The 239,649-nt window shown below is 45.2% G+C and overlaps 8 protein-coding genes across 11 annotated transcripts; 5 read left to right on the forward strand and 3 right to left on the reverse strand.

The window, feature by feature from the left end:
- Window positions 1–54,446: 54,446 nt before the first annotated feature.
- LOC131267679 (F-box/LRR-repeat protein 15-like) lies at window positions 54,447–55,586 on the forward strand. Its single transcript, XM_058270610.1, has one exon. It carries the CDS (start codon window positions 54,469–54,471, stop codon window positions 55,213–55,215), a length of 747 nt encoding a protein of 248 aa, XP_058126593.1. The 5' UTR covers window positions 54,447–54,468; the 3' UTR covers window positions 55,216–55,586.
- A 77-nt stretch (window positions 55,587–55,663) lies between these two features.
- LOC131267678 (uncharacterized) lies at window positions 55,664–72,541 on the reverse strand. Its single transcript, XM_058270609.1, has 4 exons — window positions 72,385–72,541; window positions 70,919–71,218; window positions 70,709–70,828; window positions 55,664–58,063 (listed from the first exon to the last, which is right to left on the reverse strand). Exons 2-4 carry the CDS (start codon window positions 71,079–71,081, stop codon window positions 56,949–56,951), a joined length of 1,398 nt encoding a protein of 465 aa, XP_058126592.1. The 5' UTR covers window positions 71,082–71,218; window positions 72,385–72,541; the 3' UTR covers window positions 55,664–56,948.
- A 6,767-nt stretch (window positions 72,542–79,308) lies between these two features.
- LOC131262943 (glutathione hydrolase 1 proenzyme-like) lies at window positions 79,309–84,369 on the forward strand. The gene is made up of 5 exons (XM_058265047.1): window positions 79,309–80,008; window positions 80,207–80,632; window positions 82,358–83,143; window positions 83,207–83,635; window positions 83,703–84,369. The coding sequence occupies exons 1-5, from the start codon at window positions 79,479–79,481 to the stop codon at window positions 84,226–84,228; spliced, it is 2,697 nt and encodes an 898-aa protein (XP_058121030.1). The 5' UTR covers window positions 79,309–79,478; the 3' UTR covers window positions 84,229–84,369.
- A 687-nt stretch (window positions 84,370–85,056) lies between these two features.
- On the forward strand, window positions 85,057–86,437 carry LOC131266930 (large ribosomal subunit protein uL30). Of its 3 annotated transcripts, none has more exons than XM_058269624.1 (4): window positions 85,057–85,120; window positions 85,200–85,639; window positions 85,733–85,925; window positions 86,015–86,437. In XM_058269624.1, exons 2-4 carry the CDS (start codon window positions 85,200–85,202, stop codon window positions 86,276–86,278), a joined length of 897 nt encoding a protein of 298 aa, XP_058125607.1. In that variant the 5' UTR covers window positions 85,057–85,120; the 3' UTR covers window positions 86,279–86,437. The 3 variants fall into 3 exon arrangements, with proteins under 3 accessions (XP_058125607.1, XP_058125608.1, XP_058125610.1); XM_058269625.1 differs by lacking the exon at window positions 85,057–85,120 and having other exon boundaries at window positions 85,200–85,286; window positions 85,326–85,639; XM_058269627.1 differs by lacking the exon at window positions 85,057–85,120 and having other exon boundaries at window positions 85,200–85,286; window positions 85,350–85,639.
- A 1,124-nt stretch (window positions 86,438–87,561) lies between these two features.
- Window positions 87,562–94,402, reverse strand: LOC131266818 (DNA topoisomerase 2). 2 transcript variants are annotated; one of them, XM_058269466.1, is made up of 5 exons: window positions 94,092–94,402; window positions 89,500–93,552; window positions 89,297–89,422; window positions 88,898–89,224; window positions 87,562–88,823 (listed from the first exon to the last, which is right to left on the reverse strand). In XM_058269466.1, exons 1-5 carry the CDS (start codon window positions 94,104–94,106, stop codon window positions 88,746–88,748), a joined length of 4,599 nt encoding a protein of 1,532 aa, XP_058125449.1. In that variant the 5' UTR covers window positions 94,107–94,402; the 3' UTR covers window positions 87,562–88,745. The 2 variants fall into 2 exon arrangements, with proteins under 2 accessions (XP_058125449.1, XP_058125450.1); XM_058269467.1 differs by having other exon boundaries at window positions 88,898–89,221; window positions 89,479–93,552.
- Window positions 94,403–95,019: 617 nt separating this feature from the next.
- On the forward strand, window positions 95,020–97,143 carry LOC131263008 (MAPK regulated corepressor interacting protein 2). Its single transcript, XM_058265130.1, has 3 exons — window positions 95,020–95,448; window positions 95,769–96,072; window positions 96,151–97,143. The coding sequence occupies exons 1-3, from the start codon at window positions 95,432–95,434 to the stop codon at window positions 96,298–96,300; spliced, it is 471 nt and encodes a 156-aa protein (XP_058121113.1). The 5' UTR covers window positions 95,020–95,431; the 3' UTR covers window positions 96,301–97,143.
- Window positions 97,144–97,558: 415 nt separating this feature from the next.
- LOC131262093 (E3 ubiquitin-protein ligase CHIP) lies at window positions 97,559–101,699 on the forward strand. Its single transcript, XM_058264016.1, has 5 exons — window positions 97,559–98,016; window positions 99,625–99,965; window positions 100,028–100,133; window positions 100,208–100,264; window positions 100,339–101,699. The coding sequence occupies exons 1-5, from the start codon at window positions 97,897–97,899 to the stop codon at window positions 100,579–100,581; spliced, it is 867 nt and encodes a 288-aa protein (XP_058119999.1). The 5' UTR covers window positions 97,559–97,896; the 3' UTR covers window positions 100,582–101,699.
- Window positions 101,700–104,095: 2,396 nt separating this feature from the next.
- Window positions 104,096–164,381, reverse strand: LOC131267667 (uncharacterized). Its single transcript, XM_058270595.1, has 6 exons — window positions 163,098–164,381; window positions 108,700–108,798; window positions 108,404–108,602; window positions 108,143–108,321; window positions 107,904–108,069; window positions 104,096–107,827 (listed from the first exon to the last, which is right to left on the reverse strand). Exons 1-6 carry the CDS (start codon window positions 164,379–164,381, stop codon window positions 106,905–106,907), a joined length of 2,850 nt encoding a protein of 949 aa, XP_058126578.1. The 3' UTR covers window positions 104,096–106,904.
- Between the last annotated feature and the right edge of the window lie 75,268 nt (window positions 164,382–239,649).

The raw sequence follows: 239,649 nt of genomic DNA on the forward strand, positions 1-239,649 counted from the left end.
GTTTTTTTTAGAATAACAAATCGGTGCAGAGATAAACAAAAGCATCACTTTTTATAAACTGTTTCATAAATTATTGTACCATTTTTAACGGTGTTACAAACTTTGCAAAGTTCATCATTGGACTCCCAGTGCAGTGAATGGTTACCCTTAAAGATAAGATAAACATGTACATATGTTGAAAGATGAATGCATCGGTCTCATCAATGCAACAAGGAAAGTTCATAAAAGTGTCTAGAAAAAACAAACCCTACATCGTACATCGACACATCGTAAAACAAGAGGAAAAGGTAAGCACACTTATCCGCACTGGATCGTAAAATCCTGGCTAGAGGGAAAGTAGGAGTAGATAGTTTTACGAGCGAATCGATAAACATGGTTGACACACATGTTTAACCTTCTTTCGCCCTCGTGCGTGGGATTATCGAAAGTACTTAAACTGTTCGGGCATGCCACGATGTAGGGGAACATTTTCAACTATTACTTATATATCACACGGGATCATTAGAAACTTGGACAAATGTTTAAAGACCAAAAAAACTAGCGCTATGCATTATCAAAGAATGTAGACTTTTATCAAGCTGCTTTCATGAGGCAGCATAAGGAATCCGTGAGCTTACAAATCTGGGAATTAATTGCATAATTATATTTTGCTGCACTTCCCACACAGTACTAAGTGGGTAATTTATCACAGGGACAGTTGGCTTCATTAGGCACAATTAATCGTTACCACAAAAACGTGCCTTTCCACCGGTTAGATGATGCGCTCTTTTTTATACGACGGTCATCTTTGTCCGGTCGCGAAGTCTACCTTTTACATATTTCCCATCAACAGGAACGAGGCGAGGCATTTATTTTAGGAAACTTTTACATTTTTCTTTCCTTCTACTTTCCCGGTGCCTTCGTAGAGTTCTATCACTTGTCGCAGGAAAAATGATTCTAATATTTCATCCTCCGTTGTCATCCAGACGAAAATCTGGTAGAACAACTCTACCAGAGGGTAGAAGTAAAATGGAGTTTTTTTTTATATTTGTCCGTTTGAATGATACTTAAAGTGTGATTTAAAACAAAATTAATTCGCTTTAAATTTGCTCTTTGAATCGAATAAGTTGAGCATAAATCTTGAAATTTATGAATTGGGTCTATTTCGACGGGGTTTTCCTCATACAAATAGAAGCACATCAATCTGATACTGGAATTTCTCTGTCGGCAATTCAACCTTTTTTCTGTTTTATTTCACCTAACATTTTAGGGCTGCAGGTATGTCAGGGTTCTGCGTTATTTGAGCCAAGTTTACGCTTAACCCAGACATCGACACGTGTTCTCAAATATCTGCTCTCGGTGCATAGGTATTTCACGGCCCTCAACATCTTTTTATCTCTGCTTCGCGTTCCCTATAAAGGTGTTTTATGTCCAATGAAATCAAAGATGTAAATACACTTGTAACACCATTCCCGTTTAGCCCGCTTCAGCGTAAAGTATTATGAATTTTGCAATGACAATAAAATCCCGAGAGGTATTTGGTTCAATTGCAAATCAATAAAGAATCGGATTTTTTATTGTGGATTTAGTGAACCTATGTTATGTTGAATTTTGAATAGCTTCTAATCTTCCTTTATCTCTACGATCATGCTACTTTGATCTCAATAATAAATTTTTGATGATTCACAAAAAAGGGGTTTGAATTTGCCAATAGATCTACCTGACTTGGGAAGGAAACAGTCTTTAAACTGTTCTATTGCAGGCAAAATAAACTGGAAACCAAACGAAGCACGAAACTCCGATGCTCAGGGCAAACCCTTACACCAAGGGTAAATGCAGCAGGACGAAGGCTCGAAGAGCGATTAAGGTCGCGGTTAAGCGCGAAAATCGTTACCTTTCCGAGGCGAGGACCTTGACACACATTGGTACCCAGCGAGTGCAGTGCGGATGCGCACGATGTCCGTCCAGGTGATGCTGCTCCTCGGTGGCGCTAAAACAACGAACGGAAATGGGCCATTCCGTAAAGGGGGTAAACCGAAAAGAATCTTTCGCTCGAGGTACCCATATCGGTAAATAATGGATCTTTTATTTTACCCTTCATTTATTTCAAAAGCACATATAGAAACTACCGGGCGTATGCTCGACTACATTTGAGCCATTTCTATCAGATTTACACATTTTGTGGTAGCACGTGGATAGGTTGCTTTCAGGATGGCCGCGTATTGGTGGATTATTTCCACCGAAAAGTGCTTCCGTTTCCGTTGCCTATCGCGTAGAGGTTTAGAGTTAATTAAATCGTAAGTGCACCAACAAAAATCCATTACCGTGTCGAGTAAAAATGGAAAGAGAGAATTGTAAGCCGATGCAACAATCCGCCGATTTGCCGATCGCCAAATACGTTACAAAGTGTTACAAAAGCTATCTCACGCTAATACTATTATCGCACACAACGCTCAAGGATATTGAGACCAAACGAGCTGCTGAATGGCGGCTTGAAAAGGGCTTTATATCGAGTTTCTTTAATTTATCGAATAACGAAATTAAACAACAAATGAGTAGGTATCATGAGTAGGTACGTTCATGACCTAACGGCTAATCCGTATCCAAACATATCGAACAACCTCCAGTAGGCCACCATTGTTCAATGCGCTTTTCAGTGAGATGTAGAAAATAACATCCGTTTTGTTCTCGTTCTCGTGTTGCGTTTCGTAGGTCGTCGTCGTCGTTGTGAGCGTTGCTCTGCACTGCACCGCATCGTGCAGCATCAGCTGCACGTGGGCGTGGGAAAAAGAGTTCCCTCACTTTTCCAACCAGGATCCGGTGCACTTTCATTCGCGTACGGATCTCCGGTGAACCCACGCTCGACCGTTGGGCTTCGGGAAGCGAAGAGTACCCGGCTGCTACCGGAATCCGGAATCGCATAAATCATGCCACCGTCGCATACATAAACGTGAGCCAAGCGAAAGGTCAACGCGAGCGGTCGTGGCTTTCGACCGTCGAGAGAACGCCGTCGTGGTAAGCCATTGGAATGGCCAGACCGTGGGGGTCGCTCGGATTGTCGGCCTTTCGGCAGGCAGCTATTTTAGCTAGCCATCGGGAAAGGATTACCCGTACATATAGACGGTGCAGGAAGTGCTCATTGCAGACCCGGAAGCTCGAGTTGAATTATTTTCACGTACCGGTACCACCTTTCCTTGGCCGGGGGAAAACGTCACGGTAATACTTCGGTATCAAATAATTGCCTTTCGGATGATAATGAAGATAATGTGCCCGGGTTACAGTGATTAGCAGCACCAGCATCGCCAACAAATCGCTTAGCTGGGCTCCGCTGCAGCGTTGTAATCTTCCGGTCGCTTCGAATTTCCAAATTACTGTTCGCTGACGATGCCAAAGGAACTCTTTGGCTGGAAGTCACATTGGGGTCCAAGTTCGAGGCGTCTTTTCGACACACGCCATTAGTCTGGATTTCGGAAAAGGTATCTAAAAACGTGTGGCCTTGTTAACCCGCCCGGAGGTTATGATAATCGCAATCATCGCTTTATGCAGCTTCCCGGCTCCGGTTCATTGCATATTCAACGACGCGAACAACGTGCTGTAGATTGTTTTCAAAAATTCTATTCCATCTTCATGCCGGCAGCTAGGGATGGTGCTTGACTTCCTGGTTGGAAAACTCAACAAAAACTGAAAAACACACACACACACACAATTCTTCTTCGATCTTCCCCAAAGCAAGAGAGAGAGACACTGACATGCATACAGGTGATGATGATGACGAGGACGACTACCATTCTGCAAACCAATTTACCGCCACCTGATTGCTACTATCGACCAAAGTCGTCGGCCATCATTATGCTGATGGTGTTGCCCCGATCGTTTGTGTTGCTGGCTCGTGTGGGAGTGATCCTGGCTGGCAAAAATATCCCGATATCCGCTCGAGAGTTTAGAGTGCGATTCCGGGGTACCAAACGGAGCGTTGGTGAAAGGAAGCGGTTGTAGCAACCATGGTTTTTCTATCACTTTCAGCCCCTTATCAAAACTCTCGACAACAACTCCGTGCAGCATTTTTCTTACCCGCTAGAATCAAAAGTCCACCACAAACAGTTTGTGACGTTTGCGTTTGCTTTCTCCAAATTGCTTCCCGACCCTTCGTCCCTGTACCGACGCCACCGACGAACGAAAAGTATGCCATCGAAAACGACGGCATTTCCTTGCCGCCCGAAGCAGACCAAAGGGAACAACACTCACACACACACACAAACAAGTGTCAGACGGCGCGCATAAAATGAATTAATTTGAATGAATTTTTCACACTCTATCCTTATTTTCCGCGTCTTTTCTTCTTCTTCTTCTTCTTTTCGTGTCGGCTTTGCACGCTCCTGTGGTTAAGGTTGCCGGCGGCGGCCGATTTCGCTTGTTTTGCCACGCGATCGGGGGCGCAGTTCTTCGTACCGCGATGCCTCCCGGGGGGGAAAAAGGACACGCGCAAAGCAAAATAGAGCAACGCTACGTCAGCAGGGATAAATTTATTCAGTCGTGGCACCTTCCGTCCGGCCATTCGGGTGGGTAAAACAGAAGCAGGCAGCCGTTGGTTCCGGCTTGTCCGCTGTTAAGTTGCAGTGGAAGACTGCAATAGCTTGGTAGCAATCAAGGTCAGTTGCTGGAGGTGACCGAATATGAGAGGTGGACACCCTATTAGATAATACCAATTACGAAACACGTAAACAAATCGTGTTTTCTAGCGTTGTTTTGCTAAAAATATTCCATTTCTTTAGATTTTAAAGATTATCTTGCATGGCCTTGAATGGCGTTGGCTGGTCAAACGCTTAAAACAAATTATTTATAAATTACACAAAATTGTAACGTACGGTTTTTATACAAATTCGTAATTATATGTACTACTGTTTGATCAAGTTATATTATAAATCGTTTAGGTATTGTGATTCCATTTTGTTTATAAATTAAAAATGGGTGGAAACATCTTTCCATCAAATCCCTCAAATGGTGGATACCGCAAAACAATACGTCCTAAATGGTTCCAAAGGCTTTTTCTTGCTGCGTAAACAAAATGTTCAACAACCAACCGGCAAAGGTTCGCTTTTGCAAGGGGAAAGCATTACGCAACGCAATCTCATAAACATTTTTCATTTCTTCACATACCTTTTGCCCTTTCCGTCTTCATAAAACAACGATTCGCGCGAGTGATTTGTGATCCGGCGCGGCACGAAGCCATATAAAGTCGGCATTCTAATGTTTCCTCCCGACGCATCCTTTCCTCCAACGTGCGCGCTCTTGTAAGGCATGTATTGTTAAATTTTTCCACGTATGCGCAACCAATTTTTTCTTCCACGTGTTTGTTGTGTTATCATCTGTTACGGTTTCGGTTAGGCCATTTGTTAAATTCTTTACGAAGGAATTATATATCCCAAGCGTTATTTTTTTTTCATCTTGTCTGAACGTTTGCGAGCTCTTTCGGAGGTTAGGCAATCACAATTGGTCCTAGTGCCTGGTTTCATTTCCAGTGAAGTTACACTACCAGCACACATAATACAAATTCCTGTATATTTTATTATACCTCTTTTTATCTTTTACTTACTAATGATAAACTAAAATTAGTGTTCAGCATCAAAGATTGACGATGGGGTGGCTTGAGGAAATTTTGAAAAGTTTATAATACCCCAACGAAGAAGAAAATCGGTACACGATGGTTAAAAGCGTGCGTTTAAAATCAATTTCCACTTCGCGCTGTGGGCGGACGTAAGGAAAAACCTGAAACGAAAAGCATCCAAAAACCAAACCCCAACCGGTCGACCAACTGAGCGAAGAAAAGTTCCAAAACAAAGATTCCGAAAACAGAGAAGTTTCTGCACTGATTCCAGCTACGTCCCGTTCAATTTCGATCGACACTTGAGCAGATTCTTCGGCTTATTTGCAAAGTGCCAAACTTTTTCCCTCCAGTGTTGTTTTTTTTTCAAGCCTAAATGGTGGCTGCGACGCAAAAAACAATAGAAAAGAATGGGGTTTCCTTTGCAATCAGTTACCCCCAACCACTTGATGGTTTCGAGGCCGATGAAGTGCCAGAACAAATCTTGAGTGTTTTGCAAAGTGTGCGAGGAGGAACGAAAAGAACTCCAACATAAAGAACCGGAAAGGGGTCGGTGCGGAGAAAGGAGATTCTAAACAAAAGCCCCCGATGGATGCGGTTTGCTGGTGCGTGGAGCCGCTTTTCACGCAATCTGTTTACGACATTTTTAAAACGTCGGGTGCTTCAACAGATCATTTTACTGTGGAATCGGTTTTTTGTTTGCTTATTTTGAGCTCGAAATGGTGGAAAGTAAAACTCATTGGAAACAACATTTGATGACATTAACATTTGAGCCAAACTGTCATCCATTTATGGTTACAATAATACCACTTTTTTAAGTTTCATAAATTGAAGCTCTTCTGGATTTGAAAGGGAAATTCTACATATAGCTTTCATGTGAATTAATTTAAATATTGTGAAACTTCGTTTGCCTGTTTCCTTTGAAAGAACAAAAACACAAACACGATAAGCAACGAACCCTCCGCAAAGGACGCGATTTCGTGTAAAACCTATGCTGCCTTCCACACGCCGTCGTCACAGTAACGGGCTGTAAATTTTCCCAACATTTATATGGCCGTACGGTTCCGAAAAGAATTCACCCCGTGGGGCGGAAGTCGGGCGCATGCCTCATATGTGTCATCGGTTGAATGCATTGTAAACTTTTGATTACATTTGAGATTAGCAATAAACTTACGGCAGCAGCAGCAGCAGTTCTTACGGCTCCCACCAGGAAGGCAGCCAGAAGTAATTAAGTCGATCGTCGACGATGACGACAACGGTTGCGGAAGTCAAATGCGGAAGGGTGCGGTAGCAGAGCGGGGTTTGTGTGTGAGAACCATCCGCTTCCGGCAAAGGCAAAGATAACCGCCCGTTCTCGAATGCAGCACAACACGGCACATATCGGTTGGGGGGAAGTCGTAGTTGCTTCCTGGCTGCCGTAATTAGAGTTGTAAATCTTGAAACATTTAACGCCTCCCCATTCATTCCGTTCCGCTTTCTCCTTTTCCCCATCCATTTCCTACGGAAGGATCCCGCCGGACACACTGCAAATACTACTCTCAAAAGTGTCCTTAAGACTGCCGTCTTACGCTCGGGCAAGAAGAAGAAGGAGAAGATGGTGAATGCTCTTCGTTTTTGTTTTTCGTGACCCCGATGCAATCCACCCCTTTTCACCCCGCAGTAAATCGGGTTTCTTGGAAATGTTTTTCCCCAACGGGCATCGATAAACCATCCAGTGTCGCTTCGGTCTGGATTCGGGCGAGACTCGAGAAGAGCCTCGAAAAATACAACCCCTATTTCAGAAGACGAAAAGGGAGGTGTGATGAAAGGGCCAAGAGACCGGAACGGTCGGGTCCAGTCTGTGGGAGTAGAACCGGAATCGTAAATATTGACACTCCATCACGACCGTCAAATCGCTATCGATGACAAGGAAGGAACGGGCAAGGGTAAGGGACGTTGGACGTTTCTGAGCGCAACTTTCCGTGAGAATTCCCATAGCTATTCAGCAAATATTTTAATTTGCCCCCGACAGCCTGACTTCTTCACCTGCCGCCCATGGCAAACAGACATTTGGAACGAAGGGGGGCTTGTGGAAACCCGGAGTTTATTGCCCGAGAGTTGTATTTCCTTCGACCACCTCGGGGCGCCTTGCCGGAATCGATTCACCTTAACTTCTTGGTCATTTTCCTGGAGCCCAGAACGGTGTGGTATAATTTTACACTTCGTAATACTTTGCTGCTCGTTGCTCGAGGGATGAATCGGCGCTGGTTGATTGCTAATAAACCCTTGCATGAACGGTGTTTGAATTTGCCGATGTCAAAAGTTTCGTTTATTTAAAAACGAGAAAATCATGCTTTATATTTGAATTACATTATGTGTTTGTCTTTTAGATTATTTTTCCTCAGGCAGTAAATAATCATGTCTTGATAAAATTGTTCGTATCTCATGGGTTAATGGAATAAATTTGAAATTCTTACTTTACCTAAAGCCGAACGATCTACCAATTTTCTTCGCTTCTTTCTGGACAAAATAAAGCATCAATGATGACCATTAACGACCGCTTACAACTTCTCACCAGGCAGGTTAAACCGAACCGAGCCGGTTTTGCCTTCGGTGGCAACACAAAAATGTCCTTCAAAGTTCTGAGATGGAGCGTCGTTTCTGTTTGCTGACGTAGCACATTTTGTGACCGAGTCGGAGCCTTTTTGTCGGCCATTCTCACTGGATCACCGGAGGAAATGGGTGGGAGCATTTAAATAAAGTTAAAGTTTTATTTACCAGCATACTGGCCGGAAACTGAACGTCGTAGCTTCTCTTCCGTCGGTTTAAAGCAAAGTGTGACGCAATGTGAACCTCAGCAAGCACTTTCTACCGACGGCAGGTCAACAGCAGAGTAATGAAGTGTTGCTATTCACACCGAATAGCAAGTGCACAATGAAACCAAGCATCCTTCCGGTCATTTCGTACGAACGAGTGGGGAGACATTTAGTCAAGAAGGAAAACGAAGCCGGTACTGGCAGGAGGATTTTCTTGGAGAAGGTAAAAACAGAATCCACCGGCTCGTAGAGCTCATTATGGACCACTAGGGCGGGCGCAGAATAGGGCGAGCGAATTTTCCACGCTTCCAGAACCCATCTGCACTGGGGGGAAAACAAAGTAAGACACAAAAATCAGCCCCAAAACGCCTTCATGGCACAGGGGGAGGTGCGCGGTGAGGGGTGAAAATTGAGTGAATAAAAACACCACCTCCCACACTCCCCCCCCCCCCCCCCCCCAGCAGTGCTGGCCGGCTGGCGGATGCTGGAAACTGCTGGACGCCGAAACAGTGGCGCTTAATTTGGAACTGGCGAGGATTAAGATTTACTTTTGGCTGCCTTTGGTCCTCATCGCTATGGTTGCTAATTACAAATAGGGGAGAGGCCCCAGTCGGCAAAGGAAGCCGGCGAGCAAACACCGAGCCATTGTAATTGCTCCTTTAATGTAGTCTAGGGGCTGTTTCTGGAGTATTGTTGTTATTGTCGGTAGTACTGCTACTGAACCAACGGGAAGGTTGGTCTTTTTTTTATGCGCGGATATATGATAGCTTTAATAAGTTTAAAGCGTTAAGTAACTTGGAGTTTAATTGAATGAGTGGTTAAGAGTAAATAGAGCGCTCAAAAGGTCTATTATTACTTTTGGTTAGAAAAGTTTTTTAGAAAAGAAAAAAAAGTAAAACACCAGGCGCCTCCATCACATTTAAAAATTGATGAAATGTTTAGGAAGAAGTGGAAACGCGAAATATGACGTCGATTGTACGTCATTTTTAGTCAATGTATTTAAGCACTCTCAACATGAATTTATTTTGTTTGTTTTAAATTTAATACTTGTGTTTTTTTTTTTCTAAAAGGTCAAAGATTGTTGTCCACCCTCTTAGGAAAATGCCAATGGTGAAATCTGTCCCACTAACCCCGCTGCGAAACGTAATCAAACCACACTGGAGATGTCAAAAACTCGTTTGGTTATTTAATTAACTCTTGCGATTAAAGCTTCAATCACAGAATGGACGCTTCCGTTCTGAGCGCGCCATTCCAATCCCCTGTTTTCTTTCTCCCCGTTGCGTCATTATCGTTTCGTCGCTAATGAAGCCACGAGGCAGCAAACGGCAGCCATCCGTCCACTGGTGTTGCGCTGGCCGGAAGAGAAAAATGTTCTTCCGAAGGAGACTTCAAGGAAGGAAGCGTGAAGCGAAAAAGTTTCTCCCCTCCCGCACCCAAATAGCGGGGTAGCGTGGAAGATTAAGGATCCACCGGGCAACGGACGGTGGAAAACTTCCCCCAAAAGACTGGAAATCTTTCCGGAGGTCATCGTGGTTGTACCCTCCACCTCCGCTCTAATGCCATTTCGGTCGGAATGGACGATTAAATAAAAATCAACTTAATTCGATATTGCTTCCTCGGGAGCGCGGCGTGGCGAAATATTCCGGTACGCAAAATGGAGAAAGAAATCGTTTCGCGGAGGCTCCGGATGGTGATAATCTCTTAATTCTCTGATCAATTTCGCTGTGACGCCTGTGCCGGTCAAAGTTCATCAAACCGTAGTGCTTTATTAGTGGCGCGTTTTTGGGAGAGGAAAAAAAAAACTGTCGACCCATTAAAGCACGCCCGCCGGAAGTGACGTTGATTTCAATAACAATCGCAATCGAACGTTTGTGTCGCTATTTTTCCGGGACGATCGATCGATCAGCGCTAGCTCGCTTATTTATGTCGACGTCACTAGCGTTCTGGATGGTGGAACAGATGAAAGGGAAGGGTGGAGGAAAATTATCGTCTTAATCGCACACGTAAGCCATCAATATTTTGATCGCCACCGTTACCAACACCCGGGGACGTCAGCGGGGCGTTAAGAATTGGCCGAAAAACAAGCGTGGTCGTAGGAGGTGTCAGCCGCTTTCGGAAAGAGGTTGAACGGAGGAAGTGAAACGAGGCATCAAACGTCTTAATGAAACATAATTCACGCATCAACCCGGTTTCTCTGGTGCGCCAAGGGAAGTACCGGGAAAGGCCTTCGGTAAAGCGAACGGAGCGAAAGGCAGCGCCAAAGAACCATCGCTTCAGCACTCCCGCGTTGCCAGAATATTGATAAAGTCAACAGCAATCTACTGTTTATGCGTGTTACTTCGATACTAACCAGCCGGGACGTCGGCCGCCATTAGTGTGCCATTGGAGCGGCACGGTTCGGCAGAACATCAACAAGGACAGCAAGCAACAAGTGACTGTTTGTTTGTATGTGTGTGTGTTTTTGTGTGCGTGTGTGCTGGGTGGAAAAATAGTAGAATGCGTGCGAAGAAGTAAATGAGCAAGCCTGGTGCTTTCTGGCGCCCCGACTGCTGCTCGCTGCCATGGTGGCGACACTTGGACGGCTTGCTGAGATTTATTTTCGTTCATCAGGTTAAATCTCGCTCGGTTCGGCTTTTATGCGCCGCTGGAAAAATCGTCCCACCTTTCCTCTTCCTTAACCGACGCCGAGAATTCGTTCCAGAATAGGACATCTCAGTTGTTGGTCGACGGAAATGGGGGGGAAATGGATTGGCTCTCGATACCGTTGGACGCTTGTTCATAGTGTCGACCTTCGTTTACGTTGCTACACGTTTCATTCAATTAGTTGTGCTTGCACCGACACGATGTGTATTTGGCTGGTAATTTTAATCTCCAAGCCAGTACTTATTTTTCAAATTCAAATTATTTTCCCAATCACAATGCATTCCGTTTTAATCCAAGGAGAGGATATTTAAATTTGATGTAATACAATCAGATTGTTACTGAATTACTTACAACTGTTGCTATAAGGATCTACTACTAATATCTAGGCTTGAGAAAAAGAGTACAAAGTTAAAGTTGGATAACTTGACTAAAAAGAATCGAAAAATTCACTCTTCTTTTTCCATTACCAACCGAATTAAACATGTTGATTTTTTTCGTTTTTCGTTAAGATTTCTCAGCCATCGACATCAGCGTCAACTGGTTGTGTAATTTCTTAATTAAATTCTCTTCGCAGAAGCCACACCGGGACATGCTTTTTGCTTTCGGGTTGCTAAAGAATAATGTTCCGAAAAACTCGATGTTGAACCGATGGAAAATAAAATAAATATCCAACCTCCTGCACCTCTCACAATAGAAATAGGCATGTTGATGTTTTTTTAACCAAAATGTCTCCACCATTGCAAAGCAATATTGAATAATGAATAATTAATCGAAATGGAAAAAAACCAACTCGTGCGCCGCATGAAGTGTTAAAAGCAAAAGAAAACATAGTGAACGGCTTCTCGAGATCAAGAATTTAGCAAACGGCATGGAACCGCAGCATGCAAAATATGAGCCAATCGGACGGGGAAAAAATGTTAATGGAAAGTTGCTTTTTCTCTCTCAAATCTCATTTTCATTCCTTCTTTTGCAGGTTTCCCTATTTCTTTGATAAACAATCTAAGTCTAAAAAGTGTTAATTATATGAACCAAGAAGAAATGTCGGAGGGAGTTTTGCCACCCACGAAGCGTCAAACACGACAAGAAGTCGAAGCTGTACAACTTTATGACAGACTCCTACCTTTTTTGTTTTGGGTGGAATTCGTTGAAATAACATGAAGAAATTTGAATAAATTGAATGTTTGTTTTCATAAAAGTAACTTTTAGCTAGGTCAGTTCATGTCGATTTTGTACCGGATCGTGTCATGTAGAAATGGAAGGAATTATTTTACAGATATTGCTTTCAGTTGAAGGAGGATCAACAAAAGCTAAACTAACTGAACATTTGTCCACACGCAACGGGCACTTTAAATCGACCAAACACCGTTTCGTAAAGCAGACAGATTCCATCTCATGAAACACGTCCATGTACGTTCTTCGTCGGATTAAATTGTGTTTTACCATTAATCATGCTGCGAGCAGGAATCGGGCCGATGCAAATGGCGTCTACGCCCGCTCTGACTGGCGGGGCTAATCCACTGGCGCCTGCCGGAAGTGTCACTAGGCTTCCTTTCTTCGCTCTCTCTCTCTTTCTCTCTCTTCCGTCCTTTCGATCCTCCGCTCCGAAACCACCCCTTCAAACAGGTCGGGTCATCGAACGGACGGTGAATGTAATGCATTCGCTCAGCTGGAGAGCAAAACGAAGCGACAGTCGGTCAATTCGCACGCAGCGCCCGGACACCATCACCAATAGAGGCCACAACAGGATATGGGACACATACACACGGAACGCCGTGCGACGCTTTCTCCCGACGTCATTTTATTTCATTTGGATGCTCTCACTTTCAAAGCCATCCATCCATCCATCCGTCCATCCATCGGTGGCTGTGGATAAAATCCGGACAAAGGACAACTGGAAGAATTCAGACGAATGGCAAACATCTACGTCAAGGCCTTCGTTCGTGTTGCCCCGTGTCGTGGGGACAGTTTTTGGCTGGTGGAAAAGTGGCCACTCGGTGAAAACACCCATAATCGATACCATTTATCATTTCGGGCGCGTCGAATTACCCCTCCGCATTCTTAATGCCATCCACAGGCGCGGGTAAAAGAGATGGATGGAAGCAGTGGTCAGAGAGATTGAATGAGGAAGGTATGGATTTAAGCATCAAATTCAGAACACCTGCTGTGCGTCAACGATTCTTATAAACGAGATGATTAAAATTGATATTCTTTTATTCATTGACTTGTTCTGGATTGATACACCGATTAAAGTTGTTCCGTTCAATTTTCATCAGAAGATACCGAGAATGGAATCTATTGATTATAGTTCAGAAAGTGTTTCATAGTTGGTTATGATACGACGAGATGGAATGTAGGAAATCTTTTGTAACAAAAAACCAGATTCGAATATTAAATCAAAAATTGATTTTTTTTAAAACTTTAACCGAGTAATTAAGTATATTTATTCCGTTCTAGGTAAAATTGCATCAACCGAAAAGAAAACAATAATCTTACATACGGATGATGATGATGGACCATTCAAGAATATTGGCTTCCGAATTGAGTGAATTGAAACCCAAAATCGGATTAGATGACGAGATGCTTCAGACCAGATTCCGAAGCACAACACGGCTGTCCTCCTCCATTGGTTTGCTTTCATTGGTTTTGGTGAAAATTGGCCCGTAAACAGACGATACCGAAGAACGTCACTGCGAAACGATAGGATTATTCGTATTCGCCTTTCCTCCCGCAGTTTCAGTGACTTGCAATCAAACGAAGTTCGTGGCTTTACATTGCCACACACAACCAACCACCCGACCGCCACCGGGCTCTAACTCGGTTTCGGTGTTTTCCGAGCTCACTTCCATTCCAGCGCCCGACCACCCGGTACCATTGCGTGGGGGGTGGTGGAAATGAAAACATCGGTAAAAACTACTTGTTGAATTCTCCTGTTGAATGTCAGACCCATCACCCACTCACCCGGGCGCCCTCTTTTCCCTCCCACTCCCGGGACGGTGGGGTTTTATGTCTTCACGCTACGCTTCTCGGTACAGGACGGCGTGCAACAGGTGGCCAATGTTGATGAAGTTCTAACATCGATCCACTGGGTACGGAGGAAGGGAAAAAAAAGACCACCATAATTGTTCGACGAAGGTACGAATCGTTTTCAATCTAAACCCGAGAGAAAAAATGACTACCCCGTGAGGATAGAAAAGCAAAATGAATGTTAAATCTATCAGCTCTCGTAAGGGTACGAACATTTAAACCAGAACGAATCATGGGATAATTGATTCATGTAAAAAAGTAGATTAAATATTTTGTACCAAGAATATATTCTAATTTTTGGCAACGAACGCTTACTCTCTGTAAGGTATTTAAAGTTTTAGTTTAAAGGCATTTTTGTTGAACAGCTTCCCAAAGTCCACTTGATCTCCGAAGGGTTTAGCCTGTTCCTTTGCCTTTGTCCTGAAGCCACCATCGAAAAAGGAGGGAGAAAAAGGAAAACTCCAAATCTCTGCCCTGAAAGAATCTGCGCTCATACCATCCGTGCACATAAATCGGGCACATTGTTTGCGCCATCAGCAGCAGCTCGCGTACGAGGAAAAGCTTGTGCGGAATCCTCTAGAACACATAATAGAAGAATTAAGAATACTTAGGATGCCGCCGTGAAGCCCAATCGGATTGTGGCGTGGGCTTGCGATGGGGAAGAATAAAAATTTCCCGCTCGTTAGCGGAAGTGATGCTTCCTTTTATTGCGTCACTTATTGAAAAGGGAGATAACTGAAATATTAAAAAATAACACCAAACATGGGTTTATCAGCAGCTAAATTTCATATTTTTTGAATTACTATATCGGTTTAAACATTACATCTTGTGAGTCTGTTTCCGAGCAGGATTTGAAAAATATTTTCGAGTTCACCTAACGAATTGCTTGTTTGTCGTCTGTCCTACGGTATTTTTAGTAGGTATTTTTTCATTCAAAATTAAAATCTAATTGCAATTTATAGAGAATCGATTTTCTTTCTTCGAGGGCCCAATTGTGTTTTCTCCGTTTGATTAACAAAAGCCGTGCTTCGAAAACAGTTACCATAACTTCCCGGAACACAACACAATTGATTACTGTGGATCGTTTAATTCTCGAAAGTGCTCGAGGATTGAGTCTTTTCGCTGGGGAAACCATTTTTTGGGGGAAGGAAAAAGCGAGACTTCACGCTTTGTTGAAAAGTGCTACTCAGCGCCAAAGTGAGTGATTTCACGCATCGCCAAGAACACTAGCATTGAATCACGAAAATTAGCTCTCCCAATCACGCGATCGGGCAGTCCGAGAATCCAACCAACCAAGCAACGCTTTGAGGGAAAAAGCCAACGTCCGCTTCCGTCCGTTCGAGAGCCAACACGTATTCCGGTGAAATGTAGTGCCACTTACGCGTTTGCCACTAAACGAAGTTTTAAACCAATCTACAGCCAATTTCGAACCATCCTGTCCCGCTGCTTTGGTCGAGTGCTAGATAGGTTTGGGCTGCAATCGAATCTTCTCGCTATCAAAGGACTTCTCTTTCCTTTCCGAACTGAACGATACACCTCTTATTCTTGTTCGCCCCATTTGGATGCTGCCCTCTGCAGCTCTGGTTGACGGCCATAACCATCAACAAATGTTGCCTTTTTTTCGGGTCCAGAACATTCACCCGCCTCACAGCTTCTCTCTCCGCTCGGAATTCACTTGCTGACAAGAAATCCATTACACCATTCCCGGGGCGTAAATGCGTTCGTCAACGGGAATGTTGCGGCTCGAAATGTATCCGATGTCGGTTCATTTGAACCCCGACGGGGGGCTGCTTGCTGCGGCTGGAATGCTGCTGTACGAACCGTCCAAAGCTGCCCCGTTCGATAGCGAACGAGAAAGAGAAAAGCGATGGCGAAAAGACTGAAGTAGAACGACTCGGCACGCGGAGAGCTTATCGACAGCCCGATGGAAAACCAGCCGGGAGGAAAATATTGCCTTCGCTGACCCATGGGGAACGCTGGAAAGAACAACGAACAATACTGTCCCGGCGGTACCGATGGGAAGAGGCGTTGGTCGCAGGAAACCCGACGATAAAAGAAAGCATATGCGTCCCTTCTTCGCCTCGGAGGAGCTTCTTACTTGCCAGAAGATTTTAAAGAAGGAGGAAAAACGGACGACGCATTTGTCCCGCATCCTCCGGCGGAAGAATCCGGCCAACACGTTATTGACACTTAGAGCGAGATAAAGGCGGAAGGCGGAACACCGAGAACGACACCCACGATGGCTGTTTCGAAGGAGCGCCAAAAGGACACAAAGGCAGCAAGGAAGTGAGCGGGAATGAGCTGTAAATGGATTGGAAAATATGTTATTATTTTTATTATTATTTGATTATCGTCTCAGTTGCAGGCGTATCCAGGCGTGTGGTGCTGGAAAAATTTCGATCCAGCGTGGAGGAAAGATAGCCCTGGTGCGGAGGCTATTGTGTCGCGCTGGTAATTCTTGAAAGCCTGACTGACACCACCAACAATGACGCAATGGACTCGACGACGGGGGAGCAACAAGAGCGGAAACACTGGAGCTTGATGCTCCATGTCGCCTCAACGTCAAATGGGCACGACAGAACGGAACAGCTTACTCCATTGGTAAAAATTAGCTCACGAAGAGTCTCCCTTCTTAAGGACTCCACGACGATTTTCCACGACGACAAAGTTTTCCTGTCAGTTCAGAGCCAATATGTCAGCTCCGTACGATACCGGGAGGACAATGGAACGGAAGGAGTTTTGTTAATGGGTCCCGTTGAAGTTCTTGACGCAAAGTATCCGGTGTTGGATGATGGCCTTACACCGCCGGGTGGGGGAACTGTGGTGGTGTGTATGAGGCGAGATTAAATGCTTTATTGCTGCCTTACTAATTAGTGACTCCATTGCAAAGTGACATGATTATAAAGGTAGAAAATTACCACTTACAGCGTAATGATAGTGTGAACTCAGGTTGGTGTTCGTATGTTTTTAACGGAAAACATACCTCAAGTTGATGTTGAAATGTTTTTTATGTAACGATTACCTGCTACTTGCTTTCAAATGATGTGCTTTTCCAAGTGGAATGAATAACGTTTCGTTTCCATTTACTTCACAAGCCTCCCATAGACCTCTACTACATTTAATCTAAACCAACATTTAACAAAAGACTCCACAAACAAACTTTGAAGGATCATTAACGTCTCTGTAATGTGTTTTGACACTTCAAAGAACAATCTCAATCGCGAAAAGGAGAGCTCATTACGCGTCCATTGTCCAACGTGGTTCTTTCGAAGGCCCCGGATACTGTAACACTTTCCCGACCCGAAAGTAAAATCCTTCCCCCCAAAAGTCAACAGTGAAGAAGTATTCCGAGCACCTTACTTCCTGCTCTTTTTCACACACACACACACGCTTGGGAAAGATCGAGTGAAAAGTGCTCGGAAAAACGGGAGTGTTAATTATACACCTGTCAAACCGACCGCAAAGGGTGTCCCACGATGGGGAGATGGTTTGCAAGAATCCCGGTCCCAGGAGCTGGGAGGATGAGTGAATGGTGAGCCTAGCACCTCAGAAGACGAACCCCAACATCCCACTCCCGAACCGTCCGCCTCGTGTTATTCTGATGAAGTTGTGCTAAATTTGCGCCTGGCTTCTCACCCGAAAAAGGGTAATCATCTCAGCGCGTTTCCCTCGTTGCGTGTAGCAATTCGAAACCCAAACCAGGGTGGATGAAGGAGGAGGAAGGGGTTCCTCGTGGTTTCACGTGTGCGTCAGGTCATCGTCATCACTTTTTTTTTCTTTCGCTTTTGGGGCAAAATGGTTCCACGCGCCCGAAATCCTTGCCCGGCAAGTGTGTGATAATGAAATCGGATCGTCTGTGATATCCCAGCGGGGAAAAAAACCGGTGGCCAAGGGAACCGGTTCGGGATAGTGAAACTCGAGGGAAAAAACAACATTGCACACACCTATACGCTGGGCTCTTCCCCCACATAAACACACACACACACAGCTCGTTCTGGAAACGGAGAATAAATCATTTCACGCCAGCTGAAGCGTGTGTTGCCTGCTCGAAATTGGGGTTCTTTCGCGTCTGTAAGAAATACAAAAAAACCCTCCCTCCCTCGTTTCCCTTCCCTCGCGTTGGTAAAAAAGAAAGGATAACAATCGGTCGTCAGTTAGGGTCGGAGAAAACTAATCCACCAGCCGGCGCTGGTATCTTCTTTGTCGGCGAAGCGAAATTGGTTTGCCGTTTCGGTGGAAAGCGTTCCGAACGGGGTTTCCACCGACTTGTTATGTTTTGTTGTGGTTGCTGCTGCTCCTGCTGGATTCAGTGAACGGTCGAGCGGAGTTTTCATAAGACCGAACCACGTTGGGTAGCAAAGGCCAACGAGGGATCATTCACCTGAAGTGCAACTTCGACCGGTACGAGAATACGATATACTTTTTTAGAAAAGTCTTTATGCAACGATCGGTTTGAAAACATTTCTCTCTCAGACGAATTCATTTTACCCCCGGGTGGTGAAAGGCTTCTATTGTGGGCTCGAGGCTGCGAACGTCAGTTTGGATTGATTTCTGAAAGCAATTGTTGCACCGAAAGTGCCTATTGTAAAACGAATGTAATGCTCATAAAATGGGCCTTGCTTGGATCGTTTTTAATTTACAATCTTAGCTGAAGTCAACTCTTCGTTATCAATTCTAAAAACACCAAGAAGAATAGAAACAGCAAATTTGAAGATAGAAGTGGCAGGTGCATGTTGAAACATTGTTTTCGAAAGATAGAAAATACGAGCTATACAACTAAATTCAACATCTTTTTTCCCTTGTATTTTTGTTGTTCTTCGTCTAAAGTGCTATAAGAACTGATTACCAATGTATCGTAATCATCAAATTCAGTGAAGTTGACCTCTCTTTAAAGTAAGGTTGTACACATTGGTTTTAGGTTAGCCTTAATTTTGTTTATCGACTATGTCAGGCTTCGGATACCGAGAAGAGTGTAAAGATCACGCCGTTTTAGCGTGACTGTCAAACTTTAAGTAATCGAAGCCATTCTGAAACTAATAAAAATGTTGAAAGCCCAAATCCTTTAAGAAACCGTGGGCAAGAAAAACTCGATACGACCACAACCCCCCGAAGGCATGACTCAGCGCGCCCATAAAGGGAGCGCATCGCACCCGCCTTCGCGATTCGAACCATGTTGTGTGTAGGCCCGATCGCTTTTCCAGTTGTTTTCCCATACATTTTTTGTTACTTTACAGAAAGCGTCGGCATTCGGGACATAACGTGTCATGATTCGACATAAATCAATTACGGCGTTGTACAAAAAGTTGAACCGATAGGGGCTCGGCGGTTAGGAAAGGTGGGGGCGCTTCTTGAGACTTCTTGTAAAAGTCCGACCGCATCCTTGGCCACCAACGGAGGAAGATAAGAAGTGCGAAGGATGATCCCGGAGATGGTTGATTTCCCGTTGGCGTCGTCATCCCCGCTAACACGGTGCGTGTGATGCGAGAGTTGAAGTCGTCTGGAAGTTCCTCGATATTTCCTTCGGCACCCGGAGGCACCTGTCGATACATCGTTTCACATATCGTTGCAGTGGCCGGGGAAGGAGGGGGTCGCGTTGGACGAAATTGCTTCGTCAGGTCGAGGCGCTGAGGTGACGGAATCAGTGTCTACAATCCGTCAGTACAACCCCGTCTTCTTTGCGCGAGTCACTCGAGTCAAGCAAGTCGACACAGAAGACACAATTCTCGAGTTCATCAGCTTCCTTCTCGGCTGGGGATATTTTTTTTATTTTCTTCTGTGCATGATGCCATCAGAATTGCCAGCGGAAGGAAAAGGGAATTCCAAGAACGACACGAAAAATGCCAACGACAACGATTTCTGCATCATTTTCCCTTTCGCCCGAATTTCGGCCGGGAGGATTTCCTTCGGCTCGGAATTTTGTCGTGCCGGGAAAAATGTCGTGGAACGAGGGGAGGCGACATGGGCATCCCTCGTTATGATGTATGTTTCTATGAAAATCGTATCAACATGATTTGATATTTCCTTGGCGTGTTCGGCGTGACTCCGATTCAATCGGTGGAGCGGAGTGTGGGAATGTTTCTTGATCGATGCCACCATCCGAAAGTTCGGCCGGAAGTGGTTACGGGAGGGTGAGGGTGGGCCTAATGGTGGGGAAACATATCACTTGATGGCAGGCAATTTTCGAGAGCCTCAGCCCTGTGCAAAACGAGACCATAGCGAGATCGGAGCTAAGAATTTCAATAAAACATTTTTCCCCACAAGTGTTCGTAATATGTCTTTCCAGTTAGATTTCTATATTTCATGGAATACAGGTTGGATTCAAATTTTTCGTAAGGGCTTCCAGAACAGAGATTGTTAAATATAATTGCCTTGACAAAGGTTCACTGTGTCGAATTAGTGAAAGACAAATTTCTTTAAATATTGTCTCGACTTTTGTCCCGATAAGTCGACATTCCAAACATCGTCTTCAATGCAAAATGGCAAGATTCTTACCATACCCGCTCGGGGGGGTCAAAAGAACGTTGAACTAACGTAGTTCCACCGATCTAAGGATGTATAAGATCAGCTAACGTGTTGACGCCCGAGAGTACATAGCTTATGATAGCGGCACCATCACCATTATCGTCCCCATCATCATCACCATCATCACCACGTTATCCGTTGGAAGAATGTATCTCTAACGTTCTGCTGAGTGCGTGCTCGCTTCCCTCCTGCGACTAGAAACTCGTGCCCTGTGTGGCTTGGAAGGGCTCTATCCAACTTTAACGCAAATGTGAACGTATGCCAACGCCTTTTTCACCGCCACTTTCTTCTTGAGAATTTGTGCCCGACCCGAGCGAGTGCGAAAAACATCCTTCCATTTTATTTTTCCCTCCTTTCGTTGGCCGACCAAGGCTTCTATCGACGATGCGGGTACGCCCCGGACGTTGATGGAGTAATGATACAAATTTGAAAATATGACTCAATTTATCTTCCTCCTCTTTCTCGAGCACCACGGGTCGCCCGGAAAAGCCGGCTGTTTTTCTCTAGCCACTCTATCTTTTCCGTTATGGTTAGAGTTTTTATTTCGGTAGCTCGTGGCAAAGTTAAGATCCTGGCGCGTATTTAGATTATATGTGTTTCGACTGTCCCTTCACAGAACCATCGCAAAAGTGTCTCAACATACATATTATTTTAGCCCCCTTCTTCCCTCCCTCGCTGTGCCCTCGCTGACCTTGTACTTGTACTCACATTTTTACAGCTTCACAAACAAACTTTCGAGTGCCCTCCACCTTACGGAGGAGAATCACCCCGAAGGGTGTGTGGAAAAAGTTTTCATTTGCTTCTTTCTTCCTCCATCGGTGTTCCTCCACTCCAGAAGCTTTCTTTTTATTATTATTTCTGCATTACGCTTGGTTTGTTTTACACTTTCCCATTTTGACCCACTGCCCACCTTCCTTTACCGGGTGGAAAAGTTAGCAGGGCAAACAAGAATACGAGAACCAACGCAAACGAAACATTCCTTCGTTCGAATGCAACTCGAACGTCCCGGCGACAGGACATTTGCTCCAAGCGGAAGTGCCCCCGACCAACACGAGGGAATGGCATTCTCAGGAAACACAAACTGAGGAGCAGAGACCTTGCTGATTTTCCTTTCGTTTCCCGCCGGACGCTGGGGCGAGTGGTAAAGCGTAAAGTAAATGTGGAGTGTAAAAATGGATTATCACTAAAAAAGACAAATTCGCAGGGTGTAATAGAAACGCGAGCCAAGGAATGACTACAGGAAGGGAAATACTTTCACGTGCGCGTGTTGAAAAAGGGACTGTGTGTAGTCGAAAGCCGTGCGAAAAATGGAGAGCTATTCAATGTTGCAACAAATATTTAAAATCACATACTTGTTGTTATTGATTTCACATAGCTGTAACATGAAAGAAGAGTTCTTCTTTTGTTGCGTTTGCGTATATCCATATAAAAATGGGTGGATTGAATTTCCAGTACTGTTCCAGGATAGAATTTAAAAAATGTTTACTTTAAACCAGATTAAAGACAAGAAGTACCCAAGTGATAATTCACTCTCGGAAAATTGATTAATTTTAAGTGATTTTTGGTCTTGTTAGAATGTGACGTAAAGATTCCGGGTAAACCAGATTAGTCCCTACGTTCAACCTTCTGTATTTTGGCCTCACCGATGAACCCCCAAACAGATGATGAAAGCAAACGCCAATAAGGCTGGTCCAAAACCCAATTCGAGCCTTTTCCTTTCCCATGACGGTGCAATAATGTTTCCCTTTTTTGTGTTGATCCTTCACATTCCTTGGTGTGGCGAAGCAAAGAAACGAACTTAAAATAAAAATACTTTCACGTCACACAGGCATTTTACGATATTTACGTTGGATATCATTTAGAGATTTCAACGACTTTTTTATGTCTGGCCTTTCGAGTCAAACTTTCTCCTGCCGGGTGTCACTTTAAAAAGGACTTTCTTGTTGTTTGTTTGAAAGTACTATTCGAAAATTGAAACTTTCTGCTCGATTAAACAAACCGTGCCAATTGAAACTGCGTAAAATTTAATCTGACCTTATTAAAGCATGCTAAGACCTTGGTAAACGTTGTTAAAGTTAATACATTTAAAATAATTATATTGATAAGCTATAACACAATGAAATACAGGGTGGTACAGTCTCTGACACCAAAATGCAATGTAAAAAACAAAAACGATAAGCAAAAACCTGTCCTGTCTGCTTTCCAAAAACCAACAACTCAGCCGCACTTAATTAACTTTTGCGTTCTGACAAAATAACAAATGAATATACGCTCTTTCGTCTTCGAATTGGACTCCGTGTTGTCGTCGTCCTTTTGGGAGCGTTCGCCATGGAGAACCTTCGAAAAACAGCAGCTCTCGTGTGGTTCGCGCGCGGAGGCAGAACGAACCCGACGGATGTTCTACGTCATAACATCGAAGGGGGTGACTTGGAACAACCTTCGCAAGAGATAATATAAAAAGGCGAGACCAATTGGCAAGCATGACTCAGGGAACGGCGTTGATGATGGTTCCAATGGTTTGTCTTTTTTTTTGGGACGTTGGTAGACGCTCTGGCAGACCAAAGAATACTAATTATCTGGTGGGTGTTAGGATCTCTGGGTCGTTCGACGTTGAACAACGGAGCTGTTGACAACTCGTATGAATCTATTATCGTTCTCGGTCTCGACGCTGTAACTAATTATATTTTTGGGGAGGATTGTACAAAAAGTGATCATGAAGTTGCATATTATTCTCCTTCGACAGGCTCTTACATTGCTCTGAGGAGTGTCCTATGAATTCTTGATTTTTGCTAGTTGTTTTGGCTTCGATATCTGCAATTTTACTTCCTTGCTTCAAGTTTAGGAATCGAAGGGGTAAGAATTTTCTTCTTACATCCTTAAATAAAAACATCCATTTAGGATCACCTTCTCTTCGGCAATAAAATAAACCCTTTCCCATTGTAATGATTACTTTTGCATCAATTTCACAAACAACACACGACACCGTGGGCCACAAGAAATTTAGCTCCAACCGGTCGCATCTGATAGCCCGACTTTGTGGAAAATTCCTCGCCACGGGTCTCGTTTGTTGCTACTCCTCGCTCTCGGCGCCAAGAAACCACGAAAAAGAGAGCCCTCACAAAAAAAAGCACCCACATCCAGATACCCAATTTAAGCTTCATGCAACTCCGGGGGTTGTGCATTTTGATGGCAAGCACGTGCCGCTTCGGATGGACGGATAAATTTACGCGCTATCGCTTTCTGCAATCGAGAATAAAATCTATCGAAAGGAAGAAAGACGAAGGTAAAAGTCTCTTACCTATAACCTCTTGTAGCAAAGGGGAAGGGGAGTTCAGGACCAAAAGACTTCGAGTCGGGGCAGGGAAGATCCGTTGAAGACGCGCGTGACTTTGCGAGACTTCTTGTGAGATAATCTTTAGAATTAATTATTATTTACTCAACCGTTCTTCACCCTGGCTTGAGGAGGATAGCAAAGTGTGGGTGGTTCTTAGGTGCAAGATGCAGCAGTCACGACTAATCAAACCTCGGGCCCCGGCTTTCTCACGCTGGTCAGCACGTAGAACGACTGAACGGAACTACCTGACACCTTGGCCAGGGTATACTCATTTCCTACTTAACCAGAAGAGGTTCAAATTTTGCGAAGAAGGAGACTTCATAACAAAGACAGAAGATAATGCAAGCGTTGTTTGGTGAGCAGTAGACTTACACTCTTCTATATCCCGGACAGACCCTTTCTCCTCACTCCTCCTCCCGGTGTGGCCATCTTGTTTATTGGAAAGTTCTGGCCAAAGTAAATTGCTTTCAGTTAAATTGCATTCCCGGTACGCTCCCGACCATGGATGCAGCTGTGTCCTGCACCGGTTTTGCTGGTGCGAAGCAAATGAAGCGGAAAAGGCAGGTGATCCAAAGGAAGGACCACTGAGGTTAAACGGTGCGCGATCCTGAAGGCCGAACGGAGGCAGGTTATGTCAGATGACGTTAGAGGATGTTTTCCGTTCTGCTCAGCGAAGGTGAACAAAAAATCCCGGAAAAGCAAGTCCACGACGTAAACCATTACCCCCCACATTCAGCTATTCTACACCCTCCCCCGGTCGGTTAAGAAGTCGGGTAACCAGAAATCCATATCCTACCTCTCTAACCTTGGAGCCCGGCGACACTGCAGAGATTATTCTTTGACACCGGAAGGCGGCGACTGAACGTTCCCCGAGGATGGCCTCCCTCAGATGTACCGACTGCGCTTCGGTCCTTTCGGGCTTCGCCTTCGGTGTTCGGGTGCGGAGTCCGGAGGAAATTATCTAATTAGCAGTTTAATTTATTAATGGAAAACTCTCACTACCACTTCACCAAACACTGCCGAGCAGAACGTGCGAAATCACTTCTCCTGTTGGGAGGTGGAGCGACCCCTTTTGGAGTTCCAGCTCGTCGCCACACTATTCACTCCCGAGTACCACAAGTGCAAGCAATCCGGAACGAACGCACGTACGCACAGGCCGGCAAGGACACGTTCAAATTACAGTTCTCGCAATCCCGTGCCGCAACTGTCAAAGTCCAGTTCAAGTTCTATAGCAGGTTCTCTCTCGTTCGTTCACTGCCCTGGTTCTTCCCGGGTCTCCGGGAGGAAGTTTCCAAGTGCACTCTGCAAACTTTTCTCCGTTCAGGTTGCGGATTCGTTTTTCTTTGCCACGGGAAAAAAGAGGTGTTCTGCCAACCACGACCACTAACTGGGAAGTGCACTTTGCGGTAAGAACTTGTTGACCACGTTCTGCAACGTCCCACACTGCATTCACTCCTGGCAACAGGTAGGTAGGCCTTCAATGTTTCTCGATGGGATGAACCTACACTGAAGCCTGCTTGGATGTTGATTAAACGTACTTATTGTCCACACTCGTCGTTTAGATTCACGCTTACTTCGACCTTAGCAAAACAAGCAAGAACGGAAGCGAACGACGATTCTCTTCCCGAATTAACGAACGATGAACCTGGAAGTTCTTCCCGGGTACTAGTCGCAGCCGTTTTGTGGTGTGCAACAGGCAACTGTTGGACGTAAACTGAACCCGAACCGTCACGGAAGCAACACGTAGCTGTTCGTCCCCACGGCGCCGTTCTATGTTCCTTTCCGGTTTCCCACGAACGAGCGGAAGGCTATCAACCACCCCCACAAGGAACCCCGCGAGAGCCGAACGAAGCGACAGCACCCCCGCCCGACGCACTCCCTCTCTGTCACCGGAGAGTTGTTGTGCGAAACGCAAGCCAAATCCGCAACAGGTTCTCGACACACACACACACACACGAGCGCGCAAGGCCGAAGCCTTCCCGTCGTCCCCTTTCATCCCTTCGCGAGGCGAAAGTTCTGTTTCGTCAGATGCAGGACAACCCTTAGCCCTTCGCCCGTGTTTTGTCTGCGCGTCAATGAAAATTCACCCCAACACACGCTCCGCATCGAACGAGCGCGTGCCGAACTTGTTGCTTCTGTGAGTTTTCCATCGGGTCGCGCTCGGCTCCAGCGTTTGCATGGGGAAAATAGTGAAGTGCGTTCTTTCGGAGCAAACAACAACTGGTAAAACGCTTCGATCGGGTGTTGATTTGAGCCACACTGTAGCCCCGCGCTGGAGCGAGATGCACATTCCAGCACTCCACTGGCGACCATCGGTGTGGAAAGAAAAGAGTACACCATGGTTCACGCCCGAAGGGGGCGATTTGTACGACACCATCAGGCGCGACTTGATTCAAGAACGAACGATTCCAAACTCGCGTTTTTGGGGCCTTTTGTGTTTTTGCATGTTTGACTTTGGCTTGTTTTTTTTTGTGTCTCAACCCCCGGGTTGCGGTTTTCTGGTCGCGACAGGCCGTACCTGCGGGAAAACGGCCGCTGTCGCAGACCGGATAATCCGGTCGTCCACAAATTTTCACGCATCCACGCGTCGGTCGTGGAGTGAACGACCAGGCGACTCCATCGAAACTTGCCAACGGGTGTGTGAAGCAAAACAAAAATCAAATTTCATAGTCCCGAAAGCTCGTGGGTTCATCGGTCGCGTTTCCACTTTGCATTCCAAACGTTCTTGCAAGCGTCTAGTTTTCAGTGAAAGTTTTTTATTTCCCTTCCTCTTGACGACATTCTGTTTTTGGGCGTCGATTCTGCTCGCGGTTTGTTGATGCGATCGGATGAAGGATTGATGATTTTCTAAAATAGACCATCTTTTTGTACTTTCACATATAAGCGCACAAAGATAATCTATGGGTTTTTTAATCTTATTTCGAAGTTTGTCTTGTTTTATTTACAGAAGAAAGGTGGTTACAAATTCTCCCTTTTTTAAGTATGTTTTTGCTCTTTTGTTTGATGTATAAACGTGGTTCAAACCATAATTCAAATGTGTTTTATTGAAATTAAGATTCGGCAAAGAAAACAACCATGTTATAATATAAACATAGAACTGTTTTGAATTATTTAACTGAAATGCCCGTTCAAGTTAATTGTTTGATTCAATTCACAGTAGTTTTGCTAGTTATTAGTCTTATTTGTCAACATTTACATAGTGAAACACAACGTGCATTGTTTTCTATTCTAACCGTTCACATCCAAGCCACAGAACGATATACTTGGAAAATAATTTCGTCAAATCTTCCTACATGAGATGATCGATGAACATAGTCAATAATAAGCACCGCTTGTCCAATGGCTTGATATACCCCTTTCCCATGGCTCTCCACCCCACACGACAAACCCGCGGAAACCGCTTATGTTCTGAGCTCCTTCACGTTAATTTGAGCCACACACATTCTCCTTCCACTCGGGACCCACCTACGCACGGCGAAGTCGACACAAACGTCGGTCGGTCGGTCGACAATGTAAGCCACCAAGCGCCTCCTTCTGAACGTTCTGAAGGGTGCATACCGCGTGGTCTACCGCCTGCACCAACCGCTCTCCCTTCACCGCTCGCAGCAGCCTAGCAACGCGCGCGAGAGCGAGGACCGCCTCGGTGCCAAACGGTGTGTTCCGCCAACGCAACAGGCGCGAACCCCAACCGTTCTGTACGGCGTGACCACGGCGTGCGGCGCAGTTGTGTTAGCCGGCTCCAACAACATCGGGAAAAACATACCCCAAGATACCCAAAAGCGGGCCTCGGTTCGGTACGGCATTTCCCCTCCGTTCAAGAGGCAGAATGCTGCCGAAGCAAACGCGAACGAATTTTCCAGTGGTTCCGAAGATGCGGCAGTTGGTTCGCTCGTGGCAACAGTTCACCCTCAACCGTCTGGCGAGGAAGACCGTACATCCATATGACGCTCCAAGGATTTTCGAATACTTCGAAAAATACTCGCCCAACGCCGCAATGTAGGCAAACCACCGAGCACGAGACTCTCTCCCCCATTGCGAAAAAGCTGCAGAACGAGATGCGTGGAAATTCTACCGAGTGAGGACAGAGTTTCCTACACGTTTCGTCCAGAACAGCGAGGGGTAGATAAGCCGCGTGGTGTGAGATAATAATGATAATGTGACACGAGAATGTAATAAAATCTTATCGAACTTTCCTCCATCGCTCGCTCCAGTCCTCCCATTTCGGGGGAGTTCGATTCTGTCGCCGGAGTTGGAAGTCAGGAAACTAACGTATTGGTTTGGGTAGGGGTTTGGGCGCTAGGGAGAATACAGCTCGGAATGACATTCGGGAGGACGGGAAAATCTTTTTGTAATATCAACTCCGCACACGATGCCGCACAAGCTGGACCTGGATCTGGCGTGGAGACTTTTGTTGTGGGATGAGGATGATTGCTTTCAATTGGAATGTGTGTGTGTGTGCGTGGATGGAAATATCTCTCAACATGGTAAGCTGCAGAAGCAACGTTTGGTTCTAATAATAGAGCTTGGCTTTCATTGCAAGAATTTGAATTGTACTTTCAGTGAAAGACACTTGCTTTTCAAGCAAACCTTGGATGTGAAAAGATGTAGATATCGAAAATCGAACAGTGTCAAAAGTAAGTCATCTTTTCATCAGATATTGTCAACATATCGCTTTCCATGACAAGGGTTTTCCGGGATGCATTTTTCTTCTTTTCGTTTTGTTTCTCGGTACCCAAAAACATCCCCATTCTCATGCTTAAAAATGGTTTTCAAAAATGAACAGAACCTTCTTCTAATCCTCCACCACGCAAAAATGGAACTCGTGCGATTCGACAAAACCCCCACACAGAAGCTGCCCAGAACAGAAAAACAACATTAAAATTAGAAACGTTTACGCAGCGGGTGTCCGTCCCGCCGTCGCAGTCGCCTTTTCTCCCCCGCTCCCCGCCCTAACCGCGAGGGCGCTCGATTTGTGCCGGTGGCAGCGGCCGGCGGAAGTCATGCCGAGCGAGTTTCATCATGGGAATGACGAAGGTACCTTGCGCCGTCGGTGCGCATTTCATGGCATCCATTCCGAGTTCGGCACTCACAGTGTGTATATTGACAACCTGTTGCTGTTGGGTCGGCTGACGGTGGAAAACGATGGGAAATGGGGCCCACCGGCATGCTGCCTGACGATGCGGGAAGTACGTCAGACTGGGTCAGGCCCGGATAGTGCCATGTCGTGTGCTCGAACACTGTATCGGTATGTCAACGGTCCAGCGGGATATTGTGCGGGGTTTTCCATCGACTTGCTGGAGACACAGGTTTTAAGGTGAATGTACGAAACGAACAAAAAAGAGTTCGAGGACAGACATTGTTTGTAGAAAGTTATTTAAAATTTTATTTGAAATTTAAAATTTGAAATTGACCTGAAATAGAAAATAAAAGTCAACCAAAGTGAGACATTTCTAGAAGAACGTATATTATTTTACACTTTTTTCACCAACAATGAACGCTTCCGGTGCAACAATTCCTTCACGAACAACTTAATTTCTCAAAATCACTCCTTGCTCAATATCCTTCCAACGAGTTCGACATTTTCCTACAATCATTAAAGGATCGTTTATCCTTCTGTTTGCCATGTCATTCCATCCTGTGTGGAACGCTGCAAATAAACACTGTGTGTGTCTTCATGCTCGATTAGCAGACCGGTCTTTCCACTGGGCTTTGTTCCAGGGAAAATTACTTTCCCGGTACCTACCGAAAGGAGTGAATCCCTACTTACCTGAGGGTGCAATTCACTCTCCGTTTTAAGTGTAAAGAGGTGTAAGGAAGTTGACGCTGATGGAGGAATGATGCAAATATTGCAGGATGATCATATCAAGAGGGTGCAAATTAGTTTCACCAACCGGATCTCCTCACTCCGGTAAGGTTTAATGGGGAAGATTAGAGCTCAAGCTTTTCCTAGCACTTACCATTTCCGCTGCAAATAAACATATCCATGCCGAGATTGAGAGAAGGGTTGCTTCACACTGTCTGCAAATAGTTGATTTGTTGGAAAAGGCAAGAGAGAAAGAAAAGTTGATATAGAAAATATTCCCTGCATCGTTCCTGTGAAGAAAAGTTTACCCAGGTGTAAAACCAAATCAAATTCGGTTTTCCATTCAGTTCGTTCAAAGGTACACATTGTATGTGTGTTAAAGGAAAATGGGGGAACAAGATGCATATTTGACATCATCATCGATAAACAGACAAGAACACGTTGGCATAAGAATGACGAAGATTAAACTTTTCACGGCGCACTTCTGTCGCTGACAGTCTCTGCGGTTGGGAGAAAAAAGTTCGTTAGAGGAAAAACTGGAAAACTATCCACAAGTCATGTTTTCCACAGCAAGAAACGAAAATGCGCTAAATGCAAATAAGCACTACTGACAGTTGCTACCGATGGGATCGGCATAAGGGTTGTTGGCTTAGGAAAACGTTGGGGTAGCTTAATGTTATTGCTCTGGACAAGCGGAACGCTTGAAGTTGCTCCCACCAAACACGCTCTAGTTTTGGAACTGTGTTGAAATGGAAACGAAAATGAAGGTTTGTAGACATACGGGAACACCAGGATGTTTCCGGTAATTCATGTTAATGCCAACAAATGTAAATAGCTGTTGTAAAAGAGTTCAACGGCCGTGCGCTTTCATGGAGGGTGTAACTGGTTCAAAGATAAAATTATACGATCGGCAGAGGATGCAGTTAATTACAGTCGTTGGAGTTATATTTAGTTTCTGCAAACACAAATATCTTTCTTTAAAAAAAAAATCATTCACAAGGAGAAAAACCATCAAAGAAAAGAATCCACATAAGTTGGGAGTACCATGTAACGGTACACACAAAAATTAATAGCTGCCAACGGATCTCCGACGTCGAGCAAATAACGCATCGAACCGTTTAGCAATGTTTTTCTTTCAGTTCGAACCGTACCGGGGAAAAACGAAAACCACTTTCCACCACCGATATCGGTGGCAATAAATTGATGCTAACTGTGTGCAACGAGCGATAAGTGTCCGTTATACGGGGGCCCGCTTGATTGCTGATAAGCGAGTGATAGATATGCGCGTTATTTCCACCGACACCGGGACGGTTACGATGATGACTTACGATCCCGATTTTTTCCAGGTGCCGGGGGATAGATTTTTCCCCCCGAAGCGTCAGTTATTACAGCTACAATCGTAGTAAAGCAAACAGCGTCTCACTTGTTCGGCCGCTTATCGCTGGTGGTGAACGCTTACGTCATTCGAGATAAGATAGAAAAAGGGGTTAGAATAAGTGAGGTGGGTTGAGAAAAATCGCAATCGATCGATCGGATGTAGCGTTGATAGAACTTTCACCATATGCTGTCCGAGGAAAACGGTCGCTTGGAATGACATATATTGAAAAATCAAAATGGGATCCTAATAATTTATCTACCGAAACACTTTCGATTTCCAATATGTAAGTATGAAACAAATAATCGTTTAAAGACATTCAACATCCATATACACATCGCTAATAAATTGATACCACAAACTATGCCACGTAAAGCCCATCTTCGCACCGTTTTCCGACACGACGAACACGAAACGCACAACAATCCTTAAGTAAATTACCTCCAACTCAAGGATCTGATTCGGTTTTACCTTCGAAGGCAACAAACCCTGCCGAACTATTTGCCAACTTTTATCGGCTCACATGGCAACTTTCCATCGCCACAAACTTTCCATCCAACATCTTTGTGTTTGCATTCGAATTATCCGATTCAAAGTGTTACTGGCCCTTCGTTTGGCCAAGAAATTGCTACTTTGTCGAACTGATTTGCATGATCTTAAGGAGGGATGCCGAACGAAAAGGTTTGTTCTCTCATAGAAGTAAAAGAGGCGAGCGACTTGCGGCAGTCGAGATAAGGGTTTCGAAGGGGAAAATTAAATTGAACCGAAGCTGTAAAGTTGAGCCCGGCACAGAAGTGTTCAAGAACATGACAATACGACAAATTGGTTTCTGGTTTGGAGGAGAAACTCTGTTTTGCAGAGCGAAAAGTGGCAAAGTAACGTTCCACAGTTTTGTTTTTGTGGTGAACTCGCAGTAACGATCCACAAGCGCACATACACAAGCATGCCCAATATGCTGATAAGAAATAAGCAAAACGAGGTGTGTTACACTAGACTAGAAACTCATAAAAGTGGTTAACATGTGGTTGGTGAGTGGTCAGGAAACCCATTTTCCAAGCATAGTTTTAATCAAATTAGGACAGGACGGTGTAAAAGCTTGTAGGAGGCATCTTTTAGATATTGAGGATTCTTTTTCGATGTTTATGGTGAATTCAACTGGATTTCACGACGAAAATCATTTGATTTGCATGTTCCAACCCTGTATTGTTGTCGATTATTGTTTGGTGATAGCTGAACTACACTTGTTACACACTTTTTTGATACGCCATTTAGTTAAAATGTAGTTAAGTTAAGTTCGAGACTAATTTACGCCCCTTTTCGCACGGCTTACCTTCGAGGAAATCATGCTCACACCGCAGCATAATCCGCTGGAAAAGCATCCCGACTGCGTGCTCAACCTACAACACCCTTTTCCTACATGCAGCTGCATAATGAGCCGGGGCGCTTACATTACGGCTTACGAAACACCTTCGGTGTTAAATACCCGGTCTTCTAATCACCTCTCGCCGTACGAAAAGCCCATTCCATCCGCGCGCTCCGGAGTCTAATTTTCCACCGCAACTGAACGTCGTGAGGGTGGACGAACACAAAACAATAGTAGTATTTCCATTGCAGTCGCAAACGGCACGTACTGGGGATGCTATTCCGGGGTTTTCCGCTCTCCCGGCGGTGCGTTTGCTGCAGATGCCTGCAGGTGAATATGCAAATTTTCCACTACTTCCTTCGCTGCTTTGTTTTCCCCCCAACGGATGCGGAACGAGGGGCGAACTCGGATCAACGGACGTGTAAAGAATGATGGCAAATAATGTAACCGTCACAACACCGCCACTGCCGACGAAACGGAATACGCGTAAACGGCCCCTACCGATTTCCGCCATTGTGCGGAAAATGGCTGTGGCCCAATTGAAACCGACACCTTCCGTACCTAGGCGAGAGGAGTAACGCCCTCGCGTGACTCGGAAACCCCACAGCCCTCCCTCACTCCGAACGAAGACGTAGATTAAAAGCACAAGCACATCCAATTGCGCTTCGGTTTTCCCCCGCCTGCTTCGGCGCCTTTTATTTATAAATCCATCATTCCAGCACGGTTGTGCTGGTGGAGGAAATTTATTCACATAACGTACGGCATTCCGTTCGCGTGGCTTTTGAAACATGTGAAGGAAAACTGGGCAACACGTTCCGTTTTCAATCAGCTTGTTCTATGTTGGTTTGATCAATTTATGCTGCTATTATCTTGAGGAGGATGAAGTAATTTTCCGGAACATTGTACAACTTAATGTATTTGTTAGTAAACTTACTGTCATATTCAAAATAAAACATTTTTTTAAAGCCAGGTAATATTGTAAACTTTATGAGATTCCTTCCAAAAGCGAGCGATGGTTAAACCTTACCACGTCACGGGCTGACGTGCAACCCGTTGACGGAAAATTAGTGCAACGATCGGTCAGGCGCCAACGAGACAGACACTGGGACAAGTGATTTAATTTATCCCTGCAACTCCACAGCGTCAGCATCGTTCACTTTCACTGGCGAACACAAAAACACGAAGCAGACAGAAGGGACGCCGTACTGACCGAGATAGGAACCGTACAGGATCTCACAGAAATGCCCTTCCGAAGCGTTTTCCAACGTCCTTTTCAGCTAAACTCGGGCCATCGTATGAGTACGTGGGTAACTAAACGGGTTCAGCTGAACTTCGTTCGCATGCCGCGAGTGGTGAAGCTCTAATAAATCAGCTTAAAAATTGCGACACAAAACCCCAAACCTCCCGACCGGGGCTTTTATTCTGTCCAACGGCCACTAATCTCAATTTCGGATTTGTCTCACCTCCAGCCTCCCCCCTTTTCGGGGCTTCCTGTAGCTAAGGGACTGGCAGTGCAACCCACAAAATCCCACACACACACACCGACGCGAAGAAGAAAAAGTGCACCGACGTCACGCAAAGCTAATAATCGTCATTATTTGCCGAATGATTTTTATTCGAAAACTTTGCCGGTTCGTGTCCTGGCGCGCTCGTTCAAGGGGCAAAGTTTTCCCATTTTCCGGCCTTAGGTTTCCCTCGTGGTGACCTCGCGGTTAGACTGCCACCAGGAGACACTCCCCATCATGTGTCCATCATTAATGTTTCGGGCTCTGATTCTGATGCTGGAAAATGGGAGCGATATGGGAAAAACTTTTCCCGCTTAAAAACCACTGCTTCTGGGGTTTGATCCATCGATTTGGATAAACGGTAAACTGGTCATAAGACCCGGGGGGTAGGAAAGTTGTGGCTTTCGGTGACAAATGTGGAACGTAATTCAACCTTTATTATTGACTCAAGGTTCCGTGTGTTATGAGATGTCCTTTGATTCTCGTTTAAATACGTTTATGTCTTTTCCCCACCCTCGTTAAATCCAGTTCCAGTTTTTATTTTTAACACATTTTCTTCCCTTCAACCTGCACGGGATCAAACGGAAACGAATCCTCCTCATCGTGGATCTTCTAGCCTTGATTTAGAAACACTTCCAACCACCAACACCAACCGATGATGGATACTATATTGTGATGGCTCCCATTGCCAACCGGATCCAACAACGGTCTCGACCGCATAGTGTCACGCATTTTCCTCTAATACCCTCCCCGTGCCACCATAGGTGTGCGCTGTGTTTATGATCCTGCTCGGGAAAACCACGGCGATGAATAAGATAAACAAATAAAGATATTGATTACATCAATAAACACCTCACGCTTCTCGGCGACGAAACGGTGACGATAGCAAATGGAAGGGGAATCGGGCACGAAAGGCTTGAAGGACACACAAACACCGTGAAGTTTACAAACATCCGTCTTGATGTGGAGTACGTGTGTTTGTTTGTGTATGTGCGTGTGTGTGTGTGCTGGTAGGTTCTTGCAAAAACATCAGGATCAGCGCCCACACGCCATGCAATAGGATTGCAAAGGAAACGAGGGCGGGACAGGTGAAGCACACATTCAAAACTCCCTGCCTTACGATTTTCCCGGGTCTTGTGGCGTTGATTTGTAAGGATAATATGTTTACAGAGTGTGTTTAGATTCTTGGAAGAGTCAATGGCGGAGCATTCTTCCATAAAAAATAATCCCAACGTGAGACTTTAATCTTGTATGATCTAAGAAAATATGCTAGGGTCTTGAAAATATGCCAACATTGTTTTATACAATGTTATGTTCCGTTAATTTTATTTCAATGTTTGAATAATATTTGGAGTGGATAACAAGTTTTTTTAATCTTCTATAAGATATCCACAAATTTGTACTTCTTAAAATAAAATTTAAAATTTCATTTTTAACTTAAATTAAAGAATTTAATAAAATTCTTAAAAACTCAAAATGCTTCGACTGCTCATAATATGATTGTTTTTATAGTTAAAAAAATTGACTAGTATAATCACATTGGTAGATCAGAAATAAAAGTAAAACAAATCCCAACTACTACAAACTTTAAAAATATTAATCTAGGTGTTAAAATGTGTTAAGAACATTTAAAAACAAAAACAAGCATCCTCAAATTGATTATAAATTATGAAATCCTATAAATCAACACTTCTATCAACCCTAAACGATCCAAATGAACGATTTTAAATCCAATAAACAAACACTTGCTCATGGCAGGGCTAAACTATAACCTTTTCCCGGAAAATCGGTCGTTCAATAGGAATTACAAAACTTGCTCTATAATCCCCTTAATTCTTTTTCTGCAGGACAAAAACAAAGAGAACCGCTATGGAAGTGATGTCGTTTTGTTTTAAATTATTTTTTCGTTTCCACCTCCCACCTACACAACATTGTAGTCAACCATGTTACCGGCATGTTGCCAAAGCCAGTCAGCAATCGAACTGGACAATCTCTCTTTTCCGAACGTAGATGTATTACATGTATACCGAACGGATCAACAAGTCTCGGACACCGGTCACGATCCGGGAAAAAGGGCTGATTAAGTACTTTACCGGAGGAATGTTTCGATCCCCCACCGCGTGCGCTTAAGCGTGCATTGTTCGAACCGGGCGCGGAGGGGTTGTTTTCCGATCATCTCGTTTTTCCCGTTTTTTTTCCCTCCCACCTGAACTCGAGACTGACAAGAATCGGCTTCGTCGGTTTTATTTTCCAACAAACCAACCTCCATTTTCCACCTGAAAGATCGCCATGGGGATGATATTAAAAACTTGTGCAGCAAATCGTGCGGTAAATATTGACGACCGTTGCCATTTCCACGCCATCGTCGTCGTAAACCCCGGGCCCGTCGCGCCCTCCAGCGGGGTGCACAACGCAAAAACGTTAAAAATCCTGCGAAACTAGCCGCCGCCATTTCATTGTGACCATTTTACGCTCGATAAAACCCCGGTCTTCATATCGGAACTCTTCGTCCGGTTTATTGTTCTTCTATGCGTGCTTTTGTGTGATTTCGCGGGGGCGAGACGGAGGGGTAGGGGCAAGGTGTGTCCACTGGTGCGTAATGATTTCTGGGATTATTTTTTTAAGTGCCCCAAAGGCGGCTCACAGACTCAACAGGCTAGGCGTGTAATGAAAATCTATTTCCGGGAAGCGCACTGCAACTCCAATCCGAGGCATGAGTCCGTAATGTCCTTGTCAACGGTGATGAAGTTCAAAAATATCTCTCACAAGGCGACGATGCGCCATTATTGCCGCCATCGAAGGCTCGTCGGAAGTGGAATTGTTCCATTGTCCGGCACGCAGACCTAATTCTGCACAAATCTTACGCCGCAAATAGGCCACTTCCAGCGCGGTACGTGATTTCCTTGACAAATTATCCTTATGTGCCGTACGCACGGGTACATACAGTACAGTGCAAGGATCATTCGACGGTCATGGGACATGACTGTGTTGTGTCATGACTCTAATTCCCGATCATACTATGCATTCTCTCCCGCCTCGACGGAAAGTTAGCAAGCCATGAAATAACTTCCCCATGTGTGTAGCATGCACCTGCCCTGGCTTGATGGATGGACGAAAAAACCTTCCCCGAGAAGAAACGACCAACCGATCGCATACGTTTCCGACCGACGCCGAGCGTTGCATCATCTATTTCCGTTTAATTTTCCAACTGTCGCATGGAAATCGGACGCGAGGGCCAGCGGGACCTAATGTTAAAAAAGAAACGAACTCACCATGGCGTTCTTTTCCATTCCTCGAAGTCACCATTGTGGCTTCCTTCACACACACACACACAAACGCGCACACGGGCGCCAGGTTTGACGTGCGTTTTTATCACCGAGGCTATAATTTATTATGATTACAGTTTGAATGTTTCGAATTAATCTTACTTCCCGACTGGGAAGCTCGCCGTCCTTCTTTTTCTAATCCCCAGGTCGTCCAGACTATGTAGATGCTACTGGCCAAAGTCGACATCAATGATAATAATAATAATAATAAACAGCCGTCCAAGAAGATCCTTTGAGTGTGTATATTTTCGTCACCATTCGAACTTGGAAGGAATCGTCCCGAGAGCAGGATAATATTAGACACTCGAAGTATTAAAATAATAAATAAGGATGAATGCGACAAGAAAAAAATACATGGAATTATCCCCTGGGGAAAATGGGGCCTCAATTCGGTATAACGGATAGCGGTGACTGTAAACAGACGGATTTACATACCTCCAAAAGACCAACACTTGGCACACATCCAGAGGATTTCGAACACGTTTTCATTTGCTTTTGATTTCTTGCCGTTTGAATTCTGAATGGTCGCGCAATTTCCCAGTAAGTGGCTTCCATGATTTCCTTTCACATCGGAACGTACAACAACTGCATATTGTTGTTGACGCTGGACTGGCTGTTCTTGTCCCCGCCGAGGGGGAGGGAGTGGGAAAACCCCATTCCGGTCACGTTTCTGTCAAAGCTCGCGACACCCCACCAATATAGTGTCAACAGTATCGGTTGTGTGCTGTGTTTTTGTCTCGCGCGCCGAAAGGACGAAAGATTCCCGGGCGAGCAAGGAATTGACGTTACACTTTTGATGTAGGAAAAATACGGGCCATGGAGCAAACAACAACCGCCACCATCCTTCCCCGGGCCGCGAGGCTGTGGGCGTTGATGACGAGCAAATAGGATAACGCGGCACACAGGGCTGTCTCTCTCGCCAGCGTTTACACGCTCCACTTTGCGTGTTCCACGTACTGCTGTAACCTGTCAAATCACCTCGACACCGTCCCACGTGCGCGCCCAACACAATTTAGAAGCGTTGCGGGGAAAAAACTGGATAACTCCATTACGGAGCGATTTGGCACAACAGTTTGATCGGTTTGAATAAAAATCATTACGATTAGCGCGAAGCAAAATGGCGTGCGTGCGCGTGTATGTTTGGACGCGTGATTGAAATGCAAATCGATTTTTGGAGCCACAACATTACAAGCCCCGAACGGAACCGAAAACTGTACGTTTCCAAATCGACCAAAAGGGTGTCAATAATGCGGCTCAACTCTTTTCGTGTATGCATGGAATATATTCATTAATTTCAATAGGAAGTGATAAGGGATAACATGTAATCCAATGAATCATGTTTTATTTATTATCGGTAGCAAAATCTATTTAACCCCTTCAAATACAATGTTGTTTTCAAACAAAAGATCGTTGAAATGTTTTGTAGCTAAATTGGAAATTTATTTCTATAATTCAATAATGCTCAAAAGTGTATTATGCAAAACACTCAAACCTTTTTAGAATAGTTTAGAATTTTTAGAATAGTTTATAAATTTTAATATTATTTCTCGTTGGATTAAATGTCTCAACATATTACCTCATAGCAATCAAAATTATTTAAATAAATCAAATGCTAGTTTAAGGAAAGTTTGTTTGAGGTTTTGCAACTATGTAATTGATTTTCTGAAGTTACATCCACATCCAATACTAATCACTTTACTTTTGACTCACACTTTTAAAGATGTTTTTTTTTAATTTAGTTTTAATAAAAGACGATTTGTTCGTTAATTCATTCAAATTGTTCATGCCAGTTCATCTTCAAATAGATCATTTATCGAATTCTGGACCTGTCAAAACAATTGCGCGACCAATCGGGATCTATTCCCAGAATGACATCTAGTGTCTTAAAAAAAAACAAGTAATCAATGGTTTTGACTTGGACGTTTATGACGCTAACAACGGTATCAGGAAGCTGCTCTTCGCCAACGATCGCAACGAAGGCATTAAAAGACGTAACGTTTCGTAATTCCAATTCCGCACCCCATTATTACTAACCTGTTCGCCGCAGCCGAGCCCAGCGTGCAACCCGGTATGACTTCCAGTTTTCCAGATTTTTCTTCATCCTGAAGAAGACGGCCCCAAGGCATCTTGATGGCACACTCTAATGCCCGCAACCGACTGCTTGTACTGCACTCGAAAGTCTGTCGATGTTTCCGTCGTTCGTCGTCACACACTAGCGATTTTCATTCCGCTCGCGATTCTTTACGATCCGCCAAAGGGTTCCCCCTTCTGACGGGCGTCGTTATATAATTGAGGTATTAAATGAACCGAGAGTGCTATTGACGTTTTCATTATTATCGTTAGAAAGTATATTTGTTTCCAACAGATGCGTTCCGTGCGCAAGCAAAAGTGCACACAATGTAGCTGGAAGAAAAACTGGAAGGAAAGATTGTTGCAGTAAGGCAAACAACAGGAAGTCCAACCTCTCTTGGGTGAGACGGCAAATGATACACGGGGATTATGAATCGTCAAGTAAATGAGGAAATATTCCGCTTTTTTTCGCGACAAAATGGAAAGTGGTTCTTAACGATTGCAAACAGAAAAGTTTACGTACTAATAGGATTCAACGGACGGGAGACTAAAGCGAAACAATCTAGGAGGAAGTGGAATACTATCGAAGTAGTCCCACCATTCCCGGGAGTTTGTGTCAAGGCTCGGTGAGTTCCATTAACAGTTTATCGAAAAATGGAAAAACACGAGAGAAAATCATTACTGGGAACAAAACAAAGGATAGGCAGAAAAAGCTTCCCTGGGTATGCAACTTTTTCCCGACCGCTCTGAGGTTCTCTCGGAAGTCGTGAAACTCCACGATTTCACGTCGTTGTTTTCTCCTCCCTCTGATCATTAACGAAGCCATTTCGATTTAATTGATTTATACTAATGGCATTCAGAATTGAACCAAAGTGTCAACGTATCAGGCCGACCCCGGGAGCGTTCTTTGAGCGAGGTCACTCCGAAAAGGACACCGAAAACAGCACTAACATGATCGTTACCTTTTCCCGGGCGGGGGGCGAAGGGGCACGGAAGGTCCGAGCCGTGCGTCACAAACACCCAAAAAATTAATCCAATTAAGCCGAGCGCAAGCAAACGCGCTTAGTGGCGGGCACATAAAGTCCAGGGCGGGTAATAAACGGGGCCAAAATGCTCCGGGCTCGATTTATGGGGTTGAACGGATGATGGCTTGTAATCCGGGCGGCTTTTCCGGGTACGCGGGGAGAAATTGGCGGGTTCGGTCGGGTGGGGAGCAGGGTGTATGTTGTTGAAAAGTTAGGATTAGAGGATCGATGAGTTTACTTTGCTTTGCTTTCTTACTTGGGTACCAGCCGGATTTGGGTCGGAAAATCAAGGGCACTTGGAGATGAGAAGATTTGCGTCTAGTCCATTCCCACCAACTCTTTTATAACGCCTTTGGATTACCGGCTCACGAAAGGACAAGAAATTGTGTGCGTAACTTCCGAATGCATTTAAATGCAGGCATTAAAACCATTTTCGTATATTAAGATGTTTAACAAAGCATAAGTTCAACTAAAACTTCACCCGAATCGCAAAGTTTCTGAGATCCCGCAAACAAACTGTACTATAAAAGAAATGAATTCTTATTCCAACCGTCAATACTCTTGTCGGGTTTCATCGAAAGCACACGATCAAAAGAAAACATTTATCTTCTCACTTTACCGGTAACTTTAAACCAACTAGAACCAACGATAATCGCATAACTGTCTTTACATTTCATCTTGCACTTTCCAACGGCATGAAAAACAATCCTTTGTCCCGTACCCTGCCTGAAACAGTTTTCCACCTTTTTAATCGATCTCAAACCGAGCCTGCACCCGTCAACTTTGTTCCTCCCTGTCGGGGAGTGCACAAACTTTTCTTCCTGGAAACACTTTCTTATCCCGCCGGTACCCGGTTGCGGTTATCTTTTCCCAATCCCTATTTTCCATTCCCGTTGTTCCCCGACCGCTGTTCGTTCGACGTTGTTCGATCTTTCGGTTCCACCGCTTAACCGCTGCGATCGAAAACTATATTTTCTTCCATAAGCTTGTGCAAATATTGTTATTCCCTTACTCGTTTTCCCATCGAACCTTGACTTCAAACCAGACTCGAGGCGTAAGAATATCCGCATATTCTGACTTCGGTGTGCGTGTAAGAGTGTTTGTAGTGCGGCGAGTGGATTTAGTTGTTTTGCATCGCAGCAACCAAAGGAAACCGAAGCTGATCGATCCAAGACGAGGTGCTGTTCTCGCTGTTCGTCGATTGTTGACATTGCGTTTGTTGCAATATTAGCCCCCCTCTTTTTCACTAACAGCAAACGTTTTCATCCTCACTTCCCTTCGGCATTGTTTTGCCCGTCTGTCGATTAAAGAAACCCCTAAAGTCCTCGCATTCTGGATATTGCGATGCAAACTCCAGGCTCCAGAGAAGCGAGTAGCGAAGCAGTAGAAGTTCGTCGCCAATATGTCGCTCTTATGACGGCGTTCTTCTTCCGTTCTGCGGATCGCGAAAGTCAACACCAGCTTCCGCCAACCAACTAGCTGCGTATTTTTGAGGACCTTCTGGGTAGCTGCATGGCAGACCAGCATCTACTACTTACGTTCCGCAGGTTTTGTTTACTATAGCAAATTTTATTTGAATTGGTTAGATTCTTAGGTATTCTTCATTTGCAATCCTTTATTTTTATAAAATTGTAGCTTAAATTTAAAACGAGTAAAATTTACTAAAGCTTTAAATAATGAATATAAATATATTTTTTCCCTTGAAAAACTAATGTTTTTTAGAACGCCATAAACATATCTAATTAATGAAGAGTATTTCAAATGTTTTCAGCAAATAAAGCAGTTTATGATCAATCCCTAAGCGTGTAATAAATACATGTGGTTTTCTTCTTAGTCTCATCGACTTTCAGGAGGAAAAACCCTCACAAGTCATAATTGTTGCCTTCCCGCGGATGACGCCATAACGCCGGAACCGGGTATTATTCCCGTAGTTTCTCACTTGTCGAATTTTAATCGACACCACTGCCGGCGGTCCCGCTAGCGCCGGGCACAACATTTCCCAAATGAAATAATTTTCCAAAATTAACGAACCGAACATCTTTTCATATCGCCGACATTTCGCTCCCTCTTCTTCTCTCGCGCGGATAGTAATGGCGTGAGGGCGCTGTTTAACAACCGTTCCCCGTAACACCAATGGCGACGAAGCAACAGGACAACATCACCCTCCCAGCCAGCATCCCTGCTGGAAACTCGCCGGAAAAGTCCACCACGTCTCGGACCACGGAAGAGGCGAAAACGCGACACTTTACACACTACACGCAATTGTCGATATCCATGTCACTGGAAAACTGTGTGGGTGTGCTCCTGCATGTGTGTGTGTGTGTGTGCTATGGTGCCCCCGGGCTGGCGCCTGGCTGGCGATTCATTATCTCCGATGATGCTGAATTATAATTTGTAACCATTTTCCTCGCCTATAAAAATAGTATGGAAAGTGTTGCCTTTCGCTTTCGCACGATTTCCTTCGCCCACCCCGCACCACCCCGTAGTCGGCACGGATTGCACAGGAGACGATGTCTCGGATGGATGCGTTCCCTGGCCGGAAACTAAGCGTATGTATGTGTGTGTGTGTGTGTGTATCGGTGCCGTTTGCGCTTTGATAAGTACGCTACGCAACAACGCCCCCGGTTGGGAAAGAATGGAAAGGATGCGAGCCTCGGGACTCCCTAATCCCCCGAACCCGAGCAAGCCAAAGAAAAGGGGACAGTGGAACAAAAAACTCAACTCAACCGTTAACTCTAGAGCGAGCAGCCCTGCAAGTGCCGCCCTTCGGGGCAAGTGCTGGAGGAAGGAAAACGTTATGCGTCCCCCTTTAGAGTGTGCTCGAACGCCGCCACACTGGAGACTGGAATTCCAACCACCCGATAACCCCCCTACCACACCCCGCTTTCGGTGTCCCTCTAATCGAACCATCGAGGTTTATAATTGGAGTTTCGAGGGGTTGGGATGGTATGCGTTTTCCTTTTTTTCATTCACCTCTGCAGTAACTCACAAACGGAATATTAGTGGGAGATCATTTCCACTGGCCAGTGGATCCATCGCAAGACACTCCATTAATTCTTACGGTTGGGGCGCTTTGGAATTCTGTTGTCAATCACAACGATGCACAGTTATGTAATAGAAAACCTTTGTGTCGAACAGTTCAACAACAATCGGTGAAAGTTTGACAACTTTTATCCTCCTCGAAGTGACAGAATTGTCTCTTCTAGAGGACGAATTAATTTTTTCTGCTGCAGCTTCCAAACACAAGTGTTTATTACTCCAGATAAGTAACCAATTTTTCTATTTTCACTACACGACCACAGAAGGATCCTGTCTGCGACGAAAAGTTTCTTTTAATTTAAATTAGTCACAAGCGAGAAACCTGAATAAGTTGGAAACACAATTTCTTCTCATTAATTTTTCGTTATGTACGATTTGGTTGTAGAGTTTTCTATTACCTTTTATCAATGTTCAAAGTCGTTTCCCGTGTAAGGATGAATAATTGAAACTTTGCAAACAATAGTTCATCATTCATTCCGTACCACAACTATTTTCAAGCCACTGACCATTCAAGAGGAACCACCTTGTGGAATTCTCATCTGGCAACAAAAATAAAACGGAACGTCGCTACTAAAACCCTGGAACGAGAGTCGGTATCGTGCACTCGAGCTGATCGGTTGTGTTTTTGGTGTGCTCCACAACGAGTAGAGATTTACCGTTAACCGTGACAGCTGAAAAAATCGGTGCGTGGGTGATCGGACAGGTGCGGTGATTGTGTGATCGAAGGTGCACCGAGTTGATAACGGTACTTGGGGCAAAGTGTGTGGTGATTGTGTGATCGAAGGTGCACCGAGTTTATAACGGTACTTGGGACACAGGTTGTAGGTGGATCGCATGGGAAAGGGGCGGTGAAAAGAACGAGCCGACATTCTAACGACGGCGTTCTACTAATAAAACTGTGGGGCGGCTAGGAGAGATCATGCCGCCAAAGAAAGCGAAAGCTGCCGGTACCGGAGAGGGATCCACCTCGGGGAAGCGCACCACCAGGGAGGCTGCACGAACACCGGAGGGGACCTCTGAAGTGGAGTCAAGCAGCTCAGACTCGGACTCCGATAGCCACAATCGAACTGTCGTGGCAAACGGGTCCCCGGCGGCAGTTAAAAAGGCCATTACACTGGCAAAGAAAAAGTGCCGTGATAATGCCAGCGTGAAAGAGCTGAAAGAAGTAATCAAGAAGCTCTTGGAGGTGATCGAGCGGGCACAGGGTACCATCGAAGAGTTGAAGGAGGAACGGGCCGATCACGCGAGGGTGATGGAGCAACTGCGGGCCATGAGGGAGCTAAATGAGAAGGGGGTTCAGCGCTTCATGGAATCTCAGACCCGACTAATTGAACGCGTTGAACAGGTGGAGAGAGGGCTGGAGAAGGCTAAACCGGCAACGAAGGGGAAGAACGCGCAGGAGAGAGAGACGACTGAGCAACCGGCGAAGGAGGAGGCTTGGATCATGGCAGGGAAAGGTGGTAAGCCGAAAAGTATCAAGCCAAAAAAGTTGGAGGTTTCGGAAAAGAAATCCGGAGGCAAGGAGAGCGAGAAGCCACGAAAGAAGCGCCCTACCAACCCTGCGCTTCTTATCAAAGCGGGCACGCGCGAGGAGCTGACCAAGGCGCTCTCCGATGCGCGACAAAGTGAGAATTTTGAGGCGGCGATCTTCCCCTTTGTCAAATCGTTGCGGAAGTCCCACAAACAAGATGCAATGGTGGTGGAGCTGAAAGAATCCACGGAAGCGGTGGAGGAAGTAGCGGAGGCTCTTAGAAGTATTGTCTCTAAAACAACGGCAATTCGCACCTTGGTGCCGATGCGGGAGGTCGCATGCCGTGGTATAGATGCGTCGGTAACCAGGGAGGAGATAGTCGTAGCACTCGAAACGGCAACCAAACTGCGCCTCACGACTCAAGCGGTATACGTCAATACAGCGCGCGACGGATCACTGAATGCGTTCTTCAGGGTGCCGGTATCGAAGGTAGAGGAGCTGAAGGCACATTCAATCAGGATTGGCTGGACAGTGTGCAATCTGGTTGTATCGGAGCGACGGATCCGATGTGCCCGTTGCGGCCAGCTGGACCATGTGGCCGCCCGGTGTCAAGGTGAGGATCGCACGAAGCAGTGCTTCCGCTGCGGAGAAGACCGCCACATGGGAACACCATGCCGTCAACAGGTGGGAGGAAAGTCCAACACCACAGTATGCAAGTAATCCAACAGAATCTCCGGGGTAGCAGTACCGCGCAGGACCTGTTAGTGCTGACAACACGAGAGGAGCAGTGTGATGTGGCATTATTGTCAGAAGTGTATCGGGTCCCGACAAACAACGGGAACTGGGCGGCGGATAGAAGCGGCACAGTTGCAATAGTAGCATCGGGTAGGTACCCAATACAGAAGGTTATCCCTGTTAGTTGCGAAGGAGTGGCCATAGCGGAGATCAACAGCATCACGTTCGTCTGCTGCTATGCTCCACCACGCCGTAGCATCGAGGAATTTCGTGTCATGATGGACGTCATCCAAGCAGCGGTGCATGGAACGGAGAAGTTGGTACTTGCCGGGGACTTCAACGCATGGGCGACCAACTGGGGAAGCAGAAGGACAAACCAACGGGGCGAAGATCTGCTGGAGACCGCGCGGGAATTAGGCATGTCGTTGCTCAATGTCGGTGATACCCCAACCTTCACCGGGATAGGGGGCGTAGGCCCAACGTCTATAGTCGATGTGACGTTCGCCAGCCCAACCATATGCGGGCATGCCAACTGGAGAGTTGATGAAAGGTTCAATGCTAGCGACCATAATGCTCTCCGGTATTTTATTGGAACGCCGCAGCAGGATCAGACTCGTCGAACGAACGAGAAGTGGTTTAATGGTAAGCGTTGGAATATTGCACGCTTCGACAAGCCGTTGTTTGTTGAAGGGCTAAGGTGGTCCGAGTTACTGCAGGAGAACCCAAACGCCAGCACGATGGGGACACTGGTAACGCAGGCGTGTGATGCAACAATGCCGCGCAAACGTTCACGCTCTCGAAGAAGACCGGTGCACTGGCACACTGAGGAAATTGCGGAACTCCGTCATAGCTGCCACAGGACTCGCAGATGGATGAAACGAGCGAGAGACCAAGCAGTGAGGCAGCAGCGATTGATAGTGCACAGGGCAGCAAAAAAGGCGCTCTCGAAGGCGATCAGGAAGAGCAAGCGACGGTGTCTGCAGGAGCTGGCGAATCAGGCAGAGGACGACATCTGGGGGCAAAGCTATCGAATAGTCATGTCTCGCCTGAGGGGCAGTCAAATTCCACAGGAACGTTGTCCGGAGAAGCTGCGGTTAATCGTCGATCATCTATTTCCACAGCACGAGGAGGTGGGATGGCAGAGGTCGAACTCGGACCAAGCAACAATGCGACCGGTGACAGAGGAAGAGCTGCTAGCCATTGTCTCGGCGATGCCAAAGAACAAGGCGCCGGGCACTGATGGTATACCGAACATAGCTGTCGTAGCCGCCGTCCGCGAAATGCCGGAAGTATTTCGGACAATGTATCAGCACTACCTAGAGGAAGGCACGTTCCCTGGAGAATGGAAAAGTCAGCGGTTGGTACTGCTACCAAAGGGAGGCAAGAGACCGGACGACCCCTCTGCGTACCGTCCCCTATGTATGTTGAATACGTTAGGGAAAGTCTTTGAGAAATTGATCGTTAACCGCCTGACAGACCATCTGGAGCTGACTGGTCGGTTTTCGTCAGCCCAGTATGGCTTCAGAAAAGGGAGATCAACGACTCAGGCGATCCAACTAGTAGTAGATCAGTGCAAGGAAGCGTACGCCATTGGCAGAACTCACCCGGACCGTAATAGAGTTTGCCTGATTGTGGCACTTGATGTCCGAAATGCATTTAATTCAGCGCGATGGGACCGGATTGGAGAGAGCCTACGCAGCATGGAGGTACCACGCTATCTGTACGAAGTCTTACGTGACTACTTCCAAGATCGGCTTCTTGAATATCACACTGAGCATGGCAAGGTTGTACGGCGAATCACCGCAGGAGTCCCGCAGGGATCTATTTTGGGACCAACTTTATGGAACGCAATGTACGACGACCTGCTAAGATTGACGCTGCCGGCGAATGTGAAAATGGTGGCCTTCGCTGACGACGTCGTTCTGACAGTAGCAGCGCCAACAAAACAAGCTGCAGGAGTCGTAGCTGAGGATGCTGTAAACATAGTTCACCAATGGATGAACTCAAGATCATTAGAGCTCGCGCAGCAGAAAACGGAGATGCTGGCGGTAAGCAGTCTTCGAGATAGGCATGCACCTGTATTTGTCACCCTCGATGGGGCCAACAAACGCTCGGCACGAACACTCAAGTACCTAGGAGTGGTGTTGCACGACAGGCTTTCTTGGCGCCCGCATGTCGAGTATGCAGCAGCAAAGGCCCGTCGAATCAACGATGCAGTTACTGGACTGATGCGTAACCACAGTGGGCCACGAAGCACAAAACGGAAGCTTCTCGCCAACGTGGCAAACGCTGTGATGAGATACGCAGCACCAGTGTTTGCGGAGGAAGTGGCGGATCGGCAGTACCTTCGACGGAACTTCGGACGAGTTCAGCGCCTGGCAGCGATACGTATTGCCAGCGCATTCAGGACGGTGAGGTATGAGGTGGCGTGCGTTGTTGCAGGAGTTATACCCATCGCCTTGTTAATCGACGAGGACCTTCGGTGCAGCAAGCGTAGGCAGAGAGAAGGGACGACAGCTACGGCGATCCGGAAGGAGGAGCGGATCACCACTATGCGGTTGCTCCAGGCTAAATGGACGGAACTGGGACAGTGCCAAAGTGCCAGCCGGTACGTGAGGTGGACGTATCTTCTCATTCCACAACTTGAGCCCTGGTACAACCGTAGCCATGGGGAGATCGACTTCAGCCTGACCCAAGTGCTGACCGGTCATGGTTTTTTCCGGGAGTATCTCCACTTGAAGGAGCTTCGACCGACCCCGTGGTGCCACTCCTGCTATCGGCGACGAGGCACTACGAGGCATGCATTGTTCCAGTGCCGAATGTTTCACGCCACACGCAACCGGTATCTGAGGGATGGCCGAGGCCTAGTGCTCGCACCGGAGGACCTGGTGCCGGCGATGTTGCGGGACAGCGAGACATGGGCCGGCATCAAGATCGCGGCGGGGGAGATCACCGGGGAGCTTGGTCGCTCATGGAAACGCGAGCAGGAAATCGCCGCGCGTGAAGAAGCTGCAGAGAGGGCAGTAGGCCGCGGACCCAGAGCGGGGTAGGTTGTGGGCTGCAAAAAGTCGCTGGAGCGCATATTACGGGGCATGAGCATAACACCATGCACCCAATAGTCTGTCGTTAAACAAATATGCTGGGTGAAGGCTATAATCACCAGAGTGCAGGCACAGTCAGGTCGAACTGACTTTGGGCAATCCCCCTCGTCCTGTAGTAATGCCATCCGGTTAGATCCAGGCGAGGAATCAGGGGCCAATAGACGTCGGGGGTTTTGGCCGGTAAAAATCCGGCACTAACCGTGGACCCTTGACAGGCGGGGACCGGTTGTCTATCGAAGATTTCCTCCTCATCCAAAAAAAAAAAAAAAAAAAAAAAAAAAAAAAAAAAAAAAAAAAAAACCCTGGAACGAACGGGCTGATCCCGTTATTATGTAATTTGCTGTTATTTTCTCACTTCTCCTACAATGTAACGGTTGCATCCCCCGTAGCGTTGTAAGCTGGCCACACTTTAGAGCCGACCTTCTCCAAACCCGAACTCCTTGCCCCCGCTTCTTGCGAAGGCGGTAACGAATTGATTAAGTTATCGATTCGTCTGCCGTCGAAGGGCTATCTCGGGCAGCTTAATTCCATTTAGCGCACTTTCTTTCGACCAGCGTCCCTTTTTTTCACTCCAGTTAAATCAATTGACAGCCGATAATGCGCATGTTGTTTTAATTACTTGTTGATTGTTAGCGTGGTGAAGTTTTGCTTTCTGTGGGAGTATTTTGTTTCGTTTTTTTCAATGTAATGTATAAGACTTTAAAAAGTGATAATCTTTTATACTAAGTGTTTAAAATACATTGAAAATACGTTACATGATTTGAAACTGTTTATAATGCCATACCAAATTTAACTATGACAAATAAAGTACCAATTTTTATATGCACCACCTAGCCGTTTACTTTTTCTCAATTTTCTTCACTACCCTCTACGGCCCGCGGGATTTGATCAAATTATCAACTAACAAGTTCTCATAAAATTCCCTTGATTTGTAACACGAGTTACAAAACCGTTCGAGCGTGCCTTTTTCGAAATGGACTTTCGGGAGGCAGCCTTTCTCAACCGTACGCTCTCCCGGAGGGAACGGGAGATTACTGCCTGGGGAGCTCATTTCCATCGGCGAACAGGCGTGAAATGTGAGCGCGTCGAGGAACGCGTGTCCTTTTCCCATCGGCGGCCAACGCTAATCCACGCAGTTAAGTTCCCCGCTTTACGAGTGAGACGCGCGTCACGCCAGCCTCAAATAGAGTGAAGTGATTTCAACAAAAAGTAAAACAGCTAATGAATTAATCACCGGACGATCGAGCGCAATTCTATTTACGATTTTGACCGACCATCTCGCCCTGTTTTTAATTCTCCTCGCTTCCAAATCCGTTAGCGTTATCAATGCGACGAAAATACCTTTTCCCTTCGACGCTGCGAGGGGCAATTTCCACAGTTTTCACCCCCTGCTGAGGGAGACAGGATCAGGACCGACCGGTAGCGGCACACGCGGTGTTGAATGAGGTCTGAATTTGAAGCTTGTTATCAGTTCCGTTCCAGACGTTCGACACAGGTTGCCTGCCATCGGTTAGGATTGTCACCAAGGGAAGAAGAGATGGTGTTTTTTTATGCTCGTTCGCTCCGAAAATTGTTAGATTGGACAAAATGTTGCCCGAGTTTAGAATGCTACTTAGACTTTCTGGGTAGTTTTGTAAAGATAAATTAGCGGTTTGCTGTTGTTTCATTTCTAAAATATTTTACTGGGGAAGAAGACGAAAGTTTTGCAAAAAGTACGCTATTTTAAAGTTTGAGTTGCTTAGAAATAATCAAATTCCTTAAGGTATAACAATGGTATGCTAAAAACATGTATTAAATTGGGTGAAAGACAAGTTATCCTCAAAACATAGCAATGAAACAAAATCCTCACAAACCTGGCCAACTTTTCCATACACCCCAGCCAAAGGGGGACATGTGCAATGCGCGCCATCGCGCCTGAAAATCGTCCTATTGTTTGACGTCATTCGAAATCTCCCATCGAAAGCCACCCACTCTCGCGTCACGCTACTTACATGTACAAGGAGGAGTTCATTCTTAGTAAGCCTCTGTGCCAACTACATACGCCTGCTATGATTTTGCCCAAAGTTGATGGAACGAAACGAAAGCGGGTGTCCTTGGTTGGTCGTTGCGCAAAATATGTTATTTTTTATTTATTTACTTTCTAAAACAACATTCGCTGGGAATGGTTTTATGGAGTAAGGTGTGGGAAAACCAGATACTTACTTTCTTCTATGTCAGAGATGTTTCACAGTGCGCCTTATGTTGGTGATGCTTGAAATCTTATTACGAACTTTTCAATACAATTTTGCACCAGCATCCAGGGTCCGTCATTCTTTTATTTTATTTTACTTTTCCGCTCCCAGCGCTCCCCGGTATCAATCATCACCCTTTGGTGGCGCCTTCCAATCGATGCATATTATCCATGTACGCCCCCTTTGATTAAAGCGAACATCGCTTGCCATGGCGTGGTGCGCAAAAGGATCGAGTTTTCTGCTTTCTATTCATAGTTTTTCTTTTCTTCTCCCCTCCGCTCAAAATCTCCTTCCATCCATTCTTTTCCTTCGACGCATTTATTATTGTGTGGAACTCCGTTTTCCAGCGAGCACGACCCTGCGACGAACGGGTTTCCAATTTCCACCGTACTCAATTTTTACCACAGCAGAAGGTCGCAAGGAAGGAAGATACAACACAACGAAAAAACGTGCACAACCGGCGGGTAATAAAATCAAAGAAACATAAAAACTAACTAACAGTCAGCGGGAAGAAATTAGAAACTTCATAAATCTGTGCATGAAAAGTGAACCACAGTGGAAGGAAGGAAACTCGAAGAAAAGTGCTCCAGCGAGGGACCAGCTTTTCCGATGGTGGTTTCGAGTGAAGTGGATGGTACGGAGCAGAGAGTTGTGAATTATGCGATTAGCCTGCATCGGGCGTCATCTTTGCTTTGAGAAACTTTTTCTTCCATATATGCTATATTGTTTGATAGAGAAAAGGAGACAAATTGGTTTTTAAACTTGACACTCAATCATCAGTGGGGTGATGTGAGTTAAAAATGGAAAGACTTTTATTATAGTAGTCAATTAACCATTTAAAAACAGTTTCGTCAAAGCAAAACACTTAAGACAATCTAAGTTTACCTTTTCCTAAAAAAGAGTTAATTAAGTACTGTTCAGTAATTTACTAGATTATTTATTTTACATTTATTTCAGCTTTATGTTTCGGTTAACACTGTATTTAAATTTGTATGGTATTCCAAAGATTTTACTCTTCGAATATTACTATTTCGATGCTCCCTTCGTACTTGGTTTCTAACGAGTCCAAGGAAATCTGAATAACGGCTTAACAATATCCCCATCATCATGGAATTCAACTATTGCCAAAAGGAATCCTACACTCTGCAAACAACAGCTTCGCCAACCGGCGCCACCAGTTGAACCAGGGTTGTTATTTATGGAAACCTTACCCGTGGTCCTAACCCTTCTTGCCTTCCTCGCTCAATCCCCGCTGGATGGAAAAGCGGGGATCCTGGACGCTAATTTCCGTGCGATTGTCATCAATCATGTATCCCGCCGAGACCACGAACGCCGCCGAGGGAGACCGACGGCGACCATAGTCAATTAGTCGTTAGAGTCGTGACCGAACCGCCCCCAAAACGGACACTACCGGGATCGCTAATTAGCACCGAACAATGAAGTTTCAATTTCACAATAATCGACTTAGCACCGATTCAATTTCTCTGATCTCCAACGAGGTGGGTGGGTAGATACGAGGAGGAGGAGTGACTTGGAAAAGGCTTGGGAAGTCGGTGAAAGGATGTCAACAATTGTCCCTGGGCCGTACGCCACGGCGACATTTAGACGATGGTAGGAAAGGGGCACAAACAGTTGACTTATGGCTTTGGCGAGATTTGAAATTTTCGGCGGAAAACATTGTTTGCAAATGGGAGGGTTGACTAATAGAATTTAGCCCGTGGGAGGGCCGAAGCAAACAACCAAAGGAGACTTCCGGCAGTCGGGTACCTCGCTCGGAACCATTTATAATTATCATGTCTGACTCATTGGACTAGATTTTTGAAGTTTGGAATGAAAATAAAAGCTCGTCTCTACCATCTTATGCTTTTATTTTATTTAAATCCTTTAAACGGCTACATTGTAAAGAATAGTTCCGTACTTTTATCCGCTTTACATTTCTAGTAAATTGTTAATGATGCATCATTTGCTTGAACCTTAAAGGGTTATAGAGAAAACCAACTCAAAACGACCGATCGTTCAGACTTCATTGTTTGAAATGTGTGTATGTGTTTCCACAATTAATGACTCCAATTATTATTGCGGCCGTGAACACAATTCTGCGAAGGAATCCCTTTACGACCAACGTACCGCGGTGACCTATCCATGAGTGTTTCGCTTTTCATCGAAGAGAAACCCATAAAAGGAGCCTCACATCCTTGCGATTTCGATGGTACAGAAGTCCGATTTATAACGCCCAATGCTATGATCAAAGTCATGTTGAACGGCATTGATGGTTATTGTTTTATTTTGCCAGGCGACCACGCCACCAAGAAAACATGGTTAAGCAATATCGCCCTTTTATGGGTTCCTTTTTATACCGTTTCTGATCGGAAGCATGGGTAGCATGAAGAAGCGTTTAACTTACTAGCCGTTTCAATGAACTGTTTGAATAATAGTTTCTTGGAACGATATAAATAGTCGAATGGTTGTAGAGTTGTGCTTAGAACACAAAACATTATATCTAACACAATGTCTTTTCAAGTACTTAAATTAGACGTATTCGTTATCAGAATAATTTATGCTGAAACAGATCATTAAACCTTATGCTCATTACTGAAGCCACTGGCCACAATCAAATTCAGTGCCGCAATTTGGTAATCAATTGCATTCTCTCTGATGGGATGAGAAATATCACACACACAAAAAATGATTGATCCGAACGCATCCGGTTTGGTTCTGTTTTCACCTTTTAATTGCGTTAGTTTTTCAATTTCCATTCAACGCAGCCACCGGCAGAGCCGACGATATTGAATTTTCCATTCGCCACCTGATGCTGCTTTCGAGAGCCGTAAGGCGCCCACTGCATTCTAGGCGCTTGGACAGAGTATGCAAAACGAGCGTGGGGAAGGTTGGCTGTCCTAGTGAGGCAAGTGAGAAAATGCATTTACAATGCAGTCGGTAGACTCTATTTGCCACTGGTGGCGGTTTACCGGCTGCGTCTGTAGCATTCCCAATGGGATTTCTGTTAAAATAGCTTTTGATGTGCCAACAACGATTGGAAGACCAGTTTTCGTACAATCGGACAGGTTTGCCATTTTTCTCTAGCTTCTTTTTGATGGTGTATAAATGAAGGAATCGTGTAAAAATTGCTCCATCTATTCGAATTTGTTTTTAAAACGCCTTGAGATGACAAGAAAGAAGTAAAAAACTGTTTGTATTGCTGAAACATTCCTTAATTGTTCTGCACAACATCCTTTTAAAGACCTTTTATTTAAATTGTCCTTTTAAATATTTAAAAAACACGTGCAACATTTTTGACAATGTCGCAACGTTCGAACAGCTGATGTTGCAGACTGGTGCAACAAAACAAAGCGAGTTCCGAACTTGACAATTTGTAAAACACATTTTAGTCAAGAAAAGTGGGTTAGTAAAGCGGTTTAGTAAAGAAACCGTTGGTTTCGTGTGCATCGCCTAGTCGCGAATGCTTCCCGCGGATCAGTTTCGAAGCCCTTTTCCCCAGCCGAATAGCCTCAGCCGGTGTATCAGATGGAACTGCTCGATTTAGACGAAGACTCGTTGATGGAAATTTTCTCCTACTTCTCGTTTGACGAGCTGCTGATGCTGTCCGCCGTCTGTGGTCGTTTTCTGCAGCTTTGCCAACGACACCTACGTAAAATTCGACACTTTGAGCTAGACTACCGTGCAATCGCGGGCTGCGAAAACTATGAGCAACGGCTGCAGAACATCTTTCGCAGTCTTGGACCGTCGATGGTTGCGTTCCGGCTATCGGCCGGGTACATTATGGACGAAAAGCTAAAACAAACCATCGTGGATAATTTGGCCAGGTATTGTACATCCTTGCGGCATCTTACAATCAACTACACAGTCTTAACCGAGCTGCACCTGAGACCGCTGGCGGTTCTACTGCGTACGCTCGTCACTCTCGATCTTGGCCGCTGCGATTTGACCGACGCCAGTCTGGCCGAGTTTCTGCAGTCCCAGCCTACGTTGCAGTTGCGTACCCTGGCCATCGCAGGCAACCCGAATCTTTCCGGTGCTTTCTTCGCCAACTGGACCAACTGCCCCATGCTGGAGCAGCTCGATTTAAGCTACTGCTTTTCGCTGAACGTCGATATGATGGAGGAGTTCCTGAAGCATGCCAAACGGTTGGCCGCCGTCGACGCCACCGGAAGCCTTTGGTTGCAGCGCAACAAAGATATTTTCCACAAGGAAGGCCGCTCCATTACGATGGGTACCGAGTTGCCGGAACTGACATATTTTAAATCGGGGTAAACCGTTTTTTGGAACCATTTGAAGAGATATCCTTCCAGATTTGAAGATGAGCTGTGGTGCTTACATTCCACAACTTCCACTGCAAATGTTTTTATATTATATTTTACTCCGATACTTTCAGAAACAAAACAGACTCCACTCTCAGAATATAATTACACAAAATTATGATATTATAGGTGAAGAATGGTGGAAAAATATACATTTGAATATTTATAATGCATTTCAAGAGTGCCGATCAATGTAGATAAGGAATTGTACAATCATCCGTCCAAATTTAACTATTACGTTTTTCATATTTTATACAATTTCGTCCACAATACAAACTCAGTAACGGTTTAGAAATAAATTAAAAGCTACAGCAAAAGATAAATACATACCCTTAAAATTTACAACATTTCTTTCAACCATAAAGTGTGAAATAAAACGGTAATGGCAATTCGGTTCCCCGTACTTGTACAATAAAAGGGTTTTATTATCGTGATCTTTACTCTTTCCCCTTTTTCGTGTAACTAACATCGTATTGAATCCTGTTCTGATAGTTTGTGCCGTATATGTGCCGCTAAAAGGGTCTATTGGGAAATAGATCAAGATACAAAACAGGGCATTTTCCTCTGATACATCCAACCGCGTTACTAAAAGATACTTTGCATTTTAAAGGTACGAAAGTTTATTTTCCTCCAAACTGTTGCGATTGTGCCAAACGCGATATGACACACGGCGGTGGATTGTTTTCATTTAGCTCTCATGGTTTTTTATTTTTTCGGTGACGGATTTTGTAAGCGATTCAATACGATCCTGCCAGAAGCAAGCGCCACAAGAACCATATAGGTACGCTCCGCAGAGCTTCGGTCCAGCGGGAACTGAACGTCATACACGGATACACCCGTCAGGGATGGTTCTCGTAGGCGGCTTCTGGCAAATGATGCGGTTTAAAAAACAAAATGGTAAAGTGTATAAAAATAAAATCATTGCTAAACACGGCTAAAATAACGTTCACTAGCGACGAACGAACGCTTCCCTCTGCTCCTCTCTCTCTCTTTATCTTTACCCGCCGATCGAAAGACGAACTTCTACGATTATTACTGCAATGATAAGACTTGATAATCGAACATGTCTTCATCGCGGATCCATCCATCAAGTTTGTTGGATGGACACATCATCCCGGGGACACATAATCGAAACAACCTTCCCCAAGCTTCGCTAAAGAACTCCGTTAAGATTCTGTACTTCTCACGACGAAGAGACAAGAACACAACTCTCCCTAACTGAGCCCTCACGTTTACATATTTGCAACCGGAGCCATCCCCTCACACCCTCTCTTTCTCTCGCTACTGCACCATTAGATTAGTCTGCCGCGGGGAAAGGAATGAAAAGATAACGCTAAGATTAATGGACTTTAAAAATAAGGACAAATTATGCCGGCGATGTGTAAGTGTTTCCGGCACACGGCAAAAGACACGAACACATGCATCTGGCAGCTTCTCGAAGAGCGGTCTACGACACAACGATTTCTTCCTCTCGGTCTCTATTTGTTCTATGTTGATAAAAAGGTACGCAAAGTAAGTATTTTGTAATGAATATTATCTCGTTCGACGTTTACGCTCTACTCTCTGTTTGTTTCTGTAAACCTGAGTTCTTATACGGTTTATTTCGCAATTTTCTGGATTCCGAATACAAACGAATGGCGCGACTGCTTCCCGGCTTCGATGTTGTTGAGAGAGAAACTGATCGGTTTACATCAAGCCCTTGCTACGCAGGAGCTCGCGCATCAACTTCTTCAGGACGCTGATTTCACGGCCCAGATCGGACGATTTCTTTTTCAGCTCCTCGTTTTGATCGCGAAGCTGATTCTCCTCGACCAGGATCTCCTCGATTTCGGCCTTCTTCTTCTGCCGGTAGCGGGTCGCCGCGTTCTTGTTCTGCTCCTTTTTACGCGACTTTTTGTCCTCGGTCCCACGGCCGTACGGTCTGGTACCGGTGGTGCGCTTTTTCGTTACCGCGCCGCCACCGGACAGGTTCAGCTTTTTGCTCTTCGTCGGGCTCCATTCGTCGTCGTCGCGCTCGTCGTTCCGGCTGCCGTAGTACGACGAATCGGCCGAGTCGCTGTAGACGGGCGAGCGGGAAGACGAATCACCGCTCTCGACCGAACCGGCCTCGGAGAAACCGCACGAGTCGTCGTCATCGTTGAAGCTGAGCTGCTGTTGCTGCTGCTGCTGCTGTTGTTCGGAGTCCTTACCGGCTCTCAACGATTCCTCGACCATCTGCAGACTGCGGACGATGTTTTGCACCTCGCTCATCTGCTGTGGGGTGTAGCTTTCCGAGCTGAAGTTGAACGAGTTTACACCGATGTCACATGGGAGCTGTTGCTGCTGTTGCTGCTGCTGGACGACTCCACCGAGTTGCGTCATTGTGGCATACTCGTCTACGACATAGTACTCCGAACCGTTGCCCTGGAAGGACAGTTGCTGCTGTTGTTGCTGCTGCTGGGAAGGTAGCACGTTAGAAACCGGAGCGTACAAGGGTTGAAGAAGTATCTGTTGCTGCTGTTGTTGTTGTTGGAACGGGATGGAAAACTGCTGTTCGATGGGAATGACACTGCCTCCGACGCCACCGAACGCGGACGATTGTGGTGGCGTTTGGGGCGGTGTCAGTTGGTTCATCAATTCGACATTTCCGTACACACATTCAAAGTCCATCAACATCTCCTCGCTGACGACATTAGCGGTTTTCTCCGGTTGCAATGCGAACGAGCCATCCTCGATAACCGTCGGCAACGGGGCATAGCCACCGAGCTGCTGCGCAGACTGGCCACCGGAGGATAGCTTTGATTTTTCATCGTACCATAGATCTAACGGGGGAGAGAGAGTTAAAAGCAAACGATTGATTAGTGCTGGTGGAAAGTGAGATGTACTAATAGTACTTCATTTGTAATATCCTTTTCGATTAGTTATTGAAAATAATTTTTCGTATTTTGCTCATTGCAAGTAGTTATATATTTTCATGGGATTGTAACATTGTATTGCAATCTCACGGCTTCGCACGTCACAAACTGAAGGTATCAAAATCGAAGCACGACCAGGGCGGATGATACGAAATTTTCCACTCAATATAGACCCTATTGGTCGACAACAATGGCCGGCGAACGGTGCATAAAAATAAAAAAAACATTCACACGCAGATACCGACAAGTGTGCAGATGATAAGCCACGGACGACCGAAGAAACCAGTTACAAGCGGTTTGCCTGCCGAGTCTGAAAACCAACCTATATCACCTTTGACCACGTTTATCGCTAGAGAGACGTCATCCGGAACTCACCGGTGGTAGTGGCCGCTGGGCAATAAATGATTCAACGTGGTTCGTTATTCATACTGGTTCGTTATTTTTGCTACGACCAACAAAGTAGCCTCATGCTGAGGGACACAGTGCTGCCAACGGGAAGTGTTGCCAAACGGGAACAACAAGGTTCGCTATCTTGGATGGTGCGGTTTATCATCAAATTCAACAAAAAGCACAGTAGTGGATCAGTTTTGCCAATGAGGTAACATAAAATGTGCAACATTAAGGCAAACATGATTTTTACATGAGTATGATAACGTTGGTAACGCAGTGTTGCCAACGAAAATTATCGCCAAATGTGAACATTACAGCTCGCTATCTTGGATGGTGTGGTTTATCACCAAAATCGTTGAATAAGCGCCACTTGGAACAGTGTTGCCAACCAGACAACATAAGGGGGGCAACATAAAGGTAAACATGTTTTTTATCGTCTGAAAATGATAAAGGATGATTTTGCGAGATAATGGTAATGTTGTGAAACATGATTTTCCAACCAACATTAAAACGTCATAGGTTTAGTTGCTATGCTAGCAACGAAGATCGGTCCGTCGATCGTTCGCATTGGAAACGTTACCCATCCATGTCCGGCATCCCAACCAACAGAGGGATCCAAGTTCATCTATGTGCATATTTCATCCATCTAACATTACCTTCGCTGGAAATTTGATAATTAAACATTTCCGCTCGTTATATGCAGCGTAAGGCTCTTGCGTTGCTCGCGCGACTCGGCTCGAGGAATCTGGAGCAGCCCGCAGCGGCTCGTGCAGTAGCGACAGCGGCAACAGCGACTACAGCGACCACCGCTACTACTACTATCCCGGATAGTGGCAGCAGCTATCAGACCCAACGACGACAGCGGCGTTCCAGCGACACCCGGTATATCGTTATCGTTTATCTTCATTGACACAAGCTGGATGCTGATGTCTGCAGATCGGTTTCGAACGGGTATAGAGAGCGACGCGATATGCGATAGTCTTTCCTCACAAAACGATCGTAAAGTCTCCACTTGGAGCTATGATGGCGATGGCAACACTGCCACCACACGGGCGAAATATCGGCCAACGGTCTCTCAATTGTTATCGAACTTTAATCGGTGGGCTATCCTCATGTGGCTCGAATAAGCATACACCGGAAAAGCATCCGTTTGGGGGGTATTTCCCTTGGTAAACACTTTTCCGTTCCTTCGTCACACGATCACGTCGCTACTGATCATCCACTATGTTGAACAACCGAACATCAACGGGAACAATTTAGCCAGTGAATAGCTTTTGAAAACACCACAGCGCATACTAGCGGCCGATGGGAAACTAATCGTCCTCTCCTCCGCGACGGCTGTTCGATCCCGGCGGGTTGTTGCAAGCGCCCGAGTTGACCGGCGGACGAAAGCTTACGCGCCTTATCGGAGACACAAACCGATAAGGTTCGGTGGTAGTGTCGGCGGTGCGCGCGATCTTGAACCGGATGGAGGAGGCAAGCGTGAGCGCAAAATTATGCTTGCAGTAGCCAGATTTGCCAATGAAACGCATTTGTCCTGGCGAACAATTTCCCTAGTCGGAGTCCCGTGTGTGTCTGCTCGTTGAAGGACGCTGCGATTTTTTCCTCTAACCCCAGGGCGTTATCAACCACCGGGCATCTATTTCGGGGACGTTGGTCCTAGGCTGGCGGTTTAATCGAACCGTACAAGGATGGGCACACACGGGAATGTCCTATAGCAATCGGTTCAGGGCTACGTACGTTCATCAGCCGTGCAACCCGTGACCGCTTTTAGAGACAGAAAAAATATATATTCCATCCTTCAAATACTAGATAATGCACTCGCCAAAACCAGCTATACAATGTAAACGTAGTCAAATGTTTTTTTTTATAAACTTGATTAATCTAGTGTAAGCGTGGAGATATAGAGCATAGGTTCATAGAGGAGGCTTCCTGATTCAGGAGGCCTTTCGTATTTGCATACATTTCCTCATGACCGCTTTATCGATCACGGCAGCAGCGATCACTTGCACAAAGATTGTAATAATTTGTTAGGCATGATTGCAAAAACAAATGCGGTACAGAAGGAAACAAGCACTACAGTTGCGTACGCCATTTGCTATTAATTGATCAGCCAACATGCTGGAGAAAACGAGATCAGAGACACTGACAACCGAAGGCAAGGGGGCAGCGTTGGGCGCAAATGCACTATATTGGCTTCGACACGTGACGATCGTGTATATCTGTCACGTTTCATAAAACTGGACGAACACCGTAGCTTCAACAGGACGAAGCGCAAAGAGAAAAGTAATTTAAAACTTTTCGCAGCGGATGAAGAGAACACGAGCATGATTTCAATTATCCTCTTTTAGTTTAATTAGATTTATCTCCGACATAACTTCGGCCGGAGGTTCTTGTGCAGAAACATAACTGAAGAATAAAGATATCGCAAGGTATCGAATGTCTTCTTCCAATTGCAATTTACTTTACGTAACTGTTCCGGTTTGCTTGAAACCTTTCCGCATTTAGAGCATAGCGGTCTACATCTCCTCTGCCCAAGGACACTGCGCGCATTTATTGCACCGCAGCACCCGATCACACTGCACGGGTCCGTGTGTTAATGTCTTCATTACCCAAACATTAATTCTTCACGCCACGCAACCACACCACCACCGCACCATGCGATCTTGCGTGCTGCAACCATGGCGGCGATGGGGTGGTGACCTACTTCCAATCGGAACACCGAAGCCCTCATTTCGTTCGACAGAATCAAAACACCGAAGAAATAGAAAGGCAAGGCCAGCGGGTCAGTTCATTGATAACTTCTCGACCAATAATATACGCATGTTTGTGCTGCTCTAATGACACCACACACATGTGTCCGTGTGTGTACGCCAATCGAGTTCGATGGCTTCGTGGGGCGGGAAGTTGGCGAAAAAACTCCTCCTCATCGAAGAAATCAAGGTCCCCTCTGCCCTCCCCTTGTGTCCAGGGTTTGGATTGGGCAGAGAAGTTTAAATTTACAAATTATCTCGCCGACGAAGGTCAACTCGGAATTCGAGGCGGAAGATCTATGGCCGTATATAAATAGCTACCAAATTTTAGAAACAAAACAGAAAGTATACCGATCGAGAGATATATACACAGTTCTGAGACTTTTGCAAAACCTTTAATATCTAAAAAAAAAGTCAATCAAGGTAAAACTCCCTACAGTACCCAATGGTGGAAAAATATGTGGTCTCAGCCCTGATCCTTACTATTAAATCAGCATTCACCGCCCGTATACCATGCCACATGGACACGGATCAACAACAACAAGCTCATAAAAATACTTCCCAGATGTTGTTCAATATGCATCTCACAGCTCTCTTGTGAGTAATTAACAAAACAGAACAAAAAAGGCATCGGGAAGGCGTTCGAAATGACGAGGTTTCTGCACCGCGTACAACAACTGGTGGCCATTGGTAGGATTATCGATGAATAAATATTCATTTGCTAGAACAAAAAACAAAGCAGTATCAACAGTGACGGCCAAGTTGTATGCAACGAGGAGTAACCTACGGTCAGAATTCAGAGGGGGTTTAAGACAAGACTCAACACCACTGGCTCAACTCCTCGCGGGAAACGGATTGAAACGTTTGCCTAGCGGGAGAGAAAGGGAGGGTTCGTGGTCTGTGGTGTCGCGGTGATTCGAATGCACTTTTGCAAACCCGTTCCTCTCTACAAACAATGCCCAATGGTCGCGGCGGATCGGGACTTCCTTTTACAGGTGGCGCGAAGCAAAACCGCACGAGAATGTTTGCTTTTATGGTAAACAAACACAACACTCGGCTGGATGGATTCTACAATACACCTGTGTGGTGGGTCTTCATCGTCAAATAGTCGGAAAAGTCGGGAAACATGTAAAAGTCAAGTCGCCGGAAGTTTCTGATTTGAGTGCACTTATGCCATCCTTACATCAAAACCCTCTCCCTTGTGTATCTGTGTTCGAAGACCGCGACAAACCTGGTCGATAAACGATACGTCGGAAGAGTGATAAATAAATCGAACCAGTTTTCCCACCGTCTGCCACCAGATTCTTACGCTACCTGGCGCACGTTTCGGTTGAACCGGGCGTTGTTACCTTCGTCTCGCGTCAGACCCAGCAAAGTCCAGCCGAACTCGTTTGGAATTAATGTGCGGGCGGTGGATTTCTAAAGGGGGAAAAGCCCCGTTTTTAAACGACCATTTGGAACGTAGCACCGCTGTTCCATATCATTAGAACCGTTTTGCGTGTCGATTGTGTTGTATAAAATGCTTCTCCACACCACTCCTCCCCCACGGTCCGGTCGGTTACTATCAAGGTTACGCGGTAGGTTGGTTTTACGCACCCATCGAGTTCGAGAGTAACCCGTTGATAACTATCAGACACAAGAGGGAAAACATAAAAGGCTACGGAAAATCGCAGCAAACATGCGCGTTTCCATAGAGATTGTGCAAGGAAGTGTGGAAGATCTCATTCATTCGCCGAGCGCTTTATTGGAAACTGTTACTGCTGCTCTCGCGGAGAATCAGGTTGGGAGATAAGACGAAGCGCATTGCTACGCGATGGCGCACATTTTACGCAACACAGTCCCCGCCCCTCCCTCATTTCCCATCGCAGGGAGCGTATTGATTTGAAAGTCAATGAAACGACCGTTCATGGTACAACGCGGCTGTGGATGACGTGCGGGCCACAATCAGCCCCGTTTCTCAGAGGGAGATCATTTGGAGAACAAACATCATTGGGAACCAGATGCCAACTAATTTCCCTTCTACAATACGATATTTGAATTCTAAAATTATTTTTAATATTCCTAGCGTGGGTGAGTCATTAGATTACGAGCAAATGAAACCGTCCAACAATTTGGAGTGCGCCCTCTGACGGTAACCTACTTTTTGCCAGAATCTAATCGCTAACACCGTCCTCAAGCCTGGCGGCGGAAAAAGGTTTATCGAGATAAAGACGTAGAAGAAAACAACCCCTCCTCATCCGTACCTCCCCCTAGGACACACACGCAGCGGACAACTTCGTCTAATGTCAATCAATTGAATAAGGCCACCATGTGGCGAGAAAGCAAAACAACAGAGCGTCCAAGGTTCTCTTCATAATGTGTTCGGCTCTACCCCATCGGACACGCGGGGGTATAATCGATTGTTGAAGACAAACATGCTCCTCCCGCCCCAAACCCCACCACACCGTGGGGAGAGCTGGTAGATCTGTTAGAAATGTTGACTTCACCCGCTCGTGGAGGAAGCGTGTGTCTTCCGAATTGCTCTCGATTTATGACACTCTTATCAGCGTGCTCCTTCTTTGTAGCAGAAAACGCTGGCGAAATGTATTGTCCTGATTGGGGTTTGCCGGACGTGGAAAAAGAAAACCGATCTGCGACCGAACACAAGCAGCTCAGCTCTCCTCCGTTGCTTTAAGGAAGCTTTTGTGTGCTGAAGCAATTGTTGTTAAAACTGATAACCGGCTTTTGGAACCGACGACTGGCCGTGCGCGAAACACTGATAACACGCATGACCCGCGAGCGATGGACCGATTCGTGATTCGTGAAGAGTAGCTAATTAAGACAATAAGTAATCTTAACATTCTAGGAACGCTAAATGCACCCGAGCCACCACCGTGGTGTCCGTTCGAGTATTTAACGCGTTGAATAAGTTCAGTAATTCCTATCGTATGCAAATATCAGAACCACATTCCTGTAAGTTCCTCGATTTGTTGAAGGTAAGGAAGCATTAATCAAACCCACCATGCCATGACACAATGACTCAAGCAAGGCTACACCCCGCTTCCAAACTGGATTGGTTTGTTATACTAACCGTAGCCATTCATTTTGAGGTCAAACGTTGATTCTTGTACTGGGAAGAAGTGAAGCGTTCGCTGGGGCTTGAGACAATTACTGCTGCTTTGGAGCTCGTCCTTTTCCTGCCCGCCGCCGCTGACTCTTTTCTGTTCCTTTCCTTTCCTTGCACCGTAGATTTACCCTCTCTTCCTTTTTTTTGGTTGACTTTATATTGCACTTCTTCTCTTTAATAAAGATTTTTCCATTCAACAAAACTAATCGATTCTTTTTTCCAAGCTCTTCCTCGAAACAAAAACTCTCGCGAGTATGTAATATATTGGGTGGACACGGTCAATTGGTTTCTCCTTTAGTTTCCGTGTACAATTTTTTTTGTTAATTCGACAGTACGTATGCGACTAACTTAGGTATATCTATAGCTCGATCGTCTCTTCCCTCCTTACTAAACAACTAAATAAGCTCCTAGTATCCGCCAGGGATTCCAAAACTAAACAAAAACTTCTAAAATATAAAACAAAGGCACATAAGAATTTTTACGCAACGAAGTACCGTTTTTTTCTTTGCTATAGGAGAGATTTATTCTACTTCTTTTTGTTTCTAGCTGCCAAGGATAGAAAGAAAAGGCACCGTCGGGGTGGGTGGGCACACCTTAAGGGACACCCCTCCTTCTTTCCGTCCCTCCGATAAGAGAGCGATTGAGAGGTTCGTCGTCAAAGAGGTTTCCTGTTTCGAGAGATTGGTCCTGATGTCGATTTGTTACGAATTAATAAGAGTCTCTAACGAAGAAAATGTTTAATAATTACGACAAAAACACAGCAATTTTCGATCACAGATAATAATTGCGTACCAAAAGCTAACAAAAAGTATTTAAAAAAAAAAAAAAGATCAACCTACAAGCAACAAATGGCAAGAATAAACTCGTATCGATTGCAATTGACGAAAGATGGTGGCGATTTACCCGGCAATTTGTGTTTGTTTTGTCTCAATCGCACTTAAACGAGAGTGAGGCGCGTGACTATGTTTTGGCAACGTCCGACTACTGGCTAGAGCTTGGGCTTCCGGTTTCCACTTCCTGCCTTCCGCACACGATGGGCGGAAACAAAAGCTTCTGGGAAAGAGAGCTTATCGATCGTACAAAGGCGCGCGATCTTCTACTAATGGCTACTTGGATTAAAATTCACTTTGCGCAAAGGTGCTTCAGTTCTTGAGTATATGTGTTTGGATATTTATAAAAAAAAAACGAATGTTTTTCCTTCTCGCCGGGTCTCTATCTAGCTGTCTGATGCGTATGCTCTTCTAGTAAAGGTGACGTGATTCGTTGAGTTTTACTTTTCACCGACTCTGTCAACCCCCTATCGTACACGCGGCAAGGACTCAGACGGCAGCGGCGGCGCAGGACAGCGGCAGCGACGACGTTCGTCTCTTCACCAGCTTCTGGGAGTTGAACACGATCTCGCGATTCCAAGTGTAACGATAGGCCACCGGAACGACGACCCCGACGCACATGCTCACGGGTGGTGTCGGGTGCAGTGTATGCCGAATTTTCCGAATCGAAGACGACGACGACGGCAACGGCTGTTGTCGGCGATCAAACCTTTCCAAAAGCTCGCGCGATTACATTAAGAAGCCTCAGAGTATCCTGGAATGGCTCCACCGGATAGCACCAGACAGCGGCTCACTATCTTCCTCATACACCTTCACGGGCCCGCAGTAGGGGGAGAGGGGGAGGATAGCGAAGTGACCTGCCTTCCCTTTCGCCTGCGATGGGACCACCTTACACACACCACTACGGTCGTACGCAGTTTACAACAATCTCGTGATTTATTATTTCTTCTTTTCACACTTTCGATTGTACTAGATATTCGAAGGCACACGCAGCCTGCGGAACACCACACGGACAGCACTGAAGGGCAATCGAAGAAACCGGAAGAAACTCCTTCAACTCGGCACGCGGAAAAAAGCACACAAAAAACTGCGCAGAAAGCTCCACTTGTATCGGGGGGGCAAACACGATGGCGGACAGAGTCACACGGCGGTCTGAATACGACTAACCGTGGCCCCCACCGCCGGCGGACTCGGAAGCTGAGCATCGTACGCACGCGCCCCTGTGCGTTGTTTGTGTGCGGTTCTAGTGAACAGAAAAGAGAGTGGACGGACGGAAAGGCCCACACTAAAGGCGCGCGCTACTACGGACACCACGCTAGAGCGGGCGCGATTGTCCAGCCGCGAGCTTCAGGCGCCGTCGGGGTGATAATAGTGTAGAAAACACAGGCAGCCAGCCAAACCATCAACACACGCCATTGTAAAGGTGGTGGTCGCGGTTCGCGGTTCGCGCTTTATCTCTCGCGAGACGAAGCCTACAACGAAGCCGATGGTGGTGGTGGTGGTGGTGGGTCACACCAAAATGGCCACCGAGTTGGAGCTTAAGCCGGGGGAAGAGAGACTGGTGGTAGACCCGCGACGTGTGACGAAGCGTGTCGAAGTTTGTCTTCGATCGATCGCGCTTGTGACGTCCGCGAGCGGGTTCAGACGACGACACGCAAAACCCACACGGGGGTATCTCATTACCACTACGACCCTAAAAACAATTGACGCATTGATTGTAAGTCATCGCCGGCCGCAAAACGGCACACTCGCTCGCTCTTCCCATGAGGAGAAATCCCAGAGTAAAGGGGGACTCCAGGGGAGTGGACATTAAACACTTAACGCGTACTATAACTGCACGCCGAAGGGAGTAGAGTACTTAAAGGTGATAATTGTGTAGGGAGTCCGTCCACCAGTACTTAATGGCAGGTTCTCCTTGACTTCTCCAAAAGAAAAATGAGGGAGCCCAAATCAAAGCCTCAAAAATCGCTGCTGCAGTCGCAAGGTACCGATAAAATGCTTACGCATGTTCCACTTGCAGAAAAATAAGCAAAAAAAACCCATGGAAGAGGCTAGAAACATTGTGGCAAGAGAGAGTTGGGACCCCGAAAATGTGCCCATAGTAGACACTTGTTGCCCAAAATTGGTCCCCATTTTTAACCCGTCCAAACCTTCTTTGTGTGCAACTCTGGAGGGCCCTCTTGTAGTCGAGGAGACAATCTTCCACAAGGGAAGCAATCGAAAAACCTGTTCCACAACTTCCCCAAGGATCGATTCCGAGAGCCGGCTTTTACTGGTTTAGGTCCAAAAAATAAAAGAAGCATGAAACGAGGAAAGGGACACGGTTTTATAACTTCCAACATGCACCCCGCACTCGGTGGTGCTAAAGGTGTTCCATTTCCGAATGGCACCAGCAACAAACAATGCAGTTGCCATACCGCGCCTTATGGTAGGCGCTAGCGGGCCGAAGGAATATTTTAACGGAGCGACAGACACGGTCAGTGAAAGTCATCTTCGAAGACTTAAGGACCGCACGATACCAACCAAAAGCAAATTTATACCATAGCCCACCGGTTTGCCATGGATTTTCGGTTAAAGACTTTGGACTTTGGAATAATAAAATATTCGAACGGCTAACGGAACGGTGGCGGTATTGGAAAACGAACCTACCATAAAGTAGGTTATACAACATCCGCTCTATATTAAAGAAAGCTAATGAAACTCTCAGAGCATGTTAAAACCATGCAGCTTGTCTTGTTCGTCCTCATTCTTTACGAAACAAAGCCTCGTTGTACCAGGATGCAATGAGGTTTCCGTTTACCATGCTTCACATGATAACCGCAGCTAAAATGAGCTTTGAGTGCAATCGAACAATCACTGCAATAGGTCGGTCAGTGGCCAGCGATACCCATTGAGATGATGTTCTGTTTGCCATTCCATGCATTGCCGTCGACCCAGAGGAGGATTAACACACTGATGAGATCATGGTGCTTTTTCTACTAGTAACGAAATGGGGAAAAACATGCCACCCTTGGGTTATCTCGAATGCAACACATACACTTCCCTGTTGGCGTGGCCCCTTCGCTATCTTATCGAAGTACAGCACCAACGACGACGACGAGGTGGTATGAAAAATTAAGCCCAACAGTGACAAAAGTTGAAAGCCTTACCCGGATGTTCGATTGAACCATCCATGTGAAGTATTAACTACTTCTAAATTTTTGTAGTTTATTTATATGTAATATGTTGTACTATGTCTAAAAGGCTTCCGAATCTCGTTTCCATCAGCGGACAAACAGTGTCGACTAGGAATCTCAATCACAAGCGACAATTTAATCAGTTCCATTATTGATCGTTTGCTAATGCAGACGCACATCACGCTACCCGGTGTTGCGGTAGGCACCAGATGCAAATTGAGACGCTTGTATTTACTAGTTTGAACTTGGCAGTTGAGACTTGCTTGGTTGAGACAAATCACTTGAAGAATCGGTACCACAACCACAGAGAAAAAAAAAAATGGTAATCGACCGTTCAGCGCCACACTGACGACATAACAATAATCGGCGAACTTCCCTTCTTGTCCTTCCACACTGTCTCCCTCTGTTTTGTCCAGCGAATCAATAAGAATTCTCAAATCAATCAAGGAATTTCCACACCATGCCTCTGTGAAGGCAAGGATGAAGGGTTTTTTCCCTTTACAGACGGCGAGATGTTGTTTACTCAAACTGGTTTTCTCCGATCAGCAAAGTCCTCCGTACGTCCAAGTGTTTGTACCGAGCGGTCAAGAAGGTGTGTGAGCGCATTTTAAATCATTTATTACAAACGTAAAACATGGCCCTCTTTCGCCCGGGACAAACCCCAATTTGATTAGAATGGGAAGGTATGGGTGGTACGTAAACGGGACGATCGAGTTCGACGTAACGTCGGGTCGTTGGAGATGGCGTTGAACCATGTGCTCGGTCGCCAAACAGGAAGCAAACCCACCAAGGTTAGCCCTTTCTGTTCAGGTTTATTTATTCGCTTGTTTTACAGTAAGGGCTGGTTCCATGGAAGGAGATTGAGGATAATAAATCCTGCCCCTATTTGACAACGCTAGTAAGTACGGGTTCGAACACTGGCGACGTACTTTCGATAGGGACAAATTATAGACCCTTTGACCGGACTCGTTTCGCCTCTAACCAAACATCATTGATCTCGTGACCAGATTTTGAATAAATCAAACGCTGGTGTAACCATGATTAATTACGTGTTAATGGATTGTCATACCGTGGCATGCACCGGTAACTTATGAAAAGGAATAAATTATAGATGCCACTTAGTAAAACCGATCTGATCAGTACTTGTTAGACGAAGCTAAAGTAATGGACAGGCGTTATAAGCATATTGTTTAAAAATGTAAGCTCCTTTCGTAGTATGTGATAGACCTTCGGGATTGTGATAGCAAAATATTTACTTAAAACTAATTGATTAATAACTTGTATTTTTTACATCCACCCATAAATCCTTTGTGTCAATGTTTTATAAATCTGTATATACATATTACGAACAATCTGTGTAAACAGTATCATCTCCTACTACCCCTGCCATGTCTAAACGTGCAAGCAAACTGCTTTGTGGTGATCATGCCATTTTCACGTGATCTAGACCACCGACACGGACTTCGCATGTTCACAACTACAAACAAAGATAGGGCGAGCAAAACAAAATAAAAACATATAATGCCATTAGAAGGTGTCGTCTCGCAAACTGGCCCAAAACCAACTCGAAAATTAAAACAAGTCCAAAAAAGCATAATGTTCAACATCATCGGCGGAATTACAACTACATAACCGTTTGTAAAGTCGACCACAATCAGTTGTGCGACGCCGTACATAAATACCTCCTCCCCCTCCCACCATTTCTCGACTCAACAGGTTCACCGTCCCGGTCAGTTTATGGTTGTCTTATGGTGGCATCAATGACACTACGACTAGTGGAGTTGAATGATATTTGTACTTCTCTATTTCCATCGCAATGCTCGTGCACATAATTATATTCAAACAAATTTGAAACACTAAACATGTCTCAAATTATATTTTACTGTTATCAACAAGTTCTACACTTTTCAAAAATCAGATCTATTAGTGTATAATGTTTTCTCGTCATTCTTTCTAAGCAAGCAAATCATCATATCGCAATGGTTGGTACAAAACAACCGTCATTTTTAAACCAAATATAAGCTGCGTTTTGACCCAACACATTTCGCACATTTTTACTTTATAAAATGGTTCATGTTTCTTTGTTTTAGGAGTCAAAATCACCAAAACATGTATAACGTAAAACTGTCAGATGTAAGAAAATAAACAATCTTTACTGGTTGGCGAACCTTCAGAAGACACGCGCATTCGCCAACGTGACTCTACACCATAAACATGACGAAGGAACGATTGTGATAATATTTGCTGTTTTTTCTGCCTTCCGAAACCTTCTATATACCGTATGGATAATTTCCTACCTTTTTCCTGCTTGCCGAGGATCGGAAGCACCAGATCCTGACCTTTCAGGAGATCTAATGGGTTCGGCTTAAATTCGACGTCATCGTCAAGTCCAATGAGAGCGTTGTTAAAAAGAGGTTCTTAAAATAAAAAATAATGCCCCAATTAGTATAAGCAAACTCTACCAAACGTTCGTTCGAACGCCCACAAGCAGTGGCCAGTCTGCGTACCATTGCAGTAATCGTAGAAATCGTCTTCGAAGTTCGTCGAGTCCTCAGCATACGATTGCTGGGACTGAGCCGACGGGGACGACGGCTCCATCTTGCCTTCCCAGTCGAGCTGCACGGGAAAGGTCGTTGGCGTTGACAGTAAGTCCATCATTCCAGAAGGCATTTGGACGGTTCTGCAGCGTTGATAATGGTATACTCTGTTGCTCCTGGGCAAAGAATGATGGTAAAAACTCTTGCTGGTTGTCGGCGTTTTTCGTCGCTGGCGACATCATTTTGCTGGTTTGGGGTGCCATGATGGCGCTAAAACGAGGAAAAAGTGTAAACGTTCGTGAGAATACATTTTTGCAATCCTAAAAATATTTCATTGGACGCGTCATTCAAAGATAGTATGGAACAAACAACCGAAAAAAACGAAGTGAAAAAACTCATTCGTTTTAATCTAATCAAAAATCACGATCGCGCACTTCGAGGTGAATAAAACTCCCATTTCCACGTCGTGCGAAATTCTTATCATCGGTAATCATCAACCCCACAACCGTCCGCGATGTAGATAGGGCTGTTGTCGGTTGTTTCGAACAGAAATACACATTTTGAAAAATTATATCATGACAACTTAAATAAAAGTCGTCGCAGCAGTGGATCATCACGGAAGTCATGTTCTTCCACCGCCGCCTTCTACATGCTTGTTGTTGATCGTCGAGAGGGTAACCAAATATGCTTACTCATCTGGCAAGCTTTGATGCTGGTAATTACACAATCACGTCATCGCGCGTCGTGACGTTTGCGTTCGAAGAAAGGTTGCGAAATTCCCCGCCATCGAACTGCAAAACTATCAAGTAGAAAACGTTCGCAAAATTCTCCACGAAGCACGATCAAGTGTACCGGACTAGTTGGTAAAAGTGGGTCAGCATAAACCGCCATCGCCTGGTGGGTTGAGGAGGCAATAATGAAACTGCACAAAAAGTTCATTGCACGCTTATGTGGCATTTTTCCCCCCACAGTGGACAGTAGTTCTTTCTAAACCAGTTTTGGATTCATTTTATCTTTTGCCTTGTTCCCTTCTATGCACCTAAGGTCTGGTCACCCTTTCAAGCATACCAGCATACCGTAGCATGACATTGCATACGCGCTTGAGGGCATTACATCATTTTTGGCGAAAATAATTTTCACTCGCTTTTCCCAAATCACCGGCACCGTTCGAAAGGTGCTTTGCATACCTTTCATTTGACACCACATTCAAGGATTTTCAACCGCGATAAGCGGGAAAAATCGAACCATTTGTTTTTCGCAATACACACCCCCCCTGGCACACCCCCTTCCAACGCACAAGCGTTTCTTGCCCTTTCGCATTGTTGTTAGATGCGTAGTCACCACCTCTTCCACCACCCCGCAGCATAACCCAACATGGCGTAGCTTTTCCTCAAAGCAAATTTCACTCCTTTTTCACTACCAACGGAAATACTTACATGTTAATCCTCAATTCGTTTGGGTGTACTTGGGGCACCGTGGTGCGCTGCTTTTCAGCTGGCTACTAGTAATCCATTTTCACCTTTTTATTAACACGACACAAAATTTCAACACGTTTCTTTGAGGCAACATTTGGAAATGACGGACGCGAATGATTCACAAGTCGTCAAACCCCTCGACACGCCAACGAAAGCCGCCAGTAAGAGATAGAAGATCGAATTTCAAACCTACTTGAAGTAAGTAATTGCTGTAAAGATATGTGGTTGGTTTTGATTGTTTTTCGTTATGCATGGATATATTAGGAAAGTTTATTAATGTTTTTGCAACATGTATACAAAAACAGGGATTTATAATTTAATACATGTAGTAATCAAAAGGTATTTTTATTCTTTGTGCCTCAATCCCGGTCATTGGAACACCATCCTGTATCTTCAACTATGCCGCTTATACGCATTCTGCATCGATTTGTAGATTATGACGTCATTGCTGAACATTTGAAAAGTTTCACATTAAAAAATAATTAATGTTGATAACTTCCATTGCAATTCCATTGACAAATATAAAATAAAAGTGCAATTATAAGTAATTTTTCTTCATTTATGCGCCTCAAACTATTTTGTTAGAAGCAAACTAATTTTTCTTTCATCAACCCAAGGTGTTTTCAACAATGCTGTATTTGATTTTCAAATAGTTCATCGAAGTTTGAACCGGTTTCAGAAATATCGGTTGTTATGGGAACCGGTTATGGAGCATCCAATCGTTAAGAGCGAAAGGTATGAAACGGTTTCGTTGATCGCAGGTGATTTACCTGTCATACCAGGTAATGTAATGTTGCCGGTGATCTTCGATCGATCGGGTGCGTGATCGGGGAAAAAGCAAATAAACCTGTGAATTCAGTTTTCTTCCAATATTCTTGTGTATCCTTCGACGAAGGTAAGTACAAATAGCAGAACTAGTTTTAAATAACTAACATAGTGTGTACTTCCAAGATGTGATACTAAGTTATGTTGTCCATTGTTCGACAAATCTATTCAAGGTCAACGCTGCTTATGTGCGTAATCGAAAAAATGATAATGTTGTTCATGTTTCCTCCTTTTAAACTTTTTTCTATTGATGAACATGTACTATGTTTTTTAATCATTCTGCTGGTTTGATGCTTCGATAACTTGTAATAAAACCAACCTACAGAATATGCCATAGGTTTGCATATTTTAAAGCGATTCTACGAAAGCGAAAGCGAGAATACAGAGACGATTCAGTTATGGAATGAGTCATCGCGTGATCCATTTTTTAACTTCCTGATTTTTTCGTGGATCTTGTTTAACGTCAGATACGTTTTGGTAATTTATATAGATTGGAAGGACCCATTTTCAAAGTTCGAATATGAATACTGGAGTTGCTGAAGGTGGATGGATTTGAACCGGTTTGGCTACAATAGAAAGTCAAAGATCATCAATCTTCTTTGAACATAAATCTTAACTGTACAGCAAAAACAGAGCTATGTGTTCGTCTAGTGCTGTTGTACAAATATGTTGTGGAGGGTTGTCATAGTAGGTTCCCCCCGATTTTGTATCCTAATTTAGTTGAATTGTAAGCCATATTTCCTTTTGAGTTGAATGAAAACTGATGGAACAACATTACAAGCTAAGTTAGATGTATTTATTTAATTAATCTAAAAAACTTAACAATTTGCTTACTAACCCGAGTAATGTATGATTGATTTATCTTACATCTGCCTTTACTTCGATATTCCGGAGATTGTTAATATTGACTGATTGATCGTATCGCGAGATCGCACTCTCATGTCTCCACTTAGTTAAACCGCGTTGTTTAGTATCGCGGTTCCCTGTATACGCTAACTATGCTGCCCCAACAGCTGTTACTGCCTGGCTCAAGTGCTCGCGGGTCTACACGTTCTCGCGCGCGCACAATCCACGTTTTGAGAGAAACCCACGGACCATGTCACCCCTACCGCCCCTTGCAAATCACTTGCCTTTCCCCGGTCCCTTACGGTGGGGGCCACCTCTTGGAGCCCAGCGCCATATATAATGGGGGGTTCATATCGCCGGGCTTTTCATATCAGCTCGCTCAGTCGCGGTGCAGCAGTGGCTCGATAGAGATGTGGTATTACTACGGTGTGATCGATTTTGTAGCAACGTGTCCTTCTGCGTGAGACGTTGTCTCCAGGGTTTGCGCTCCACCGGCCACGCGCACTATTTGCTGAACTTTTCCATACTTATTCTACCTTGAAAAATCCCCCCGCGCCCTTCGACTGTGTTTGTGTGATCGATTTTACAAAACGGAGAAAAAAGCCCAGTGTTGTGAGTGATAGTACCGATTGTGATTCTAGTTTGTGCTCTTTTGTGAATTTGTCGCCATCAGCAAGTCATTAGCGCCGGTAGTCGAACGGCAGAAGTAATTGTCGGTATTTTCGAATTTTTTCTTTCGGCACAGCTTGCTCGGCGTGCAAAATGATGTAAGTCAAATCAACCAGCTGAACCGTAAACGAACCACTTTTGTAAAATGAGAATTGGCCTTGAAGCGGACACCTGAACAAAGCTTTACATACAACCACCTCACCCGAGAGCCGTATGAAAACGTTTCGCATTTAAAATAATAATAATAATTTTCGGAGTGTGATTAACAATTCCTATGTGAATGCGCGAACCATCGCCGTCTTCCGTCCCACTGGAGGCAGGAATTTTGCTTGGTCAGCACTTCACCATTCTATTCTCAAACCTTTATGTGGATAGGAATCTTTACTTGTACACTTCATACACTTAAAAAAAAGAAAAGAAAACCAAACTAACTACTTAGACGGTTGATCCATGTATTCGATAGTGCGCAATCCAACGATGTGGGCTATCATTAACAACAATTGAGAAGCATGTCAGTACACAGTGTGCTATCTTCGAAACTGATCTGCTCTACTACCCTGTTTCGTGTCTCAACGCCTTTATTGGATCGAATTGTTTAATCAGAATTGTACATTACAAAATAGTTCCGGCCTTTAAATTCTTAGTTCATAAATATTTATCATTATTTCCAACAGTACAAACGAATTCAATTGACGCTTCGTGCTATTCATTTTCCGACTCGAGACCTACCCCAGCGTGTTATCACCCATTTTTTGCTGGTTTTTAGCTTAAAAACCTTTTTCATTGATTCTGCATTTTTGACGTCATCGAAAGGAATGGGTTTATGATCCAAATTCCGATAAGCATTTAAACAGATAGCCATTACCAGTATTCGCGATGGTATGGCTTACCTAAACCATTTCCAGACGTTGCTTCGAACGATAAGAGCTCAAAGTTAATTGTTTCGTGTTATCTACCCATTCCCCAATTATGAGGTACTTAATCTAGGGTCACTATTTCTATGGGAGGTGATTTGCGAATTGTGTCTAGTATTTTTTTTTTTTCGATGATCCATTCCTACATAAGTTGTTGCATTGGCTCGATTTTGTGGAGGTGATAAATAAAAAAGTGTCAAATTTTCATGTGCTAATCGGTTTTTCACTACACAAAAACGAATCAGATGAAACTTTCGTGATGGATGGAGGGAGATTTGTTATGTCCATCTTTTCCGTTACCGGACCTTCAGTTACCGGCGACGCTACCAACACCTTTCCCCGAGCCGGGGCTTGTTGAATACATTATCGGGCTAATCATGGTCACAATGGCCACGGCGTCGTTGGAAACGACGAGGAGAGCTCTTGTGTGTCACAATTGAATCACTAGAATAGGAATTGAATAATTTAAAAAAAAAAGAAAAGCCATAGGCAACATCACACTTAACGTTCGTTTGGTGTTTCGCGAGTACAGTATGTGAGTATGTTTCCACTTTTTTGCACACTGTCAAGCTGAATTCGCCCTTGGCAGGCTGAACCCGTCAGGTGGAGTCCGCGCACGGCCATGATGCTGACGGCGACGCTGATGATGATGAGTGGTTGGATAACAGCCAATAACCCCATACATAGTCGATTCTCAAACATATGAACTCGATCGCGACAATCCCCGACGAGGAGGAGACAGGCTTGACCAGCGATCTGACCAATGTCGGCGAACGATCATCGGCCTCGACGGTGCGAGTTGACTCTAAGAGCAGGTCGTAATCACGCGATCCTGGTTTATGCAATCGACCCGTTTTCCAAGGGGTTTTGGTTTTCTTTAGCTCCATCATCGTTGATTGATAGCACGTTCCGACGATGGCAAGTACATAATTGGACTAGAATACATGTGGCCTATTTAGCACTGTTTCGGATATTAAGAGTCCATCGACAGACGGACAAGTCATCATCGATGTCCTAGTTTGGCAAAACCCGTTGGCACGATCAGCAGCAGTACGTTCTAGAACTAGAACTGGCCCCAAACGACGAGTAACAATAAATATGACAGTGATGGACAGCCCTTTTTTCGGAGGCCATTTCAATCTATTTGGCAAATCAAAACATTTCGCAATCGACAGAATCAATCAGCTCGTTTCAGCGGTGGCGGAAGCAAAAATTGGCAACTGCAGGGACCTAGAACCATTTTTAGATAAATTGACGACACGTCTTATGCAATTGGCCCATATTTAGGTTAGGCTCCAGCCATATTCTGGAAACAAATCTGCGTGTTTATTGATTTATTATTGCTTTGTTTATATTTATATGATAGACATGCTAGTAATTGAAGTCTATAACCAAACCTGGCAACAAGCAAACAAGGAGGAAAGGAAAACGACTTTCCATCGAGACGATCATTTCCGACTAACAAACGATCGTTGTAAGAACGTGTCAAGCATGGCGCATATAAACAAGTTGATAGTTTGGCTTTTTGGACGTTATCTGTTTGAAAAATGTTCCCCGAAAAAGGGCCATTGCTGATAGGGAAACAGATCACTGTCAACGATAAGCATATGAAAGCTTCAAAATTTCTGTTCGCTTAAGGACGGGCGCCACCTTGTCTGACAGGGAACCGTGTTAAGGCGATAGACAAAATGTTCACTGGAAATATGTACAGCTGTTTTGATTTCAACCTATCTCAACATGATGTGCAAGGTGGTACTGGGAATTTCTTTCCTACCAACTGTTGGCCGGCATGGGGATGTCAGGTTTATCAATGCTTTGGGAGAATCGTTACTGTTTAAAAGTAGCTCTGAAATAGGTAGGCACAATTTTGCATACAACGAATGGACAAATTTATTTTGGATGTAAATCGTCAGCTACAATTGCCGCCGGAGGCTAAAGCCACTAATTAACTTTGTGGCTTTGCTGAAGCAGTTATGAAGCAGATCTGGCCGCCAATTAGCAACAGTACTGTTCAGTTTTGTGTTATTATACAATTGTGTCACGTACGGAGACAATAAACGAACGAAAAGCCAGCAGTTGGCATCACGAGGTGCAATTTTGCATTTGCAATTTCATGTTAGGTGGTGGGGGGGAGTTTGTTGCACCAACGCTTACCTGACTTTGGCTTGTTTTTCTACGTGGAACCAGGTCTTCACCAGAGTCGACAACAAATGTCCAGTGCAGCAGTGATGTGCTGGATAAGCAATTAAATCAAAACCGTTTACTTGAAGTGCCATCATCCGGAGGAACTCTGAGGTGGCTGGTTTCTTGTAAGGCTGTTGGGTATTTTTATGTGGCCCTAAACTTACTTGTTTATCATAGTGATGGCAAACAATTCACTTCCCCACTCGTAGTTCGTAGATATCTCAGATTACGGCCTATTTGCTGGACGAATAGCTTCACATCGTAGAGGGCTATAATCATTGGACGTTCCTATCCTAGCATACACCGCACACCTTAACCGTAATCGGAATCCCGGCAATTCCCCTTTTACGTAGTAGGGTTTATCAGTTAGCCACACCCCATGGTCTTATGGCTTTATTGTTTTGCCCATAGCTTGGAGCCTTCACTTCAGCTGCACGAGGTCGCGTGGAGCGCCTTGAGGTTTGCTCAATTGTCTGTTTCAATTGAAGTGGCGGAAAGATTTCGTACTCCTCGAGTACCGGACTACTTCCAGCGTTGGGTTTTCAGGTTTTGTCAGATCAACGAAATCTGATCATGAATCGAAGAGTCAATCACGTGCAAGAACTGATTTGAGCACGTGTGGTCGGTTGAAAGTTGTTACCAATTGGAATTAACCCGTAGTAAATTGGGTCAATACTTGTTTTCTTGCCGGTAAATTTAATGTTTCACATCGTAACGGGGGAAAACTTTTTCAATTGGTTTCGTTCCTGGGCGTTACCACAATACACATTTTTTAATAGCCTTTTAAGCTAAAGAAATCGTTTCCATTCGAGTCACTGTTCGAGGTCATTTTTTATAATAATGGGCATGTATGATACCTCATGTGCAAGTATGAGATATAGAAGAAAAATTACTTCTAACAACTTTTTATGTTGCTAACCCTTTACGTGACCAAAGGGTAATAGAAAAATTCTCAAGCATGAGACCAATCACTGAGTCGTCAATTTTAAACTTCCTTTGTTTTCTGTTTGCAAGCTCATATGTGTCAAGCTCTTATTCTTCATTATCACACTGCGAGGAGCACAAATCCCTCATACCTGTTAATGAACTTAAACCGGGATCGAACAATTTTTATCTTCTTTTTGACATTGACCTATGGCGATAATTTTGTAGGAATGTTCTTTGTAAGATGGGGATGCTAATAAAAAAGGAAGAGAAACCTTTTCTTGAGAGTCTTTATCCCCCCTCCACGTGTCATGGCACGGTTTATATTTAGAAGAAGTTCAAGAAATTGGACGATGAAGGATAAAGGAGCAACAGAGATGGAACAATTTTAAAGGTCTGCTTCTTGTGGTTCTGGTGTTAACTTGCAGATTGAATATCAATAAGAAAAAGCTTTTGCTGCTGTCGGTTCTCGCGGCGATAGTCATCGTTGCCCTCACGCTCGGCCTGGTACTTGGTTTGCGGTCAAGAGATGACGACCCGAAGCCATCGCACGCCCGGCTCACCGGAGGTGCCGTCACTTCCAACGGCCTCGAGTGTGCCGCTATCGGAGCTAGCATTCTGCGCCAGAACGGCTCGGCCGCTGATGCCGCCATCGCGACGCTCTTCTGCGAAGGTGTTACCTGTCCGCAGAGTATGGGCCTGGGAGGAGGCTTCCTAGCCACCATCTATATCCGAGAGAAGGGCACGGCCGAGGCACTGGATGCTCGCGAAGTGGCCCCAGCAGCGGCCACACAGGGCATGTTCGTCAATCGCACGGTGAGCGGTGGGCTTGCGGTGGCTGTTCCCGGTGAGGTGAAGGGCTACTGGGAGCTACACCAGCGGTACGGACGACTGGACTGGAAGACGCTGGTCGAGCCGACGGTGAAGCTGTGCCGCGAGGGTCACCTGGTGACCGGATATCTGGAGCGCATTCTGGCCGGACGAGCGGACCGTATCCGCAACGAACCGTCGCTTGCGGAAGTGTTTATCAACCCGGAAACGCAGCAACCGTGGAAGGAAGGGGATCGCCTGAAGCGCCCTTCACTCGCCGACACACTCGAGGTGATCGCCGAGGAAGGAGTCCATGCCCTGTACAGCCGCAACGGAACGCTCCTGCCGAAGCTGATGCGCGATCTCAAACAGTTCGGCAGCATCATCACCGAGGACGATTTCTTAAACTATGAGTATGTGTCTTGTTACGTCGTCTCGTCACGTCCACTGGCCGGACGGACATAAATGGTTCCCGATTTTAAACGAACCACTTATGTCCGGCGGGTTAGTACGAGACGGAGGCCTTAAGTGTGAATGTTTAGTCCGCTTCCCTTCTAACTTGTACCTTTTGTGCTGCTGCAACTGCTGCTGATCGACCGATTCCTCCACAGACCAAGGTGGCTCGATGCGGTACACACCAGTATTAGAAAATCTAGTCAAGTATTCTCGATACCGCTGCCCGGTAGTGGACCCATCCTGAACTACATGCTGAACATACTGGACAACTTCGGCGACATGCGGCAGGGCGATCCACTCTCCTGGCACCGGCTGGTGGAAAGCTTCAAGCACGGCTACGGTCGACGCACCCGACTCGGGGATCCACCGTTCGTGCGCGGAATCGAGGACGAACTGAACAAGTTATCCAGCAAAACGTACGCCCGATACATTTATGAAACGATGTCCGATAATAGCACGCGCTCCGACTTCGAACACTATGGTGCCGAGTTTTCCAACGTTCCGGATCAGGGCACGGCGCACGTGTCGATCCTTGCACCGAACGGGGACGCCATTGCGGTGACGAGCACGGTCAATAGTATGTAAGTGTGTACTTCCGTGTGTCCCCGTGTCCCCACGAGTCCTTCCACCACTCAACCACACACCTGTTTCGCCAACAGCTTAGGTGCCATGATACGTTCCACTTCGACCGGCATTGTGCTTAACGACGAGATGGACGACTTCGCGACGCCCGGTCTGATCAACGGTTACGGTTTACCGGCGTCTCCGGCGAACTACATCGTGCCCGGCAAGCGGCCAATGTCCTCGATGACACCGACGATCGTCACAGACGACACCGGCGACGTGCGGATTGTGGTGGGCAGTGCGGGAGGTTCACGAATCACTACCGCCACCATGCAGCTGATCGTACGCCATCTCATGTTCGGCGAATCGCTCGAGACGATCATCAAGACGCCCCGTTTGCACCATCAGCTCGCGCCTATGGTGGTAGAGTACGAGAAGGATTTCGATCCGGATGTAATCGCTGGGTTGCGCGAACGTGGTCACGTGTGTAACCAAGCCGCCTCGGACGGAGGCTTCGCGGCTCTCACGGCGATCGTGCGTTACGCGGACAATCGCATCGAGGCCACGTACGACCCGCGACGCGTTGGCAGTACGGCCATACTGACGGATTAAGCTTGCGGGTTCTCTTATCCACCAATTCTCTTGCCGACCTCCACCATTCCAAGAGTCGTTGTCCCTGGGGGTTTCCCCGCCGAAAATAGGGAACGAAGGGATCTACTCAAATGATGGTAGACTTGGGTGCGTTTGGCCATAACCTCAGGAACGGCCTCGTCAGCTATTATCGTTCATTCAGTACAATCCACGCGTTAGGTGTGGCATTTTAGGGAATAGTAAAGCATTTAGCGAATACGTTCTTGCCCCGCGGGAAAGAGTGAATCCGTGTTCCTAAAGCGAAATTGCTTGCTTATCGTTGATGTATACATATATTGTAATTTTATATCAGACAGTTTCTACAAACGTTTTAGTTACCTTTTTTGTACAATAAACTGTTCTGCATTCAGCATATCGTTTCCTTTTGAATGCCTTCATTATGAGTCCGAAGTTGTTCCGTGGATCAGAAAGATCGATAAAAATGAAAATATGAAAAATGTAAAATAATAAACCAAAAACAAGTAAAACTGTTGCTACTGTGTACTATATATTTAGAGCCGTTACAAACAATCATTAAAAAGCTTCACTAACACGCACGTTTCCGCACAACGCGCCACATATGACTAACCTTCACTAATCGTGTACCGCACAAAAAGAGAAAGACATGGCATGAATTTAAAGCATGGCAAAAAATAAAACAGCCAGGAGCATCGACACCACCGGGGTCATTGGGCAATTCACAGATTCGTTCTCTTACGATGGCCTTATCATCGTAAGCCTTGCAACATCGGGCCTCTCGGGGAACGATTGAATCTTTTGAAAATAACACAATTAGAACGTAACGTGCCTGTTGGTTAATATTAAATGTTATTAAAACCGCTAATCTGAAATGGTCGGTTTGTCAGCGAGACGCCGCATCGTTTGTAGGTGTGTGAAACACTTTATTGCGATCATTGTAGAATGGTTAGTTTGAGGTAGTGCGGTGATACGGTTTCTAATCAATTGAAGTTAGTCAGATGCGTACTGTCGTCGGTAGGCAACACGCATCAAAGTATTCTATAATACATCGTTTTATGTTATTTTAACCCTTCCACGTGAAATACATTTAGAACCCTCCAAAGAGTACAACGGAATCGAGCGATGAAGCGAAGGACAATCTTTTCGCTGGTGATCACCGTGATCGTGGTGGTGATCCTCATGACCGTGGTCACACTCGCCTGGGCCGGTAACATACCTTCGGAGGGATCGGCTCCGCCGACCCAGCGCAGCGGAGCGGTCGTAGCGAATGGAGCGGAATGTGCCGAAATTGGGGCACGAATCCTGAGACTCAACGGTTCCGCTGCTGATGCCGCCATCGCGACTCTCTTCTGCGAAGGTGTCACCTGTCCGCAGAGCATGGGCTTGGGAGGGGGCTTTTTGCTGACCATCTACGATCATCAGAACCAGACGGTGGAAACGTTAAACGCACGCGAGACGGCACCAGCGGCATCCGAGCGCAGTATGCTGAGTGCGGCTAAGGCGAGGGGCGATGATACGAGGGGTCTAACGGTAGCCGTGCCCGGTGAGCTTAAAGGCTACTGGGAGCTGCACCAACGGTACGGAAAACTGCAGTGGGCCACGCTGGTGCAACCGACGATTGAGCTTTGTGAACGTGGGCACCTGGTGACGCCATATCTGAGCCGAATTCTACAGCGTGTCGAGGAGCAGCTGTACGCGGAACCTTCGATGCGGGAAGTGTTTATCAATCCGGCGACGAACCGCACGTGGAAGGAAGGTGATACAATCAAACGGATGCGGCTGGCGGAAAGTTTACGAATCGTGGCGAAGGAGGGCGTTGATACTCTGTACAGCAGAAACGGAACACTGCTGCGGATGTTGATGAACGATCTGAAGTCATTCGGAAGTATTATAGAGGAAGAGGATTTCTTAAACTATAGGTAAGATTAAAACCATCTAGATTCAATGAAATAGAGATTTGAAATTATTTCTCTCTTCCCCAGACCACGCTGGGAGGCTCCCGATACGGTGGAACTAAAATCCGGTGTCAAAGTACACTCCATTACCGTCCCGGGAAGTGGAACCATACAAAATTTCATGCTTCGCGTTCTTGATGGCTACGAAGATATGGCTCCTAAGGATCCACGCACTTGGCACCGGATAGTGGAGAGCATGAAGTTTGCGTACGGATTGCGCACACACATCGGAGATCCCGTGTACACGCCAGAAGCACTTGGAGTCATTCAAAACCTAACGGATCCACAGTTTGCGACGTACGTACGCGAACAACTGATCGACGATGAGCAGACGCATAATGATTTTGTGTACTATGGAGCCAAATTCGCCGATGTTGAGGATAAAGGAACGGCACACGTATGTGTCCTAGCACCCAATGGGGACGCCGTGTCAGCGACTAGTACCATCAATTATTTGTGCGTATCAAATAGTTCAATGTGTAGGCTTTAAAAACGACTTACTGAAACTGTTTTCTTTTTGCAGACTTGGCGCCAAAATCCGGTCCCGGTCGACGGGGATCATACTGAACGATGAAATGGATGATTTCTCTACCCCTGGCACGGTGAACACCTACGGGTTGCCAGCTTCACCGGCAAACTTTATTACCCCACAGAAAATACCGCTTTCCTCGATGACGCCAACGATCGTCACTGATAGCAAAAGTACGGTACGGATGGTACTCGGTGGAGCCGGTGGTTCTCGCATTACCAGCGCCACAGCCGTCATGATATTCCGCCACTTTGTGTTCGGCGACGATCTGAATGCGATCATGAACGAGAAGCGTCTGCACCACCAGCTCGCCCCGATGTGGCTCGATTACGAGGAGGGGTTCGATCAGTCCATACTGGATGGCCTCACGAAAAAAGGACACCAAGTGAAGGAAAAAAGACCTGATGCTGGATTTGCGGCGGCCACCGCAATCGTGCAGGATGGTGATACAAAAGTTGTAAATGCAGCGTTTGATCCGCGTCGAGGGGGAAGTGCAGAGATTATGAAGGTTAGGATCTAGGTACTGTAAATTGGGGAGCAGAATGCCCCTTTTTGATATAACATAGTTGAATCTCTTCTTCATTATTAAGTGTACCCTTCCATGTGTATGCTATTCGGACAAGTTAATGAAATATTAGTGCTACTTAAACAGCTGCTCTCTTCCTGTGTGTAAAATCGGTTGTTACAAGTTTTTTATCATCACATCCGAAAATAAAATTATTTTTTTTGAAAAATGATAATAATGAGAACCAAAAAGGTATTAAGTAGGATCAGGGCAGTAACAATACAGAATCGCTCCCACATACGAAATAGCAGACGTGGCTTTGAGTTCTTCTCAAATTTTCAAAAATGTTACAACTACGATAAATATTCAAACTTATCAATTTATGATATCACTGTTTTCACTGCCAAAATCAAGCAAAAGGCTCGTCTATGCTATTTTAAGTGATACAAAATAAATGAGCGAGAACTTCTGAAAAAAAAATCATGGAAACAAAAAACTAGACATTCATATCAATATCAGCAATATTCTTTATCACGTGGCTAGCGTAACCGGAAGTACGGAACCGTTCACAAATAGTTTCAACGATCATGTTTCTGCCCATAGCATTCTACACATCATGTATCCCAGCGATTATCAAAAACTGTCATGAAACAACATTATTTCAAACAAAATGGTACGAATTGTATAAACTATTCACGATTTTACATGGAATTATTTAGATAGATGAGTAACGACAATCGATGAAATGTGCTCAAAATGTTGTGCGAGTAGCTTCTGTTTCTCTACGCACCTTGGTCATACGCACTGTCAAACTGCTGATGAACTGTCAAATTACAGTACTACCAACTGATGACAACTTCCTTCTTTTTCGGTCTTTTCGACGTGAAACGTGCTGAAGATCGGAGAGGTGCGTTGTTTTTCTCCGCAATATTTGGCTGGACCGAGTGAAAATCGACCGCTAACCGTGTGTTTTATGTTTCTAATAGATGGCTGATAAGGCGAAAACTGCTCCCAAACCGAAAGAGGCCGTACAAAAGCCGGCCGCAAAGAGTGAGGGCAAAAAGGTGCTTAAGGTGAAGAAGCCGAAAGCGACCGATGCCGCTGGCAAGAAGCCGAAAGTGGCTGATGGCAAGAAGCCGAAGGTGGCTGATGCCACCGGCAAGAAACTGCCAGCGGTGCCGGAGTCCAAGCTGAAGCTGGCGAAGAGCCGCGCTCTGCGTCGCCCGAAAGTGCTGCTGCAACGCAGGAAGCTGCGTGCGGTCAAGCTGCTGCGCCGCAAGCAGAATCTGATGCGTGCGGCCAATTACACGAGGAAGTACATGTGTATGGAACGTGCAGTTGTCAATGAGCGACGCGTTGCGAAGAGGGTCGGCAACATCTACATTCCGGCCGAGCCGAAGGTAGCCTTCGTCATTCGTATCCGTGGGTAGGTTTTTCCGTTTGCGTTGGACCAGTGTATGGTGGATGTGCATGGGAGGAGTGAGAAATGTATCTAAATCATCGTTTTGTATATTTGCAGTATCAACAAGGTTGCCCCGAAGGTGCGTAAGGTCCTACAGCTGTTCCGTCTGCGTCAGATCAACAATGGCACGTTCATCAAGCTGAACAAGGCCACCAAGAACATGCTGCGTATTGCAGAGCCCTACATTGCGTACGGCTACCCGACGCTGAAGACTGTCCGTCATTTGATCTACAAGCGTGGATTTGTCAAGGTATGTTCGTTGGCGGGGTCGCAATCGGGTCACCTGAAGATGGAGCAAGTTTTCGTTAACGTTACTCTTCGTTCGGTCTCCGTTTACAGCACCGACACAGCCGTATTCCGATCACCGACAACTTCGTGATTGAGCGTAAGCTGCGCGGACTCAAGCTGCAGTGCGTGGAGGACATGGTGTACCAAATCTACACCGGTGGTGCGTGCTTCCGCAAGGTAAACAACTTCCTGTGGCCGTTCAAGCTGAACACGCCGACCGGTGGCTGGCGCAAGAAGAACAACCACTTCGTGGAGGGTGGTGACTTTGGCAACCGCGAGGACAAGATCAACGAGCTCGTCCAGCGTATGGTTTAAGCGGCGTTGAGGACAAAGGGAGCGCAAATCTTCCTTCCGGACGTTACATCGCTTTTTGACTGGCTACGGAAGCAAATTTGTGGAAAGTTTTTGTGTCGATAAGCGTGAGGAGAATAAAAGTGGAGAGAAAAGCCGCCGGTACTCCAGGTGAAAAATCTACAGCGTGTCGATATCTCAGTGTTCTCCTTAGCAGGCAGTGATTGTATGGATGTTGTTTGGGTTGCTGGGACTAGTGAAAGTTTTCGTTCGGCGGCCCTTCGGTACGTGGTTACTATTTGACTGCCTGTGCATCCGTCGACCGTTCCGTTGTCAATGGTGTTGTGATAGTATGGATGCTCTTCTAAAAGGATCCCTTTTTGATTTTTGTTATGTTTTACTATGTTAATCTGAATCATCAAAACAAGCTGAAAAGTGCGCAGTGCATGAAAGCTTTGAACAATTTGTTAAGAAGTTGTTGAGCAAAGTATGCTATTTCGTGGTCAACGACGATCTTATACCGATAGAATGATGCTCATCTTCTCCTTCTTGGCGTAACGACCTTCTTGGTCATGCCTGCTCCATAAAAGGCTTAAAAGACTTTCCTTTATAGGATAGTCACTTCTCTCGTACAGGGGAGGGACCTGTCTCGGTTGGGATACGAACCCCCGCCGTCGAGGTGGTGAGCCCCGGCGCTCATGGGCCGATTTTCTAACCGGCATTACCGCTCGGCTGTCGCGGAACCCCCACGGATGCTCCTTATACAACATGCTTTTAAAATCCGAAACATACTATAACGCACGCTGACTTCATTTTTCAACTTTACTCTGATGGAATTTCATGCACACTATACCACAATTGTGCTTGTTCAGCATTGCCAGTTATCATTCAAGAAACATGTCATATAGTTGATGTTTATCGTATTGAAAGTTTATTTGAACGAATCACAGCCATTTAACGAACATAAGATGGCCCAGTACCTTGTCATCTAATCCATCAAGTACACGATTTTGAATATCTCGGCATAGCATTTCCAATAGTAAGCTGATTTCAAATAAAATGTCCTCCTTTTCAATCGTCATTCTGTAAATAAACTTCTTAAATCGGTGCCGTAACGACAAATTAATTAATTTCAAAACGAGACACTTTAGTCGTGGAAAATATATTCTTTTGTTTGGTAAGTTGGGGTTAAATTGTGGTCCCTTAGGTTAGTTAGAACGTTACGATTCAGGTTGATTATTTTCTTTCGAAAACTATGGTCGCTTTTTACACTGATGTCATCAAACATAGATGAACAACGCTGGATGTACAAAATATCTACATGGTTTACTTTATTTGATTTTGATAGCCATATTAAAATGTAAAAATCGGTGACAAACATCGGGCTTCCGCAAGTATGCGGAAATATTTTAAAACCGACACCGGCTAGAAATGCAGCGAGTGAAAAATGGCTCCAAAAAGCTATCCTTCAAATGCTACACATCCTGCAGACATCGTTTCAATTCATTAAATACACCGAATACAACTCACAGTAGAATTTGTTCACCAACTTGCATGCTCCTTTTTGCAGCTCCCGATTTCCAGTGGATTACACATATATTTACGGCGAGGATTCTAAACTCGTTTAGTGTGAATACTATTGTGTTTGGTTGATTTGTCCCGTCGACCATGAGCACGTGCACGCGTAGTTTAAGAGTTAGATAAAATGTTGCAATACCAAGTTCCGAACAAGAGCCCAAAGCAAGTAGAGAGCTCTCTTCCGCCAATTTTGTTAGTTCAGGTTCCTTACTCCTTCATTTTACATGCACACACGTTCCTCAGGTAATGTTTATTGTAGTTTTCTAATTGTAAATCCTCTTTTAACATAAGTCATGAAGTAAAAACTAGCCCTTCGTTTCTCGTTCTCTCTCGTTACGCTACCGGTCATAAAACCTGGCTAAATATCATCATTTAGTTCGGTAGAGTTCATACTTTTCATAACCACAGTTTATGTTCCCTTTCGGCTGCAGGTGAAAAATTTTGTGCGTGTAAACATTGAGGGAGGATATGATACACGACTTCAGGAAAAATCAAATGACAATGAAATTTCATTTCTGTTGGAATGAAATGTGCATACAACACTAAACTCAAGTACTGGACAAAGAAACCGATGAATAACCAGGAGGAAAACGAATTGTAAAATGTTATTAACTAAATACTATTAATTTATCATAGCGGTAATCATAAATTATTTTACCATTGATTATTAAATTAAATGAGAGAACTAATTTAGGCCAATACAATGGTATATACCGGCCCACCTTTTACTCTAATCTTTTGCAGGTAAATCAGGTGTTGGAAGAAAGTAAAATAAGAAAAATATGTGTGTATCGTATCTGGTAAAATTAATTTGCATTACAGTTGGTATTGCTCCAACTCGTTCAACAGAAACCATCCCAGCAGGCCGACGCCAACAAGTCGCTTAGTTCCGGCTGAATTCGCTCACACCACCTTAGAAATCGGAGTCGAAATCATCATCGCTTGGTGGATCTTCTTCGCTTTCGCTTTCAACCGCCTTAGATTTGGGTTTCTAAAATCAGAAAACATTTTTTTTCGTTTAGTTCAACACAACCGAAATTATGTGCACTACCGGATGAAATTTACCTTCTTCGGCTTTTCGTCGCTGCCACTATCAGCTGCCTTGCGCCCACGCTTTGCAGGTGCAGGCTTGGCATCGGCCGCTTTGGGGCCAAGTGCACGCTTTTTCAGCGGTCCTGGACGCTTCTTCACCGGGCTCGAATCGGAATCATCCCCAACGTCGACTACCGGGGCAGGGCGGCTCTCCTGCACCTCGACGTCACTGTCGTCGTCGGCGGCGGCAGTACCGCTCGTAAGTTGCTCGGGATTATTATCAAAAAGTTCATCATCGGAGCGGTTGAAGTTGTCGTCTTCTTCGTCTTCACCGGCGTCCAGCAGGGAATAGTTTACCTTCTGCGCGAAAAACACATTTTATGAAATCTAAGAACCTATTTATAAGTTAACGGTAGATATCTGTACCGTTACCTTAGTTGCAGCGGCGCGACGTCCCGCCTTCTCCCTGGTCGGTACGTTTACAGCTGGACCCAGATCATCTCCGCTCATGTCGGAGTTGAAAGCGTCATCCTCATCCGACGTAGTAGCCTTCTTTTTCTGCAAATAAACAAAACAAAATACCACGCTTGCTTAGTTGATGACGAACATCGCGCGCAACTGCCAAAAGAACTTACCCGGCTACGTTTAGGCTTCTCACCGGGCGAACCCTTTTCCTTTTTCACCCTCGGCGCTCTCGGCGCTTTCGGTTCCTTCGGGTCTTTCGGTTCTTTCTTGACGCGGGGCTTCGGCTTTGGTTTTTCGGCGCCGGGATCACCGCCAGCTGCGACCAGTGCATCGAACTCGTCCTCTTCCCCGTTCTCACCCGGTTCTTTCTTTTCTTTCTTCACCTTGCTGGCCGCCGCCGCCGCAGCCGCCTTTTCGTACTTCTTCAGCATCTCCTCGGTCATCTTGAAGCGGACCGCTTCGGCGTCCGCACTCGGCTTCGTGTCGTCGATGGCCGTTTTCTTGACCACCTTTCGCCCACCAGCGGACATACCCTTGGATGCACCCGCCTTCAGCTTCTTCTCCGTGCTGATCGCATCGAGCCGTTCCTTCTCCTCAACCTCGTCCAGCTTCTTCGACAGCGCGTCCAGATCGTCCATCCATAGGCCCTCGCTGGTTTTCGCCTGAAGCGCCTTCAGCTCGGCCAGTTTCAGATCGCGCTGCTTCAGTATCTCATTCTTTCGCTCGTCCGTCAGCATCCACATGGACATACCGAGCAGGTAGTCGAACTTCTTCACGTCCGTCAGCCGCTGGAAGGCCTTCTCCGGGTCAACCGGTGCTTTGCTGCTACCCGCCTTGCCTGTCGACTTGCCCGGTTTCACATCTTCCTCTTCCTCACCTTCAACCTCTTCACCGCCCTCAGCTTCCCCTTCTTCCTCTTGGTCGGCATTGACGCGGCGTTTCCACTCCTTGATCGGATCCGCTCGGTAGCCGCGCTTGATCAGCTCCTCGATCAGCGCCTTGCGCTTCTTGTTCTCCACCACCAGCGTACCGTTACACTTCTCCATGATGAAGCGCGCCTTGTCCGACATGCTGTCCGCCTCGGCCTGCAGCATACCGAGAAGGTACGTGCGCCGCTTGCCGTAATACTCCAACCGGATCGTGTAGAATTCCATGAAGATGTCGTTCGCGTGATTGTACTTCCGCAGGTAGCTCTTGTCGTCGAACGCGTTCATCACGGACGTGCTGATGACGCTGGTCAGCTTGAACACCCGATGGAAGCCTCCGTCCTCGGCGTACAGCTTCGCGTACTCGCCCGGCAAGAAGGAGATAACGAAACGCACCGTCGTGTCCGTATTGTACTCCTTGTAGTCCGAAATGACCGCCTTCTGCTTATCCGAGCCGTGCAGCAGCGGCTCCAGCACGTTCTCCTTGTACGTTTGCGTCCACGTACCGATCGGCAGCTCGGAGATCTCGATCTTCTGGTTGTCCAGCAGACCCACGTTGCCTACGAACATGTACCGTTGTGGGCCGACCGATTCAATCAGGCCGCGGAAGTTCTTGTACCACGGATTCAATACCTTCGGTTCCTCGCCGTTCAGCATTCGGCGGATGTTAGCGATTACGTCGCGCGGGTTGTGGTTCGGGATACGTGTAGCCCACCCGGTTCCGATACCCTCGGCACCGTTCACCAGCAGCATCGGAATGATCGGCAGGTACCAGGTCGGTTCGATGCGCTGATTATCATCGTACTGGTACTCGAGCAGCGGATCGTCGAGCGGGTGGAAAATACAACGTGTCAGTGCCGACAGCATGGTGAAGATGTAACGCGGGCTAGCGCTGTCCTTGCCACCGGTCAACCGCGTACCGAACTGACCGCCCGGATAGAGCAGATTAATGTTGTTGCTGCCGACATAGTTCTGCGCCAAATTAACGATCGTTGAGCAGAGCGACTGCTCGCCGTGATGGTAGGCGGACATTTCCGCCACCGAGCCGGCCAACTGGGCCACCTTCACCTCGCGCTTGTCGTTACGCTTGAAGCAGGTGAACAGCACCTTCCGCTGGCCCGGCTTCAGCCCATCGAGCATGCAAGGGATCGAACGGACGTTGTCCGAGTTGGAGAACAGCACCAACTCGAGGTTCACAAAGTCCTTGTAGGTGATGTCCTTCGTCGATTTCGTGTACAGGTAGCGCTCCTGCAGACCAACCTGTTTCCGGTGGCGAACCTCTTCCATGTGCGCCGTCAGCCAGTCCTTACGCTGTTCGATAGCCTTCTTCGAGAACGCCATCAGGATCGCCTCGTCGTCAGCGGTGTCCTCGTAGCGGAACACGATCCGATGACGTTCCATGTTCTGGAAATATTCCTTCGCTTCCTTCGAGGTGGACGTACCCAAACCCTTGTAGTACTTGATGTTGAACGTATGCGCATTGGGCGTTTCGGCCTTCCATTCCTCAAACTCGGGCAGCGAGAAGAACGACAGTTCCGTGCCGTTCTTCTTCGTCGCCTTTACGATGGGTGTGATGAATTCCTCCAGGAACTGCAGCCGCAGCAGCTCGGGCCAGTTCGTGTGGATGAAGTTGATCAACAGCCCCTTGATGTGTGAACCATCCTGATCCTGATCAGTCATGATCATCACTTTGCCGTACCGGAGCGTCTTCTGGTCATCCATCGTGAGGTACTTTTTCTTGTACTGCAGACCGAGGATCTTAATTAGATTGTTAATTTCCGCGTTCTCCAGAATCTGCTTGTGGGTCGCTTCGCGCACGTTCAACAGCTTACCGCGCAACGGAAACACACCGTACGTGTCACGCCCGACCACCCCCAACCCCGACACGGCCAACGTCTTGGCGGAGTCTCCCTCGGTGAGGATGAGCGTGCAGTTGAGCGAGTTGCGCGAACCGGCATCGTTCGCATCCTCCAACTTCGGGATGCCCTTGATCTTCGTTTTCTTCGAACCGGACGTTTTGGCCAGATCCGTTTGAGCCTTGAACTTTGCCCACTGCAGCACCGACTCGACGATGCCACTCTTCGCGACCGCGTTGATAAACTTCTCCGACAGGGTGCACTTGGAGCCGAAGCTCTTCGACTGCAGCGTCATGTTTTCCTTCGTCTGCGAGTCGAACGTCGGGTTGACGATCAGACAGTTGACGAACACCCACATGTGGTTCTTCACCTGGAACGGTTTGATCACCACACCGCCCTTGTTCTTCTTTTTCAGCACCTCGGTCAGCTGCTTCACGATCATATCGGTCACGTAGTCGACGTGCCGGCCACCCTTCGACGTGGCGATCGAGTTGACGAACGAAACCTGCTGGAACCCACGCTCTGAAATCGCTACCGCCACCTCCCAGCGCTCGTTAACGGACTCGTAGCATACTTTAACGGCTCCTCCTATGTCGTCGGTAGAGTCCTTGAGAAACAGGTCGATATAGTCCTTGAACGTCTTTACTGGGATCCGCTGACCGTTCAGAAACACGGCCACCCCACGCGTCGAGGCGGCAACATCATACGCACGGCGCGACAACAGTCCCACGATATCATCGTCCAGCTTTTCCATTTTAAACTTGGACAGATCTGGCGAGAACGTAATCTTCGTGTAGTCCTCGCCGTGGAAATCTTCCTTTATTTTTGGCTCGGACGCCTTCGACATGTTGTCGCCCCATGTCTGCTTGAAGCACTTCTTGTACTGCTTCGAGGCCGTCTCAACCGTAAACTTGGTGCTGAAGATGTTGCACAGCTTCGCACCGTACCCGTTACGACCGCCCGTCACCTTTTCCTCCTCGTCGTTGTAGTTCGACGACGTTAGCAGGTGACCAAAGATCATCGTCGGTACGAACATTTTCTCTTCCTTGTGCATCACCACCGGGATACCGTGGCCGTTGTTCCACACCGAGATCGTGTTCGTTTCCTGGTTGATCTCCACCTTGATGGTGGTCATCTTCGGGTCGCGCTGCTTGTTGTCCGCCGCATTAACCAGAATCTCGTCGAAGATCTTATACAACCCGGGCACGTACGTAATCTCCTTCTGGATCATCTTGTTGCCCTCCTTATCGTACACCCACATCTGCTCCTTGACCATCTCAACCGAGCCGATGTACGTGTCCGGGCGGAGCAGGATATGTTCCAGCTGGGATTTCTTCTGATAGATCTTCTCAATCGACTTGCCGCCAATTTTAGGACTGGCCACGGCACCAGCTGCCGCAGCCGCCGCCGCCGCACCATTCTGTTGAGCAGCAAATGCCGCCTGGAAAAAGGGAGTTAAATTAATTATACTATTGAACTGATTTTATCGACTTTAGAAAATGGTCACTTTTTCCGGAAAGTGAGATCCGGCCGATCCTGATCCGGCTTGTCCGATCAGATCTGAATCCCTCGAAGTGACAGATAACAGATGCAGATCCCAAGGGATTTCGAGTCCGGATTGATTCGACCAAGGATTGAGTCCGAGAGTCCGATCCGGACCTCTTATCTCAACACTAACCGTTACCGCCGGAGAACGCGTCAAACATAAAAATGGCGGCTAAAAAAGGCAAATTCCGCCGCAAACGAACAAAAGCACCGAGCCGGAAGGCATTTCGGGGTAAAGATTCTAGAACGATGATTTCATCTCAGTTATATCATCTAAGCAAGCCTTGACGTTCAATAAAATTGGCCCAAAATTATGTGTCGCTTTGAAAGTGCTTACATTCAGTACTGGTGTTTTCGTTTCATAGTTTTGCCGGCATCAAGTTTTCAATCATTGCCTGCACTCCGCGGAAACATTTTGCAGCACGGTTTACTTACCCTTATGTCCGTCATGATTACTGTCGAGATGGTCGCGGGATGGATGCACCAAAATTATTAGCTTCTTAGCAGACACTAAACGCTAGACGCCGCCTCCAGGAAGGTGCTGCTGGCTCTGCTTTGAAGGATTTCACAGCACCGAAGAAGCTGTGGTTGATTATGGTCTTTGCCGGGATTTTCTGCTCGTCCCGAGTAGCGCATACAAACGGATCAACTAGAATCGGAATCAGAAGGGTAGCTTCTCCAAAACCCACAAAACACTTAACAATAATTGCCACAAGCAAGCGGACAGTCCAGAGAGGTGCGCTACCTCGTCCGATGTTACACACGCGAATGAAATCTGCAAGTAGGTACAACAAACTGCAAATCCAACTGCTGTGTGCTGTGTGAACGAGACAGAGAGCTGTGCGACGGATGGATCGTGCACTGAATGCTTGTAACGGATTTGTCTTTCGTCTGGTTTTTACAATTTACCTCTCAAATAAAAGGTTTTTTAGAGGCAACCAACTTAGTTGAACAAAAATATGGAGAAAGATCAGTGAAAATGGTTAACTTAACGAAATTTAATCAATCGCAACTCGACAGACGGCCGTTGTTTTCTTTGATTCAAATGGGACTGTCAAATGGGTCAAATTGTCAGGGGCGCGAATAAAATGTAAATGTAAATGAATTGCTAATTTTTTGATGAAGTATCCACTAGTAAAATAAAGCACTGCAACACGCGCATCTATCAACAGAACTACGGTTTTCTGTACCGTATTGAATTTACAGTAAATTTAGTTTTACTTATCATTTGCTGCATGGAACAATGTCCAAATTCATCCAAACTTCATCCTAAACTGTTCCAAATGAACGCTTCGTTTGGTAAAATGAACATCTCCACAATCGCTGTCAAAACAAAGAGCTTCTTCAAGAAGAGGACTGAAAAGATCTAAACTGTTTCGAGTTTTATTTTCGTTTTCTGTTTAACCCTCGACGTGCGACGGTGCCCAATACACACGGGTAAAATAACAACGCATCTCGTAGACGAAAGCATAGCGGTAGTGCGTTGTTGTCGCGGTTTTGCCCGTTTGTGTTCCTGGAGGAAGCAAACAGTACGGTCTACCCCGCGAAGTCATACATCGCTGGCGTAGCGTTTAAAAGCCTAGCGAAAAGGGGAAGCCTACTGTGTCTGCGGGGGAAAGTAGAGATCGTGTGAACAGAAGGAAATAAAACCTTCTATCGCGCTGCCCTGCCTGGCCTCTACGGGAAGGGAGAAAAGTGCACGTGAAAACTCGTTTTCGTACAATATCATAACTCAATCTACCACGGCGTAGTGCACCTTTGGAGAAATCGCAAAGATGGATCGAAACATGGGGTAAGTGTTTCTGCGCCAAGTGTGGCGTCCATGTGTCAGCCAGGCACGATTGTTAGTGTCAGAAAATGTAGCAAAAACACACTGGAATGCTCTTCCGCATACGTCGGCAGTGCACCGAAACCGTACCAATGATGGGTTGAGCGGGCGTCCATTTTTCCCCCGTAGCTGAAATCTGGCCCGCGCCAACGTTCAACCTTGTCCTGGTGTTTATTTCGCGACCTTTTTTTCTTTGTTCTTCGTTTTGTCGATTTGTTTACGATAAGCGATTGGAATGGAAGTGACCTTATTTAACTATTTATCTTTTTTCGATGCACTCACAGTCGACAGGGACAGATGTCTATTTCACCGGGAATAATGCGAAGATCCGGAATGATGCAGTCTGGCAGGGATATGCCCCCACAGAACCATTCACCGTATCAACCAAAGCCTAATCACGTAGGGCCAAACGCGGCTGGGTCGATGATGAACAATAGTGGTAGTAATGGGCCACCACCGTCGTCTTCGGCAGTGCACCCGATGCACCCGTTGCAGCAAAACCACCAGCAGCTGCATCCGCAGTCGTCACAGCTCCAACATTCGCAGCACGATGAACTCATTCGATACATCAACGAAGCATGGCACAGTGTAAGTGGAAAACAGTTTTGTCCCGATGAAACTTTCACAGCAATTTAAGCATATTTTCGCTAACCTCCCTCTTTTTAGATAATAACCGACAAAAGCGAGAACCCGGCAGTATTCTACAACGGTGTATCTGAACCACGGTTGCCAGGGTTCACGCCATTCGATCTAGAAGGCTGGTGGGGCCAGCGGTTGGTCCATCAGTTGAATATCAGTTCCCACGCACATCAGTGAGCTTGGGCCATCAATCGAAATGCATCAGATCTATCGATCCCGCGCTCGCTCAACTAATGTTCATGACCATGCACCATCAATTCTCCTACATTTCTTTGGTATTCTCATTGTTATTCTTTGTCCAAGAGCAGACGTCTTTAAGTATGAGATTGAATATTGTCACTCGACGCACGTCATACTATCGTCGGAATTGTGATCCTAAAATTGAGTCATAAACTCTACGACGTTTTACATCATTTTCCACTTCGATGTGCATTACGATTCTTAACCTTATGTTATTTTATGGCCAATGAAAGGGTAGTTTCCATATTTTACATTTCCTGTTACATGCAGTATGATTTTAAAGCAATATTTGTTCGCTGTATACTGTTTTCTTTTTCGTTTGATACTTTTTTTTACCATAGAAAGGAAAGGACATTTCGGTGGTTCATAGACGAAGCGTGAAAGATATAACGAAGAGCAGAAAGAGGTAAAGTGCGGACAGAAAGCGAGAGCATAGAATAAGGAGAGAACACTGCGTGGAAGGGAGTTGTGGGGGAGGCGAATCAGAGTTTATAGGAAATTGCATAATTTTTTTCTGATCGAATACTTTTCCCAAAAGACGACAAAGTTATCAGAACATACCTTCAGAGCCTAGCGTTTACGCGAAAGCAACTTATGATTTGTTTTATCTCCGGAAAAACAGTTATATTTAAATGATAACGATATCATCTATAGTTACAAGTGGGAGGTCATAACGGTGTAATTGTGAATTCCTTCGTACCCGCAGAGCAGACAGCAAACGAATGAATGATTGACGCATGGAAGGGATTGGCAATGTAATAAAATATGATTTGAAAAGAGCATCTGTGTTTTCTTTTCGATCAGCGCATTTATTCGGAAGAGTCTGTGCACAGAGGGGGATATTTAGCTTGGCGATTATCTCATCATCAGCGATCTGATCATCAATTACAAAAACACCACATCGTGTATAAAATAATGAATTGTAAAAAATAAACTGTTGTTTAAATTTAATTATAAATAAATTAATTTATCCTTTTCAACGGTTCCCATTTGAATCCGTTCCATGTCACCCTGTATTTAAGAAATGCGTTTATAGTGTCAACGCGGAAGGCTTACGTCCAATGTTTCACTAAAAATACTGCAGACACGAGACGTGGATCATTCAACACATAGTTGTAAACAGCATGATATGGTCCATAGATAAATGACAATTCCAAAGAAAAATAAAGTGTTTTGTTCGGTTGTATGTTTCACATTCGTTCAAGGGGATGAAAGAAAGAAAAGCGAATGCACAATAATCTCTAGTGAGCAACGGTGCACGGTGACCGAGTTTTGCCTGGAATTTTCCGCCGCTGCATTCAGTAGCTAGCAGTAGCGGTTGTCGTTGCGTGGGTGGTACCTTTGTGTTTTCCGCGGAAAAAGATCTCTTCGCTATACCCGTGGGGTCGAAGACTAGTCGTTGGACTTGTTTTCCATATCAGTCTTGAGTGATTGCCAAGTTAGCCAAACTGCATATTCTGCGTAGTTGTTTCGATCGCGTAAGTGAAACCCGCACATAGCACCTTCTTCGCATCTGCAGCAGACATCAGCAAGATGAGCAAGCATATGTACACAACGGCGAACCTTTCGGATGTTGAGCTGAAGGATCAAGGCAATCGGTTATTCACCGCACGCAAATACGACGATGCTGTAAATCTCTACACAAAAGCGATCGTGAGTATTGCAACATAAACGGCCGTATTTCTGCTAGGCATGTGTATTAGCTCCGGGTTTCATCTGCGTACCGATGCAGTTTCGCGAATTTTGTTCAGCTTAAACACTTTTTCTTGTACGTTTCATGTTTTTTTTTTCTGTTTCTGTCAATCATTTAACCCAACCTCGTTTGTTGAAAAAGACCCAAAAACAAACGCAATCGCTACCATGTCGTTCTTGGTGATAACGTAATCAAAAACGTAAACACGGCAGGGAATAGCAATTCCACACCCTTTCCAACATGTTTTCGGTTGTGCTCCCTTTATCTGCACTGGTTTGGCGTGGGTGCGCGGTTTCATAGAAGGTGGCAAATACATTTTAGCTCGGGGTAGGTCCTCTTGCGTGCCCTCAGTCGCAGGACGAACGAACCCACCGGGCTCTGATGAAAAATAGGAGCATTGAAAGGAGGCTCTTAACCGGCTTCAAGGTTACCGCTTTATCGATAACATTGCCGTACGCCGCCGCCGTATCCTTTGGAGGGCGAAGCTTTTAGTGGTACGCATTTGGGCCACGGAAGCATGCCAGTCCTGTCGTCGCAATTAATGGACTTTTGTGTGTCCCTGCTCCATCTGGAGAACGGAAACAATGCTCGATTGCCGGACGAAAAGGTAGGTAGATCTAATCAACGGCATATCGACCGATCGCAGTTGGCTGGTTTGAAAGTAAAAGTTTATATTTAATGTGTATTTATTTTCGCCTCGAGGCGAAATGTAAATGTGTAAATTGTAGAATTTATTTTTATATGTGATATTCTTTGACAGTATGCGATGATGAAACAGATTTGCAATCTTTGAAATTCCTTCGCGCCCACGAAATCCCTTTCTTACGCCCACGTGATTCCCTTGAGAACCTCTTCGGTGAAGAATGTCGCCACCAAGTACGTCAAACGCCGTGTCATAAGTTCTACTACATTGCCTTCGTTTTATGAATGGAACCATTAAAATAGCCTCACTTAAAAGGCACGCTGCACTTTCAATGCGACTAATTGGATTACGATTGGTACGCGCGAGCTCCTCGTCATAAGCCTCCCCAGACAGCCAGCTGGCTTGGAGCTGTTGTGAAATTATTCCCGTTGAAAAGGCGGGTGCACTACAAAGTGGTAGAAGGAGAAAGACGTTGAAACGATAAAACGCTGGCCCAGCAGCAGTTTTTCGCTTATCAGGTTCATTAAAATCTGTCCCCACGGATGATACAGGGATTGGAGGGTAAGGGCTATGGGATCCAGTCAGCATGTTTGGGATGTCGGAAAGATTGATGTGTGCTGATTCTGAGGCGTCGTCAGTCACGCGACTGTTGTCGTGATGGTTTGAGTTTTATCCGTTTCTTTGTGTTTCCGTTTTTTCCTGTTGTTTTTTTTTACCGGCACTTTTGTATGGCTAGAATCCAATACTCTTCAAATACTACACGTGCCAATGACCGTCGAACACGTGCCCTGGACGAATGTTTCATGCGTATGTGTATACCAAGAATTCACGGAACTGTCGGATTTAGAATTGTCTTATGACGCTTCTTCATGCATGACGAAAACTGTGGAATGTTACAAATACTTTTTTTTTCTATCGGTTTTAGATCAAAAACTCCACGAATGCCACCTACTTCACCAACCGAGCCCTGTGCCACATTAAAATGAAGCGTTGGGAAACGGCCTGCAGCGACTGCCGGCGTGCGCTCGATATGGACCCGAACCTTGTCAAGGGTCACTTCTTCCTCGGGCTCAGTCTGATGGAGCTGGAATCGTTCGACGAAGCGATCAAGCACCTGCAGCGGGCCCACGATCTGGCCAAGGAGCAGAAGCTCAATTTTGGCGATGACATTGCATCCCAGCTGCGCCTGGCACGCAAGAAGCGGTGGAACATACAGGAGGAGAAACGCATCTGTCAGGAAATAGAACTGCAGTCTTATTTGAATAGGTAAGACTTGTGTATGTTTTCCGAACTATCAATTTAATTTGATCATTTTTTCTGTACGGCAGACTAATTACCGAGGACATGGAAAATCGGCTAGCCAAGCTGAAGGTGGACGATACGATCAACGAAGAAACGCTGAAGGAAAAAGTCCAGGAAATAGAACGAGAAGGCGTAAGTCCCTTTTGTTTTGGTGCTGGTTTCGGATCCATAAGAAAATAATATATACTTTCTTTATGTGATTTAAGGAAAATCACATGACTGAGTTGAATAATATCTTCGCCAAAGTTGACGATAGACGGCGGGTAAGAAAAAAAAAACGGGTGGCTCGCGGAGAAGCGAATGTATTTTATGCATTCTTCTTCCTTCCTTTGTACAGAAACGCGAAGTACCTGATTACCTTTGCGGTAAGATCAGCTTCGAGCTGCTGGTGGATCCCGTCATTACCCCGTCCGGGATGACCTACGAACGGAAGGACATCGAGGAGCACCTGCAACGAGTCGGCCACTTCGATCCGGTGACGCGCGTCAAGCTTACGCAGGACCAACTGATATCGAACTACTCGATGAAAGAGGTGGTCGATGCGTTCCTCCAGGAGAACGAATGGGCACTGGACTATTAAAAAGAGCATTCAATGGTGTTTCCTAAAGCGATAAGATATGCAGTATCCATATATCATATCCTCACTACACACCACACGTCCAACCAATACTACTTCTCCGTTTTATTTTATCTATTAATCCACTTTCGTAGAATTGCCCTTCGTTTTGGTTGATATATCAGTCTTTCGTTTCAGACAAGGACTTAAGTACTACATTTCCCGACATGAGTTAACGGTGTGAACTAATGGCGTTGGTTAATACAGTAGAAAAAGGGTATCGTTTGTCCGCGTTTTGTGACCAGAGGGCGCACTGGGTTCTTCCGTTTGCATACTCTTCTGGCCTGGAGCCGATTACTTTCACGGGAATGTGATTTAAAACTAGTGGTAAGAGAAGTAATGTACAGTTAATTAGTGTTAGCAGTATGTCCGCATGCTATCGGTCAGCTCCCGTTGCTCAACAACGTTGGCAAACGATACACCGAGGGAAAGCGTGTGTTTTAAGCAAATTTGAATGAATGCAGTTTTGGTTAGAAGATAAAACGATATTGATATAATCCCAAAAATGTTCGATCATAAAAAGATAGAATCCAAAAACGCTTCAAACAGTTCCACTTGTAGCAAGTTGTTTGGGATTGATTTCGGGGAAGTTTTCTAAGCTGCTCATACCGACCTGCCGATGCGTTCTGGCGTGAGGTGAAACCGTTTAGGAATTTGGCGCAGAGCTGACATATCTTTTTACAAGCTTCCCAGAATAGTAAGATACAAAATTATGGCTTCAGTACCAGGAGTAGCCCTATCTGTTATAGAAAATGGTGGTGTTCTGTAGCTTCCGTTTTTCGTTAGGAAACTAAAAAAAATGTGGAAAGTTGATTGTTTTTCCTTTTAGTGCTTCTATGCGAGGAAAATTAGCTACTTAAAACAAATGTTCCGTGTTTATCCACGATTAGTGAGTCGTAATTTAGGGTCAAATCTGTCAAATAAATCTTTCATAAAGGAATACTTTCGGCAACACAGTCGGCTTGGTTATCTTTCGATTGGTTACGCATTTAAAGGCATTTTGTTTGCTAATGAATTAATTATTTTCTTAGGACAAATAAATTGAACTGAAGTTTATTTTATTTCAAACTACATAAACTCTGCCAAAATAATTCATTATTATGTAATTTATTTCGTCTATTTGATAAGTGGAAATTATATTTTTTTATCCGCAGTTAAGCCATGGTTTCACCAGGGACAATATATTTCCTACTGGTCAGCCTTCGACGTCTTGCGATCTGTTTCCTTAAGGGGAGTCTGTGGAAATTAAAAGATAATTATAAAGTATTATGAAATCATGTAATCAATTTGATGGGTGTGCAGAGAAAATGATTATGAAAAACGGGCCTACCATACGATTCAGTTTCCCCCCTCTTTGGCGGTCGAAAATAGTGATGCAAAGTAATTGGATATAACTTGTAATAATCCTACCGGTCGCCTTTGAACAGCGTTTCGCTCGGGACTCACAAATTCATCGGGGAGAGTTTGAGCTGTATCATCGATGTACATTGGTACCTGGTCGGGACATGGGGTCTCTTCTTCGTATCCTCCATATCCTGTCGTGTTTGTCATATCATTTGACGAAGCATCGCTTTCCTGTCCCTGTTTAATAAACACTACGGTATCACTGTATGGGAATTTCTCTTCTTCCGATGGCATCGAACTTCCATCTTGACTCTGTGAAGAATAAACAGGTGGCATAAAAGCCACTGTGTCCGGTTCGGGCAGCATTTCCACGTTTGGTGTATTTTCTTCAGTGTTTGGCTCGGCAGGCTCCAAGTCTTCAAGGAGATTTTCAGGTGAGTCATCTATGACATGTACTTGGTCGAGGAGCGGTATTTCTTCTACGTATCCTTCATATCCTGATGTGTAATTTGGTGAAGCATCGGTTTCCTGTTTAATAACCACTACGGTATCATTTTCCGGAATAGTTGATGGCACAGTTTCGTTGGTTTGTACTACTTCAGGAGGTTTCAATGCGGAGGAGTAATTCTCAACTCCCGATAGTACCGGACTTCCACCCTGACTCTGTGTAGGATAAACTGGCGGCATTAAAGCCATTATGTTCGGTTCGGGCAGCATTTCCACCGTTGGTGTATTTTCTTCAGTTGGTTGGCTAGCGGAGGACACTGAATCGGGCCGAGTTATTATTTGTGGCTCTCGTACAGATTCTGGGGCGGATTCAACGGCTGGCATTTTGGATACCGGAACTGTTGCGATGGGAATCCCCAATTGTTCGCATGCCCACGTATATGCTCCTTTAGTATTTAATTCCATCTGCTCGTGAAGGTTCAATTTTCGCAATATGGTAGGGATTTCCAACTGGGCGAAGCTGGGCCGATAGAAATCGTATATTGCTTTTATAATTTTATCGACTTTTTCCGGTGTCAGTTGTGTATTGGGGAATTTTTGCATTCTCTTGTAAATCGCCAGCTCGTAGATGTTCGTACTAGATTTTATATAATCGAGGCTGTACTCCGGTGCCTCCGTGGTCGTTATGGGCCGTGAAGAAAGAATAGAGCTGGAGGTTGTAGTATCATGGATATCAGGAGAATTCTTCTGCGTGCAAACGGCATCAGGTGGTAGTGGAATAACAAACGAAGACTCAGCGAGACGAGCACGTTTTGCCGAAGGCTGTTGCTGGTCGGTGTTTGAATTGGATTTATCTGCCATTGTAGAGTGCTCTGATGTTCGATTATTTATTACAATGTTTTGTTGTTCCCCGTTGGTGTCCGTGACTGTGATCGACGGTATTTGATTACTGAGAAAAGGTGAAATTGTGGGTGCTGATATCCTTTCTACACGATACTTCCATTCCGGATCATCATAACAACGGCCAACTTTATATTTCCTGTTTAGTCCGTCGTCGTCGAACTCAAACTTTTGCCAGATCAGCAGCGTACGCTTTTCGATCGGACCAAGTAATTCGGTCAATATACGATCCTCAAATTCGGCAAATTTGTGCCACACTTTCTTATAGTTTGAGTGCTTTTTGATTTTCGCCAACAGTTTTATCCTTTCCTTTCGTGCCGCGAGCCTTCGTTCTCTAATCCGTTGGTATTTATCGAGTTTCTGCGGCTTTCCAGACCAGTTGGTGGAACTCGACTGTAGCGCTATGTCTTTACGTTCCTCCTCTAGGACCTGATAACTGCGCGTCATACAACCGAGGCACTTTTTTTCCAACCCCTGTATTTTGGAGATTTCGCTTTCCATTCCACTTCTTGGAATTTTTAACAGTTGCTTTACATTTCAAACCGATGTTTCTTTTACTTGGCAGGTTGTGCAATTGACGTAAGGGTTGAAATAGAAGTGCTACGTTTCTTCGATATTTGAACCAGACGTTATGTTATAAAGTTGAACAAATGTTGTAAATGTTTTTGGTGTAAATTTGGAGTTTCATCAGCTAAAAACCCGTTGTCAACCAATGAGAATTGTCATCACAAAATGCCCATAAAAAACTGTACTCAAAGGCATACCGTTTTCTTATTAACATCTCGCATTCTTTCGCTCACCCACCCGCCATATTTATTCGCTCTATTAACGTTTTTCATGTAATGTTTTTGTTTCCTTTTCTTGTCTCTTGTCTACACGTTTAATTTTTGCTGCTGTAAAATTTCGCCAACATTTTTCAGTTCAGTTTCTTGGTAGCATTAGTTTACTTTACTATTCATGGCCATGGTTTGCTTACTGGGATGCAGTTGCTGAAGTGTGTATGACCACTATTTAAGCACTTTGCCTTCTGATGCTTGTTCAGATGATTAAGATTGCTCTCCATAATGGTAGATTCCCGCTTTTAAAGGGCGCCTTTTGCCATGCGTCCTGTGTTAGTTGGGAAAATGGGAACGACACAGCAATACGACAAGTTTCTTGCATGTTTCTCAGCATTTATTTTGCGAATTTGCTTAGTCGACGAGTTAATCGTGGATAGAGCGCACGACATTAACTTTTTTTTTGTTAGTAACGTTAATCGCGCATTGCAGTTGTTTTCGGGGTACGGCTTAATAGAGATGTAAAGATACTCTCGTGCTCTCAACACTCAGCAACAGAATCGATTTCAGTTCATATCTATCGGATCTTTCAAGCAAACTGGGGACATTCTTCCGGAACTTAATAGTAACTTTAGATGGCTCATGTTCTTTTTCCTTGTTGATGTGTTTTTATATTTGCCATGTTATGCACAACGTTCTTACGTGGTACATTTTATAAGGATCTCGCAAACAGCCCAATGCTGTAGTTCGTATTGCTTAATCCTAAAACAAGTGTGAAGCAGCCCAACGGAAATCATAGTTAGTTGAACGTTGATTTTTTCTGCTCATGTGGTCGAATGGATCCTACTTTTGTGTAGTATATTTTTTTGCAATTTGTTACCTTTTTTGATTTGTTGTTTTGTTTAAGCATATAAATCAATTTGCCATATTTATTTATGATTCAGCTTGGAAGCAATGGCCTATTTACATGGTACGGGACATTTGGTTGATTAGTTGCTGTTCCTTGTTGTATGTATGTGTTGTTCAGTACGACTTCTTTTCTTGTTTCTCTAGCCCATCCATAGTAAAACAACTAAATTTAAACTCTGCCATATACTGAAAAATCGTTAAATTTTAAATTATACTACCAACAGTGATACTTTATGGTGACTTTTCACAGATTTATTGCACCCACCAAGTAAAAACGAGTTTAGATATGAAGACCTATATTCCAAAAATGTCGATCTTCATCGCAATTGGTCTAGGTAGCAATTCAGATAGAAACGTATTGAAATTACGATGTTTGAAGTATGTGTAGTATTTGAAATTTATTTAAATTCTCTGCTTTACTCAACAGGTCCGCGTTTTTATTGATTGGTGCTTTAGTTTTCAACAATGCGTTTAATTGCACGAATACTTTGTTGTAGCATGATTTCAATAAACAATTACTAAACTTAGTTAACAATACATAGATAATACCTCACCCTTTGCTAGGCTTTTTATGATAAATTCTTTGAAATTGCTTTAACAAATTTTTAAACATCTTCTATTGTGCATCTGAACATAACGGGTACGTTAGGTTATATAGCAAAATGAAAATGTACAGGCGCATTTCGCATACGATAAGTGTATTTTGTTGTTGTTCTCCTGTGTTCTCTCGGTTGATCGGCAATGTTTGTGTTATTTGTTCTATTTCATACCATCTCTGCTAATAGACATAAAACAGACGCAGGTGAATAGCAGGGAGTTTTCATTGGTTTTTTTCCGTTGAGTTCGGGATGTTTGGCAAGGATGTGTGTCTACTTGAAATGACAAAAACGGTACCTTCGATGGGAAATAGAAAGTATATAAAGTAGTAATTTTGTTGCCACAGTAAGTACTAAACGTCCTGGAAGTATCTCAATTTTGTTTCTCAAGTGAATGTATCTTAGTTCCATGCAAGTCCACGTGCGACGCTGTACTGGTTTCTCAAGAGTACCACCCCCTGTGGTACGTTGCGGCTCGTGATTGCAGGGTCATTTCCTACACAACGCGATTAAATAGCTTGTACGGTAATTCAAGGTAATAGCAAAATAGCAAATACCTATTCGTTCATACAATCCTTTGCCTGCAGAAGGCTGTTCCGAGAGAAGTGGCTCAATTTACACATTAAAAATATATATATTCTTTCCTATACATTTCCTTACACAATCTGTTGACGATATGTAGAGCTAGACACTAGACAATGGTTTTTTTTTATTACGTTGTTTTTCCTTGTGAATGTCTCAGCAAGAAGCCATGGGAATGAAGAATACTTCAAAAGCTATCGAAGCGTAAAACCAATAGACATCACCGAGCTCAAATGCACGAAAAGGAGCGTTGCGTTTGCGTTTGCGTTTCCGTTACTAGTTTCTCCATTTCGGATCCATCCCGGATCCCGTTTTGCTTTAAACTGTCTGTTTAAATGCGGTTGGTTCGTTAGGTTGGCTTAGAGCAGCATTAGTGATCTGCACAGAGGTAACGAGAGGGAAGCCATAGGCAAAAACGAGAAAATAAACCTGTTATCATTATCTATTGCGACATCAGACGTTTGCTGGGAATGTTTTGCTGGCCGAAAAATGTTCGACTGGATTGTGAATTTTCAGGCGGGTGGAAAGGAAAACGCCAGCTTCTCCCTTGCCACTTCCTAGCAGATCATACAGCCTTGGGTAGTGATAGCGTTCGAAGACACGGTATCGGTGTTCTGGCCTCGTAACCAAATGGAGGCTGTCCATTGGGTGTGGCGCGTGATTCATCTACAAGGTAATATGTCCTATGGATGGGATGGTTATATCTAGTAGTAGCAAAGGATCTGCTCGTAATCTACTGTCCTAACTTCGCTGGACTTAACACTAGCTCCGGTTCGGTTTTGGTAGTGTGCACGGTAGACGCATGCAGCAGCGGCGCGGGCGCCACCGTGCTGATCGTGCTGGTTCCTAGGGTGATTGGATCTTGCTGCGTGAAAGGCGGTGGCGAGAAGATGTAGTTGCTACTGCTGCTGCTGCTGTTGCTGTTGTAGTGCGGCGAGGAAGCATCCGGTATCGAGCCGGCAGACGCCCGGTACACTGGGTACGAGGTCGACGGCAGTGGCGACAGTTGCCCGGGCAGCGGCGTACTACCGACGAAGCTTACCGATACCGGTCCTATCACACCGCCGGCCATCGAGCTGGTTTGGGGTGGCAGTGTTAGCAAGTTTCCACCAGAGGCGCTCGTTCCGGGCTGCGAGGTGACCGGTTTACTATGACTACTACCGCCGGCACTATTGCTACTACTATGGGCGGATCCTAGCAGGGTGGACCCGCCGTTCGCGGGCATCGGTACCGTGAGTGAGGAGGAACCGCCGGCCTGCTGCATCGTCTTCGTTGGCGAACTGAGTGGCGTCGGACCGATGACCATGAGCGACGTCTCCATCTGGATGTTGGAGCAGTGTTCACTGGGCACCGCACCGCCACTTCCGTACGCCGAAGTCTGCAGCTCACGCGCCGGTTTCTGCTGGTGGACCGATGTCCGCTGACGGCGTAGCTTGCTGTCCTTTCGCTGGTGGCTCGATCCGCTGCTGGGTGAATGCTCGTCGTCCGGATCTTCGCCCGCCAGATCTATCACCTGCATGTCCGACCGAGCCGCACCGGATGATGATTGTTGACCAGCCGCTCGGTGCCGGTGCGAGTCGTCCTCTCCATCCGATATACTAACGATAGCTGCCTCATCCCGCCGGGAGTCAATCTTTTTCAGCTCTAAAGGTGGCTCTACAGGAAAAATGGATGGAGAAGGAAAATAAACCAAACTGTAGAGAAAGGCTACATCATTTATTGACCATCGTACCTTCTAATTTCTCCGGCTCTTTAATGATAGGAACGATTCGGTTCGAAGACACCTTCTGCTCGTTTTGCAGAAACAGTGACGTGGTCGCAATTTGCCGCAAGGCCTCCACACCCTCGTAGGTTTTGGTTTTGACGATGGATTTTGGATAAATCTGAGGCTGTTTTGTCTACAACAAAGAAAGAAAGCCGAAGACGGTTAGGGTTCGGTTTCCATCAAGCAAGAATACCCTCTGCTCTTACCGGTATATGAGGTCCGCGTGCTATCGATACTCGTTTACTGTCACCTCGCAACAGGGAAGTTCTATGATCTGCGTCTATCTTGGCGTTTTTCTTATCTCGCGCTCTACGACTAGATGATATACAATGGGATGGGCATATACAAAATAGGATACGTAATATACAACAAATTAAGCCGAGACCTAAAACGAGTGGGAGAGAGAAGAAAAATATGAATCACTTGCTCGGTGGCCCTTGCCACTCCATTTCGGCTCGGTCAATTACCAATTAACGATGGCCCGATTAGTCTTAGTTCAACCGTCTTGAATCCTTTCTCGCCGGTACCGACGAATGCTATCACTAAACCAATTGCTATGGTACCTAAACCTACGTATAGGAAGGCATTGGCGAATGAACTGGGTCCTCTGAGTACGCCGAGTAGGTCTTCATCGTCCGAGGATCCGCCTAACGATGAGTCTTGTATCTGCGCCGCGAGGGAGAAGACCGAGGGAAAAGTGCACAAGTCAGCTGGTTTTTTAATTGAGGCTCGTCGGGTTCGGGTTTCCCACTCTCGGACTTACCCGATTCCGTTTGACCCATCGCCGATGGCAGGAGGCGGGTGTTTCCTGCACGCTGCAACGTCTTCCTCTCTCTAGCCATGCTGCACGACCCTGGGCACACTGGGCAATATAGTGGCAATGATGAGATGAGGACAGAAAAGAACGGAAAGACGATTAGTAAACGGGCAACTGGACCATGGAAAGAGGGGAGTCAAAGAGAGGGGTTGAGGTATTGAAGGAAATTGTCTAAGAGGACAGCGAAGAAATATAGTTGTTTTTTTCCTAGAGTTGGAAGTCGTTAGTTCGTAGCAAGTCACTGCCTAAGGATGCCGTTACAATTAACCTCTTTTCGAAGGAGCCTGAGAATGTTTTATCACAGCATTTTGATATGAAGCTTTCATTTAATTAATGCGAGAGTGTTTCATTCATGGTACTGCATTTCACAAAGTTTTTTCTTGTATTTTATTTTGTCTTCATTCGTTGCTGATTACGCCATTATTGGAACGACGTTTGTTGATCTCGTCACGTTGATCGTAATGTTCGACTTTGGCAGGTATTTGAAGAAGAACACGGAGAAAGAGAGAGAGAGAGAGAGCGAGAGGAGGAAATCGGGGAAGTAGCTTACCTAGAATCAGCAGAATAGTGGAAGTAGATAGAGTGTGCAGAAAGAAGTTGGTGCACGGTTTTGCGAGGCGTACACAGGCGTGTATGCAGAGACAGTAATGGAGTGTCGCTTAGGTCGTTTCAGCGCGTGAAACGTTGTTAGGTAATTAGAAAACACAAGTGAAAGATAGATTCTAACTACATCCAGTAAAACGGTACTCAAGCTGGCGGGGGCAGGCTGTAAACAAGTAACAACTACGGAAGCTACCATCTAAAAACACTAACAGAAACCCAAAAACATCACAAGCATTCCACGGGCAACGCACGGCATTGGGTTTCGCAGCGGTAGTAGAAGGATGCGCTTCCATTCTCTCACGTCGAAGGCGACGCAGCGTCGAGGCTTACTTTGCCACATTGCTGTGATGTGCTTTATTGTGCGCTTGTGACTCTTGCTCTCGGTTGCTGTTGTCATCTATTGTGCCTGATTGTGTTCGTGTTTCAGTGTGTGTGTGTGTGTGATTGTGAGTGTTTGTGCGCACCGGTGTTTACGGTATTCGGGGAGAAGTTATGGCGAAAGTTTGTCGTATTGACGGATTTATCGTTCACGTCTCCGCATCGAATCGTGGTCGTCCACTCAGCTCGTTTAGCTTGATTTATATCTGCGGCCTAGAATTACTTACCCCGTTTTGAGTGTGAAATTTGTGGTATGGTAGTAAGTGAATTTTACTTCGTGGTACTTAGTTGGTATTGAATGGTGATCGAAGTAGCACTAGCCGCGTATTGGCAGTGCTTTGTCTTTTTATAAGGTAGGTAAACTATAATTATTCGACTAATTATTATCATTATCAATCTTTTATACTTTTGTGGTAAAAGTGGTAAGTTGTTTGCTTGTAAATACTTTTACAACAACGTCTTTGGGGACAAAAGTTATATTGAAGTCCCTCCCTATTGAAGACCCTCAATTTACAACATAACATCAAAGTTAACTGGGTATTTGTGCTCCTTTTTACAAAACCCTTTTTTTCTAGTATTTCGGTTCTGTTTTCATGTCGTCATTTCATCATTTGGCAGCAATTGGCAACGTAAAAGATTGATAGACCATTCGCTGGTACCGGAATCGAAGTGCCTGCGAAACATCCATAAATAACGAATGTGTTCATGCATTTTAATTACTTCCTAATCACTTTAACTTGACGAAGCTAAACGCGCTCGAGCGGAAGCGCAATTTGAAGTCGCACGGGAAAATTCCTATGTGTCCCATGAGGCCAGAGCTGGTAACGTTCAGTCCCAACACCCAGCTCGTCGTCCTAGTTCCGGTTGGTCAATCCGTGGCACGAAAGGACGGATTTACTCGGTGGGAGGTTCGCGACTTGCATCGTCGTCTTTCGCCCACAACGAGTTGGAGCAATGGCTGGTGGTGGCTGGTCCTGCTCGGTATAATCACGTTGTCGTCCGACTGGCCTTGCCGACATAGTGTGCTATGCTTCGGAATCGTACCGCTTCACCGTACCGCGACGATAATAATAACCGTTTCTAATAACGGCGATAAATGTAAACGTCAGCTAAAATTGTGCATATTACGCGCGATGTACTGGGTGGCCGGTGGACATCCATGAGGTCTACGAGGCCTTCGGTACGATACAACGACCCCGGGAAGTCTGGCACTAATCGGTGACCAACACGTACCACGGGGAAAAGGACCAGACGCAAAAGTTGTAGCACGTAACGGTGAAGCAGAACGTTGCAAATGTTTAACGTTCAACATCCAATCGGTTCGCCAACGATGGACAACGACAAACGGTTGATTCCTTTGCTTTGACTCTAACCCCTGACTTGTATCTCGTTATAAAGGGAGTATCGTTGAGGAATCAAATGAGTTTTCGCCCGACGATGATTAGGTACAACAAATCATGGAAATTAACCTCCGGTAACCGCTCTGCAATATACATAATTGCAATGTGGTACTACAAATTCCTGCGACGGACTGTTGGGCCAAGTCGTTTTGAGTACGGAAAATGCAATTGGAGCACAGATTATCGACTTTCTTGTCGATCTTGTTGTTTGAGTGAACAATATTGGTTGAGTTTAGGAATAGACTTTACTGGAATATTAGAGAATTATTTATAGGCTTAAAATCTACTAATACCAAAATTGTTTTAATTCTTGGTTTTGGTCCAATAAAATTAATCAAATGAGGTTTGCCCGAAAAAAATGTTATTCCATTTAGCAACCACTTTCTTATTTAAAAACCGTGGTCATTTCATATTTATCAAAGTCATCCCGGAACCCATTTGGGGGCTAAGATTTCATGATGAACCATCCGTACCATAAAAAAATCGTTTGACGTTTTTACTTGAGGCTCGTTCTACCTCAGCGAGGGTGCAACGGCGTTTCGTGAAATGAAATTCCGGTCCCGAGATTCGCTGACATAATAGTTTTAAGCTGGGAAACGGTCCTTCCGGGTTCGTACGTAGCTGCCTCATCAAGGCGGCACATTAATTTCCCTCCGTGGGCCACCGGGAGGTCATAACACTCACAGTCGGCGCTAGAGACTTGTTGTTGCCGCCCGTTTCCGGCCCGATGTTTCCGGATTCCGTTCCGGTCAGTGCAACAAGGTTCGTGGGGGGAAGGTTCCGTCTGGCTTTAAGGCCGGCAGCAGCGTTTTGTTTTATTTTTCGCCACCGTCCGAGACCGTTGCTTGAACCGCAAGGGGCCACTTGACCAAAACGAACCGAACCGATTGTCTTTTGCAGCCCGCAACAAGTGCCCTATCTGTGTGTATTTTATGAGCACACGTAGCCGCCTCTAAGCAAACCTCCTCCAAAGCGAAAGGGACACTACGGTGGACGTGTGTCCAGTTTCGGGGTGCTAGTAAATCGTGAACCGAACCCGTGGAACGTGTGCTCCGGGTCGCTTAACTGGCCGGCTAGCAACAAGTTTCTCTAGTCGACAAGACAAGAAGAAAAAAGGCCACGATTGAGAGAGAGTAAAAAAACAGGTGCTCCTCCCCAGTGAACGAGGTAGGACAAACATCCGCGAGGAGCTGGCGGTCTTCCGGCCTTTGAAAAGGAAGTTCCACTCATGCAGCACGAAAGGCCGGAAGTAGCGCTGCCCGGAGTTTCTGTTTGTATGGAGTACAAGCAAAAGGAGCTTCCAGTAGGATGAGCGTCGAGATAAAGCACATCATTAAGGAACTACTGTAGACACACGAGCATACACACACACACACATCCTTCCTAACGGTAAACGATAAAAGCCATCCTCCTTACGGCACCCTATGGTCGCCTTGTCTGAGACGTAGGTCTTGGTCAACAGCGCAGTCTTGTGTGTGGGGAAATTCACTTTAACCTCCCCAAGGCAAGTTCTTCTTTGGCGCACTCCTTGGAATGAAGTGGGTCGGTTTTCTGCTAGACGAAACACATCGTCCTTATGCGAATTTCGCTTCCCCGGACTCGGTGGTTAGTGAGGTTGGTGTAGTTCCTGGTCGTTTGCGGTTCGTTGGTCAAGCAGAATGGCAGAATGATGTATTAATCAATTAGTGGTTCATATTTAACAGTTTGGTATAAGAAACGCCCTTTGGTAAAGACACCGTTTAAGAAAACAAAAACTAAACAGGAGAATACTTTCATATCCTTAGTGGACAGCATGAGTTTCAATTGAAAGTTTGTGGCAACAAATATTTTGTTAGCATCAATTTGAAAAGATGACGTTTAACATAGGTTTAGCGAAAAATTTGGAAATATTTCAGTCAGCAATTTGTTGGCTCCATTTCGGGACATTTCATTTAATTTCGCAACCAAATAACAAACATATCTATTTACAGATATCGATTGCCTTCACCTTCCGGTGATGGCTTTCACCGGAAACCGGCTGTGGTGGTTACACACAGCGAGAAAATTAGAAAAACGCATCCATTTGATGATGGGAAATGCATTTTCCAGCCCCAAATCAAAAGCGAAGCATAATCGGTGGTGATGATTGCGAAACCTGGTTGCGGCTGGCATGGCTTTCAATCGGTTTTATTGTATTGCAAAAACCGACGCCTGGGCAACCGGAGACAGGTGGTAGATATTTTACATTTTATATTTCCGGCCCACAACCCGCCGCTACGTGTCGAAAGAAAATGGCAGCCGTACCCCCGGCACGATGATGGGCTTATCTGAGGCCGGCGAAGGCCACAACGGCGACCGCAACAAACCAAAAAAAAAAAGAAGGAAAACAGGAAAACTACATTGGAACCAACTCCGGAAAATCTAATACCTTCCCCCCGGGTCCCCCAGCCCTTCCCTAGGTTTGCCAAGCGAATTAAATGGGGGCTCAGTTTCGCGATGCACTTCTGACAGCCTCGATAGCACGATAAACACGGGTATTCGCACGGTCACCCGGGTTTTCCGGTGGTTTCTATTTTAATAGAGGAATGGGGATGCAACTAACCACCCTCTCTCCCTTCTTTGACCCCCGGAGACCATGACTGTGCCTCGCAATTGAAATAGAATAAATAATTTCGTCGCTCGCCCAAAATCGTCGAGCGGCGGGTGATGATGCATTCGGTTGTTTCGTTTTCGAACGATTTCAGGGGGTTGGAGGGGCCATCTTTTACCACCCCAATGCAACCCACTTCCCTCTACCGTTTGTTGTGTGGCTGTCGCATCAAGGGCTTTTCCCCGTCCGTCGTACCCTGTTTGCTTCTCGGTTGGTGCAGTCTGTTCCGTGGCGATGCAAAACCCAGCCGAATCCCAGCCAAGGATGGGGCCAAATGCTTTTTCCTCCATTTCTATTTTATTTAAATGGTCGAGCCACAAACCAATAGGAAGGGCGAAGGGGGAAAGGAATTTTCACCGAAGTAGAAAGTGGACCGGCAATGGCAATGTCAACTAATTTCGGAAGGTTCTGGTTTCCGCGTGCGGATGGTTGATATTAGTTTTTGTGTTTGCTGAGCATGTTCGAACGCCCGTTTCCGGTCTGATACCGATGGAGAATCGGTATTTACAGATGATGTATTGTGTCGGTTTCAAAATGTTAGACTCGTATTTGATTTGACTTGTTCTAAATAGTGTCGAAAGAATCGTTTCTTTGAGTTATTGGGACAACATTGGGTGTTTATTTAAAATGTATGTAAATGCAAAATGTAAAATGTTAAACATATTATAATATTGGATATTTTTTCAATCTTTTAGGTAAAATTAGATCAAAGAAATGATCAAATAACGTTCTCCTGAAGGAGTTGAAAAGCATTCCTCCGCTTCCCTTATGCAACAGGCCAGCGATCAAGTGGCGATTCATTCATCGAAATGCGTTTCAATTGATTTAATACCGAATCGATTTCGGTTGACACTTCGGGGAACCAGGGGCGGTTTTGTATCAATTATCCGTGTCCGGTCCGACCCTCGGGTGGTGGTGGTGGTATCAGCCGGTCGAACAAGCACGATTCCGGCGTCCTTAAACATCGCCGATGTTATCTTCCAGTTCCAAGCAATTGAATCTTCCCAGCCGTGGGGTTCGTCACCTTTCAGTTTTATCTACGCCTGTGTGTGTGTGTGTATGTTTTGCTTGCCCGCGAAAGTGGATCCATCCGTCTGTGCGACCACCGCGGGACAGATAAGCCACCGAGCGGGCTATAAATCAATCAATCACTTCGGGGCACGTCGTGGGAATCGTTTGTCGTCCGGCAGCCAAGTGGCAGTAATCCTAATCGATTTACGCAATTACCCGACCTCCCACATTCTCCACCGAGCACAGCACGCGGCCTTTCGTCGGATCATCGGCGAATGCCCATCGATTATCGGAATCGAACGGCAGATACGGAGAACGAGGCCACATCATGGATCTTAGTCGTGCTCCTCAAGGAAACACCCGATCGAAAAGCTACACGGATGGTTTACAAATCGTAAAACACCGGAACGATAAAACACGAACCGACAGTAAGCTCAATTAGAGGAGACACGAGTTTTCGAACGGACGGAGACGGTCGGCGAAAAACCCACGTCGTCCGTTGTCGTCTCAAGAAGATGTCTCATAAAATGACACGATCTAGACGTGTGGATTCGTCGTACATCGAACGAAGTAAGTCACGCCGGGCCCATTAAATCCTATCGCTCTTTTTGAGTCGCTTTATGCCCCCTCCAGCCGGGGGGTGCGATCGATGGCGGGGAGGGGAGGCCAGTTTCCGCCATTTGGCATCTGTCACAGGATTCGGTCCTTGTGCGACGTGTCAAGGCGAGCCGTTTTCCCTTACAAGCTCCGCGTGTTCGTGTGTCTCTGTGTTTACCCAAGCGACAAGTGATAAAGTTGCCCATTTTGGAACTTATCTTACGCCACTAAAAGTGACATTTAGAGCACGATCGTAAAGAGGGAGGGGATGGAGGGAAAAATCCTCATCGACTTGTATATGTTTTGTTTCCTACTTCCTCGACCTGCCTGTAGTAATGCTTTTCGTTACAACATAGGACATGCGGTTGAATCTTTCCGCATGGTCGATTGGGGCGCATACGGTTTCGAAATGAACGCCAACGTTCCGGGGCCCTGCTTGTGCACCGTCTCATAATAATGCGCTTATGATGCGAAAATTCTCCCCCGGAGACGGGTTTTGCCTCCCCTTTCCCCACGCTTACCAAAGCTCCGTTCGTGTGTTTGGGGTCATAATGTTGCAGGAAACATGATACCAACTTGCGCCGCGGAGTCCTTACGAAGGGCTAAATATGTTGTACCGCGAACGCTATCCTTCCCCGGTTAGTGTTGTACCCGGAACACGCTCGTCCCCGGAACCCATGTGGTGTGGAGTCTCGGCGCGGTTGTCAATGAAACGTAATCGAGAAATAATGCGGCTGGTGTTTTTTTCCTCCTGCTCCAAGGAAAAGACGCCTGTCTGTGCGAAAAAAACGAAGACATACTCCGTGAGTGTGTATCGTTTGCTTGCGGCAAGCGCTCGGAGCATCTTCCGGCTTCCGGTTGCGGTTCGTCGATCGTAACGTTTTACTACACAACACTCGCTCGCTCGAGTCGTGGTTCGACCTGTTTGTCAACGAGAAGAAGGTTATCCTTTAAAACTTATCGACTCACGACGAGAAAATTAGTAAACAACAAGCAAAGCAAACGTAAAGCAGAAAATGGCTTTTTTCCTTCACTGAACATTCTCGTCGAATGTTTCGTATCGAAAAGGGAGTCAGGAAGAAGAAAACTGCACCGAACCAATGTAATACGCTTGCAGATAAGCGAAATAATGGCTTAAGTCTTTTGAAGAACAAACCCAGCGAAGGATAACAAGTGTTCTCCGTAATCTTTATTTGTTTTTACCGACCGTTTTCCCAACGGAACGCAATCCTTCTAGGAGTATCATTAACTTGGTGACATTATTGTGGGCCAGCTTTTCTCCTGGTTCGTTGGTAGCGTTGGAAAATTTTAAAGTTAGTTTGATGAACTCTTGTTATAATTTAGTAACTCTTGTATGAAACATTTATTTTATTTCATGATTCAAGATTGAAATTGAAAAATTGTTTACAATGTTTAAGTATGTCAGTAAGGTATTTTTTTAACCACCATCGCACCCGTTATCTAACGTTTTCCAGTGCGGGGCAAATTTAAAAATCGATTCCAATTTTTGCTTCCACTCCCACGCTTGTTGCTACCGGTACGTCACCCTCGCCTGGTGTGCCTTTGGTAACTGTAGCTTTGGCAAACATTGAATATGCAGCAGCAAACAATCGTTCCGCTTCCCGGTAGAAGCATGACGGCAGCAAATCAGAAGCCCCCCCCCCCCCACTGCCTTCCAACGCCACAAACCCTTCGAAACGTTGGGCGAAACGTCAAAAGTTACTTGCCCTTTGATTACACCTTCACCAACACAGCTAGAGTATACGAGTCAGAACGGTGCGATCGGACAATCTTGGGCACGAAAAATTCGGAGAGAAAGTAAAACCGGAGCGGGGAAAATACTGCAAAGGTCAACATTTTTCCCACTCCGAGTGTGCTCAGGATATCGTCGATTCGGATTTTTTTCCCCCCAACCGTTTCGGGGGCTGGCAAGTTGGACCGCAATCGATAGTCCCACCGGAGCCAGGGTAGGAGAGGAGCAGCAGGGAGCTCCAAATCACGACCGGAAAAGGGAAAAGTTTTTCATTTTGCCCGCGGCGGTGTGATTTACGTGTGCAAATTAAATTGTCAGCCAAATTACGGGTGGTCATCGGGACGTGTCGGGAATATGTATTATTACTGTGTTTCGCGGGGTCATCAACATTTCGCCCGGTACAAAAAGGGCAGGGTTCGAAAGTTTGCCTCTAGCAGGGAACGGAACGTAATTTGCCAAATGTCATTGATTATAATATTTTGCATTTTGTTTTTCGTTTTCAAAAGTTATTACTTCTGCTCACGTTGCGACATTTTTATCACGAACTTACTTCTTTTCCTTTGTCAGTTTGTGTTTGAAAGTTTGTCAGTGCAAATGTTTAGTTCTGATTTCATTTGGTATAGTTTTACCTTTCCTTATGGTATTATGGACCTGATTTTGATGGCCAGTCAAAACTTTTACGTTATCGCTTCCATCTTCCGCCTTTAACTTAATCACCTATGTTAATAATTTCTAGGGAATAAATTGAGTGTTGATTTTTTCTAAGAAAAGATTTTACCAAGAAAGAACTTTCACCGTTTTCAACGTATAAATATGCCGTCATGTCAGATTTGCACAAACAAACCGCTAGAAACGCGCCAATACTCGCTTTGTGCACGAAACAGTCTCGTTAAATATTGTACTTCCCAGAATTCCTGCGTTGGGGTTGCTTATCAACTGGGAACGTGTGCTCCGTTCACGAGTGATTAGGCACAGCTATAAAACCCGCCAGTCCATCGAGGGATCCAACAGACACCAGTTCTCGCTCGTTTTAACGTTGGAAGTCCGATTTATTTAACCTGTACCGAGTTAGTTAAAGATGGTGAAGCATACAATCTTGGTGTCGGTTCTTTTGCTGCTTACAATCGATTTATGCTCGAGCAGCACGTTTCCGCTTACGGTGAGTTGTTTAGGGCGTTGTTTTATAGTTAGTGAAAAACAGTTCTCTAAAGTACTACTTTTTTGTCCAGCCGAAAGCCTCAGTTGCACCATGCGCGGAAGGTTGGCGCAGGGATCAGCGAGGCAAGTGCCGTCCTGTTGTTGTTTGGCGTACTTCTACGGAGTTTGATCCAGTCGAAGCCAGAAGATAAAGTGAGGAGTTTGTTTGAAAATGCCAGAGAAAGAAATAACAGTCCAAATCCCATCGATTGTAGCTATAAGTTCTGAAAACTAAGACTTGGTTGAAGTGAGACTAAGCCAGAATCTCAATCGTCGCGAAACGTGAAACAATTTGTCCGAAAGCGAAGGCAATGTAAGAAGAATTCAATCAAATTTGTTACTAAGGACTCAGGAAGAAAAAAATATGGTCACAAAACAAAGGCCGTTTAATGTATTCTTTCACTTATTTGTCAAATCATCGGTGTTGCTTGGGAGAATAATAATCAAGGATTAGTTTCGAGCAAACACAACCGGTAAAACTACCACTGGCCAGCGGTTGACCTTGAATAAAATATGCTTCTCCTGCGCGCAGAACCGACGATGGTTGGGTCGAATAAAAAAAAAACCGGCGGAAACGTTACCGAAGACAAACATGCTCTCTACTCCGCCGTACCGTCTGGTCGGGTCGGGTCTTGCTTATGAATTCTTCATGGAGCACATGGGCCATTTGTTTGTACCCGATGGACGCCTGGCCACAGTCAATCCTATTGCTCGGAAGTGCTCTTTCTTTCTCACTGATTCCTGGCGGGGTTTGTCCGTGCGCGCCCAATCGCGTGAGCATAACGCGGGGAAAAGGAAATTGGACCACGAACTGACCAGTCATCGTAATGACAGGTCGAACCACCACCGGACGGAAGGTTTTGTTTGTGTGGACCACTGTGTTTCTTTTCTTTTCCTCACGCTTTCCACCAAGGGGGGGTTTTTCTTGCCGCCGGACCCGACATATCGATGACTTTGTCGACCGGCCGACGACGACGACAACGAGGACAACGCTGCTGGCCGGACAAATCCGGTCCGATGTTTGTCCGGAGTTCATTTGAATTGCATGTCGCTGTAGGAGAAATCAGGGAAAAAAACCACCAGTTCACAGTCCCCGCCTGAGGGCTAAGAATGGCCCCGGACAGTTCCTGCAACGTCACGCAGGATCGTCTCTTCGAGGCGTTGGGAATCGAAGTGAAACGATCGGTGGGTGTCTGAAAACGCCTTCCGCTTGCGTGGCCGGTATATGCAGGGAGGCAAGAAAAGCAAGAAAACTGGCCTACGCCTAGGCTCGGCGCAAGTTTGTCCATTTCATTTATGAATAATTTATCTTGTTTGTTTTTCACCGCATCCAGCGGATTATGATTTTTGTTGCCGGCCAGTGTTTTTGTGGTCAGCAGTGTGTGGTATGTTCGGGTTTGTTTTTGTCTGCATCCTCAACCACCTCTATTATTGCCGATCATAAGGAAGCCCCAGTCTATCATCGTGCAAGTTTCCGTTTTTTTAGATTTGTGATTCTAGTGAAAGATAGCAGAATGCTTCGTTTTGCAGCCGAAAGCGTTCTCACGAGCGTTATCGATTGGAAGAAGTGAGCTTGGTGAGTTCGTTTAGTTGTGAAATTAATTATGATGAGGCATAAGGTTGGATACAAAATGAACAGATATAAATAATTTGGTAAATGTATCTCAAATATCCACTACATATTACAGCTTTCGTTGTAGAATACATAGGGTTTCTTGACATAGTTGTGTGTAATAGTGTTGTTCCTTATGAATCTTTTGACGAGATTCATTCTTATGAATCGTTCACCTAAGATTCGTTCAGATAGATTCATGACTCTTTGTGTATTCGAATCTACAAAGCTTAATGAATCTTCATGAATCTTTCATGGATCTATCACGAATCTCCAGGATTCTTACATTGGCGTGGACCATGCGACTAAAAACGAGGTCCCTCTACCCATTTTTGGCTGGTCATTTTTCATCAGTTGGTGTGTCTTTGGGAGTCATGAATCTCTCGACGAAAGATTCATGAACCCCTAAAGACGCAAAGATTCATTCAGATTCATGAATTTGAAATAGATTTACGCAACTCTAGTGTATAACACTTTTGCTAGAATTCTTATAGTATAACAGCTGGCTAAGGTAAGTAGACACACTAGTCCGTCTAATTACTTGAGACACATTGATGATCTGTTCAATAGTTTGGTGGTTGTATGTTCACTTGAACATAGAACTAAGGGTACCTATCATATTCCAACGTATAGCCTTGAGAGCTATCAAGACAAAGCACAAACGGTTAGCAAACGACATGTTCCCACCCAAACTCTAGCGACCACAGGAGTTAGCAGAATCACATTGTATAACAACGGCTTGCTGGCGCTCATCATGGCGTTGGCCTAGTGCACAGACCTTCCCTTGATCAACGGCGAATGATTTCATTTACATTCATCCTATTTGTCACGCAACATTTCCCTACGGAAGGCAGGTGCTTCAAACAACGACTTCTCCAGCGAGAGTGAGGTTAAGGCTCCCCGGATTCCCGGACAAACCGTCCCCCTCCCCACCGGGCTGGCACTAAACTTCACCTGTCGTTGTTGCGTAACGTGCCGGTTAACGTCTACTTCGGGGGGTTTGCCGGAATGGCAGACGTGGACGGCCGGCTTGACTCGTCGGTGCACTGGTTTACCTTAATTTGCTGCTCCGTGCGGAAGAAGTCGAGGAACGCCTGGGACGCCGGCGGTAGCACCATTCCGCCAGAAGGAGATTACGTCGGTTACCAACCGGTTCTCTTGGGTTAAGCGGGGGGATCCTGCTGCCAGCCAGCCGGTCTTTATCGTCCTTTAACCTGTCGGCAGAGACCTTCCGCTTGCCGGCGTTAGCGTCGCCCGTCACTCTTTCGTCCCCGTGGCCTGCACGAAACGGCACTTGCACACACGCACTCACGGAACCAACCACGCCAACCAACTGGGATCCGGGTATTCCTGAGGTTTTTTGGAGAAGCCAAAGGCGCCGCGCGAGCGCTTTTCCGAAACGAAAGGTGGCTGATGATGCCTCGGCGGTTCACAAACCAAAACTGACCGATGATGGAGCTTGGCGAGAGCCGGCATCGTACGACAAGTCCACCGGGCACGCTAGCCTTCCCCTCCCACGCCACCGTCCTAGCCTTCGTCTGACAAAAAAAAGGGAAAGATGCACGGCATCGGGAGCGCCGGACCATCATCATCCGTATTCCCGGGCTCTCGGGCCGACGAATTATCACAGCCGGGAAATCGATGTGTATCGAACACGTTGGCCGGGGATGGGGCAAGGGGGCATTGGTCACTGGACGAAATACAGTTTCGTCGGAATGAACCTCCGTAACATTGTGGTGCCTGGTCGGGGATAATCTAGGACAAAACCAAACACGACGGGACGGGAACGAAAAAGGCGAGCAGAAACCGAACGAAACCGGAATAAAAGGATGTCTGTTGCGTCATCCGGTCAAGCATGGCAAAGTGGTCGTATTATCGGCGAAGGTTCGGTTCGCTCCGGAACCTCCCTCCCACACATATTCGTTGCCCCGCCGAGAGAGGTGGTAAGAAAACTGCGATGGAAAATCGATCGTAATGAGTTTTAAAGTTTCCATAATTAATCGTATTTGCTCCGCTCGCTTCGGTGCTGGCGACCGATTTTACCGAGCTCAAGGTTTCGGCACAGCGACACATATACACACACACACACACGTACATCCACAATGTATGGTTGGAGATTTTGAAGGTTGATTTGCAAAATAGCACTCCAATCGATTGCCGGCTGACGTTGGCGTGGCGAGGCGACACACTAAGAGAGAGAGGCTTGAGATGTGTAATTCTAAATTTACAGCCCCCCAGTTTCGGCTCCGCTGGGAGTGGTATAAATAGCAGATTAAAAAGTTTTCCAATTATACATTGATTCGCAATTTCGGTACATCGGGGTGGATGTTCCGAATGTTCGGAAGGATTGGCAGATTTGGCACTCTTTCGTGGAATGTTTGCAAACATAGAATTCAACACAGACAAAGTTTGGCACTAATTAAGCAAACAGTATAAAACTGTCAAATTCATATTGAAATCGTGAAAGCCCCTCTAAATATTTAACGTATAAAATTTGAGAGAAAGGAGCTCTAAAGAATAAAAAACGAAAGAAATAGGAAAAGTCCTAAAAGAAACATTTAAAAAAAAAATTGAATTTTCAGGTCATTCGAAAGAATTTAAATTATCTAATTCAAGCGACATTTTTTATTTTTTTATGGGGCCTAATAGGAAAATACGAATAAATAAATAAATCTTTAGTAACACCCAATTTGTCCCACGGTCCTGCCCAACGTTCTTTTCCGATGGATTCCGTCACAATGACGTATAATACTAATATAATCTTAATAACGATCATTATTCCAACCCACACGCTCACCAACGCTTCGAGTATATCTCAAAATGGGGAGCTAATGACCTCTGGTATTTTAGTTTGATGATCGCGTGGACTGATTTGAGTCGGACCTTTGGACGGACGCGTCATTTGAAGCGGATGAAAGCAAGAGTGGGAAAGAAAAAACCCCTTTTAGGGTGTTGTAAATCATTTCCACGATCGATACCTTTGGAGAAAAAAAAACATGTGAATAAGCAACGGACTTTTGGGAGTTATTTTATTACAATTTTGTGTCTTCCCACGTGCCGCTAAGGTCGGATACATTGATAACCACTCTTTAATATACCTTACAGCACACATCAAAAGCCTCGCTTTGGGCAGGTTATGGTGAAGGACTTCTCTCTTGCCCCAAAACCCCAACGATTGCGCTGCAGTAAAACTGACCTCAATTCGTCAATTTGTCAGCATGGTTTCGTGCAGCAAAGGCCACCACCACGCAGGCCATAATTTTCTCCCCCCCCCCGCTCTCGCCCACTTCCGGGTCCACAGTCCGGGTCCTTTTCCTTTCGGTGGACGAAAGTTTTCCCAATGGCTGTGCAATTTTGTGCAGCTCGATCTAGATAGCGTGGGCTGCGTCACTGCTTTATAGAAGCGAGCGTTGGACACATTTGCATAACAATGACGCGCGCGCGCTGGTGGTGGTGAAACGGGAAGGAATGCGGTCGGTTACTGGCGACCTCCGGAGCACGTACCTCCTTTCCCCCGGTTGGAGATCGTGTCCTGCCAAAAGGAGTTCGCTCGTAAGGAAGAGGGGGTGTTGTGATCTGCGAAGCGAAAATTATGGCCTGTACGCAACACACATACATACACGCTAGACTCCCACCCCTGCGGTGTAACCCGAGCTACTTCCGGTTTCGTTTAAGCCGGGGTCGTGCCATCGTGACGTTTGGCCGAAACAATTCCAAACCACAACGATATCGATAAGCGCTTGCTTCAATCCTTCCTTCCCGCGGAAAGTTCACCGTTCACCGAGGGAGGGGGAGGCCTGCGGTCAAGGACAAAGCCAGTAGCTTCCGGGTCCGGGCAAACGTGTGAACCGTTCGTGACTTTCCCACAACCGAGCGCGAGATCGCTGGATGTGCCAGGTCACGCAATGGACACACTCCCTGCTGACGCCTTCGACCATCCTCACGTTAGATGTGGCTTTGTGTAGTTGTTTACTTCATCCTCGGCTATGGGTTCTTGTCTGCTGAGGTCATCATCCCCCCCGTTGTGCGCGTGAACCGGAAATGCCCCATACGGCGCCACGAAACGATCGCCAATCGCTGCGTGACGCTTCGCTCGCAAAACGCATTTCGAAATGGTGGACAAACAGCTTCTTGCATGTTGAATACGCACAACTTTTGCACAACCTCGGAAAGCCCAAGCCTGGGTTGGTTGTGAAAAACACTCCACGCGAACGCGTGTGGGGAAATTAATTGGCATTATTAGTACGTGTAAGTGGACATTTCCTTCTGTCGTGTGTCGGTTTATGGATTTGGATATTTTCCACAACGAAGCAGTACAAAGGGCACAAACACACACAGCACACGCGCTGGAGGGAGCTGGGGGGAAGAAAAATACGTCCATTTCCGGCGTGGCCCGACAGCCCTTCAATCTAGTGGCGAAACGCGATTTTTCCCCGCTTCCAAACGAGTCAATTACCGGTTGGAGTAAAAATGTTCCCCGTACATACCGCGGGTGTAGTTACGTTTCTTTTTTAGAAGCAAAAAGGCACGACCGGGGGGGTCAGGTCGTGTTGTGATTTTTTATGCCACAAATACTCACCATGGGGTGCGCCCCGAGTGTTGGGAATGTACGGTTCCATGCCTACTGTCACAGGCGATGGAGAAGTAATTTGCTTTTATTGTACTTTCGACACGAAGGGGTACACGGGGATATTTTTCAGCGGTTCAAGGTCATCCGGAGAATATATTAAAAATGATTGTGGTGTTCAGTTTTTAAGGTATCAAGGTTTTGTTTTTAAATGTCAAGTTTTAAGTTCGAATTTCTGGATATGAACTTTCAAGTACAACTCAATAGAACGTTGTCAAAAATATTCCAAACACGAAGGCAACATCGCACAAAAGAACTCTGAAACACATTGAGATAATTAAATACACTCCAATTGCATATTATATCCCACAACTCACACAGCCTCCGGGCAGTAGATCTTCGCTGCTCACGCATGCGACTGACATTAAAACTCACTGACAGCTTAATTAGTGAGTTAAATCAACAGCGAGCTATTAATTACATTATTTCGCGCCGAAACGACCTTGGCCATTACTCTTACGTTCCGCACAACCCAGCCAGGGGGGGGGAGAGGAGAAAGAAAAAGAAAATGACACTCGAAACTACCCATTTTTGGTGAACACGACAAGTGTTAACTTTAACCTCAAAATGCGTCGTTTTGCCTCGCATCCCAACGAACCTCGAAGGGGGAGGAATGCTTGTTGCGTGCCGTGTCCATAAAACGCTGGTAAAAACCCCATTGCACCACAGGAGATGACATCGGGAGTGTAATTTATACTTTAATATAATTAAAAGCATAATTATGCAAATAAATATTGCCGTAAACGCGCCGTAGTGGGTTGGCTGCCAAAGGGATGGCAGGTGGGAAAATTGAGAAATGAGAGATCCTGTCCGTCCAATACCCCAGTCCAGGGTAAGTGTGTGTGTGTGGGAGAACTCGCCTGACAATGGCAGCACAATTGCAAATCGATGTGAAGTTAATTGATTGACCGGTTGAATGCACCACTTTATATATTACGCTGCTTGTTGCATCGATTGTTGCGTGCAGTATGACGTCCCAAAAAAAGGCGGCTTTTACTGTTCCGTATTTTTTCCCACCGATTTTTCATCAATTAAATCATCCAACTCGACGTTGTCAGCTTAACGTCGGCCTAATTGAATTATCCGCCAATCCGAACCGAAACAGGGGGGAATCCTTTTCCAACTGATAGGTTAATTTTCTTGCTGCATCGATCCAATTGGCAACAATTTAGAGAGAGAGACAGAGGGAAGGAGAAAACGAATGTAAGCGCTTCATCCGGCTTCATCCGGTAGCCTCTTGCACCGTCCAACGCATAGTTGGACCATAAATTATGCAGAAAGCGCCAGAGTTTAGGGAGTTCATTAATTTCGCATTAGCGTTTGCGTGGCGAGCGTTTTGTGGTCGTTTCGAGGGTGGCAGATTTTAGCACAAATCAAACGAAACGAGGTGAGGATGGCTTTGTTTGCAAATTAAGTCGAGCTTCGGCCGGGTTGTTTAGAGCTCGTGGCTGTGTGTGCGACGGGTTTATAGCAAAAAAAAAGAAAAACAAAAGTTGCATATGCAATCGGTGATGCAGATGATTGATTGGCTTATGTTTGATTAAATTTTAATTAATTTAAACCGTTTAACCAACGACGAAATAATTAATTATCAACTTGTTTGAATTACTTTTTCGATGTGAAAAGAACAAAAAGTAGTAAATTAAGTTACGCTATACCGTATGCGTGATAATGTTTGCACCATCGTACTAATATGGTTTCCGTTTGACTTGGGCATACAAATCCTTGGCTTTCGTTGCATCCACTTAATCCTCAACTCGTACGTGAATAGATTGTGAACGAAAAACCACGTTTTACTTAGTTTAGCATTTGCGCAATGGCCAAGTAACAGTGTATTCACGATTTATCTCACGCGCATCTATAGAAAACACATATTTTTGATGCCATAAGAATATCCTGGTGGACCGTGGAAAAGGTCTTGGACAGGGATAAGGTTGGACAACTATCTATGGGGTTCCGTCCCATCCCTCGAAACGCACCCCAAAACTAGAGGCAGGAACAACTTATGATCTGGCCGAAAGATATGTGGCCGCCATCCTGAATTCCGGGTTACTCAATATGGCGCTTTATGAAGGCCAAGGTTTACTCTAAACACCACCCAAGTTTGACAAGCCTCCGAAAAACATTCACAACAGTTTTTGGAGAGAAATTTATGCAAGTTACATGTTTAGGGCCTGCAATGTAATCCGAAAGCGTATGGGGACTATAATGGACACAAATGGCAACTCAATCTAAGACTTACATGCTTGAACACATTGACAAATATTTCCCTTTAGAAGAAATAAAATAACTGTTGAGTTATCGATTACAACTTCAACAATCTAGTAGTCTATAGTTATCTAGTAGACTGTGATGAAGACGAAGCAAGGATTATTCGTAGTCTGTCTGTTGGTCTCGTCTGTAGTCTATTCAGTCTAGTTAGTCTAGTCTGTGATCTGTTCTGTATGGGGAATAAAAGAGGGGTGTAAGAAGCGAAACTATATAACCATCAAAAACTACATCCTAACATTTTTGGGGATATTTAAAATTTTGTCATTGCTAAATGGTGCAAACATTATCACGCATACGGTAACTCTGAACGTTGGGAAAGTTTCCGATGCGAAAGGCTATCCTGACTTCATTCATTTGACATATTCGATAAAAAGGTATACTGCAAACAATCAGATAGGTGAAACCCTTATCGTTTGACCCTGCTTATGCATAATCTTATTACACCACATGCCTCGCGTAACGTCACATCGCATGCTTCCAGTGCTGGACAACCTTCCTACTTAGCTTCAACGTCTTGTCTCAGCTCCTGCGGTTACATTCCTTCGTCCTTGGACGTGACGCAGCACTTGAATATTCAAACCCGAACGGTTCCCACCGGATATGGGTCACATTAATCGCATCCCGGTCCAGCCGGAACAAAGGGGGGAAAACACGTTGTTCAAACATCGGGTCCCTCCATTCCCTCCGTACGGTTTTCAAATAGGAAGACTCCTCCCGTGGTGGTGATATTCATAAAATCCTAGCCCTCGGCCACCACAGTAATGCCACCTTCGACACTTGGTTGACCTTTTTTTTTCTCGGCGAGTGATTCGTGTCGCACACATTAGTAGTGGGGTGGTTGAAAAATTGATTTTTCGCACGCCATGCCACCGGGATTTCCGGTGCACAAAACTTTCTCTCTCAGTCAGAAAGAGAGGTCGCTCAATGCCAGAAGGTAGGATTTATTAGTGTCGTGAAGATTCGTTCGCCAAAGGTAATAAATAGACAAGTAAAGAAGGAACGTGTGAAGTAAAGTTACCGTAAATTTATTGCTCATTTTTTTAAGTAATATTGAAAAGAAATCTTCTTCTACTAAAGAATTGTGTTACCCGAGTATAATTGAGTTGGCAAAGGAAAGTGTTATAATATAACCTTTCATCCAAGCGGTGATTGTAATTGTACGTTATTACAGGACCAGGGCATCGCTTCCGTGGCGTGACCTCACGTCATAGCGCTGTCCAAAACGGTAGAAAATACTTTTTCCAAAACACGGCCCACCCAAATCCGCTTCAATTTGCATGATTGTTTCCTCGTATCGTGGCCATCACGCACGGGCAAAACTGTTCCCCATGGCTGCCGTCGGTTAGAAACAAAAAAAAGATTATTATTCTTTTCCCCCTCCCTTCGCTCCGGGTTTCCCCGTCCGGCCCGATCCGGCCAAAGTTGTGCCACTGACAGTAGTAATTATCGGGCATAATTGGCAGAAAATGGATGGGACCGACCTCCCGTGCGCGGAGGCAGGCCTCAAATCCGTCCGTTCCACCCGGACTTCTCGGGTCTGCCGTCGGCATTTGCGGATTTGCGAACGATTTGTGATTTCACATTTTCCATTTGAAGTTGACTGCCGGCCGTCCGTCCGGGAAGTGGGATCCGGGACGGAGTGGTTGTCTGTTGGTTTGGCTTTGCAGTGTGCAGTGCAATAGTTTTGATGGCTGACTTTCAAAGCACTTTATGTTCCCGTACGCGCAGCATACGGGCGAGGCAATTTTGTTGCCCAGCGAGACATTTGCGTTTTGATGTCGGTACAATCCCGGAATGGGAAGCCATTCCGTCCATTTGGTAAACAGAATTGAGAACAATGGTATGGTTAGAGGGTAGCGTATAGTTTTTTTTTACTGAAACTGTTGGGAGAGCTTCTTTCTATCATTTAAATTTTAATTGTCACCAAAAAAGAATAACATAAATTGAGCGAAATTGCTTTTCGAGTTATTTGTAGTTTTTCTTAATTACAATGCCACTTTAACGTTCATATTTCAAAAAATCCCTCTGAATATTTAACGGCTATTGGATAAAATTTTTTCCTATAAAATACCGTTAAATTATTTGTAGCGAATTTTTTTGTTCGCTCAACTTTTGTCCACTTATCCACATGGGGCAGCGCCCTACTGTGCCATTTCCCGTGAACGAGTTGGCCAGACGGACGTGAATCCGTCCGGGAGTTTTGTGCGGGTAAATTGCATTTGAAAATTGCGTACCTTGCCTTTGCCTGTTCAACTTTTGCTGCTGAAAGCCGTAAAGTCCTGTGGCTCGGCCGTTCATCGGCTCAAACCACATGATCATGTATGTGTGTGCATGAGCGCAGTTGCACCTATCTTCTGGAGCGGAATTCTGATACGCATTTGAAAATCCCACTCACCAGAGTTCCACCGTATCGGGGGAGGTTTCGGTGGATTAGCAGTTTCCCATGACCCGAACATCATTATTTGATTCTCGACTCATAGTTTATCGAATATCGGTCGTGCTGAGTAAAGGATCGCGAGTTTAACGGTGGTATAAACTTTATCTTCCACTAGCTGGAGTGTTTGGAATGGTAGAAAAGCGTATTCTCCTTCTTATGGTCAGAATTGCCATCGGATACTTCGCCGAAGGTAAGTTTCCGGAATCACTAAGCAGTGTCTATCCGGGACACTCCAACTGACGGTGCAAAGGGTATCCATGCTCACCAATGTTAGTACCTCCGCATGGTATCGATCTCTACACTACTAGGACAGCTTTTTGACCTTGTGACTCGGCGAAAAAGCTAGTTCTAGCTCAGACGGGGACACCGTTTGGTGGTTCAGGTGAATATTCCGTGCGCCAAACGGTGATGCTCGGTGGATATAATGATGATTAATTACGCCGTAGGGTGGCGTGGATTAGGCCACCAGTAGAGACCTCACCATCGTACGAGCAGCGTTGGGAACCATCTGGTTGAGTTATTGAAGATAATCGGTGGCGTCAGAGCGCCAGTGCGTTGTTGTTTTGATTCGCGTGAAGTCGTCGAAGCCACTCCAATGCTCAAGTGGCCCGAAAACGATTACTATTTCACCATGCTGACCTGCAAATTAGCTCATTAGGGGAAGGTTTGCCCCTCGGTAGAAGTTTGATTTCCCACCGGAGTTTCAAGCGACCTCCGAAGTAAGGCTTTATGGCAGTGTTTGCCAACTTTGAGTATGTCCTACGAAATTCTTATTACTCTTACTGAATGACTTTTAATATTCTTATTAAGAAACATTGCATAAAGACAGAGATTGAAAAATATGTAAGATACAATTGTAGTCACCTTTGACCTTTAGAACGCCTGGAGGTATGCAATGAGCATGGCGTGGTTGTTATGCAAGGTTGGTTAGTTAAATTCAATCGTTGTATTGTTGAGTTTAGCCATTACACTACAGTGCTGACCCGCCTGTCTGGTCACTATGAAACATTTTTGCACTCAAAAGAGTTCATCAACAATTTTGTATGTGTTTGTTCGAGTGTTGGTACTTGATATAAATTTGTTGATGCCAGTGTTATTGTGTCTGTGTTGATTGAACCGCTTCTGTGGCTGCCGTGTGGTGTGGTTCCCTTGGTTCTTTAGTTGCACTCACCATTTTGTTTTTCCTTCTTCTGATGCCTATAACTAACGATTGTAAAATTATTGGAGTTTAACTGTCGGTATGCTACTACGTACGAAATAAGTTTGAACTGTTTGAACACTAGCGAATAAACGAACGAACATGAAGAGGTAACGGTAACGTAAACAATCGCTAAGCTACAGGTTCAAAAATGTTTGTTATCCATGAGAACAATCTGCTCCACTATAGCTAATTCCGGGAAATCATTATTCTATGCGGGGTTTGGATTGTTCTTTTATTTGACAAATAAATTTTTTTAAACACCCAATTAGGGGATGTTAAAACTGATGCAACCTATCCTTTCCCGATTAACCTGTCCGATGGTCATGTTACAACAGGGGATAAAATCAAACTACGAGACTAGTAGCACTTATTTGTCATTAAAACCAAAGCCAATCCTCCAGGAAAGAAAACTTAATTTTCCTTTCATAGCTTTAAAACTTGGCTGGTGAGCGTGGGTTGCTTGGAGATGAATTTTCCCTGTCTCTGGCTGTGAAGCTTGTAAATGTTTGAGGGAGAAAAAACAAAATCTTGCAAGCGAACAAGGTAACAAACAAATATCGGTAGGTTAAACTGGTTAAAACATTGAATTCAATGAACGAGCAAATCGAAACGGATGGAATATAGTGTATGCATATTTTGATAACGAACGAGCAACGAGTAAAGAACGGCAAGTAAAGGTAAACAGTAGTAGGAAAACGGACAACGGTACACCACAGCTGCTCATGGACAGTTTGGAAGTAACGAGTTAACAAACAAAGAGAAGTGTAAGAATCTGAAAAATGTATGTTAAAAATGGAAAAATACACACGGCAGAAAGAAAAACGAAAGGTTAAAAAAAACTAGCATATTTACCCATTCGTTGCTGTAAACTTTGCTCAAAGAGGGGTTTGTGTTAACTACTAACTGCCACCCTATCTGTAAGTTTCGGTTGGCTGAGTACCGAAATTGCGTTCCAGTGCGTTCCGTTTAGAGAGCTAGATGAAAGTGGGTTTTTGGGACATTAAAGATGCTTTCCTACGCTGAATGAAAAATTTCTTAGTTTTTCTCAACACACGTTCGATGATGAATGATGAAACTTTGGAACTGACATCAAACGATCCTTTTAACTTCACTGCCCTCTTTTGTGTGTATCTATGCTACTCTATACTACCGATCATTGATACAGATGTTTTGTACTTGTTTCAAAACTGTGTAAAGTTTCTTCTGCTAGAATTCCATTAGAGGAACAACTTATCTACGATTATGTCCATCGTTCTCAGTAGTTCAATTCAGTGTTGGTTTTTGTTTGTTCCATCATCCGTTACATGAAGCGTGGTTCATTGTTCAGAGTTGTTTTTTGCTGTATTTTTCTCTAGCGATTTTCACTTCTCGTACCGACTACGCGATACAACGTTAACTGTGTTGTTTGTTTATGCAAAATCAAACCGGGTTTTTGTATTAGTTTAGTGTAGGGCCTTCTTTACTGCTTCGCTGTTTCTCTTGTTTGCTCTTTTTTTTGTTTCAACGTTTGACAAAATAAAAAATGATAAAACTGCGTCGGCTTTGCTCATTACATGCTAAAACACCAGAAATGCACACTTCAATTGAGTAAGATCAACAACAACGTGTCGGAGAGCGTTCGATATTTGCATTCGCTTGCGGCGGCGGCTAGAACCTGGCTCTTGGATTGATTGGTTGAGTTCGGTTCTGTGGTTGGATCAGACTTTGTTTTTTCTGATACGGAGGATTGACGGAGGGCACGATCATCTACGAATGCACACTAGGGTTGGTTCGGTGTTGGTTGGTTGTATTTTTTTTTTGTTTGGTTCTGCCGAGTCGGAGTCGAGGAGAGAAGGTGGGGAAGGTTCGGCCAGGGGCCGTTTCCCCCGGACCCGGGATCCTGGTCCGGACGATGGTGATGGCGGGAGTAGAAGTTACCCCTCCCCGCCCCCTCCCCTCTTGATCCCCACCTACTGGCCCCGACTCGCCGGTGGGAAATGGTTTTCGGACCGGTTGGTTTGGGTTCGTGATTCGACTAGTGACACGATCGGAGGTCCACGCAATGAAGGGACTACACCTAGCTACCCCTACGTGGGTAGATTTATTTTGTTGGTTGGTTGGTTGGGTGGTGATGGAGGTTAGGTTCCTGGTGGGCCCAACGACTAATGGACGAGATGGTCATTCATAGTTACTTCGACCGCTTGACGTCAACTTCGTGCGTCTTACTGAATTTTGTATGCCCGGCGTGTATTGATCGTCGAATTTTAACCCTTAAATGTGCAGCTGTCCAACGAAAGCAGTAATGAAGTTTTCTTATTCAAATAGCTTCAATGTTAAGAAAGGTTATATTTTAATTGAATTATAATTAAAGCTAAGCATTAGAATCAAATTTAGTATTATTATTTCAATATGGAACAAAAACAATGGTTACAAATTTGATTATAATAAAACATATTATCTTCTTTTGCTTCATATCTTCCTGGAGTAGAACCTGGGTCGGTTCATTGTGCTACAATTGCCTACAAAGTAATGAAAATTTAACTATAAGGACTAACTGATATATTTTTTTGTCGATGAAAAGTTTTCCTTGCAACTACACATTTAAGGGTTAACAACAGTGAACGGTAAGTTCTTCAACGCTTGCCGACGGTCTCCGGTAGGAATCGGATTTGACAAAGAGGTACCCGTCTGAGTGTTGTGGGTTTTACTGGGTTTTTGTTTGTGATGGTTGTAAATTGCACGAGCGCGCGCCGAGTGCCTTCAGCACTTCCGGGGCAGAGGTCAGGGAGCACGACAGCGGGCGAATCGGGGTGGCCGGTTTTTTGTTGTGACGCAATGTGCGTCCAATACGTAGGCAAATAATCATTAGTTTTAATGATGATTCCAGCCTAACCTCGGGTGTACGTTTTGAGGTCTTTGCGGGAAGTGCGTCGCGTTACGGCACTGGACACTTTCGCGCCTCGGCATCGTTTTGTGGGTGTGTGTGTTCGTGCTCGTACTAGTATGAGGTAGCTTTTTAACACCCTTCATTTTGTCGGCCTAAGACCCCTTCCATATGGAAACGTATACCGCCAGAACCACACCATTCTCTGCTGACCTCTTTCCGTGCGCCGTCTGTCGACAATGTACAACCACTGTGCTTGAGTTTGTGTGTGTGTGTGTATGTTTGTTTGTGATTTCCTCCTTGGAATTGCTTTCCCTGCCCGTTAGCGTTTCCTTCGTGCACTTTTGCGTAATTATGACTTCTTTGGATTAAACACAATGAAGGACGGGAGTATAAAGAGTATGGAATGGGAGCGCAATTGCAGAAGAAAACGCAACCGGCAGCACCGATTCCTACACCGTAGACCATCGTTGCACATACATGCACACACACACACGCATACACTCTTCTTACAGCCACCTGGTGGTGTGTACGCGTGTGTGTGTGTGCTTAAAATCGCGTGATCTTCACGGGCTTTTCGGGCATTTTTTTTCTATCCTTAGCGCTTCCCTCTCCCTTGGGCAACTTGGGCCTTGAGAAGGCGGCGGGGAGGGTTCGTTGGTGGGTGGTGGCGAGGTGACGACGGCGAACACGACGACGACGATGGCTTGAAGGGCTTGATGTGATTATAACTTCTGCGGTCCGCTCCTTTTTCCCTCTTGGCTCTTTCCGGACGCTGCCAACCGAGCTCCGGGCGAGAGGTTGTCCGGTTTTGCTACTCGCTCATGCATGTGTTGTGCGTTTTTCATATTACTGAGTGTTTGTGTGGGTGTGTGTTTCGTTGTATGTTCTTATTTGTGTACGTGTGTGTTTTCGTGTGTGAAAGGTTGAGGGTTCGTCACTTGATCGTGTTGTTGCAGAAGAGGGAAGGGTTTGATTAAAAGGGTTGCAGGTCCTAGGTTTTTTTTTAGAAAAGTTTTTGGGACAATCGATTTTCGTTACGCTTTCAACTACGCGCTCTAAACGTACCGTAGCAGCCGTAAGGGCCGATGCACGATCGGATGCTAATGTGATCTTTCTTCCATTACGTTGGAAATACATTCCTGAGGCACAACTACAACTAGCGCTCGATCGTGTAGCATACACCTGTTTGATAAAAAAAACTCAGAAGAATCTTTTCCAACGGACAATACTTGAAACGAGTGAGAAATGCGATGCAATTTTGGAAGGATTATGGAATCATATTTTTAGTGATGCGTTACTGTACTTGTTTTAGATTTATCGAACTAAATTTCATTGGAAACTCTTTGGCGAATGGTTACGTTTGCAATGGTTGGGAAGGAAACACTTTCCACTATTTCTACACAGTCCTCTTCCCGCCCCGTCCCCATTATTTCTACACAACTGTTCAGGGCGAGAATAAAAAAAAACGGAAATAATAAACCAACGTTCAGCTCGCTTACGTTCTAGCTATTATGCATACATTACATTACATACAGCCCAGAGTGAGGTTAGCTTAACAACTTGCACGGGTTTTTGCGGTTACATACTAAGGCCTACCCTATTGTAATGGTGAAGCTTAACGTTTACCGAGCCGGTTCAGGTTCGCAGCAACTCTCGTCGGCGCGTCGAGTGATTTTACTATTTTTTTTTGTATTCTTTCTATAACAACCGTTAGATAACTGATCATTCCATATGATGTATGACTGTGTTTCCTGAAGGCTGTTGTAGTTGATGGTATGTATTTGTATGTGTCCGTTTGTGTTTCTGATTTGCATAACGAATTTGAGATAGAAGTTGAAGTAACGTTTATCAGCATTAATTTTAATGTAGTTAAACAACTTGAAATATTATTTTAAATTTGCGATGCAAAGCAAATTTATTTCGCACATGCTTTATACCCAGTTGCTAATTGTTGCTTTATGCGAAATTGATATCGCAAACGTGTTGAATACTTGAATGTATGTCAATGGGAAGTAATTAAATTGCAAATGAACACGAAACTGCAGCTTTCCGATAATGCACTACATGACCGAGCATATTTAAATACAAGTCAGAATTAATCACCCCGATGTGATGAGATCTTAGAGGATCTTTTATGGAAACTGTTCATTACGATATGCAAACACGAAAGGGGAAAACGGAAAATTGCGCATTTTTCCAAAGACAATAGCCAGCAAATATTCCAACGAGTGCGAGAAATGCAATTGTAAGAAGGGAATGTTGTAGACGTTTGATTCCGAGATAAAGCGCCTTAAGCTGGACACAAACATACACACATTGTCGTTGAACGAACCAAAGAAATAAATCTTTTCTTCGCCCCAAAAGCCGCCAATCGTTTGGAGGTTCAGGGCGGACAATAAAGAGGAACGGACGCAGGGTGCATAAATTGCCCCATTAGCAATGCGGTTTTGAAAAACACGTCGTAACGGGTAGGAGGAGTAAAGAAGAAAAAAACAAGTAAAATAATCGCCAACAACAAACTCCTTCTTCCTGTCACTGGCTGCATACGCAAAACCGAAATTTCCATTTTCATTGTGTTGCTTCCGTTTCGCTTCCTTGTCGGGCGGTTTCTCGGAAGCTAGGACAACCGAGCGATGATGCACAAGAAGCCAACGCTGGTGGTCTTCCGTATGCCGATGTCCACAAATAACAAAAAAAAAGAAGCGAACTGTTGGCCAAAGTGGGTCGGCGCGGTTCTTCTAATGGCAGTTTCCGATACCCGAGGTGAAACGAAAACGTGGCCGTCCGTTTGGCTGCTCGCCGGGGGGGTGGTTTTTCCAGGGCGATCGAGAGCGAGTCCGCCTGAGCAGACGATGCTCGAATAATGAACTTGTTATCGTCGCGAGCCGGGGATGATGGTTTGAGTTTTCCTGGCGCTGCTCCGTCTTGGGGCTCTTCCGTTTTTCCAGCGTCCAGGGAACATTTGTGTCCGTGCCAATATAATAACTTATTCTTTTTTTTTTTTTGCATCCCCGCTCCTATTTGCCTAACTTGTTTGTTTGCAGATCGGCCAGCCCCGGTCGCTCGTTGGCGGGAATTGTTTATTCTCAACTAATGAAATTCAAATGAATTTCGCATGATTTTGAATAGTAATTTTTCTGCAGTGGCGCTTAGACCGGGGGGTGGTTTAGTTTTCGATCGTTCGAATCGAAAACGGCAGGCAAGCTTTTCGTAGAATGTTCTCGCAAATGGCAGATTTAATTAACCAATTATGTGTTAAAGGTCGTGCGTCAGAAGTTTGCTAAGTAGTTAGCTCGTTGGAGATAATCCTAGCCCGTAAGGCACTTTGGCTTTGACGTGCGTCGTTGGTAGTTGGTTTATTGGGTGGAGAAAAGTGGATGAAAGGATAAAGAAATATATCGACGTACCAAACAAATGGAGACGCCTGGTGCTTGATAGGTTTTTGTAACGGATTTGAAGGTAGATAATTGGAGTTGGAGAAAAATAAATTCATTATCATATTTATCAAGGGGAACAATATAAGTGGATTAGTATGAATATATAAAATGAATTGGATCTTATACCAACGATGATCATTTACAAAATTTCACACATGGAAATTCTACTACCAGTGTTATCGTCTCGAGGGAAAAGTATATTTCTGTTCTTCATTTTCCATATTAATGGCAAAAAGTAACGAATATCGCACGGGTACGATTATCAATGAACTATTTTCTATTTTGAGATGTGGAAGATAATAAATTCAGAACAAAGAAAATTCGTAATGCAAATGAAACAAACCAAAACGAACGGATGAGCTTGCACACGTACGTGGTCGCATGGTAAGTGAGCATATATGCGAATGCATCACGAAACGAAAGCATCTCACCGCATGTGTTTGCGATCTAATCATAAACCGAAATTCGGTGGCATTCGCCAGTTGAGACACATTCAATTGTGGCGGGGCGATATTCGTCGTGGTTCATAATAATAACCGGGGTGGGGAACAAGGGAGGCCTCATAACAATACTCCGTGAGTGCCGCTTACAATGGCATTTCCCAAAGGAGACGTGGTCGGGGGGCATTATTTGGAGCGCGTTTGGCTCGATAATTGGCTGTACATGTCACACTGACACGAACCTCGGGGAACGGATCAAATGGAAGAAAAATCACGGGTAATTATGGAAAACCAGATTACGAATCGAACGGCACCGGAGGGACCTCGAAATGTGAAGTGATAATCGTTGCTTTATTATTATTTTTCTGTACAGTGATTTACATTTTTATCTTACAAAACGTATCAGAATGAGCTTAAAATTCAACTATAATTAACATAATGAAACGTAAGGAATGTCAGCAATGAATTTCAACACCAAGAATTTCACATAGTTTTGTCGAGTTCGTACTTTCGTAACAAATTCGAAGGCCACGAGAAGAAAAATCTTAAAGCCTCTTGGCAATGGAATGGAAAAAAATGGTTCACTGCTCTTTTGTTTTAGCTTCGAACTCCAAACCAAGTGAAATGGTTTATAAAAAAGTTCCAACCGTCATATGGAAGGACAGTTCTTGGAAAAGTTTCATTTTTGCATGCCCGACAACCGAAGTTGAACCTGTCGTTTGTCACTTCTGGTTGGATGGGTTCGAATGCTCGCTTTTAAAAGAATTCTATAGTTTTTTTTTGTGTGTGGTCTAGCTTAGGTTCTTCGCATCGGGCTTTCTCTCGCAATCAATCAGCGTTGGAAGTTTTAACAAAAAAGATTTCCAAACAGTTTACGACATTGTTAAATTATATTAAAAAGTTAAAAAGGTATTTTGAACTCGCATTTTATTAGATTTTTTGGAGGGAGTATAGTATCACTTGTTTTTTTTAAACAATTTGTTAGGTCATTGTAAAAACCAGCTCTCTTTCTTTTCTCTTTTTTTATGTACACTGTAAGTCAGAGCAGCATATTTGTAAAAATCACCCCTACAAATGTACCGATGTTTGGTAGATCTGATTTTTGCTCACCAAAGCGAAAGCGAAAAAATCTATATGTTCGTGAAGGATACAACGTGTTGTCGGGTGCTCTTGGCTGGGAGGGAGAGGTCAAACAATCCACCCAATGCCCGATGCAAATGACCTGAACACGACGGACGCGCAGTGTGGAAAAATCTCATTTCGCAGCGCCAATCCGTGGTTGCGCCGTTTGTTGTTGTTGGTTTGTTGTTGGTCTCCCCAAACAACCCCCGTATATAAGGATGTGCCGTTTCTCTGTGTTGCGTCGTCGACACGCTTCGCGTTCGATTGCATTAACAACATTCTTCGCTACACCCGCCGAAGCAGTGGCCATGGTGTGTCTGGTTGGATTATTGAAAACCGTGCCGCCGGTCGAAACCGGGAAAACATTTGCATAACACCATCGGATAAGCGGGGAGGCAACGTGAATATTGAATAAAAACCGTTCACGGCCAACACTTGTAGCAGTGTTGGTTCGGGGGGAGGGGCAATTTTTATGTATCTGTCTTCTGATCTTTTTTACAGATCATCGAGCCTTTTCTGGTACAAGATGTAAAGATATCTTTTTTTTGCCGATGTAAAAAAGAAAATTGGGCAGAAACGAAACAGAAGAAGAGTTTACCACTATTGAGGTTTTTCTTTTATGCACTTTTCAACAGAGTGTCATTAATTTAAAATGAAATAGGACTTGACGACAAATGTGTTTTGCTGCAGATGCACAACATCGATAATACAATTTTCCAGAACTTACCGAATGATTCAACAAGGTTCGTTTTAAACACAAAACCTGTCTACTTTCACCATTTTTTCGCGCGTACTGTTGTTGACCCATTTGGCTTTTCGAAATTACCAAAAAAAAAATATTACTTACGTGGTGGGTAGTCAAAAAACTAATCTTTCCATATCTCTTTTTCGTTCGATTTGTACGATATGAAAGAAATATTGCAAAAGGCGCTTACACAGCGGAAAAGCAAAAACCAGTTGCCCAGAATCAAAACCGGTTAAATCCGGGGCAAAATTAGCACACAATCGTTATTTAGTTATGATTTTTTTTAGTTTCTGAGGTGAAAGCATTTGTTCGTACACCCATCCGCTAATGGGTGGCAGGCAGAAGAGAGCATTTGTAAAGTGGTGCTTCAGAGCGGAAAAAGAACGAGCTTAGAAGGGTGGGGGGTTGGTGTGGAGAGTGCTCGAAAGACGAAAAGTTTTGCTAAATTGTCTGTACAAATTATCCCAGCAGGGTTTCGTGAGTTTTGTTGCTACCAACACAGGATGCACGAGAGTGTGGTTTGGTTGGTTTTTTTTCGTGCCAAAGACAGACAGCTTCATAGTGACATTTAAATTGCTAGAGAGAGAGATAGAGAGAGAGAGAGGAAGGGAGAAAATTGGGGTGATAGAGAGATTGAGAGAAGTAGTATGCACAGCGATAGGAAGAAAAAGAGACTGCATGATGATGTTGATCAAGCAAGAAGTACTTTGGAAACATCGTTATGGAGAAACACCGGTTAGAAAACATGAAAGACATCAAATATACAACACACAGGAACTATAAGTAGAGGAACATAATAGAACACGCATAATAGATGATTTCAATCAGAGTAGAACATATTGAGAAAACATATTAAATGATAACCGTTGGAAATTAACTAAAACGTTCCAAAAAGAGATTGAAATTGTTATCAAAAGGAATTTTGAAGTACAATTTTAAAGACTAAACTGATTCAATGACGTCCATTGAATGGCCGAAAACGTTTTCCAAAATCTGCTCCGAACGCGCGTAACGGCGAAGGTAAACAAAGGAATGCCTCCAGCCCGTGTGGAAAACGGGCCAGTTCGTGTGGGCAGGAAACGGAAAATTAAAAATTTCCGCTTCCTATCGCACCCTGCAAAGCGTTTTAGTGCGCGAGGGCCCGCGTGATTGTTAGTGTGTGTAGGGTGTGTTTGGGGTGAATGTGTGATGTGAGGTAAACGCCCACGCCGGTGGGTCGCTTCCTACTTCCGTCTGAATAGGTTTGCATTTGAAGAAATTTCCCATCGGCAAAGCGAAAGCCCTTGATTATGCGCGATTATGTGTGTTTGTGTGCTTGGGACTCTTCACGCGTTTTTTTTGTTTTGTATGTTTGCCACCGCATAAACCGCCCCAAGGTTCGCTTACAACGAGCCCCTTCTTGCGGAAACGGATACGTCGCAGAGCACTAATGAGTAGAGGTGGTTCCGTAGAGTAGCGGGTTTTTCTCCAACTTCGCGCGAATTACTTAAGCGAGTTAAGAAGGAAGGGAAATTAATGAACGCAGGAAGTTTCCTAAATGCTTGTGGAAGCGATATTCTATACAGCGCTTTTTTGGGTTATATGGTGCAGTCAAAGTGAAAGAAGGAACGTGGCTTCCGTTAGCTACAATGTGTGTGCACCGAAAAGCAACGTAAAAAGGGTAAAGTAGCTATTTTTCTACAAGTTTTAGTTTGTTGTTGCATATGTTAAACAGAGTGTGTGATTTGGTTTCTATATTTTAAAACACTTGTATATTTTACAAACTTGTTATGTGTTGGTTCTAACCCCTTTTCTCAACATGTGCAACTCTTCACACTAGCGTGTCAGTTGCAACCGTGTTCGAGTGTATGCATATAAGAAAACCGTGAAGTTGCTTAGAGCTAAATCTAGGCTATCAATCTACAGCAAACGTAACCGAACGCTGGTTCCGCAGGATCTGTGGAATCATTTCTCACTCTCTCAAGGTTGTCTACCGTTGTTTGCTTAACTTTCGAGAGCATTTTAGCGAAAGCGAAACATTAAAAGTAGCTAGGTTTTGCGCTCAGTGCATTTCGTTACCTTCCTTCGTAACAAAACTATTAGGTTAAATCAAAATCAAAGGAACTGTTCAAAACTACATCCTCTATACGGGGAAAGGGTATAGGACTCTATCCCTACGCAAAAGTGTGTGGCTTTTTGTTAGTTTCAATAGTTTGTCTTGCACCCTTAGGCTTAATGCATTATTTTCTGCAACGGCTCGCAGAACGTCAAGCGGGGAGCGATTCGAGTGTACTTCTACGGCAGGCTAAAGGGGAGGGGAAAGGAGGACATTTAGTGGGAGAGGGAACGGGGATGTAAAGGGTAAAAAGTGAACTGTTTATCAGAATTACATTTTCTATGATATAGTTTGGCTGAAATCGAGAAGCACAAAAAACCAAAAGGAAAAAGGAAGAGACACGAGAAGAAGATAATTAATACTAGGCTTTCCGGTTTTGCTGCCTCTAGGTCGCTAATGGATTTTATGTTGGTGTGCGTGTATGTGTGTGTTTCTAAAGTGCTTTCGGAGGCAGTTGGAGGATGTTGGAGTAAAAGGATTGCTGTATCGCTGCTTTGGTGTGTGTGTGTGTGTGTGTATGGTGAAGGTTGCAAAATTTGGGATTTGTTTTTACGTGATTGACATGTTGGGAAATATGGTGGGAAATTGAAGAATGGTTCGTATGCAGAGTGAGTGAGGATGGGTTTAAATAAGAAAAAAAGAAACCAGTTCAAAAGAGTCTATTTCACTTCTTGAACGTTTATGAAATGTGTTTAAATCAAATTAATTTATTCAAACTACTAGGGAAACTGTCCTGTGGAAATGATTTCCTCGGGGAAAAGTCCCTAACAAGAGGTTTCGATTTCAATTAAAAAAGCTTAAAGCACGAAAATCGATATGTTTAATTAACTACCATTTTGATTTTTCTAAAAGAATAACTCCCGTCTGTTTCCTTCTGGGATTCAAAAAAAAAAAAACTACCTTGCCAATTTTAGAAACCCCATCCTCGAGAAAGACCTTGCTTTCGACCAGAGATTGAGGTTACCTCCTAAGGGGACGACAGTAAAACAAATCAACCGACTCCGCTGGAAAGGCTTTTGGTCAATGGTTAATGATGTTTTGTTGAGGACTTTCTAACGATCAGCTTTCGAGCTGCGATTGAGCATATTGTGTTTGTGTGTGCGTGTCCAAAAGCCGTTTTTTCAGTTTTCAAGTTCCCATATCGATTTGCGTGAGTTTGTGAGGTATATTTGGAGTATGGCCTGAGCGGGCGACGTTGGTTTCCTTCAATCCAGGACAGGTAAAAACATAAAATTTTATTACTCCTCAAACAGCCTTTTCCACCGCCAATATACCGGCTCGTCGGTAAGACGGGATGTCGAAGGGGTTGCAACTGTTTGTTTCTACTTCGTGAATGTAAAAGCCATCGATGGTCTGAACCGTGTGTTTTCATTTTGGTGTGTATATGATTTTGTATGTGAGAAAGGAAAAATCGAAATGAGCTCCCGCTTCTGCGGTCATGCTTGTCTGGGGGGAGGGGGAGGTAGGTGGGTGGATGGTTTTTGAAGAGGTTCGAAACCTTGCCGCCCCCAGGAAAAGCACGGCTAGCAAATGAGCTTGATGTGAATACTTAAGTGGATCACGTGTTCGCTGGAGCAGGCAGTTTTGCCAATTTTTGGGGGGGCTTTCCTACCCAATTGATTAATTTTGTGGATGGTTTCCTTTTGTAGAAGGGTTCCATTTTTGGTGGTGCTTCTATGAATGAGATGCTTTGAATCAATTAAACCTTAAATGTGAACATTACAGAAAAAAAAACCAAACATAAGGCATATGAATAACACAGTACACTAAAAAACATTATTCCACACATCGAATAATGACAGCAAATATTTATGTTCGACACATCCATTGACTCATCTGCGCAGAGCAAGTGATAGTGAAGCTGAAGGGGAAAGCGTTACAACACTAAAAACGTAAGAAGTGTGACAACTGAAACTGAACTTAAAACAAAAATCCGAAAATAAGTAAAAGGATAGAGACTAAGAGAGCGAGATAAAGGAAGGATACGATCAGGTAGTATTTGTGCCATTATAGCGAGTGTGCATGGTGGGACGAGCGAGCCAGCGAGCGAAATAGTGAGCGAATGTGCAATATTGACAGTGAGAGATAGAGAGCTAAGTGAAATTTTTGGTAGCAAAGTGATGGAAGGACTAGAAGAGCGACAGCGACAGAAAGTGTGAAAGATAGGTAGGAAGGGAGTAGAGAGAGAGAGAGAGAAAGAGAGGGTGGTACAAAGCTTGCTGATACATTTATATTTCGGTTGCATGTAATGGTTAGAGAGAGATAGAGAGAGAGAGAGAGAGAGAGTTTTGATTATAAAATTAAATGAAAATCATACCCAAGATACTGGTGGGAATGGTGGATACGGTGGAATTTCTTTGGTTGCAACATTGCTTGGTATCTCACCCTTTCCTTTCTTCAAACGTGATACACGTTGCTTTGATCTTAGCATCAAAGCCGCCTGCATTTTGATTTTTTTATTCTTGTTTCGTTTTCCTCTCGAAAAAAAAGTTTTACTTTGAAAACTACTCGGCCGTCACCGGTTTTCTTTTGTTTTTTTGTTTCGTTTACTTCGTACTTTCTTCCTCCTTCTGCCTCGCTGTCCTTTTTCTGCTTGTTATACGGTTAGCTCTATCGCTAAGCGGGCGCCCAAATATTGTTGTTCGCGCATGACCGAGCGGGCGGGCCCGACTTACTGTACTGTTTACTCTTCTCTGTTCTCTGTAGTAAGGTAGAATTACTTGCAATATGCGCTTTGTTGCTACTTTCTTGTTGTTTTGTATTGTGACTGTTTGCTGTTCCGGCCTTTTTGCTAACGTCTCTTGTTTGTTGCTGTTTGTTTTTTCGTTTGCTTTACTTGTATAAAAAATAGTTTCTCCTTCCTTGCGTGTAGTTTTTGTTCAGTTACTTTATTGTTGTCTGTGTTTTCTTCTCCCGTTCGTAATTTGTTTACTAGTGGTTCAGTTTCATTTCCTCGATTCCGTACGGCTAGTCGTTTTTTCTTAATTCCTTGTCGATTTAGGTTAATTTAGTACGTCAGTGTTGGTTTTATTTAATTTACTTTCTCCTGTTGTCCTGTGTATTTGTGATGTCCATTCCGTTCTACAATTTTGCTAATTTCCTTTCCGTTCCTCTTTCGTGTTTTCAATTCTAGTACTGATTCTAGTAGATGCTTGGCGGCGGTGATTAGGATTAAAGACAGTTCCCGTGACCGTGCTCGCGAACGCGCAAAGTAAGCGAACCCGATGCCCGACACACGGCGTGTCGGGCGAGCATCGAACGCGCGAACGACTCTTGTTACGCTTGTTGCTTTCTTCGATCACACTCTCGTAGGTTCCTTTAGATTTTCTCTTTTGTTTTCCCCCGTTTGAAGATGACCACCACGTGGAGTGGCCTTGAGATGGCCTTTCGTAGGTGTTGACCGCTGGTGTTACTGCTTCCACGCGGGAGACGATCAGGGCTACTCCTTCCGTTGGTTGCGATCCCGGGCCAGGATCCCGTTTTGATTAGACTCTTACTTTCAGGCACTACCACTGCATCGATCGCACCGATGCACCACACGCGACCCACAAATACCTATGTACACACGGAACACGAACCAAGGACACGGACGCGATCGCGATCACACACACACGTACGCGCGCACGAAAACGGAAATGCACACACAACACACGGACACAGAGAGGATGGCCAGGGGCACGGGGCGAGTGGTCGTTAACTTTTAGCTACGTGTTGCACGCACACGTCGTGTCACTAAGGCCTTGCACACCACCGAAGGCGCCACCCCCGTCCTCCGGTTGGCTCGTGTTCTATTAGTCCGCTTGCACGTTTGCACCGTTGGCGCCCGTTTGCCTCCCGTCGTTATTGCTGCTGCTGCTTTACCACCACTATCGTCGTCGTCGTCGTCTTCACCTTCCTCGGCCCCTTCCGCTTCTTCTGCTCCGACGGCTTCGTCTTCACGGCTTCTTTTTTGGAATGCGTTTAGTATCGCTAGGGTTAACATTATCACTGGCGCTTTGCGTTAATTGACAGGCGGCTCGTAGTTGTAGGATAGTGATAGATAGAGGGGCGTGAGAGTGTGCGTGTGTGTAAGGGTGTGCGGGAGGCAGAGCACGGAAGGAAGAAAGTGCGGGGCAGCGTGAAGAAGAACAATTGATCCCGGTTTCCGGTGACTTGTTGATAGCGCGCTGTGATGTTTTTCGTGCTACCACATAAACATAAACACTTCGCGGGCTTGCACGGACACGCACGCATACGTAACACTTTGGTTTCTTTTTGTTGTTGTTGTTTGCAACGGCGACGACACACAAAGGAAATAAACTTGCGAACGGAAATTCACCCTCGAATACCTATGTACAGGGGAACGCACCGGTTCCAGACGTTATTCGTGCGCCTTTCTTCTCCGCCGCAGGCAGTGCGTTGTCGATTAGGGATGTGTGTGTGAATATTTTCCCACTTTTACCCTTCACTATTTGTTTGCTGCCATTTTTTCTCACGCACGAAAAGCACGCTCGCCACTTCGGTTCACTGTTGCACAACCTTTTTCCGCATGTTGATCGTGTTGTGGGGGAACTCGTACAGAAACGTTAACGCGAGCACTTCCTTTGCTTGGACCATTTTCTTTTTTGTGATCACAAGAATATTATTTTAAGCGAGACACGAAGCAGTCTCGGGGAACGGGTTTTATCCCGACAGTTTATTACACAGATTTTCTCTGAAATTTACATACATTATGCAATTATCCGATTGTTTGGTCATTGTTCGACAGCACCAAAGAGAGAAAACGCTGTACTCAAATCCATATTCGCCGTTAATTCCGTTAAAGTATCATACCGAGGACAAGTTTTAAACTTTGAAATGATGAGACAATATAATAATCATCCCAAAGAACCATTTTTATTTCTAATGAGAAAAATTGTTATTCATTCTTCATGTAAACCACGGCCTACCAAATCCAAAAACCTTATTTTCGTTATTCAATAGCATTTTTTTCGATGACCCTCAACTGCTGCTCGACTTTTGATGCGGTTGTGCTGCAGTATGCACTTGACATTATCACTTCCTGGTGGCTTTGAGTGCTGTTGTGTGCTATCTGAAGTGGCCCAATGGTGCGGCAGTATTTCGCTTGGACCGGTGGAAAAAAAAGTTTGTTTTCGAGGTTTATTTGGTGTGTCTCTATTTTTGAAATCATGACACGATTAGACCCACAACACCAGTTTAAAGGCCAAAGGTGGTTGAGGGCAAAAAAAAACAACAAACAGACACACACACACATACAGACATCGGTCTAAAAACAGGCTAAATGATTGTGTTGATAGGTGTGTGCCCTTGTCGTGTGCGGTTTCGAACCCGACCACACTCGTCAACACTCAAGGTCGATGTTGCATGATAAGCGAACATGAAACGCTTTTCCCGATGCGGAAACTCACCCACACCCCTTGAAAAAGGAAAAAAAGAACGCGGTAGTGTAAATAGACTCCGAAACAAACACTTCCTGTTGTTTTTTCACGGTCCGTCTGTGGTGGAGGATGTTTCCACTCCACATAAATGTGACCATCTGCTTAGCGCTAATTTTGTGGGCAGAAAATCGCACACGACTAGTGCAAAATAAATGCGAACGATGAGTTGCACCGCTACATCATTTACCATTCCGTGGCACAGCTGGTGTTCGTATTTGCTGTCGTTTTCCGCGTGAGTTGAATAATTGAATGCAATTTTCAATTGTAGTTCGCAAATGCAAGCCTGCTTCAAGAAGTCACCCGCCCCCCTTGTGTGTGATCTAAGTTTTCCAAACAACAATTACCCCAGTCGGCCAGTAACACAATGTAGGTTAGAGGAAAAACTAACAACATAACGGGGTCAAAGTCGTGTTTCATTGCCACCGAATTCGATACATAGAGCTGGATAGAGAAATACTTGAGAAGTTGTGCGAACCGCACCACTCGGCGAAGGCGGAAAACAAACAGAAAAGACGAAATACAGCAGTCACGAGCCCGATCGGTTCCACCGTAATCTGATTACAGTTTGCAAAATCTAATTAAACTTTTTAATATCCTTTGCTTCGGTGGGGTTTGCAACAAAAGCAACCATTTATAGAACCGTTAGCCAACGGTTCGCCATGAATTGCGAATGAAGTTTAAACCAATCGCTTAGAGGGGTTTCACGAGCGTGCCATTAAGACTGGTTTGTGTTGGTTTTTTGTTGTGTTTATCCCCGGTGCAGGCAAAATATCTTCTCTCAAACAGCAGTAGTACACATACAAACCACCGGGCGTCTCCATTCGATTTTCGATCCCGCCACCAGGCGCCTCCATCGGGAGCTTGGTGTTTTTGTTGTTTCGTTTTCGTTTCCGATTTTGATTTCCGTTCAAAAGCTGGATGAAGTAGATTGTGCAAAAAAAAAAAACAAAATACGCTGCCTGCAGTCTGTATCGATAGGGGAGTGGCTTATGGCCTTTGTTTGGCGTAATTCTCCCCTTTTCCTGCCATTATTTATCTGGGTGAGTGTGAGTGGTATGAATTGAATTCAATTTGTGCACTGAAACAACAAATGAACAAATGAAGCAGAAAGTGAGTGGTGGAAAAACAAAATCATGCCAGGCGCGATAAAAAGCAGAATTAATTCCCGATTTTTATTGTTCTGTTTGACTTCCCGGGTTGTTGAGTAAACCTGTTGGAAGTCGACAATATTTGCGATAATTGGTATCGTGGTGATAAAATTGTGTGAGATCATTAGCACGAGAGTCCCTTTTTACCGCCGGTAATTGTTTTTTTTTCTCTTAGCTTGCACCGAGTGAAATACTGGTATTTTCATGTGATTTTCGCAGTTAAAAAGTAAATGGAAATAAAATGAGGTGTCGGCAAAAGGTGTTTGTGGTAGTGAATTTTAATTTTTCCTCAAACAATCAAAAGGAAATCCCAACGATTCACGTTTCTTTCGGCCAGCAAAGCAAACGGAAAGACGTGAAATCGTGCCCTTTTACGTAATTGACCCGTTCGTCCTTCTTTTTCTTCTTCCACACCGGTCACAAAACCAGCTTTGAAAACTGCAAGATAAAACGAACGCCGCCTAACGAGGTGACATGAAATCAGATCTCAACTGATCCAACAACCATTTCATCGTCCTTCAAGAAAATTCTGCTGACCCATGGCCACCCTGAACCGGTGCACAGTTTTCTCCAACGTTGCTTTCCTTTGGATGACGGGATGGAGACAAGTCCGTTTCGCAGCTTCCGCCCGACGCTACTGATGTTGCGATATTGTTCACAGTTGCATTTTCCTGTTCCTCGGAAAGCGCCATGCCCTAAGTAAGATGCCAACGTGTGCCCCCCCCCCGCTTCCGCCCTCCAAAAGGTTACCGACACGGTCGGGTACCTCGTTGTTACGTTATTTCTACCTTTTTGAGGCGAAACAGACGAAAATCGAAACTCACACGATAGCAAACGTGACCAGATTGCACAGTTGAGGGTTGCAACCGAGTTCCTTCCCCCGTAACCCTGGGATGCGCCCGGGAAGGATGATGATGATGATGATAGCTGATTGGTGAAGCTGGTGAGAGGGCGAATCTTCACCCACAGCGATCGATTTTTGTAGTACCTGCGAGCACGAGCGGCTTGAGATTGCACAACATCGGAGCCGGAGCCACAAAGAATGGCCCATTTGAAGGTAAACGGGAGGCCCACCGACCGGCACCAGCACAAAGTACGGTCGACAAGTACGTTGTGTCAGCAAAATCGGGCCGTTCGAACGGATATGGCCGGTGGTGCAACTACTCTTTGATGCAGTGGTGGAGACGGGGGGAAAAGGCCAATTTATTTTTTCCACCCCCGGGTTTTTTTTTTCGATCCCAAATTTAAGAACAGAGCATCGCCTTCGTTTACTGAAAACGGTAATAGCTTGGTTCTATAAATATTTACACGAGTGTGAACCAACAAAACCAAACGGTGTTCCAAACGGTTTCACCTAAAGCTTATAATCTTTACTTCGTTACGTCGAGGTCTCCGGCGTCTCGCAGAAGGGTTTTTCTTTTTAGTTGGGGAAAGGAAGGCAAATTGTAAATTGAGATTTAGATGTTTCTAATAGGGAAGGAAAAGCGCCCTGTCCAAAGGAGAAGGGTTGGGAACCTCACAAGGGATCGGTTCGTGCCTTTGACCAGGGCCGTTTTCGGTGATATCAAGATCAAACCCCTTGGTTTTGGACCAACAAATGCTCATCGGGCCAGCTTTGTTTTCCCATATCGGAACCCGACATCTTTGGTTTCGTTTAGAGGATTTCGGTTCGGTTGGACAGGGGTTCAACGCAAACCACAACGAGGAGCGTTCGGAGAAGAAGAGTTGTAATTTATTTGGGTTAAGGATATGTTGCGATAAATTACGGATGCACTGAGATTTGTTTGCAGTATGTTTGTGAAAAACATGAATTTTCTAGTGTTGTTGTTGTCGTCGATGCTTCAAGCGTTAGTAAGGATTACTTTCGTACATGAATATGTTAATTTAGTAAAACACGTTTGTGCCATTAAATGAGCTGCATGTTCGCCGCATTAAGCCTTCTAGTTTGCTTAATCAAATCCGGACCAGTGGCACCGTCTGAAATTAATTGAATTCGTAGCGTAAGCTCCTTATCTTGCTTATGATCTTGGTTTGAATGCGGGGCGCGAATGCACAGGCTACTCCGTTAAGCTGCCACGAAAAATATGTTCACCGAGGGTGAGCAGCCCCATATGCTCGTGTGCACTTCATTGTCATCGTTTAACATTGTTCCTTCGGCCGGGCCTCTAATCACCTTCCGCCACAGTTTTTGACGAAAAGTTTCACACGTCGAGGCATTAACGAAAAAGGCTCCCGGGCGTTGGTAGCAGCACCCATCGCTCCAAAGCGGGCCACGTTAAGATAAGCCTCGCGGAAGTCGTGGAAAATAGTGCATGAGAGAGCGCTTTTCTTTCCTCCCGACCTGCCCCGTGTGGTTCCCACCCGTCGGACAATAGGGCGAGGAAAGTGTTGGGAACCAAAATAATGTCGGAGTGGTAGATAAGGATATGCACACACTCACACATACACACAAACACACACAAAAAGGAACAAAAAATAATAATGAAATAGTGGGAGGAAAACGGAACACACTATCTCCCACGCCCGAACACTCGAACAGGACGATCCCAGACGGGGCTGGGAGGTTGGGATGGTTGGCGGAAAATCCATTGGCCGTAAGTGGCTCCAGCGGCAGCAGTAAGCCAAAAAATGATAAATTGCAGGCCCGCGCAGCTCGTCTTTCGTTGCGTCGCGGAGGGGGGGAGGGAGATGGGAAAACAGCGTTTGTTTACGGCCCGGAAGGAAAATCTCTCAACTGGTCGGCTGTGAGGTTGGTGGGTGGGTGGTTGTTTGCGCGCTTGCGGCTTCGTGTGGTGTAAGGCAAGTATTTAAACCATGCGGAGGAAAGGACAACAAGAGGGAAGGGAGAGAGAGCGAGAGAGATAGAGAGAGGGAGAGCTGAGCCGCAACGTTGGGCAACAACCAACTGGTGCCAGGGATAATGTCGGAAGAATCATTTGTTTGCCTCGGTGTGTGGCCCCCGGTGGGGGTTGAAGATAGTTGGCAAAATGTGGCCCCCGCTGCCCTTGCCACTCCCCCCTCCTGCGGGAAACCTCCTTTCCTCCTCTTCGAGGTTGAAGTAACAAAAACTTCCACGCGCCAATGGCGGAAAGACTTCGACTTCGGGCATCGACCAAGACGTTGTGGCACGGGGAAGTAGGGGGAGAGAGGGAGAGTCCGGGGGTGTAGAGCCAGGATTTGAGCAAATAACCGAGCAAACAACCGAACAAACAGAACTCGCACAGGTTGCCTGGCGGCTTCTCGAGCCGGGTCCGCCGTTTAGTGATCCGGTCCGGGACTTGGCGTAATTTATGCCTCCACGCTGTGGATGTTTACTTCAATGCTCATGGTATTAGCAGGAAGGAATGCCCTTTCCCCCCGTGGGGAGAGCCAGGAAAATGCTGAATGTAATAAGATTATTGCACGAATATTATTCAACAGGGAAAATACTTATGAGAACGTTGGGTTTTACATAAAGATCAAGGAATATTTTAAACGTCGTATATGAATAGAATTTTTTAATGTTTTTAATTAAAATATTGTGTACTATTTTATACCATTATTTTAAAAATTATTGTACACTATGAAGCTTAAAGTGTATTGATAACATCTTTTCCATTCAAACACAATACTTTCTTTAACTGGAAAAATCGATCCCGAACGTCAGATGACTTTGCACAACAAGAGGAAGAAAATCCCAACCCAAAAACCAACCCATCCTATTCCTATTGGCGATCGGTTTCAGCACCCGTTTTTTCTGTTTTCCCCACCACTACCACCACCACCACCACTAAACTAAACGGTATGAGTGATGGGCCAGCCAACCCAACTTTAGCCATTTTCTTCACCTCGGCGGGTTGAAACGAAACTAATTTCCATTCCATATTGTTCGCCTTCGGGCGCCACAATGGACCATCTGCCAAAAGTTTCATTATATTGATTCCTGTTTTTCTCACTTCACGCGAAAAAGGAGGCGTCCGCGTGGAGGTTACATATTCGCGTGGATTTGGTTCGAACAGGGTAAGTTTGTTTGTTTTTTGCTTTGCCTGAGATCTCCACTAATTTATTGGAGTCGAGAAGTGACTCGAGCATGATTGGAATGAAGAGAGAAGTGGAAAAGAGAAACTCAAAGGGATGCTGGTAAAAATTCTCAAAGTCACCTCGGCGCTGCATTTTGGTCCGGGGATGCATTAATCCTAATGAAAACGCGTTGTTACATTATCGATTGTCGATATTCAGTTAACGATGCACGTTTTCCATGCTCGGAAACATTCGGAAGTTCTAGTTTTGGGCCAGAAAAAGGAGAGAACTGAACACTAATCTCACTAATGACTTTTTTGCCAAAGCATCGCGCTGCTGCATCGAATGATGATTTGAATTTTGAATCCGCACTGCTTCCTTTCCGAGATGTTGAATGTTGGAAGCGTGATCCAGCGAATAAGGGGCCTTGTATTGAGTCACTCTTTGCCGGGAAAAGAATATTCAAATGAAACCCGTATCGTTCGGACTGAATTCATTAAAGGGCTTTCGGGGTGACCATTAAAGGTTTAACGTCCATCGTATCATCGTACCGATGAGAAGAGCCCGACGATTCAACACTTTAGATCGACCGGTTTGACCATTCTTTTACACCGTTTTGCCCGAAAGATTCACTTGCAAGACTTTTCCCTAGTTTTTGCCACCCCCTTTTTTCTCCCTCCTTTTTCCCGACACGAGTTACGTCTGCCTTCCGGGACCGTCGTCGTTGCAGTTCCAGATGCGAAATAGATGGAAGTGAAATGGATTTCCGCATTCGGAAACTCGCAACTCGGTCCGCTTCTTCGGAAAGTGGATGAACGTCCCTGACGTGCGATGTTGTGGGATGTTTTCCCATCCTCGTTGTGTGTGTGTATCCCTTATGTGTGCATGTGTCGACTATTGCGCAACGTTTGTGCCTTCCTTCAACTGCGACTGCGAGGAAAATGCATCCATAATCGTTCCCAATTGGCCGCTGCATCGAAATGGAGAAAAACCAAGCACATCCCAAAACCGGAAACCGATCCCCGGACGTGTCGGGCTTATGGCTGGGATTATCGCTCTGTTTTTCGGCTGTCTGGATGTGTCCGGCCTCAACTTGTAGTGTATGATTTCTCGTTTGCAGATAAACGCCCGTTCGAAATGCGAGGTTCAACAGCTTTGTCATCCGGAACAGGAGAGGAGTTCGTTTCGCAAGTGTATCAAATGACATTCGAGTGTATCAGTGTTGATTGGGTTGCATAAAATATATAAACAAACGGTATTAGAATGTGGTTTCAAACCGCTCTTCTATTTTGATATAGAAAATCAAATGTTTTTTGTTCTTAAATTTTATAACAAAATGTTTCAGATAAAAAATCTTCGAAAAACTGAATGAAGAGTGAATGATTTATCAATAATATGTCAAGGTGAAACAAATACAAATAAACTCTTCACATAATTAGATGTGTTCAATAAAACACCACCAATGAAAGTGCAACAGAAAACGATGAAAACGACGCCTTTTTTGCGACGGTTCACGCCATATGTCAAAAGCTCTAATACCTTGAGCCTTTTCCATGCTCCCAAACTCCCTCCATTCTTTCCCGCACTTCCTTCTCTTATTCCTACATTCTGTCTCGAGCAAAAGGATTACCGAATAGCGACAAGGTGGCAACAGTTCTCCAAACCGGCATCTTCTCCAATCCTTCCATCCCGTGTGGGTGAGTGAGTGAGTGATGGATCCGTGTTGGAACCGAAACGAATCCAAATGGAGTGGTTTTGCTTAGAGTGAAAGGAAAAATGGAATCCAGAACACCACAACGGACGGCCGGAGCACAAGGACTACAGAAGGAGTAGAAGGATGTTTGCATTAATGCATTTCAATTCGAGTAATGTAATACCGTTTCCTACATACAATTACATGCCATGCTCGCCGGGCTGCAACGATGGTTTTCCCCGAGCCGGGAAATGCAAACCATATGCAGCTGCTGCTGCACACGTCACGGGGATGTAGTCTTTCAACGATTTTTCTTTTGTGTGCGAGCGTGAATAACTGCTGCAGAACTGACAGAAATGGTGACGATTATTCCTTCCCACGAGAAGCGGAGTTCGGTTTTCTGAGTGAACCGGAACGTGGAAAACTGTCTCGTTCCATTGGATTCTGGAGTAGAAAAATGGGTCTGAAAGTGTGACGATAGGTTTTTAACGAAAACGAGTAGGCTTTAACTCAATTTTGTGTCTAAAATTAAAGTGAAATTTACAAATCGAATTTAGACACGGCTTTAAAAGTACAATTTTTCTATTTCCTTCTCTTGTTTCGTATATTCCACTGAAACGCTTTTTCGTTAACCTCATTTTCATCGCAATCATTTTAATGGAGGAAATTTTCCAACGTACCTCGGCCAAGGGAAAAATACAAAATAATCCCGTGCAGCATAAAGAGTGATGGAGTTTCACGTCGGCCTCGCAAATCCAATAACCCTTTTCCCATCGGCTCGCGTTGCGCGTTTCGTTTCCCGAACTGCATTTCCTCTGCAACTGCACGAATCGTGACGTCCCGTGTGGCATGCGCCTCTTCACGTCACAATCACACATCGTTGTACTGATGTTTTGAGTGAAGTTTCTACTTCCGACCCAACCGGGAACGACCTTCGGTTGAGCCTTCGGTATGGAAGCGATTCCGTCGCCACCCGACCGTTTCCTTCATTTACGGTGTTCTTCCCGGAGTTTTCCCCGGATTTAGTGTGCTCCGAGTGGGAGTTTTGGGGTCGGTCGTTGGGCAAGTGGCCAAAGTTTTCCCTCCCTTCCACCATCAACTCCTTCGAAAACGGGAAAGTTCGGGAAACGGGGTTGGCAGGTGGTGAGCGCAATTTTGAGCACTTGTTTTGAAGCTTTTCCGTGACGCTTTTCCATCTGGGTGAACTAAACCCTAGTCGGGGTGGGCGCCACTCCGTCACAGGTTTTGGGGGGGAGGTAATGGTTACAAGAAAATTGCTGTTGGAAGAAGTATTTTTCGCACCGGGATGTCCTTCTCGCCCCGTTTCCGTTTTCGTTTCCGCGCAGCTTTGGTTTTGGGTTCTTCGGAACGTAACGGAACATTTCTCATTTCTTTCACCCACTCCCACTCGACGGAGTGACCCCTGCGGGGTGGAAAGCGTTCCCGTGGTGTCCTGGAAGATACACCGAAACGTTGGTTGGTTACCGCGCCAAGGATAGAGGATGAAATGTGTGTTTGCCAGTGATTTATCGATTTTCAGCCCGCCATGATGTAGTGTTGGTATGTGGCTTTAAATGAAACCAACCGAGCGCAAGACGCGGCCCTTCTGGAGGGAGGTTACTTCAGACCGAGCAGCACCAACGCCACAGTTCGCAAAAACAGACAACCGTAAGGTGGGAGAAAATGGGAGGCCAATAAAGAACTGCGGCTTCGCTTCCGGACGCAGGTGTTCTCGCACGGGGTTGGATTATATTTTCCAATACCGTGTTTGGAAGCGGTTGGCAGCTGCGGTGGGGGCGTTTTATGGGTGGCTGAAAGTAACAGATTGCCACTGAAAAATTGGCTCAAATGAGTGAAATGAGGTTATTGACAAAACGGTTTGCTTTGCCCCGGGAGGGAATCGAATTGTTGCTTTTAATATTCATGACGGACGGCGGGATGCTGCCCACTTGGTTGGAATAATCTTATTACGAGTGTTGTTCATTTGGGAGTGAAGGCAGAGAAGTTCATTTAAGTTGTCTTGCTTCTTTTCCAGAAAGAAACATTTTCTTCATTAGAAGATGTTAATACAACCTTTAAATTAGTTGCAATTAGAGTTGTGTAAATCTGATTCTGATTCATGAATCTGAATGAATCTCTGTCTTATAAGCAACTGATGAAAAGTCACCAGCCAAAAATGGGTTGAGGGACCCTTTTTTTTTTGGCCGAATTCTCAACGCCTATGAAAGAATCGGGGAGATTCATGAAAGATTCATGAAGATTCATTAAGGTTTCGAAAGATTCATTAAGCTTTGAAGATTCGAATCCGCAAAGATTCATGAATCCATCTGAATGAATCTTAGGTGAACGATTCATATGAATGAATCTCGCCAAAAGATTCATTAAGCACAACACTAGTTGCAATACATAATACATTTTGTTGGAATGATTTTCCAGTTTGAAATCAAACAAATAATACGATAAAAAGTCCTTCCTCTCTCTCTCTCTCTACGAAAAACGAAACGAACGAACTGTTAACAGTTTAAACTCCCATCAACAACTTCGTTTCGACAATTTTAGAAAGTTTGCCCTCCATTCGTGTACGACCAAACTGTTGACCGTTCGGTTCGGCCGCGGTTGGGATCCATTCCGATTCGAGTCCGGTTTCGGTTTTTGCTTCGAGGTGTGTTTTTCCAATGATAGCGACACGTTTTTCCCCTTCCACCAAAAGGAAAAGTGTTGATATCGTTGCAAAGAAATAGAGAAAAACAAGCGCCTCTTGATATCTATCAGGGGAAAAAAGAAACATTCATCATTTGAATGTTTTCCGGTTCACACTTTAAATCGGCCGCGAGGGATGTTTTTTCCAACCGATATCGCAAAAGCCGTTAAACTGGTCCCCGAGGAACACTCGAGGGTTTTTTTTCGGGTGTGTGTGTGCTAACCCGGTTTCACTGTTTGAAAATCAATTTTGTACATCCTTTCCCACGCTCGCCCGAAAGCATCAGCTAAAGCGTGGAGATGCACGAGATTGCAACTAAACTCGTTGTTGGAGGTTGGAACGGCCATTTTACCCCCCCCCCCCTCCCTTCCCCTCCTTCTTTCGTCACATGATTTGGCGCCTGTCGACACTTGCCAAACGTGGCACGCCTTAGTCCTTAGTGGAGGGTACGAAGGGTACGTCGTGCGCTCGCTATCGTTCTCACATACGTTTCAACTGGAAGTAGTACAACTCGGGGGGAAAAACAAGCCTCAGCTGGATGGTAGGGATGCAGTTGCGAAACCCTTGGTGTCTGCACTTTGTGGAGCCATTTGCATTTTGCACGTTCTTTCTGTACGTTCCACCGAGAGAGAAGGAGTATTTGATCGACATCGTCAGTCGTCATACACACACACACGGATACAAATTCCGGGCCCCCCCCGGGGAAGAGAAGGACACTTTTTTTATCTCCGCTTTTATTTATCTCTTCCCATCCCAGCTTGCCAGACCTGGCCGAAAAGGTCAAAAGCATGCGGCCTTGTGCATGTCTGACAACGACGACGATGGTGTCAATGTGTGGAACCTCTGCATTCGATGTCCTTTCGACATCCGAATCCATCACGGACGCGAAACACACTGAACTCCACCACGGCGTGTTTGACATGACGTGATCGCAAAACGTGCAATCATAATAAAACGAACAACTCGACATGTGTATGTGCGTTGCTTTTCTTTTTTTGCTTCGTGTGGAAAATGGTTCCTTTTTTTGCTGCTCCGAAACGGGAGTGCCTTTCTCTCTCACACACACACACGCGCTGATGAGCAACACAGGCACGGGACGTGAAAAACGAAACCCAAACACACAACAAAAAACGCGGAGCGCGAATCGTGCATATTAATTGCAATGTTTTGCTCACGCCCATACGAACGGGCGTGCTTTTGTGTGTGTGATTGTGTGTCACCCGCGCGGGAAAGCGTGTCGCGTGTCCTGGCATACGATTGTCTGCTTTTCACGTCGCGTCACATCCTTCCCACCTTACCGAGCATTTTTCCCGCTTTCCACGACGCAAACGAAGGTCGCCTCAAGCTCTGCAAGGCCGATTCCATCCATCCATCCGATACACTCACGTTTCCCGTCCCATTATTATAACTTTTTTTTCTCGCAAACATAGACAACTGCCGCCGGGTGGGCATTTGCTTTAAAAACAAGAAAAAAAAGACAGCTTGCCCGTCAATTCAATCATTCGCCGCCGAATGGAACATAAAACCGACCGTAAAATGTTTCGACCGGCCGCGCCTCCTTGCCGCTTTGAGGTGGAAGGCGAGCGCTGGGGGGGGGGGGGGGGGGTGGGGGAGAGGAGATGTTGCGAATTGTATTTCATTTCATTCGTGCCTTTTTTGCCACAAGCCAGCATCAGAAACTCGCCTTCCGATGACAACAACATCGATATGATTCGCCGTTCGTGAAGTGATGAGTGAAATGTTTTACGGAGGTTGCTCGTTCGCCTGCGACGGAATGAATATGCTGATGCTGACTGGCGAACAGAATGGCCCGAAACTGGAGCAAGGTTCGCCCTGAATGGCGATGTACTGTTCGCGCAGACACTCAGAGCCAGCCGAGAGCGGAGGGGGAGGACAAACGAAACGAAAGAAACATAAAAACGATGCAGGAAGTTACTCTCCATAAAGGAAATAATAGAAGTAGATAAAACAAACCGGAAAACAACTCGCAGATTGGAGAGTAGTGCAGCTTGGAAATCTGTTCATTTCGGTCAGGGTTTTCTGTTTCGGTTTATCTCTTCAAGTTCCGTCGATCTGTCGTTGGTATGCTGCCGAAAATCTCGTCGCCGTCACTTACAGCCCCACAGAGGGAATGGAAATCTGCTGCAGGAAAATCACACACGACAACGCACTCCATTTGTTGGGTGGAGGAAAAGTGTGTACGAGTGTCGCCTTTTATTGTTTTATTTCAATTAAGCCATCACTCGACCATTCGGGTCGTATTTGTGGAAATGCGTTGATTAATTTTATTTTATGATTTTAAATGCATTAACTTATGATTAATTGTAATTTTGATTACAATTAACAACGGTAAGTTATTTCTCTTTACGTTTTCCACAAATTTTTAATTTAGAAGAACGATAGCTTGCTTGCATGCGATAAATCAAGCCGGTAAACGTATGAGATTTTTCACATTTTTCCCCGGGTGGAAAAACTAATAATGTAAACTCACGAACTTCGGGTGGCAGCTGTGACGCAACCCTCACCACCCTCCCTCTCCCCTCGCCCCAACCACGCGGTTCGTTTTGAGTGAAAATCAAAAGTTTAATTAAAACCATTATCCACATTTTTAGCATGACTTCCGGGCTCAAAGCCCAGGTCACTCTTTGCGCTCCGTGGTCAAGCAGTTCCGCAGTACACATTCCCAAAACGGAGCACCGGTTCTTTGTAGAAAGAACTACCGTTTCGTACGCGGGGGGAAAAAAACCTTTCCGTGCAACAATTTTCGAAAGGATCACGCGAAAAGGCTTGTCATCGGCGTTCGCGTTCGAAGCAGCACGAAACGCAAACCGAAGATTAATGCCGGGGCGTCGAGCGCGTGTGTGTAATTAAAGAGACATTAATCACCGGTGGCCGGTCACATTCGTGCCTTCGAGTGCCACCTTTTTGAACTTGACAGGTGAGAACGATTTTTTTTTCTTTTGAACCGTCACCACCGGGGACCAATGATCGAGAATTAATGTGAAGCATTTTACCCCAAACTTGCAAATGACATTTTATTACTGCCCGAGAAAAATCTCTCGAGTTTTCCGCAGAAACGTAGTTCGGTTTTAAAATACACATGAATCTGTGAAAGTTATTTTAATAATCGTTGGGAAGGTAAAACGGATCAACTATCGGTTGCTTCGAGTTAACTTTATACAGATCAAGTGGAACTTAAAAATCAACACCTTATTATGTTAATGTTGGCGAATAATTTCGGTCCACGGTTTGCCTAATGAGGTCACGTAATTTTTGAATATATTCGGAAAAAGGTAGAGTTGAACTACGGTTTCGATGTTTGCTCGCATTGCAAAGCTGTGCAACGCCAGTTCGTTAGCATAAACAGAGCCACGATTTTTGCATGCCACGAGTTCGGAGTGTTTGTGCGGTCTGTCGCAATCAGACGATAATGATTTTGTCAATCCACAACCACGAAAAACACTCGCCCCTCACGGAACTGCATCGAATCCTGGTGCGTGATCGTGATGACTCCACAAATAAAGGAAAGAACGCAAACAAACAGCCGTTAGGAAAGTAGAAGTTCTTTTTCCCTTTTTCGTGTTCGAACTCTCTCGCCCGTCCAGACTGCAAACCGTCTGCGGGCGTCGTTTTATAATTGAAAAAGTTATAAATGTGTTCTGCCGCTTGTCTTCCGTGTCGCTTTAATAACCGGCCCCAGCGACCTTTCGTTCCCGTTTGCGGGAATCGACGAGACGCGACGAGCACCCGATTTTGGTGGTCGAGCCTTTTCTTTTTCGCTTTAGTTCCAGCGAGGCAGTTAGCATTAATGTGTTCCATTTCATTAGAGATCTGCCCCCCGTGGGAAGAAAGAGTTTTCCGCCCCTTCGGACCGGGGGGGGGGGGGGGGGGGGGGGAGGGGGGGGGGGAAGGGAAACCACAACCACAAAGTCGATTCGATGGAAAGCAAACCGTTCGGAACAAGGGAATGCTTTTCGTTCGAGCTTTCGTGTTTTCTGCTTCTTTTCTAGTCGAAAGAACAAAAGAATCTGTAACTTCCAGTAGCTTTTGCAGACATCCTCATGGCGATGGGTTGGGTTGAAAAAGGACCCAGCCCACTTGAGCTTTTCGGAGCAGATTTGTTGCAGAATAGGTCGGAACTGACCTAGACTTTTTCCGGCCCTTGGATGTAATGTTAAGGATGTTATAATCGATTGATTCTGAAAGCATTTCGTACCTAAGATAACTGAGTAAGATAAGAGTGACGAACTCTTATGTTCCTCTGATGTTTTATGTTTTAAAATGTATTCAATGTGCAAAAAAAAATCATTAAAATGTAAATAACTCTGAAGGAAATTAAAGAAAGATAGATTAAAATTAAAATTATCTGATAAGATAAAATACTTTGACTAATAAATTGTTGAGTAATTTTGAAGAAATCTATGTTCAAGCATCAACGTAAATCTATTAAACGAGAGTGGTTTATAACCGTTGATTAAACACCGTTGATCGTATCGTAAAAATATGATCAAAGAAAATTATACTTGTACCCAATATTGAAGATAAACATTCGCTCAATTTCACTTCCCCCACAGACATATCAAATACCACTTTCCACTCGACATATGATCCCCCCCTTGTTACCCATCTTTATGCTTGTGAATACAGTTTTCCATCGCTCCCGAAAACGTATGCCAAAGTCATAAACTTAACGAACCCATCGTGCGCGTTTGGAAATCAAATCGGAAAAGCGCAAAGAAGGAAGGAGAGCGTCGGAAAATGCTACTTCTCCGGGTGCATCCGAAGCTCATTCAACAAAGCGCTGGAGAATCGATGGAAGTGAATTGTTATTCCGTACAATAGATAGTAGTATCCCTTCCCCTCACCACCCACTGAAAAAGAGAGTTTGTCGAGAAATGTGTTCGCCCTTTTCCCCAAAAGCCGGCGGGAATCGGTGATGGAAAATCATTTCACACACAAAGGCTCTCAATCAAGTGAACCATCGAAGCCCCCCCCGGTGCACGCCTTTTCCCCTTTCTCTCTCTCTCTCTCTGAATTGTCTGTTTTAGCCCGTGCTGGAGAACTTTATTACATACCACATAATATGCTCTCATGCAAGCATAAATACATTCAATTACGTGCCGTTCCAACCGAAGGGAGTGAAGCTTCAAGTTCCACTTCCGATTCCGTCCGTGGCTGATTGTAGACATTTTCCTTCCCTGCCATTCTCGAGCTCGTTTTCGTCGGTTCGAACCGGGGCGGCACTTTTTCGAACCCCAGATGTTTGTACTGTCTGTTTGGTGGACGACGCAGGGACAGGAAAAGTGTGGCGGAAAAAGGATGCAGCTTGATTTACGCTAACGAATAAAAACGGCTGGACGGAGGAAGAGCCACGGGGGGTGGAAAACGGTTGTCTTTTCCATGCAACCCTGGATTGTGGTCCCGTTCGGTTTCAATGTATCTTCCACTCCATTCAGCCCATTTATTCGAGTTCGAGAGGAAAGGCTTTCCCTTCGCTCCTGGCTCTGAGTTACGAGTGCCCGGAAAAGCTGTCGATATGCGAACGTTAAGGGAGAACAGGGAGGTGGTGGCCGAAGGCGAAGAAGGCTCTGAACGATGCTCATAATAAACGCCCCACTCGGATAAAGGCGAGGCGATTGCGATTTATCATTTTGATAGCTTTCGATTTTGTCGAGTGTGAATATGTTCGAAAAGTGAGGGCCCCACCATGCCACGGCTTTTTCTTGGGTTTCCTCTCTCGAGAACGCTGTAAAAAGCATCTTACCGCAAAGGCAAGTGGGTAGTGACAGCGTTATGAAGCAGCTTACCGCTTGTGCCCTCAGAACCTTTTCCGGTTTCCTTCCTTCCAGGATGATAAAAAAGCATCGTTTTGCGTTGGATATAATTTTCTGTAAATAGGATACTCTTTCCCGGGGAGAGGGAAAACATCGGCACAGGAGGAGTGTGATGATTTAATATTTTGCACATGTTTTTAAACACCCCCTTCCCCAAGGGGACGAACAGGAGCGATATTGTTTTTGATTATGCACAAATTGGCCGGCCGACTAACATATAGGCCCGATTAAGGGGCGATATATCACAATTACGCCGGGGGAATAATTATAGTAATGTTCTTTTATGGCTTTTGGTCAGGTTTTTGAATAAAATTTGGATTTAGTGGCGCACCAGAAATCATTGGATCTAATGTTTTGTTATGGGGGGTCCGCGACAGCCGAGCGGTAGCGCCGGTTAGAAAATCGGCCCATGAGCGCCGAGGCTCAGCACCTCGACAGCGTGGGTTCGAATCCCAACCGAGACCGGACCCTCCCCTGTACGAGAGGACTGACTATCCACGTACAACAGGGAAACAAGTCTCGTAAGCCCTTAACGGGCAGGTATGACCAAGAGGTCGTTACGCCAAGAAGAAGAAGAAGAATGTTTTGTTATACTCGATTTTCCAAGTTTTTGGAATGTGGCGTTTCCTGATTAATAGACATTAAAGTGTTAGCTAAAAGTAAAATATAGTTTAAGTACTCCAAGATAATAAAATAAGTAATGTCAAAGGTATCAAACAAGTAAACCATCCTCACTAGAACTACACAAACCAGAAAAATGTAACAAAAGTAATGTCCTTGCTGCTTAAGATATCAGAAATGCTTTTACCATTTATACTCATAAATATGTCCTCTTAAACTTGTACAAAGAAGGTCACGTAATTGCGGAACATTGTCTCGCTGTGAATGAATTAATAAATGTACCAAGGTGCCGAACCAACCCGGCTAGAGATTGAGGAGGGAGTTACGCAGTTTGCAGTCGGCAACGACGGGGTTATAAAGTTCATTAAAAATGAAGGTTTAACAAAGAACCCTAATTAGGGTCGATACCTTCGTGGCCCAACGTGGCTGGGTGACTTGCTACGACCTATGACGCGGGACGATGCGATGGACACCTGGAAGCTGCCTTACCTCGAACTGATCACAGGTACAGACGCCGTACTGGCGATGTTCGCACTCGCAGCAGTAGTAGTCGTCCCACTTGGTCTGCGCGTGGCCGGGCGTGGTGGTCGTGGTCGAATGCCCACCGCCCCCACCACCACCACCGTTCGGCACGGGCGGGAAGAAGACGTCGTCAGGATGGTACCCCTGGTGTCCGGCGGCGTTGCTTATTGTCGTCGTGTTGTAGAAGTGCTCCTCGTACGGATCGAGCTTCCGGCCCCGATAGACGCTGCACTTCCGCTCGAGGGTGCCGGGCGTGGGGCTGGTGAGTGGGAGCGCCTCCTCGTCGTCCGTCAGCGCCAGCGGTTTCAGCCCGAGCCGCCCGGCCGGTGGCGTTGCTTGCGGCGTCGCCGGTGTGATAATGATCGGATCGTCCGGTATCTGCAGTGTGAGAGGTTGCGTGAGCTGCTGCTGCTGCGGCTCCAGCTCGTCGTCCTCCCGGTGGTGGTGCGGCCCTTTCTGGCCCGGGCCACCCGCCGCCAGCTGCTGGTGCGAGTAGTGCACGTGAAACCCGTGCGGATGCGGATGCTGATGCTGCTGATGCTGGTCGCGATTGTGCGCCTGCAGAATGTGAAGCTGCTGGTTCGGCTGATGGTGGTCTCCGCTGGCCGCCGCGAGGTCCCCGAAGCCTCCGAGTGTCGGCGATTGTGGAGGCGTTAGGTCTGCCTGGGCCTGCGAAACGAGCGGCAGCGTGGCGGTGGCGGACTTTGTCAGCTGCTGACGACGCACCAGCTTGTCGTACTCGCGGAACCCGGTCGGTTTGGGCAGCGGAGGGAAGGAGGCACCGTGGGCTGGATGTTGGCCACCAAGACCACCAGCGCCTCCGTGTAGGTGACAAGCTGCCCCATGTGGAACCGCTCCACCCGCTCCGTGATGATGATGATGATGGTGATGGCCATGTCCTCCAAAGTGCGGTCCATGTCCGTGAGCTGCTCCAGCTCCGGCTGGGCCGGCCACTGCCGCACACGGTGCTTCGCTTCCGAACCCGAACCGGGGATGCTGATGGGGTTGATCCGACCCCGGAATGCTGGTGTAGCCGGCGCTCAGCTTCCGGTGGTGCTGATGGGGCGCCCGCAGGTACGACGCCGGCAGCTGATGGAACGGCTTGCTCTTGGTCGGCGTCGAGGCAGCCTTCGCCGCGAGCTTCTCCCGCAGTATCTGCTGGTTGGTGGCCTTGTTTTTCGTGTTCTGCGCCGCCTGCTTCTTGCGGGCCTGGCGTGACGCCAGCGAGGCGCCACCTGCTGCTGCATACATCTTGCGCTTGCGCTTCTGCCCAGCACGTACTGCACTGTTCGGCGCTCTCTCTACTAAGTTCTGCTACTACTACTACCACCACCGGCAACGGCCCCGACACAGTGTCGCATCCACAACAATAACAACAACAATGGCAATAACAACAATGATAACAGCAATAATAACGACGACGACGATGGCGATGGCGATGGCGATGACGAAGGAGCTAGAGAAATGGTGTTGATTGCGCTGCTAAAACGCGAACTTGTTGCAAACTGACGTCTTGTCAAACTCGCCGACGCTTGCTTTGCGAGTGACGTTTCCTGACGCTCGCGCTCCTTCCGGTCTACTACGATGTGATCGAGTTGTGTGTTAGTGTGTAGTTGGAAACAGCACGAAGACAGCAACGGCGGGAAGATCGAATGATAATGGGGATATTTCAAGGATAGTCAAGTGTCAGGGATTTACGTTGTTCAAGGCGGAGGAATTTAGTGTGACCGTGTATTTTTGTTTTGCTTTCTTGATGTGGACTATAGTACGGTTAGTAGTGAACGAGGTTAACCACTTATACGCTTTGCAGCACACTTTGGATGCGCTTTGAATCCTACTCGATAATAGGCTCTTGCTTACTGATTGCTTGATCAATTCACGTTTGCACATACACAGAAATAAGTTGTTTGCTGCTTGTTTTTACTAGCTTGTTTCAGTTATAGACGGCTTTGGTTGATTTTTCCTCACGAAACTGCCCCCTTTCCCTAGGAGGCGATGGCTACGCTTACACAACACACACACATACACACAGCTTACTACTTGCACACACACACATGGAGGAGATACGCTTAAACACAGACGATTTGACCTATCGTTTAGAGTTTTAGTTAGTTTTTAGTTGAGTTGCTCTTAGAACAAGCAACGCGGCGCTACGAACTTTCCTTCGGCTTTTGTAGACAGTTATCAAAAAATGTTCGGTATCGTGCACTAGGTGCGTGATCGTAACGTTTAGTTAGCTTAGGGTGGTAGGGTTTAATATTTACGAGTTAAGTTACGTGTGTGTTTACTTATTGGTGTGTATGTTATCGGTAGTGTGGGATTGGTTGCAGAGTTTCGTTTGCTTCACACTAAGCTAAGACGCCAAAGCGAAGGGAGCAAGAAAAAATCTCACTCACTTCCTTTCTGTTTCGCTCCCAGCCCTAGCTATACGCTTACTTATTTAGTACCTTAGGGGTGATTTTAATTTCATGCTAGTACCTCCAATAAGGATTCGAGTGGGCTTTGTTACAAGTATGTGGAATGATGTGTTACACAGAAGGCTTCAAGAGGAAAGACGGTTCTGTTCGGTTCCCTTTTTTGCAGATCGCGCGTCTCAGAACCGACTTTCTGTCTCCAGAATAGACGATTAGTACACCGTGTGGGAATCAGCTACGTTAAACGGATGGTTAGAGTATGGTAAAGTTCACATCCAGCGGTCCTACAGAGCTGACACACTCGCACATTCGCAGGACAGTCAAAGCTTCTCTAGTGAGGATAAGAAACGATACAAAACCGGACCGAATATGCACCACCGTTCGATGTGTGTGTGGGTTTGTCTTGCATTCATTTGGTTTTCGATATAAGCCCGCTTAGGTTTCGTTCGTTTTGCAGCTTACTGTATTGAGTATACGTTTATGTATTATTCCATCAAACACTTCCTACAACATTCAAACTACCTAGATATAGATTATAGCTTGGACTTGGTTTTTCCCGTTCGTTTTTCGCCGCTAGTACGAGTCCGTTTTTCATTTATTGATTTGTGGGAAACCAGCAAACCGGTTCATTCCCGATTAAATTTTCCTCTCTTACTCAATGTTTGCTCTATTTCCCCACGAATAACGAATCCTAACCTAACAAACCTAATCGCCCGGTATCGGTCACTGTTTGTATAAAACAATCGCCAAAAAATACTTCCTCACCGTTACCGAGTTACGCCGACCCGGGGGGAATAGTTTTTCCGTTTTTCCTCCCGTTTTCCGTTAGAAAACTGCTTCACTCATCGGCGACATAATATGTGTCTGGGTGTGGGTGTGCGTGTGGATTACAAAAAAACGCGGTAACAAATATAGCTAGTAATAAGAATGCAATGTTATGTTTAGTTCAATACTCAACTCCTTGAGTTCTCCTCTTGGCTCTGGAGTCTGTGAAACATTTGTACAGATCCGTCCAGCCCGATATTGCGATATTGAATAACTAAAACAAAACAACTATCCTTGCATGCCTTTCCTTGTAAGCATGTCCAAAATTCAGTTCACCCTACCTTTCTGTCATCTGGCCGCTCCTCGAACGGTGTCTATCATTGGGTTATCTGGTTTGTTTGATTTGTGTCGTTTCGTTTCAACACCGGGCGCAACGCACGGAGTTCTGGCTTGCGTCCATTTTGTTTTCCATATGGTTCACCATTTCATTTCATTTACCGATCGGAAACCTAACGACTCCTAGTGGTTTGAAGTTTTTTCAGTAATCCTTTTACTTTTTACTTTCCTTACCATTGCTTTCGACCGATTGACTTTAAATAAAACGATCCTTACGCTTCCTCTGGTGCCAGTTTTGCAATCGTCTACAACAGTAGTTATTTGTATTAGTCACATTCTGATGCGCATAATTTAACACCCCCCCTACTTTTCTCTTGCCACCACGTTTGTATTGCGCTTCCCGGAGTACTTGCCTCGAAAGGACGTTTATTTTGCCCTATTCAATTCAATTGCGCCACGTCGTGTGACTTGTTTGCCGTAATAATGGCCGCACGCGGTGCACGGCGGAGCTAAATCACATCCGTGCCATTAAAATGCTCGGTCGTGTGCTTTGGTCCGAGCCGGTCGATGCGTTGGTCAATAGAATCATATTTTCATATGCCATTGCCGAAATGCGATCGCGCGTATGTATTTGTGCACGGCTGCTTCCTGCACGCCAGCGATCATTTATCATCGAACCTCGTTCGTTCGTTCGGAGCAATTGTTTGCGACTATGTTTCCGGCCGGATTCAACGGACCGTATTCTGATTTGTGCGTTTGGTTGGGTTCGCCCCGCTTTTAACGTCCCTTTCTCGCAACAGTCTCGAGCAAAACGTTTCGTTTAATCTTGTCAAGCTAGCAATGTGTTTTGTTTTTCTTTTAAATCTACCACAACCTCACACAACTGTTGCAAACTCCTAACAAGAAAACGGGCTACAATTCCTCGCTGCTTATATTGTCGTGGTTCACATCGGTTCCCGCAACCTGCTTCCGAAATGTAAGATTTCTTTTTCATACAAAATAAAACTAATCAAAAACATCCAAAATTTTCCAAGTAATAAAAATGTCTCTTCGCTCACAGGAGAGAGACGGAGAGTGAAGCGTACACGCGCGCGATTGCTTATATGTTTTTGGTGGTTTGCTGGAGCCGGAAGGTCTGTTAACGTTTTTTCTTTACCGATGCGTCTAAATAATCTGCTAACACACTCCTCCTCTTCTTTTTCTCTCTACTCTTTGTTTTGATTGGTGTAAAAAAAGTACTGACAAAAAATTGGACGTTTTGCGGAACTGAAGCACTTTTACAAAATACCTGTACTTTTGCGCATTATGCAATTCTTAGTGCAATCTTTCTCCGTTTGTTTCTCTCTCTCTCTCGATAAAATCGCGATATCGTTTGTATTTTTGCTTTGCAGGTATGTTTCTCTTTCTTCTCCTTTGAATCTCCTTTGAAGCGTATTGATTTCCACTCACGATATCCCGTTTCTGAAACTCCGTTCATCCAAAACACACTAATTCTAGCTTCATTTGGTTTATCTGAACTCCGTTCATCCTGTTTTGGGCAGGGATTATTTATGGTATTCTCTTACTTAAATCGATTTGCTAAATGGCTCGGTTGTTTGCTTGAACCGGTTGAACCGGTTTTGAGGGTGATAGTGGTGCTTTTTACAGCAAGGGGTTCATTCTCGTGCCCTTATCGTAAGCGTGTAAGTGATTGTTCGTCTTGGGTGGTATGGGAAGGTATTGGTAGGGATTGATTTTTTTTTCCCCCGGAAAAGGGTTTCGGGAACACTCGTCGCCAAACCGTTGCCGTCCTTTTGCTGCTTCCAGGTTCCGCTTTATGTTGAAGGAACTCCACTCTGAGGCTGTGGAAAGGGAAGGAGTGAAAGATAAATATACATTCGTTTAGTACTACGGACTGCAAACTGCGTAATTTTGGTGTTACCGGTGGAGGTTGGGGTAAAGATATGGCGCCATCGACGATAGTTTTATTAGACTAAATTAACTTCATTGCATCCAAGAAGGTAACATACGCTTTTTTAAGGATTTGTTTGTGCTAACAAGGGGCCCAATTTTTGTTGTGGGTCTTTTTCACCCCTACAGCAATGGTTTCATTGAGCAGTTTCATATCGATTCCTTGAGTGGCACACGAATTACCCTGCTACAACCTAATCGTCCGCTCTCGTTACCGCATTCAATGTTCCAGCAGTAGCAGTAAGCAGCTTTTGGCGGTGGTGGTGTGTAAATAAATCAAAACAGCCGAACTCTCTCCCTCCTTGTTGCCAAGTGCCCTTAAGAACCCACGGGGGTTTGCCGAGTGGTCACCTCTTTTGTAACCTCTAGCATGCCAAAACAGAAACGTTGAAACGAGAAAAAAATCAGCCTGGCCATAGTCCATAGTCCCACGTGCCACGTCACGTACCCATCAATCGTACCGGTTGGGCAGCTTTATGACCGCTATTTGGAACAAGCCCGCTTGGAGAAGGGGGGAGAGAAGAAGAGGTGACGTTGTAGTTTTCTTTTTCCCGATGTTTTCAGCTACTTAGCGCAAATGAGTGGAGGGTGAGAGAAAAAAAGGCGATGAACCCATCGCACATGCTCCGATGTCGTCACCATCGTCATCACTTAATGTGGCTCTTGTCGAGACCAACTGGGCCCGTTTTTCGGGAGTCGGGCACGGTGGCGGGGGAAATTGGGTGCCGGATCATATCATGAATAATGAATATTGTTCACACGCCGACGTCGCTGGCCACAAAGCCCGGACCTGCTTTTGGCGCTGGTGGAATCTAATTGAAGCCCGTACGAAGGAAGAGACGCCGGATGGAGAAAATCGGAAAGCCCCGACGGTGGTACAACAAACCCACACACACACACACACATACACACACAACCGTACATACGCACGCATGCGGAACAAAAATAATAATACAAATTGAGAGACCACGGGCAAGTTGTTAGGAGAATTTGTGCTGAATGACGAATTTTGATGAGTTTTCCCCCACGTTGGAATGGGAAAGTGGGGTGGGGAAGGGGCGGTGGAGGTTGGGCTGAACGATGTAAAAATTAACCCTTTGCACGATGAGGAGGGTGGGAGAATCAGACGGGGGCCGAGCAAGAAATCAATATTCGGCCCGCGAAACTGTAATAAATATTGCTTCCGGCAGACATGGCCGTGCGTCTTTGTGAGCGATTAGTTTTCGGCGAGAGACCGAGGGAGAAGAGGGTGAGACAAAAAGCTGTCTGTATGTTGGAAGGCGATGGTTCATTTATTTTTGCATTGCACTGGCCACGAGTTATCAACCGATGCAGCTGTCCGAGTTGGAAAAGTAACACGTAACTTAACTAGTGATCATAAAATGAGATGAGTAAGTTGATCCAGATCTGACTTGGGATCGATCCTTCGAATCCAATCTGAATCCTGGCTGTTGAAGTGGTTCGTGTATTCTGGATTTGGATTCGTGATTCCTAAAGGTTATGAATCCCTGAAGACTGTGGGATATGAATCCAAGGGATCTACATATGTAACCTGGTTCAGAATTCCAAGGGCATTTAATCTGGATCTGGATTCAAAGGAATCCAAAACAGATTTCTGGATCCGAGCTCCAAAGGATCTGAATCCGCATTCGGAATCAATCGCAAGGAAGCGAAATTCGAGGATTTTAACAAGATGGGATATGAATCTGTATGCTGGATCTGAATCCCAGGAGATCTGAATCTTAATCCAGTTTCTGGATCTGGTTCACCAAATGGATCTATGGCATACGAATCTGGATTCTGGATCTAAATTCCAAGAGATCTGAATCGATACTTTTTCTGGATCTGTAAGCCAAGGGATCTGAATCCAGATTATGAATCTAGCTCCTCGAAGACCTATCCGACCAGGGATCAAATCTCTCCGGCCAGGGATCAGATCCAGAATCTTATCCAAATACCATTGTGCTTACTCAGAGAGCTGTATTCAAACCATTTTCTTTGATTTAGCTCAGGTAGGCGTTTTTGATACCTGATGGCGTTATTTAACGTACTCAGGTGGTGAGTGGTAAAAGCCAACGATCGAATAAACTGTCCAACTCATTAGCTACAGCCAGCAGTCCGGTAGGTGTTATGGTTAGTAGGTCCAGGTTTTTACCACGGATAAAGATTTTAGTCCTTCCCAATCCGGTCGCGTTCACTCGCTCGTGGGAAGTGTTACGTAAACGCTCGCAAAACACGAGTTTGACGCCGTTAAACCCTTACTCGTTAATAATTACTCGCTGAGGGTGAGGTGAGGCGAATGATGTTAGACGAGGTGGAGTGACTTAGCTCATTAAAAAGTCCCGGAAAAATAGCGGCTGATGTTTCAATGTTAATTCTCATGAACAGCAACACATACACACGCACACACACACATAATGGAGGCCACAACTATTTCCCGGAGCTTTCCACAAAGCGGCTTCCTAACTCGGGCAACCGATTCTCGTCACTCGTCGGGAACTCTTGCAACCGGAAAGTCTTCCACGTGGGATTGTAACGAGCTGCAAAGTTTCGCAACAACGATATTGCTTTCAACCGAGCAAAAGGGAAGGGCGGAATGAATCGGAAAACTTTGGCCAAAGTTTTGCGCCTCCAGATTGCCTTAGTTTCATGAGGCCTTCTCGTGCCTGCGAGGAAGAGGAGCATTGAGTGCCGTGCGAGTGCACTCGTCGTCCTGCCGACGTCGTGATAGCAACGAAATGAGTAAAACTTTCGAAACCATCGAAAAATGTCACCGGCACTCGAAAGTAATGGATACTTTTCTGGTGTGTTTCTTGTTCGCGAGTTGTAGCTGTGTGGGACGAAGGACATTAAACGACTGGTAAAGGTCATGGAAGAGAACTTTTTTTTTTCAACCAAACCTTCATTCTGATCCTTTCGGATGGGGTTTTAGTGGTGAGTCACGTGTTTGTTTCGTGATGTCTGGATTAATAGCCATTGATCCATTCGATTCATTTGTGATAGAGTGTTCTGAAGATTAGTATTCCTCCTTCCTTATCGCTTTCTCTCTGTTTCAGAATATTGACGACTTTTTCCGAATGCTGGAAGCAACTCGTTTTACCAGCACGAGAGCGAACGTTTTACATCCGGCAAAACTGTCGTAAAATCGTAAACTGCATCCTTCTTCTCTTTAGCAGACACAGCTTTTCCCACTGGTCGCTGCTTTCCCAACCGATGCCGTGTTTTATTCTTCCATTTCTCTTCCCCATTTTGCTGAAACTTCTCAAAATTAAGTTTTGAAAGTTAGCAGCTGATTTGAGCTCCTCCGAAAGGAGGGGGATCAAACATGAGCCGGGGTACTTAAACTTAAGCGCCCGAAAGCTCAGGCTGTGCCCGGAGCGTCCTCCATCCTAGGGCGAGAGGCCGGATTTTATGATGGCCATTTCGAAAGAACCGAAAGTAGAAATGGTTAATCACGGGCTTTCATGGTCGCAGCCTCATCCTTTTTCTCGCTCATCTAGCAACACTCTGTTGGCTGTGGTAAGTTTTGGAATAATTTGTGCTTATTATCTTGTGAAAATGGAATTAAAAGTCGTTGTTTTTTTTCGTTGGTGTTTGAAGACTCGTTTGAGTAATGCTTTTTTTTGGGCTCATAGGGTAATACTCATGCTTCATGCCCTTTTTTATTCCCCTACCAAATTTAATTTGATGCCCTTATTAAAATGATCCTTGACCGAATTTTAATTTTGACAAATCAGGAAGATTTACCCGTTTCGGAAAAAAGAAGTTAATGATCAAAAAACTCAAATGTTTTTGTCGATAAAAGCTCCCAAAAGCAAATCAAAGCTAATGAAATCAGTTTTTAAACGATCCTCAAATTAAATTGTTTCCCGAAAATAAGAAACAGCTGGTTGGAAGTAAAATAAATTTAATCTCCACCGATGCAGGTCGTGATATGTTTACCAAACTCTCGTTGAATCGACGAAACGAGTGTGAAAAACTATCAGAAAACCTTGTTGAAATCGATAAAAGTCTTAGCAAGAACAAGAAATCTAAATTCAAAAGAAAAAACAAAGTCAATGCATGCAGCTGGGAGGCCAAAATAACTACTTTAGTTGGCGCCACTAGGATGCCGTTCTGACCCGGCATGTTTTTGCCCGGACTTTGCCGTGTCTTTCGCACCGGCTTTCTTTCTTTCTTTCGAATTTTTATTTAAAAACCCAAATCCAAGCAGAATCTCGCAATTGCGATTGCGTCTGTGGACCGGCTTCGATCGGAGAACTGGAAAGTGGGTGTCGATAGTGCATCGGAGAGAGGTGGGTAAAGAATCTGATCACTGTTACGTATGGCCCTTTGCTTGCCACCTACCCGTCTTCCTCTCTCCCCCTTTTGCGATCGCTAAATCGCTCGTGTCGCTGTCGTGAGCGTGGGCCAACTTTTCGTTTTCATTCTATCACCATTTCACACCGGCAGGAACTTCCTTTTTCTTTCCTCCCGCACCATCTTATTTTCCCTCGGAGCCGGATGAGCTTCTTCCTGGTTCCTTTAAATCATGTGCATTTCTGATTTATCTTCCGGCCCTGAGGGAAAGAAAAATGCACTCGCAAGAGGAAACTCGAGCACACCAACAAATACACGGGGAGGAATAGAGGAAAAACCTAAATGTGTGTAAAGCGGTGAATTGTGAATTGTGGAGATTTTCCTCCTCCGGGGTGGGAAAACTTGGAAGCGGAAGAAATACACAGTCCCGGGTAGCATCCTCCCTTTTAAGGGTGGTGGGCGTGTTGAACTTCCGGCCCGGGAAAGGTCCTGGGAAAGTTTCCAAAATAAAAGTTGCACTTCTTGTGTGCGCTCCCTCACGCTGCCCCTCCCCTATCGTTTCCTGGTGGCATCGAAAGCGCACGATTGAGCATCACCAACACATGCGAAATCTGGCCCGCAATCGTACACAGGCACACGTACTTCTTGTGGTGTTGAAAGATCGAACGGGGCACGGAAGGAAAGTTTTCCTTTTTTTTTTGTTTCTTGCACCAGAAAAAACGAGATGCATCTTTGAAGCTACAGGCCAGGCGGGGGCGATAGATAGTCGGAAAAATAGCTCGACAGACACACTGGCTGGTATTTTGGCCTTCCCCCTTCCCACCGTAGGAAAATCCTTTTGCGTAGGAGTCGTATCCGGGTAGTGGGATTTAGAGACTGTCTGACGTCGGCGCTCAGGGTGCTGTCCATGCTATCGGGATGCAAACCTCACGATCGATCGTGGGCCTGCCCAGATCACCGAGCCGCTGGTGTGCCACAAGTTATCCTTGGCAAGCGCATTCTCAAACCCCACCTTCGGAAGGATGCTTTGATTTGAAAATCTTTGATTCCGGCCAGAAAACAAGAGCAACGTTGTTTTTTTCTTTCTTTAACCTGAACCTATTCCATTGCATCGATTCCCAACCGGGAAGTTGGTGTTCTTTTTCTGAGCAAACGAATTTAAAATTATCAATGGACGGACCGATCAGAACTACGAGAGCTCATTGGAGATGGTCGGAAACGTTGCCACATTGCAAACGAACGAGTTGGGCCCACAGACCAGAAATGGAAATGTTTCAATTCGCTCGGTTTCTTTTTCGACGTGAAAAGTTGAATAGTTTGATGAAATTGTCAGGTGACCTTCCCAGAGCTCGTAACCAGCGTGCCGCTTCAGCGTGTTGATTCTTTCGGCCAGCACTGTTACCAATCGATTCTTGTGGTATGTTGTGTAGCACTCGATGGAGACGCCTGGTGTTTTGTGGAAATGGAGGCGCCTGGTGTTTTGTGGAAATGGAGGCGCCCAGTCTTTCACACCAATTTGTTTCGTTGGAATAAAAACAACACTTTTGCATTGAATTATTTTTTAGTTTTCACCCGAAAAAGGCAACGAAAAGTAACCATACTGGATTAACTCCCAACTCACAAGTGACCTACATTTTCTGTCGTGTTACTAGGAAATAACGGGGACGCTTCTAACTTGACGCCCACGTTTTAATTTCACGCGCCACCTCCAATAAATCAACCATACCGCAAAAGCCAAACCACGGTGGCCGATCAGCCATCGATTTTGGTCCGCGGTTACCGTTGACGGTTCGGTATCAGAGGCGGCCAGCGTCAGCACCGGCCAACGAAATGAAACCAAAATAAATGTGAATAAAACGTTAACGTCGTATCGTGACTTCGTCGGGGGTTTTCTGGTTCGGTACTTTCAACACCGACGGACGCAACCGCCAACCGATAGATCATAGACAAGAGCAAAACTGGGGAATGAAAATGTCACACAAACCATTGGCGACGTCCCGAGCGAACCTATTTCTTCAATTGCTTCGCGTAAGCATGATTGTTTCGATTTGGTTGTGTTGTTGGTTTTTGTTTGTTTCGTTTTTCCCTTTTTCGCTATTTGTGGTGGGTTCCAAACGAGATTCCAAGACAAGACAAGGTGAAGCCGACGTCCTTCGCAGCGGGAACCGATTGTCGCAATTTTGCTCTCCCGTCGTGAAGAATTGATTTCGGTAATGAATTTGTGCACCACCCCCCCGCAGTCTTCCCACACACTGTCGGGCTGGGTGGACCTTTTTTCCGAATGCGGGAGGGAAAACCACACCGAACTGAAAGAATTACATTATCCCTGACCACGAGCGTGTCTCACGGCAGGAGGGAAAAGGCAGGTCCAACTGCGACATCTTTGATGTCGTTTGTCAAATGCCCTGCTCGACATTTCCACACCCCCTCCACCAACGCACCCACACTACTGCTGCCACGAAGCGACGACGGCGGGACATTTTGTCGCAATCGGAATCTTTTCCAACCGGTACGATGCGACGACCGTTTGGAGGACATTTGCTTTATTGCATTCATTTCGTTCATTCCTTCGATTATTTATGTCGATTTTGACCAACGGTGGTGGTGTTGGTGCCTCTGACTAACTCTCTCTCTCTCTCTCTCTCTCTCTCGATCTACTTCCTTTTTTTCGATCCAGCCCTTCGGTTAAAATGCTTTCCTTTGGCTGAAGTTGATGTTTATGTTTCTCGTACCGTTTCCCCCGTTTTATCGACTTGGTGTGCCGTTAATGTGCGCGTGCTAAAGTTCCAACCCCGGTGCGTTGAATCCTGTAAAAGTTTAATAAAGCTTTGCTTTGACTCGCGCCAGGTATGGGCGTGAGAGATTGAAGAATTAAATTACAGGCCGGTCATAAAATTTGCAGGACCAGCCACCAGCGAAATGAATCTCAATCAGGTGTTTTCCCGTTTTGATCGATATTGGGAAAGTTTTTGGCGAAGAAATTTATCTCTCCTCCGCCTTTTTGGCCGCATGGATCTGGACGGAAGGGGCAGGGAGTAGCATTTCCCTACCCATGTTCGCACGTGTTATCCACTTCGAACACTCTGTGCTGCCGTTGAGTTCCAATGACGCTGTGGCTTTGTGTGTGTGCGGAGAGATTTAACGATCGATGCCGTACCGTTGTCATAAATATTTTGTCTTGATTTTCCCTCTCCCAGCTGGCAGCGGATGGTTCTTTGGTTTAAATTTATCGTCTTCGTTCCGATGGATAACGGGGAGACGGATTTTTCCCGGAGGAATGGTATGGTACGGCCCGGTCACGGTGATTCTGCTTCGTTCCGGGCATGAATGTTGCTGTCGATTTTGGGAAGATACGAAGAACGGGAGTAAAAACTTTCCCTAGCAGAGGCGTAATGCAAATTCGAAAGCTGCAAGCAACGCAAGGAGAGAATTTGTTAATTTGACATTGGGCTCGTCGTACGGCGCAACACTTGAAAATTGGTGGCTTCGAGAGGAGAATGTTTATTTGACTAAAAAAATAAAAGGTCGTCGTTAGTCTGGTCCTAATCCAACCACGTCTGGAAGGCACCAGAACCGAAATATAATCAGCTGTTTTGTAATTGGATTTGCATTTTTTTTTTCAAGCAAAACATTATCTAATGTGATCCAGCCCGAGTTTTAGCGACGGTGTTGTTTTTAAATAGGGATTATTAATTCACAACGAGATTGTATTCAAATCAAACAGAACTGAATATCAACGCCTTTCAAATTGGTTTGAAAACCGCCTTCAGCCTGTTCAAATAATCGAACCATTACGACACTGATTAGAGAAGGTCAAAACTTGCCAAGTAAGACAAATATTTTCTCAAAGTTTTCCTTCTTTTTCCCGTATGATTTCCAGTATGAGATCCACTTTTATTGGATATCCTTTTCGACAGCACGAAGAACAATATCGCTTTTCAATGAGTGCTAGATAAAATTCAATTAGGTTTAAGTTACGCAATAAAATCATTGCCTCACAAACCTTCCCGTTCCCTTCCCCAGGCGTCGAGTGTTCTAGACATTGTGAAACTTCTCACATTACCATCCCGGGTCCGAACCGGTCCTGGCTTCTCTCGGGGTCCCGTAGAGAGAACGATTCTAACGACTTGACAGATTCGACGGGCGATGAAGTGCCGGGGTCGGGCCGGCACTGAGATCCACCGCAAACCGAAATGATAGAAAATGCAATTTCATTAAGGACCCCCGTCCATCATATCCAAGAGCGGGCGGCGAAAGAGTGTCCGCTGGAAAATGAAGGGCTCGGAAGAGTGCACACTCGGAGGAAGTTTCCTTTTTGTTTTAATAATGAAGCCCCGGCTTCAATGTGCTGCATTGCCTCGGGGACTCAATGTCTGGGAAAAGGTTTGACTACCATAGGGTTTTTGCTGTGCTGCCCTGTGCCTGCCTTTGGGGAAAAAGCGGTGGAAACTGCCACTAGGACAAGTGGTGGAACTGGCGGTGAATTTTATGATGTTGTTTCTCTGCGCCATAAAAAGCAATCAACATTTCTTGCCACAGTGTATTGCCCTAGTCGCAGGTGCATGTGCGTGCTTGTGTGTGTGTATGTCTGTTTCCGTATCTGGAGATGCTTTTATTAAGTTCTTACTATCCACGCAAAACGACGGTGGAAAGTTGCCTTCCCCAGGACCGGAACTACTGCAAAAGACGGCACTCATAATGAGTCCGTAGGAAATCGTAAAACTCGAGAAAATCATAACAGAACCACAGACCCCAAAATGGCCAGAACGTAATGGGGAGGGAAAAGAAAATTTCCCCCCAGCCGCTACGAAGAAGAAAGATATCAGAAACAAACATGCTTTGGCTTTCTCTGTAATTTCCAATCGTGTGTGGAGTCCAGCTTGCTGCAGGACAAAACGGCTTAGGAAAATTCACCCCATCAGACACACACACAGACTCAAACATTTCTGGGCAAGATTTTTGCGGTCAACCGCAAAGGCACGCCTAATGTGGTTAGCTTGTCGACGCTCGTTGTGATTCTTTTTGTGATAAAAAAGGGTTAAGAAAAGTGTTTTTTGCCGACCACCGGAAACCGGATTTTCGAAGCAATCGAGTGAATGTTGGTTGCCGGTTTCGGGAGGGGTCTTTTTGTGGTTTCATGAAATATTTGTCGATTGGTTTTCCTCTGTTCTTTTGTTTCCGGCCGTCCGTGTGTGACGATCGGTGAATATTGCATGTCTGTGGGATTAATAATTGATCCCCCGAGGGGTTTGGAGAAAGGCTTAAGAAGGTGCTGGAGGGGGGAGGGAGAACTTTCGCACAATCGAGTTTTTATTTACTTAGTTTATTGCGAAAGGGAAGAGATTCACTCACAAATTAATTTATGCACCAACACACATGAGCGTGCCTTTCGGAAGTATCTCCATCAATGGTAATTGAAAATAAAAATATCCATCTTAAGTTTTTCACACAACTTGTTAAAACACGTTGCGTAAGCCACTTGGCACGAAGGCTTGGCCACTTGAATAAAGAATGATCGTACAAAGGGATCTTCTATTCTAAGAAGCTTTTCTATTTCGAGCCACTCCGACTGATGAGGTGAAACAAAAAGGGCTTCCCTGGGTCCGTCTCGGGGTCCGACCTTAACGTCTGCAAATCCCGCCGGTCGTTCGATTCGGTCGTGTTTTGATCCTTGTTTGTCGTCCACTGTTCATTACTTATTGATTCATACGACCCATTTACTGCTTTTCCGACTTGGTCCGACGACGGTTTTTGCTGCGATGGTCTCTCGAGTGCGGGAGGTTTGGTTATTTAAGGAAGGTTGTTGGTGTTTTTTTTTATTTTGTATCGACTGGTTCTTCCCCCGCCACCTCATGGTGATCCCAAGGATCCGAGCGAATTTTTATTTGTGCTTCTCCGGCGGAATGGAACGGGAAAATCCCCAACTCGACCTCGGGCTTCGCAGGCTAATCCATGCTATTTCATTAGATCACGTGCCGTCTGATCCCTGGCTTGGCATGTGGTGGGGGGAAGTGGGGAGGGAAAAAGGGCTTTCGAGTGCGGTCGAATCTTGGGATTTTTCTTTGGATTGTGCTACCCAACGTTTTTTTCCTCTTTCAAATCTCCTTTGTTTTCCCAAAGCTAAATTTCTCCCAACGTTCCGTTCGCAAAGGAAAAGGTGGTTCATTAAAAAGTGAAAATTTCCCACCACACTAAATTTTGCATCGTTTTATCACGAATCACGCCCGGCTCCTCCGGAGCCCTGTGGTGATGGCGCTTTTCGGGGACGGGGTTTTTTGGTATCGTTGAACGCGGCGGCCATCGACTCGAAGGGCGAAAAGTCTTTGGGCAGCTGTGAAAAATCGCCCCGAAAGCCTGCTGCTGCCCCGTTAAATACGGAATGAGCCGTAAAAGGATTAACTCGCGACTGGCGCGAGGGTGGAAAATTGTTTCACGCCAAACCCTGGGGCACCGATTTTTCAAACCAAACGCAAGGCACTTTCCATTTCCAGTGTCCCTTTTTTTGTTTTTTGTTGCCTTCGAGTTTGGGGGGGAAAGTGTCTGTGGTGTTTGGTCGGTTGGGAAAATAAAAGAAAAACGGTGTGAAACCGTGCGGGAATTGGTCTCCGAACGAACGAACGAACGTGCAAGGTATCGTTCGAAGGCTATTTTTGAATCTCGACAAGTAATCGCCATCGGTACCTTTTAGGTAAGTTTAGCTCCGATGATGAAAGTTTAAGCAGACCGAAAAACAGGTGAGTGTTGAGTGTGTGTGTGTGTGTGGAAAAATTGGCCAACCATTTGCGAAACCGTTCGCAAAGCTACTCGTCCTCACCTTTCGGGTGGGGAGAGAATTTATGTGCTCAGGATTCCTTTATTCCCACCGAGTTTCCCTTCCACGATCAGGGGCGGTTTTTCGTACGCTCGAGTGCTTGTGTGCGAGTTTCAGTGACTTGCCGAAAGCCAGTACGCCCCGCTATAAAATACACTTTACGAGCGTGTTAAAGTGCGAGCCCCCGGGGCGCTAGCGAAAGCATCTCCGTTTGCTGGCAGCTTTAATTGTGGTGTATCACATTAACTCGTACGGTTTAACGTTCGTTGAAATCCGGCTGTTTAAACACACGTGGTAAACTGGCAGCGGCAGCCGTAAACTAGTGGCTTAAGTGATTGCATTAATGTTTAACGAGTCGTACGAGTTGTTGTTTGCGCTCGACTTTGATTCGTTCGCGTTGGCTTTTGTTTCGAGAGCGCTGGGGTTGTTTTTATTGCCAAGAAACTTGTTGCGTTTGCAATGTTGGACCGGCGGGAGTGGGGAATATTATTTCCGTTACATTGTGAAAGTGGAACATCGATGGGTTTAAAAAACGGTAGTAGGTAGTTTTCATGGCTATAAAAGCGGTCCAAACTTTCGCCATCAGTTGTTGGGTGGGGAAGAAAAACCCCGCTTCCACACGAGTTACTTCCTTTGCATTTTTCTTTCTCCCATTTCCTCGTGCTGCGCATCGATTTTATTTGCATGGAAGAAATTCGGGGAAAACCATGGCTGCGGAAGCCCTTAGTTTTACCTTATCAATGCACCTGCAGCTGTACACAAAGTTGCGCCATTAAACTTATTTCCCGATCAGGGGCAACATGCACCTGTTTTACTTCGGGGAAAGTTGGAAAAATAATATGAAAGACCGAAAATGGAAAAAAGGGAAAAGTAAAAAGGTTACATGTTACGAGTGAAAGCCTGCGAACCGTACGAACCGCGGGAAAACCTGTACCTGTACCTCCATCCCCCTTGATTCCTGCCCGGCGATCGGTTTGGTACCGGAAAAAATCGACCACTTTTTCCGTTCGATTGAAGTTAGTGAAGCAAACACACTTTAACCATGGAACATGACGGGGGGAAAAAGAAAACAGAGCTACATAATAAAAGAATAAAAAGGACGGAAACGAGAAAATAAATATCTGCATAGAGTGGCATTTACGGTGCACCGATGGACCGCGCTCTGGCTTAACGGGCTGTTGTAGTTCATCGTCATTTTGCGATATTTCCCTCCCCCCTCTCCCCCTTTATGTCCCGGAAATGCAAGTACCATCAAGCGGCATGATGTTACAAAATGCATCCGGTCCGATAGCACGGAAAATGGCGCAACGGAGAGAGGCAATGTTTAGGAGAGTGGATAGGGGATGTGAATTGGTTTCCCATCTGTCGGGGGGTCGAGGAAATGCACTTTCACCTCAGTTTTTGTTCACTTTGTTTGCTTATTCGTTTTTATATTCAATCGCTTGAACTTTTACGGCAAGAACATTCGGTGTGTTTTGTGTGTATTTGTGTAAAAAGGGTCCTTAAAGTGCTTTGTTGTTTTTTCACAGTTGATTCTTTTCATAGTTTTTTCCACACAACAAAAAAAACCTCTCTGTCCATCTCGGATAGTTTTTTCCGTGGAACACACTACAGGAAAGAAACTATATTTTTAATGAGAAAATCCGTGTTTTTTCTGCTCCGGTTTTCCCCACGAACGAGACTTTCTTTGTTAGCTCACCAGTAAACTTCATTTACTTTCCACCGAATGTTTGCCGGTGAACGGCGCAGAGCAATCGGGTGAGTGAATGACATCGTATATTTTATGTGCTTTCCACTTGCCTTGCACCGAATAGTATGGAAAATAAAACTGGGCTTTGCAGTGGGTGGTGTCTCTGGGTTAGACCGTTGGAAAATTGTACAAAAAAAAGAAGGAAAGAGAGAAAGAGAGGGGTTTTGGTACAGGGTATTTTTTTTTACAACGTAAATTATTCATGGCTGCGCGAGACGAGTGTATTTGTTGCGGTTGCGACTTTCCCGACGAAGATAGATGGGAAAATGCGTACCGAACGACGTATGGTTTCCATCAGTGTGGGAAAGCGGCGAATCAGCGGGAAGCGAAATAAAAATGACAGTGGATAGTAGCGTTCTCTGTTTTTTCTTCTTCTCCTCCGTCCAAAGAAGGAAAGAAAATGGGAGAAAAACAACAAGAAACTGTGTGCCAACATCGCCAACACACACACAACACTTTGAACCACAAGTAAATAAAAGAAGATTGTGGTGCAATGAAAAAAAAAATCAAGCAAAAAATGGACTCAAAATGATTCGCGAGAAATTTTCGACCGGAAAAAGTTAATTCCAGTCCCCTTCCGAGTTAAGGGGGCTCGCTGGGCTGTTGAATAGTTTTGCTCCTCGCTCGTGTGGAGGCTCCTTAGCACATAATCATCATGGTTCTTCAGTGCTAATTTTTGATTAATGACGAGCATGAGCGTTCAGTTCTTTCTGCGGGTTGTGGCTTTTGTTTCGAGTGGACTTTTCCCGAACGTGCCCGAAAGACGAAATTATTTATGAAAAACGGAAAGCATGAAAGCCTTTCCGAAACACAGCTTGTCAAGTGTGTTTTTACATTTGTTTTTCGATCCCTTCTTAAAAAAAACCCATGCCGTGTTAGTTTCAATCAAAACTGTTTTAATCAAATGAAGTACTAGTTTAGCTGTTGAGGAGGGCCAATGAATAAGATACAGACATTATGAAGCCACCAGATCTGCGCTTCCTTTCGTTGCTCGGTTACAGGAAAAAAAACCCCTCCGAAATCCTAAACCCAAAAGAATCCGCCAAAGCGCGTCGTGACGGGGACAAACATATTGCAGCATAAATCAAATATTTTTTCCCCAAAAATCCCTCCACGAGTTCAAGGGGGTTTTTTTTCGCCCATGATTATTATTTTCTGTCCATCGTCCATCCGTTCGGTTGGTGATCGTGACTGTTTTTTTTTTTGTCGACGAGATGGGTTCCAGCATACGTTTTACTTTTATTTTGAACGTTGGGAACGTTGGCAAGGTCGAACCGTCGGTGGGTGACGGTTTTCCCGGGCCCCTTTCTCCTCCTCCGGTGATGGTTCCTGCTGATACATCATTTTCTAAAAACGGAGTTGTTGGCATTGAACAGCCGTTTCGATTCCGACGGGATGGACTTAAAACGACGGCTCGATATCGATAGCGGGAAAAGCGGAGAATATGGATTGAGTTGTCCGGGACAGATGTGTCTGTGTACTATTTTTTTTCTCTTCTTACTACACTGTCTGTCATGTCCCATTTAGCTGAGATCCGGCAGACGGTTTCCTCTCTTTGGTGCTGTCGAAGGTTTCGAAACGTTTCGAACACATAACGGAACCAACGGGGAAGTGGTTTCTTGAACGAAACCATCCCATCTTGGGTGGGCGTAAATATAAACTACCTTTCGAGCATGAACGTCTCACACGGAATGCAACCGCCGATGCATTTCAACCTCGCCGCAAACGCGAGCGCACGAATGAACGAACGCCAGCGTCGATGTGCAACGAGCTGGAAGTTGATTACGACATTTTCATCCTTTTGCATACTTTCCGGCGCGAGATGAAGGACGCCGGAGGTGGCTGCCGACGGCCAAACCCCGCGGGCGGGCACACACTTGTACACTCTACTTTGATTGCATTTTCATCTCATCGGGACCGGGTTTTGCACTTTTACACACTCGCGTGCTATCTTCACACGCCCCCCGACGGAAGTCGCATTTGCAATTGCACTTGCAATCTTCTGACGGTGCATTAAGGTCCTGGATAATCCTGCCCTGAGCACTGGAGTTCTTTTTCTTCAACACTTCTTTCTTCTCCTTCGCGTGTGTTGCTTTGGTTTTCTCTTTCCCCTTTTTCGCTCAAATACTGCGCGGAGGGTAATGCACTACTTTAAAGCACTAAAGACTGCACGCGAGAAATAATTACGTGTGGGTGCTGCACGACGTTGCATCTCACTGCACATTGGTGTTGGTGTTTCCTTCCTTTTATTTGCTGCCTTTCAAAAGCAGCTTTTTCCATCTTCAGAGTGCGTGAGCCGTGGCACAAGAAAGTAGAATACGATGCCACTTGACACTCGGAACACATTGGAAGCGTTAGCGAAATGGTTTGCAAACTCAAAACACATCTAACTTGTGCAACAATTTGCGCAACCAAAAGATTTTTTATTTTTAAGAATACTCTTTTTCACTTTCAATCGCCGATTTTTCGAACCACATTGTTAACCATCGGTTTGCAGTTTTTATTGTGCTGCTTTCCGTTGTTTTTCCTGCCAGCAAAAAGAGAAATGAAATGTGGATTGGGTTTTCAAAAATATTTGTATTAGTGATCCTCTCTTTGTTATGCACTTTCAACAGAGAAATGTTTACTTAATACTTTCACTACATATTTTGATCACAAGAAAGAGTTTTCTGTGGTACCTCGAGCCTTTAACGCGAAGAGTGAAAATTTATCTCAAAACCTAAAACGGTTTGTTTTCCCCAAAGCACAAAACAAGAGAAGCTTGACTGTTGCCTCCGTCACAAAACCGCTCCGTCAAACAACCGCAGGGAAAAGTCCTTGCGCAACCCGATGAATCACACGCACGCACGCGATCGTATCGAATCCGGGAAGGGCCGCGAAGAAGAGGAAAATGCTGGGAAAACTGGGCGCGTAGAAAACTCTCACGCATTAACGCACACACGCACTTGGTGAAAAGTTGGTTCCGACGGTTTCACAGGTCGAGTTATGTGACCCCGCGGAGGGATGGAAAAATCAGTTTTCCCACCGAGTGTTCCACTTGAAAATTCGAGAGAACTAGGGTCGCTGGTTGTGGAGGATCCTGTGAGGCAGCTTTCGTCAAGTTTGATTTTTTATTTGAATGTTTCACTTTATACCGTGGCTTCTGTCGTTGTGTTTGGACTTGAGATTTTAGTGAAATTTCTGCATAATCACGACATTTTATCCGAACATCCGAACTATTTCTTTTTAGTCCTTAAGATAAGTTTTACATCCATCTTTTCTTGTTCAGTCCATGAAATGGATATTGCTTGTTCCATTTAATACAAGATCATGTTCATGATTATTGTTGGTTGTTCTCCAATAAAGGCATCACCAGATTTGCACTAACTAGGAGCAATAGGAAACAATTGCGCACTTACAGCCAGGTTAGGCGCGCAAATAGACACTAACACAGCGACACAGAACAATGGAAATGGGTTGTTGTTGTTGTTGAGTAATCTACGGCAAGCAACGGTGCAGGGAAGGCGTCAGAGAACGAAGGAAAGCAGTGGCGTTGAGTTATCGAGGCACTGATCGAGGGAAAAATCACGGAAATAAGCTTTCGACGACGTTAAAACACTGCACGCGGGACCGCGAATTCGATTTTTCCTTTAATCGGTTTTCGGTTTTCGTCCGCTTCTAAGTGGCAAGTGGTGGTAGTGTTGTTGGTTTTGCGGGAGGATTGGGGCTGGAGGGTGAGTGTGTGTGTGTGTGTGTGGTTGTGAAACTGTTGGCGGGTGTGAGCGGGAATTACAAAAAAACCAATCCGACACACAACATCAAAAAACCCGTCGCAAACCGTCGACCGTACCGGACGACGTCCTGGTAAGCACTGGCCACCCGCTCGGTTCGGGTGCTGCGAACGCCGACGATCGTCCGACCGCGAATGCAGCGCGAGTGAATGAACAAATGGAGTGAATGGATGGAAGGAATTAGAGAAAAAAAACACCAGCAGGGAAAATCCCCAACAAACCCACATGCAGCACACAAACACCGAAGGCCATAGCTTGACGCGTGCTCTCCACCTACACACCGTGGGTTCGGGAAAAACCGGGCGAAAAGCTTACACGGGCTCGACGCCAAAAGCGGGCGAACTCGACCAGCTGACTGAGCGACACCGGGTTTCGTGTTAGGGTAGGCTTTTTCCACCAGTCAACCCCCCTCCGTAATGGTGGGTGGGCATTTCCTCTCAAAAGGGCGCTCACGTGCAAGGGGCTTTTCCCGTGAGTTTGGAAGCTTTCGGAACTCACCGCTTTCGGCCGTGATTTTCCCGAGCGGCGAAGAACTCGTGGCGCTTATCTCAAACACACCAATCCGTGGGGAGAGGAGGAAAGTACGAAAAGCGTCGGTAAGCGCGGCAAAAGGATTAGCTCGCGATGGCCTTCCGGTGGCGGAGGCGGCTTGTGACGGAAATGTTTTTCCGTTGGTTCGTGGTCGGTGGCTATGCGCTTCCCATCGGGCTTCCGTCCGGGCTGTCGATCGAGCCACGCTTTCGCCTTTTTGGTCAGTCGGAAAATGCTGTCCAATGTCGCGTTGAAGGCGATGGGGAAGATGGGAAGAAGCTCGTGTTGGTCGATGGTCATATGATTAATTGTCCGGATATTCTAATCGATACGTTGTTCATGAACATATTCCTATCTTTACTCTCTGATCCTACATACAGTTTTTCCTTTTTTACATCACACTAACAATTGGAAAAGGTTGCTCACTCCATTGGTAAAAATTGTGGTTAACCTTAACTAACCTATACCATTTCATATGATGCAAGCGTGATGCATCAAAATATAACAAACTATCTTCCACATATCACTTACATTCCAGTGTTTAACACGTTGACTAACATTCGTTTTTAGCACACTTTTTAGTACAATCTTTTTCAATAAAATAGTTCATAAAATTTATTAAACCAACAATTTTTGAACACTAAGCAAAAACTTAGCTTCCCATAGAATTGATATAAAATATTACTATAATTTTTATGTTGCATTTTCATTTATCTATGGAACGAAAACTTTTTAGAACTAGTGACAGCTGCCTTTCAAAAATAAACGTGTTAAAGATATTGTTTCAGTTCCTTTTTTCGAATATCTCACATAGCACTCTATTTTTCACTCCATGGTGAAAAGTTCCCTCCAAAAAGGTCACGTGGGTGGCGCACGTTGACGTGACTCTTTTAAACAACTACGTTTTTTTCCGCGTTGGCACATATTTTCAAACACCGTTTACGGAGCAGTTGTTGGCGAAGCTCGTCTTCAAAACACGTGGCTTGGCTGATGGTTTGAAAAGCACCGCAACCGTTGGCAAGCGAGTCCCCCGGTTTTTCGTCGATGAAAAATGGTGAACACACATTGGGAACCCAATCGACATATTCGAAGGTGTGACCAACTCACTTTACGTTGTTTGGTTTCTTTTTTTTCGTTTCTTTTTGGCAAGGAGTGTACCGTGTCCAGTGGCCTTTGGTGTCAAGTAAAGTTGCAGTTTTAGGTCACTCTCCCACTACCAACGCTTTCCCACAACCAAAATTGGAAAGTGTTAATTTTTTTAACCAAATACACACAACATTGCCTTCACCAAGCGACGGTCGGCGTGGGATTTAGTTGACCTGGTTTCATCCGGATGTCCTAAAGCTAAACCCTCTCCCTGCGGCTGCCATCGGAAGATCACCCTCCCCGCCGCATTCGAGAATTAGCGCCCCAAAACATTGATTGGTCGATGGCAGGGGGCCAAATTGTAATTCCGCTAATTAATTATAAATGGTACACCACCTTCGCCGTGCGCCTTTGCTTTCTTTCCGGTCCAAGGGCGCGCTCGAGTGGTGGTAGAGTGAGGGGGGTATGGGTGAACATGGGCAAACAAAAATCCACCCACCCACACACACACACACAAACCGGAACTTTGGGTGACACCTGACCCTGGCATATCCGGAGGATAAAGCGCGAGCCGGAACCATGAAGAAGCTGCATGATGTATGCGCGACGCGTTGTTGGGATTGCACCGGAAGCAGTGGAATGCATTGTGCATGCGGCGCGCGATTGGGCAAATGAAATGGGATTTGGCTTTCGATCGGGCCGCATCGATCCGGGTAAGGCCAACGACTAATGATGGTTTCATTTCAATGTTTCGCTATTGACATTGGCACATCGTTGGAGGTGCATGTACGTGTGTGTTTGAGTGTTTGTGTTTGTGAATCAGGGTCGCGGTAGAGGCCGCACACGGATGAAACATTCATCATTTATTTTGATTCCATTTATCAACCATCAAATGTAGGCCTCGAAGGCAAATTTGGTTCAAATCATGCGTATTTTATTTTGCTCACCGCAATCTTGGACAAATTGAATCAAAATTCAGTTCAAGTCTGTTTCGTTGAGTAATAGAAAGGCTCCGACTCACAAAACAATGGTCGATCTATTAAAACACTTACTGAAAATGCTGGTGATTAAAGTTATGAAAACATATTTTCCCACAATAAAAAAGAAAATAACAAAATGCCATATATTTATATCAATTTCACAGAATTTATAATAGATACAACGTTAATAAAATAGACGTAAACAAAAAATGCTGTGCAAAATAATTTTATAAAATTCATAATTTTGAAATAAGAAACCCTCAACGAGCTTCGACGTAGTTACGAATATTCCCTCCAGATTGCGCTACCGTCGACAAAAATGTAGTTTGAACTAGTTTTCCCACCTTCGGTACGAGTTTTTTTTACCGAAGGAAAACCTAACCCCGTACGAACTTGTTGATCGATCGAAGCAAGCATTGCAGAACTGCAAAGCAGTGTTCATTCCCAACGCAAAAGCTTTCATGAACATCTTTCGGTAGTTCATTTTAAGTTCAAACGCCTCTCAACGAACCCATTTTAAAAACTCCGTGACGTTGAAAGCTTCATCCTGAGCTTTTTTAGCGAAGCAGGATATCCTTCGAAAGGAAATCGAGCTTTTCAGAGCTTTCAAGCCGACAACAAGTAACGAAGTTCCAGAGGGATACATTTGAATAATTACGCTTATTTTTTGTACGAAAAGAAATAAAATTTTTTTTTTAGTTGGTCAACTCATTGTGGTTCCTTTCTCCTGTTCTAAAACGCGCATACTTTGGAATGAATTAACATACTTATGTTTCGTGTCATACTTCACGAGCGCAAAGCGCGTCCATTTTCAAATTCTCCTGTCGGTTTGTGTGACAACAATTTCATGGGAAGGATATGTTTTGAAACTTTAATGACTACGCTTCGTGGTGATAATTAGCAACGATTTATGAATATTTCATATAAAAAGGTTGGTACTCGTTTCCGCCGTAGTGGGCTTGTTAGTGGTTAGGTTTGTTTTTTCCCTCTTCTGGGTTCCATTTCCGGTACCGAGTTTTATTTGGTTGGTGAAACATGGAGGTCCTTCCATTACCGCGAATGCAATCCCGGGAAATTTATGGATTTGTTTCATTTGGAAAGGGTGTGTTTAGTATGGTAGAGGTTTTTTTTAAACCAGAATGTCATTTAAGATGTAACTTGAAACTTTGAGTAATCAGATTAGTTTGCATTGCATCATTGACATTGTGGGTAGAAAACCAAATCAATCCTGTATTCAAGTGTAGTACGTTTCAAGGTGAAATCATAACATCGATGTGCTGAAAGGAAACGGAAAAATAAACAAACCGAATAGAAGTAGCACCTGTGCGAAGCTAATCGTAACATGAAGCGTCCATGGGCTTCAAATGGTGTGTTGCGTGCCTTGGCAGCATTTCTATCATTACTTTCGCCGAACGTGTCCATGTTCTGCGCGTTACTCACTTTCACGTTCCCTTTCCCTGTCCGCTCGCACGCCACGCGTTCGTTTCAAATGATTTACGGGTCCCGCTCACAGTGGTAGGTCACCCTTTTTGGGAGGGGGGTACACGAACCGCATGGCACGGTGGTTTGTGACCGTATGTGTGAGATTTGCAATTTGTTTTTCTTTTCATTCCCCTTCCCCGTGGTGTGCATTTTCCTGACCACATCCGTGCAATGACGACGATGAGAAGTGGAAAGTGTGGGCACTAGATGGGACAGTTTTAATTATTCATCCTCGGCAAATAACACATTCCGCACCCGGTTCCGGTGACCCTCTCCCCAGGGGGTTGGCGCATCCGGCGTTGACTGACTGAGCCTCCGGTTGCATAGGGGTTTTCCCTTTCTGTGTGGGAGGCGAATAGCTTCCGGGAACACTGCCTTTTGTTTCGCTTGGAAGCTTTCGAAAGTTTATGAAAATATTGAACCTGATGATGTACGGTTTGCTCGACTGTAACGGGTGAATTTTCCACCGGAAATGAAAACAAAACCGGAGAGAAAAAAAAATCAATCAGTGCCACTGGTATCACAGTGGAATATTGTTTCAAGCAACACCAGGCTATGATAGAAAATAGATAGATCTGCTGAAAATATATAGTTTTTTACAAACTGATAGCGTTAAAAATAAAATGATAAAAAATGAAGGTTTTTACAAAGCACCAGGCGCCTCCATTAAACTTTAATATTTTTCTATTTGATCTGCCACAAGTTCCATGTCAAACTGTTGAATTTTCCAGGGACTATGGTTCTAAAATCTATATCAATAAAACATTTAAAGACTTAAAACTTGGCGATACAATCATAATCTTCTGATCGTTGGTAAACCGATGCCGAAGGCGTACAAAATGAATAAATAACGTGTCGCCTTCTTACGTTCTGGCGTCTAGTACGATAAATAATTCCTTTCATAAACACACTTATCCCTCGAACTAATCATCACCCAACAGCGTGGACGATTTCCCTCACACACTCCCACACTCGCACACCGATCGGTACATTATCGTCTCGGTAAATAATTGAATTGTTAATAACGTTGTTTATCCACGTGCATCAACGTCTTCCCCCCTGTCATTTCCGTTGCTTTCCCCCGTTCCTAGCAAACGTTTAGCATACGTGTACGCATTCCTTGTTGGCATTACGTCATCTTAGCGTCAACGCGACGATATGTTTAAACATTCTACGACTGATAATGTCCCAATTTTCACCGTTCACCGGGGGGAAGGCTTATGCCATTAGAACCCAACCATACTACGATCAAGGGAAGACGTGTTCGTACATCACTGGAGTGAAGGGGGAAAGGATTCAGGTGAGAGGAAACAATCAGGAACCGTTTAGCGTCCGGACGAATCGTACATCGTCCACTTGCCGGGAAAAAAGTACCTTCCGCCACCGGCGGTGATGTTGTTAAAAAGTATTAGAAGGAAATTTAATCAAATATTCATCCCACCAGTTAGGAGGGAAAGTCTTCCGTTTCCATCCTGCCGCGGGATGTTTCGTTCCATAAATTCCAAGGGTTTTCTGCAGGCTCGGCGAAGTTGAAGATTTGTACCGCGCCACCGGAACTGGTAAAGAGGGTGGGTGTAGGAGGAAGGGTTGAAGGGGTGGGTTTCCACTCCTGGAGTTTATCCTCCGCGTACTCCCGAAGAATTTAGCCGAGGTTGAATAAATTATGGAATCGTAAAAAAGTAGTATCTTCTCGTGTTTTCCTCGACGCCCCGCGAATCGAAACGAGGAAGTCGCTTTACCGGAGTTTTACCCGTTTTACTAAAACTTCCACAACTGTCTTTTCGCCGCTTCTCACTCCAAAACGGGCGCGGTTTGTTCACCCCTTCTGCTGGATTTTCCCTCCAAATACCTCCCCCGGTAAGGCACGTGCATGCATTAGATCGGTGAAGGAATGGGATCGGGATCGGTGGTTCAGTTTGGGTGCGTCGTAAACAAGACGTGACGCCACGTGGCATTGTTTTTGTTTGATTTCACCTTGCTTCCGCTGCACACGCTTGCCATGCCCCCTCCCCCCTCCCGACGACGATGATGGAAACGATGCCCGTGATAATGATGCCAGTATTAATGCTCAGGATTTTCCCTCGAGATTTCGAGAAGGTAAACGCGGGAAATGAAGCGACCTGCGATAAAGACTGGGGAGGGGGGCGCTTTAGTTTCCAGGAAGAGTAAAGCGGCCAAATGGGGGCCACCCATTTACGGCCCACCCCCTCCGGGAGCCGAGCATTTACGGGTAAATAAATGAAGGCCTGCGCTGCACGTTTTTCCTCTTCACGCGAACGCACACTCACACTCTCACGTGACTGATGATGAACACATGGAATTTCCACCTGACTGGGAATGTTGTGGGTGTAAATGTAAATGTTGTTGTTTTTTTTCTCCCCCCGTTATCCTTAGTTTTTCCTTTTTGGGCGCATTTTCCACCAACTGTCGTTTACTCTGATTACCTGCGAGCAGGCAATCAACGGCATCACTTAAGGGATCGAAGGGCGACCTGGGGCGGGTTTTTTCCGTGCTGGAATCGGATGGTACAATCTGTAACGCATCGTTTCCCGTCGATAGATTTCGTTTTGTTCCTTTGTTTTTGGTTAATGGCTACCGAACGATGTTCCCATGGGAGAGCTACAGAATTAATCTTTAGCTCGGAAAGAAAACTCGGATGCGAGGAAAATTCTCACGAGTCTCGTATCCATCTTTGTAGCTATAAAAACGATATGTGACTATTAAAACTACATTAAAAAGGGTTCTTTATTATACAATAGTTGAGTTATTGTATTTTATACAGACACATTTTTCCATTTTTTTAAAATTTAGTTAAGGCAAATCTGATTTGAATAAAAATTATCTATAAAAGAGAATTTTTAGACTGTTTATTTATTTAAACCTTGTTTGTAATGATAATAGATTATGAATTTTGGTAGAGATAGCAATCTTAAGCCTGTCTAAATAACTTAAAACATTTCCAAATAGCTTAAAGAAAAATGTTTACTTTTGTTGAATTCACATTGAATCCAAAGAAAAAGTATTGAATCGGTTGAAGTACATAGTAAAGCAACCGCATAAATATCCTATGCAGGATTGAATATATTGAGCATGAAACAAAACTCATGCGAAACTAGAACAACTATTTCCATTTAAAATTAAAAATTGGAATCTATTTAAGTATTTTTAGTGAATTTTTAAACATTATGTTCTTTGAAAATATAAAAGTAGTTGGTAGTGCGAAAGCAAACTTTAAGTTATAAATTTCTCAAAATCTACTAATATACTAGTTATACTAATATATATATAATCTTTGCTGTAATTTTCATTTTTGTTGAAAACATAGTAATAATTTTTTTGGTGGTCAAAATTACCAACAATTGAAAAGCCTTCGTTGAAATTTAAAATTGTTTCTATCAAATAATTTTTCGTTGCAATGGCGAGATGTGTTTAGTTTACAATCATCTTTTTCACAAACAATGTCTTACTTGTTGCATATTTTCAATGTGTTTTTACAACAGCATTTATTGAAGAATGCGGATTTTTTTTTTACTATCGTTTTTCAACTTCATAGAATGTGAAAATTTACAAAAATAAAATAAAAGTATGCTTTTTCACATGTTTCAATTTGATTGCCAACCCCTGCTTAAAACCACGATCACTTCGTCGCTTGTACTGCCGAGTAACAGCTGACCACACGACTGCACGAGGTTGTGGATGAAATATTGCTGCACGTAATTATGGTTGAATTATAGATTCCACATGGCGACCGAACACCCTCCCCCACCAATTCGGGGAGAATCGCCCAACTCGGACGAAACGAAGCGGTGTAGAACATAGTTCGCAAGAGTTTCACTAGGAATCGATGGAAAGATTAATCGATTTTTCCTCAACCCAACGGCCGTTCGCCCGTCCGGTGCGGAAAACGGTTGGGTGAGAATGCAAAATGTTGCAGTTTGCAAACAAGCGGTAATTGGGCAAATAGAGTGTTAGGGCGAGCTGAATGGCTCCATTGGTCCGATGGTCGCTGATAGGAGCTAGTGCCGGTGGTGATCTATCTTCATTTTGCGCTCCTGTCAAGGTTTGTTCGGGGCACTTGAGATATTTCTGATAGGAAGCAGAAGCATGCAAGAGAAAAGATTCAAACCAGATAAATTTGTACGAATCAAAAAGGCAGGATGTTTGGCAAAAAAAATAAAATAAAAAAGTGTAGAGCTATCCATTACTTCTTCGATCGAACTTGTTTCTACTTCACCGAACATTCCATGGAATCCCCGTCCAGTTTCCAATCGGTCGATCTCTTACATCAGCATCAGTTGTGGCGTTGTGGTTGCGTCATCCCTCCAACCCTTTCGTCGAATGTCCTTGTCGATTTCCCAACCACCGGGACGCACAAAGCTACCTTTCCGAAAGTGTTTCCGGCCATATCCCTAAAAACAGGTCGCCTGCAGCGTTCCCACTTCCGGTCAATCTTGTTTTCGGCGAAAACGCTCGGACAATGACAACAACGATGATAGCGAGCGGGCAGGCGGAGGTTCAACAGATCACAGGCTTTGGTTTTTACCTTTTTCCCCGAAATAATCTACGCTCACCGGCCTCGGAAGGACCTCAAGCCGGAAAGCTGCTGCTGTTATGGGGTAATGGAACATTGCGTTGCTTTCTTTTTCCAACGTTTTGTTGGTGGTGTTTTTCCCCCCACCCCCCTGGTTTGGTGTTAGGATTTGTCCACCGTTTGGGATGATGTTAGTTTGTGGCTCGCGTAACCGGTTTTCGTATTATCCCGCTCGAACAACCAAGCCACACAAACACAACCACACACGCGGGGAACCGTGTCGGGCATCACCGAGCTTTTAGTGAGCCCAGATTTGACCTCCTGCCGGGCACAAAGTGTTCCCTGGCGCTGTGGTGTTTCGGGTGTTTTTCCCATTTTTTCCCACCCTGTTTTTACCGGGCTTCCCTGGGATGTGACGATTAAATTACACGAACATAACAATTTAGCTACTTGAACTGCTTCGTAATTGTGTTCGTCGCGCCGTCGGAGGTTTCGGCTTCAAGGAATAGTTGTACTCACACGGGCGAGTGTTTGTCGATTATTTTACCATCAGAGATAGATGTGTATTATCGTATGGGAGGGGTATTGCTTATTACTGGATGGATTAATCTATTTAATGGAACTTGTTTATTTGATTAGATTGTTCGTGCAGTGAGATCATGATAAGTTTTGTTCGATATGATTTGTTCAATTGTTCATTGTTGCTTGTTAACGAACAACATTTTGTTTAAAGAAAAGTTTGATATTTTTATTTAAAACATTATCAAAACATAAGGGAAAACTGTGAAACAAAATACCGTGTCTGCAATTTGCATAGCGGAGAAGAACACGTCGGTGCATAATATGTCCCTTTGTCAGAGTTTTCCTTCATTTACGAGTGGAGGAAGTGTGATCCGAAGTCCAGAGGACATGCCGTGTCGTTGCTACTCGGAGCGTGACTTCATCTCGTTACATAAACTTGGTTTCGGTTGGGAAAAATGTTTAAAAACTAACTTCACCAGCTCCGAAGCCTTTCGAAACTGAATCGCCCGATTTTCCGAGTACTCGTAACGCTGGAAAATGATTCTGGACGATACAACCAGGGATGAAGAGGGGGTGGAAAGGCCAGCCAACAATAGTTCCGGTGGAAAATCTCATCCGTACCGTGTGCAGGTGAAGCACTCGTCGTTGGTTGGGGAAAAAACCTCCGGACCGACCGGTGGTGACGATAAAGTGTGTTTCATCGTCCCGTTGGCGGTCATTATTTATGAGAGCTGCCCACCTTTCTATCACGGACCGACCGTGACACGACTACCGGGCCACACATGGCACGGGGTACGCTTGCGATGTGGAACGAAAGAGATGCGAAGTGGACGAGTGGATTAAAAGTGATAGTCAACGGGATGGCAGGGAAAGAATTGCTGGTTTTTCCCTTCTTTAAGGTGGATGCTCGTTATCGAAAATGCGGTAATGCAGTCTGAAAAGGTGCCTTTTTTCTCTCCTTTATTCTTTTTCATCATGTCAATAAACTACGAGCGGTAGTCTTTTGTACGAGGAGTGAAGCACTATTGTGTTGGCTCTGTTACGGTTAAAGGATATGATTTGATTCAACATCTTGTTATGTTGTAGAATAATCCTTCTTATGGCCCTTTAATGTGCAAAAGCTTGTTCTCCTTTTTACTTACGTTTGAAAAGAATGTTCCAAGAGCTTTTCTGCTCTCCAGAGGGTTTAAAATATTCTAAAGGGAAATGTGTTTGACGTAAAATTACCAATTAATAATGGTGACTGCCGTTTCTCTTAACGTGATCCTTAAAACTTCTTTTAACGGTTCATAATTTTAACGTTCGAAATAAATCTTATCCATTATCGAATTAATGTGTTTCGGCGAGCTATTATAATACAACAACCGAGAAAAATGAGAAAACCAACCATCTTCTCACCGTATGAACAGATTGTAATTATCTTCTTCCACACCGAGTGCGTGTTTTCCATTATCATTCGAATTCCAACGTTTAACGGCCGCATTTAATCTTTTTTGTCTCTCGAATCGGAATTTCGGGAAAGCTTTTCCGGCGTTAAGGAAGAAGGAACCCGTAAGAACAATTACAACTTCCACCATAAATTTAATAGGCTCCCCAAAATCTAATCTATTACCGAAGGAATCTTTTCTCGTTTGGGATGATGATGGTTGTTTGTTTTTTTTTTTTGGTTGGTTTGTTTTGTTTCGACACCAAGAGCTTCAAGTGTAAAATTGTCTTCCCGGCAAGATTGATGAGCTCATAAAAAAATTAATTTCTTTTAACTGAGTTCCCATTGCCCGCCCTTTTAACGGGCGATTTGAAGCGGGACGCTCACCTGCACCCGAAGTGGTGGGAAGTGTTCAAGAAGGTGGGTAGAAATAAAACTTTCAGCTCGTTAGAAGAAAGCGAAAGGTGATTCCTTGGGAGTAATTAGGATAAATTTAACGTTTAGCCGTAGGAAAAACTTTCCCTCCGCCGGGGGGAAGAAAAACAAACCTTCAATTAGGCTCACTTCGCTTCGCGTTGACCCATTGACCGAAGAGTAGGCAGTGATTTTGAGGGGTTTTTTTTATCCTGAGAAAAGAAAATCATTCCCGAAAACCGCCGCTCGTTTTTCCGAAGCGCATCGCACTCCCGAAAGCACTGAACCAACGACCGAAAATCTTTGTTCATTTAATTATGTGATAATTAATCTTTCTTTTGTAGGGGTTTGAGCCCCCCCTCCTTCTCCCTCCCCTTCCCCCGCAGTACATCGGGGAGGCCATTAAAAATCGCGTAAAGAATCTGTTCCATCATCGCGTTTGTTCGTTGGTGGAAAGTCATTGTTGTTGCTCGTCGTATTTTCCGACGGTGGCTTCCGCGTGGAACGTCGAACCGGCATTGTCTTGTCTGCGCCAACGACCGCTCCAGCAGGACCGCGGCGGGAAGGTTCTTTCCAGACGGTTCAACCCGTTTTACGACGCCCGGATGCCGGCTTCCCTCGAGGCTGTAAAATGTTACCCCCACCCCAAGTCCCACCCCAAGCTCGTGTGACTTCCGGAGTCGTTGGACATCCGTTGGAGATACTTGGGGGGGAAACTTTAACTTACGACTCAAGAGGGAGGGGGGGGAGGGAAGTGGGACGTGCATTTTATTGCGTGGTTTTTTCCCCTCTCAAACCCGCCCTCCCCTGTACACCCGGGTGTAGTATTTGCGTGTATAAAATATAATTTTACTGTCCCACGCCTTCTTAAGTAACGGCGGTAAACTTTTCGACTTTGGATTTTTCCCTCCACCCCGAAGTAACTTCGCACGGCCTCGGTTTGCGAATGGTGCACATTAGAGGGGAAACCCCCCCCCCCCCTCCCCCCCGTCCCTGCTCCCTTTTCCTCAGAAAGTTAGCTGGGACAATGATTTGCATTGCGAAGGAGGGTGTCGGTGCGAAGCCCAAACCAGAGCCATTCTTTTCCCTCCGCGAAACGATGAAGAAATCCAACAGCATCATCGTTATTCTCTGGCGTTGCTTCCGTGTGTTGCTTTTCCCCACCTCTCTTCCCTGCTCCTCACCCCCTCTGTCTGATGTTATTTCTTCACCAAAGCCAGCAATTTGTTGACGTTAAATGTCAGACGATTGCGCGTTCCTCACCGCACCGGAGGCCTTCGCCGGTTGGATTTGAACACGGCACGAAACCGTACGACGAATCGTACGGCGGCCCCATGCCCCGTTCAGAAATCAAGCAGAATCAGCACCGACAGGCACATTTCCTTCTCCCTCTCCTCCTCCTTTTTCTTTCCCTTCGAGGATTTGAAGTGGCTTTACAAAATTCACTACCTCCGCTGGAATTGGAACGACTTCTTCTGGAGCGGAGGGGAGGATAACAACGGGACGTGTGGATGTAAAGTTTGTTCGTGGATGTCTTCTGCCGACTCGATTTGGTTTTTTTTTTCGTTAGTCTCTCTTTCTATCGTCCTTTGTAAGGCGGCCGCCGGCAGGAAAGTCCTTACGCGAGCAAAAGTTCAGATGCTTTCCTGGTGGACCGATGCTCCGATGAAATTGTAGTTGGATGAAGATGATGTTTCCGACAAGCAATTAAACAAATCTCATCTCCAACTCGGCATGCGATAAGGTGGGGTGGGGGAGGAAAAATTAGGGAGAAGAAAAAGAAAAAAAAACAGACGGAAAGCTGAGGGAGGCATGTTTTGAAAGGAATGATAGCCAAGCGTGGAAGTGATGGAAGCCATTGTGGATTATTTAAGCTCTTAAAGCCGATGGTGCTTAGGCAGATTTTGGTGTGAGGTCTTCTCTTTTTTGGTGTAAGGGGTCTAGACAACTGGAGGGAGAAAGAAGAAATGACGCGGACAACCTCAGGGAAAATAATGGGCTCCTAATCCGTCGCTGCTCGCAGTAAAAACTTCCCGAACCGAGGCCACCGAAAGCCTCCCGTGGGTGTGATTTGTAAATGGCAATAATTAACGCACTGCAACGTTGACCAATGGAACACCCTGGCCGACCTTGGCTTCCACCGCGTGGGTCTTTTAATCCTGCGACCACGTCAAATTCATGGCGTGTCCGGAGTTGGTCATTCATGCCCGAAAAAATACTCCCCCAAAGTGAGCGTATTTGAATCTACTTTGGTGACGTAGATGCTTTTCCTTTCCTGCTTCGCCCTTGTTCAGACCTTCTTTTTTTTACTTTTTTGATGACTCACACAACATCGTTCGACCCCAACTTGACCACTTTTAGGGGGTAGCTGGAAGGTTCGTGAGTAGCGTGGCATTTATGGTATTTGTACAAACGGAACGCACCTACACGCACCCGCGTTTTGACCCTCCACCCCAGGGAGTGGGAGGGGTGGAGGACTAGTATCGATTTTTCCTCGATGATTCGACGATGAGCTCGACAGGAGCTGAAGCACTTGCGTGTCCTGCCGCATTCCATTCCTTTAGGCATTCCGGATCGAACCGATGACAATAAATTTTGGCTAGGTCAAGGTTGATGGAAATCGTGGGCACTGCTTTTTTTTCGATTTTTCGATGTTTCATCGTGTCTTAAAAAAATAAACGAAAGGTACTTCCTGTTGGGTTACGTTGTCTGGAGTGTATGTTTAGTTCTGTTTGTGACCAAGATTAATTACAACGCAAAAGAAGTCCACAACGAAGTTGTTACAACAAAGCGCAGTTATTTGTTTGGATAAGTTTCGAAGTTTAAAAATAGTGATGAAACAAATCTTATCCCAGTTGGGACTGGATCTTTCAGATCCAGATCAGATCTAAGTTTGGTTTTGATATGCAGACAATGCAAATGGATCAAACCGGATTAGAATCCAAACTCTGGAACTAAACCCCAACGATCTGATTGATTCGCAAAGCATCCGAATCCAGATGTAAGACTATAAACAGATCAAACCTGGGATCGATCCTAAGAAACCGATCCTAATTCCTATTTGGAAGCAAACAGAGAACCGATTAGCTCCAGATAATCAGATTCCAAGGGATCGCTACTCTTAACAGGACACATGCAGATCCTGAGGAATTTGAATTCAGATTCTTGATTTGGATCTTAAAGGAATACAAACGATTAATCTAGATGTGGAGTTATTTGAACCCAACCTCTGGATCGGAATTCCATAGAAGTTCCCAATCCCAATGAGTCTGAATCCCAAATCCGGATTTTGCACTCAATTTTGGATCCAGAAATGGGAATATATCGGGATCGACCAGGCATTGAGATTTCAATTTTCCAGATTCAATTTTCCTACCTTAATTGAAAACATTTTTGGAAAGAAATCAGAGGAACTTCCATTGAAAATGTTGGTAGGAATTAATGAACTATGATGAAGTGCGGACAATCCTTTGCATTGTAATTGATTTCTCCACCGAATGCGCTCTACTGCCCTTTCGGGTTGGTAAGAAACATGAGTACTGGAATACTGTGCGAAGATAAATGGATCGTTCCAACGGCCAACGAGCCGTGAAGCTGATCGGTCAAGCAAGCAGTTGCCGTCCGACATTATGCACTGCCCCTGCGGACACCGATTTATGATCTTCAAGGGTTGTTATGCACGTTTAGAGCCAGTAAAAAAGCGACACGCAGATTGAGGCAGTACCACGTCCTGCCGGAAGACGGTTCACAAACGCCGCTCCTCGGTGTCCGGTTGCGTATTATCGGTGAAGTCATGCATGCACGTGTGAAATATCATAGCGCATGGGCGCAAGGAATACAAGCAGGAAGAGAGAGAGAGAAGAGAGACCTCGAGGGTGCATAAATCGTGGCCCGGGGGGTTTTGCAGTGCGGCAACAAGACAAGCGATCCTCGAGGTGAGGGTTTTTCCCTCCACCACTTCCACGCCCCTCTGGTGTATGTGTCTTTTAATGTCGGTGGAAAAGCGGGCTCGTAGAAAACCTTTATCAAATTCACTCCACTCCCGAGCAAGCACGCACCTCGCCATGCACTGGGAAAAAGGGAACGCAAAAGAATATAAATCGAGAGTGTCCTCGTTCGGTTCAGTCTCTGTATGTGTGTTTGTGTGTGCATTCAAGGGGCGACCGTTATTAGCCGTAAATCGCCGTCGCGCTCGTTGCAAAACGACGTCGTCCGGGAGCGAACCGGAGCCAAAACCGGGCGCCAAACGACGGTGGCATGATTTAATGAAACATTTCCGCCGCTTTATGATGGCAATTTGCTCGAGTTTCGAACGTCGAACGGACCTCTTTGGCGGGAGGGGGGGTATCCTGGGGAGTGTGTTTCGATCATTTATGCACCTGAACCTGCTGCTGCTGCACAAGTACTGCGTGGTCATTAGGTGAGTATGATACAGTGTTGTCCCAAGCCTTCCCTCCTTGACCGAATTCCCGCATGTCGCTGTGGAAGTAAATGATCGCTTCCTTTCGTGACATGGAGTCCTTTTTAATATTCGATCATTTAAAATCAATACTTTTGTTGGGTAGCGTAGTTTGGAAAATTGACCAGTAACATGCCAGGGTTTTTACTTCTTTACTTTGAAATACATATTTAACTTGATTGTTTGTTTGATTCAAATAAGTTCAGATCGGAGAGAAATAAAAATATATTCCTTTTTAACTCCACCAAGATTTTAATTCCTCAATTTTGGTATGGATATTATCATCGAAAACCATTATCATTTCCTCTATGGGTAACTCATAAAGTCTCATTTTCAACTGTTCATACAAATATCGAGCTTCAAATCACCGACTTTGCTTTGCAGAAAGTGCGAAACGAACGATGACGCCTAAATTTGAAATTCAAATTCAAATTTATCCATAAACGAGCTTTTCCCCTGCAAATGAGGTAACTGTTTCGAATGGGACGGGGTCCTTTTCCGAAGGGTCATTCCCGTCTCGGAGACATCTCGGAAGTGTGTCCGCGGGACACGAGGGGAAGCTCCAGTGTATCCATTTCTGGTCATTATTCTTGTGCAAGGGAAAATTTTATTTGTAGTTTAATTTTCTTCGGATGCCTTTTCCGCACTTGTTTCGCATGGCATCAGAGCGGAGGAGGAAAGGAACGGTGGGTGGCAAGTCGGGGTCAGTTTGAGTTCACCGAACCGGCCCGCGAATACCGCGAAGGACATTTTCGAAATCGTGGAAATTCTTTTTCTTGTGGGAATTTTATTTTTCGTTTTTCTTTTTTTTTTGGCACGGAATGTATCCCCCAATTTTCATCCGATGCGACCACGACCCAACGACGATGACGACGTGGGGAGAATATTTGCGTCCCCTTTCAGACGGGGGAAGCGTTTGTGGAAAGTGAAGTGACAAGAAAGAGGGAGCATAAAAATTACTTAGAGCGAAAGGAAAGAAATTTCAGAAGCTCTTTTTTTCTCTTGTTTTTTCGTCAGAGGCAACAATGTCTAGCGCTCGGAGCTACAAATTAGATTGTGGATGAACTTGAAAGCTACGTGACTAAAATACGCTTCTAGGAAAAGGTTCGTTTCGGCGGTGAAACCCTTAATTTGTTCTCGGTCTTCCATGGTGGGAGAAACACGGACCAGACTCGGGTTTGGCTGTTTGCCATCGGGTCCTTATCTCGATTAGTAGTACGCTCGCCAATTAATAAGCTGTCCAAAGTTTGTTTGGATGTGGATAAAATGTGCTTCATACGAGTCGATTCCGATCCACACGTTGGCGGTGCGATCGTTAATTTAACCGACTGAATTGCACTAGGAAAACTTTTCTTCTAAAATGGTTGCTAGTACGATTTTTCGTTCATTATTACGCTTTACGCACTCCTCATGTGACAGTTTGGCATGAATAAGAAATTTCTCGACATCACACAAACCTTCCAGCAAAAGCGGGAAACAATGCTTTATTGAAAATGTTCCCAGAACTTACACAATATGTGTGCTTGCGAGCAAACTCATCTACATCGTGTACGATGTACTTCCTTCCTGGAATCGAAATTGAAATTCAACGTGATGCTGTCCGACGGCCCCCGCTATATGCCCTGCTGTAACGATGTCGGCAGCTTTCCGTCAATCGTGCCGGTTGACTTTCTACCCACGACCAGGGGAGAACACACACGAACAAGCCCAGCTAGGATATTTCCTTTCGCTCAAAAGCACAAAACACCAGGCGTCTCCATCGAAGGGTGGAATTTAATTTCTGTTTTTAAAGCACATATCGTGCTGTGGGAGGCTTCGGAAAGGATGCAGTTTGAGCTGCATTCGTATGTTGCGGCAGGGTTGACGATGTTCTCGTCCTTCGAGGGTCGCTGCTTACAAGTGAGCTCATCTTATTCGTCAATCCCGTTCGCCTCCCACCGGGGGATCCGCATGTTTCCTGGGGCAACCCTTTGCATGCATGCTTGGAAGCACGCTTTACCGACCACTCCCCCCTGGGGAGGTGATGTTTTGGAGGGAAGAATAAAAAGTGAGAAGAAACTGAAGCAGCCGAAAGCTCGAACTGAAGAAAATGCTTCGTTGAAGCACGTCCCACGAAGGGGGTGGAGTACAGGAGGATGTGTTCGATGCAATGCATGCACTGTCACGTACAAGGGCATGATCACGCGCGCACGGCAGAACACAAATAAACACACACACATACACAGATAGACCCATACTTATGTAATCGTTTTTTAAGACATTCCATTCCATGTCCATCAAGTCGCTTCGAAAAGTCGGTTGAGCTAAAAAAGAAACTCTATGGACAAAAAAAAAACACACACACACACTCAATATTCTACCCCTTTTCCCACGTGCTCTTCCACATTACGCAAGAAAACGCTGCAACGTGCGCGCTTCCAAAACACGCAAACCGAGCGCACGAGAACACGAGAAGTGCCGTTAGGTTAATAAATATAAACTTGATCTCATTTCGTGTGCGAAACTGTCGCCACACGTCGGACAAGTGTTGGTTGTTGGAATTTTACTTTCTCCTTCCTTTTCTGCTCTACGAGTTGTTTTTTGTATTGTGATTATTTTTGTTTCTTCTCCATGAGAGTTCTGTTTCACTTCCAGATCGAAAGCAACATTTTCGAAACGGCTTTCGGTTCATTAAAGTTAGTAAAATATGTTCGAATGCTAAACGGAATGTTTGAAACCGAATATTGCCTCATTAGGTTTTGTTGGGACGCGTTCAAATCGGGATCAATGTTCAATGGATCGGAACGAAACGGTGCAACACCATTTTCCATAATGTATTCTATTTCTCTAAAGACCCGAAATAGTACTTTCGTTTCTAATACATTGAACTTTATTTTTGCTTTGTAACTAATTTTAGTTAATTTCTGTTCATGTTTTTTAGTTTATAATTTTGCTTATAAGTGTTTTAGCTAATTATTGAAATAAGAACTTTCAAATTGTTGTTGAAAAACTTATTAAAAAAAAGAAAGTTTTCTATCCATGTTAAAATCTATTAACTTTTATGCAATACCCAGTATAAAAAAAAGGAAAGGAAAAACATGGAAATAAGTCATAAATGCACTAAAATATCAGCAAAAATGATTCCAGTACCAACCGAAATTCTTTGAAATATAGAAATAACAAAGGACTCGCACGTGAACATTCAAACGAACAAGAGTTTTATTTCCTTTCATCCCATTCAACGAATTTAGTGCGAAATTTTCCATCCACTTCTCGAAAACTCGTACCGCAAACGTTCGTTAAGCCTTTCGTTTTCGTCCCACGTGAATTTTCCCCCTCACCCGAGATGAGATTTCCCACGTGACTACAATCAACGTTGGAGACGAATCGGCGAGTGATGGATGAAAAGTAAATCAAAAAAGAAAATCCCAATAAAATAACAAACCCTACGCTAACTTTGCTCCACGCCAGGTGCAGTTTAAGCAGTTTCGATGAAAATATGCGTTCGAATCGGCACCACCCCGCTGTGAAAAACACTCACCAAAACGGGGGTTGGAAAAAAGGGGTAAAATAAATTATACGACACAAATCCCCCCTCGGGAAACATTAGACGTCATTTAAGCCCTAAATGGAGCATAAATCTCGCCCACCGCACAAGCTCACAGGCACACAAAGTTTCGATTTCGTTTTGGCAAAAGGCTCCCAGGAGGAGGGTGTTTTGTATGTGTGTTTGTGTGCGCTTTCGCTTTAAACCTCGAAATCGTTGCCCGAAAGCGAGCGAAAGCATGTGATATTGAAACATGACGAAACGAAAATGAAAAAAAAACCTGAACGAGTAAAAAAGAAATATTAACCAACGAAAATCCATGGCCATAAATGCAACGTGTTCCAACTGCACACTCAAGCCGTGCCATTACTACAGCGCCATCGAGGGAAAAAGTATGCTTTCGGTCGGGTTTTTCCTACCATGAACGACTCTTTTGATGGATGCTTTAAATTACAACCATCATCCCTTTCATTGAATACCGAAAGCTGTGTTTACGCGAAAAAGAAACGTTTGAAAAAAGACCTCACACACTTGCCGAGGGGAGTGTGCAAATGTACATTTTTATGGATTTTCGGTTACATGGTTTAATTGCTCCGTGGGGAGTTGCACCACCCGACGATTAATCCGGTTTCAATTGGTTCGTTTTGAAGAAAAGTTTTCACCGAGGAATTTGATGCTCCGGAATCTGTAGTGGAAAGTTAATGCGAGAGTCATTTCCCAAGCGGAAGAAAACCCCGACAGTGGCGCTGCTATGTCATAAATTCGCGACCACTTCTTGCCGTGCCGGTTAGGAACCCTCCCCCCACCCTTCCACAAATTCCGTTCGTCGAAGATGTTGAACCCGGTGTAATAAATATGATTCTAAATCTGCCTTTGGCAATCTCGAGCTCGAGCGCCAACCTCTTTCAATCTGTTGCGTAACTATGCCACTGCCACTTTATTGGTTTTTAATTTATCTCCCCGCTCACGCCTCCCATAAAGGAGCGCCATCCTTGTTGCCGGGTCAGCCCGGAAAACTCGGTGGGCTCGTTTTGGTTCGGCGCGCGCTCGCTCTTCCCGAACGACAGATAGTCGTAATAATTTTCTGATAACGGAGCAGAAGCACCGGAAAACTTTTCCCTACGATGCTTTTTCACTTGGGCGTGCGGGAGAGGGGAGGTGGGATGGTCGTCCGCAAGTCTGACAGCCCACTCTTTCCTCCCCTTCCAACCGCGAAAACCCTTCGTTACACCAAGGAAACAGCAAATCTAGACTGAAAACACCACGCACAGGCCAGAGTATTTTTCCCAACGACGGCGCACAAATGGTTGCCGGGGAAAAATAGAAAACGAACGAACGAGTGAAGAAAGCGGAACTTGACGCGACGTGGAAAGCGAAGGGAAATGGGGAAGTAGACCGAAAACCGGATGTTATCATCTTGACCTATCTATGATCCGTAAATTTCGCCTTTCAGTGATTGTTGCAGGCGTATGTTTTTGGGTTTTTCCTTTTGTTATTTGGAGGGGGAGAGATTTTTCCCTTCTTTTTCCACCACGTTTGTCCATGGTCGTTGTTTTTCCTTTTTGTTTCACCATTGGAAAGTCTCGAATAAAAGGGAAGGGAACTATTTCCACTAGAAATGATTATCGTACACTGTTTTGATCTATTTTTTCCCATTTTCCGGACCGGTTGGTAACCAAACCAATTCACAAGCATTGTTGTGGCGGGTCGCCCGGAATGTTGCGGCCGGGTTTTTTGCCGATCAAAAGGACTACTCACCCGGCGATGGGCTGTGGAACGATAAATCTTGTGGTTCTCGACGAAAGAAAAAAAAATCAACAACCAACTGCTTTTCACACATCAAAGGTCCTTTGTTAGCGGCGAACAAAATGCAGCACCAATAACCCTTTTTTCCGGCCTGGAAGATCACGCTGAAGCACTCTCTGGGGGCCTCGCCACAAAAGGGGGAAAGTCAGGAAGAATAGACAAACCGGTTGTTCGAGTTGATAGATATTTTGTTATCGAAATGTTTTCCTGCACACTTCGTTAAAAATTTGTTTTCGAGAAGGAAAATATGTACCCCTTGCGTGCGTCGCAAGGGACAAAAGGACCCACGGTGCACGGATCGGATGAGTTAAGTTTGTCAACCCCGAAGCGATGACTCACGCTCGAACGATCGCTTCAACAATAGACACGTTTTCGGTTTTGAGAGAAAAAAACCGCCCCGATAGAAAAGTTGCAAACCTTTTGGAGTGTCATCAATAGAGTGTGTGTGTGTGTTATTACTTTTCTTATTTGCGAGACCCTTACGGGGAAAGTTTATTCTCTTGACCGGGAACGGAAAGAAAATTCCCGATGACATCTTATGGTCACATAAAACAAATACAAAATGGCTGGCGGGCCTGATAATGACTTGCCTAATGGCCCTCGGCAGGTTCTCGGACGCTGGTCTGGCTCGACGCCAAGCAACGTCCCGTGGATTGTCCCCTCGAATTTCAAGCAACGAATGCAACGACCAAAAAGGAGATAATTGAGTTTCCCGAATAAGATTCCTCCCCCTCTCCATACGGTACAAGGAAGAGGATGAATCGTCCGGAGAACAAAAATGGCCGAATGTGAGGAAAATTTTCCTTTTAGGTGCTTTAAGGATCCACAAAAAAAACTGCGCAATATTGTTTTTGAAGATTTGCTTTTCAGTTCGTTTAAACGCAATATTGTATGAGTTACACTGAATAAGAAAACAAAACCAATAGCTGACTACCGTTGAGCGTATCAATTTTTCCAATATCAATTCAACACACACTTGTCCTAGATAGTTAAAAGCTTAACATTTTTATGATCCTTTTGTCGATTTCCATTTTTCTTTGAATTTTCCCATTGAAAAATACCTTTCCGAGTGAGATCCTTCACTCTCCTTTGCTTGGTCGAGAAAATCAATTCAAAATCGATCGAAGACTTTTCATAAGCACTGTTGTACGGTCGGAGCGTCCTCCTTCGTCACTCTTTCATCTTCCCATTTACATTGAAAACCCACTCCCCCCATCACTTCTGACATCGCTTTGGCCATCAGACGGATACCGACTCACATTCGCAGAATACCGGATGCTTTTCATCAGCAGAACCACCGCACTGCATGGGTTGAGAAGGCAAAAAGGGGAACCAAGGGCAATGATTGAAGGAGATTTCAATTTCAAAACTGTCGAGAAGCAACTCCGGTTGTGCGGTGCGTCAAAAACTTCATCCCAGTCGGGAGGGAACGGGAAAAAGGTCCGGGAAAATCCGTCCCCGGGTCGGAGGCCACTTTAGCAAATCGATCATATCGTCATTCGACGGCTTGTTCGAGCAGATTGAACCACCCCGAGTGTCCCAAGACCGTGTGTGCATACGTCATTTTCACCCGCGGACGGTTTCGGCAAGGAGTTCGGCGTGTGGTGGGGAAGTTCCTTCCAGATTTTGCAATATGGCGAACGACGTTCGAGATAAAGAGTTTTCCATGAATATTCTACAACACACCAGGCGCCTCCATCGGTGTTGACTTCCGCGATGTGAAGTAAATAAAAAAAGGGCCAAAGAAGGCAAAACAAAGCAAAAACAACCGCAACTCCTTCAAGTTTACTCCAGGAGCAGGAAAACACATTGTACAATGTTAGGAGGTTTTTGTTGGAACGTTTTCGCACCGTCGGGGTCTTACCATTTCCCACCCAACAACCCACTGAGGGAATATGACCTTGTGAGCGGGTTTTGCGGGTGGGAAAGTAGTGTTTCACAATCGCTCTGGGTGCTTGTTGACTTTCTTTTTACTGTTTCACGTCACTTCCGACGCACCAGGTGTGAACGCGCGTGTCCGTCAACCCGCTTTTCCGTGGAATGGCGTCAATTTTCAATCAACGTAAGGAATGCCACGCTTCAACCTGGGCGCTACTTAGCTGATTGTTGTTGATGGGTTCATGGTCGAATCGTGTGCGAAAGGTATAACGCTTTTATAAGGTGTGATTGTGCTTGCCTTCTTTGGTTGCAAGATTCAGTATTGTCATTTTAGATTAACTTTAATAATAAATCAACACCAGCGAGATTTGTAAAAATGTAATTCTTTCATCGTATGCTTTATACAGAAAATAATCTTCTGCGTTTGATTTTTGCCTGTGATGAAGAAAAACAGTTATCTGATTTTTGTGTTTGGAAATCGATTTTTATTGATCTTTACTTAGAAAGGTATAAATATTTTAAAAGTAAAAGACCAAAAGATGAAGCAAAAGAACAATTCATTGTGCTTCATTAATTCCATATTTAATGTTTTACAAACTAACATGCCGTATGCATTAAATATAATTTAAACAGATCATAAATTCTTTCAACCGTTATACATAAACAAAACACATGCTAAACCAATTAAATAACGCGTGCTACTAATGGGACACTCAACAAAACTGTGATCTTTCTCGCCATTAGTGATCCAACCAGCGTGCATATTCAAAACAAAATTAACAAAAGTCAGTAAACATCAACTGGCTTGAGCTTTTTCCCCTGTACCGTTTTACTTTATTTTCGACAAGACAACATCATTTGCCAGCAAAGTTTTGGCGGAGAGCTAACGACAAAATAATCGTAAGCATTATCCGTCCCGTTTTTTTTCTTTTTCGTTTGTTCTTTTCTCCTCTAGTGTTATGTCGTTATCCTCACGCTTTTCTCACTGTTTGATGAAGCCATAGGGCACATGATACACTCAGAAGCGAGGCTCTCTCCGAGGGGCCCACAAGTGCTTCCGGAGGGAATTAGATTTACTGGAATTAGGGAGTAATTTTACGTCTGACTCGTGACTCCCTTGTATTTGCATAATTTTTTTGCCTTCCGTGCTCATTTTTACCAGCCTTTTTTTCCTTTTTTTCCTTCCATCTTGCTTCTGCGAGGCACCTTGAAGGGTGACATTTGCGTTCCTGTTAAGCGTCCCTCGCTTTCAACAGCATCGTTTACTTTTTCTCGAGTGGTCTTACGTGCGCCTCCTTTGATGTGTTGGTGCACACGCATTTAAACTTCCGCAATCCAAACCATTTGCTCTGAAGGCATGATTCTGCGGGGCGGTCCCGGTGTTTCCAACCTCTTCGTTTGTCCGGCCCGGGACCCATCGACAGGGGGTGGCTCTTTAAATCATCATTAACATAACAATTACCGGAATCCGTTGCCCCCTCAGGGGACTGTAGTCGTTTATCATTGCTAAACTTTAAGTGCATGAGTGGAGAGTGGTCACCGGCGGCACCGAGTGAGAAAGAGCACAGCAAAACATATCGCCCGCGCGCAAAGTGGCGCGTAATTAAATTGCTGTCTCGAACGGAATGAAATTTACAGACGTAATTTTTCTTAAACAGCTGCCGAAGCGAAACGATGGGGCAGTTTTAAGCGGCACCAGTAGATCACACCGGGTCGCCCCAGCTGGTGTCGAGTAATGTTCTCCTAATTGGAGTTTATTAAATGGGAAGTTGAATTAATCTTTAAACGACCAGGCGCCTCCATCGATGATCCATAATCGAGCTGCCGAGCCTTTGAGGCTGTGTTTGTTTTGAAGCTATCAAATATTCAGTACATAAAAACCTTTTCTGAACCTTCGAGCAACAACTTCCAGTGCCCAGCTTTAACAATTAATCCCCTTTCGAAATGATGGTTAGCATCAACAAAGGAATTCCGGAACGGATCAGGGAAGAAAGAAAGAAAAGGACTTAAACCACAAATTATGACAGTTTGTTATCTTCCACTTTCACGGAACCGGAAAGAAGGGGAAAAGGGTCCCGGTGGACTGAAAACCCCTTATACACTTTGCAGTCGGAGAACAAAGTGAAAATCCTTTACCACAAACCGCCTCCCCCCTTGGAGCTTTCCTCCGCCCGGGGGCCTGACCGCAGGAAAGGAAAACTCTCCCCGGCTAAGTGTCGGTAACAATTGAATAATTGAAACTGCTCTTGTTATGTTTGGCTTAGGAGGGGGGGGGGGGGGGGGGCTGAATTTCGGAATACAATGTTTGGAAAAAGAGAAAGAGTTGTAGAAGGGTAGATTTAATCAAGTCATTTGTTCTCCAAGGGGTAGTTTAAAGTTTAAATGCTACGAGGATCCGTTTTCCTCTCCAGAGGGAAAATTATAGATTTATATTGTTTGTTCGGATGTAAAAATATACCTTAGACGAAGAAAAGATTATCAGATAACTTTTTCCCTCAGTTATTCGTTTTTAATCCAACCTAAATTACTCTTTAAAACACACCCTAGTGCACACACTTAAAACATTATTAGCATAAACGTCCCCGGGCGTCGCAAAGCTGGTCTGGAAACAGCCCGGATATGGATACCGCTCAGACGCAGCTCACTGTTGATGGGCATATCATTTATGCACTCGGTCGTTCGGGATGCAGCAACCGATGCATCACGCCGAACACACAACACCAACCGGAAACTTCCGTACAAACACGACCTGCCTTGTAGGTGCATAAGTTGGGACAACAAAAAACGAGACACAAATTGGTGCAATGTTTAACGGCGAAACAAAAAAGCCATTTTCAACGGGCACAAAAAGTCATGTCACCGGTTTGAAAGACGGTGCATCCTTTTAGAGCAAGCTATATATATTCGCTGCAGGAGCTCGGTAGGTTTCGTTTTGCTATGTGAAACCAGGAATAAAGTCCGGACTATCCCGAAAGGTTTGTAAACACGTCTGGAATGGTGCAAATCGTCACGATCCAAAGGCGGAAACAACCGACATACGGGCGAGCGAGTGAAGGTAAAACTCCGCTCCAGTCACCGCCGCCCGAGCGAAGGTAGATGAAGCTAAACTTTTGCCCGACGAAAAACGTGTGTCAGCAACGGAGCGAAACGGTAAAGGTGTGTTTGGAGAAGACAAAAACGTACAAAAAAAAACACATGCAACAAAGAAAGTGTGCCTCGAGCGAGGTGATACCAACGTGACAATAATTTCCTTTTCCAACCTTCGGGTAGTAAAAAGGGAAGCCTTCGAGCAACCAGGATTTGCATTCAGTGCAGTTCTTGGGCGACTTCAACAATTTACGTACTGTTTTTCGTGGCTGGAATGCGTTTTCCTTTTTTTCATTTGCCAACTCACCTGCTTGGGAAAATATGGTCGGATGAATAGTGCAAAAGGGACGGAAGAGGGAACGCTGATGGGAAATAAATCAACCCATTGTGCTTAACTTTTTATCAAGTGGAAGTAAATGCACCGAGATGCTCGTAAAACTAAATGAGGGCTATTGTCATCAACCTACGGAAGCAGAGACAAAGTTCTACTCGTTCTTTTAAAGGTTTTCTCGTCTTAAAGTAAGCCTCAAAAATACCTGTAATTTTTTTTAGGTAAGCATTATGGTTTAAAATTTGCTAATAGATTGTAGAAAGTGAAAATGGGGAAAAAAATCAAAAGGGGTTTTTCTTTCTTTACAAATTCCTCACTTTTTCTGACTTTCCCTTGTGCTGTTTCCCTACTTAACCTTCTTCGAATTCAATCAAGAAACCGTTCCCAAGGTTTCAAAGCAGATGTGTGTGTGTTTTTTTTAAATAAATAAGATAAGCATTGAAAATCCCAAACAAACATTCGAAGCAATGCCCTGTCGCCCCTCGATTTGTCGTGCGAAAGACAAGAGCTTCCGAGTTCCGATCCCGCGAAAATACTCTCACACACCTTCGGGAGGTAGCTTCACTTAGCATATATTGATCATTCACCACGACTTACAAGGTTTGTCCGATAAAAAAAACGAAGGGTGGAGTTAGAAGAAAACTCAAACGCAGACTAGAATTCACCCGAGGGAGATTGTAATGCAATCAAATGTCGAAAGTTGAGCCAGCGTGGGAGAAAACAGCCCCCGTTCGCGTTCCGAAGAAGAAAAAGTGAAAACCCCGGGTATCGTTTGCAGCGGAAAAAACCCGACAGTAAAAGGGAATTTTAGAAGCACAGTTTCTAAAGGGGAAAACCCCCGACCGACGATGAGAACGACGACGAATCGTAACATATCAGATAGTACGATGGCTCGAGGCAACCGAACGATTGCCAAACGCAACGGAAGGATTGTAGAAAAGTAAATAAATAAAAGTAAAGCAAGACAAGCCAAATCCCCCCGTGGGCCTGGAAAATGGTACAAGACAGCTTTTTTTTTGCCTGCCTTTTCCCTAAACCGAATGCAACCCGCTAGGAAGCTGTTCGGTGTCCAACACGATGTTGTGCGTCGCCCGGTGCAGCCTCGGGGTTGCGGACATCCTTTCTTTTTTTGGTTTCTTTCCGACGAGGATCCTTTTTTCCCTCTCTTTGGAGGATGATGATGTAACCGTTGAAACCGCCGGAGGCTAAATCCATTTGGACGCCACGATTTTTATGCAGAAAGGGTTTCGTGGCGTCCTCTCCGGACGTACAGTGCAAGGAAATGTCCTTAAAGCAGCATTGCACAGATGCTACTGGTAGCGGGAAACATATTTAAAATCCTTTGAAATGCACAACAGTACCTTTTAAAAAAAGATTCAGAAATTCAATTTAAGTTTCTTAGAGAGAAAAATTCATATTCGATCATAGTACATCCTTAAGATGATTTATGAAATCGAAATTGCCCTGCAAAAAGATGTAATAATCTCCACGTTTAATGGATTGTACATCGTAGGAAAATTTGTGCCAATAATCTACTGAGATCATTTATCAAGTTTATTGGATTTATTTGTCATCATCGCTCGGTGGTTTACGATCAATTGGCTATATTTGCTTGGAATCTCTAGGATTTCCAATGTTTTTTATCCCTTTCTGAAATTGATACCAAAGAATATCCCGGCGAAAAACCGGCTAAGGAATGAGCTTTCTCTAGGTAAAAATCTTACACCATCGAATCAATATTCACCGAAAACTAATAAACATCGAACAGGAAGTTACAGATCCCGACGAGGCTAGTGGGAACTTCCCTTTTTTCCTTTTGTTTATTTTGTACGGGAAGGAAACTCTTCGAGAAAAGGAAAGTCCTCGAACGGTGCGGTTTTTCCGCCGTTCACGAATAATTGTGCTATCAGACGTCGCACCCGAAAGATAGCAGCGGGCTCGCAGAACCCGTTCGGTGGAAGTAATAGCACCGTTCGATTTGACGTTCGATCGATAGCGAGAATTGATATTCCGGCGGCACCGAAAAGGAGAAAACCCCGGAGCGAAAGTCGTGGCTCGCTCGAAACCACGATGGAAACATTTATTAAAACTTTTACCGATAATGAGAAAACTGCGCGCCAGAGACTTGATGAGGCGCGCGCGGTGAGAAATCCTCGCTTCGGTCACTTGGGACAATGGGAGGGAAAAGGGGGAAAAGGCAGCGCGGGGCAATTATGGACGATGGGCTATTGATGATGGAGAGCGCGGAAAAACCTCGAGGGGAGTTCGCCAATACGCCGGTAGCATGAATAATGGGCATGATGATGCATCGACGATGAGTTTCCCGATGCTCGCACCGTGGGACAAATAGACAGTCATTTGTTGACCCCGCCCGTTCCACCATCCCGGGAAGAACCGTTCCGTTCCGCTGTCGAAAGTGGGTGAAAAATTCCACGTGATTTATTTCGAAGCGCTTTTTTCCACCCACCCACTGTTTTTTCTCCCATTTATAAGGATTACAAAGTTGCCCCGTGCTTGGAAAGTGGGGCAAATTTATGCACCTGCTTTCGAAAATGCACCCTCGGGGAAAGTCGCGAAGTTCTTGGTATAACATTGGCGAAAGAAAACTGGCAACGCTGGAGTAGGTTGAAAGAGTTTTTAGGTTGTTTCAGAGCTTTTGATGTGGAAGAATTGTTTTCCACTTTAAAACAACGATCTTTAATGATTAATTTTTTATTCAAAATGTGATTTGATACTTTTAAAATTAAATCTAAGTCCCTGAAAATCTTGATTGGCTACAAATCGACTTGACACACACTATTTTCCACCGCCAACACTCAACGTCGTTGCTCCATTTTGCTTCCAAAACCCTTTCATTTCTCTCCCCCGGACGTGCTGTAATTTTATTTAATCAAACATAAGTCTCACACAATCATGGGTCACTATCTGGTAGCACCGTTCAACCCTGGCCACACACGTGGCCTGTAGTTGTAAGCTCGTTTCTCTGCTTGCATAACAAAACGTACTACAAATGGGTCGAATATTGAGAGTGAAGTTGTTCCGGTTCAGGTTTTCCGTTTGCACCGTTCCACGCCAGCGCAGCGAACGGGCGGTCAATCATTTTCTTAAGGATAGCTCAATTTCGTACCCAATTTTCCCTCACAAACACACACACACACGCTCATGCACACAAACATGGTACACGTCGATGTTTTGTGCTTTATTTTCGTCCGTTTGCTCTAGACATCGTGTTTCCTTGGCTCTCGGTGTGGAATCCATCATGCTTGGGAAAGGAAAAGGGAGAACGTCCGGAGGACGCTCGAAGAGTGGTTCGAGTTTTCCGTTCCCGTTTCCCAACCCCCCTGTTCTAGCGTTCCACAAAAATGGTTCGATAATCTGGTTGGTTCTGTTACGCCGAGGAGGTGGGGAGGTTAGGGTCCGTCATATCGCGTATCCACCAAACATCCGAGAAAACCCCAACCGTGTTGGGCTTCATTACCGTTAGGGCACGTTCTTTGGCCTCGTACCTGAGGAAACCGCCGTCCACCGCGCGAACCGGACGAGGTGGAAACCCCAAAAAACGAAAAGAAAAAGCCCACCAAGGTGCGGGAGTCTTATCTGGGGCGTGTGCAAATGAAGCAAATTTTCCGAGACCCCGGGCCGCTCGCTTTTTCCACGCCGAAAGGTCAGGTGCGTCCCGCGGATCGCCATCCGTTTCGGTTCGAGTTTCCGCATCGGCACCTCCAGCGGCACCTTTTCGCGAAGGGAAAACGCGTCCTTGGCGAGGGTGAAAGGCATGCAAACACACACACACACACACACACGGACGACTTTGGCCGTCTTCAAAGCTCAAGCATCAACCTAATTTGGCGGAAATGAATCATCAATAAAGTGTCCGCGTGATGAAGGATTTTCGGTTGACTGGCTCGCACAAAAGCGAGAGGAAGTTCCGGGAACCATTCTTCCACGTGTACACCGTCACATAAAAACACACATTTATGCAGTAGTAGTTGAAAAAATATCTAAAAAGTTACCTAAAACCTCTAGCATCATAAATGGTTGTTAAATAAATTTCCTCGAATGAAGTTAACGAAAGGAAAACCGCGCAACACATGTGGAAGTCGTATAGAAATGAACTCAATTTAATAATTTTTCTGGTTCATAAATCTAATCCACCCGGTCAGAAATGAGCTTTTCCGAGACAGTGCACTTTATCGGTGCACTCAATCAATATTTTCGCCTCGTAAATCAACCCCACCCGGCTGTCGGGCTGATGGGGGGGGTGGTGGAAAATGTTCTCCGAAATCATTCCAATTACACTCTCTGGCTCTTCGCTCTATATACGTCTGTGCGTGGAGGGTAAAAAGCTGCTGATTCAGAACGTCCCAATGCCCGAGCAATACAGCTTCGGTGGGGGTGCCCCGGGTGGGTGGGAAAGTGGGCGGAAAAATAGTAACAAGAAATGCAATCGCAATCAGACGCCATAAAACAAGAATCTTGCTGCTGTCAACGAAACCGAAAATGAGCAACCGACAATCCAATAAGGATGAAGATGAAATCTTTCCGATCCGACGAACCGGAAGCTGAACGAGGACACCGGAGCCGGGTGACGGATACGGGGGGGAAAACCGCAAGAAAAACAGTTCCAATGTACCGCGCGATCGGTACAGCGTTTTCTTGGCCCACGACACGATCTCTACTGCATATTTATGACGTCTCGAAGCCGGAAGGTCGAGGATGTGGTTGGAAGGAGAGTGTCCGCAAAATAAAGCGGCAGCAAAGCACTGAATTCAGCGCATTTGAACCCCAACGTGATGGTTACGGTCTTGACGGTTGGTTTTCCACAGCAACACTATCAACACAAGCACTGCCGGGTGAATCGTTGCTGTCTGCAACCGCTAGACATCAGATTGCTCCTTGTCGTTGCTTTCGGTTCTTTTACCAACTGCTTCTATGTACGTCCTTCTGCGAGAACCCATTCCGGGAACCGGTTGCGATCTCGGGGAATATCGTCATTTGAGGGTCCCATTTCTGCCCGGTCGTTCGATGTCAAAGTACATGTTTGTCACAGTGACCTTCTGGCTTGGAAAATAACGGCAAGAGACGTTACCCGCCCTGGGTTTTGGGGCTGCAGCGAGCAGCTGCAAGGATTCAAACTGCGTACTCTGAAGGAGGTTAAAAACGGTCCTTGAAGGCATTCCTTCGTTGCAGTACACGACACGAGTGGCACTGTGTTGGGAGCCGATGGCTAATCGGAAACTGTCGTTTTACTACCACAGAATGTAAGGATAATCCGTTGGATACAGTGGAAAGGTTAGACTAGTTTATACTTAGAAAACAAGAAAAACCATTTCTAAAACCAATTCGAGGTGAAAATACAATCTCACGACCGGTTTACTTTTGTATACTTTTTGCAAAGTTTGATGGTATTTTGAAAAATTTGTATGAGAGAGAATGGTAAAGTATTTTAAATGTATAGCACGTTGCATACATTTAGGCGTCAATCGATGTTTTATGAATTCGAATATTTACACCGTTACAGTCGTCTTCCTCAATTGCTTCGAGTCGTTTATATTATTGTTCCGACACCTCTCTTTCCTCCCCACCATTCGGAGTAATTGGAGAGCGTTTTGATTGCAGTTTTAATGAAATGTTGGAAGAAGATTATTTCCACCCACTGGCCACGACCGAACATCGCGTTACCGTAGGGTCATCCCGGTGAAGTCATTCCACTGCTATCTGTGCAAACCTGCCTTCGTATTTCATCCTTGACATCCACAACGACGCACGGTGCGAGTGGGAATTACATTTACCCAGCCAGAATGTGTCGCTCGGGACATGAAGTCGGACACGGAGTTTTTACGGCGTTCGGCTATCATCATCAACCACTGTCGCACAGCTGCGGTTCACTGCGCTTCCGGTGGCCCCGCTGGGTTGAACGCCATTATCCGACACACCGACGACGGCTTGCCCATTTGGAACGGGAACGATGCACCAACACTTGAAACCGACTGCTCCGAACTATTGCGAGAGCGCGTTGCGATATCCATCGAAATGAATGTGAGTCCTCTTTCCGCCCCGCTGGAGGGATTTTTATCGTCCACGGTGGTAGCCATTTTTGTCCCTATTTTTTTTTTTATTCTAGGAAGACACAACCCCCAGCACGTCGCAATATTACGAAATGGGTTTTATGGATGGATTTTTAATCCGCCCCCTTTTATTCCAACCAGCAGCCTCTGCCAAAAAGAGGGCTAACTAGTAAAGGTGAAATAGTTGGCAAAAAAAACCGGGGCATGCTGAACTTTCCTCTTCCCTTACAAACGGGACCATCATCTCAGGTATGCAAAGCGGTATCCATTCCACAAAGCGAGAGAGGGAGAGAGTTGTGCAACTGCGTTTACGGAAAACGTGGAGCTAGGTTTCTGGGCGCCACTGAATGGCCGACCCCGGAACGGAAAACGGGAAATGCTGCCTCGGCCCCCGTGGGGCAGGAAACAGAGGGCGGATACAATTGCTACATGTGCACATTTTTCCAGCCATGTATCATCTTCCATTTGACGTGGAACTGTAATGCGCCCCGCCGGGCAGCAGCGAAACGTGGATGGAATAGTTTCAATTTTTAAAATGAATTTTCGTGATTGAATCGTACGTTGAGATTACACGCACGTGGACTGAGCTGCAAGGATCGTGGCTTAGGGAAAACCGATTGCAGGATTAGTTGAAATGGGATTTTTCAGCAAATGGTTACATAAGATCGTTGTTGTAAATCGCATTTTTCCGTGATTTGTGGTTTAATTTAGTATCGAAGATTAATTCATGTTTTGTATCTTTTAGTTTATCTATTCATTCACTTCCCAAACATTATTTGTATGCGTGACGTAAACGGTAAGTATCGTTAAGCTCCGTATCGAGTTAAACACACAAGTCCCTAATGGATTGGCTTAAACAACCTCTAAAACCCTTCCAACTGCAGCGTGTTGGAAAGAAAAACTCCCTTGATTAAGAGTGAAAAGCTAAAGCAGATTCTTACGTAACGGTGTGTTCGCAACCTTAGCTTAAAGAAAATTTACCCCGGGTTGAAATTTTCCAATGACGACCACCCTCGGGATGGCAGAACTCTCCACTCTAGTTAACACCGTAGAACTTTTGCTAAAGAGGACGTTCCTCCTCCAAGCGCTTGGTGGTGGGAGTCTTTAATTTTCTACCAACCACCAACACTGGCAGAGATTACGTGTTACGTACAAATTACGCTGAAAGGGTGGGTGGGAAAAACCCGTCCGGCAAAAGATAGGAAAAATGCCTGATGAAAGCAAGTATAAACAGCGAGACCAGGAAAAGTAAGCACTTTTCAAGCGTTCTACAAAGGTCGTTTTAAGTTGCTTCTTTTTTTTCTAACTCTCATAGTCGTTCGGTTGCTTAAGGTGCAACGTGGATGAACGTGGTTCGGAGCATCGGAAAACGGTTTAAATGTTCGCTTGGTTTCTCTCGAAAGCGTCCACTTTTGGAAGGGTAAATATTTTTGCAAAAACATAAATTGTATCAAAACCACACAAACCGAGGGCTGCACAAACGAAACGAAGCGGCTCGTTTCGCTTTTTTCCGGTCGGGGTGGTGCATTTTTGATTCTCAACTGATGAAAAGCCGCAAATGCAAAGTGCAATGAAGACGATCGGGTAGAAGAGCTTCCTGTTTATCAGCAATCGTTTGCTATCCGTTGATTCTTTGCTTTTCCAACGATCCCCACTCTTCTGCTTTGTGAGTGGTTTTGCACTTTCTTTATGCCTAACGCCGTTTTAGACGTCCATCCCGAAAAAGAAGAGAAATTCAACCCCGAACGAAATAATGCTACCAGTTCCCAAGGCAACAATCTGACGCTTTGTGTTTTGTTTGTCAAATTGGGGCGATAGAAAGCAAAACTGAAGAGAGAGAAATGGAATAGCTGCTGGGTTTATATAATCCCCTCTTTGGACTTTTCCTTTGGAGAACGTCAACAACCGGGCGCCTCCATTGTGCAAAACCCCAATTGGTTTGTTTGGTGCTTTTAAACGATTTGGAAATCTTGCGACCGGGCGCAATTAAAGCTGCTCGATGGGTTTCAAATGCAATTTCAACTCACAGACGTCCAAGCAAAAATGTTCCTTGACCTACCGCCGCCATCAAAAGATGGCTTCACCTCTCCGCGAGAAAATGGAAAGAATGTGCGGCACACAAATAAGACACATTTTGCCATTTCCTTTTCTTTTTCGTGGTCCTTCGTAAGGTAGACGGTGAACCGTCAACCGCAAGGCGTGGCCTCGACTCGTGCCGAAGTCGTCCATTTCAATTCCACTTTTCCGCACCGGAATGTTTATACGTATTTCACGTCTGAATTCAATTGCACACCCTCGAAAGCCACCGGTTTCCAACGTTTCCAGCATTGTGCTCGACACACACACACACCCTCGTACCGACACGGAAAGGAAACGGCTCTTTGCTTCACATTTTAGATGGCAGTAAATAGTACGAACACGACTTTGCTTTATACAGAGCGTAACCGCATTGGAGTATATTTTTTTCCTAAGGTGTTACAGCATCCTGCTCTCGCCGGGGTTTCCGAACTAGCTGGAATTGGAGCATGATTTATGCAAATGCCAACGTTTTGAAAGATCGCTGCGAATAGCTTTCAAAGTTGCTGAAGGAAAGGAAAAAAGGGAGACGTTCCTGATGGTGCAGTTAGAATTTGAAATAGAGAAGGGATTCTTATGCAGTCTCCGAAAGCAGTTCCACGGTTGGAACGGTCCTATTGAATGTTTCAAAGGAAATAAAATCTTCGTTCTAGGTATTTTGCGATCAGAGCCAGACATAAAAATTCATTGCCATTGAAGATATTTGGTTTATTTTACTTGTATGACTTATAATAATAAAAGGACAAAATGTGGATCGCTATACAAATTTATTTATCAGACAAGTCAAGAGCTAATATATTTCATGTATGCGAATGATTTTCCACCTTACCGTTCACAGCATAAAACCAAAGGCTTCCAAGAAAATACCCTAATGTTGCCAATGTTCCAGAGCAAGGGATCGAATATCATCACCATTCATCCACGCCTAATGCATCTATGATCAAATTATTACGCCCACGTGACCGTCGACAATGACAATTAATTCGTCCTCCGGAACCGGAAACAAAGTGTGGTCTGAGCGACACCCTTTTTCCCTCTTCTCTCCCCCACACCCTCGAGCTTGCAATGACGCGTGTAACTAAATCGTCATCGATTGACTGCTCGTGGCCGCTGTAATGCCTCCGATAGCTTTTCCCCCGTTTTGCACATGCGTGTCCTTGGTGGCTTTCCTTTTTTGTTGTCGTTGTGTTGAGTGTGACACGATGGGGAAAAAGCGTTCCAACATAACATGACACGTGGAAAGTGTTATATACACTCCGACGAGTGTGCCGACTTCATTCAACTCCAACGCCAACGCTGATGCTGATTGATTCTGCTTTGCTTTCCCCGGTACTAATTGGGAGACATTGATACACGCAGACCAATTCCCGATCGATTATCATGATCGAAGCTGGTGACGATGCTACCATAAAACAAGCGAACATTCATTACCGTGCGTCGTGGAACCATGCTTGACAGATATTTAACTAATCGAAGGGTTCTATAGGGTTCCAGGGTCCAACGCAATAAATGAAAGTGACTAAACTAAACCGCAATGTGTGTGTGTGCTACTCGTGCGAGTATCGAATGTAATCTGCTTTACTTCCGCTTTGTAACGAAAAAATAAACATGGTTTGTGGCAAGGCCATGTTGTCCCCCAAATCCAACCTTACATTGTACAGTACGGGTACATGCTGTTAATGTTGCCTATCGCTCACGACGCTCTGCTCCCTTTGGCTTTGGCGCAAAAACCGGCCAGCACGTTGTGTGCGGCGTCCTCGTAAACATCGGCCTCCGATGTTCGTGCGCTTAATGCCTGACTGGGTTCCCTTGTACCAGACGACGACGACGACGACGACGACGTTGACGCTGTTGGGAACCCAAATATAACGGCTCAGCCAGTACATATGCTTCCGGTGGGACACCGACGTGTCTGTGTGTGTGTGTGTGTGTGACTGTGTATGCCTTCCGGTCGTTTCGTCACCCGAGGCATCGGTTGACTGCATAATCTGCTCCCCAAACCCTTTCCCTTTCCCCTCCACACACACCCGTCGTAATGCCTCGTCGTGTGGCAAAAAGGCAAGATTGGAAATTTCCTGATGCGTAAAGTGTTTTACTTTTCACTTTCTGTTCTACCCACCCCCCTCCCAGGCTCGGAGGAGGGGAAACATGCTCGCAGTATGCTCCATCGTTGGTCGACCACCCTCCGGTAAGGTTGGGGTTGACGCGATCACGTCGATTGTGATGCTGAAATCGTGCTACGAATGAGTTGTTACAGCAGTTCCGGGGAAACGTAATCTTCCGTTGAGCTAATACTGCCGAAGCGCACGTGCATGTTACCGTATGTATGGACCAACAAATTAACCGACCTCCGGTACTAATGAATTTCCTTGTGACAACACCGTAACATCTCACTGAAATGGTGCATGAAACATAGCAAACAATATTAAGTTCGATTTAAATGTCTAAGAAATCCATGAAGCAATCAATAAAATATTTTCGAAGTGATGAGGCAACCAAATGTGCTTGATAGAAAAGAAAGGAACAAGGAAATATGAATTTATTTGTCGAACAAAGCAAATTCAAATAAAGTAAACGGAATTATTGTAAAAGCAATAAAAAAAGAAGTATAAGAAAGTAACATACAATATTTTAAAAGAGTAGAATTGAGAAGAAAAACTGACAAACTGAATAGAAGACAATTGTTTATTTTGAAAAGAATGTCCGCAAGAAAATATGCAGACAGAGTAAAGTAGGGCCAATCCAACTTTATTATAATTACACTAAAAATGTAGAATGAAGAAATACAAATTGACGAATTGATTGGAAGATTTTTGCATACTTTGAAGAACATTTTTGGTTGAAAATTTCCAAACCTATTTCATTATAATTCTAGCAAGATAATTTTTCAATCAAAATTAACCATCAGACCTCTTTTTTATGATCAAATCACCTTCCAATATCAATACACACGTACACGCGCACGTGTCAGGACCCTTTTTCAAGCTCACAAAAGTTCAACGGTTGGAAGACAAACATTGGTTTAAACAATTTTCAAATGAGCTTTCGAAGCTCATCGCTAACTCAATCCTACTTCGTTAGCACAAATCGAATTGAAATCGCTCCGTGCTCCACGATCCGTCCTCCACGTGCTTCATCAAAGACTCAACTTCTGTAACAACTACTCACCGGGACGGGGGGCTGAAATTGAATCAAGTTAATCTATCGTTCCCGAACTGCGTTCATCTCCAACGCCGACGAAAAAAAACCTTTCACCGAACATCAACATCCCATTTCCCGTGCTGACGTTTTATTAAAAACTCACCTCACGTGCAACCGATATCGTTCGACGATATTGGAAAGTGAACCAACCGTTTTTCCACCCTCCGAATTTCCGTTCTCTTCCGTGGAAAAGAATGGAGAATATAGATTCCAGGCCGACGTGCATGTGAATAATCTAATTTCGAACGCGAGTTCTCGTTTTTCCAATACTGCATACGACGCTTGCAGCATCAAACACTATCAGTCTTTCTTTGCACATAAACGTGCACGTGCAGGATTGGATGCAGCAAATCTCCAACGGGAGAACAGATAGCATAACCTAATCAGACAACAAAATCACCCGCCCGCATCGAAGGAGGCACTTTCTTTCGGGGGTTGATTCTCGAGCGATTGAGTGTTCATCTCAAGGATCCATCAGAGTAGACATTTGCTAGATGATCTCCCGACTTCGGAACGGGAGTGCTTTTCAATAGCTCTTGAATATGAACTCGGCAATGAAGAATCGAATTCCCTCCATCGGCAGCGAAGTTTAATCGAATGTTTACCACGTGGAAAACTGAAGCAATAAGAATAATAATTGAATCCATTTTCCACGTGCATGTGCAGTTTCATTCACTCTTCGAACGCTCGGTAGGAAAATCGGAATGGTGAAAAATCCTCCAAATCCTACGAGGTAGTTCCAAATACAGTCGGTTAGCAACACTTTGCAGGAGGAGAATTCAATTTCCCTTCCGAAACCCGGGGTGAGTAACAGCTATCCGATAGATCAGACATCCATCATCGGCGCGTCCGTCGTTCAGTGACAGTGCGTTCGCTTCAACAGTGGTTTACGCCTCCGGTTGCGTTCAATTATTCACCATCGAGGGAGGAAAAAGGCGATGTGGAGTGAGGGTGAGGGGACGTGGAAAACGCTGGTCACATCCGCTCGATCTATCGCGCTGACCGGATCTTTTGGCAGCTCGGACCGCTTCGTGTTTTGCCGTCCGGTAGCCACTTTCAAACGGGGAATACTAGCAATTTCCCCCCAGCGGACGGGTGGGAAACTCCCGGGAAATTGTTGCCAACAGCTGCTAATTGAATGTGTTTCTGTATGTATGTGTACGGGAGATTGTCCGGTAGGTGCCGTTTGAGATTTGAACTCGCTCGCTTGCGCTGATGATGCTGCAAACGAGAGGAAAATTAAATTGCGCACAGTGTTTTTCCTTCCTTTCATGGCGCCATCCTTCCCCGATGCCTAGGTTACGCGCGGCTGCGGTTGACCCGTGTTTGCGTATTTCCCGCCCGCGGGTGTGTGTGTGTGTGTGTGGGTGGGGATGGGAAAAATTAATTAAGACCTCGCACAAAAGGAATTCTATCGGTCGACGCCTGGCGCAGGAGTGTCCTTCGCGGTCGACGCATCTTTCAGCTAGCTTTTTCCTTCCTCTCTGTTGCTATCTGCACACAAACACACACACCCACCGTTAGTAACGAGGAAAGGGCGACTACAGAGGCCCGGCCATCAAAGCCTTGTGACTTGTGACATTGATTGAGAAGTCAATAAATAAATATTCGCATTGCGCTCGACCGACGTCTAGCGACGACGGGAACCGGACGTCAACAAGAGATCCTTCGTTCCCCCTCACCGCCCCCGGTGGGCTTTTGACGTTTGCACAATGTCAGTCGGAATTTCATTAGAGGCCCTGGTTTTTCCCGTCCACGGTTCCGGGTTTGCTTGATGAAATGTGAGACAAAATTTGTTTCCGAGTGAAAAAATGTAATTTTGAATCGGAATTTTCGGCCCCCGAGGAGGCTTGAGGTTAAGCGGGCTTCATGTGTTCCCTTGTTCCAAGTGTGCGTGTGATTGCAGTTGACCAGGAATTTTATTTTATTAAACATAAATCGCGCAATCAGTATTAATCTTCCCACGTTGGAAACAAATGGTATTTCCTACAGCAAAGCAATCCACGTTACGTTGGAAATAGATTGCCATGGCTACTTTGATATTTGTTTCGGAAGGTCGGGTTCTCCATTGTTCATCCGTAGCGGTCAACAATGCTTACAAAAGTAGAATAAAATAATCAATATTTCTGCAGCAATTGCACAAACTTCACAAAGCGGCACATTTTATCCCCGCCCGAGAGCGGTACCTAATTGTATCCCATTTCTTCCTCGGATGCTAGAACCCACCTTACGATGCAGTTTTATCTCTCCCTAATACGGTCGAGCTCTGGGGGGGAAGTTTATGGACGGTACGCCTGCACGACACCATCGGTTGCAAATTGCGATGTTTTATTGCCCCGGGCGCGGGCGGGGGCAGCAAGTCTCGTCACGTACTTTCCACAAAACCCCGAAGCCGAACAATGAACAATAAAATGCATCTGCAGTGCAAGCGAACGCGGCGAAGGAGAGAACAGGTGACACACACAAAGCCAACATTACACAACTTTTACGGCACGTGACGAGAAATGGGGATGGGGACGTAAGTGAAAGGTGGAACAAATGGTGGTGGTGAAACGAAAAGTCCTGATGGAGGGCTTGGTTGAAACACGGTTTCTTGACACGGTTTTGCCTTTGCCTCCGCGAAGTCCGAAACCTCGAAACCTCGATGTAAACAGCTGTCCGGAAACCGTTTATCACCAATTTATTTCCGAACTTTCACCAGAACCTCACCAAGCATCAAGCGAGGAGGAGCGGGGAGGGCATTATAATTTGTTTTCCCTGTCAGCGGATACCGGCTTGGACACTTATCAATCGATCGGCTCTTTTGGCGAAACGAGGTCCATTCGCCTTTGATGTTTTTTTTTTATTTCTTCCCTCATAACCATTCGTAGAACCCACATGGGAAGGAGAAAAAGGTGCTACTCAGGGTTTCCATGCTTGGAAAATTGGAACAACGGCGAGGCAAAAATTAGATGGTTAGTTTCCACACGGTTAGAGCGCTGAGGGCGATAGAACGTTTCTGGCCATCGGGGTTTGTTATCCGACTTCACCGCTTTCTTCCACCCATTGGCGTCTTTGTCGAGTCTTTTAGAAAGAAGCTAACACGAGCGACACGACCACGTGGAAATGACCTATTTTGAAGCATTCGAAGGAAAACACCAAGCAAAACCAAAAAAAGAGAACGAAACTAGAACATCCAACGGATGGGTTCACCCTCTCAAAAACTGGACACGACGAGCTCATCGTCACTCGACACAACGTGCCATCCCGGGCCATTCCCATCAGAACCTCCTCTGATGTCTTCCTTAGAACCGGCTTGGACTTTGGGGACCGGAAGTTCTGGGTGTCTTTTTACGGCCGCACAAATATTGCCCCTCTTTATGGCTTAATTTTATGTCCCCCGGGTGATGGTGATGTAAAAATGTGTTTTTCGTCCCCCCTTGGAATCGGGGACTCCTCCAAATATCCATCTGGTGCTCGGGAAAATATGTCTACACGAGGAAAACTCGGCCCTTAAACTGATGCAGGCAGCACTAATCCGAGAACCTTTAGGGAAGTCCTGACGTTTGAGAGATGCAACGTTGTTGTTGACGCAACTTCACGTTGGTCATGGTTTGCTGTTGGGTAATGATTTTATTGAACCCACGTCGCTTTGCGGATTAAAAGAGTTGTGCCTTAATCTAGCTTGAACCTTGGATGTAGCTTAGGGATTACTGTACCCGAAACTTTGGTGCAACAACAGGTAGAAGCCGTGTGCATCTGGTGATAATGACCAGAACCCTCAATTCCCGGAAGGGAATCTTGATATTCCGTTGAGAGAAAGGTAGACCTAGGGTTTTCGTCCCATAATTTAACGACCCATCAAATCTAGGACTGTCATTTATGAACACTATCTCATTCGCAGGTGTAGATTACAGGAACAAAAACCTCTCATTTCTCGTATATTGACAGTCCTGGCCCTTTTGTATCCCTTCGGAACATCTGCGTTTTGTAATGAGCACATAAACAGATCCACAACAATACATCCCATGTCTCATAAACAACTATACCGGCTGACAGCCCACACACACACACCCACACACACCCACTCTGCGAGAACTTACTGCTGCACCCTTTTGTCCGAACCGGCTGCAACGTGTTGTCGTTGAGCAATCATCACCTATTGTGGCATAAATAAATTAAATCGATTACCGTCCTCAGCGTACACTCGGGCCCTGGGACGTCCTGAGGGTCGGAGGAGATTCTTCCCAGATCCACACCATAGTATATTCCCCATAGTTTCCCCCACAAACTTGACACAACTCCCAGGGGCCCATCATCCGGGCAGCAATTTAATTAAACCCGTTTGATTGTCGACTCTCCGACGACGGAGACGACTCTGGCTTGGTCTGCTGCAACGCGTGGACAGTTTGGAATGGTCCCATGGTCACCTTCGGTTGCCATCACAAGGCATCAAAAATCAATACTAATCAAGTCGGGCGGTAAACTCCTGCACACGAGCGATGTCTGCGGAGTGAAGTGTAAGGTACTCCGAGGACTTCAGGAGATGTAGTCCCTCAGTCGCCAAATGGGCAGTCGCCAAATCCGTGGACAAATGTCTCTTACCCAGCGGTTAGAGGCCGGTTAAGCTGCACCAACATCTCTCGATTCTTTGCGGCCAAATCATCACGTTCAATGTGGTGAGACATCGTGGTCGATCCTTCAGGCGGCGGACATTCGCAACAATATTTCGTTGCTGTTCCGAGTGCAGCTCTAGTCTTGTTCTTCTGAACAGTCGTCGACGCTGAATGAACCATGGAATTGGACTACAGCAGAAACCACAGGCTTTGACCGGCAGCAACAATGCATCACGGGTTTTATTGCAAAATGCCACATCCGGCATTCGGTTTTAGTCCTTGCACTTTCACGGGAAATACCCGACGGGGCTACAGAGAGAGAGAGACTGCCGGCTCCATCTTGATTTATCGATGGAGTTTGTGTGATGAAGTCGTTGCGTTCTAGCCCATGATGATTGCGTACGAGCCCCGCCAGTAGTGTGTGAACACAAAACAATCCTACGTCGTCCCCGGAAAACATCTACGACTGAGACGAGGACGACTACGTGGATTGGGGCGTTCATGTCGGACTTCTGGAAATAGATTGATTTGTGGGCGATCCATACGAGGTTCGTCCTATCTAATCCTTATACCTACCAAACGAACATGCCACACACATATTCCCCCACGCACAGATGAGGCAAAACGAGATCAAGTTACGAGATTTCTGAACCATTACTCTAATCGTACCAGCTTTAATCCGAGAACGTTCTTGGGCTCTCCGGTTCGGTCAGTAGCCGAAGAGGATCTTGTTGTTTGGCACTTGGGGATGGTAGGCACAGGGCACAAACGCCAACTTCTTCGACCTGCACCCGCATTCCACAACCTCCTGCTCCCAGCAAGTAAGACGATAAGGCTCATCGGCAGCACACAAAGGCCATGCAGGCGTAAGAACAAGAGCTAATAAATAAATGATTTATACCGATATGCTGGCGCACGGCTGCCACGCTCGGATCATAAATCGGAGCCCCCCGGACACAACATCGGTATCGATCAAGTTGCTGGCTAGCCGGTGCTAGTGCCGACTCCGGCCACTTAGGGATTAATTTTATTTATGGATTCCGCATCCCGCATCGCAAGAACTGTGTCCAAACACTGACACTGGTGTTTGTGTCCGGCTGGCTTGGTCGCTCGGATTGTAATAGGCAAATATGAATATATTTTGGTGTGACTGCGTGGCTGAATGCTTAATCTACTGATGCGTGGTCAATTATTGGTCCGTAAGCATGGGCAATTAAAGCCATTTAAGCAGCAGCATTATTGGTAAGCCTGTTTCGCAATGAGTTTGGGTAAATTATGAACTGTTTTTGGTTTGACATATTACCATACCTTTCGTTCTATATAGTTCAACTTTAGATGATTGTTTAAGACATTAAAAAAGCAAGCAAAACGTCTGCTCCAATCAAGAATATCTTCTGAGAACTTCCTCCAAGCGAGTTCTTCCTTCGCTAAAGACAAACCGAAATGTTTACTTAGGCCAGTACGTCCCGTATACCTTGGACTCTTCCGGGCAACAGACACATTGTCTATTTACTGAATATTACTTGAAGCACAGGTTGGCTCCAATACCATCTCCAAGGCAATCCTCTTCATCAAACACCCATAATCGTTCGGAGGGTCGTTTGCGCTGACCAGTAATTACGCCACCAGGCAGCAATCAACCCGATGCTGCTGCTGATGATGATGGTGATGATGCCGGTCCATTTGCAATACGCAAACAAAAACCCCGCATCGGACTTCCGAGCAGTAATGCTAGTAATTCCACCGGAAAGCCGCAAGTATCTACCACTTCCTACGTCGGTGTCCCGGAAATCTCAGATACTTGTGCCAACGTTACTTCCATCGATTGGTTCATCATTCGCTATGCGGGGAAGAAGCTGAGGAAAATGGGTGGGAAAACACGGCTCACTCCAGGTTGATCGGTTTATCAACCGTTTGTCCCGTTGTGTCATCCGTCGTTTGCTGGTGGAGGGATGGATTTTTAGTGCCGTTCAAGTTGCCCGTTAACGACACATGATTTCCAGGCCCTCCACTTCCGGTGTACAATACCCCACCTCCTTCCCTTCCACCTGTCGAGTGAAACCTGGTCCGTTTTGTCATGAAGTTGTTTTCACATCTTTTTATGTTCTCTCCCACCTCTTGACGAGATAAAGTTATAACGTGTAAAACAAATTCCATTCTCTCGCCGTACAGCGAGGGTAGTGGGAGGGTTCTGTGAGAGGAGGAAGGTAGGCCAAAAGTGTAGGCCGACAGGACGCAGGGTATCCGGCGGTTCGGTGGATGCGGTTTGAAGTCAATATAGCTTAATTTTTATGGCGCCATATCATTATCCCCTTATCGTCCCGCTCGTCGATGCTCCGGCGGTGCGTGCTCTTCTACTTGCCATGGATTTTCGAATACGAATGGTGGTGGTGGTTGTGGTGGTGAGTGCTCGGACACCGTTACGCCAGTTCCGGGGGCGACTCGCGGGCGCCAAAAGGATGTCACGGCCTGGAAGCATGGTAAAGAACCACATAAAGAGGTGGAGGAATGTTTTTCGAGGCAAAAATCACAACGATGCAACGCGTCGTGAATGCGCGTGGGTATGTGTGCCGAATGATTACATTAGTGTGTACGGGGCAAAAATTTCCTTTTTTTTCAAACTCCACCACAAACCAAACGATGTGAGGAAAAAAACGGTCCCCCAAGGGTCATTCTCTCACACTCCGACACCTCCCAAATGCGTTCATAAGTGAAAGTGCGTGGGAGTGTGTGTGTTTTTCCATCAACCGACACGAGAAAAAGGGGGTACGGCCACAGAACGCAAAAGCCAGCCTTTTTTCCATCTTTGCCGTTTTTTAAACACGCGCGCTTCACGGTTGACTCGAAAGTTTTGTATGTTTATTCCTACGCCTGGATGAGATTCAAGTGCGAAGGTATTTTAGCCACAATTTTCCTTGACTTTTGAAGAGCACAGCACGGCGACCGGGTGACGACGGGGACGGAGGGTAGGAAGGTAATCGTGTGGGTTTATTTGAAATCGCGCTAAACGTAGGTAGGAAAAAGTAAATGATCTCACCTGTTAGAACTTGATGCTGCTTTTCCGGAGAGTCTCGTTGCGTTGTGGTGGTAGGTAGGCTTTTTTTTTGGCTGAAGGTCAACCGAAGAAGGAAGCGTATAGGCGTGTGTCCTTGTTACTCCTGACTTTCGTAACGCTTCGTTAGGAGGTCGTTTCTTATTCCTTTTTGAAGACTTTTTTTTCCACTTTCTTTGAAGTTATCCACCCGAAAAGGCTCTCTTTTTTCACTGGTTTTGTTTTACACTTTGCTCCGAAAAGAATTACACTCGCTCACACGCGCCCGACACTTCCGCTGGATACACCGCGAACCCACGTGGGTTTTGGGAAATTCGATCAATTTTCATTCCACGTACACTGGACAACCATCCAGTTCGGCCATTAGCGCAATTTTTCTCCGACTTCTTTTTATTCGTTTTGCCAAACACTTACATTTGTATCGAAAGTAGCATTTCTTCACTTCTTCTTGAACGCCACTCAATACCACTTGTTCCACCTTGACAGCATTCCGTACATAAATTGCTGATGGATTTCCTTTTTTTTTTAATTTGGCTTACGATCAAAATTATTCTTCTTTATTCTCTCTTCACAAATGCACAGCAAACAACACACACACCGTGCTCACCGTGAGATGCTGATGTTTTGCCGAACAAGGTAAAGAAACCCGGAATGGAGACGCGGTAAGTGATCATTAATATTATCCCGTTTCATTTACTGCTTTTACAACGTGACAACGCTTCGAGAAAACTTCAACACGTTTCCGTTCGGCTGGTTCATTGCTGTTGAAGAAGCAACTTTTCACGTTGTGCACATTTCTTTTTCCAACTTCATTTGCGCATTCTCACATTCGTCGAGAACCGAAGATTGATTTCTCACGATGCTGCAATTACGCGTTGCTCCATCGTTAGTGGTGTAGAGGGGGTTTCTCTTCACTTCAGCCTTTTTTCCCCCCCGGTTTTTCCCTTTTCTGGTTCCCCGATTGTGAAGTTACTAATTATTTGTTCACTCGCATCCCGTGTGCGCTTCTTTTTCTGGCATTATTTGCTCCTGGCCACCGCTCCTACACGTACACAATTTCCTCGCTTTTGTCAGTGAAAATGAAAGAATGAACGTGAGTGCTTACGAAGACAGTGGAGGGTAAATACTTTTCGCACACTTTCCTTCCCGCTGACCCCCGGCGTGGTCGCATCTGGTTGCTTCACCGACGGCCGGCATTTCCGTGCGTGTTGATTGCTGCACGTTCGAACACTTCCAGTGGCGTGTCGTCTTTCGGCTGGGAAATCATTCCAGGAAAATTGCTCCTCTCATAGCCCGCTGCTGGCTGTTGTTGAAGACGAACCTGTGACAGTAGAAAAAAAACAAAAACAAGAAAAGGGATGTAAAGAAGACCAAGTTTTAGACAAAGCAGAAAGATAGATGTGCAATAATGAACCACCACCATCACCACAAACCACCGGCACAAACACGTTGCAAATATCGATCAGCATTACGGAACGGTCGGGCGCCCAACTAATGTGCCCACTCCCCTCCCCCCCCCCCCCCCCCCGCCCCCCCTCATTTTTGGTAAAAGTTTTAGCATCAATCCATTAAATTTAGTGGCAGTTTCGTTCGTGGCTGCGCTTTCCCAGCGTTCCCACCCGAAGCCGTGACGCTGTTGTTGTAGGGAAAAACTGGTTGCTCGGCAAACTTTTCCAACCACCGATCCTACTGTGTGTTATTGTGGGTTTTCCCGGGCGAATCCCGGACCGGAAACTAATGTGTGTTCGGAGAAAACTTTACGCGCGGGGAAAGTTTAGTAGACGCACACGGATTCACTCTGGCCACCGAAAAGTGGTTCGGGTAGTATTTTCCAATTGCACAGATATGGTTTTTTTGAAAGGGGTCGTTTTCTTTTACAACAATGATTTCCGCGGTGAAAAGTTCAAGTATATCCGATCAGTAGCTCAGAGATCAAATAAGGTCACCTTTATCACATAGAAATAACTGTTTTCATACAGGCATTTTCAGATAATATCATAACAGTAGCAACATTAATTCCAACTGCAGCACATGATATTCCAACTGCATCAGTTAATTTGGAATTTTCATATTGACTACATGTCATTTTTTTACTTATTTTTGTGAGAAATTTCGTTCCAATGAAATCGAAGAGATTGATTCGTTATGAACACTCCTTATTTGTAGATCAACCTTGGGCTGTCATCCGTGCGATATACGTTTACACTCGTTAGTTGCGTACATGTACCAGGAGGATTATAATATCAACTGCTACGATTCTGATTTCAACTGAGACAGTTATAATAAACATGATCGCGTTATAAAATCAACTGATGCAGTTGGAATATCATGTGCTGCAATTGGAATAAATGCTGCTACTGTTATGATATCATCTGAAAATCCTTGTAAGTAATCTTCCTAAATACGCAATTAAATTTCTTTTACACTCTATAAGATTTGATTTTAATAAACAAGAATAATCTAATATATAAAAGTCAACATTGTATAAATAAATAAATAAATTTATTAAATCGTTCATGATGAAATTCACTTCTGAACCTTTATTGAATTGTACAGTTCATCATTTTGTCGACTTATCCGATATGGATTTTGCAAATCCTGCTGCTTACGTCGCATTTGCCTCCTATCGGCATCGTCGATCTTTCTCACGCTGGGAAAACTAGTAATGTAAACGCATTTGCGTGTTCACCAACATAAACTGCAGTGCAAAGAAGATCCTGCTCCTGATAATCAACTTCCCTTTTCACCCCTCCCTTAATCCACCACCCTCTGCACAAACAGTCGATATCCGAAGGCCTTCGCATGCCTAATGGAGTGAAAATAGGCTTCCGGTGTCTGGTCCGTTACGCACTTCTGATTTTCCCTCCCGGCGCACGATTCGATGCATCGTCCGGATAACGCATTGGGGGTGGGAAGGTTGGGGTTGGGTTGGTGAATACTAATTTTACACGAACACAAACATCACCGTTACGGAACAGCAAACCCATGTTTCCGTTCGTTATCTCGGATGCAAATCTAGACACCGGAGGATCGGCAGTGGCAGTGGTCCCGAGTTTTTCCTACCGCATCTTTTTCCATCCCATTTTCTGCACCACAACCGCATTTTACCCACTTCCCCGTTCCCCTCCCGTGTGGTGTTGATCCCCCCCTCGGGCGACGGTGCACTCAAACATCGGGTTCTTAATCCCTCTTGCGTTCGAAAACATTCGGTTTTCGGCTGTTTGGTTTTGCATCAGGATGGAAATCTGAAATCCTCGCAGCTAATGGAAAACCGATTGCGTACTGGAGCTTTATCAGCGATGAAACTCGACAATTAATTTCAAAGTTCGCAGCCCAAGCGTGCCCGGGACACGATGATAAGCGGCACCGTTTGACTTTTCCGTCCGAATGGGGGTGGGGGGGGGGGGGGGGGGGGGGAACGGCAGCAGCATTCCCCTGCACAGAACCAACCGATTCTCGTCGAGCCGTGTACGTATTCAAATAAATCTCATCGATCATCACCGTAAGCCGATGGAAGGAGATCGACGAGCAGGGCAAAACAAAATGGCGCGCACATTCGAATTCGCGAACGTATTTCGTTCCTACAACTTTGATTTTATTTGACTTTTCATGCCGTTTAGAAATCGTTCTGAGAACGCTTAGTAGTTTGTTATATGTGTGTGTGTGGGTGTATTTTTCCGTTCACCAGTGCTTATCGCAACGTCGGGCCGTTTTGTTCCGGCGTTAATACCGTTCCAGAGCAACAGAGCCCAGAAGGCCACGAAGCCGTTAAAAGGCAAAGTTTTCCACAGTGAAAATTGAAACTTTGATTCATTTCAAAGCCATTCGTTCCTCTGGCAAGGCGGCGGTAAGGCTGAGGAGGGGGAACGGCAACGTCTTGGAGCTTTTGTGTCGAGCAGGAGTGCCTTCCAATCGGGCCGCCATTCTTCGACACGGTTCAAGGTCAGCCACCACCTCCACCTCCTTCGTCAAGGTGGGGGGTGGGGAGGGGGGGGGGGGGGAGAGAAACACCTTGTCCAACAGCAACAAAGTCCGCCACAAACCCAACTCCGAAATTGAGCGAAAGGAAAAGGCAAAGGAATACATGAATTTTTATTGGTTCGTTGAGTTTGAATCACGCTGGTGGCCACGCCAAGAACCTTTTTCCTGCGGTAACAAGAAAACTCCGGGCCGCGTAACGAACGCCAAACTTTCTCGGAAGGTGGAAAAATTAACTACCAAAGCGTTCGGGAGGCAGCTTGTTGCGGTTTTTCCAAGTCGAAACTGCCGAAAACTGCGGCCCAACAGCACACAACACTGGCTTTTCGCCATTGATTAGAACGTACGTGATGGGAATCGGTGCGCCGAACGTAAAATGGGCATCGAAAGGCAAGTCGCGCGTGTGTGCGTGTGTGTGTCCCGTTCCCAGAGACCGCAGGACCGCAAATGGGAATGTACTATGACCTGGTTTTCTATTTTTTTCCACCTGGACGGGTAAATGAGTACATCCAAGGACCTTTGGTTTGGTGCTCGCTCTTTTCTTCGATGGCGTTCGACTTCTTCCACCACCGTCGGTACACTGATCGACTTCATGTTCTTCCCCGACGTGTCGATTCTTCGGCGTGTCGTGATTATGCTGAATGAGGTGGCGCACCGGCAACGGCCCATAACTTATGCATGCTTCCTCCTGTCCGTTTTTTTTTCTTTTTGGCGAGGCCAATGAGGTGAACGGGCTGTAAATCACGGTACGTGCCGTGCAATGTTTCCTTTCCAGCTCGACATTACACCGACTACACGTGAAATACAATTGCTTTCGGTGGGTCGGTCTCAGACTCACCTCAAATTGAAAGACACGTGTCGGAATCGCTACCAACAATTCGATTTCTTTCTAATTGGAAGCCATCGAGTCGGTTGAACCGATTTTTTTTTTAATTTTATTATGTTTTATTATCGGTATTGCTTGATTTTTAAAATATTTCTCAGATCGATATCTACATCAAGTTTAACAATTAGATTTTGACTTGAGCTGGTAAATGCAAAGAAAAATAGATATAACCAAATTCAAAGTAAAAAACCTGTCAAAAACGTTTACAAAAATTATCAAATTAAATGGTATGATGATGTTATATAAACTAAACTGTAAACTAACTATCATAAATTGAGAGAATATTAATTAGTTACTGTAGTACAAGATTCAATCAACTTGTATGGCCTACAAAGGTACTGAGATTTCCAATCATAATAATGGAATGATTGCTTCTGTTTGTGCTCTTTCTTGTGAATCAATAAATCAGTATATATTATGTTATGCAAAAACACGAGCAAACACGAGGTACAAAAGTGCTTACGCTTATTTGAGCCAATTAAAAACCTGCCTTACCTGCGCAATTCACCATTGCTTTTAACTTTTGAATAATACCCTCGTGCTACGTACGCAAATGATTTTATTATGAACACGTAAATTACAAGCCCGCAATGAGCTTCGCAAATCCTCGAACGTGCTGGCGAAAACAGAAAATAACCACACACACACATGGGCTTTTCCGCTGAAGTGAAGCGCGAAGCACCTCACCGAAGTTGCACCGTGCACGCTCTTGACCCACGGCACATAATTAGCATACTACACCGGGCACTTGAAAGGCACTTGCCCGTTATTGCCCACCAATTGCCTGCCGGCACGCCGGTACGAATAATAATAATCCACCCGAGGCAAAAGCAATGGCGGCCTATTTTTATCGTATAGAGGAGAAAAAAAGAATGCAGCGTGGAGCTTTCGTGGCATTGTCGGAGTAAATTACTTAAATAGTAACTAAATTGTTTGCTTCCCGAAATCCGGGACCAACGGGTGGTTTTTGAAAAATAAAAACGGGGTAGAAGCCTACCCATTTTTTCACGGCTCAGCACCTCATCCGTCTGCGTCCCGAGGAGCTCACGGGGAAGTGTGTGTAATTTATCCGATTGTTTTACCATCGTCCATTGAAATCGGAGTAAATTGTGTAGCATTTGAGAGTTCGCTGCATCGCACGGAAAAGAAGTAACCCAACAACACCTCCTGAAGGCACGAGGCACAAGAAAAAGGCGTACAAGGAAAACCTTGCTCGCTCGTTCCGGCAAAGCCTGCCTTCGAATGAAAATGCCCGGCAAGAAGGGGCATTTGCTTTTATTGCCAACCATCAACGTCGGTGTTGGTTGGTGCGTTTTGACTTTGAAGTGGATAACTGGCCCAAGGGGTGAATGGAAGGGTGGCGTGACGAGGAGGGGGAGAGGGGGAGTATCTGACTATCGGGTTGAAGGCAGCTTGCGATGTTTCCATGTTGCCGTTGGTGTGCCGGGTTCTTTGTTCTTTCGTTACACTGGTTGCCTTTTTTGAGCAATGAAAGAATTACTTTAGCAATTCAACTGTTGGTTTTGTATTTTACTTGAGAAATTCTTCACGTAACTTCAACTAGTTCTTTTCAGGCATTCTTTTCAAATTGTTAATTAAACCTTACGGCGTTAAAATGCATTTTATTTTTATGTTTCGCGTTTGGTTGATGGTTTAACATTAACGTTTTCCCTTGATCTTATATTTAAGCTTTCACATTTTAAAACAACATTTTATTTTGAAAGTTAAATTGTTTCAATAAAAAATAAAAAAAAGGTTTTCCCGAGAAGAAAACCATCTCAACCCAACCCAGTCGTACAAATCATAACCTAACTTTGCACGCGGATGATTATTATGGTGTAAAGTACGCCGAGGTTTTGCGCCAACAACCCCGTTCGTTCTTGGCCTTGTCTTTTGTCTTGACAAAAACTACTTTACCCTTTCTGGACAGCCTGCTTCCGGTACCGACATCCTTTACTATGGGGAGAAAACGAACCCCCTTCCGTATACCTTCCGGTGCCCTTGAACAATTTTCCCACCGTTGGTTTCCAGCGCTCCAGCTGGGTTTCAACAGCGCAAAAATTTAATTACAAATTCTTCAAATACGCTCACACACAAACTCACACACATATACAACCACGTTCGAGCATGCAAACGTTAGAAGGGGGTTGGAAATAAATGCGAAGGTTCTGGCAAGGATTGTGTGCGAAGGTTGTGCTCCGTCCTAGGAACGGAACGAACGGAATTTGCAATTTGATTGATGTTAAATTGCTGTTAGTTTAGACTGTTTGTTTTTATGATATTTATTATATTTGTTTCTCGTGCGCCTTTCCCCCCCTTTTCCACGGGACCTCGCGCTCTTGTTTGTCAAATGTGGATGATATGTTCGTTCTTGCGTTCTTTTCAACCCCGTTTTCGGTGCGTTAGATTTAAAAGAACACACAGCTAATGAACTTTTTAATGGCAGCGGAACTTAGCACCAGCTGTTTCGATTTTGCAAACCGGGCGGCTAAAATCACGAAGGGAAGCAGAGAATACGTAACTTTTCCCCGCAGTCAGAATGAGGTTAAGTTTTGAAGAACATTTAAATTCAATTACACAAAACTAGGGGTTTTCGGGGTTCCGGGCAAAAGGGTTTTCTTTTCTCCTCCCTCGGGGGTAAGATGATAGAAATTGTACCGCTCAGCCAAGAAATGTCGTCTGAAAGCGAGGGTCTCCCAGGTCCAGTGGACCAAGTCGTTGGACGGAAAATCGCCAACTCAAGAAAAGCTTTCAAAACAAAAAAGCAGAAGCAGAGAAAATAAAACCAACATTAAGAAATCCTCCCTCGATAACAACCGCCAGCTGATGCTTCGCATGGAACGCGGGAAAAGGGGAAAGAAAATCCCTGTAGTTTTCTTAGTGCAAGTGTGTGAGTGTGCGTTCTTCTTTTACTTTTCTTTCCCCCAAAATTCATCCAAATGGAGCAGTGGAGATATTTTGGTGCAAAACTAGCAGTCAAACGAAACAAACGAAACCCCTCGTTGATCCCCGCGAGCGGACGGAGAACTCTCCCGGGGTAATAAAAAGTAGCTGCTGCCAGACGTCGGTCTACCATTTTGTCCCGAGGTGGATGAAAATAAGAAAAGGAAAACGGGGGGAGAAGAAGGGTAAAGCACACATCTGCACGAGTCAAAGGAAGTCCAAACAAAACGACATGGAGAGAATCTCGGAAAACTTATGCACGAGACAAGCGAAAATAAAACTCCTCCCGATGAGGACAGGACCCACCCTCTTCCACAACCTACCTCAACCCGTCCTCAAGCTCGACCGAAACTCGCCCCCAAAAAAGGAGCAATTTGTTTCTCGTTGTGTACCAAAAACCCATCAGTCCGAAGGGGTCCGAGTACGTGCCCCACGGTTGGGTGTATGTGTGTGTGTGTGTGCAGGTGTTCGATGTGTATTTAGGATGCGAGAGGAGCTTGGGAGCTTTTTTGCAGTTTTTGTCTTCCCTTTTGCTTTGCCAGAAAAGGATCATTTTGAGCCAACGCCTCCCGAACGTAGGAACGCTCGACTTGTCAAACCCTCGTCACCTCGACCGAAACCGGGAATGATAAAGAGCGTACAAACAGTGAAACTGTCTTTCACCGAGTGCGTTGTTGGGCACTTTTCACGCCCACTTCCTAATCGATTCGATGGAAAAGTAATTCGTTTACGCTTGGTTTAGTTTCTGAGAACATACACATTACTCCGGAAGGTTAGGACGTTCTTTTCGAAAGGATAATTTTCTTTAATAACCAGCCGTCAGCATACCCAAGCGAAACGGTGACAGAATATGAATTAAGAAAACCATCCATAAATATCACAACAACTGACGGGTTCTACATTACACGACACGTCGTACTTTTGCTGGAACTTGCTTGGGGACGAAAACACCAACGTCATAAAGCCGCAGCATCAATGCACAACAAGCTCGCCGACAAAAGTCATCAGCTTAATCCATCACTGCTGACCACAACCCTCCTTCTAGCCGTACCCCCTCTCCTTAACGAGCGTCGGTCCAAGATGGATCGTATTTTCCAACCATTTTCCACCGCCGGGTTTATCTGCCGCTTTGTGTCGCTTCGTAATTATCGAAGTGGAAGCCTCCGGCTGCTTCGATTGAAATGTAATTTCAGCATGTGGTTTGAGGTTACGGTTGATGCGATTATCGTCGACCGGTTTGTGCCTCGTTTGCCGGAGGCGTTACCGAGAGCAGGGAGGAGTGCATTGCGGAACTGTAGTCGTTGTTGCGTCGTCCTCGAGAGGAAGGATGTCGCCGTTGATGCAATAGTCCTGTTAACACTTGAAATTGTCGGATCAATGGTAATACACTCCTTATTACTGTACAAGGGTTGCATTGAGCTGCTTTTGTGTTTTTTGAGATGGTTATCATACAAACATGAGCACTTATCAATGTAGATTGAACTTGTAATTAGTTGATTACTCACAACCATACATTATCTGCAATCCATACTTTTCATTTATTAGCAAACTAGCTATATAAAAGCC

The sequence above is a fragment of the Anopheles coustani genome, chromosome 2 (assembly GCF_943734705.1).
Source record: "Anopheles coustani chromosome 2, idAnoCousDA_361_x.2, whole genome shotgun sequence".
In the NCBI taxonomy this organism is placed as follows: domain Eukaryota; kingdom Metazoa; phylum Arthropoda; class Insecta; order Diptera; family Culicidae; genus Anopheles; species Anopheles coustani.

What these genes read in the sequence shown, in the direction of transcription:
- LOC131267679 (XM_058270610.1), top strand. Translation starts at nt 54,469, where the DNA reads ATGGAACTGCTCGATTTAGACGAAGACTCGTTGATGGAAATTTTCTCC.
- LOC131267678 (XM_058270609.1), bottom strand. Translation starts at nt 71,081, where the DNA reads ATGCCTTCTGGAATGATGGACTTACTGTCAACGCCAACGACCTTTCCC. An exon ending in TTTCTACGATTACTGCAATG is followed by an intron (nt 70,829 to 70,918) that starts GTACGCAGACTG and finishes TTTTATTTTAAG; the next exon opens with AACCTCTTTTTAACAACGCT. An exon ending in CCTCGGCAAGCAGGAAAAAG is followed by an intron (nt 58,064 to 70,708) that starts GTAGGAAATTAT and finishes CTCCCCCGTTAG; the next exon opens with ATCTATGGTACGATGAAAAA.
- LOC131262943 (XM_058265047.1), top strand. Translation starts at nt 79,479, where the DNA reads ATGGGCCTGGGAGGAGGCTTCCTAGCCACCATCTATATCCGAGAGAAG. An exon ending in ACGAGCACGGTCAATAGTAT is followed by an intron (nt 80,633 to 82,357) that starts GTAAGTGTGTAC and finishes GATGAAGCGAAG; the next exon opens with GACAATCTTTTCGCTGGTGA. An exon ending in GAGGATTTCTTAAACTATAG is followed by an intron (nt 83,144 to 83,206) that starts GTAAGATTAAAA and finishes TCTCTTCCCCAG; the next exon opens with ACCACGCTGGGAGGCTCCCG.
- LOC131266930 (XM_058269624.1), top strand. Translation starts at nt 85,200, where the DNA reads ATGGCTGATAAGGCGAAAACTGCTCCCAAACCGAAAGAGGCCGTACAA. An exon ending in TTCGTCATTCGTATCCGTGG is followed by an intron (nt 85,640 to 85,732) that starts GTAGGTTTTTCC and finishes GTATATTTGCAG; the next exon opens with TATCAACAAGGTTGCCCCGA. An exon ending in ACAAGCGTGGATTTGTCAAG is followed by an intron (nt 85,926 to 86,014) that starts GTATGTTCGTTG and finishes CTCCGTTTACAG; the next exon opens with CACCGACACAGCCGTATTCC.
- LOC131266818 (XM_058269467.1), bottom strand. An exon ending in TAAGTTCTTTTGGCAGTTGC is followed by an intron (nt 89,423 to 89,478) that starts GCGCGATGTTCG and finishes GTTTATTTGCAG; the next exon opens with AAAAAGAAGGCTACTACGTC. An exon ending in GCGACGAAAAGCCGAAGAAG is followed by an intron (nt 88,824 to 88,897) that starts GTAAATTTCATC and finishes TTCTGATTTTAG; the next exon opens with AAACCCAAATCTAAGGCGGT.
- LOC131263008 (XM_058265130.1), top strand. An exon ending in TCAACGAAGCATGGCACAGT is followed by an intron (nt 96,073 to 96,150) that starts GTAAGTGGAAAA and finishes CCCTCTTTTTAG; the next exon opens with ATAATAACCGACAAAAGCGA.
- LOC131262093 (XM_058264016.1), top strand. Translation starts at nt 97,897, where the DNA reads ATGAGCAAGCATATGTACACAACGGCGAACCTTTCGGATGTTGAGCTG. An exon ending in ATCTCTACACAAAAGCGATC is followed by an intron (nt 98,017 to 99,624) that starts GTGAGTATTGCA and finishes TATCGGTTTTAG; the next exon opens with ATCAAAAACTCCACGAATGC. An exon ending in AGGAAATAGAACGAGAAGGC is followed by an intron (nt 100,134 to 100,207) that starts GTAAGTCCCTTT and finishes ATGTGATTTAAG; the next exon opens with GAAAATCACATGACTGAGTT.
- LOC131267667 (XM_058270595.1), bottom strand. Translation starts at nt 164,381, where the DNA reads ATGTATGCAGCAGCAGGTGGCGCCTCGCTGGCGTCACGCCAGGCCCGC. An exon ending in GATGGGTCAAACGGAATCGG is followed by an intron (nt 108,603 to 108,699) that starts GTAAGTCCGAGA and finishes CTCGCGGCGCAG; the next exon opens with ATACAAGACTCATCGTTAGG. An exon ending in AATCGGGCCATCGTTAATTG is followed by an intron (nt 108,322 to 108,403) that starts GTAATTGACCGA and finishes CACTCGTTTTAG; the next exon opens with GTCTCGGCTTAATTTGTTGT.